The 253,037-nt window shown below is 42.1% G+C and overlaps 15 protein-coding genes across 42 annotated transcripts; 8 read left to right on the top strand and 7 right to left on the bottom strand.

Annotated features, from left to right (window-relative positions):
• The first annotated feature begins 13,374 nt into the window (after window positions 1-13,374).
• gphnb (gephyrin b) lies at window positions 13,375-96,701 on the top strand. Of its 8 annotated transcripts, none has more exons than XM_046373703.1 (25): window positions 13,375-13,689; window positions 38,657-38,735; window positions 47,181-47,238; window positions 47,350-47,442; window positions 52,003-52,097; window positions 52,501-52,567; window positions 56,894-57,166; window positions 58,944-59,078; window positions 72,215-72,256; window positions 74,180-74,254; window positions 78,441-78,497; window positions 81,438-81,480; window positions 82,981-83,118; window positions 86,874-86,966; window positions 88,926-88,981; window positions 89,548-89,667; window positions 89,973-90,031; window positions 90,312-90,465; window positions 91,825-91,946; window positions 92,108-92,195; window positions 92,431-92,504; window positions 92,672-92,739; window positions 92,860-92,963; window positions 94,799-94,895; window positions 95,398-96,701. In XM_046373703.1, exons 1-25 carry the CDS (start codon window positions 13,626-13,628, stop codon window positions 95,529-95,531), a joined length of 2,388 nt encoding a protein of 795 aa, XP_046229659.1. In that variant the 5' UTR covers window positions 13,375-13,625; the 3' UTR covers window positions 95,532-96,701. The 8 variants fall into 8 exon arrangements, with proteins under 8 accessions (XP_046229659.1, XP_046229660.1, XP_046229662.1 ...); XM_046373704.1 differs by having other exon boundaries at window positions 92,672-92,736; XM_046373706.1 differs by lacking the exon at window positions 78,441-78,497.
• Window positions 96,702-99,118: 2,417 nt separating this feature from the next.
• Window positions 99,119-117,029, top strand: pals1b (protein associated with LIN7 1, MAGUK p55 family member b). 3 transcript variants are annotated; one of them, XM_046373122.1, is made up of 14 exons: window positions 99,119-99,367; window positions 102,228-102,709; window positions 103,927-104,135; window positions 107,606-107,683; window positions 110,250-110,369; window positions 110,859-111,020; window positions 111,547-111,624; window positions 111,722-111,905; window positions 113,040-113,111; window positions 113,288-113,359; window positions 114,012-114,173; window positions 114,372-114,574; window positions 114,867-114,977; window positions 115,151-117,029. In XM_046373122.1, exons 2-14 carry the CDS (start codon window positions 102,382-102,384, stop codon window positions 115,325-115,327), a joined length of 1,956 nt encoding a protein of 651 aa, XP_046229078.1. In that variant the 5' UTR covers window positions 99,119-99,367; window positions 102,228-102,381; the 3' UTR covers window positions 115,328-117,029. The 3 variants fall into 3 exon arrangements, with proteins under 3 accessions (XP_046229078.1, XP_046229081.1, XP_046229080.1); XM_046373125.1 differs by having other exon boundaries at window positions 110,262-110,369; XM_046373124.1 differs by lacking the exon at window positions 99,119-99,367 and adding an exon at window positions 101,757-101,891.
• atp6v1d (ATPase H+ transporting V1 subunit D) lies at window positions 116,543-119,915 on the bottom strand. Its single transcript, XM_046373127.1, has 9 exons — window positions 119,685-119,915; window positions 118,614-118,731; window positions 118,423-118,502; window positions 118,270-118,337; window positions 118,132-118,176; window positions 117,941-118,044; window positions 117,541-117,607; window positions 117,371-117,449; window positions 116,543-117,278 (listed from the first exon to the last, which is right to left on the bottom strand). Exons 1-9 carry the CDS (start codon window positions 119,723-119,725, stop codon window positions 117,134-117,136), a joined length of 747 nt encoding a protein of 248 aa, XP_046229083.1. The 5' UTR covers window positions 119,726-119,915; the 3' UTR covers window positions 116,543-117,133.
• A 73-nt stretch (window positions 119,916-119,988) lies between these two features.
• eif2s1b (eukaryotic translation initiation factor 2, subunit 1 alpha b) lies at window positions 119,989-124,988 on the top strand. Its single transcript, XM_046373126.1, has 8 exons — window positions 119,989-120,144; window positions 120,966-121,208; window positions 122,538-122,617; window positions 122,722-122,873; window positions 122,992-123,098; window positions 123,180-123,277; window positions 123,493-123,636; window positions 124,304-124,988. The coding sequence occupies exons 2-8, from the start codon at window positions 120,968-120,970 to the stop codon at window positions 124,427-124,429; spliced, it is 948 nt and encodes a 315-aa protein (XP_046229082.1). The 5' UTR covers window positions 119,989-120,144; window positions 120,966-120,967; the 3' UTR covers window positions 124,430-124,988.
• Window positions 124,989-125,452: 464 nt separating this feature from the next.
• Window positions 125,453-136,315, bottom strand: rbm25b (RNA binding motif protein 25b). 2 transcript variants are annotated; one of them, XM_046373120.1, is made up of 17 exons: window positions 136,084-136,315; window positions 135,402-135,502; window positions 134,894-135,105; window positions 134,446-134,503; window positions 134,093-134,253; window positions 133,781-133,966; window positions 133,589-133,672; window positions 130,505-130,770; window positions 129,986-130,103; window positions 129,394-129,483; window positions 129,058-129,131; window positions 128,598-128,748; window positions 127,962-128,373; window positions 127,375-127,670; window positions 127,008-127,106; window positions 126,866-126,913; window positions 125,453-126,375 (listed from the first exon to the last, which is right to left on the bottom strand). In XM_046373120.1, the coding sequence occupies exons 2-17, from the start codon at window positions 135,478-135,480 to the stop codon at window positions 126,283-126,285; spliced, it is 2,427 nt and encodes an 808-aa protein (XP_046229076.1). In that variant the 5' UTR covers window positions 135,481-135,502; window positions 136,084-136,315; the 3' UTR covers window positions 125,453-126,282. The 2 variants fall into 2 exon arrangements, with proteins under 2 accessions (XP_046229076.1, XP_046229075.1); XM_046373119.1 differs by having other exon boundaries at window positions 133,781-133,969.
• A 1,041-nt stretch (window positions 136,316-137,356) lies between these two features.
• Window positions 137,357-144,279, top strand: hsp90ab1 (heat shock protein 90, alpha (cytosolic), class B member 1). Its single transcript, XM_046373121.1, has 12 exons — window positions 137,357-137,819; window positions 138,952-139,095; window positions 139,283-139,489; window positions 140,253-140,412; window positions 140,558-140,691; window positions 140,780-141,094; window positions 141,201-141,366; window positions 141,488-141,678; window positions 142,192-142,339; window positions 142,473-142,741; window positions 143,339-143,672; window positions 143,755-144,279. Exons 2-12 carry the CDS (start codon window positions 138,952-138,954, stop codon window positions 143,871-143,873), a joined length of 2,187 nt encoding a protein of 728 aa, XP_046229077.1. The 5' UTR covers window positions 137,357-137,819; the 3' UTR covers window positions 143,874-144,279.
• Window positions 144,280-149,855: 5,576 nt separating this feature from the next.
• Window positions 149,856-155,563, bottom strand: slc35b2 (solute carrier family 35 member B2). Its single transcript, XM_046372882.1, has 4 exons — window positions 155,294-155,563; window positions 152,932-153,119; window positions 152,633-152,793; window positions 149,856-151,916 (listed from the first exon to the last, which is right to left on the bottom strand). The coding sequence occupies exons 1-4, from the start codon at window positions 155,311-155,313 to the stop codon at window positions 150,984-150,986; spliced, it is 1,302 nt and encodes a 433-aa protein (XP_046228838.1). The 5' UTR covers window positions 155,314-155,563; the 3' UTR covers window positions 149,856-150,983.
• A 1,823-nt stretch (window positions 155,564-157,386) lies between these two features.
• On the bottom strand, window positions 157,387-166,273 carry nfkbie (nuclear factor of kappa light polypeptide gene enhancer in B-cells inhibitor, epsilon). The gene is made up of 6 exons (XM_046372883.1): window positions 165,499-166,273; window positions 161,948-162,050; window positions 160,245-160,455; window positions 159,888-159,976; window positions 158,786-159,034; window positions 157,387-158,232 (listed from the first exon to the last, which is right to left on the bottom strand). The coding sequence occupies exons 1-6, from the start codon at window positions 165,816-165,818 to the stop codon at window positions 158,164-158,166; spliced, it is 1,041 nt and encodes a 346-aa protein (XP_046228839.1). The 5' UTR covers window positions 165,819-166,273; the 3' UTR covers window positions 157,387-158,163.
• A 3,342-nt stretch (window positions 166,274-169,615) lies between these two features.
• On the top strand, window positions 169,616-177,209 carry tmem151ba (transmembrane protein 151Ba). The gene is made up of 2 exons (XM_046373471.1): window positions 169,616-169,723; window positions 172,647-177,209. The coding sequence occupies exons 1-2, from the start codon at window positions 169,640-169,642 to the stop codon at window positions 174,087-174,089; spliced, it is 1,527 nt and encodes a 508-aa protein (XP_046229427.1). The 5' UTR covers window positions 169,616-169,639; the 3' UTR covers window positions 174,090-177,209.
• Window positions 169,631-183,171, bottom strand: tcte1 (t-complex-associated-testis-expressed 1). 6 transcript variants are annotated; one of them, XM_046373475.1, is made up of 6 exons: window positions 183,060-183,171; window positions 182,560-182,691; window positions 181,921-182,471; window positions 180,748-181,197; window positions 179,324-179,431; window positions 169,631-170,085 (listed from the first exon to the last, which is right to left on the bottom strand). In XM_046373475.1, exons 2-6 carry the CDS (start codon window positions 182,657-182,659, stop codon window positions 169,918-169,920), a joined length of 1,377 nt encoding a protein of 458 aa, XP_046229431.1. In that variant the 5' UTR covers window positions 182,660-182,691; window positions 183,060-183,171; the 3' UTR covers window positions 169,631-169,917. The 6 variants fall into 6 exon arrangements, with proteins under 6 accessions (XP_046229431.1, XP_046229429.1, XP_046229430.1 ...); XM_046373473.1 differs by having other exon boundaries at window positions 182,560-182,694; window positions 183,084-183,163; XM_046373474.1 differs by having other exon boundaries at window positions 182,560-182,694; window positions 183,060-183,142.
• Window positions 183,172-185,610: 2,439 nt separating this feature from the next.
• Window positions 185,611-192,153, bottom strand: rnf8 (ring finger protein 8, E3 ubiquitin protein ligase). Of its 4 annotated transcripts, none has more exons than XM_046374110.1 (10): window positions 191,410-192,153; window positions 191,050-191,178; window positions 189,749-190,194; window positions 188,831-189,038; window positions 188,296-188,358; window positions 188,010-188,099; window positions 187,798-187,905; window positions 187,480-187,684; window positions 187,174-187,209; window positions 185,611-185,966 (listed from the first exon to the last, which is right to left on the bottom strand). In XM_046374110.1, the coding sequence occupies exons 1-10, from the start codon at window positions 191,530-191,532 to the stop codon at window positions 185,740-185,742; spliced, it is 1,635 nt and encodes a 544-aa protein (XP_046230066.1). In that variant the 5' UTR covers window positions 191,533-192,153; the 3' UTR covers window positions 185,611-185,739. The 4 variants fall into 4 exon arrangements, with proteins under 4 accessions (XP_046230066.1, XP_046230065.1, XP_046230067.1 ...); XM_046374109.1 differs by having other exon boundaries at window positions 185,611-185,969; XM_046374111.1 differs by having other exon boundaries at window positions 185,832-185,969; window positions 187,473-187,684.
• A 258-nt stretch (window positions 192,154-192,411) lies between these two features.
• On the top strand, window positions 192,412-200,342 carry aida (axin interactor, dorsalization associated). 2 transcript variants are annotated; one of them, XM_046374116.1, is made up of 11 exons: window positions 192,414-192,799; window positions 193,551-193,617; window positions 193,717-193,770; window positions 194,198-194,252; window positions 194,357-194,420; window positions 195,060-195,166; window positions 195,342-195,350; window positions 196,265-196,387; window positions 196,571-196,693; window positions 197,520-197,637; window positions 197,734-200,342. In XM_046374116.1, exons 1-11 carry the CDS (start codon window positions 192,693-192,695, stop codon window positions 197,831-197,833), a joined length of 927 nt encoding a protein of 308 aa, XP_046230072.1. In that variant the 5' UTR covers window positions 192,414-192,692; the 3' UTR covers window positions 197,834-200,342. The 2 variants fall into 2 exon arrangements, with proteins under 2 accessions (XP_046230073.1, XP_046230072.1); XM_046374117.1 differs by lacking the exon at window positions 195,342-195,350 and having other exon boundaries at window positions 192,412-192,799.
• A 527-nt stretch (window positions 200,343-200,869) lies between these two features.
• Window positions 200,870-215,674, bottom strand: mia3 (MIA SH3 domain ER export factor 3). Of its 6 annotated transcripts, none has more exons than XM_046374106.1 (28): window positions 215,433-215,674; window positions 214,064-214,197; window positions 213,705-213,791; window positions 211,428-213,582; window positions 210,118-210,444; window positions 209,759-209,889; window positions 207,667-207,798; window positions 207,549-207,570; window positions 207,360-207,448; window positions 207,178-207,255; window positions 206,890-207,000; window positions 206,736-206,807; window positions 206,538-206,642; window positions 206,270-206,392; window positions 206,102-206,150; window positions 205,874-205,926; window positions 205,479-205,569; window positions 205,209-205,347; window positions 204,841-205,003; window positions 204,710-204,745; window positions 204,499-204,566; window positions 204,187-204,272; window positions 203,803-203,916; window positions 203,155-203,217; window positions 203,024-203,070; window positions 202,834-202,902; window positions 201,990-202,380; window positions 200,870-201,638 (listed from the first exon to the last, which is right to left on the bottom strand). In XM_046374106.1, exons 1-28 carry the CDS (start codon window positions 215,551-215,553, stop codon window positions 201,382-201,384), a joined length of 5,313 nt encoding a protein of 1,770 aa, XP_046230062.1. In that variant the 5' UTR covers window positions 215,554-215,674; the 3' UTR covers window positions 200,870-201,381. The 6 variants fall into 6 exon arrangements, with proteins under 6 accessions (XP_046230062.1, XP_046230061.1, XP_046230059.1 ...); XM_046374105.1 differs by having other exon boundaries at window positions 205,874-205,938; XM_046374103.1 differs by having other exon boundaries at window positions 205,874-205,938; window positions 206,063-206,150.
• A 637-nt stretch (window positions 215,675-216,311) lies between these two features.
• taf1a (TATA box binding protein (TBP)-associated factor, RNA polymerase I, A) lies at window positions 216,312-221,282 on the top strand. 3 transcript variants are annotated; one of them, XM_046374115.1, is made up of 11 exons: window positions 216,312-216,595; window positions 216,945-217,148; window positions 217,638-217,801; window positions 218,119-218,232; window positions 218,315-218,513; window positions 218,726-218,847; window positions 219,084-219,242; window positions 219,335-219,401; window positions 219,684-219,807; window positions 219,916-220,070; window positions 220,396-221,282. In XM_046374115.1, the coding sequence occupies exons 2-11, from the start codon at window positions 217,022-217,024 to the stop codon at window positions 220,446-220,448; spliced, it is 1,284 nt and encodes a 427-aa protein (XP_046230071.1). In that variant the 5' UTR covers window positions 216,312-216,595; window positions 216,945-217,021; the 3' UTR covers window positions 220,449-221,282. The 3 variants fall into 3 exon arrangements, with proteins under 3 accessions (XP_046230071.1, XP_046230069.1, XP_046230070.1); XM_046374113.1 differs by having other exon boundaries at window positions 216,313-216,595; window positions 219,913-220,070; XM_046374114.1 differs by having other exon boundaries at window positions 216,313-216,588; window positions 219,913-220,070.
• A 15,864-nt stretch (window positions 221,283-237,146) lies between these two features.
• Window positions 237,147-248,017, top strand: dusp10 (dual specificity phosphatase 10). 2 transcript variants are annotated; one of them, XM_046373500.1, is made up of 4 exons: window positions 237,147-237,503; window positions 238,572-239,401; window positions 242,930-243,298; window positions 243,975-248,017. In XM_046373500.1, exons 2-4 carry the CDS (start codon window positions 238,618-238,620, stop codon window positions 244,238-244,240), a joined length of 1,419 nt encoding a protein of 472 aa, XP_046229456.1. In that variant the 5' UTR covers window positions 237,147-237,503; window positions 238,572-238,617; the 3' UTR covers window positions 244,241-248,017. The 2 variants fall into 2 exon arrangements, with proteins under 2 accessions (XP_046229456.1, XP_046229455.1); XM_046373499.1 differs by having other exon boundaries at window positions 237,147-237,486.
• Window positions 248,018-253,037: the final 5,020 nt, after the last annotated feature.

Here is a 253,037-nt window from a genome sequence, read left to right on the forward strand (position 1 = left end):
CACCAGTAGGTATATTAAAATTTATAGCTGAGAAGCTATGATAATATAATACATATTTTGTGTGTGTGCGTGTGTGTGTGTGTGATATCTGTTTGATTCCCTAACTTCTAATGTAAGTACCCAGGTAGTTCAGAGCTATTTCCCCCCTGGGGCCTCTTCATCACTAAAATGTCTTTTGCACTCCCCCATCATCTCTCCAAGCTCTCATTTTCTCTCTCTCTCTCTCTTTCTCTCTCCCACACACACACACACATACACACACACACACACACACACACACACTCCCTCCCACCAGGTAAATTAAAGCAATTGGCTCTGAGGCAAAATAGTAATATCAACATGTCATCATGGGTGTTTTTAATAATATCAGCAGGATTATATTGACAGAGAGGATTAAATTGTTTTACACAGAAGATTATAAATCCTCGGAGGGGATGTGGCATTGTGAATTGCTATTAACACTTAATGCAATTCCATCGCCCTCCTAATGCATATCACTTTCTCCTCAGCACACATTCATGCGCAGTAATGGTCAGTGGTTGGAGAAATCCACTCTCAAGACTGTTTGAATGGGATACCACTTAATATATATGCTTTATTGAGTCTTTCATTGGGCCATAGTGAGCCTCACGTGTGGTTTTGTCCATACGAGTGCAGATTCAGATGCATGGATGTGGGCTGCATGCAGTGCGGTTTGATTATTAACAGCACTTCGCTTCACAAATCCTACTGACCACACTGAATAGATTTATTTAGAACTGCAGAACAGTCACATCGTTCCTGGCTTCAGTTACGCTGCAGAATATTAATATTAACTACATTAAAATAGTGTCATTTCTGAAAAAAGTGAAGAGTGAAATCCACTTGTGATTTGGTCCAACACAAAGGCAGATTTAAGCAGATTCATCACTGCAGTCTTTTCAGGAAGTAAACTTTTCCCAGAGAGCTTTGTCACTTTTCCTGCAGATGCAGCTTTTGTGTTTGGGGGGTTTATAGAGCCATTACAAGAAACTGAATTTAATTTACAGTGACAAAGATGTCTCGTCAGCCACCTGGATTGAGTGCACCAGCTATGTGCAATCAGAATGTAAGTCAAGGCTCAGTCCGGTGCCTTTATGAAATATTAACACAAGGTGGTGCTCTTGTCCTCTGGAAGAGCCCTTTGTCAACATGATGCTGGTCCTGTATGAATACCAAAGTATTTTATTATGTTAATTATTGGTCAAACTATTTAACATTTACAAACATAACCAAGGGGATGGGGATGACAGCAGTCAATGACGAGGAAAGGAATCTTTAAATGTCTTTTATGCCCAATAAATAAGAAATGTCTGTATAATCATTCTTATACCTCTGAAAACAAAAGCTTTCATGTGCTTTATCATCATTAAGATGATCAAAATATCAATCAACTGAACATTTAATGACAAATTAAAACAATCACATTTAAGTCTTGTGTAATATGGGGTGTCGAGTGGTGGGTGGCACCACAGAACTGCAATGTCCCTGGTTTGACTGCAACTAGGGTTTGTTTCTCCATGTATTATTTTCTGTTTCTCCACTGTTTTTTGTTTTGTTATTTGCTATCAAAACTAAAGACAAAGAAAAACCCCAAAATACACCTTTAAGACATCTTTGATAGTCCGAGTACAGTGATATTCTAGGTCAAGTGTCTGTGGTGGAAATTTCACAGAATAACCACATGAAATTCTATTTTAGATAACAAACCCCCAGGGATAACCAAGGTGTAATATTCTCCTGAGACACTATTCTTAAAGCCCCTGTAAACTTTATTTCAAATCTTAACCTTTTTTCTAGAACTTGAAATAGCCCCTAGTATGTAAAGCAAAAAAATTAAAATTCTATGTTATTATTTGTGAAAAGTTTAACACCCATGGGATGTGCACAGCAGAGGACAGGAGGGCTCTTCAGGTGCCCATCTACTGAGCATCAGTGAGATTAGTGAGGTGAGGTGCCTGAACAGAGCCTGAAGGATGCTAAAAGACAACACTCCACTGCCGCCTGCCAAGGGTTACAGAAGTATCTGCTGCTGTATCACTACACAGCGGGTTGAAAAAAAAGTCAGTTTTTGGGATTTATTAATTATGCATTCATTTATATGTATTTTCTGCTTTGTAGGTAGCATAAAGGGAATAAAACTAGCGTTTCATTATACAAGCTTATGTTTTAGAATAATAAATAAATTGGTCCTTGTTGCACCTTGAATAAACAAAAAAACAACCAACAGACACCACATTCCAATTTGGATGTTGCTAAATTCTGATTGGGGCAGGGAAGTAGGTGACATCACATTTTTTTCCACATGAGTTCTGCTTGTTGGGTCTCACTGGTGCTCAGCTGGAAACACAAACACAGAAAGATCCAGTGTGTTATAAGTTGGTAAGATGTGTTCACGAAACAATCCATCATTTATACTAAGAAGCTGGTTGATAGAATTGTTTTTAAGGTCTTCAAGTAATAATTATTATGTGATGGCTGATACTGATTATCATGTGGTAACGTATGATGTAATCGCTTTAAGCAAATACATCATGTTTCATCAATCATGGTTTGGTGACTCTGAAAATGCAAACGACAGAACTGTGCTTGATAAAGTCATTCCAATAATGAAATTAGTACAAATTCAATGATTATGGCAGATAAACAACATATTTTCAAAGCCCCAAAGAGCAAATTATTGAATGCTAAGATAATACTAACTAAACAATACAGTGCCAACATTGCATGCGGAGAAATAAAGTGCTTGCTCCCTCTTCCATTAGGCAGGCAGGGCTCAATATTAGGACACAGTGCGCGATCTGTCTCAGCCGGCGCAGCCCTCGTTAAATTGTTTAGAAAATTGTGCAGGGCCATTTTAATGTGATTAAGACACAAATTGAGCACGCTACCCACCTCCCCCTCAAAGCTCCTCCGTCTCTCTCTCTCTCTCTCTGGACAATGCAAATGTCAGGCATGTGTAGTTGGAGAACAGAGGGAGGGGAGAGATGGATGCTGTGCAGAGCTCCCTTGCATCCTTGACCCAGTCAGGTGGGAACTCAGGACTCAGCACAACAGCATCAAATCTGCAGAGCACAGTCACGGTAGGTGGGTATTACTCTTAAGTACCTGTTGGTATGTAGAGAGTATATTGTCAAGTGGGCATAGTCTGCCTGTGTGTGTCTGTGTGTGTTTTGCTGTTGTTTTATGGAGGGCAGTCAGTGCTGGAGCATCCCATAGCTGTGAGTGAAGCAAAGACACACTGATGCACCCCCCACTCCCCCGCCCACCCTTGCCATTTTCTTCCTTTCTGCGGCCCTCTGTGGTCTCCTGGCCGTCCCCAAGTCATTTCAATCTAAATGCAAATTTCATCAACCTCCCACTAAAAAGACTGATATTAGTATCAAAGCCAATGTGTTACGGCTGTGTCGTGTGGACGTGTCACTCTCAATAGCATCTCCAGTGCGGAAACCTGCCAATCTCCCTCCACTACTGAGAATGGATCTTAGCTTTCTTTCTCTCTTTTACTCTTTCTCTCTGTTTGTGCTTCCCCCCCACCCCACCCCACCATCTCTCCCTTGCATTCTCTCCCAACAACACTCTCTCTGGCTAACATTTTCCCTTTCTGGCCACATTGATCCCACTCTGTTTTCCCTCAACTCCGCCCCCTGCATCCCCTCATATTTGGCCTCATCTAACCTTTCTTCAAGAAACCCTCCAAATAGAACCTCATTAGTCCTCCATATGTTGCGTTTCGCCTCCCTGAGCCCTCTTGCCCCTGCTCCGCACTAAGCAGCTCGCTGGGACTCTGCACATGCTTGCAGACCAACAGAGAAACACAGCAGAAATTCACTTGGCTCCTCTCTGCAGTCACACACACACACATCGGTGTCTCTCTCTCACTCTCTCTCTCTCTCACTCCCTCTGTCTCCATTTCTCTTTCCCCTCTCCCATACAGCCCCCATTTTCCTCCCCTTCCCATTTTCTGTGTTTGCAGTCAGGTGAAGTGAGGTGGAGGTGAGGGATGGAGGGATGGATGGAGAAGAGGTCTATGGAGTGAAGGAGAGGATGGGTACACAGAGAGCAGGGAGGTGGGGAGGCTGAGAGAGGAGGCAGAGCACCCCGGGGAGGCTGCGCTCCAGGGGTTGTTAACATGCAGGTTGCATATTTCTGAATTGCAGAGCAGTCTTATCTCGCCGTGCTGGGTCACTGAAGCACTTCCTTTTCTGACTGTGTGTGTGTGCCTGTGTGTGCACTGTTTTTGTATTCACATGCAAGTTTGCTCTTGCATGCACGTCTGCATTATAGAGTGTGTGTGCGTGTGTGTTTGTGCATGTGCCTGCATGTAAATATGTGCATATGTATGCAACTGTGCTGGAAACAGCAGGAAATGTGAGGCTATGATGGGGAGGGATTCTCTCCCTCTCTTTCTGTCTCTCTCTCTCTCTCTCGTTCTCGCACTGCAGCAAGAAACACTCATCAAACTGCAACACGCATCTCGCAGAAGCCCTCAGATACAGCAGCAGCAGAGGCAGCAGTAGAGCCTGGGCCTCCTGTTAACACACAGACATGACACAGCGACAGCCAACAGCTTAACACTCTGCTCCCCAGCTGGCTCTGCTCTCAGGTGGGCCACTAAGGTCTGCCAGATAAAAGCTTGCACTGCAGGATATTCGACGTTCTAGCCAGGGGGTGACTCTATGTGTCACCGCCGGTGCCCGTGAAATATCTGGTGTTGCTGTCTGCCTGCCTGGTGTGAGTTAATTCTGGCCTATATGTGTCCTTGGGAGGTCATGCTCTGCTTAAGGCTGTGATGCATGCTGGGCCCATACATCTTGAACAAGTACCACCTTCTAAATGAGCCTCCCTGCTTAACATCTTTGTCACGATCCCCCTCCATTTGTCACAACTTGGCAGCAACACTATTGTCATACACAGAGGTCAGAGTTTAGACCGTGAGTTGTGTGTGAAAGGATGCTCAAGTAATCGTACAGTGAAGATTGTGTGACTTTGAAAGTGTACAATTAGTTCTGCTTCGCTTTTGACTTCAGTGAGCTGCCATGGTCATCACAGGTTGCGGTCATCTGTGAGCCCCCTCAGATTGTTTCATTTCAAAGATTTTCAGACATCTTCAGAGATAAACCCATTCCTTAAATTTCACGTCACGCATTAAAATGCAAAGATTGGAGAGAAAAATGGAAATGAAACAACCTTGTGGAGTTTTTCTTTCTTAAAAGAGAACTCCACTGTTTTAGCATTGCACTCTGACACTGGACAGTCCACACATTGTTCTTCATTGCCAAAACCTGGCGCCTACATCTCCCAAAATGCACCTCACTTGCAAATAGAGATTCACTTTTTCAGGTAATTTAGCCTTGAGTTGTTAGTCTAAAGCAGAGATGAGGAGCAGGCCATGGAGAAGGCTTGGGAAGCTCACTTCCTTCTAACTCCACTCCTGCATATTTTTTTAGTTCTCAAACTTGTAGTCCTCAGGACCAAAAGACAGACAGACAGACAAACAGATAATAGACCTTTTCCTCAGAACCTGTAAAGAGACTTTGATGCATAACATTGGCTCCCCTTTCAATAGCTAATCATCTTTTGACCCACTCAGATACATCTTGTGAACCCCTTGGAGGGTCCCAACCCCAGCACTGAGAATCAATAATACAGACACATCAGGCAATAATCTGTGGTTTCTACACACACTGAAGATCCCACAACCCTCACACACGGTGTTGCACTCAAGCATGTTTGCGCTCGTGTGTTTGTGTGATTGTGTGCTTTTGTGTTAGCGTGTTAATGTGCGTGTTCGTTGCATTAGCGTGAGAGACCGGATCACGAGGAATACTGTGACCTGTCCCTGGGGTCTGTCTTCATGACTGAGTGGACTTGCACTTTGCAGATTCAGGTTCACAGCCGATGCTTATAATAGACACACTTTTTAGATCTTAGCAACCAACATTGCTCTCGCTTTGATGCAGCTCAAGGTTGAATGGAGCATGTACTTGTTGGGAATATAACATGTCTGCGCTAAACTACAACATGTGCATCCTGGGTCCTTGAGGAGCACTCTACCAGAGGCAAAGCTCTCTGCTTCTGCTCCAGCTGGCTGCATTGTTGATCTCTGGCCCCTGCAAATGCAAACGCATTACAGCAATATATTTGCGATATCCAGGCCAGTGTGTTTTCTCACAGGAGTTCTTTTCAGCTGCTGATATGGCTTAGCTTAAATCCCCCGACCCTGTGACGACACAACAATGCAAAAGGGCCAGACTCAGAGGGGTTCAGGGTTTAGAAAGCAAGGAATGAACGACGCTGCTAATTATTCCAACCTCTTCTGTTGATTTCTGCTTCTCCCAAACATCTGTATCTCTAAATTAGGAGCCTGACATGATTATATTTATATTCGGTATCTGCATTCATGTGTTCATTTATATTCCAGATATATTCATTTATTTATTTATTTTTTCTTGCATGTTGTTGTTTGTGAAAGCTGACCCTTTTAGGATTAAATATTTAAAAAGGTAACGCTTGCCAGCTGTTATGTCAAATCTTTGAATCTCTCACCCAGATTAAAAAATATTTTTTACATCAAAGCACATAATAGATAATTGATTTCAAGATTATGTGTTTTTTGATTTCTTAAATGTCACAGGTAAAGGGGGAGGATAAATGCACAAGCTGTGAACCAAATGTTGACAAAAGCGCTATCCCATTGTTGAAAATCAAAAGACAGCACTATAACCTGCTATTAATCCCAAATTATTGCCAAGCCAAATGACTGTTTTTGGTGCTGTAAAAGGTTTGTTAACACGGTTTGATAAACCTGAACTGTATTTTCAGTGGTGAAAATCTGGGCACACTAGACCTCTAAAATCAAAGTATAAGGTTAGGCAAACATTGAACACATGAAATGCCTTTACTGTCTGGCCGAGCAGACGGTAAATATATTTCTGTCATTCCTCACACCTCTCATATTGCTGCGTGTCTTCTACCTCTTATTTTCCCTCTTTATCGCCTTAGTTTGAATTCCCTTCCCTCACTGCATCTCTTCTGCATGGCTGGCTCATTTTTCTGACTGGCCTGGGTGTGAGTCAGGGCTCCTGCGGTGAAATGGGAGACCATGCAGGGGGGCACCAGGGGTTGACGGCCAAGGGTCTGCATGAGAGCCGGAGAAGGAGGAGAGGCGCTGGCGGAAGAGTGGACCCTGAGGCCTCTCAGGTGATGTAGTTATAGGAGTGGATGGAAGGTGGGAGCATCTGGACCAGAGAGAGAGAGAGAGAAGGCTAACTGCATGGTTGATTCAGTGACTGACATACTGGCTGGCCGGCTGGCTGACTGACAAGCTAACAGGCAGAACAAGGGAAAGTGTGGGTTCACAGCTCCACACTGCTGCCAGCAGGCACTGATGCGGCTCCGAAGTCCACCAACAGCCTGGATGTGTAATAAGTCATGTAGGACTGGCTGCCGTGGACAACCCCATCCCCCCTACGGCACCTCCACGTAGGGAATGGAGAGAAGATGAGGAGGAGTTGGACAAAAGGAGGGAAGGGTGACGAGAAGATAGATTAAGGAGGAAAGTGGGGAACATATCATCTGCAGAAATGGGTTTTGGTACATGCACACATCAGTATCTATATTTGTGTGTGTTGTGTTTATGTCCAACATCCAATCTAGTCAGGCTATGCCACTGATCCCAGACCACTGACTCTGCTCCCAGGCCCTGTCAGGTCCAACTCTCTCTCTCTCTCTTTCTGCCTCCTCTTAGTTTCTTACTCCCCTCCCCCAACCTAATTCTGCCACAGAGCTGACAGCTTGGCCCCAACAGCGTGCTAACCACATTACCTGAACTCACCACAGTCATTATCCTGCACTGGACCCACTGGAGCTTGAAAGTCATTCCAACTTCTCTGCTGGTAAAGGTTAATAGGTGTGTGGACGTGAGATTATATCCCAAAGGCTACGTGGCGTCTGGCAAAATCCAGAAATTCAATTCTGTCCTGGGAACAGCTTGGAAGGACAGGTGCCAGAGGGTGTTTATTTCCCTCTTTTCTTTTTTATTCAGTTCACGCTTTGTGACTTGCATGTCAGATTTGATGACAAGAGACAGCCACAAGTGTCTGGAACATTTCTGTGCATCTGAAGGCATAAATACATCAACAGTGCACCTCCACTCCTTTGTGGACCAAACCTTAAATGGCCTTTACCTCCGATTGAAAACTGCTTATGCGTTCCATATATATCTGATTTCAACAAAACACTGCTGCTTTTCATATCAACAAATCTACACCTGTACTCTCGGATTAAGTCAAGAAAAAAGCTTCAGATAAAGGTTTTTTTTAAGTGTGCTGTTGCTGAATTTCACACAGGTTGGAGATATTCATAAAGTTGCCTGTGGTTGCTTTTTTGTGGCTCTTCATATGGGATCATTTCCAGGGGAAAGAATTTATTTAGTTTTTCTCGTCAGGGTTGACAGGATGACAGATGAACTGAGACACATAGAAGAGACACATGAAACACTAACAAATAACATTTTAGATTAGCAGCTCTTTAACGCAGGGCACAGCACCACGCAATCTTCATCTGTTTATTGGCAGGGAACAACGTAACATATAAAAATTCAGTATGGGTCTGAGAAATTTGCAAAGCAATGTGTTGGTTGAACCCCATTAGCACACTAATTAGTAAAGTTTGTACTCTGGCTGGACTTGCACAGTCTGTACATAATACTAAATCAGGCAGTTTGGTAAATTTATTTCTGTAGAGCTCTAAATAAGGATCCAATGCAATGATTGATTCAAAACATTCAATGAAAGACATAGGAGATCTTTAGTTATAAGCATTGCCCTGTATGGCTCAATAAAGAAACTCTCTAAAAGTATTCCTCTAGCGCTAGAGAAGCTTCTGCTGTTGCACAGACTACGAGCTGTAGAGCTGCCTTTCATATAGTTTCATTCTATATATTGCCAGTTTGCTTGACATTGCACTTGTCTGTCAAGTGATATGCATCCAGGATGCAGTGCAGGCATGATGTGCAAAGCCAGCTGTGTAGCCACAGAGAGTGTGGTCGCTTACACAAACATTACATCAGACATGTCACTACAAATAGGCAGAGTGGCAAAGATGGATGGACGCGTTACCTTCACTCCACTCACGGATCAGACAAAATGAAGACCAGGCTTGCGAGAAACACTGCATAAAATGAGACTCCCCTTCCCCCACTCTTATTTAAAACTATTAAGAGGCCTGAGTTAAATTTGAAGGAAATTTGAGGAATTTAATTGCGGAAATAGATGTTTTCTGATATTTTAATTTGGTGGAGCTCCTTTCCTAAACTTCCAAAAGTCCAAGCTGACTGATAATCACCGGCAGGAATCTGGGAGTGCTGAGCCCATTAACAAGAGGAGATTTTTTTGCTTTAAGGGCAGAAAATCTCTATGTTTAACTCCTCTGCATTAGGAGCCAATTACACGGCTGAAAAAAATGACCCGGGGTAGTTTGGTGTCCAAGGTTGTTTGTGCTGACATTCTGCTTTTCAAATGCCAGTCTGTTAATTATGCAAATGGACTACAAGGCCCCTGTATAAACATATACGTAGGCTCCTTTATGTGTACACGGTCCCATATATCCTGCGAGTTATTAGAGCCAGCCAGCGCTTGTTTCAATATAATAAAAAAATTGAAATATGAAATGACCCCTCTGGCTGCAGCGAGCCTCCCTCTCCTGCTTCCCTCTCAGACTCTCAGGCCCTCACTCTCCTCCTCCCCTGTCCTCTTTTTCCTTGTGGTGCAGCTCTTTGCGCAGCGATGCTATGCGACACTGGCCAGCTTTAGAGAAGGCGAGTCCACATTGCATTACTTCTGAGCAGAGAGAAATCCAGTATCAGATGTAATGGGTTTGATTCCAAAGCCCTGGGGCGATGTTCTGCGCTGCTGTAATGGTGGTGGGAGTCAGCACAGATCCTGCACTCATCAGGATGCTGCCCAACACACACACACTTCATTTTCATGTCTGCTATCTCATTTCCCCCCTTCTTGTCGACTTTCTCTTCCTCTCCATCCCTCCATTTTTCTCTTTCCTTGGATGACCAGAGGTGCACAACGACGACTCTTCCCGACCTCCTCACCATGTTGTTGCCTAATCACTGTCTCTCTAAACAAGGGACGTTGTCCCCAGCAGTCCTGAATTGAGTGTCTGCTGCCCATTTGCAGATGGATAATTGTTTCTCTTTTCTTCTTTGCTGACTTCTACTCTTCAGCTGAGGCCATAGTTAGTCAGGTATTCTTGAGAAGGCATCATGGGATAATGTCGAATAAGCCCCGGGGTAAGTTTCCCTCTCTAGTTTTCCTATTTTTTTCTTTTTTCTTATTTTAATTAAAGAGTAGCCTGCCGTCATGATCAGGGCACCTCTCCAAGACAACATATGATTAGTTAAAGGGGTAACAAATCTAATTGTTTGTTCCAATCACTGCCATTGCAGTGTAGATAAAAGAAGTCCATTCTTCCCTCTAAAAAAGTAATTGACTAATTGAACACACACCCAGTACCCTTTGATACTGAATTAAGTATTTGATATATGTTTGATTCCCATATAAAATGATGAGGTACAAAGCAGGAACCATAAAGAGATGTGTAACTTAGTGGAACTCTGTAAAACATGCAGCTGTCTGCTTTATCAGGCATTTAACAACTTTAACCTGGTGTTTTCTTTTTAGGAATGGGCACAGGCTTAGGCTCATTCAGGTGGAAGTAAAGCTTTACGGCTCTTTGGCAACCATGCCCTGCATGCTTTATGACAATGAATAGACGTACACCCTTTTCCAGCCTCTTCACAGGTCCAGGCACATTAGAGGAATGTCACAAGACAGAAGTAATACAACCACATCCAAAAATATCTGCTGTGATTTCTGGTGTTTATTAAGCTATGCAGTGTGTTTGCATTGGTGTAGAGTACAGCATCTGCTTGGTTTGGTTTCCATATAGTTTTGGGGGTAGATTCCATCCTTTGTCATATGCCCCAGCAACCTGAAGACAGAGCTTAAGTACCTCTAATATGACATAGCACAAACAACCCAGAGCAAGCTGCTGTCCTCTGGCCACCATACCTCTTCTGAATTCTGGAGTCTTGGGGGAAAACAAGGGGCTTTCCTGGGCTCACCACGAAGACGGGGAAACATATGTTTACAGGTCCCTCCGTCTGCTGGGGCTCCCCTTATTACTGTGATTGATGATGAGGGAAAAGGGGAGAGCGATGGCCCTTGCCTCCTCATCACCTATCCATGAACAGAATGCAACTCAACTGACGATGAGGCAATTACACCGTCATTATAATGCACACTCGTCCACAAGCATACACACTCTGGCACGACATAAACACAGCACCTTAGATGCCAGATGGGGTCCCCAATGTCTTCAGCCCTCCCACCTCCATACATCTTTGCTCTGCTATCTTCTCTCCTCAGCTCTATTGCTGCACCAATGAGGGAATTCCAGCCTTCCAGGAAAGCTTTCCAACTCTGGACCGTGGAGTGTGTTTGTGTATTTGAGCTCCTGTTTGCACTGTATGAACAAGTGTGTGTATCTGTGCATACATATACACATGCTCATATGCATATACAGCATCTCTGCGCATGCTCAGCATTAACAAGGCCTGTTTAGCATTGGGTCCTCTCCATCATTGACAGGCTGACAGATGCAGATGCTGTTGTGATGCCATGCAACAGTAAGCAAGATTTCCTTGCATGTTTTAGTCCAGGAATTTCATTGCTTTCCGCAGACATGGCAAGTCTGCTTCAACCATACTAGTTTATCTCCTGAGAGTTAAAAAAGATTAAAGAGCAACCAAACAGAAGCTGAAAGTTTCTTCTCCAGTGATTTAATGTCTCACCTTGCTGCAGTGATGTAGAAATGTACTGCAGGGTGTGTTAGTACAGAGTGACATCACCAATGGGTGTGGCTACAGCGATAAATGTGCAACAGACCTGAAACTTGCAACCTGTTTATTGAAACAGTTTAGAGTTAAAAGGACTGTGCACATTAATAAATATTTCTATAAATATGCCAGTTTAGCCATCCTGGCCAATTTTCAGCTGCAGTTCTCGGCTAAGCTAAGCTAAGCTAACTGTTTCCTGACTGTTGCTTCAAGTGCACATGAGGGTGAAATAGATTTTCTCATCTAATTGTCATCAAAAAGGGAAAATGTGTGAATTTCATAAAATGAAACAGCGTTTCCTTCAGGCTGCTTTTTAATTCAGTCAGTTTCTGTGACACCAGATTCACAATGCAAGACTCCAGTGTCAATTATGTGTAATCTGTTGTGTCTCTCTGCCAAGTCATGGCAAGGACAGAAGACCCATGGGTGTCCATGCAAGTGATGGCGAGCGTGTATGTATTTGTGTCAATGCAATTCGTTAATGCTAATGTCCAACAGAAGTTGTTTTTATGATGTGCATTAGAACAGTAGGACAGTGATAAGATACACTGCAACGCACAGGAGGAAAAGCCACTGAAATTCAGGTTAAGACACGAGATCAGCTTTGAAGGTCTCTTTCATGTCCTTGCCCGACACACACTTCCTGTTGCTAATTGTGACACAATGGAAGAGGGGGAGTTGGTTACTATATAAAGTGTGAAAATTGTGTCATTTCTTTTGCTTAGGTCATTGGACACAGACATGGCAACATTACTGCAGCGAGCCAGTCAAGCTGGAAGAGTTGCCCCATTTCTTGCTACGGTTACCATGCTCATGTAAGTGTGTTAATGAATTATGTATATTGATAGATTCCCAACAGGAGTTGGAGGATGGGCATTTGTTTTTTCCACGAGAATAAACAAGAGAAATTACACACCATGGAAGTGTGCAGCCAGTCTATGTATAGAAGCAGTGCTTTTTTGCCTGGGGATGTAGTTGCATTTTTACAGGTCAGACTGTGATCTCCTCTTAAGCCTCTGCATTGAGATGTAGCCGACACATCTCTGGGGTGCTGTCGCTGGCTCTTAGAGGGGGCCCTTTAATCTCTGAAAGCAGGGGTGCGTCTCATGGAGGGCAAAATTGGTGGGTTGGGGAGGGGACTTTTATGAGGACCCGATATGAGACCCTTTCAGGCTGTAGAACTGATACGGTTATTCAGCAGGTGAGGGAGGTTTGGGTCAAGTTTGAGGCTTCTGAGAGCAGCAGGGATCTAAAGATTCAGCTTCAAAAAATTACATCAAAATGCATAGCATGAGGAAAGTGAGCGGCGTCTGCAGACTAGTCACACCCCCATCCCCCTACCCCCAACCCCTCTGTACAGGAAATCAATAGTGGTCTCCATAAGACTTAATCTGGGATCCACACTACTACCGTGGCAGGCGGCCAGCTGAGTGATGTGTGCGGTTTAAACGGCCCCCGCATCCTGCCCGCTTATCTGTAGGTGTCCCGATGATCGCTCGGCTTTCTACTCATCTAGTCTGGATTTTTTTTTTTTTTTTTTTTTTAGCTTGTGTCCCAGCCCTCCTCCTCCATCTCTTCCACCTCTTCCCCCTCCCCTCCACCCCTGCTCTACCTCCTCCTCCCCACTAAGTTCGATGCGATCGGCTCTGGGCCCTGCCGTGAGTTCTCGGTGCGGGCGACAGCGCTGCTGAACATGGCGTCAGACGGGATGATTTTAACGAACCACGACCACCAAATCCGGGTCGGAGTCTTGACAGGTAAACGAAGAAATGTCCGTCGCCTCTTTCGCAAATTGCTCATATTTTCATGAATTCATTTCCGCCGGCTGTCCGCCCGGATCTTCATACATGTCTTCTGTGTATTTTTTTTTCGTGTGGCGGCGGCATCTCGTCTCTTCGCTTGGCTTTTGCAGCCTCTTGAAGGCGACGCTGATTTGAAAGCCGTTTTTTTTGTTTCCTCCTCTTTTTATTTCACCGGTATGCATCCGTGTACTTGCTACACGGCATCTAGTGCTTATGCAGTGGAAGCGGTAAATGTGGCTTCTGCATTGGTTTGTGTCCGCTCATGTAGATTTCTTGTCGAGCCGTTTTCCCTGCTGAAGAAGAAGGAGAAGAAGAAGCAGGAGAAGAAGAGCTCAGTTTATGTGTGCTGAATAATTCATGTCCCTATCTGCTTGTCAGAGCTGAAAATTACAGCTGACCGTGTGTTGTGTCGCTGCTAAAGATGCCCAGGCTATAGATTGCATTATTGACACCCAGCTGACCACAGCGATTTTTAAAGTGTTGCTCACGACAGTTGCAGAAGGTGGATGTGGTGTCGGTGGTGTCGGTGGTGATGATGAGCGCATCCTCTACAGCTTATTAAGAGCAGTGGATGATCTGAGAAAATATGTGGGAAAATGCGCGTAGACGTCGGATGTTGCTTATTTTGTGAATGACAGCGCCGGCCGACGAGTTTACATGACACATGATGACGGCTCCGGTTCGCTTCGGTGTGGCTCGACACTCGGGTAAATCCTCCTGACATTCCTCTGAACGCAACGCGATGACGGCGCGTCTCTCACTTTTCCATGTTGGAAGCGTTCTGCGCTTAGATGCGATGTGCGGCTATTAGACGGTGTTAGATCTGGTCGTCGCCGGCCTTCATTTTTTTTTCCACCCCGTGTGTGTGTGTGTGTGTGTGTGTGTGTGTGGAGCCTCTTGCTTTGTCATGTTTCTGATCGCCAAACATCACGCGAGGCGAATCCAGCGGTTGTTGTTGTCATGATCGGAAAGTAAATTAATTTTTATTTAGGGGGGATAAGGAGGGAAGGGGAGGGTGGTGGGGTGGATGCATGATAAAGACTGTCCAGAGGAATACCCCCCCTCCCCCATCTCCTCCCCTCTCTCACACTCACTCTTTCCCTCTCTGTCCATCCTGCGTGAGGCTCGCTCGATCAATATTTCATGAAAGCCGTGATCTCACACATACGGTATTCCTCCGTATGGAAATCCAGCACGGAGGAAGGTGGTAGGCGATGTGTAGCGATGGAGGAATGACTGTGTAGACCCTCTCCTGAAATCTGCCAGGGAAACCCCCAGCACCAACAACACCAACACCACAACCAGCCGCCGTCTCCCTCTCTGTCCCTCCTCCTCCTCCTCCTCCTCCTCTCCTCCTCCTCCTCTCCTCGCTCTGTCCGTGGTGCTGAAATCCAGCGTCACTCACAAATCAGTGCGGTACTGACCCCACCACAGTAAATACTGCATCAGATAGAAACTCCCAGGGATGTAGGGGAGGATAAACCCATCTCTCCCACACGCCACTTTTTCCCCATCTCCATCACCGTTTTTTGGGTGGTGGTGACATTACTGTGTGTGTGATTTGTGTAAGAAAATAGTCCCGAGCTGATTAAGTGTTTAGAGACTTTCATTATGGTTTTCATTTATCTAGGTGGGTGTTTGCCTTGTGTGTGGATAACCAGCTGGAGGTCAGAGTATACCCATCCTTTTTTCTTTTTAACATGATGACACTACATCAATGCCCACGCCACATCAGAGGGGGTTAATTTCTCTACGTGTCATCACTCACTTGAATCCCCAACTATATCCCCAGCATAGTGACAGATTGCCAGTTTGATCTCGCTGTGCAGTGTTGACAATTCCCGCGTACGTATGCCGATGTTGAGACGCGCAGAGACACAACCGACAACCTTATTTGTCTTTTTGATGTATTTGTGTGTGTATATGGGAGTAGGAGGGCTTGCACTGTCAGTGAAACAAAGCATCAAAGGTGTGAGGAAAAAGGCAGGGGGGGGGGGGGTTGGACGGGGCACGGTGGCATTAAGTCGCCATGTTTTACCTGACCCTCGGACTTTTAAGAATTTAATCGTGGCAGGATTACTCATGGCTACAAAGACCATTGTGTAATTTTTTTTTTCCTTTTTTTTTTTGTGAGATGATGCATTTTGACAGCAAGAACTCCCCTGCTGTGTTGCCATGAGGAAGCAAAGCCCCGAATATTCAGGTTGACTGGATCTTTCTTATAACCTAAGAATCTTTGTCGACACGCCTCAGTCTTATACATCGGCGGCGCTCATGCCGTTAGTTTGCTGCGTTATGGGGCCTGTGTGAGCAGAATGCTAATGGCGTCTGGGGCAGTGCTCAATCTCTGTTCCTGCAAGGGTCAAAGGTCAACACTCCACTCCTGCATTCTGTCACCAGGGAAGCGATGAGACCTTGGCTCAACCTCCTCCATCACTTAGCCCCACATCCCTCTAGACAGGTGACAGAGCCCAGGGGACATCTTTGTTTAGACCCTGGACACAGTGCAGGGGAGCTGAGATTGACGTGTCCAAGTCTGTGTGAGTGTGAAGTAATGTATGTATTTGGTGGACTGTTTGAATAAGAGGTGAGGTTTATTTGTCAGGGGAGGGAGGGAGGAGACTTGAAACAGGATAATTGGGGTGAACATGCTGTCACTTGTCAGAGATGTCACACTGAAAGTTTGACCTTTGTTCGGAGTGGATGAAAGCTTGTCACGCTGTGCTCAGCTTATTGTGATGCATGTGTTTACTTTTTATTTTTCTTCTGTCCACCTGTTTGTACATGCCTGTGTGTACGTGTGTGTGTTTGTGTGTTTTTGATGCACGAGTGCTCGGTGCCCACTTTCTAGCTGTCAGTGTTTCTTCCTGTTGAGTTTTAATTGTCCTGGGTTTCTCGCTGGGCACTTGGCTACACGCTCACTCGCTTCAGCTGATTGTGCACGCCTCCGTCGCTTGACGCCTGTGTGTCTGCGCATGCAGGGATGCAGTTGTAAATGAAGAGGCGTTGAATTAAGTTTGTAAAAGGACCTTCCAAACACTCCAAAAAAGAAATTATGGTTTTGGGCATCTTCGTTTCCTCTCTTGTGAAGATGCTAGTTTGCTGGTCTGACTTAGTATGATGGAGTGAAGAGGACCATTTCAGACCTTTCAAAATTCCTCTAGGAAACCACACTGAACACACACCAGCTGACGTTTAATGTATTTGTAAGCACAAGTGTGCACATGCATGTTCTGTGTTTGTGTGTGTTGTGCATTATGTGCATATGCATGTGACTCTGCTCTGCTTTTTGTCTTTGTGCACTAATACTGAGCTCTGGTTGGAAAAGACAGCAAATCCCCCCAACCCCCCAAATATAGCTACTGTATGTATGCCTCCTATGATCACACACTGTGTGAGAGAGAGAGGGACACCTGCAAAAATCATTCAGTCGCTTTTAATCTGCATAAAGCCTGTGTGCACATGTGCGACCATACTGTATTATTATAAAGTAGCTCTCCATGCATGGGCCACTGATGCTCTTGGATGTGTGGCTTGATTCACAGCCCATACAAAACCCCATTGATGCTGACTATTGAGAGTGTGTGGGTTAACTCCAGCCCTTCCTCAAAGAGACATGGACACACACTCTGCACCAAGCTTCCAATGAGGAGCCAGGGCAGGAAAGCTCTGCGACAGACAGTACACATTTCTACCCTCTCCCCTCTCTGTCTTCTTCTTCTTCTTTTTTTTTTCTGTCTCCCTTGGTTGTAACAACTGAGAGAGGCTCAGGGATGTGTGGGTGGCTCTCTAAACTTACATGTCTATCAGAAAGACATGAATCGACGGCAGGCAGGCTTCCCAAAACAGCCACATTTAGATCGCTCTCTCAATCCCTCCGTTAAATAGAACTAATTCTGTGACTCCCTGCAGAATGGGCGGAAGCTTTTATTTTGGCAGAGTGTCGGTCTGCTTATTAATCACAGGTGGATTGCATTTTGTCGGTCTGTTAAAGATTTGAATGATCGTCCTAGAAAGCGGGCAGAGAAAAGGTGCTGGGGCGAGAACAGCATCACTTTTAGGACATCATTATGTTTAGTCTGAGACGTCACATGCGCGCATCAACAAAACGCGTGTTCGTAACGGCCCATATCGAAAGATTAGACGCAGAATGGCCGCACAAAATTGAGCAGCCCCGAACTAAATCTGAGAATTTGTTGAAAATGATTTATCCTTTGGTGAAGATCACGTCCGTGTTTTGCGAACATGTATGCGTGCCCGCCTGTCTGTGCACTTGTCTGGGTGCAGATGGGATGATAACTATTTAATCTGATTTCCACATAAATTAATCTCTGGAGTTTGTCCCAAGTTCACCTTAACAGCTCAGGCGCTAAAGAGGCTCACCGGAGAGACAGGAGTCAAATCAGCAAGAGGTGGCCTAGTGTGCCAGAGCACCTTGACCAACACGAGGAATTACTGTCATCTGTCACCAAATGGTGTGGGTGGCTGCCAGGTTATCTCCTCTCGCTGTCTCTCTCTGAATGACTCAATCTACAATGCAAGTCAATGGTTTTCAACATCATCAGACTGTGACATTCAGTATTTCTGAAGATATTTCGCAATTATGTATTGTAATGTACTGTTTTCCTATCCCCATTTTCTCCCAACCTGCCAAGTCTACTTAGGAAATTATTACAGCTACCAGAATGCTTTTCACCTCAGCGGTATTTTCAGTATGTGTGAGCGTTTAAGTTTTAGGTTTTACGTGTTGTGTTGATGGCAGAGCTATTCAGCTTGATAACAAGTGCATGTGACGCTGCACACGCAAAATTCAATAGATCCTATAGTGAGCAGAGACAGAGAGTTTTAATCAATTTTTAAAAGGTGTCATTTCTCAACATTGATACCTCTAATTCAGGTTGTGAACGCAATTGTTCATTCTTGCTGGTGGGAAGATGTTGAGGGATCAGGGTCCCAGGCTACTGACTCCGACTGGTTGGCTTTGTGTGCTTGCATAGGGGTTTAACATGAGCACAGGCTAGGCAGTAATTATTTAGTTTTAAGTGACCCTACATGAAATCGTGTGTTGTAATTAAATAGAAACAAAATATTGTTTGAAATCTTTCAGTTTCCTACATGTCCCAGAATGCCTTTCTCTGTTTGTTGTAAGAGTCTTGTCTGTTGTGATGCGCAACAGCAGATTCAGTTAATTGTGTTAAACATGAATTTTTAAAGACGTAATTTCACACGTTGACTATGTTATGATATATCTATTTGTATAGAAAAGACAGGGAGAGATCTGAAAAATCTTTTCTTTAAATAATATTGTGATGTTAGCGTGAAACACTCGTCCACCGAGGCCCTCGCTCATGTGAATAGAAGAGCTGACGACAACATGTATCGCATTAGGCACTTAGCTGTCCACAGACATCTCAAGCCAAGTGCAGCTTCGACCACAGTACAAGGGACACTGATATTCTAAATTGGGAGAAAAAAACAGAGATATCTGAAAAACCTTCCACTCTCAAACTCAGCTGTGGAATTGGTTATATCATGTTGTCTGCATTTGGCCAGTTATCCACGGGGAATGACAAAAATACACCATCAGACTTTAAAGCAAACAATGAAGCAGACATCAAATGGATGCTATTTTTTGTTTAGAAAATATGTAGAAAGAAAGATCAAATAGGAGTTTCTTGTTACTTAAAGCAGTATCTAAGTGAGGTGTGTTAAAGGGACAGTTCACCCCAACATCTCAAGAAATGTATTTTCCCCCTTACCTCTAGTGCCATTCAGCCATCCAGATTATTTTGGTGTGCGTTGCCAAGTTTTGGGGATATGATATGTGGAGATGTCTGCTTTTTATCAAATACAGTGTAACTAGATGATACTTTGCCTGCTGTGCACAAAGCACCAAAAAAATAAATTTGAAAAACTCAGCAATGTCTCTTTCCAGAAATCATGACCCACTTTCTCAAAATAATCCACAGACCACATAATTTCATGGAGGAACTGTTTTATTTTTTACCTAAGTGCGCTGTATCACCGCGCAGAAGGAAATGTACATTTACTCATGGACGAAAGGCTTGTGCTTGTGACAGTGTGGGATGTAAACATGTGGCTTCCCCCTGAGCTCAGCTGGAGTGTTAGTTAGCTTAGTTAGCTTAGTTAGCCAACCTTTCACCCCCGAGTGGATGCATGAGTCCTTCAGTGTGGTGAAAGTCCTGTGGATTATCTCGAGTAACCGGATCATGATTTCTGCCAAAATTTTCAAATACTGTCACTTTAAGACCACTCAGCCCGCCTGCATATTTGTGAAGTCTTTGGTATCCCCTTTATGGCCTAGACCAGTGGCCATAAAGGAGGTACTCTGTTCCCCCATTAGCAACCCCATCGAAATATCACTCTTCCCTCCCCATTCTTTACTCTGCTGATGCTCAGACTGACAAATGTAATATCCTGACATGGCTGACATCACGACTGGATAACACAAACACAAAATAGATGTTAACATTCGGTTCACTGGTGATACAAAGATACGTGTTTTGGATGGGAATCAGAGAGCCCCAGGCTCGTGTCTGCCCACTAGCATGGTTTCTTTCCTCCTTTTTCCTGCTTTGACCCGACTCTCTGTGACTGTCTCTGCAGTTGAATCATCTCTTAGCTACTACCGCGGTGTTCCCTTGCAACAATATGCGGGCATCTGTTAACAGTATGCTAGTTTGAGAGGGATACTCACGGAATAGAGCTAAGCAGGGGGAAAAAAGCCTCACAAGTTTGGCATAAACTTGTTTGAGCTTCGTATTTATCATCCAGATCACATGTTTCTAGACCACCTTTAAGCCAAATTTGAGGGAGTACTTAATTGATACTGTCCGTATTAAACCATATCAACTGCAAAATCTGAAATACTGATAACATTGTAAGCCCAAGGGCCTGCAAGACAAGATGGCAGCATTTTGAGAGAAGAACCTGGATGGTCTGTGTGCTGTTATTTAGATGAGAAGTATATTTGAGCTCTTTGTTTGCGTGTGATCAGATTAGTCTTTTGTTTGGAGTTGTAGGAGCAGGAGTTCAAATACAGAACTACCCTTCTCTCGCTTGTTCTTTCTGTCTCTGCATCACGCACACACACACACACACACACACACATGCACAGCTGTGACAGTGGACAGCAGTAAGGCAGACGGACCACATGACCAGAATAGACAATACAGGATCAGGGACACGAACACAGAATGAGAATTAAGTCCTCCCTGCAAAGGAATTATTTTCAGTGTCGAGTATTGGGGAGTGGAGTGTGTGTTGGGGCAGGAGGGGGTGACTGTCCTCCCCTTTTGCACACACCCCCCCCCCACTCCCTCCCATTCTCTGTCTCTGCTGTCATAGCCCGTGGAAATAATCCTCCCTTACTGTAAATAGTCTTTAATTGGGATGCGAGTTAGAACAAGAGGCAGACGGTATTTGGCGGACAAGGATCAGAGTCTCCTCCGCTCTCGTAGGCTCTTGTCATCTCTCCAGAGAAGAGCTCCATCGGGGCTGCCTGGAAAGCTATTCCCAGACTGGATGCGTAGGTGTAGGAGAGTTGGTTCCCACTCCCTCCTGGCCTAAAGCAGTGTTACAGTCTGCCATTCATTTGAGGTGATAATCACAGGAGGCTACCATAGCCAAAAACAAAGAGCAAGATCGAGCTTGATATTATTGGGAGTAAGCAAAAGAGCAAAAGAGATGCTGGTGCTTTTTAGTGTCAGCACTTTTGACAGAAAAACAGGCGTCGGACATACAGAGCTGGAAGCTATTGTTGTCTATTTTTGTATTGGTGATAAACAGGAAAGACTGTTCTGAAATGAGTGGGCCTAGTAACACCTTCCGGCAAGTGCTTGCTGTGGTGAGGCTGCTACTGTATGTCCAAACGCCTAGATTCATGTGATGTGCAACTTACCCAGGTCACGAGAGGTGAGGTTGTCACATCCCAAAAGCTTTTGTGGAGCCACTCGCAAACTGCAGGTGTTTAAACTTTCATCTATTCGCTACATTGAGGACGAGGGCCGTGCTTATACATGTGGAATTTTCAGTTTCATTGTGTTATTTCGTGTAGTATAAAATAAGAAAAGGAAGGAGTGTGATGTCATTGTGTTGCGTGGATTTGGTCTGTAGCATCTTATCATTTGCTGTCAGACACTTAACCTTTTTTGATTCTACTAACAGGAGCTGCCACTGCCGAATATTTTCAGATTCTACACCTGGTGGTTTCAAATTCAGCTCCTCAAAAATGAAGCTTTGTGGTCGGAGCTCGGTGGCTACATGGGCACTGCTAGAACTGTGATTGGTCTGCTTTGGCCGCCATGTGATTTCATGATCTGTTTCCTTGCAGATTCTATCACAAAATGAGTTTTGATGAACAATGCAGCTGCTGCAACTGAGATGTTTCAAAGAACTGTTTGCTTTTTAAGACAAAAGACACTTCCTGTTTCCTTTCCTTTTTTTTTTTTTTGTTTTTTTTACACTGATCTGGAGAGACAGCGATGGGGTACCTCCTCCTTTGCTGGGTCGGTCCCTGGCGATAACCTGTGTGAGGAGAGAAGCCGCTGACTGATGGCGATAGAGATCGAGATAAAAGATAGAGCGGTGGGTTTTAACTGATGAGTCACTTTTGTGGTCTGCTGCTGCTGGATCTCGTGTCCTGGCTTGAGGTGTTAATTAGCGCTGCAGGGACGGATGGAGCAAAGGATGCAGGAGGGACACGGGAGAAAAAAGAGCGAAAAGGGAAAAAAAGTCATTGATTCATCAATGGCCCTCGTGTGCCGCCGTCCCGCCTTACGTCTTTATCAGTCCTCATCTAATAGGTGTCTGAAACGCATACTTCTCTCATGTTTCACTCAGAGGGGCAGGTCAGCTCGCCTGTATTCAGCATCTATCGCAGGCTGACAAGGAGCTGACGTCACGGGGGGCTCCTCAATGAGAGCTGGGGCCGTGCTAACAATGCTAACAGTCTCAGCTGTACAACGTTACCCTTTGTAACGTGTTTGAAACCATTTGAAAGTCAACACACGATGAAATTACACACAGTCAAAAATAGGCACATCAGAACTGGTTGTAATCTGGTTGTTGGGTTATGTAATAATCTTAAGGTTTTCTTGACATCCAGTTCTTTGATTTACATGCCTCCTGGTTAAATCAACACACAAATCATTATATTAAAACACTTATTTTACTAAAGATCCAGTTGGATTTGCTCCTTTGTTAAAGTACTTTGTTAAGTAAGGTTATTAATTAATTTTCAGTGGCCCCTCTGATCTGGTCTTCTTCGTCAAGTCTGAAACAGTCGACAAATGACGTTGTTGGAGTAATCTTGGTTTAGATATGAGAATGACAAATTTTTAACAGAAAGTTTTATTACAAATTGGGGGTTAGCACTTGAAGTTAGAAGGACATGGACTTTCCAAGCAGGAAGGGCGCAATGAAAGATGCTGCATTATGGAAAGCCGTTTTCTTTTCTTTTTTTCTTTTTTTTTTGGAGCTTGATCCATACGAAAGTTAGGATATCTTGACCTCTTGCTGCTTTTACACTCTATTGCCTGTTTCTTGCAAATGACAGCTAAAATCCTGGACTACCCTTCTAATGTATGTCATTTTTTTTCTTAATGAGGACTTTTTTCTCTTCATCCTGCAGCAGATTGTAAGTAGAAGCAGTTTAATGATAGTTTAGGTACATACAGCAATGCTTTGAAATCTTTTAAACATGCTAATCAAGTGAAGCAACAATTTCGCCCCCCCTCCTGGACCATAAATGGTAACAGGATTCAGGGCCCGGGAGGAACCTGCTTCTCAGTTCGTCCATGTAGCGCAGCAGCTATTAAATCTGGCTCACTGCGAGGAGAGACGGGGAACTTCGTTTATGTCAACATCACTCAGCTTTTCAGTATTTCGACATTTTGTCGTTGTTTGCCAAACAGAGAAAGAGAGTCGAGTGTAGTTTGAAGAGGGTCGAGGTGGAGCACAAGAGGCAGAAGAAACAGAGCAAGTCAAAGTCAAGCTATGACAATAAATAAATTGCACAGTAAGTGAAGGTTTTTTTTGCCACACCAGAAAATACTTGAAGTTGGGCAGCATTAATATGCTCAGGCTTTCATATAAACAAAAACGAGCGTTTGCCCCAAGAAGGTGGAAATGCGCTGCTGGGAAGACGTGTAGCGCTGTGTGACTTCTGGCCGCTCCCTCTTGACTCGCTGCCAGGGTGTCCATTGGCTTGTCACTTGTTCAGCCTCCCCCCTCCCCCCCTTTCTTCCCTCCATCCCTTCCTCCTGAGGCCACAAGACCGGCCGTGTCGAGGTGCGACGTGTTGATTGATGCGTGTGACACACGCTTCCGGGAACCACCGCTGTCTGAATCGGGAAGAAACGTTTCTATTTTTGTTGCAACGAATGCAAAGGTGACACACTGAGGAGACAGGATGTTTGGGGGAAAAAAATGTCCAAAATCGACGTTACGTTTGATGGTTCTTAATTAAAAAGGCTTTTCCCTGCAGTGTTTACAGTTGCTATGGAGCGAGCTCTGCAATTGCAGTCATAATTGACAGTAATTATATCAGTCATTGGCTTGCTCACACATTTATATTTACATCAGTTTCACTAATCAATTCCATATCAATGATAATTGAAATCGAGTTTGACGAGTGTTACAAGACCTGGGACTTTAGGGATAAATATAGCTCGTTCGCTCTCGCTTTGCCACTTATATATCACATCTTATTTCAAACCATCTTCCGTTTTCTCGCTTGCTATTTTCGTCCCCGTCTCTTCACCTCTTCTTCTCCCTTCCTCTGTCCACCTTTCTCACTTTTTTACCTTTGCTGTCTGTCTGTGCTAAACTCAATCCATCTCCCCTGCAAAGCGAGGGAGCGAGCAGTGCGAGGGGAGCATGTACATGTGAATAATGGAGGACGCCAGCTTCTCCCTAACGAGGTGTGTTTGATGGCTGACCTCAGCCCGGTGTGTGTGTGTGTGTGTGTGTGTGTGTGTGTGTGTGGTCAAGGTGTTCTCCCATTCTCCTCCTCCATTATTCAGCGTCATGCCTTTTCCGCTTCTACCACAAAACCCTTTCAGATTATGGCACCTGGGAATCAAATGTTAATAGACACCTGCCCACACACACACACACACACACACATACACATTACAGCCACAAATGCTCAACACATACACTCAAAGAACCAGTTTGATTGATGTGACGTGACATAGCAACAGCTTTGTTGCCTCTTTGCATCATTTATGATCTTACAACAGTCATGACTGGTGTTTTTTCAGTCTCAGCACATGACTGTGTACATTTGAAAGAGAGAGTCGGGGAGTTTCTCACTCGGTGTCCTCTGTTCTGCTTCATTGCCCCACCTGTTCTTTTGTATTTTGACTTCTCCTATTGTGGCAGCAGATTTATGGAGAGAAATAAGTCTCAGCACTAGTGGCCCACTTGGGGAATTTCCATGAATGTGCTGAAAAAACAGACGTCTGAGTTTACCTTCAGTACTTAAATGCAGCATACGTGTGAGAAAATTAGTCAGCAAATATTAATAAAAATAATGAATAGTTTTCAGTCCAAAAGCCATCTTTGGATTTCAGTGACCAAAGCATGTAATTTGGAGATGCTGCCTTGGGATCCAAGTCACTAGGGAAATAATCTGCAGATGATTGAAAACAGTTGTTAGCTGCCGCCATCGTTAAAACACATCCAAATGTCACTAAGTTCATACCTCAGCAGATTCACGTTTGCTAAATTGAGAAACTGTAAATAAATGCAAAGACAAATGTTCTTCAGCACATCGAACGAAAATGTGGATTTCACAGAATTTATTCAAGTTAAGTCGTTTTGATTTTTCCGTTGACAGTAAATTAATCTACAGATATTCTGGTAATCAATTAATTGTCTCAGTATGAAAAGGCCAAACACTCACTGATTCCCGCTGCAGAAATGTGAGGATCGTCTCCTGTTCTTCGTCTTATATGAAAGTTTACTGAGTATTTTTAGGTTTGTCAGACAACAGAAACACTCTGAGGATAAAGTCACCAGGATCTGGGAAATTCATTTGATTTTTATGCCTTTATTACATAGTTGACAGGAGAGAGATGACATGGAAATGAGAAGAGACAGCAATGGGAAATGACGTGAAACAACACTGTGGACGCTGTGTTTCATGGTACAACCCGGGTGTCCCAGAAAGATGAATAATAATAACAATAACCAAAAAATAATCAGCAGACTGGGCAATAAGGAGATGCTGTTTAAATACATTTATATATCAGTACATATCAGTAGTAGTTAAAAGTTAAACTTCTTTCCCTCCAACCAAAATTGCCTGATGATGATGATTGCTCTGACTCCTTCAGGGGCTTCCCTCTCGGTTTCCCCTCCACACTGACATGCACATGTATGTGTGTCTCAGTGGGATAAGTGATGAGATGTGTGAAGTATGACAAGTGGACCCCCCGTCGCACACACACACACACACACACCTCCAGGCTGCAGGCTTCCTTCTGCTCCAACATACAGAGCCTGGGCTCACGTGGTGGTGTCGGACTGACGTAGATGTATTTTAAACAGCCGAATCGGAGCCAAACACCCACCACCAAAGAAGAAAAGGGAGAGGAGCAGGAACTCCTCCCTTCGCCAAACTCAGAACCTCAGCTGCCATTAGCTTTGAGAAGACGGAGAAGCTTCCAACTGATTGTGTGTGTGTGCGTGTGTGTGAGCTCTGACAGTGGGAAGCTGCAATGTAATTGCTGACACTGTCCAGAGGATTGAATGTAATGAAGGTAGCTGCTTACAGGCTGCTTCATTAGTACAGCCAGGCCCAGGGCACTCCCTGTGTGTGTGTGTGTGTGTGTGTGTGTGTGTGGGCATGGAGAAGTCTGTGTCCTGGGAAATAAGGGGAGTCGAATGTTTCACGCGTACACACGCACACTCATACACACGTGCTTTACTGCCCACCCACTCACACATTAACAAACACATCAACAAGCAGGGGATGCGTGTGTAACATGTTGATTGTAACTTTTATCCATAGGAGTTCATATCTTTGTGTTTGCGACCTCAAGTGTGTCTTTCCCAACAAAGGCTGCACTTCATAAAACATTACAGACATAACAAAGAAATACTTCCCCTAAAAGGCCCTTTTCTCATTTCTCATCTGAATGTACTGGGTAGAATAGACAAAGGGATGTTGATGTGCAACTTATTTTCATCATTCAGATGATTATTTGTAAAGATAATTTATTCATTTGTTGGTGTTTGGGTGTTGTCTTCAGTTTGCTTTTGTTCAGTCAGCAGTTCACAGCACAAAGGCACAGCATTGAAGTCACAGTTATATTAGTTGTTTGGCCTCTGCTTCATTTATGCTTCACAGTCACTTTCATTCAACTGCTGTTTGGCTGTCGTCTCACTGGTAACCTCATATTTATGTGGCTATTAACTTGACAGTCTGCAAAGTTTTGGTGACAAAGATTTCATTTTCAGGTTATGTTTGTGGGGCGACACGGTGGTGCAGTGGTTAGCGCTGTTGCCTAAGATGGTTCCAGGTTCGAATCCTGGTCTGGGCTCTTCTATGTGGAGTTTGCATGTTCTCCCTGTGCCTGCGTGGGTATTTTCCACAATACCAAAAACATGCACATTAGGTTAATTGGCTACTCTACATTGCCCCTAGGTGTGAGCGTGTGGTTGTTTGTTTTTGTGTGTTGGCCCTGCGATTGACTGGCGACCAGTCCAGGGTGAACCCCGCCTCTCGTCCGTAGTCAGCTGGGATAGGCTCCAACCCCCCCACGACCCTGATGGATAAGCGGTATAGAAAATGGATGAATGGGTTATGTTTGTTAAGAAGGATTATTTATCTCAGCGGAATCCTTGTTGCTACTTGAGCGTTGCTAGAAAGAGGGTTGACTTTTGAGAGTTCATTTTGAACCTGATAAATATGTTCATTTCCGACACGAAACAGATGAAGGAGTTGTTGGAGTTGTCACTCTTAACATTCAGCAAGCAGTTGCAGGAAGTTCCTTCTCTTAACATTGTTTGAGTGCTGCAGAGCTCCACTTTGCTTTGTTCTACTGATTTCACGATGATTGTCGGCACAATATGCTAAAGCCACAGCTGTGCTGATCAGGCTTTTGTCTTGCATTTTGAGAAGCATGGCTGGCATGAAATGGGATTTGTGGACATGGAATTGGGGCTGGTCATGAGGAGGGCAGCCGGTGGACCAGACGATGATGAAGCTGCCATCATGGCCACGAGGGAACTCTGTGGAGATGCAGTTTAGATTAACTTTCCACTTAGTGAGGAATGTGTCACTTACAATATTGTAGCATCTCCTGTCTTAGAAATCAGCTTGACAGCTGCACATCTTGAGAAGTGTTGTCCCAGTCAGGGTTGGGATTGAGGATGTGCATTTCATCAAGTGGTTCTTCTGGTCAGCTTCAATGTTACCCTTATCTTTGATCAGAAATCTGCCTTTGTCTGTCCCTCCCTCTGCCTCTTTTCATCCCTCTTTTCCTTCCCTTGACTCAGAGATCACAGAAAAGCAGGGAGAACATTAGGCGTCCTCTATGTAGACCAATCAATACCTGATCTCATTAGGCCTCAGCACATACGTTTCACTACAGCCCCTAAAAGCCAACAGATAAAGAGCCCCATTGCTAATGTTAGCCAATAGTTATCCATTTCAGAGACCATCCACTTTCCAGCCCTTCTGTCTTAAGTCATATTGAGCACAGTGGAATGAATGAGCTTTCCATGCAGATTCAACCAGCTTGTCCAAAGATGCAAACCGGAATGAGCAGCTAAGCCGTGGTGGTGCTGTTGCAGCCATGGGTTTCCCTGCATCAGCAGCTTGCAACGATGAAGGAGTAGGAGGAGGTGGAAGAAAGAAGAGGAGGAGAAGAAGAGATGAAGGGATGTAGAGACAGAAGGGGAGGAGGGAAAGCTTCTAACGGGAGGTATCAGAAATGTGGAGCTATATTGATGCCAATGTAAGCACATTTCTATTGAAATCAATAGAGCTACTCTGAGCTCATTTTGGCTTCTAACGAGAACGGTACCTGGCTCCCTAATATAGCAGCCACAGATAACACACACAGAGGGAGCTGAGTTGGGAACAAAAAAGATTATAATGCCCCAGTTAGGTGTGAATTCATTGATTTATTTGTATTTCTGTCAATCTGTAATGATATTACCTTTGTTGTTTTTACATCTGTCGTTTATATTCTATGCTAATTTAAGAGTCAGTTCACACAACTGAAACAAAATCTGGCCACACAGGCAGTTTGGGGGGGTTTTTTTGGCTCAAATTTTGAGATATATTTCTTTAAAATTTCTGCTTCTAATCAGAGACACTTTTTCTTTGCAGTGGGCTCCAATAGCTGGTTTCATTTTGGATATATTTCCCAGTTACCAAAAGCAGATTCAATGAGCTCTGACACAAACAAGTGCCTCCTCGAACCTCTTATCTCTTTTCTTAAAACATGTAGGGACATTGCATCTGCTCTAACTCATTGATGTTATTTTAAAATGGGGCTTTAGCTTATTTTATGGTTAATGTGCTCTCTGCAAGCTGGCATAAGTACTCACCCAAAGATTGTTTGTGAGTGTGAAGACATGTCACTCTGTATCTCCATTCCACGACCATGAGTGGAATGTGTGTTTTGTAGTTCGTCAACTACACCGAACGAGTAGTGAATCTTCTGTCAAGAACTGATCACGTCACATCAAATACAGGAGAGTATTTGTGTTAAACTTTTGTGCACGTGGTATTAGTATTTTAAGCTTCTCAACTTAATAGTTGCGCGTTGTCATAGCCGTTACTTGGAGCAGGTAGCTCCAAAGGTCTAGTGTGGTGTAGAAGTGTCACACGCATTTAATCGAGATGCAGCTCCTCTCAGTTCTGCTGAAAGCTACATTTCATTGAGAGAATTCAGGTTTTGGAGATCAGGTTTGGGAACTAGTTTGTATTTGAGAAATGCCATCAAACCACAGCCCTAATAGTTGTGGAGATTTTAAGTGCATTTTTTTTTACAAACTTGAGAATCCCAAGCAAAATTAAATTGATCCTTATTGTATTAGGGAGGTTGTAGAAATTTCACATACATGTTTCAGACAAATATAACCAGAAGCATTTGTGTGACTTAGTACTGTTGACCATTAGAAAAAAAATCATTTTTTGTAATTTGCGTAAACGGATTCTTTTATGTTTTTGTACATGCCAGCAAGTTACTGCATATCCTGTGTCTATTCTCTATGTAGCCAGGTGGCTTACATGCATCCATAATGGATTTGTAGCATCATCCTATGTGTCACCTTTTATAAAAAGGCAATCAAATAGTCAAATGCTACTTTTGTTTTGTCTCTCTTACACTGACACATATTTCAGTTTACATCTGTAGCTTTTATAGTAAACTACACTGGTTGAATGACTGCTCTCTCTCTCATTGCATATACAATACACACACGCTCATGTGCTCAAAAACCACACATTTAGTTTGTGTATATGTGTGTGTAAACAGCTGTTGGAAATGCCGCAGAGAGATGGCTCGCCGTGAGCCCTCTGCCATCAAAATGTCACGCTACCTGGGGGAAAAAGGCTGTGATACCTCATCCACCCACAGCCACGCACCTGCCTACCCTTCACGTACGCACACATGCACACTCCTGCCTGGCTATATGGTAATGCCACACCGCGCCGCAGACACATTCATCACGCCTGTTGTCATTAGAAACAAGCCTCATTATACTCACGGCCTGTGATTTATGATTAATATTTGCAAGGGGTGTGGCAGATCATCAAGCCCCTCCAATCCATTGATTTCGCTGAAGAAGAAAAATAGAGGAGGGCAAGAAGATGGTTGCTTTTGAGCGGAAAATGTGTGTGTTTCGGTGGGGGGGATGATGTTGAAGCTGCAGGGGCATTCCGGCCACGGCTTGGGAAATGAGATGAAGGCGAAGGGAAGAAGAAAGAGGAGTGTAGGGTGCTGTATTCAAGGTCCCTGTATTCCCTGGTGCTGTAAATTGTCTCTGGAACTTTTCTCTGTGGCTTCATTAGTAAGTGTCTTTTCAATATTTATGGCTGTGTTAATAAAACATCAATACGAGAGGCCTTTGTGTGGAGAGCTGCAGGCAGTTGGGTGCTGCAGTCTCGGGCTTTTCACTGATATTTGGATGATACAGAGAGGTTCAGGTGAGTGCTATGCAGAGTGTGAGAAGCGACCGAGAGTGGGCTGACTGGGGTAGATCACAAAAAAGCAGACGGTGGGTCGTTTTCGGACTTGCATCGCATCACAAGAGAAATTTAATTCATATCTGGCGAAAACAAAACACTCTGTTTTGATTTTCGGTGTTTGTTTTTGTGATGGTGGTGGTTTGCTGACTAAGTGTTCTGGTTGGCCTCTTATGTTTTGTTTTTTTATTATTCTAGTGGAAAATGACAAAAGGGGCTGGGGTGAATACTCAGGGTCAGTAAAGTCTTTCTTCCTCTTTCAATGACTTTGGGCCTCAGTTCTTCGAGTAACTAGTTGGGGTTTTTTTGATTGAGTATAAAATGTCAAAACTAGATGCTAGTACCCAAGGTGGCAGCTTAAATTGCTTGTCTTGTCTGACCAACAGGCCAAATCCAAAGATACTCCATTAGTAATAATATAAAGCCAAGAAAACCAGTAAATCTGTGTGTCTCATTACCACTGCTGAGGCGTCCTTGAGTTGACCCCAAACCGCTTCATAAAGCTTCTCACTAGTCAACAGACCAGAATTGTTGAACTGGCCAGTAGGCGTGAAAGTGTCCTGAAAAAAACAATTTTTCCCTCAGGACCAGTCAATGTCTCTTGTTAATTGACTTTAATGATTAATCAATTATTTTACATAGTTGTCAATTACTTTTCCGTCACTTCAGCTAGTGATTCGAGTAATCATTCACACACTGTGATGTACATACATTTTCCCAATATGGATCGAAAGGCCCATTAAAGCCTGAGCTGTTATAGCTCGTACTACTGCTTGTTTTCTGTGTCTGCAGTCAATAAGTTGTAAAGGCAGTATGTACAGTTTTGACTACCATTTTTATTGACGTGACCACCAACTCCACCTACCTGATTAACTGCAACATTGAGATAACAGCTATCTCAATTCTGCGCTCACTGCAATATTAATACATGATACACAAGATGTGAGCAAAGGCCCATGATCAGATACTGTTATCCTGATGACATATTAAGATACAGGTTGCATGTTTTTATCAGGTTTAAATGGGGTTTTAATGTTTCTGTCTTACATTTTTCACATCAGTATGTCCATCTGTCTGTACATTCAAATTATGAGTCCCCTTCCCACTTTTGCCCAAGTTGATATCTGCCCTGTGAACAGCAAAGTGCCTGGATGGTGAAAATAAATCTGTATCACAATGAACAGGGAGGGACTCAGCGCTCGGGTGAAGTCTCTGTGTCCCTGCTTGATTGGTCTCCTGTCTTTCCTCCCCTTTTTCTCAGATTCCTCTTCTTTTGTTCACTTGCTTTCCCGCCTGTGTGTGTCTTATTCATTTCTCTGCAAACCTCTTCTCACAGCCTCCATCCACTCTCTTTCCTCTCCTGCTCTTTTGCTTGAGCCCTCCCTCTTTGCTTTCGGAGTATTCCCACCGCTGCTTCCCTCTCTCTTCTATGTTCCTCCGCCTCTCGTCCGGTGTGAATTGCTCTCTTAATCCTGTCAGGGTTAGGCTCCAGCTCACCCTCCTTCATCTCCACATGTCCATGCTACCACCTCTCCTCCTCCTGCTTTACTCGGCCTGGGATGGAGCTGCCTCTCTCTCCTCTCCAGGGAGGCAGGGATGGAGGGAGGGAGAGTTGGTGGAGCCGGGGCCAGGGATGGGTCCGGCCTGCCAGCCTGGGACACAGCTGTGAGGAACAGAGCTGTCTCTACCTCTCTGTCTTTCTGTCTCTGCACATCTGGTGCGTGGGGGGGACTGGGCCATGTTGTGCCGTGTTGTTTTGTCCTTGGCTCAGCATGGTTACCGGATTTTGGCCTGGCTACGCTGGAGTAGGTTTGGATTTGAGATGCGGATCGGCCCACTGCTGTACCCACACAGATGAGCCAGGCTCCTTTGGTGTAGTAAGCGATGGTTATTAAGCCGATAGAGTAATTATTAGCTGCGGTATTAGCGTGGGCCCAGTGTATTTTTTGGGCAGTTTCCTTCGGTGGTGTTCTTCAATGGCTGGCTCGGCAGTAGCAGGTGGAGTGTCGCACTCCTTCCATTATGTAACTCTACCCCAATTTAGATCTGACTTCAAATAAATGAAAATCAAGCCGCTGGTTGGCTCCTTTCCCCGCGGATATAAATAGCATTTTCAAATCTTATCTAGAAACACTGTTGTAGAGGGGAGAGGCTTTGAAATGCAGCCCGACGATTAGGATCCCATTGTTCCGCTCCACACCCCCTCCATTCTCCCGGCTGCTTACAGTAAGCCTGAGGATCTGTGTGTATGTGCCTGAGTGTGTAGCCCTGCACATGTGTACGCATTCATCTGCATCACACTGTGATAGAGATAGTGGCTAATGGTAAGATAGCATGTGCATGTGCGTGGTGTCGTAGGTTTGAGAGTTTGTGAGTAATTGCTGTATGTGTGTGTGTGTGTTGCTGCTGGGTGTGTCTTTGATGATGGATGCTGTGCTTCTGCTGCTTACCCCACTGCTCCTCTCAGAATTAACAAGGTTGCTAAGATACAGTGGGCTTATATTAGATTAGGTTATCTGCTGTTATTGCTGTTACTATATTTTACCCAGCACCGTGAAGCCTTTATTAATTTGGAAATTTACCCTGCCATGGAATGAAGATGCTGGTATTTGTGCGCCACTGCTCCTCTCCTGTCCTCTCCTCTCCTCTTCTGGCTAGGCGAGGGTTGTAGTGCTGAAAGCCCCCAAGTCAGATGTCTACCCCACCCAATTACAATCTGGAGGCGGGTCCATACCTCTATTCATCATTAAGCCCATTTAATCCAGGGCCTGGGGCCCTGTGTTTCCATTTGACACAGAACAAGCCAGTAAAATAGGAGACAGGAGGCATGATATCACTTTGGTCGAGGCTTATTGGTGTGCAGAGGTGTTGTCCCTCCCACCAGCAGATGTCAGCCCAATCCAGTGTTTGACCTCCATAGTAGCTTCTCCAGGGCTGGAGGGCCATTGGCACTGCTGTTAGCGGATAAAGAACAGAAAACAATAGAGATGCCAAGTGAGCTGCTCATACATAGACGGTGATGCTCTGCTACCCCTCCACTGGATTTGCACATTTTCCTGCATATATATAGATCATAACTTTTTTTTTGGACAAAATTAATTGCTGGTAAAGAACGTTGAAATGTGTTAATGCATAGTTGACAGCACATTCATTTCTTATGTAGAACTTAATAGATGTCTGTCTTTTCCTTTCAAAGCAGGAAAACACAGTGCCCTAATGATAGATAAGCACTGTCATAATCGAAGTGGACGCAGACTTTGGCACGAGCGCACCTCTCGTCATTCCATCTTGCACTGTGACTTGTAGCACACGTGTAAAACTCCTGATCCGTGGCAAGGTGTCCAAGGTTTTGTATGTGCATAGGTGTGTTTATGTGCCTGGAAAAAGAACTGCCCGTGTCTGTTGTGTGACATTTGTCCGTGTGTGTGTACACACACACACATGCACACTCGCTGTGGGTGAGCTGTGTCTTTGACGTGTGCGTGTGAGAGTGTGAGGACCTGCTATAAGGGAAAACCCCATTAGTGTGGGTTCCCAGGGAGATAATGAGTGCTGACTGCTTTATGTCCTGGAAATGATTGAGTGGAACATAGTAGCAGTTTATGAATCCACTTCATTTGTGGCTAACAGACTGACAGCACATAGCCTGCTAGCTTGCAAAGCTACTGTATCACAGACGGACAGCACCTCTCCTGCATGCTGGCTTTACCTGTAGTCCAAACTTAGTCTACTTGCTGACCTTGACAACATCTGTCCTACACATTCCTCATGTTTAGGCTGATTGACTGACAAAATTAAGAATGTTTGAAAACTGAAGTGCCTAAACAATTTTGCTTAATCTTTATAATTTGATTGACAGTCACATGTGGTTTGGAAGAGAAAGTAACCCAGTTTACCAGAGCATTTGTGAGGTCAGACCCTGATGTTGGACCAAAAGGCCTGACTCACAGTCTCAGTTCATCCCAAAGGTGTTGGATGGGGTTGAGGTCAGGACTCTGTGTGGGCCAGTCAAGTTCTTCCACACCAAACTCATCCAAACATGTCTTTAGTCATGTAGTCAAACAGATGTAGTAGACTGGATGAGTTAGCCTTCCCATACCACAGAAAGGCCTAGCCTGCTAGCTAATCGAGCTACCTGTAGTTCGATTAATTATAACATCTGGCCTATTCACAACAGTATCATTTGTGCTTGATATTAGATGTGTGTTACAAAACAGGACTTCTCTATTTGGTTGTGCAGTGCAGACCACTTGTTTTACATTTTATTACCACCAGAAGAGCCAGAGCAGGAATACCTTTACAAAATAACTTTTCTGTATCTACCTCCTGTTTTTTCCCTATTAAGTGATTATTCCGTCTCTGTTTTTCCCCTCATTTTTACTCGATATTGGCAATTTGTTCCTCCCTGATCAGTTCTCTTCTCTTTGGCCTCTTGATGTCGTCCCCTGTGTCCTGATCTCTCCCGCTCTTCTTTGGTTATTGATTCATCCTTTAAGAGTGTGTCTGAGTGTATGTATTTATGCGTACACGTCAAAGTCCCATGTGTGAATGGTGACGCCCTGCGTAATGTTTCTAAAGCTCAGGCCTCCTGCTCTCCTGCCACTGCTGCAGCCCGGGGACATCCAGCGTACAGCACACACACACACACACACACACACACACACACACACACACACACAGGTGGAGGCAAATATGAGATGATAGGAGTCAACATAGGCATAGGCAACACAAAATATTGACAGATTATTAAGATTACGCAGATGCCCATATTGATAATATAAAATATAACATAAAATAACTGTTTCTACCCTGCTTTTGCAATGATTATTTTAATGCTTATCAATAATTAAGCAATAGAAATTGTTAATATTCTGAGAGTGTTTATTCTTGACCTTGGAAACACTAGTTTGACCAAGAACACTTAACTCCAGATCCACTCACTAGCTTCTTCTGGAGCTTTCAACCACATCTCATTAATATCCAACACATACAAAATAAGGCATACTGAAACAAGAGAGTGCTATCAATGTCAGGAATGTCAGAAAATTAAACACACTGGATTGAATTAAAATTACACTGAGGAGATGTGAGCTTTTACGTGTCTTTAAATGTTTGACCGCAGACACATGCGCGTATGAAGCAGTCTCGGCTCAGACAGCTGTCTGTCCGGCCTTATCCGTCTCTCTTCGAGTGGTTGTCCAGCCGTGTAGAAGCACTGACCTTTAGCTCGCTGTGTGATGTATGTGCCATGGGGAGCAGCGCCCTTGTGGGTGGGACTGGGTCACTGCATCACCACTCGCTATGACCCATTACTGCAGCGGCTGCTCAAGGATTAGGACGGATGGAAGCAAAGCTAAGTGGAGACATCTCTTGCAGTGATTAAATCCCTGGTTTGTTCTGCACGACGGGGTTCAGAACGGACACCAGAAACAAAGCTTTACCTGGTGAAAGGTCTGTGGGCGGAGCTCAGAGGTGGGCGGGAGCAGTTTCATGAAATCTTACGCACCTTTTCCCCGTTCCTCTCACTCATCTTTCTCCATCCTCCTTCCTTCTTCCCCCTTCCCTTCCCCTGTCTTCAGCTCTTGCACAGGATCACATTAATATTCCTTTGACGCCCGTTTCAACTGCAGCCAGATCTCCCTCTCCTCCCTCTCTTTCACCCACCCTCCTTCGCTCCATCTTTGCCCCCCCACCCACTCCATTTCTCCCTCTTGTTTTCCGATTCTTTTGCACTCCTTTGTTTTGTCGAAGGGATCGCATTCCCACCATTGCTACAAACTGATGCTGCAGGGAAGGGCAGTTTTATTACCTTCAGTTAGGAGTTCCCCTTGTTGCACACATGCACACTAACACGGATGCGCGTACACACACGCACACACACACACAGGGGTGGTGGGTACAGATGCCTTTGACAGAGCATGTTGATTGGTTCAGAATGGTTGCTGCCTCTTGTAGGAGAGTGGAACGGCTATTTTTAGATCAAGGGGTAGCTGGGAGAGAAAGACTGAGGAGGGGTGTGTGTGTGTGTGTGTGTGTGCGTGTGTGTGTGTGTTTTCATGTAAGGAATACTGCAGTCTTGAAGGAAGTTCCCTCTTCACACACATATACACGCAAACACACATGCACTTATGCAGCAGTGCCCCTCCAAAGCCAGAGTGGTGTGTATTCCATGTGCTCGCTCGGCTTTTCTCTCCCCCGTCAACCTTTTTCTCTCTCGCTAACCCCCCCCCCCCCACACACACACACACACACCACACACACACACACACACAGTCTTTCTGTCTCTCTTGTTTGTCCCTCTCTTTCTCTCTTTCTGAGCTGGCTCAGTGTGCAAATGTCAGCAGTCTCCCATTTATTTGTCAGAGCCCAGAGCTACGTCCTGCACCCTCTGTTTACCTCTGTCTCCACAGCACTGCCCCATCCGCACTGCCTCTCTCGCCATCACCCACCTCCCCCTTTTCTTTACAACCCCCCCATCCTACATCCTTTTCATCCCCTCTTCTCCACCTCAATTCCCCGTTTTCCCCACCAACATCCTGCCAGCTCTGTTGCAATCGTTTCCTTCACACCCCCACCCCTGCCTTGCCATCCCACTTCCATATTTTACACCATTCTTGCTTCACCCATCCGCTCAGCCTACCCTTCCTCCGCCCCTCCTCTCGTTCATGGATCATGGCACTTCTTTGGAGTAACATCATGACATTTCCAGTCTTGTCTACCACTAGCGCATTGAGTTTATTTGGATTAAATTCACTACACCACCGCTGTCACCCAAACCCTCGTGTGGGGATTCGGTTTGTGTCTATTTTAAGACACAAGCGTGTCCATTCACGTTTGGCCCCCATCAGATCACAAAACACCTTGTCCTTCTCCTCATCCTCCTCGTCTCTCTCTCTCTTTATCCTCGCTTTGTTTAGTTGTTTTTTCATTTTCCTGTTCGCCTTTCTCCTTGTCTCACTCTATCCGTCACTCTATTCGTCTGTGATCGCCGTGATGACTCATTTGGCTCGCACCTGCTCTGCGGTCGTGGGGCCGCCGTGCTCTCGTAAGGAGAAGGTGTGGCTTCACATGAGCTCAGTGTCGTCCAAAAGCATGCAGGGTGGAAGCGGCGGGCGGGACGTCAGCGTTTGCTTTACACACATTTACACACACCTTATTTAATTTGCAACATTATTCGGAAGAAATTGATGCAGAAGACAATGTAACGCTTACACCAGACATAATAATTTATATACAGACACACCTGTCAAGTAGGACTGCAACAAGTGGGACCTTTGATTGGAGTGTCTTGGATGTTGTTCATCCAATTTTCTTCATCTGTTCAAAGAAAGACAGTATTGATGTATTTTCTCATTTTCTTCATCTGAAGATCACTTCAAGCTCCCACTTTTAATAACATGTTGCTATCAATGACACAGTTCAGACAATTAGAACAATAGTAATGACTGTTAGTGAGTGAGGTAGAATAAAGGAATTTTAGAGAGATAAAATGTTACTTTCTCTCTCTCTTTTTGCATATACTAATACCTTTTCTTTGGATTGACTCACATTTATAGGAAAGAATCATTTACTGATTGGATAGTGCCACTGGTGTAACTCGTGCAATTTGTGCTGAAGGCCCTCATGCATTTAATTTGAGATTGCTTATCATTTTGTGGCTAATTTAATTTTCTCCTGTCTCTTCCCGTCCAGTGAGTGACAGCTGTTTTCGAAACCTTGCAGAGGACCGCAGTGGCCTCAACCTCAAAGATCTCGTCCATGATCCCTCGCTGTGAGTATTTGCCTTTTTATGACGAATTCAAGTACAGAAAAAACGGACTAAAACGTCAAGCAACGCCTTCCTTTATTCATATATACACAAGTCCTCTAACTAACCTTAAATCCACCACATTATGAACGATGCACAGGCTCTCTGCATGAGTGTGTGTGTGCGTGTGGAAGCCATCCTCTTTTTGTGCGAGTGTAACTAAGAAACTAAAAATATCTCTTCAACACAACATGTCGGGGCTCTGTGTCGCCCTATGGAGAGAAATTCCCAGCATGCATGGCAACAACAAAAGAGCCGCAGCACTCTTCTGTTTAAGGATGACGTGTGGTAGCTGCAAGAAGTCATTATTTGCTCAAAGAAGTAAAAGGAGGCGAAATCAACAATTGTTCCCATAAACAGGGATGTGATCAGTAACAGAAGGGCATTAAACGCACATGGGAAAACAATCATGACTGAACTTGTGTGCCTTGGGTGTGCTTTGAACTAAGTGTATATCCAAACAAACCAAAATCTTTGGTTTGTAAAAGCAAGCATCCACTATTACATCAGAACTTCATGGGATTGCTAAACGTCTCATTGCAAAAACACAGGCGCTAACTGGCTGTTGTGACCACCTGCACTCAAATATTTTGGCTGCGGGGATTTGCGCCCGTTCAGCCACGAGAGCGTTAGTTAAGTTTGTTACTGATGTAAGGCCTGGTTCACTATTCTATGTTGTCCCAAAAGTAGGATTCAGTGCTGTGTAGGTCAGAGCTCTGAGCAAGTCGACCAGCCAGCCAGCCAGTCAGTCAGCCAGGTTTTTCCTCACCCAATTGGGAGAGTCTCTGCTTTACAGAACTCACTTTGCACATTGGAGCGTTGTCATCTTAAGACAGGAAAGAAAAAATATCTCCAAACTGTTGCCACAAAGTTGGAACTACGCTGTTTTTGTAAAATTTTACATCAAGTGTCCCAGTGAAAACAGCTCCACCAGTGTCCACGTATTTTTGGCCCTCTAATGTATACTGAATATCCATCCATCCATTTTCTATACCGCTTATCCGTCAGGGTCGTGGGGGGGCTGGAGCCTATCCCAGCTGACTACGGGCGAGAGGCGGGGTTCACCCTGGACTGGTCGCCAGTCAATCGCAGGGCCGACACACAAAGACAGACAACCACACACTCACACACTCACACCTAGGGTCAATGTAGAGTAGCCAGTTAACCTAATGTGCGTGTTTTTGGGACTGTGGGAGGAAGCCGGAGAACCCGGAGAAAACCCACGCAGGCACAGGGAGAACATGCTGTATCCTGAATATTTCAAATAAACAAACAAGGCTATGTTTATCTCAGATTTGACGTCACTGATCAATAGCAGTCTTTTTCTGTCATTGCACATATTCCACACATCTTTGTCTTTTCAAATGCTGCCTCAGCCTGTGACTCAAACCGCTACGAACTGCCACCCCAACATGCAGCCTCAGACATGCTTCTCCAGACATCCCAGTCATTCTCCACACAGCCATTGATTTGCTGGAGCCACCCTGCCCCTTTGTCACAGTATTACACCAGTCAATATCACTGGAGTGTCTGTCACCCCCCCCCCCCCCCCCCCCCCCCCCCAGCTGTGGGACCCTGGACTGATCCATGCTTGTCATATCCTTTACGGTATGTTTACTTAGAGGCTGATGTGTAATGTACGTGTCGAGTCTGTGTGACACAGAGAGGATGAGGCTTGTGCCATGTCATGTGCGTCATGCTAGACGGAGCACCAGCGTGTGATTAGATGCATGCTTATTTGTACAGTATGCACATTAAGGGGAAAAATCATTAGTTGTGTATGGGTTGGTGCACACATGCCATTTATGCGTGTGTGTTAAATATTAAATAATTTTTTAAAAGAATCTGTTTAGATTACTGTGTCTGGCTGGCAGGGCTGTGGCTCTCATTCAGTTTCTTTCTCGAGCTAACGTTGCTTAAACTGTGTTTGTTTAAACTTGTGTGCAGCACTGATGAACTGAGTTGATATTACGATGTTGTTTGACTGCCTGTGGATGGTGCACAACCACCCTGTTACTATTATGTGTTCTTAAAGTGCTCTTAAAATCCAAGTAATTACTATTACTACTAATTATTATTGTCTATATAAGTGAACTTAGAGTTATTACGACACCAATTCCAGGAAACATTGGGAAGCTGCTAACACAACAAGTTCAAATGTTGACCCCAAAAAGAAAATTCTCATTTCTCCACAAAATATCGTGTTTGAAAAGTCTGAAAAGTCTCCTTCTGAGGGTGTCCAGCAAAATCTGGCCAGCACTGACATCAAGTAAGTTTTTTAAGCTTGTGAATAACACTGTAACACTGAATAACACTAACACTTTTTTTTTTTACACATATAGTATAGTTTTGCTGGTGTCTACATTTCTCCACTCTGTATTTGTACTGCATACTACGGTGCAATGTCAAATACTATTTTTAATGCAGGTACTTGCAAATAATTCCGGTTAAACACTTCAGAAGAAAATAATTGACAATGTATTTCATTTTTTTCCTTACAGTATTGGTTCATGGCAATTAAAGCACCATTAACAGGTTTAATGTTCATGTTTCAGCATTTCAGACATATTTGGTCTTGTTCCAGTACTGACAGAGACAAGAACGTTGCGTCTCAGTAGTATTTAAATGTCATTTTTAGGAGGGCTGTGCTCTGTAAAGAAAACTGTGCTTTTGTTTGTAAGAGTGCAACAAAAAAACTTAGTGAGGTATTTTATTTGGGGTGTTTTTAGTATAAAACAGTCTTAGTTTTATCACTCTGACATTGTGATGACAAATCCTAATCTCTACCCTTGTTTGGGTTTAGGAGTAATAAACTGAAATAAAAAGAGGTGGAGTTATATAATTAAATATCTGGATAAAAGTCAGGGAAAAGTTCTACATGAACGGCCTCCTAAAGGGCTTTGGATTCCACTTTAATGTCACCATTATAAAAGTTAGGAACTGCCGATGTTTCCGGTGGCTTCAATCAACTTATTTTAAATTGTGCACTTTCCCGATGCAGAAAATGTTCATGGAATAAAATGCAATCAGCTGCTTCATGAAGAAATGTGATTAGCTGTTGACAGCTCATAAAAGGTTCAGCTGTGGCCAGTTTTGGTGGGCAAGCTTGCTGATGCAAGACTTACTAGCTCCTTTCTGGGAAATAAATGGATTTGTGGATAGTGGATGTTGTTGCTCAGCGTGAATACAGAGTCAGGAGCCCTGTGGTCCACTCAGTCCTCCAGAAAGGCACTTTGCATGAAGGCGTTGTGTACCACTTAGCTGGGAGGGTTGATCTCACATTGAACAGGTTGTATTTAAACATGTAGAATGAACAGTCACACAGTCAGTGTTAGCATCCCTGTCCGCTCTGCTGTGTCGCGGTGACGGTAGCCGACAGTAGCTCTGGCTGACTTCTCCAGGCCCTGAGATCCTCCGTGCCATGTTAATCCACGCCACACCACGAGTCAGCGGCTCCATCAGGTTGACCAGCCGGAACGCCGCGCCCTCAATGTGCCACTGCTGCTGTGACAGAGATGCATAGACAGAAACGGGGCGGCAGGACACATAATATAAACTGTAATCGCAGGCACACACACAGACGTTGGCACATACAATCAATCAGTCTGCACAGTTTGGCATTCAGGAGCATCCAGAGGTGTGTCAGGTGGAGAGAAAAACGATATGTGGCCAAAAAAGAGAAACAGAGGGAGGTTAAACAAATGATACCCAGACTCAAGGACACACAGATGAGACAGGGACAGGATGTGTGTGTGTGTGTGTGTGTGGATGTGGGTATCCTATGTGTGTGAATTAGGTTTTTGCATGCATCTTTACCTTTCCAGTGTGAGCAAGTGCCCTTCTTTAGATTCGTATTCTTTTACTTGTCACAGGTGTGTGTGTGTGTGTGTGTGTGTGTTTGTGTCTGACGGTGTTTATGTTTATGTGTTGAGCCGACTCTGCTTTTGTGCCCTCCGGCGACTTGTGTTGCAACAACCTTTGTCAATTTTACAAATTGTCACGGCTAAGAATAGCCAGAAGTCAATCAGATGTGTGACAGTAGGCCCAATTTCACATTCAGGAGACAGTCAGAGGACAAGGACACACACACACACACATACACAAGCCTGCTGGAGAAGCATCATAATAACTATTATGTTATTATGATAATACTCATACAGTGATTAATGCAAAGCAATAGCGTCACCATCCAAATGCAGTTCAGTACGTGATTACAATCACGTTGATAAAGCTGCTGTAATCAATATTTTAATATTAACGATGGATCAAATCAAAAGCTGTCACTCACGTAGTGACGAACACACGAAAAGAGAATCGTCACCAAACTCTGCAGTCCTTCTGCTCTGCGGAGCGTTTTGGCTTCATTCAGGTCATACCTGCGTCAAACAAAACTACAAGATCAATCAAGGATGGCATCTTTTTGTGTTAAACTCCACCTTTTTCGTACTTCCTGCAGGTCAAAACAAGCATATTTGTGATATGTGACTGAGTTATATGACTGTGAAAATTGACAAAACAATGCATACACAAACAAAGCATGTGAGCGGTGCTCATTTGGCCATAGATCACCGCGTTGTTTAAACACATGAAGTCTGTTTGATATGTGGTGAGGCCGGGATGGTTTAGTCACAGAAAATGAAACGGGAGACGGAACTGTCAGGAATGGCAGATCTTAACCAGCGTGACATTTATTCTGTAAATAGATAGAACGCTTGTGGTGTGGAGTGGTCTGCAGAATATTTTAGTGTGTGTGTGTGTGTGCTTCTTAGGCGTTGTGCATGTTGTTTAGTGGCTGTGAGTGGAATCATGAGAGTGGAACCCCTTGCTGAGCACTCAGAGCTCTCATCACGGTAGGGGTTTGAAGAGGTGGGCTAGTCCACTCCTCCTCCTCCTCCTCCTCCTCTTCTTCCTCCTCCTCCTCCTTCTCCTCCATCCTTCCCTCTATCAGCTAACATGTTGAGAGGTGACCCCTTGAGAGCTTTCCTGCATATGGACGAACCAACAACTCGGCTGTAATGGGCTCAGCTCCACGCTACCACTGGGGGTGTGGAGATGGCCGAGGCTCTGCTCTCCTCTCCTCTCCTCCCTGGACAGAGTGAGAGCAGGAAAGCAACAGAAAGAAAGAGGGAGTGAGATTGAGTGCCTTGTACAAAGAGCTTGTATTATTAATGAAATCACCCTGGCAGATGGGTCTTATCTTGGAAGTGTCCCACAACCACCGAGATTTGCAGCTGGTTCACATGCATACACACACGTGCTTTTCCCTCTCTCGAGTTAAGTGTGCCCCCGACAGTCTAACACTCCCTTTTCTTGCTCTTTTCACTCTCTCTGTCTCTCTCTCCCTTCCTCTTTCTCTCTCATCCGGTCTCTTTCTCTCTCTTTATCGTCCTCTCTGTGCTCGTCTTTTATTCATAGAAAGATTTGGCCGAGGCATCCAGGCTTTCAGGCCAAAAAAAACTACTGCCCCACGCACACACACACACACACACACACACACACACATACACAGCCCTCTCACATCTCAATGCCTGCCTGCCCCACTCTTCTCCCTTCCACTGTTTCCTCTGCCCACATCAGGATTTGTCCACACCTCAAGCAAAAAGCCTTTATTCCAGGCTGAATACCTCCGGCCTGCAGTTTGAAGAAGAGCTTTATATGTCATAACCCCCTGCAGTAGAAAGTGACGGAGATGGGTGTTGGTGTTGGAGATTAAAACATTGCAGGTGTCTTTTCCTTCCGATGGGCTTCCCTCAGTTCACAGCAAAGAAGCACATTTAGGCACAGACTCATACGGATACTCATATGCATCCATATCTGTACACGCATGCATACCCAATCTATATATACATACATCTACACAAACACGTGCACGTACACATGCATTTTACAGTACATGCACATATACAGATACTGCACATGTGCTTCTATGTATTTGTGTGTGTGTGTGTATGAGCACATATATGTGTGTGTGTATACGTTTGTGTTTGAGTGGCAGGTTCACTTTCTTTATTTAAGTAGATCCACATACACTATATAGACAAATGTATTGGGACACCTGACCATTAAATCTACAATGACATGGCATTCTAAACACATAGTCAGCTTTTCAGCTATAACAGTTTCCACTCTTCTAAAGGCTTTACAGAATATTGTTTCTGTGGGAACTTTTGCCCATTCATGCAGTAGAGCATTTGTGAGGTCAGACACTGATGTTGGACCAAAAGGTCTGGCTCACAGTCTCTGCTCCAGTTCATCCCAAAGGTGTTGGATGGGGTTGAGGTCAGGACTCTGTGTGGGCCAGTCAAGTTCTTCCACACCAAACTCATCCAACCATGTCTTTATGGAGCTTTGCTTGGTGCACTGGGGCAGAGTCATGCTGGAATAGAAAAGGGCCTTCAACAAACTGTTGCCACAAAGCTGGAAGCATAGCATTGTCCAAAATGTCTTGGTATGCTGAAGCATTAAGATTTCCCTTCACTGGAAGCTGAGCCCAACCCCTGAAAAACAGCTCCATCCCAATACTTTTGTCTATATAGTGTGCATCTACAAGCTTGCTGTGCACCTCCATATACAAGTACACCTTTATATATATATAAATACTGCAGGTGTTGTTTACTGCATAAGAGTGCTCACATTTTTTGACATGGGCATACATGTACACATGAATACACACATCACATCATACCTATTTTGTGCAACATGCAGCTACGTGCATGTACTCCACTCAAAAATGTCCAGTCAACAACATACTGTTGGCTTCCCACAGAAATGGCATCCCCGATAGTTACAAAAAACACACACAGAAACGCAAACATTCACTGGCATGCGCAAACTCTCACACACTCTCTCACAATGAACAACACGGCAACTAGAGGCTTCAGGCAGGAGGGGTTGCCTAGGAAACGGTGGGAAGGAACCCTAGTTATTTGTGTTGAGCATATTTTCATTTTGGCTGAAACAGAGAGGCATAAAAACCCCAGGAGAGGGAGAGAGGTGATTTGTCCTGACAGCTCCTTTACTCTCCTGAGGTGTAACACTGACACACACACACACACACACAAACACACAAACGGGAGGATGCACATGCATGAACACAGTCATACACACACAGACATATACAGAGATGCCCCCTCCACCCCCCACCCCCACCGTCCCCAAACACATCAAGAGAAGCAAATCACTTGTCAGCAGTGTGTGTGTGTGTGTGTGTGTGCGTGTAGATATAGTGTGTGGGTGCACAAGTTTGTGGATGTTGCGAGTGCAGTGTTTCATGAAAAAGTACTTCTTAAATGATTCTTTCTGACTTCCTGACAGCTTCCCTCCGAGTTTCATGCTTCATCTCCATGCATGCTTGCTGCAGTATTTTGGTGTCGTCTTGCTTGGCGTGTCTCTCTGCCGCCGCGTTGCACAGTTTGAAAAACTGAACAAAGCCCAAGGTTTTGGTGGATGGTGCTTCCAGGGTGCGAAATTTATTCTTTGTAGCTCGGTGAATGTGAAGAGTGAGAGTTTCCCTGTGGATTAAAACCATCTGAAAAGACAGGGGGGAAAAAAAAACCCACAGTGGATGTTTTAATGTTCACAGAGTTCATGGGTATTTGTCTGAGGGAGAGTATCATGGCGTTTAAGTGGCTGACGCGGAGGGGAAACATGATGCAGTAGTCTCCCAAAAATAGCGCTTCTTAAAAAAAAGGAAAGGGTTACATAAGGGGTGTCTGTGCAGAGCCTTCACCTTGAGCCTGGGGTTGTTCTTTTTTGGGGTGTCGTACCCCGTCTGGCCACACGAGGTCACTATGGATCGCTGTTGAGCAGCCGCAGGAGCAGCGGCTGCTCTGTCCTTGTCAGAGCTCCCTCTTCAGTGGGCCATCCTGTGGAAAATCCTTCCAGGAGGCAACGTTCAAGGGCGTTTTCTCTCTCTCTCCTCCTGACTCGCTCTTAAATTTCAATGCCTCTCTTCATCTTCGAAGTCTTCTTGTCATCTGATCTCTTTTCCCTCCGTCAGTTCTTCTTTTCAGGCCTGCATTTTCTTAAATGACAGAAATAGAATTACTTTTAAGTTCTTGTTTGCTGTGAGACCAGAAGCTGACAATACACACACATATATATATATATATATATATGAGCTTTGTGGCGCTCGTCTGGAATTTGGGTCTTTTTCAGTGGTTTATTTTCTGGTTTGTTGCTCTGAGAAAGGTTGCGGTGAGATCACAGTATCCCCAGATGTGCTACTTAACTTGCTGATCCGGTTGATACTGACACCTTCCACGGCTCCCTAGCTGACCTTTTTGACCTCTCTGTAAAAGGATGGCAAAACAAACAATTTTATGTTATCAGTGAAGTATCTTACCTTGTATAGGTATTGAACATATTACTGACGGTACCTGTAATCTAATGACTTTCTTCCTCTATCAGGTTGGGGGGTATGATCTCGGCCTACAAGATAGTGCCAGATGAGATAGATGAAATCAAGGTATGTAATCTTTAAATCTGTTCGTTTGTCTGCAGCTTTTGTCTGCATATGTACAGTGTTTGTGCTGAAGTTTCTAAATGATCATGTGTTTGTGTGTATGTGAACCAACAGGAGACTCTTGTGGACTGGTGCGATGAAAAGGAACTTAACCTTATCCTAACCACCGGAGGCACCGGCTTCGCCCCGAGAGACGTCACACCCGAGGTGCGTTTACAGCCGCTCTCTCCATGAGCGTTATGTTTCGTTTATTTGAAATTTTAAAAACTCTGACTGAAATTTGAGACCTACAGAACAGCAATGTGTGTCGCGTTTCAGTATCTGGCTCGACAGAGTGATAGTGAACAACGTCCAAAGTCACGTTTCATCGTCTGTGTTTTGCGAGTGTGCAGAACGGAAGGCTGCTGAAAGGTAGATTTCTCCCATCTCTGCTCTATTCAGCGAACTTCAGCTTGTTTTTGCTGATTGCACACGTGTGTGTTGCAGCACTGATTAACACACAGTGTAATTAGCTCCACGGTCACATGGGAAATAAAGAGGCAGAAGTTAGATCCTTATTGACTCACTTTTTTTTTTTTTTGAAAAAAGAAATATGGGATTGCAAAGCAAGCAATTCAGTGCTAATGGGTGGCAGGTGTCGGCATAGCAGTGCTGAGTGTTTCTACCACTAATAATAGATAAACTACAGCAGAGGCAGCCATAGTTCCACGCGGTGTCAGTTTTACTTTCATTTACTATCTCTGCAAGATTCAAAATTTGCGCAGCTTAACTGCTTGATTGGAATCAGATTAATTAAATGTTTCAGATTACAGTCACAGAGCGTTAAGTATGTACAGGCTGCTCTATTTTAACCAAGATGGATTATTTGTACCCCATGTTGTGTGCTATATTCTCATCATTATCTTTAGTTTGACACCTCACATGCCATCCTGATGTCATATTCAGTGATGGGGGAATAAGGTAGGATACAACTTTGTCTTCCAGTTACGTGAAACAAGCTCTTTTTGCAACCTTCACAAAGTGATTTAATGCTGCTGTGGTCACACACGCTTGTTTTTCTTGATATTGTTGGTCACCGTCTTGGCTATCGCTGGTTTCATTTAAGAAAACTTGGAGACAGACATAGAGAGTAAATGAGAGTTTTAAAGTGCGTGAAGACTTTCTGGAGCCAGTGTGTTTGCATACACATACTTGCATGTGTATAGTCAGGCTACTTTACTTCAAAGGCAGGACACCACCATTCATACATGCAAAATTCAGCCTTCTGTTTTTATCTTTACCCATCTCATCACTGTTAAAGTGCACAGTGGTGTGTGAACCGTTCAGATGAGAACCGTTCTTGTTTACACTGCTGTACTTCTTTTACATGCTCTCAGTCAACCTCTGTCTCTTTCACACACACACACACACACACACATGCACACACACACACACACGTTGGCAGGGGATGAGCAGTGGTTCTCAGCAGTCTCATTGGCTCTCACCAATCATGGTGGACAGCAACCTTCCTGGAAGAGGGAAGACATGCAGACACTGTAGTGGCTGATAAAACCTGCTATCTGATTCGACCCTGTATGCAGGAGACAGTGATATGTCTCCGCCTGTCTCTGTGTGTTTGACGGTTGTACAAGGCACGTTTGACCGTCTTCTGTTTCGGCTGAGAGCAGGACATCAGTAACAGATTACATTTAGTAGCTTTCAAGCTCTTCGTATAGGGAATATAAATGTTGCTCTAACATGAACTTCCTTATTTTTCTATTACAGTAAGTACTACGTGTTGCTGTATTTTACATGGCGTCCATTAACATATTCGACAAACCATATCTCAGCTGTCTGGAGACTAAATAATCCTTATCTGACCCGTGTCCTCTGCATCTATATTAGCAATCAATATTGATTTAGCCTTACAAATCAATATGGAGGTGTGTCTTTTCTTGATCAGCATTCGTAAGTTTAGCTCTGAATGATTCTGTCCGGTTGTCTTCATCATCTGGGATATCCTTACACACAAACCAGCAGGGATACGTTTTGCTTTTCAGCGGCGATGGTTTTGCCAGTTTCACTCTTTTTGGACGGATGTAACCAGCTCAAAAATAATCCAGTTACCTTTTATTAACATCTTAAGCTTTTGCAGAAGCCTGTTTGTTGTCCTGTTTTATTGCTGCAAAAACGAAGGCGTAAAAATACTGTGTTGCATGTAAAAGAACAAGACAGAATGATGCCAGATTGTCAAAAGTAAAAGTACTCATTGTGTGTACTCAAATGATATCACTTTAACATTGCAGCTGTAAAATTTGAGGAATTTGTTTTACTTTAGTCACTGCTGGGGATCTTGTGAATTCATTAAAGCTTGTTAATTTAATTATATAATTTATTTGCTGGTTGTATTTTGTGTCATTAATCAGGAATGTCATTAGGAACATAGTATATGAAGTATATAAATAGTGCAATAGCTGTCTCTGAGCTGTCATGGAGTAGAAGTATGAAGAAAGTGGGAATACTGAAGTACAGGTGCCTCATAACTGTACTTCAGTGCAGTACACATGTACCGTTTTGTGTGCATGACTGCAGCCGATGTTTTGTTGTTAAGTAGATGTTACAGTGGACTGCATCACACGTGGGAGCTGAATCGGCGTCGTCCATAACTGCTGTCTGCATTGCTGTGTAAAATCTTCTTCATGTCAGGTCAGATTGATTTTCAGACAGGTTTTTACTCTGCCAATATTTGCTTTGGTTAGACATTAAAGCTGGTGAAAGCTAGGCTTTCTCTTCCTGCTAGTCGCCGTCTAAAGGTTGTGTTCGTAATTGATTACTTTCCTCATGCAAGTACGTTCATTTGTGGTGATTAGCCAATGGCACAAGACGCATGGAGGTCGGATAGGAAATATCTGCTCCAGTATTAAACCAGAGAAATGAGAAAATAAATTTCCTTGCATGCGATGGATCAGAACCCTGCCGGCGGTACCTGAATATCTGTGTAAACAACCCTTCAGTTAGCCTCCACACAATGACGGCAAAAGCTCGTTCAGTGTTTTTTCCTGCATGAGGTTGCATGCAGTATTTCCCTCCCTTTGAATGCCTGTTGAATCAAACAAACAAATCCTTCTCTTCTTACAATCAGTTACTATGTATGATGTATGATGAGGCAGAAATCCAGCCTCCCCCCTCCCTCATGGGCCCCTCACTTCCTCCCTTTTCCTCCTCGGTCCCTCCCACACGCACCCCCCCGCCTCCTTTCCTCCCCTCCCTCTGTCTCTCCTCCTCTCCTGGGTCCAAGCCCACGATGCTCATCAGTGGCTCCTCTCTCTTTGAAGTCTTTTCTCCCCCCTCTCCCTCGCTAATGGTGCGTTTGAAGTGTCACTCAACTCAAGGGCACCCAACACACACGGCTGGTGGAGAAGACACTATCTCCTCTGCTATCTTATCTGTCAAGAGCGAGACGCATCTACCGCAGCCCCGTCGAATATGTGCATGGATGGCCAAATTTCTAAAACCACCACCTCTGGAAAACACATGTATCCCTACTGGTTTTAATGAAATAAAATCCCATCTGACTGACTGAAAATACCCATGAAAACTCATAGTCAACATAACCACACAAACACAAACTGTTTAATTGCAGACTGACACAGGAAAAAAAAAGACACGTTTCTGCATTGAATCAATCCTGATTGCTTCATGTGGGACGTACTGTAGATGGGCAGGAGGAGGCAGGAGGAGGCAGGAGGAGGCAGGAGGAGGCAGGAGGAGGCAGGTCGGATAAGGATTTTTCAGCCTTCAGACAGTTGAGATGTGGATCGTGCGAGAGAGATTGTAAATCAATACTGGAAGGGCAGACCAGATGTTTTGAGTGAAGACATGCAGTGAGGAGGTTGTTGTAAAAGTGTGGAATGATTATCAGCATTTCCTGACTGTTAAAGCTTCACTTCTTTATCTAGCGCTTCAACAAGGTTTTTTTTTTTTTTAATGAGGCAGTATCCTTTAGTGTTACATGTTCCTGTAATGTTGCTGCTGTTGGTGGTTCTTAAAGGTCCTTTCTGTACAAAAGAAAGAAACAAAATTTAAGAATGTTACTCTTATAACCCTGTTTTCTTTATTATATGCTGCTGGACTAAATTGAATGTCCTGCTTTTCTTTTTATTATGTTGATATTTTAGTGTCACAACTTTAGTCAACTTTGTGATAGTTTAGAAAAAGTTAAGCTTCAACGCCTTTATTTCGTCTTAATCTCCAAATTGCTCTCGTTTAATTCTAGCGGCGTAATGGAGAGACCTCAAAAGAAAGTTTAAATGCAGCTCTCTGAAATCACAGACAGCCTGTTTAACGGTGTCATCTGCTCCCATCTGCTCTGTGTTTTTGTAGTAAAAATCCTCTGAGTGACTGCGTCAGAGGTAGCGTGGGAATAACCTGCCCTGCAGTTCCCTTCATCCAAAACGTAGGATAACTTTTATTTCATTGCAATTTCGCAAGTAAAACCAGGGTCTGTCAACAAACGTAAGACTAAATGGCACCACAGGTTGGCAGATTTAAGGCCCTGTTACTTTGGGAAGGATGGATTTTTCTGTGTTCATGTCATTACAGTAGCTTTTCTAAGCATTATATAAACCCCTTCCTCAGAGTATTTTTAGATCAAATGGCTGCCCGAAACTAATCTGCGGCAGTAAACTCTGCAGCACTTGTGTAAATCGTTTCATAAATACTTAAGATGGACACATGCTTCGTTAGACTGTGATCGCACTAATGACCCTGTTCTTAATGTCTCTCCAGGCCACTAAGGAGGTGATAGAGCGTGAGGCTCCGGGGATGTCGCTCGCGATGCTGATGGGATCCCTCAATGTCACACCGCTAGGCATGCTCTCCAGGTTAGTCACACACTCTCACATGAGACACAGCCAAAACCGTGCCTGCTTTATTTAATCATTACCTTGCTTAATCTTCCGTTTTAGCTCTTTCAGATGAAGATTTTTGCCACTTGCTAAACTTAAAATGACCCGACGTCATAATTAGTGTATTTAGACGTAACAAGAGGCAGTTAGGCGGCTGTTCCAGTGGATCAATAACATAGAGGGCGGCTTTCTTCTGTTAAAGACGGACATCCCACCTTTTCAGCGAAGAACAAAATGTTGAGTGAGTTCAATTAATCTCCGGTGATGAAGTGCAGCGCGTTGTGAAACAATGAATGGATGCTTTAAGGTGGAAGGAGAGTCGTACATCACTTATGTGATATGTTATGTGATTCTTTGGCCTGTTGTTTGTGTGTTACAGACCCGTATGTGGTATCCGAGGGAAGACGCTCATCATCAACTTACCAGGAAGCAAGAAAGGCTCCCAGGTAGGAAACACTGCGGGCAGCAGCTAACAGCATCACTTTTTTCCACCTGCAAACAGTTTCATCTGACCAGAGAGGGAAAACAGGAAGCTCAGAGTGGATGTTGGTGTATCAGCTGCTGCGCTTGTTGAAAAAAAAAATCTTCAGATAGCTCATGTTACGCACTTATACTCAGATTTTTGTGGGGGTTCACGGGGAAATTCCCAACTCCAGTCTCAATGTCAAAGTGTCCTTGAGTGAGACAGTAAACACATAATTGCTCCTGATGGTTTGTCCGGGGACTTGGATGGCTGCTTGCTGCCATCAAGGAGTGAATGGGTGAACGAGAAGCAAACGATAATGTGGTCTGAGGACAGGACACCCTGTGGACACTGAACAAAAACCTAAGGGACGCTCAGAAACCAGTGGCTCTTTTCTCAGTGCTGTGAGCTGTTTGTATGGACAGCTTAGCATTGTGCTAATAGCTTGGCTCCTCATGTGAAGGTCAGCTTGGCTTTAGGCTCTTACCTGCACGTTGTTACATCGATATGTAAATGTATCTACACTCAGTCAATATCTGTGTGTGCGTCAGTGTGTGTGTGTGTGTGTGTGGATTTGAATGTGTGTATGACCGAGCGTGTGCCTCTGTGTGCATTCATTTGAATGATTGTTTTATAACGTCTGTACGTACAGCATGGATCTGCGTGTGTTTCATGTGTTTTGATGTATTTCTATCTGTGCATGTGTGGGTTTGTGTTTACAGTGTGTGTGTGTGTGTGTGTGTGTGTCCACCCGCTGCCGTCTCCCTCTCCCCCTCCATCTGTCTCCCTCTCTGCTGTGCTGACCTGCACATCTGTCTCTGTCTCGTTACGCGCTCGCTTCTCCTGATCGATTTTAGTACTTCTTTTAATCAATTACGCCCCCCCCCCCCATCTGCTGCCATATTAGTGTCTCCCTCATCATCCCCCAGTTAAACTTAACGGCACAAGCCGCCCATTGCAGGCTTTTTTTTTGTTGTTACGATGATGTCCTGTCATAAAGAAAACGGGGAAGTCCAAATGAGCCAGCCAGAGGAAGCCCCTCATGTCAGAGTGTCGGCTGTGCATCTTTGGCCTCATTTACACTGCGGATGAAATACAGTGTACAGCATACCTGCATATGCTGAAAGAATCTTGAAGATGCAGAAACATTTGAGTCACAGCTCTGTGGATGTTTAGTACTGGATATATGTCCTAGTGTTTTGCATTTTGTCCATATTGTGATGCGATTTCAGTTTTGAGTCACATGTTTTGGAATGAAAAGTCTCTGTCTTCCTCGACCGCCTAAACATTTTTTAGGAATACATTTCAGGAGAGAGCATTGAATCCTTGCAGATTTAGAGATTGCTTTCACATGAAAGCGTGCCAAGAGAAAAATAAAAAAGTGGACTGAAAATGAATTGTCTAATGGAAGCAGCAGCAGGAGAGGAACTTGAACTTTTCATTGTGGGCTGAGCTCTGACGGCACTGGATCCTACACTCCCCATAATGTAACTCAGCAGTGTTTTCCGTTAGACCTTCCCTGCTCGTTAAATGCCTGCGTCTTTCAGTCTCCGTGAGCCACCTTCACAACAGTCAGAGACGGACCTGATGACGACAGGGACGTGACTGAGACCTCACCTGTTCTGACTGCATCTTGACCCATTAAACACATTTAATCTGGAGTTGTTTCTAAATGCAGCACTTGCTGTACTGTCATGGCTTTTGCAGTTTTTGGGTTGCCGCCACTTGGTTTGACTTCTCTCTTTGTAAGTGGCTTTGGATAAAAGCATCGACTAAATATAATGTAACGTAAAACACCTTTAACCTGTTTTCAATTTTGGCTTCATTGCCAAAAATTTTTTCTACAGCAAATGTTTAGAACCCCATACTGTATTGATCAAACTGTAATTTACTGTTGCATATTAACTTACAGTGTAGGCTAAATAAAACACAGTATCAGCACTGCAGTCTATAAAACTTGCTCACTTTCACTTCAGCCAGAGAGGGCAAATACTGCAGCCGCTCTACACGGCTGTTTCGATGATGTTTGTGCCCATCACAGTCACGTTCCTGTTTTCTTTTTTTGTTTCAGTTACATTTGCATATTGTAATGATGTTTCTGCCCGCAATCTTGCACAGTGATGTTTCTTCCTGTGCTAATGTCGTTTTTCATCGTTGCATCGTTTTCATCTCTGCTTACTCTAAATGCTCTTCTGAAGCGAATGAAAACCTAAAAACAAGTTTATGTTGTTACAGGGATCATTTAAGTCAGTGTTTTCCAGCCACTGGACAGGACACCAACACCAGGAGCGTTTACTTTTGAGGCGCAGGAAAACACCTCCACAGTAGCAAAGCAGAATAATAATTTTAGATCTGTGTAGACAAGTAGTAAACCCTGTCACATCTGCAACAACAGGATTCAGATTTTGAACTGAGGTAGTTCATGTGTCGAGTTTGACTGACTGAAGATGTAAAATTACAACAAAAAAGTAAAGTGTGGAAAAACTGAACTCTTCAACTTGTTATTTCTGGTTTCTTGCATGCCCCCCTGTTGTACTGGAGAAGTGTTTCAGATTCTTACTGTCTAAAATGTAAATGTTGGCCATCTCTTATTCTCCACTGTCCCTGTTTCTGTTTCTCTCCAGCTTCTCTTTCCTTCCTCTTCACTTTTTATGTCTGTCTGTTTGTTGTGGTTTCTTTTTATCTCTCACTGAATCTCTCTCTCTCTCTTTCTCTCTCCAGCTCCGTCTCTCTTAATCTCTCGAGATCTCCTCCTCTCTGTCTGTCTCAGTCCTCCCCCCTCCCCTCCCCCGTGTCTGTCTGTCATCCTCTCTCGTCATCTCCTGCAAACCTCCCGCTCAGAAAAGCAATGCCTTCCCCTCTTCCTCCTTCCCATCTTTCTCTCTCTTGCTTGTATTTCTCATCCACTAGCAGTACATCCAGGGATTCTGCTCTTTAGTGTTTTTGACAGTTGCTCTCCTCCAGGACAAAACAGAGAATAAAACAAAGGAAAAAAAAACACTCCTGATGTACCTAAAATATTTTCATGACACACAGTGAAAACACCAAGCGGGAAATGGGGAAATGTCTCCAAGCTCTTCCCTTCCCACTACGGCCCAACACACCCGACCCTCCTCTCCAAATGCTCATATGTGGGCTTCAAGCATTCCAGCAAGAGGCATAAACAGTCTGCTGTGTACTGAAGAGTTTGGGATGTGTGTGAGTGAAGGCTGTGGTGTGGGGTGGAAAGGTTAGCTTGCAACTACACAGCAGGGCTGACAGGCTGGTGGTCAGCTACTGAGATTAACGCCTTCAATCTCTTTCATCTCCCCGTCTGAGGCCTCCATCTGCTCCACGCACAATGGTGGAGGATGCTATTCTCGTCATGCGTGCGCCCCAGCGTGTGGATCCACGGGATTTAAATTCAGTCAGATCAAGAGTAATATCGTCATATTTAATCCAGCCTGTGATATGCACACATAAAACCGAATGTTAGAAAGGTTGCTCCGGGAGCCCGTTCGCAGGCAGCGTCGCTACTGTAAAGTGTGGGGGCGATTAATAATGTATCCTCTCAATGCTTAAAATACACAGGAAGATAAATAATTTCACAGATTAGCTCTTGTCTTGGGAGTGAGGAGAATGGAGCGTTTAGCATAGCCGAGGAGCCCACAGGCACACTGACACACAGAGACGCCAGAGAGGGAAAGCAGAGATGGAGGGAGGAGGGAAAGAGCACAAACTAGTCTAAATGTGGCCAGAGGGAGGCGCTGTGACCTGCTCAGGTCCAGGAGTGAATATGTTTTTAATTCTACAGCTGCAAACAGACTCACACACTCTGTGTGTCACATAGAAATTGGTACATAGTCGGTATTTTTGTATCTTTTCCTGTTTTAAAGTATAGTAATATTTTTGTAAGATCTTAACCATTTTATTTCAATTCTTCCATTTTAACTTGTTGCCTCCATAAATTCAGGATTATCTGCTTATCCACAACACTAATTCCACAGTCAACAATCTGCTGCTCTTTTTTTTTTGTTTGAACCGAAATACATTTGTTTATATTTCCAGTTCTACTTTTCCATTTTCTTTTTTGCATGGATGTTTCACATGAAAAGCCCTCCAGCGCCTCAAAGGGCATGATCTATTAATGTGACACTCAGTTTACAGTGTGCTGAATTTAACATATGCGAGTAACAGCACACCTCACTGTTTATTTACTCCTTTTATCTTGTTCACGCTGGTCGCTATTCAAAAGCATCAAGCAAACAACTGACAGCCAAATCCCTGTCACTCTCCCTCCTTGCGCTCTTCTCCTCTTGTACCCTTCCAGGAATGCTTCCAGTTCATCCTGCCGGCGCTGCCGCATGCCATCGACCTTCTGCGGGACGCAGTGGTGAAGGTAAAGGAGGCAGCGGACGAGCTGGAGGATCTGCCATCACCACCGCCTCCTCTCTCGCCGCCGCCCAACAGTTCGCCCCGCCGGCAGACAGAGGACAAGGGCGTGCAGTGCGAGGAGGAGGATGAGGAGAAGAAGGACAGTGGTGTGGCGTCCACTGAGGACAGCTCCTCCTCCCACATCACCGCCGCATCCATTGCCGCCAAGGTACAAGGACAGAGGAGGGGAGAGTGGAAGATTTGTTGTGGCACAAAGTTGCAGCTTTCAGAGATCTGGCTTCATCCATTCAGCCCATCATCTGTACATGTTCACTCATGTCATTCATACGAGTGTGTGTTAAAGGTGCTGCAAGTAGCTTTTTACGACCACCGGGTCAAAATGACATAAAGGTAATCACGAATCCACAATGTCTTTGGCACTGGAAGGTGATGGAGGATTTCCATAGCAGTAAAATTCTTCAGTAAAAACAAAGGAAACAAAGCGATGACAGAGAGCAGATGAGCACCAAGCAGGCAGCAGTCGTGCTGATGGGAAATACAATTCAGTTCAATTCGATTTCTTCAGATCTTCAATCTGAAGAACGCGTGTGCAGTTTAAAAGTGTGCTGATCGGTGACATTATTTCACCATAGTTTGTATATCCGCAGAATCTTCTCAAAGGGAAAGAGACCATCTCCAACAACAAAGTTTTCATATTAAAGGAAACCTGGTGCTTTGACCCATGGCAGGTACTGCTGTGGCTGTGGGACGTCTGATAGCACTGAAATTCACACATTTATAAGTATAAATGTCTGAATGTGTACTTGATTTGGTCTTATATAATTGATCAGTCTTTGAAGTTGTATTTTCCAGTATTTGAGCATAGCTGATGTTGATCCAAACTGTCATGATCTTATTATCCCAAAGATCAGCAGAACTCTGAACATGAGACATTTAAAATACTGCAGGCAGCACTCTGGAATAGGAGATTTACTATTTTTCAACCCATACCTCAGTAAAATGTCTCTGCTGCTGCTTCCTGCTGTTTTTAAACATGGTCCAACTGGGCAGTGATTTACACCTTTAAAATCTATGATTAATTTCTTCATCAAAAACAGGAAGCGTACAGTCTGGCGTCACAGAAATCAAAGCTAATGGCTCATTTAGGTGATTCGCATCCATTTCCTAAGGCAGATATTTTCAAATCTACCATCTTTGTTCTTAAATAGCCATAAAAAAGTTAAAATAGAAATCTGGGTGTAGACTCAGTAACATTCAAGTCTAGTGTGACCTGTGATGTTTTAATTTAGCAGTGAACCACGTGAAGAGTACAATAAAAGTCTCAGTATAACTTCTATTTATCTATAAAACCCTGTCGTTAACAGCCTGTCCTTATGAGTAACAAGAACAAGTTGACCAGGAGCACTCAAACGCTTCATTAAATATTCAACTCATGCACATTGTGCGATTACTGAGGGCTGCTTGGGAAACACCTGTTGTATCCTGAATATGAAATGGTGCAAAAAGCTGAACTCAATCCGGATTGCAAACCATAAACGATCGCACATAACATCAGGTCTTGGGTTGAAAAGATAAAGTTCGTTTGTCATGTGTTTCTGTGCATCATATATCCTGACTCTGTGTCTCTGTACGCATCTGTGTGTGCATCTGCTCTGCACAGTCACATGTGACATCAAGTATCACCCCATACCCATCGTCCCGTCCTGTCCTGCCTGCAGCCGGGACCCCGGTTTACGGCTCTGTTGTCAGGTAACATCCCGCATCTCATTGTCCAGTCACAGATGGATGTCGATAAGACTCCTCCGTCTCATCATCATCGCGTCACACTTTAGCTGGTTTTTAATGCTTGAACAGTGCAAATACATGTGGGGGTCTTCCAGGATCTTAAATATCAGTATGTGAAAGCGTGAGGTCGACAGATTTATGTTGTGTGGTGTTTACATGCATGTGTGTCTGCACACGTGTGTGTGTGTGTGTGATCTCAGATCCCAGACTCCATAATTTCGCGAGGTGTGCAGGTGTTACCCAGGGATACAGCCTCTCTCAGCACCACGCCCTCGGAGTCGCCCCGCGCCCAGGCCACCTCCCGCCTCTCTACCGCTTCCTGTCCCACACCCAAAGTGAGTATGCATGTGTACACACACTCATACAAACTTAAGACAAATACAGATTTATTGTGGTTTTACGTATATATTTTTGAGGTCTTCGGGTTTACAATCTTTATTTCCTGGACTCCAGCTTAGTTATTATCCTGAATCAGTTCAAACAGATCCAGAGAAAACTGAACTTAATCATATTCTGCTGTTTGCTCCTCTTAACGTAATGTATTGGAGATTAGCAAACCCTGTAAACTTGACAACACTTTGAACAGTTTTGCTTAAGCTGAAAGTCAGCCGTTCCCGCTCGATGTTCCCTCAGCTTCTTATGGGTGGTTTAACATGTCACACAGCCTTCTTCAGCAGGTGCGGTCGTCATGTCCGGTTGTCGTGTAGAAGCCATATTTACAGCCGAACACAGTGGCCGATAGGATCTCATCTACTTGGGTTTATAGTTCAGCATATGACATTTATTCTTGACCTTGACAGCACAATCATGTACTCTGACATGATTTTTTTTTGGATTTTATCCTGAAACAAACCCTAAACTTTATCCTGATTTTAAATGTAACCTTAAACCCAAGTGTTAAATCACAACTTGCCCTTTGAAAAGTGCCAAAAAGTGCTCACCTAAAGCCCTCACCTGCAGGATAGGCGAGCACACAGGATAGGAACACACACCTCCAACAGCACACTTGTTGTGTATGTTAACACACACACACACACAAAGCTATTTGTCTCTCACAGACCAGCGTGTGGATATTGTTTTGTAATGAAATCGCTCACGATCAAAAGACAGACAAAGTTTTACTGTCTTTTCTTTCAGCTTCTTTATCTTTTCTTGCATTTTGCGTAGTTGAAATTTGTTTTCAGTTAAGGTAATCTGAAATGAAGCAGAGAGTACATTCCCACAGCACACACGCTCACACTCTTGATGGGTGTTTGTTTTGCGTTCGTCTCAATGTGTTTTGCTTGTAAAACCCCTGTTGATTGTGGGTGAGTGTGTGTTTTTCCGTGTTTAGGGAGACAGCAGGTTGTGGGTCTTATGCTTGGATGCGAGTGCCTACTGAATTATTCCCCATGCGGGTTCAGTTCAGCACATTGCAATTTTTTAAACTGCACAGACTCCTGTGTCTGTCCCAGCTTTAATGGGATGCTTTAACATTTTGGTTCTTAACCTTTATATAATGAGGAGCAAACTTGTTTTCAGTTTATGTGCATTACCAGTGTGAACGGTATACACAATTCTTGATGCAGAAAGCAGCACAGTGTAATGTCCAGGTGTCCTTTCACGATTTCACGGTCTCTCCTGCAGGTTTTTAAAATGCCGATTGTCGTCAACTCTCTCTGTGTCTCCTGTTTCTCTCTCTTGCTTTCACCTTATCTGTCAGTGTCACATCTCCATGTGTCTCCCGGACAGCAGGCAGGTGCTGTGGGAATAGATGAGGGGGTTGCCATGGGAACAGAGGGATGGGATGTTAGTGAAGGAGAGGGGGCGGGTGCACAGGCGGGTCACGAGACGGCTCCAGAGGAGGAGACGGATGAGGAGATCTTTCCTCATCCGTAGAGCATTAAGAGGTCAGCGTTAAGAGAGTCGCTTAAATCCCAGCAGCATATTTTTAAAAGTCTGGTGAAAAATTGTGCTGTAAATATTTGAATATGCGTTCCAGCCATATGTGAAGATCATCAGTCAAGATGCAGAGAACTAATTATCTTACTGACTGTCTTGCCTTCCAGTTTGGTGCTAAGTCTCCTGATAGTGGACTCGTCACTCTACAGGTTGTTGTGATCTTTATCTCTTGCACAAAACTAACATATTAGTGGTACTTTGGAGTAACAACAGCTTAGAAATGTTGTTTTCCCTCCAGCTTTTGTGGACCCCTTCCGGCTCTTAACTCGAATGAGATCAGGATTTTATCTGCCCCCAAAAAGGATCCTGACGTGAAATTAAATATCAAATATATAAAAAAAGATTTCTGAATGTGGCTCTGACTTACGCTATCTGCACATGATCAGTGGCGGAATTGTTTCGCAAACACTACAGCAGAGATGCTGGTTGGATTATATAATTTAACTGCAAGTTCATTAATTTACATATTTGACATGTTTCTTAATGAGCAGCCATTGAGATGACAGCTGTCATTAGCTTAAACCGAAAGTGACCTGTGACAAAAATGGTCTCCGACACCTAAACCCTAACTGACCTCCTTTGCAGCTATTGACCTTCTGTTGGCTCCTTTGCAGTCTTTTTCTCCGCACTGCATACTTTTGTGCAAAGCAGAAATAGATGCAACCCTTCTTGTTTTATTTCCCAGCACTTTCTTACCATCTGACACACATTGCTGAAACATATGGCACTTCTTTCCACTGTGCTCTGTGCCCCACCTTGTGGTGATCAGAGCCGGTGCGACTGCCTCAGCCTCACCCGAGGTGTTGACCTTAGCTCAGCCACAGAGAGTGGAGCTGTAAATAATTGGACAGCGGGGAACCTTCATGCTGCTGCTGCTGTCCCAGTGCTCCTATTGGCTCTACTGATGCAGTGAGGTTGTCCTCTCCCATCAGCCTCCCCCCCAAAACACACACACACACACACACACACACAAATACACGCTCACACCTGCCTCTCTGCTGAAGCCTTTCTTTCTCAATGACCCAGTTTCAGTATCGCTAGCCTGTCATGATCACATGCCAACCACATTAGTCAGTTGGTTGTGTGTGTGTGTGTGTGTGCGTCTTTGTGCGTGGCACATAGCAGACAGTTAATGGCTTCTCTAGGTATAGCTCTTAGCTTGTTTAGATTCTGACACAGGCTGTTTCCCAGCGACAAGTTGCCATATGTTCTTTGAAATTCCCACGTTGCAAGCGGCTGCCGACAGTATGTACACAATGTCCCTGGAGCCAGAGCCAAAATGGCTCTGTTCACTGATGCATTTCATGTGCCACTGTGGGCTGTTTTAGTTTGTTAGCCGGGTCTTGTTGGCAGCGCTGCGTGGTGGCTTTGAGAGGAGAAGGTGTGGAGTAGGTCTTAATCTTGTCACCGCCAGAGCTGCTGCTGCAGTTTCCATACAAGCGGTGCCGACACCACGGCTCACAGAGCAAAGGCAGCACTCTGCCAAACAGAAACATGCTTAAACACACTCAGATGTCATGTACCAGCACTTCCACCTCAGGTAGCATTTATCAAGTTACAGGACCGTGTGTGTTTTCAGGTGGAGCTTGTGTGAAGATGCAGTTAAATGTGCACCGAGTGTGTGTCGATGTGAGTCTTGATTTTGAACATACATGAACAATGATGTGTTTGTGAACATGTATGTGTCAGAAGGACACGCATGTGTGCCTCCAAACCAAGAGAAGAGCACAGACTCACGACTAATGATGTCCAGGCCTGACTGTGTGCAGAGCAACAACTGAGTGCACACACACACACACACACACACACACATGCACACACACTTACACACAGTAGTTTCGGATACATGAAAGCATCCTTAAGGGAGAACTCGACTGTCTGACTCTCAGAAGCACCACACATGCAATCCACAGCCCGCAAATGTGAGCAGATACAAAAGGATTACAAAATGAGCAGCTCTACAGTCATTCATGTAACCAGATTTTCTTTCTCTGTCACACTGTGTCTCACTGGTGCGTGCACACACACACGCACACACAAACACGGACAAACACATACACAAGACACAGGAAGGGTAGTTGCACTCTTCCACTCTTGTGAGCATTTAGTACAGTTATGTAATGGTGAGTTTGAATTAATGAAGCATATGGAAGATGGGGCTTTGACTCTGAGGATTGTTGACAGTGTGTGTGTCTGTTGTGTGTGTGTGTGTGTGTTTTTTGGGGGTAGTGTCTCCTGTTCTTATTTTCCCTGGAGAAGATTTTAAGAACCTGATCACTATTTTGGAAGAATCTTTATGTCATGTGTTTTATGTGTATGTATAATAAGATGTAGGATTATTTTACAAGCTCAAAACCTCATTTCCACTTGCACTTGAATAGTGGAGAAAAGTGAACCATCCACTGGAAATGTGGCCCGACCTGTGTGTAGTTCACTGACTCCTGAGTTAAGCAGACCATTGGAAACTTCTGGGGCGGTTGGCAGTGAACTGCATAGCACATCCACAACAGCAGGTCGTTAGTTCAGCTGACAGTTTAACCCAGAATTGGATCTACAAGTCATAAGACAGTTAATAAAAAGAAAACATTTAAATTTTGTTTATTTTTTTACCTGGCTTTTCTGTAATATCTTCATCTTTTCAAGCCTGTAGAAATCATCCTCTTTGGTTCACTCTTTGGTTGAGCCGTGGAAAACCTGTGTACACAATAAACGCGTGCTGAAGGATTCGTTTTTTGGGGCCACGGGCCAAAAAAGGGTGAGAAGTGACGACTTCTTTTTGCTGTGCTGTTTGCTCCAGCAGCCACAGGGATTTCCAGGATCTACTTTCTGTGTTTTCATTTGGTTGCTGTTTGTTCTGATTGATGTTCCTGTTAGAGAAGTCAGAATATCCAGTTCCAAACTCCGGGACAATGAAGCAGTGTTTTAGATGAACTGAGCGTACAAGCAGATTTTGAATCACAGCATTTTTTTTGTTGGTTTGTATGTTTGTCTCTTAACCGACATTGTGAGATTATTCTGCTGTTGTGAAACGACTCCCACAAGCCCTGCTGTCTATGAAGAAGACAAAATAAGAACAACAAGCTATGGGGAGGTGAGAAAGGAAGAATAAAAAAACAAAAATGCAAACAGATTTTTGAACATGGTTGTACTTACTGAACTTCTTTTTGTTGGTCGATATTAAGTCAATATAAAACCAAGCAAATGAATTTTTAGTGTGAATTTAGTGCCTAAAATATGAGCCTGTGTGCTGCTGTTTCCATCTGCTCTCTCCTCTCCATCAGAGCTTTCAGCGTCAACATTATTTATGCTCTGTGTGTATTGTTTACTGTTCCAAACGTCCCATCAACTTAACTGATATTTAAGTATTCAGTGTTTGCACAGACTTTTTGGTGCTGGCTGTGCACGTAGAGGACACTGCCTCACTTTGCAGCAGCCCCATAGCTTTTTCTTTTTTTTTTTGATTAATGGCTTGATGTATGGCTTTGGAGCCAAGGCCAAGGCTTATGGAAATCAACTCCTCTTTCTCGACTGGAATGTGGGAAATGAGTCTCCGTGCAGTGCTGCAATTCAGCCCACGCCACTTCCTGATGACCTTCACTGTGGACACATTGCCATTCTGCTCACTGCCCCAAGCCAACACCAGAGCATGTTAACATGCTCGTGTGTGTACAGAACTTTTATATTCAGACTATACTGGAACATTTTAAATCTGTTCTGAAGAGGCAGTGGAGCAGATGATGTTGTGTATTAGTAATTAATTAATTAATAATCAAGGTATTTTTTTCAGCTGTTGCTCAAACTATAACACATCAGCAAATATTTTTTAAAAAATCATCACAGATTTACTGTGATATCAAACAGAAAGCAAATCCACACTTTTGAGACCCTGAAACTAACACGTATTTGACATTTAATTTAACAATCAATAGATAATTTAAATAGTTTCTGAATATTTTCTGACTTAATTATCAAATAATTGATTATTCGACGTTATTTGCACTAATCTCAGTGTTTCCTTTGTGTTATAAACCCTACCCACCAGGTACGTAAAGTAGTTTTGTGAGTTGTTTGTTTACTGTGATTCTTTTCTGCAGTCGCTGTGTATGCTCAAAGTCACAAGTACAAGCTTGGCTATTGAACGGCAGTCTGTCCCTTGATGGATGTTCACAGCACTCATGGCAAATGTGATGGTCATGGTGTGTGAAACGAGCTAAAAAAAGAAGAAGAAGAAGTTTGGCTTTGGACTGATCTGAGCGCAGATCACAGAATCATCACTTGCAAATGAGTGGTGACAGAGGATCATTGGCAGAGTGAAGTGATCAGACAGAGGGAGATGAATGATTCATGCCTCGGCTGTATGTGTGAGCAACGTTCCAATGTCAAATCATCCGGCTGCACTGAGACGGATCAATGATCCACAGCCTGTACTGCAGCTTCTCCTTCTGCAACCCACATCAGTACAGGAGTCATGACTGTGTTACTGTCCGTAACTGTCGATATACAGTAGAAAGAGTGTGTTTGCATGTGTCTATGTGTGTGTGCGTGTCCCCTTGGCTCTGTTTTGAGTGGCAGTGCTGATGTCCCCTGGGTGCCTGGCTCTGTTAGCTTGCACTATCAAGGACCTCTGCTGGGGGTGTTGGTGTGCGTGTTTCTGTTTATGTGTGTGTGTGTTTATTTTTGTTAGAGAAAACATACGGGAGCTCTGGTCACATTGCTCACCAGTCTGTCATGTGACGATACTTCAGTTTTTATGGACGCGATGCTAACAATAGTCATCGTTCTTCTTCTATAGCAACATGCAGATGCTTCCTGACAGGACAGGAGGACTTCACTGAAGTATTGTTTGTATTTGCATTGACAACATTCTCACAGATTCACTCGTCACATATACAGACGTGAACACATGCCTCCGACTGGTCCCGGGAGTAAATGATGATATAATACCAGGGGGGAATAATTACAGGATAGCTGTTACACACACGCGTTAATGGATATTTGTCTATAGTTTTGAAGCTAGGATAAAAGGTGGCCAGATTATTGTTATTATTTTGGATTATAAAATTTAGTTTCAGCCTTGAGTGCTGTGCTTGTACTGTTTTATTCTGAAGTGCGCAATTACTTCCTCCATCCAGCTCTATGAGATATAGCTATAGTGTTTGTCCATCTGGGAAGCTTCAGTTTGATTTATTCATTAAAATCTCAGTGAACAGTCTTCCTTCTGTTCAGTTCAGCGGATAAAACTGGTGATATGTTCATTTATGTTGCCTTTGGTTATTCCTGCGCTCACTGCAATTAAGCGAGTACTTTGCAGACTTTCTTTGACCCCTTGTTTCGCCTCTCACACTACAGTGAGGCTGCTGACCTAACTTCTGATTGGTTCTGATTGGTGAACGTTCGTACTTGCAGCCTGAGATGAAGACTGCATAATAAAAGATTGTGTATAAATAAAAGGCCACCAAGATAATAGATAATTTGCTTTACATATTAGACTACCGTTACTGTAGGAAGACAGATAACAGAACTGTACAGGACTTGTACAATTTATACCAAGGGGCACTGAAGCACATTTTCTGGTGTGGCTGTTTTTAAAAGCAGTCTGGATGCTGCAAGAAATTCACCGAAAGATCATCACTGAATTTATGTCCTCTGCCCTCTTTTCTTTGCTATTCCCGTGACTTAAGACTGTGTTTGTGTGTGTAAAGCAACTGCTTTGAGTGAATGTGTGACCGGATGGTGTAGTTGGTCTGGTGAGATGAGGACATTGAGACCTGGCGCAGTGTGACGCTCCGCCACTGTTTTACAGCCTGTGTCGTCATTCCTTACAGCTTTATACCCCTGTGGAAGCGATAGATAGGGATGTTATATGCCTTTGTGCTCTACTGAAATTATTCATGTTTGGTTTTACCTGACAGTATTGACCGCTTGTGTGTCTGTTGCCGTGTGTGCGTGTGTGTGTGACTACCAGATATGTGTTATTGTCCTCCCCTAGTGCAGTAAGGCTCATAAAAGTGACTCCTCATCTCCTGGCCTGCTGGAGGTGTGGAGGATTTATTATGGAGTGAGTGTGAAAGAATGGCGAGAGAAAGAGAGAGAAAGAGAGAAGGAAAAGGGAGTGGGAGGGAGAGCTAACAAGTTAGAGAGGACAAGGAACTGAAAGGGAGTGGGAGGTGGGGAAGGGGAGATGGATATAAATGAAAATAAAGGAGACGAACACACAGGAAATGGAGGACAGTTTGGTTAACCGGGCCTGTGCTGCACAGTCCGTCTCTCCGTCCATTTGTCGCTCTATCTGAGTCCAGTAGCCCACCTCTTATCGGCTCCATCATCTCAAAGCGGTGAGGAGAAGGGGTGAGAGAGAGAGAGAGTGTGAGGCTGGGGAGCGAGAAAGAGTCACATCTGTCATTTTCCCTCAACAGAAACGGGAAGCTCACGGGAAAATCACATATTCACACAGACACGCGCGCACAGACCTCAGCCATGCGTGTATAATTTAGCACAGCACCGTATGTGCAGTTATATACCCTCCTCCTCCTCCTCGTCCTCCTCCTCCTCCTCCTCTTTCTCCTCCTCCTTGTCTCTTTGGCTGTTGCATCTCCTTGCTGCTCTTTCGCTCTCTTGTGTGCTCTTCTCACTCCAGCCTTTCTTTCTTATCTCTCTCTCTGGCTTTCTTTCCCTCTTACTCTCTCGCTCACCCTCCCTCGCTCGCTCACACTCTTCCAGTTAGTGAGTGTGTAAGAGTGTGTGTGTGTGTGTGTGTGTGTGATAGAGAGAGAGAGAGAGAGAGAGAGTGTGAGTTTTTGTGTGCATGTGCCGGGGAGCTCATTCTGTTCCGACTCCAGGCAGAAGATGGTAAGTAATGTCTTTCCTCCTGCATATCTGAGAGAGTGTTTACAGGTTTGGGGTGGTGTGTATGTGTGTGTGTGTGTGTGTGTGTGTGTGTGTGTGTGTTTGCAGAAGTAATTTGTATGCCTCTTTAATAAGGTTTTGTATTGTTAGCCGAGTGGAAATGGGGGTGGATGCATTTCCTGTACAGTGTGTGTTTTAAACATGATTTGTATTCTTGCATTCATATTTATGCATGTGTGTGCTGCTGAGGATGAGGATGCTGATGCCTGAAGGAGGTACCCTGTCAGGCCATGGATGAGTTTAGGGGTTAGAAGGGTGAGTAATGTAGCGATGGGATTGTTGGCTAGCTTAAACTAGCAGAGGGGACTGGAGGACAAGAAGGGGAGGAAGGATGAAGTGTGCCTGATATTGTGGCCATGATGTTTCTGCAGTGTTAGATGGTGGAGGACATTACACACACACACACACACAGACACACAGAAAGACAAAGAGAAAGGAGGGTGAGCACGAGCAAGCAAGATCTCCCAGGACTTTACACTCCATCAGTGTTTCCGTCAAGCAATCAGGCACCTTCTCAGTAACAGAAGCAGTCCACATTTCCCTCATTCATTTCGTGGCTGCTTTTATCCTTAGCAGCTCACAGTAAAAAACAAACAAACAAACAACAAAAAAACAAAAACAAGTGCAGAAACCCCTTGATCCCAACTCCTACTTTGTTATTCCTTGTCCCTGGAGTTATCATGTGCTTCCCTCTAGTCACCAACACGGCAGATTCGCAGGAGGGCTACTGTAAATGGTAATGAGGGCAGTACGGATGGAGAACTGTGCAAGCAGCACCTTCAGAGTCCACGACGGCTTTAAACAGCTGACAAGCAGAAGCAGCAGGATATTGATGTAGCCGGAGACTACGAATGTGTCAGGTGCAGCGATAAATTTGCAGCTTTGTCAATGCCACATTACACAAAGGTCCCCACAGCGTGGGAAGAATAGATCCGTGCCATTGATGCCTTGTATTCTTGTGTGCACCACTATGTTATTAATTGATGCTGTTTTATACAGACACCAAAACTGATTTGATTTCTTCAGGGAATAATTTGTTGTTAAACAGTGAGCCTGGCTCTGTCAAAGGTAACAAAATACACCAACCAGCTCCTATAAAGCTCATTTAGTTATTCCATTCTGTGAATTTCCCCAGTGTGGGACTAATAAAGGCCTATCTTATCTTATTATGAAATTCTTTGTTGAGCAAAGGGACTTCCTGGAGACAAGTGAGATATGATAATAATAATAATAATAATAATGATGATAATTAGTGAGCTTTAGAGGTGCTTTTAGCCAGATTTTGTTCTTACTTTTTTCAGTCTTTGTGCTCAACTAAACCAACTGGCTTCTAGCGGTTGCCTCGCATTTATCAAAAGGCAGGTTTCATCCACCACTTTGCAAGGAAGAGGACAAACAGATTTCCAAAATGTCTAACTATTCCTTCAAAAAAAGGAAAAATCAATTAATTAATTGATAAATAACAAATATGATGATATTTTTTTTCAGTCCAGTTGAAATCTTCTACAAGTACGCAGAACAAAACATGCTGCAAAGCCAGTGTTAAAGAAAAATTTTAAAGTGATTTTGACGCATCTGAACACAGATATTTTTAGGAAATGAAGACTTTGCCCTGTGTCTTTTTTTTAAAATCTGCTTAGTCCAACTTTTATGTGGCCTCAGGGGAAACCAAAATATGCATGTCAGTTTATCCTCCTCTCTCCTAACAGGAGAGGCAACAGATTTTTCAATAACTAGATGGAAAAGGCAGTTTGATATTAATATGAAAGTGAAAAATGACCCTGCCTTGCTAAATGTCAGGTGCAGAGGGATGGCTGGGAAAGCTGGGTCGTATAGGACACAGGAAACATTACAATACGTGTGATATATTGTTGCAGAGACCAGATGAAAGTAGCCACTGCCAGAAGGAAAGTGCTCTTTTGTCTCTGATTAATGTACAAGCATTCAGCCCCCTCTCTTGCTTTATTTGGCTCGTGGCACCCATCGACCATTTGGGTCAGATTGCTTAAGGCTTTAAGTCAAAATCACTTCAGCTGAGGCCGCTGTGCTTGTTCATGTGTGTCCAGATTCAGATTCCAGTGCCCTAGTTCAGAATTTTATATGTTTCTTGTTAGGATAAATACAATAACAATTTTAAAACGCCTGTTTCCGTCAAAACACACGCATTACGAACACCGTGTGTGTGAAGTTTGCATGCACTGTATGCGTTATTATATTTTGTCTCAAGTTACTCACGCCCACTGACTCCAAGAGTTTGCCTTGAGGGCGACGGAGAGAGAATGGAAAGAGTACAAGAGGGGCTTTAAATAGCGAAACAGACAGAGAGAGAGACGAGAGAGGGAGACGAACAGTCGGACAGACAGAGCAGAGGGGGAGAAGACAGACAGGAAGTGAAAGGCAGTAAGGAGGAATGGATGAGACTCTCTGACCAGCTGTACTGAGCGTGTTTCTTCACCATGCAGGCTGCTGATGAGAAGAAGCAGGGTGGTGGTGGTGGAGGGAGGGAGGCAGCATGAAACATGGGCCAGTCAAATCAGCTGTGTTAGCTTTCACTCTCCGCCACTCTGGCAGTAGCTCATTAATTTCTAATACATGTAGACACATAGAAGGTCATAGGAGGGCAGTGATGAATGAGTGACAGTTGCTGTGACTTCTCGTCCACGGTGGTTACTGGTCGTCCGGCTTTTTCCACCGTGGATTCTTTCACGTCCTATCCAGAGAGGAGCCATTGCAGAACAGGCTTTTTGTTTTTCAATGACTCGCTGTTTTGAAAATGCAAGCACAAAACTTCAAATCAGTTTAAAGCACTGACAGCACACAAGTTTAATTTGACAAGTAAAGACAGCAACTCATCAGAGTCCTGCGCAGTCAGAGTGTGTGCTGATCAAACTGAATCTGTAATTCTGTTTGGATATGAGGAATGTGTAATCTAATAACAGATATCCACGACTATGAGTGTGGTATGTAGTTGTGAAAACACATTTAAGATCACTGGAATAAGACAGAATGCAATGTTGTTCCTTTTGGTCTAATGCTTTGAACAGTGTGGGCCTTCTGGCTGCGGGCCACGTTAACTTTGCAGAAATTAGAAGTCGCTAACTGCAGAGGGATGTACTTCCCTGCAGCTTGCCTTGACCAAAAGGTTCCTTCAGTGTTGGTGATTTGAGCTTCCTCTTAACCGAGCGCTACCTTGCTGCCATAATATTTAGGAGTTCCTTGTGTAGTTCACTCCAGAGTTTCAGTGTGTAACCTCCTGCAGTTTCCTGCCAGTGTCCATTATCTGAGCATTGAGTTTGATGAGGGCAACTACTGTGAATCTACAGCATTTCAATTAGACGGGATGAGATGCTCATTTCGCTGACAGCCCCACTTTAAAAAGGCAATTTATTATATAATCGAAAACTGTTTCACGAGGAAAGGTCGGGAATAATCTAATGACTTTAGTAATAATTCATAGTGAGCCTGACTTTCATTTCAGCCGTTATTTTGGAATAGATGTGGCCAGGAATAGATGTGATATTTTTAAATGGGTTTCCCAGTGATGTCATTTTTGAGCTGGAACGGGACTGCAAAAACCTCTGCCAACGCAGATGGCCATGTTTGTGTTGTGTTTTGTGAATGAAATGCAGTACAGCCGTTGTCTTGGACATAGTGAACGGCTCTCCCACCAGTAAATGGAGGGAATGTTATCTGTTCATCAGAATTTAGGAAAATGTGTTCTGAAATATCTTGTTAAATTGGCAGAAACGTAACCTCTTACCAATCTCATTAGTGTAGGTAATAAAATTTTTCATGTGCCTTTTGGTGCAGGCTTTTATTAAAACTGTCTTACCAGCAGCCCCAACCAGTAGACCCTGGCAGAGCAGCAACAGGTGATACTAGAAATAAATTACATTGCAGTTTCCTGGCTCATTTTATTTCTCGCAAGGTTTCTGGTTTACATGTTGTGTAATATGTCTGCTGTGTGCAAAATGATGGGAAGAAGGAATGTTGGAGACTTTTTGCATCACTGATTGATCGACGTTGCAGTCAGGTTTACATTCCTTTTCAGTCAAGATTGATTGATTGATTTGGACTTGTGTGACCTTCAAAACCATTGGAAATCTTTTATTTTCTGGTCAGTGTATGACCAAATGTAGGGGTGTTATTTGAAGGCATCTCATGTCAGAAGAAAACCATTTCATATACTTGTTATGTATACACAAGTATATTAACGTTAATGTACACACTTGGCCAACAAGTTGACTGATGGAAATTTCTAAGCTGCATTTCAAAATGTGTGATGTTTAATGTGAAACCTGTTCTCCTAATGTTCTGATGGGGAGTGAATCCTACCAGCTCCTACCTGCTGTCCTGACCTGTCCAGACCTGTCCTGACCTGTCCTGTCCTGTCCTGTCCTATAATGTCCGTCATGCCCTTGGCTGCCTTGGCCCACCCGAGACAGTCACACAGAGACCTGTCATGTAGATGTCCTCCTGAAAGACAGAGGGCGCTGTCTGCTTCAGCCACCAGGCTCTGTGTGCCTCTGTCCCCCGCTCAACCCGGCTTTGGCGCTGTTAACCCTCTTCTCTTCTCCCCTCCCCTCTCTCTCTCTCCCTCTCTCTCTCTCTCTCGCGGCACCAGGCGCGGCTCCCCTCCTGTTCATCCACCCTAAGCATTGCTGAGGTACTCCTGCATGGGTTCTAATGCATCGTTACTGCCGTCATCACGGCATCGGTTTCTGTTCCCTCCCTCTCCAACCGCACTTCTTACTTCCTGCCTGGCATGATTGCTTCCCCTCTTCTAAACTTCCTGTCCTTTCCCCTGTGTTGAGTGCTGTCCTGCCTGCTGAACTCCTGCTGTCTCTCTGTAGTTTTCTACACACTACCCACAATCCTTTCTGTTCCGCCTGTCTGTTTATGTGTGGATGTGGTCTTGTTATGTTTTATCTCAGAGTTTTGTCTTGTAGTAAAACTGTCCTTTCGCCCTCATTCTGGTGCCTGTACTGTATCTAACACTCACCTTGTTTCCACACTCACACACACCCTCCAAAATAAACAAACCTCCATCACTTGGCTTATTCCTCAACTGCGTTTCAACCTCAGAACTGAAGTTGAAATATGCTTGAATTATGTATTTGAATGAAAGTGGTGTTGCTTGCACAAACAAAGTGTGTTTCCTTCCTCCTGTGTACACACCTCAGTTCCTTTCACACTCACTCACACACACACAGCAGCAGCTTGTAAAAGACCCGGTAAATGTGCCCTCTCCTGTGCTTGTGACTCTGGTCAGGGCCCAATGTCTCTGATCTGTAAGTGACAAAGACACGGCCTCGGTGCGAAGGCGCGGAAGAGTGCCGACACGAGTCCAGTGTGATGCCGGAATCCATTGATTATCTGTAATTGCACAGTAATGATATCTGGTTGGAGTTTGGAAGCAGATTTAAAGACAATAATCTGAAAGGTGGTGGGAGGTAGTGTTCAATTTAATCTTATTTCTGTCACATATACTTTGAGATAATTTATCTGCCATTTACCAAAAGCAACTGTGATGCAATTACTGTCCTGTTTCGATAAACAGATGACACGACTGTAATTGTTTACTTTGGCCACTTTACTTGTAATATGTTTTAGAACCTGACCAATACTTCAATAGTATTGCAGTACAGAAAGGCCAAATACACAGTAAAATGTGTTTAAGGACATTTAGAAGTTAATGTTTGTGATGCTGCTCTTCCCAGCACATTCTAACTTAAGTTTAAGTTTGTTATAGTTTGGATTTGTTCAGTGTTCGTAGGTTTCATTTATGCTTTATTTTTGTAGACTTTGTGTTGTTGTTTTAGTTTTTTTATTGATATTTGATTAATTTCCTGTGGAGTTTAAAATTTACCAAGTAGGTTTTGACATGACAGGTACAGATTTTGTACCTGGGCCATTATCATTTGATAAGACAATTCAAGAAATCCATATACATCTGATTTGTTCTCTCTCATATTGATATTAATATGCACCTAAAAAAAATCCAGTATCGTCAGTATAAGTCCAAGCATCGTTTTGACTCTTGAAAGTAACTGTAATCCAATTACTCTGCCCACTGCTACATCAGGGTCACCTCTTTAGTCTGTATCTCCCCCTCCCAGCTGATCACATGTTGTCAGCCAGAGACTTTGGGCTCGGCCGGGGGTCAAGCACTCACTTGGGTTCACTTCTTAACTTTGACTCACTGAAACAGGGATGTGTCCACAGTAACAGCACTCCACTGGAACTGCTGTCAGACCCACTGAACTGGTTCTGTTCTTCATCCATCCTTGGTTTTGTCGTGTTGTTGGTGGTTAGTGTTTTCTAGTGAGTCGTTTGTCATATCTTTTGATTTTTAAATTTACTTTGATCCGATTGCAGAATGTGTTTCAGGTTAGTACTGGCTCAGTTCTGGCATGTGTGTGTCTGCTTTTTGGTGCGTTTGTGTGCAAAATGAGGAGACCGTGTGAGCAACTGTACCGCTAACTGATGTGTTGTGTTGACCAGAGTGGGTGTGCATGCCTGTTTCCCTGCACCTGTGTAAGAGTGAGTGTGGCATGAAGGTGAGTGACTATCCTGTGGCTTCCCCCAGGCCTCACGGAGAGAATTCAGGGCTCACCTGGATGAGGTCATCACGCTCAAGTCAAGGTACTCTACCTTGGACCAGGTAAACCCGCTAACCTTCTACCAACCTCTTATCTACCGGCATGCAGGCCACTGGCATCTCACATAGCACCTCAGCACACTAGTGACACACACCAGCACACATGTTCACAAGCATGCAGCTGAGGAAGAGACACACTTAACATTAGACACAATTGCACTGGGCAACCTTTATTTTATAGCATGTGGCACTCTCACAAGTTAGCAAACATGTTCTTGCTTTAGTTTATTGTCTTTTGCTTATGCTCCAAGAACAACAAATACTAGAAACACAGTATATGGCACCTAAGCTGTAGTGGGAGGTACAGAGTAAACAAAAGTCCAGAAAAATTAAGATGATATAGAGAGAAAGATCACGCAAGATGACAGTGATAATGTAGATCCCTGATGCTTGATTTTGTATTAACATGTGATCTGTGTCTGGAGGTCTTAGGCGTTACTGATGGAGTTCAGACCACTTATGAGCACACATTTGCTGGGTCACGCATGTGTACACACAATTTTTCTTCAGCAAATGTGAGATCAGTTTTAATTATTTCACATTAGCGATTTCTGTCTGTGCCGTGTCTTCGGTGCTCTTCTCGGCTGAGCTGAAAAAAGATGGCGTGTACTTTCATACAGTCGTAAGGATTAAGCAATAGCTGAATCAAAATGTGATGTCAGGTGCGGGGTTGTTCTGCCTCAGTCCTGAAGAAGAAGATTATCACAATGTTTTTATGCCAAGTGAAGTCACATTTCGCCATTTGAAACCATGTTTTTGAGATTTTAGAGAGAAATACGCCCAACATGGTTTATTCCTGCTGTATTAAACTATATTAAACGATAACAAAAACGCTTCTGAAGCCATGTCTGTATGCGGAGGCCAGTGAGCTGATGTTACTATCCAGACAGCATATCCAGATACAGATCGCATGTTAATACCCGGTCTGAATGGGGGCAGAGGCAAACACACATTTTTACACTTCCCCATATCACAGATTTCTACAAGGGGAGCTGTGTAGTGCATAGATCATTCAGATGTAGGTTTTTGAGTTGGTATGGTGATACACATGGCAATACAGTGGGTGAAAAACCAAAGTTAAACACAATTAAATGTTAAAAGGAATGAAGCAGCCATTGAGCACCCCTCAGAGTTGCTGTAGAAGTTGCCCTGTGTATCTCCACCTTTAGTTGTCAGCAACATCCCTCTCCATTGCCACTCTCTCTCTCTCTCTCTCTCTCTGTCTTTCTCTCTCTCTCTCTGTCTCTCGCTCTCCACCAGCACTCATTCTCTCTCATTGGTCACCCATCTGGTCTGTTGATGTGATTTGTGTATCAGTAGCTGATGACATTGTAGTTTTTTGCTTTTTCAGAGTTTGTGTGTGTGTGTGTGTGTGTGTGTGTGTGTGAGTGTGTGTGTGTGTGTGTGTGTGTGTGGGTTAGCAGATGAACCATGGGGTAGCTGTTGGGAAGCCCAAGAAAAGCCATGAGTGCTCGGCAGTTTGCTGAAACACACTCCCTTGCAGCCATGTAGCTCCTTTTCTTCCTCCCCTCAGGCTCTTGCCTGCCCTCCCCGGGGAGGAGGACTAGACTCTGGATTGCCACAGAAGCATTTTGTCCTGCCCTCTACCACTCTGTCGCTATCACTCCAGCGTTTTGTCCCCTGCTCCGTCCCTCTCCCTCCCCTGTACCGTCCCGTGGGGCGAAGCAGTTGAAGCCGGTTGAAGCGAGCCTCTGTGCCCTGTCACAGTCCTCCTCACTCCGGACAGATAAATCTTCCCCCGTTTTGCATAATTTGTCAGACAGCTCCTTCGTTTTGCGCTGAGCTCAGCACCATGGCGGTTACATCCCATCATTTCCTGGTGCTTTTTTGTCAGCCGACTGGTTATTGACCCCCCCGAGCCACGTGTCTCATTGGCCCGGCCACCCTCACTATTCTGTGCCCGTAGACAGCACCGTCATCCGCTCGCCAGCCCGTTGATCTACCTGATTAGTGTTTCTGGCAGGGAGGGCACTGATTTTGTTGTTTTATTTTGTGTGTGTGTGTGTGTGTGTGTGTGCATTCCCAGCATACTGCATCATGATGAGTAAAGGTGTCAGGAGCAAGACCTCAGGCACTCAAACACAGATGTAAACAAGTGCTTTCAGTGACTTTATTTCTATTTTATTTCATCTGTGTTTGCTTACTAAGAGAGTTTCTGAGCTGCTTGTGTGTGTGTGTGTGTGTGAGTGTGTATGTGTGTGTGTGTGTGTGTGTGTGTGTGTGTGTGTGTGAGTCTGTATGAGGTATGCGTGCTGACATTTACATCCCTCATATAAGCTGCTTCTCTTCTCTCACATGGTGGCATAATGAGGGGACGGTAGATTAGAAATGATTGTGTGTGTTTAAAAGTCAGCTTTTCTTTTTTCTTTTTTAATTTTTTATTTCTTTTTTCTTTTTTTTTTTTTCTTTTTTTTTTGCCCTTTCCCACCGCCAAATTGTTCCACGCCCCATTCTGCTTCCGCACTCATGGTCCATAGATCCTCCACACCTCCTAACCCCCCCTGAGGCTTTTACACTGTGTTCATGTCCATATCCAAAGTGCCCCCACCCGCCCCTCCTCCCATGGCTTCCTGATGGTGTGACCTTTCTTACTTAGCCATTTTTTTGCCATATGAGGTCTTGTTTTCCACCCGTGTCAGTCTTAGTGTCATCACTCCACACCGCATTAAGGTTTCTTAGCTAACTGTGCCTGTATATCTACTGCATTAACCCCAGCTACAGGACAGATTAGAGATACATTTCTATAAAGGCGTATGTGAAACTGGATTAGGAAGCTACAAGAAAACTTGTGATCCTTGTGGTTTGTCTGTGTGTTTTAAAGAGACTAGCTAAGTGGTGAGATTCTGATGTAACTGTTGTGCGTTAATCGTGTCTTATTTTTTTATTTTAGATGTCTTTTGCGGGTGTTTTTTTTTTTTTTTTTGAGCAAGGCACACCTTTTATGAACGTTTGTCCAGCTGTCGAACGCCAGTTTTCATATGTGCTTTTCAATGTCTGCAAGTATGATCTGTGTCTTGTTGTAGCTGTATTTAGCTCCTTTAATCCCCACCTTTTTTTCTGTCTATTTTTTTTTCCCATCACATCTCTCGCTCTCTCTCTGTATGAGGGCTGTGCAGTTGTGGCACAGATCTCCTAGCAACCACGGCTTGTGCCATCACGCAGGTCCGCTGGAAAATGGACTCTATACAAAAATATGTCAGAAGTAATAAGTAAGCTAAAAGAACAGGAGCTGCTGTTTCACAACATTGCCTCTACTGCTCAAATCAAAAAGTTCAAGATTTAGCAACTTGGTCAGTCATCTGTTTCACAGCCACCTGCACCCTTTAATACTAATACAACTGCAACGTTGTAGTACTAAGGAGGAAATCACTGGTGTTTTATCAAGGCATCATAATGGCTCAGTTCCATCAACGTAATTGTATTTAGAGTGAAATTATATGACAGTCATTATTCCTTTTTTTTTTAAATTCATATTTTATTGTATTTCATTAAACAGCAACACTATACTATATGTTGTTGTATATATAGTATAGTAGTGTATATGTATATATATTTATAACATGATAGCCTCTCCTTAAACAAGGGCATTCAGAGCAGAGAGATAACATCAACAAAACTAAGGGCTTGAACAAACCTTTCTTATTGTCAACAAATCTTTAAAAAAGGTACAAGCCAGTGGTTTGTTTGCCTCCTAATACTTTATTAAGTCTGTGGTGTTCAGCCCAAACTCTCTTAATTCCCACTGACTCCAAATATCTTTAATACAGAGTCACAAGTATGAAAGGTAATTTTTAAAAAAAAAAAACAACAACAAAGATGACCAAATTTACTAAAACATGGACGTTGTGTAACTGAAGATTTTGTCGGCTGTTGCTCAGGAGTTTATAGAGCCTCCAGTATGGCTTCCACAAAGTGCAGGTGCCCTGAAAGCCCACTACACTTATCCTTCTATCTTTTTCTCTTTCTTTCTGCCGTTCTCAGTTCTCTCCTTGCTGCTCCTGTCCCTCCTCCTGCTAGGGTTGCTCGTTGTAGTGGATGCCTGTCTGTCTGTCTGTCTGTCTGTCCTTTTGTCCGTCTGTCTTGTCGTGTCTTGTCTGTCTGTCTGTAGTGTTGTGGTTGCCTGGACAGATGCACTGATGCCTGTGATTCGATGCTTTATCTCCACTAGCTCCAGTGTAGGTTGGAGGGGCTTAAAGATGATCGCAGGAGGACCTTCAGCTCTCGAGTAACTATCCCGCCCCCCCCTCCCCCCTTCCCCTCCCTTTACCTTTCCCTCACCCTCCTCCGAGGAGCGCGCAAAACAAACGCCCCGCTCTGTGTCCCTCCCTCCTCCTCCTCCCCCCCCACCCCTCTTCGCTTGCCTAGCTATCTCCCCAGCTCTCGCTCACTCTCTGTCTCTCTACCTGTCTGTTGCCACTGGTCCTTTTTCTCGCTCTCGCTGTGTGTGTCGTTCACTCTCGTCACTCTGTCTCACTATTTCTCTGTTTCTGTCTGTTAGGACGCCCCCTCTCCCCCCGTCACCCATGCACACTTTTCTTGTCTCTTGTCGTTCAACTTTCTCCGTCTGTCTCTCTTTCTCTTTCCTCCATCTGTCTGTCTATCTCTGTTTCTGTCTTTTATGGTTAACATGCTCTGCTTTCCGTGGCTCTGTCTGGTGTGCTGGATGTCTGTTAAGTAGATGCCATCAGGCCGCTCTAGTGGTCTTTATTGTTTTTGTTCTTTTCTCACCTCCTTTCTCGGCTCTGTAGTTTAGTGTAGTCTGTCCAGTCCGTGCTTCCTGTTTTTTGTTTGTTTCTTTTCTCTCCGGGCTGTGGGACCACGTCATGCTGATCCACCATTCCTCCACTCTCTGGCTCTCTCTGTCTGCCTACCTGTCTTTTTCTATCTATCTGTCACTCCATCCCTGCTCCTCCACCATCCCACCCACTTTGCCCCACCTTCCATCTCCCACCCTTTCACCTTGGCTGTTTGGTGCCCAGTGGTGTCACAGTATTAGCCCAGTTATGATGGCGGTGAGGGAGGGAAGGAGGGAGAAAGGGGTGGGTGGGTAGAGAGACCTTCACCTTCACCATGGGTGTTTTGGTTCTCCGTACACCACACACTGCCTACACCCAACTTATGTGATAATGTCGGGTCACAGAAGTTATTGAGAAGCAACAAAGAGAAGCGGCTAAGGACAGACAGAACATGACTGACAGACAAGCAGTCTGTTAGCTATGTCAGTCAACACATGCGCATGAAGGTAGATAGACAGTCAGGCCAGCATGCGGACAGCAGGACAAACAGAGAGCTAAAATGTCCCAGAATCCAATTCATACCCAACTTACCATTGGCCAAAAGATCAGTTTGAAAGCAAACAGACGTAGACAGGATTTATATGCTTACGCTGCACCCAGAGCTATACTGGTGTAGCAGTATAAAGGAATACTTCTCCCATTCTGTGCCAATCTCGATAAATTTCTACTTATCTAATCATTCCCCAAGGCTGAGCTTCCCAAAAGCATGCTCGTACTGTAACACAGTGGCTTCTTAATGAGGAGTTTTAAAAATGTGCCTACAGTGTTGCATCTGTAACATCAGCGCATCAGTGTTCGTTTTCTATAAATACCATGAACAAACAGCACGATCACCAGGAGGATGGCGGCTCCTCATAGCAGTGGTGAGATGAAAGAGGGAACTCCGGTACGTCCATGTACCACTTCTACCACCTTCTGCACTGCAATTTAAATTATGTGCAAATGGATTTGATCGCATCGGGAACTTGATGTTGCTGGGAAAGCTGATCTGATCCGATCCGATCTGCTTTACAATATTGAACAGAGTGAGGGTGCTGTTCTCCCGTCTTAGCTGTGTCCCAGTTCCATTCTTACATGCTACATTTAAGCAGGTTTGCAGCCTTGAGTATGTTTGCCTAAATTTGTTTGAGTGTCATCGCTAGCTTCTTCCTGAGCTTTCTGGAAGAAAGCTGCTGAGCTTGCACGTCAACAGATCCTTCTGCTTGACAACTGAGCAAGCTGCAAGCCCTGATGAAGAATGATGAAGGTTGAAAGCTGTGGAAAAAGCTAGTAGGTGGGCCTTGAGGTGAGACAGATTTGCAAAGCAATTTTTAAAACAATTTGCTTTGTTTTATGATTTAATTAGAGGTGGCGTTCCAAAGTACCAACTTGACTGATGTCAGTCGGTGCACTTACTGCACCGCTTTCTGTTTGTACAAAGCAATAAGCTACATTGATTTCTTTAAATTACAAAAATCATTGCTGTATGACAGATAATATATAGCCCACACTGCACACACACACCAGTATATGTGGTTAACTACCTCTAACTACCTCCAAGATATTTAACCACTGCATTGATGGCAAGCCTCAATGTCCTCTATTTGACAGGTTTATGGGAAATGTGGTCTTCATTTCGAGAAGTGCTAATGTGAGATCGAAACTGCTGTCTCCGCCGCGGTTTCCTTTTTGTTGTACTGTTTCAATTAATTTGGCAAAAACAATCAATTTGGCACCAGTTTTATTTTGTTTGTTCTGCATTCGCTCGCAGTTAGCAACAGTTAGCTGTGGTCTCCAAACGGTTTTGGGAAGCTCAGCCCAGTTTTAACCCACTCTGCTCTCCTCCCCGCCTTCCATAGATTACAAACAGTTAAGCCTTCAGCAGTTTCCTAAGAAATCTTACCGTCCTGCACCACATCTGAACAGCCACTCTATATCTATACTTGACACTACATTTCCACTACATTTGATGTCACACCGTAGCAAAGTAAATACATCTTGTTATGACCTTGTGATACAATATTGTCACTCTGTATGTTGTTGCCTTTGTCCATATATTCCTTTTAGTGCTCTAATCTAACAGTGATGTGACATGTCAGTGTATTTATCAGTGTCAATATCACCTGTGGTCTGATGTAGTGTACAGTAAGTGATGATAATGGCAATGCAGGAGATGCAGCCATCTCCCAACAGCAGGACAAAGTGCACAGTGTAGTGTGACACAGCTCTTGCCAATGCTTCTGACTGTTCTGTATAAACAGCTTCTCATCTCAAGCATGTCAAAAGAGCAACATGGTTTATCTCAAATTACCACTACCTCTGCTCTCTCTCTCTCTCCCTCCTCTTGCCCTTCGTCTTTCTCTCCGCAATCACTCTCGCTCCGTCCTTAGGTGCAGTCACGATGCAGCAGCAAAGAAAATATCCTAAGATCAAGTGAGTACCAAGTTTCCAATTTCAAGAGCACCCTCGCTTTCCTGTATGTCACCAAGTGTGCTCTCAAACATGCGTAAAGAGATTTTAAATGCGATGTGACAACACAAGCGTGGTCTGTGTGTTTTCGATGTGTGTGGCTTCTGTGTTGCGTTTGCGTGTGTGTGTGTGATGTTTTGCCAGAGGTTGTTAAGCCTCATGTTAAGCATCAGAATATGCAGTGGAAGCGTAAGTGTATGTTTAAAGGAGAGAAATTGGGTCAAGGGAAATCAAAGCACAGCACCTATTCTTCGCTGTGAGGCAGAGAGGCAGAGGGAGAGCAAGGCAGAGAGAGATAAAGAGGGAAGGAGAGAGGGAGCAGATTACATATTAGTTACACCTTGCTTTGTTCCCTTTACCTTTGGAATTATTAGAGAGGTATTATTAGACCAACATGGCTGCTATCGAGCACCTCTATCATGCAGCTGGTTTCCACAGCTTCTACAAACAAACAGGACTATTTCCTGCCAATCCCTCCTCATGGCGTCTAAATTCTGTTATTGCTCATATATATGTACATGCACTGAAAAAATAAATCGTGTTAATCCAGTTATGTTAGTGACAGTGATGTGGAAGCACATTAGAACACACATTGTGTTTATTTATATAGCCTAATTGTAGCCCATGTTGTGCACGCGAGTTGTGGAATTTGACCTGTACTGCATATACAGCCGAAAACAAGTGCGCTCAGATCAGTTTTAATTTTTTTTTTTTTTTTCTGTGGCTTCTTGGGCCAAAATAAAATTCTTAAAATAGTGGGTTTTTTTTCTCCAAAGAGAGTTGAATGGTTTGGTTTTCTGCCTTCAGAGCAACATAGATCCTCCACTGTCTCGGGATTGAGTCCCAGCAGAGTTCTGTCTTCTCTCCCTCCGCCTCTATCTTCCTCTCATCTGTCAAACTGTCTAAATTAAGAAGTGAAATGCTTAAAAGGGTGAGGGAACTTAAGTTTTTCCCACTTAGGCAGGGTTTAGATTTCAAAGGTTGTATCTGGAGCTGTGTCTAAATTCCCTCTCATGCACTACTTTTAGTTTACACTATTTTATGCGAGTGTCAGAATTTTATATGTGTAATTGAATGTACTCTTTACAATTACAATGGATCAGAATCTGAGTTTTTACTTAAAATCTCACACTTCAGTTTGACACTACATGTGCCAGTGTTACCAAAATAGAATGACTCAGTGTCCAACTCCTCAATTTAGTCATCACTATAAAATAAATTGGTGAATTTACTGGCTCATGTGAACTTCCAGATATGTTTTAATGTGGCTGTGTGTAACTCAGCTAGTAAATAGCAACATATTGCAGTGCAATAAAGGCAAAGCGGTCATTTGTTAACAAAATTATATCTTAAATTTTTAAAAATAGAAAAACATCCCATTTGTTATGAAATATCAAATATTGGACCTAAGAATTGTGACAGCCATTTTGTGTACTGTGTATTTGACGTCACATGTCTTTCCAGGTCACAGTGCAGTGGACATCACCAAGGTGGCCCGAAGGCACCGCATGTCCCCCTTTCCACTCACCTCCATGGACAAGGCCTTCATCACTGTGCTGGAGATGACCGCTGTCCTGGGCACTGAGATCATCAACTACAGAGGTGAGGAGGACAGCCTCTTTCCACCCAGAACAGTGACATCTACAACAGATCTTCAAACCCACTTTAATGTCCTGAATTTGTTTATCCCTTGGCATCTCCACACACATGGAAGTCTGCCAGTCTGAGGGCACATATATATCAAACAAACCTTAACTAATGACCCACATGTGTCATTTACATTTGCTGTTGGGCCACACTCTGCCATTATTACAGGCTTTATTTTTCTATTAGGTTTTTTTGGGGATCTTGCTTGTACAGTTACGCAGTTTCTTCAGAAAGTGTTTTACACAGAGATATCATGCATTATTTCATGCATTTTCCAAATTCAGAACTAAAAGTAGAGTGAATGTTAGACTAACATTTTCCAGGTGGTCAGAAACATCAAATGAGTCCTACGTAAAAGGCTCCTCCTTTAAGGACTAATTACTGCACAAAGTAGTTTAATTAAACCTTTAAATCTGTTCTGAGCAGATTTTTCCTGTCAAATATGAGCGTGTGACCGAAAAATAAGGAACTACATTCCGTGTCAAATTTCACTTAAAGAAATTTGGTCATGTCCTGTTTTAAAAATGTGATGCTGAGTTTAAAAGAACTGGAACATAGAGGGCAACGGTAGCTTTCATGTCACCAGAGTGTCTTTGGCATTTGTAGTGTAGTTTGCGGAGGCTGTGTTATGGACTTCCAGTATAATCAGGTATTCATATGGAAAACTTTCGCGCCTAATAATTCACCTTGATATGAACGCTTGCAATTTAATTATGTGTTTGCATGTCTAAAAAGACAGACATAAGCATAGACAGGCATAAACATATACAGAGAAGAGTTTAGCACCTGTAGGTCTAGTCAGCCTTCTGGCAGAAAGTGGAGGATGACACAGAGCCAGGATGAGGGCCAGAGGGTAAAACACACACTCTCTTTAATTCATCTCGAAAGAGTGAGTAGCAAGGACTGGGGGAAAGCCTGCGGCGCACATGACTTGTAGATCAATGATAGAAGGTAGCAGGAACACTCTTTCTTTTCCCAGATGTAAGTGATATTTCATGTTCTTGGAGAGGAGAGTGAATTGCAGAGTTTGCAGGACGACAGTGGGAGAAGGAGCAGAGGAAGAAGAGATATGAGAGATGAAATATTTAGAGAGACAACAGCTGGAGCAGCTCCCCTGCTGGATTTAGAGGGTTCTGCATGTGTGTTTGTGTGTGTGTGAGTGAGTGAGTGCATGCAATGTGTACAGTGTCACAGTGTGTATGGTTGTATATACTGAATTGAATTTTAACTAAAATATTTAAAGAATAGTAAGCTCTTGACAGCGTAATGCTAAATATTTCAAATCGTTAGTCCATTTATATAACCCATACAAAGCAATGGTCTGATATTTTTATATTTTATATTTGTTCAGAGTTGAGAAGGTTAATATTAGTCTCATATCTGCATGTCAAATATAAAGCTACTGCCACCAGCAGCTTAGCTTATCTTAGTGCAAAGGCTAGAAACTGCTAGCTTGGCTCTATAAATACACAATTTTACAGTTGTTGTACAGACTAAATAACAATATGACATGTTAGTTAGTGAGCTTTAGTACAAATAGGCAGATTGTTCTACCCTTGGACAAAGCCAGGCTAGCTGTTTCCCCTGTTTCCGATCTTTGTGCTAAGTTAAGCTAACCAGCTACGGGCTGTAGCTTCATGTTTTACTCTACGGACATGAGAGGGGTATCCTCTCATCAATAAGAAAGCAAATGTTCTCCAAAAGTCACAATATACCTTAAAGTTCTACTCACTTATGTGCAATACCTTGTACACAAGAAGGCCTTGTGTATGGTTGTGTATGGTGTGCAGGGGTGTGCAGCTTCTAAAAATTTGTTAATTTGTTTATAGTAGTAGATTATTTTGCCGAGTGATGACAGACTGATGTCCCTTTGATTTAATGATCATTATGTACCCCTTTTAAAAACCTGGACCTAAACTGAGTGATGTTTTTCCAAAGCATCTGATCAAACGCATATTTTGCTTCGTCAACAAGACATCACGTCTGTTCTATTTTTATTCATAACACGGTATCAATGCTCAGTTTTAACAAGCTGTTTAAATAATGGCTTGGAAGGAGTAGCAGTTGTGAAAATACACCACAATGTATCAAACTTAAAAAAATAAAAAGAAGAAAAAGATGTAAGGATTGGACAACATGCACGAGTGTCTTCTTTTGCCACTGAGATGCATTACTTACAGCATGACTGTCATCTAGTAAGCTGATGTGTTGTGTGCATGTGTGTGGGTGTCCGTATGTGTTCATGCATATTCTCTTTCCCTTCAACTCATTGATATCAAAGCTTAGATCTTCATATTAACACCCACATAATCATAGCATAAAGGCTCTGAGAAATGCTATATATAGCCACACAGCAGCTTAAGGTATTTTAGCGCCAGGATTTTTCTCCTCCACCCACTCTCCCCCTGTCTTTCTCTGTATTTCTTTTCTTCCCTCACTTTCTCTGAGCTATTGTCTCTGTTCTTCCTACACAAATGTTTCCTGAGTGTTTTAAGTTGTCTGGCTGGTAGAAGTGGTTAAGAAATCTGGATGGGGACACTTGCAAGCCTCCAATTGTTGTGTGTGAATCAGTCAGGCCGAAATAGAAGAAGAGTGAGCGTGTTTCTGTGTTCTGGTCAGGTGGTGAGTCATGCAAAGAGATCCTGATGTATGGTGTCACACTATGTCTCTCATAGACAAAGGCATACACCTCCAGCATATGCGCTCCTCTATATCTTCATGTGGGGCCTCATTGCAGAAACTTAATAAGTCAAAACGTAACTTAATAAGTCTGAACGTCTATAAAATCCTATCTCAACTCAGTTTGATGACATTTAGGTTTTTTTGGAGTCACAGAAACTTGTTTGCACCATGAATATTATATATTTTACACTTTTTAGACAAAAGTATTGGGACACCTGACCATGACATTAACAGGGACTTTAATGACATTGCATTCTAAATACACAGACAGCTTTGCAACTATAACAGCTTCCACTCTTCTGGGAAGGCTTTCCGCAACATGTTGGAGGGTTTCTGTGGGAATTCATGCAGTAGAGCATTTGTGAGGTCAGACATTCATGTTGGACCAAAAGGCCTGGCTCACAGTCTCTGCTCCAGTTCATCCCAAAGGTGTTGGATGGGGTTGAGGTCAGGACTCTGTGTGGGCCAGTCAAGTTCTTCCACACCAAATGCATCCAACCATGTCTTTATGGAGCTTTGCTTTGTGCACTGGGGCACAGTCATGCTGGAATAGAAAAGGGCCTTCAACAAACTGTTGCCACAAAGTTGGAAGCATAGCATTGTCCAAAATGTCTTGTTATGTTGAAGCAGTGAGATTTCTCTTCACTGGAAGTAAGGGTGCAAGCCCAACCCCTGAAAAACATCCCCATGCCAATACTTGTGTATGTATAGTCTATTTTAGGATAGTAATTGGATAGACCCTTTCCTAAATTCAAAGTGAAATGTATAGTAATGACAGAGAAGACAAAAAAGAATGAAATATTTTGACTGACAGACTACAGATTACTAAAGAAGTTAACACTGATGAGAGCTGTTTAGACAACATCAGGTTCCCTGACTGTGTAGATACGTTGTATGGCAGAATGCTGCTACGCTGAGGCCCAGATCAGGTGGACTGTCTCCCTCATCCTCTCTCCATCTGTCTCTCTCACCCTCCGTCATCCTTTGCGCCTCTTCTTCATGCCCATGTTCTTGCTCTTCTCCCACAGATGGAATGGGTCGAGTCCTGGCTCAGGACGTTTATGCCAAAGACAACCTGCCACCCTTCCCTGCTTCTGTCAAGGATGGTTATGCTGTGAGAGGTAAGTGCCATACATGATGCACATCATGTATATCTTAGTTTAATTGTTTTAGAGCCAGTGTCACTGACACATTATCGATAAGATGCAAAGTGTACATGTTAAAACAAACAATAGTTTAAATATTCAGATCTCAAAATGTAGACACGTGATTGTACAGAGAATATAAAGGATAATAACGCTCTTTTACCACTGACACCGCACTGACACTGAATTAATCCTTTTTCACTGAGTTTTGCAAAGTCTTAATTAGTTAAGAACAAGATGCAACCCAATTTAGTGATTTACATGTTTTAAACTAGCAAGCAGGAAGAACTAAGGAAGGACATCATACAAACTTAGTGCAGGATTTCTAAATTGCTGGTGGAATCCAGTCCAGTCTACCTTCTCTTCATGACTTTGGGACGGATTTCGGTATGGCAGCTACAGTGTCCATGAGTGTCCATGAGAGACTGTTGTGTTCTCTTAAGAGGGACTTGCAGAACTAACCAGGCCAGTATGTCTTTCCTCCTGTTAAAGTGACCTGACTGTCCTAGTTAGGGATGGACAGGACACCGGGTCAGAAGAGAACTGCCTCAGGAGCTATGTAAGGGCTTCTTCTGCCTGGGTGAGCCAAAGAGAGTCTGAGGCTCTGGATTGTAGGACAGTTAGGGGGCTGTCTTCCATAGGTGGAGACAAGTGGCAAGACATGTAAGGTTTTGTTCAGAGAGATGGGTTTCAAAGAGTTTCATTCCTATGGCTGCACTTACTCCTCAGAGTGATTTTGTCGGTGTTTTGGTCAAGAAACAAGAGTGCGGGAAAGCGCTGAGGGCCCTGTTAACCTGAAGAGCTGTGTGGCAGCTTGTTGACTCCAGGCAGCTCAGAAACTCTCGCATGTAACATCTGCTGTTGGCTCTTGTTGATGGAGTAGGAGGAGCAGAACACCACTGGTCTCCCTGGGTTTTATGCACCTGTCCTGAGGGCCTGGCGCCTGCCTGGGCATACATGTGCAGATCTGAGAGATTTCAGTGCCTAGACTGTGGAGTGTGTGGAATGAGAAAATAACCTATTGCTTTCTTCAGAGCCAGAGTGTATTTCTGGTTTTCATCTAAACTGTAGAACACACCTTTTTGATGAAGGTTAGAAAAGTATTGGGAGAGAAGACTGATGTGTTTTGCTGCAGTCTGGACAGGTAGGAGTTAAAAACCATGTTGGTGTTTATGGTAAGCACAGCAAAGCTACGAAGCAAACTCTTCTTAAGAGGTCAGGGAACATGCAGGGAATGTCAAACCATAGAGTCTTAGTGACAAACTGCTTCAGTGCTGGCTTACGTCCCATTTACGTCGTGTCGGTTTTTCAAAAACTAGAAAGAAACTCAACAGCAGATGTGTGTTGTCATCCAGTGGGGGCAGAAAAGTAGGGAAGTGTTCAAGCTTTTAGTTAAGATGACACGTTAAACCGTGAAATTAAGGTTTTTCACTCACCAAGGACATTTTGCAATGTCAAAGGCTACTTTAAAGTTTGAACTGTGTTTTAAGTCCCTTATGGTGAGCTTCTGTCTTGGTTCTGTGTGTCTGATCTGTAAAAAAGCAGAACAACAAGGGTGTTTACGGGTTCCCCATTTCCCCATTGGCTCAAGTCAGCTATTTGACTGTAGCCACACTGAAAGCTTTGGCCTCTGTGCACCTCAGGGTGGAGGTCATGGTTTTAAAAAAGTGCTTGTGGCCTCCATGGTTCAGCAATACAGTGGGAGAGCGCTCGACTGAATGACTCAGACGTGTTGGCATTGGAAATACTGCGTTTGTCTACTCTGAGATGTTTAAAAAATGTCAGTGTCTCTCTCTCCCTCTCTTCCTGTTTGCTCATTCTGTAGCCCACTGAAATAAAATGACTCAGCTAAATGACACACTCCTACACACACACAAGCACACGTTTTCAACTGTATGCATGTGTAATGCTATTAAATCTTTCTTTTTATTTTAGCGGCTGACGGCCCAGGCGACCGCTTCATCATTGGAGAGTCCCAAGCTGGAGAGCAGGTTTGCGCCCACGGTGACACTTACTCGGTCGTGCTTTCTCCAGCTCACACACAGACACACACACACACACAAAAGCACCCGCACAACCTGTATATGAAAATAAAATACTTTGCTTTCGTCCTTCACCTCATGCCTTGACCAGCTGTAATTGCACACCAGTGTGTTCCCTTAGCAGGTGATGAAAAGCCCTTCGCCCCCAAAGCAGAACTTCAAAGTCAAAGTGCTGCCAAACCATAAAACAGATTAGACCTCTGAGACAAGAGAAGGCTGCACAGATTGATTAACCACGCTGACCTCTCATCTTGAACAACATCAGCACACATGCAAACATGTTCACCATGTGTGCCTTCGTATCCATTTCACGAAGATTTCTTTACATGCAGTTTTGTTGTGTTTTTACTTGAATTTGATCACTGTTTTGTCTCAAAGCTGGCTTCAGTTTGTGAGACACTTTTTGGAAAACTTTGGGAAAGTGTCTGTAAGTTACTTCAGTAGTGGGTCATCCTTTTTTGTAACGTAGTTTGTGTCTTAGTCATATGTTTTGTCGTGTCTGTGTCTCTGTGCAGCCCACCCACACGGTCATGCCAGGCCAGGTGATGAGGGTGACGACGGGCGCCCCCATCCCGTGTGGGGCCGACGCTGTAGTCCAGGTGGAAGACACCGAGCTGCTCCGCGAGTCTGAAGACGTAAGCCCTGTTTTTACCCAATGAACAGGCAGGAAGATGTCAGAATCAGAGCTGTGGCCAACTCAACCCAACGTGAATTTATTCTGAATAGGGCAGCAGTAACTTTATACAAGTACTACTGTGCATAGATTCTTAACCAACACCTCTGCAAATAAGAATGGATTCTGGCTATTTTAAATGTCACTGGAGATGAATTTTAGCCCAAAGACGAACGGAATAAGCCGTACATTTTAGCCTAGTTAAAGAGTTAACATAAAGGTGCATCTGTTCTTTTCAGTGTATCTGACAGGTGGTTTTTATTTCAGGGCACAGAGGAGCTGGAGGTACGAATCCTAGTACAGGCTCGTCCAGGGCAGGACATCAGGTTAGTATGTTATCGTGTTAAGCCAACATTTCATAGTGAGCAGTATTTAAATGATGCTTTTAAATTATTTTAATGATTTTAAATAACCACACTCTGCGTTTTATTTACCTCTAAATTAGAGGTTATGGTAGGAGGGCAAACAAATACTAAATATTTCACCAGAGCGTTAATTTGTGCCACATTAGGGGACTTTGTGTCATTGTTGTAACCTTTCACCTTAGATTACACAGTATCTCTCCTTCTTGTCCTCTGAACTGTTCTTTCTGCTGTCCCACCACAGGCCCATCGGTCACGATATTAAGCGCGGCGAGTGTGTGCTTGCAAAGGGCACCCACATGGGCCCGTCTGAGATTGGTCTCTTGGCCACTGTGGGAGTCACAGAGGTGGAGGTCCAGAAATTTCCTGTGGTGGCCGTCATGTCCACAGGAAATGAGGTAAAAAAGTTCATGCCTTTATGCAATCCACACTTTTCTGGCCTTTATTCAACCAACCATAAATCAGGAACTGAGGGGGAGATTGTAAGCATATTTCACATTTGGTCAGATACCGATCTTGAAACTCTGCTGATTGTATAGAGCTTCTGTACAGTTGAATGTGTGTGTGAAGCATCCATGTTTTAGAATTTGTATTATTTTTATTTGAGAAATTATATGTTACACTGTCACATAAAGGCACAATATTTCTGTATCTTTTTTTAAAAAAAGTTTGGTAACACCAGACATAAGACCAGATGTGCCATCTTTTCCTGACAGCGCACCTCGTTCATATTTACGCACAATCGGCATTGTTTGCTTTGACTGCACACACCAGAGCAACATTCAGAGCTGAATGTGCACTCAGCCGTTTCATATGTGCGTTCAGTTGTGAGGAATGTGTTTATCTGTGACCAGGTGGTTTGTTTTTTTTTTTTTAAACACAGCGATCATATTCTACATGACTGAAACGGGGCAGGTAACCTTCATGGGGATCCTCAGCACATAACACTACGTTCTCTGTGCTAAGCATATGCGTGTAAATTGTATAAATCCGCTGTGAGTCACCTACTTCATGGCCACGTTCCAAACTCATGAGATGGTTTACTGTCCTCATCTCCCCTCATTTGGTCAAACCTAACGAAACAGAGGATTAGACATGTTCATTGGCTTCTTTTTTCTTCTTTGACGCACAGTTTCTGTACTAATGTTGAGACCCAGATGAAGAAAAACCTTAGTTTTGTCTGAAAGTAGGTTTTACCAGCACATCAGAATCCAAAAAATAGAATAAATTAGCAAAATCCTCACATTCGAAAAGGTAGAACCAGAGAACGGGTGGCATTTTTTGTTTGATAAAAATTAATCAACTGTCAAAATTTAAGGCGAGTGAAGTGTGTGTGTTAATCAACTAATCATTTAGGCATTGCAGCGGTATCTAAACGCACGAGCAGCACAGAATGGGTGACATTAACTAATTAAAATTCAGACACTTCTTTACTTTGCTCAGCCACCATAAAATAGGTAATAATATTTTTAAAGTGAGTTAAATGCCTGGAATTACTGTATCAGTCTATTGTTCAGAACAAAGAGCAGGCTAAATGTAGTAATAATATAACAGCAAACAAGGAACGTAACCCCTTCTCTTCTAGCTGAAGGATTATTCCCCACCTGACTTCCTGCCACCCAGCAAAATGTTAAGAATATTTTATGAATAATGTTTAAGTCACGTCTGGGTTTAACTGACACTGACTTAAGCTGGGGTGGCTATTGAATACATACATTTTTTTCTAATATTTAATTTTTCCGCTTCTGTCATGTTAGCTGCTGAACCCAGAGGACGACCTCCATCCTGGGAAGATCAGGGACAGCAATCGTTCCACCCTGCTGGCCACTATCCAGGAGCACGGCTACCCCACCATCAATCTGGGCATCGTGGGTGACAAGTACGCATTCCCGTTAAATTTCGCAATGTTTCCATACTTGCTGCACCTCCAGTATAATATAGTATCTTATTGCACAGCTCTGTATTTCCCTTTTCCCTCCTTTATGTCCTTCCCTGTGAGTTGGTAGTTAACACGTGTGTGTGTCTCTTCATACCCCACAGCCCCGATGACCTTCTCAACGCCCTGAATGAAGGCATCAGCCGTGCTGATGTCATCATCACCTCAGGAGGAGTGTCCATGGGAGAGAAGGTATGATGGCAGAACAAGGAGAGCAGAGTTTCACTGACATCTTGTGGTAGACGGAGGAACGGCAACCTTTATTTTTATGGGAAAAAAAACACCATAAGTCATACTTTTTATTATAAAAATGAATGATTTTAAACATTCTTATTTGGTGAAGGTCTGATTCTCCATGGCAGTTTTGAGTGTTTTTAAATGTATTGCTCTTTTGTGTTTGCTAAATGTTTGTAACTGTCTCCTTTAGGACTACCTTAAGCAGGTGCTGGATATTGATCTTCATGCTCAGATCCATTTTGGTCGTGTTTTCATGAAACCAGGGTAAGCGGATTTAATTCTCACGCAGCTTTTCACAGCACAGATGTCAACTGTTTAACAGAATATTGAAATGGATTAAAGTCAACAGGACAGTCAGTTCAAAAATGTTACAGTATTTCTTGACTGTTGCAATCAAAATCAGCAAGTTTTGTTCTTTCTTTTTTTTTCAGTCTCCCAACAACATTTGCCACCTTGGACATGGACGGTGCTCGCAAACTAATCTTTGCCCTCCCAGGTAGTGTGTGAAGTTGAGAGAAAGAGTGATTCACTCCGCTGTTTCTGAAGAGATGTTACTCATGTGTTTTTCTCTCTCTTTTCTCTTGTCGCTGTCCTCTCTCTGTCCGTCCGTCTGCCCTAGGAAACCCCGTGTCCGCTGTTGTCACCTGTAATCTTTTTGTCATCCCTGCCTTGAGGAAGATGCAGGGCATTTTGGACCCTAGACCCACCATCATTAAAGCGAGGGTAGGATACACAGGGCAGCAAGGGAGGCCTGACTCTCTGGCTAAGGCGTCCAAAGTTCGTCGTCTCATGAGGCACCGGTGGTCACGAAAAGTGGTTTTTTATAGGCTTAGCGTTTCACGTCTTGCATCATTTAGCGAAGGGTGTGATGTTGATGTCACTCTTGTCAAAGTTTTTGTTTTGTCTCTATCTCACACAAGTCAAAAGACAGAAAGTCCCTGTTTGCGAATACAATATTTAGACAAAAGTATTGGGACTCCTGACCATTACACCAATAGGGACTTTAATGACGTTGCATAATATACAGACAGCTTTGCAGCTATGACAGCTTTCACTCTTCTGTGAAGGCTTTCCACGAGATTTTGGAGAGTTGTCGTGGAAATTTTGCCCATTCATGCAGTAGAGCATTTGTGAGGTCAGACACTGATGTTGGACCAAAAGGAGCTTTGCTTTGTGCACTGGGGCACAGTCATGCTGGAATAGAAAAGGTCCTTCAACAAACTGTTGCCACAAAGTTGGAAGCATAGCATTGTCCAAAATGTCTTGGTATGCTGAAGCATTAAGATTTCCCTTCTTCATACTATGTCTGGATACTTTTGTCTATATAGTGTAGGTTCTCTGTTCATATACATGAACATTTGAGATGCAGATGCGACAAACTGCAGCAGCGAGGAAATAAAAAAAGGGAATATTTACAATTATGTCTAAGTTCCAGGGAGTGTCATTGCAGTCTGTTGCATCTTAACTCATAACTTAATACAAAATTTTCATCATCCACTTGATACATATTTATGACGACCATGTTTTCCTTTGACCTGACAGAGGAACCAATCACGGCCCACACTGACCTAAAGGCCTGCTCTGGACATGAATATTCATAAATGCAGAAGAAGAAAAATGAAAAATATTTCATAGGAATATCGTAAACACTGAACAGCCGCAGATTGTGTCCCCAACTAGCATTATCGAGTGAGAAGTCTGGTCCCCTGCCATCATGGGTGCTATCCAGGGAGCTTTGCTACATCATTTGCTGTTATAAAGCAGTTAGAAATCAACTTGAATGCATTACTGCCACTTAGTGGTGGGACTAATGGCCTGAAAGCACAGATGTAGCCAGATAATTTCCCTCGGCAGATGGCATCAGACCCAGGTCAAATAGTATTCTGGAAAACCTTTTCCTTTGCCAATAAAGTTGGAAGACTTTCCACTGCTTTCCCTTTGCCCCATTGCCTACGAGAAACATTTAGACATGCAGCATTTGGGTGGGCATGTAGCCTTTTACTTACTTATATTTTGATGATGGTCCAGATCTGGAGTTTTTGCCAGTAAAATTTTTTTTTTTTTTTTAGCCATAAGCTGCATTCTTGTGCTGGAAGGAAACTTTGATATGTAAGACCTTCTGATTCTGGCAGAAAATCAGTACTTGAGGACACACACTAAACAAACATGAAATGTTACTCAGTCTAAAACTATGTAGGAATATCTGACGCAACTTTGCCTACTTCCAGAGTGCGACAAAAGTCTGAAGGGGCCAAAACTCCAACAAGAACAGCTTCAATGTGAACCGAAAACATTTGTGGCCTTCATCAAGGTCATAAGTTCAAAGCTTTACCAGTCTGCTGTCAAAGTTTGGTACACTTGACTAAGAAACCTATAATTACATAAGCGCTTGTAGGTGCCGGAATAGAGGGGATGGCAACATCAGACAATAAAATGAGATCACCTTGGTATTGCAAGAGTGAAACCATCTAAGAATCACTGACAAATGTCCTTGGTGATGAAGATAACTGTATCTTATTATAATTTTACAGTGTTTCTTTTCTTTTTTTCCCCTGTAGTTGTCTTGTGATGTGAAGCTGGACCCTCGTCCTGAATACCACCGCTGCATTCTGACATGGCATCACCAGGAGCCTCTGCCGTGGGCACAGAGCACAGGTACCAAAACCAAAGACAGGACCACAAAATATTCTTAAGGATTCTGTACGACAGCCGTGTATTCGAATTAGGCTGTCTAACCATTGATGGGTGGTTCACTCCCTGTCAGGCAAAAAATCCAAGGTAAAAAAAGAAAAGGTTAATTTAGCCAGATAGGATGATTTTAAAAGATGCCGTTTTTCACATCTGTGAGTTCATTTTCAAAATAAACACATTCACTGAACTACAGTTACTACTTCAACATTTACCTTTCCATTCAAAATATATGGGGCATTTTGGGGACATTTAAAGATGCTGTTAGACAGAAAAGACAACATTATTCAGGCACACAAGAAAGTTATGTTAAAAGCCTTTAGTCGGGGCATAATGGCAGTTGTAAACCTACTGTGAATAGGATAATACCTAAGAGAAAAAAATTCTTCCATGTGTTAGATTCTCACTTTTTTTAAAAAAAAAAAAAGTATTTTGTCCCTTCTGTCTCCCTCTCCTGTCCGCCCCACAGGGAACCAGGTGAGCAGCAGGCTGATGAGCATGCGCAGTGCTAACGGGCTCCTGATGCTACCTCCGAAAACAGAGCAATACGTGGAGCTGCACAAGGGCGAGGTGGTCGACGTCATGGTCATCGGCCGGCTATGATGTCATCACAGAGGGACGGAGCGTCGGCGTCATATAGCGAGGGTTGGAATGGGTGGTTCACGGTGCATGTCCACATATCATTGACTATTCTGTAATATGCAACGGCACAGCTAGTTTTTATTGATTTGGATAACGTTGAGGTATAGTCAACATCTTGATCACAACCTAGATACATATGAAAAAATTAATTTAAAAGATTATAGTATTTCAAACAAAGAAAATATAACTTTTAATGAAAAAATCTAATTATAAAAAGAGATTTATTCTGTAATATATTATTATGATTATTCTTATTATTATTATCATTATTCTTCTTATTATCATTATTATATTAAGGCAACTTTGTTCCTTTCATTGCAATTGCTTTGTGTGTTCAATGCTAGACCTTATCTATAGCAGTAGCATTTTAATAGACAGCTGTAGGTGCCTGCCAGGACAAAAAAAGAAAATTATTATTTTCTCATCTTTAGTGGAAAAAAAAAATCTGTTTTTTGAAAATGAAGAAAACGTTGAGGAAGACTCCAGATTTCCCATGGTGCTCAGCTAAGAGGAAGAGGGGGCACATCGAGACCACTTCCTCTTTTGAGCACCCGTCAAGGTGACACTTCTGTTTTTCTCTCATTAGTATGCATCATAATGGCTTCACAAAGAGCTTTGCTTGTTGTTTATCTTGTGAGTCTCGTTTATGTGCGCAGTGCCAAATGCCTGGGCAGGGAAGAGGTGATGTTGGGATGGGGAGGTGGGGGGGCACACCCCAGTCTGCCCAGACCCTGAAGCTTCCTTATATTCACACTGACTGGGTGTAAACTCTGCCCCAAACCTCCCCCCAGGGGTAAGCTGAACCTGGGAAAAATAATCTTTTATTTGACCAACTATTTAAGAAAAAAAAAAGAAAGAAAAGAAACAGCTTCTTTAAGTGCTGACAGCCTTTTTAACCAACTTCACAAAAAATGTACAGAAAAAAATAAGAACCATATTGTACAGATATATGTGACCAGCACTCCTAAGGAAATTATTAAGCAATGAGGAGACATTGAACAACGCTGTACTATAACATTTTCTGTAATGATATGAAACTGATGAAAGAGACTAAGATAATAAAAATCCTTGATCATTATGTAAAAAAAAAAGTTCTTGTTGGGTTTCCTTTTTTAATAAAATATATCTAAAGAAAATAATAGTGATTTTCTTTTTTACTAAAAGTTTGTAGTGTGCAGTGTACTACGCAGTGTACTAAAAGTTCGGCAGGTGGTAACCTGAAATGTTAGAGGTGTGGATGAGTTTTGAATGAGTGGTCCTACCTTCTTTACCTCAGTACATACAGTTCTGACATGTGAATGTGTTAACTGAATAAATATAAGTGTTTTCAGAAAAAAAAAGCTCAGCAAAAATCTCAGCAGTGGTGGAAAGTTACTCAAGTACAGTATGAAGTACAGTTTTTAGGTACTTGCACTTAACAGAAATATTTCCATTTCATGCAGCTGTATACTCTTAGTTATCTGCATTGCTTCGGGAAATATTGTATTTTTACTCCACTTAAATATATTTGTCAGCTATATTCATCAGTTACTTCTCAGATTAAGGTTTTATGTTTTTAAAAAAAGCATGTATTTTTAGAGTTTTCAAAGACTATATCTGCGGTCACCAACTTTTTTGTCTACTTTGAGCCCATCGTGTTTCAGATTGTTTTATGAGCAGATCCACCGGAGAGACATGTCCTCTCTAAACTTCTGCACATGGTCTCATTCAAATAACTGTTTGAGGACTGAAGCGCTGAAATCAACCAGCATCAAAAAATAAATAGAAATTTCTGTAGCAAAGCTTCATTTTTTCTCATCTCCTGACCCCTCAGATTTATGTTGGCCTGATTTTGAGGCGACCTGATGCCTAAAGCTACTAGACTAAACTACAACAAAATTACAACAGAAATGTTGCTAACACATTCATGCATCAATAGAAACAATCCAGTTTTGTCACACATAACGATACACCAGTCACACAGTCTTCCATCCACTACTGTCCCTTAGATTAACAAAGACGAAACAGCTGCACTGGAGTGAATTGCTGCAACACAAATTGTGGTTTTAACTGGCTCTCTTTCGAGGAAGGTAAGTTTTTAAGAATCTGGAACTGGCAGGAAAGAACCTAATGAGGAAAAGAGGTTAAGCACAGAGGTGTCAGAAAGGATTAACTTAATAGAAAACAGCAGGAAAAGAGCAGCTTCAGGCTTCGGTGTAGATATTCCTGAGGCTGCATGAGATTAGACAGTTTCTGTTCTGCTCTGCAAGGTGAAATGACAGTAGATCCCATTAGCTGGTGATGATTAATAATGCTGTGACAAGAACTTAGTTAAATTCATCTGTGTGAATGTGTATAAAACGTGGGGATTGCAAGGGGATCAGTTAGAAGATGATTGTAGAAAATTACGGCAATTCTTCACACCCTCAAGTGCAATAAGTGCATGCTCATTTATGCATACGTGAGGAGTCTGGAATGGTCCCACCACACGTTTTATCACCTCTGAGGAAATAATGAAAGAAATATTAAGGGTCAGCTCAGTAGTAGTTGAGATAATGGAGTAATTCTTATTATTTGCAGTGCACCCTCCATACACACAACAGCATACCATAGACTGACACTAAGTGCACTTTATTTACCTCACGTGTATTTTGTACTTTATACATATTTTTTTTTTCCTTAAGTGTGCAATTTTAATTTTCCGCTGCTATTTATAGGTGTGCTTTTAAGCCGACAATCTGCACAAAATTTCGTTATGCTTGCATAATGACAATAAAGACTCTTGAATCTTGAATCTTGGCTGAATCTAACTAAGTACATTTACTGCAGTTCTTATCGACAAAACTGACCACTAACTCACCTAAGCCACGCAAGAGAGAGCGAGACAAGGACAACATACACACTAGGGATTGAGAGGGACAAGAGGAGAGGGCGAATCTAAAATATCTGGAATGAAGCACTGACAGCCCAAAGAGACGGAGAGGTCCCAAGGATGGCTGATGGTCTAGCACAGAGGAGCCTAATCGAGAAGAAAGGACAATGAGGAGAAAATAAGGAGAGAGGCAGGAAAGAGAGACAGGCTTGTGGGACACCAACAGAAGCCTAGGGAGATGCAGAAAGTTTAGAACAGTAGCCAGCCAGACAAACATGGACTACAGTATTAGGCTCAATAGATTCATTTAGACTGGGACTGACTTGCTAGAAGTAAAAGAAGAAGAATCAGCTTTATTGGCAGTATATTTTTATGTACATTGAATTTTTATTCTGGCACACATGCAACACCCAGCAAATTACATGCGATGAACAAACACACAGGAGCAGTTGGTTGCCATGTTAGGCGCCTTGGGAGCAGTTACGGGGATAGGTGCCTTACTCAAGAGCATGTCAGCCGTCAGTAATGGTATAATGGTATAAACCTACAAGGTAATCTAGAATATCTATGTTAAATTTGAATTTTAAAGCCTCAACAGAGGAAGGGGGCACCAGAGATTATTTTTTTTTATCATACGCTTGTGTTATAGGAGATGTGGTCACTACGTGCCTGACAGAGAGGGGGCGCTGTAGAGCCACAGTGTTGCCAGGGAGACGACTCAAAACACCAGGCGCAGTTTCACAGCAATGGCCACAAGTGTCCCGACTGTGCCTGGACAAAACTCACTCCAGCGGCTGAACGCGGTCCTGTGAAGACCGTGAGAGGCGTTGTACTCTTTCAGACCGCCCGTGTGAGAATTAAACGCACATTTTCAGACAGCTGGATTACAATAAACTGGAATAACGGCTTCTTACCCAAACCCGTTCTGCTTGCTATCATTGAAGTGGTGAGTTCACGCAATCTATTACGGGACAGCTACCGTTTAAGCTACGCAGTTAGCGGTTTCAGGCTACAAAGCTAAGTTATTTGCTGTTGTTAACGTTACGTCAATACAGTTCGATTTTACACAGTAAGGTTAAACAAAACACCGCGTTTCTAAATACCGCTGTGCACTACATTGCTCTTTCGTAAAGTTGCTCAAAATTGGTGTTTGTTTCTACACAGTAGGAGAGAGAGCAATTCCTCCGGCGAGTCATTGATATAAGCTACGTCTGCCTTACTCTAAGGTTACCTTAAACCCAGTTAGCAGATGCTAGTTTTTAAACCACAGAAATACGACTGATGTATGAGAATATACGTCAAACTTATTCATCTAGCTAATTTTAGTCAGAGATCTGGTGGTGGAGGGTAAACCCACCGAAACTCGGTTTAAATTAGCCATCATTTAGGTGACGTTCAGTGACTAACGTTCATTTTATAATAACGGCTTCAAAATGGAGAGTAGTTGTCTGTTGTCTGAGCACAGTCTAAAAACAGTAACTCATTTTTGATGTATTCACTAGATGGATGACCCTACAGTTAAGATGTTATGAAACAAGATGGATGTGCGATGTTCAGTTGGTTCAGTTAGTGTTGGGAAGAAATCACTTCTAACGACGTGTAAGAGACTATGAAAATTTATGTCACCACATCGCAAAATTATAGTGGGATTATTTTGTTAAAAGTTTTAATTTGTGATGAAATTACAGGCAGGCCCCTTCCATTTTAACTATAGTAGGTGTTGGAGTTGAATTTAAAAAGTATGAGGAAATCTACCTCACGTGTATCTGTGAGGAAGCATATCTTATGGCCTGTGTCTGCAAATGAATATTGCTGGAGTTGTGTTCAAGGCACAAGGCATAAACATTACTTTCTCTGAAACGTCCTTTGCTGCCAAAGGAACATATTGCACCCCCTTTTTGTCAGAGTGAGCAGCATGAAATGTGATGTAGGTTAAGTTGAAGGAGGCCAGTGTATGTTAGGATAAAGTCGTACTATGTTGGTTTAAATTTGAATTTGAACTTGACTGAGATTCTTTTTATTTGTCTTAGTTTGTAGCTGCAGTCCTGTGGTATCTCATGCCAAATCCTCTTCACTCATTTTGTAAATATTTTGTATTTTTGGCACTCCAGAGTCACTTTGCCTTGTTTGGTTTGTGGGCTTGCTGATACTAGCTTGATTGTCTAATTTGACATCTCATGGCGTGTTGAGCTCCTATTTAATTTTGCAGAAATACTTAATCTTCTCTGTAATCTTGCAGTGGCCCTAAACTTGTTCCACATATCCTGTCCATGTGTATAGGTGTGTGTAGGTCCCTCTGTCCCTTCCCCGCATCCCTCCCAGTGCTCTTGTGGCCACTGAGCTCGAGTCGGACATGAGATCCCAGGCTTAATTAAGCCCACAGGAACAGATGGCCCGCTGGCAAGTCTCTGGTGTTTTTCAGCCGCACACTGCCACTCTAAACGTAGCTAAATGCTTCAGCAGGGGAGGGGTTTGGTGTCTTGGATAGACCTGCCAGACGTAATTAGCTGTGGGAAATAGGTGGAAGAGGGGGAGGGCTGCCATGAGGTAGCGAGGTGACAAGTGTATATGACTGACTATATGCCATGAGCCTTGTAGGTGGCTATCGGTGACAAGGCCATGTTTATCCTTTTGGTACTTGAGGGTTTTCCTCTGTGCCCTCAGAAGGGTGTCTAATCACTAAGAAGTAACGAAGTTGATTTAACATGGAAATCAGTACCAGTTCCAGGAAATATGCATTCAGGTATGTGTAAGGCCAACATTGTATTTAAGCCATAACATGCTGTGAGAGAGAGACCCTATTTAACCAGAAGCTAATGTCATTTTGTGAAAGAACAAGACATGCTTGTGGTTTTAAATACCGAATGAACATCTCCCAGTCATACTACCAAATGTGCTAATCCAGATTAATGCATGTAGCATCCTTAAAATAGATCATAATCCGCAGCAGTGACAACAGTGGCAGTTCAGGTAGTAGTTGTGTATCGAGCATCACACTTAAGTGCAGAGTCTTTATCAAGGCATCCATACATAGACTTCAGATGGATATTCTGATTAAGCTGTTCAGGAGGAAGAGACAGTTGGGGACAAGTGTACCCAGGTGTACCCAGGCAAATGGTTTGATGAGGCTGAACTGAAGGGATTTCGGATGACTGAGGCCAGAGAGCTTTCCACGTAAAGAGTTAGATTAGTGGTGTGATAGATGAAAGGAGATGAGAGCAAATGTTGGCCCTGATTAGCCAAGTGGAAGGAAAGCATTTATTAATTTATTTGTAGAATACATAAAAAATATGTAATATGAGGTTGGAACACGTTACTTGAAATACAGTGTAAGTGTGTGAAACTACTCATTTAAACTGACCTTGACGGAGTTAGTGAGGGACAGAATGCAAACAAGCTACTTCTGATGAGATTAAGAGAAGGTTTTATTGATCCACTGGATGGAAATTCACATTACAGAAATACACCAGGTATGAGCTTTAAAAAACTATACTATAAATAAATTAATACAAACAAAGAAAAGCTATTATATACATTATTATTTCTTAGACTTTGTAAATCATTTGTGCAGTTACATACAGTATGTGCATAAGTTGTGTCTGGACTTTGTATTGTGATAACATCTTGCTAACATTTAAAGTGGTTTATAGTTTCACAAGACACATAACAAGGGAAATCCTTTTAACCTTTTCTTAACCGTGTTTAACCTTTTTTTCTGTCTATTCTTACTTCTTACTTCTATACTTGACTTTTAGTAAAGACTAAAAACAATAACGAGGGAAATTCATTTCATCTCTGCATTTCAGGATGACAGATCACAGAAGGAACATAAAGAACTCCATCCTCCACTGGCGTGCTATGGCCTCTGATTTGGACAGTGTCAACATCAGTGCCTCGTAACACTCGAGCAGGTTTCAGAAAACACTGAGGTGGTTTGAGCTGTACTCTGCTGCAGCAGGCATGATCACGTCCCACATGAACGGTTATGTGCAAGAGGCCTGTGGTCAGGCCAAGGGCCACAGGGAGAGGGCAGTGGACTGTCCAGGGGAGGAAAGTAGCCTTGTCAAATCCCCAAAGTGCAGTGCTCATATGGAGAGGATCCAGCACTACCAAGAAGAGCTGAGGAAGAGAAGAGAGGAGGACAGCAGGGGGAAGCTCGACATCGACCCCAATGCTTCACTGAGACTCAAGAAGCTGTCACAGAACCCCAAGGTGGGCATTGACAATCCCACCTTCGAGGAGAAGGAAAAGGCCACCAAAGACACATGCCCCCAGGATCCTGTAGCTGGTGAGTGGACAGGAGAAAGGCAGTAAGCTTTAGAAGGTCTTTATGGGGGTCAGAGAGAGGGTCAAAGGAGAAGGGAATTTCAGACCACAAAGAAGAATAGAATAATAGAGACCTGTGAGGTTTTACAAAGAAATCAGTTGAAACAAAAGCAGTCAAAACAATGACTATTGAGGATGCAGAGCAAAGGGCAGTTGTCCTGGAGGAGGGTGATGTGTTTCAGGGGCCGTTTACCAATTCCACTGGTTAGTGTCTTGGTCCTAACTCTGGACTGAAGAGAATAGACCTCATCAGTTGCCACAGGAAAATAAAATAATTTGTTATTAATTATATTAATAAACCAAAAGGGCATCACATGTAAAGCACATAAAGTTTAATATAATTTGAAATGACTGGTTCATTATGAAATTTCTTTCATTCCAAATGACTTTAATCCTTTATCACAATTAGTTCAGCTGGCTTTTTGCAAAGAGTGTCAATAAACTGTACAGTAGACTCAGACACCTTTGTTACAAAGACAGTGATGTGTGATAAATACATTTTTACAGACACACCAAATGTGTCTGGACACCTCGTCTGCCATCAAATACACCACGCTCGACTTCACCGCACCACAGATTGTGTGGACACTGTGGTAGTGGGCCAGTCGCAAGTCACATTAAACTGAAGAATTCTTGCGATGATTGGCTGTGAACAAAATCATGCAAATAGGCTTTTTTACAGATCTGGGTGCAAAAAGGATTGGATGCTGGCGTTGTTTGATTGGAGAAGTTTCAGCAGTACTTGATATGGGATTATTAGTAATACCCAACCCTACCCTGAACTGAAGTCGGAGTCTGATTTGAATAGAAATGAAGACTCACAGGTGCACAGGTAGCTCAGAGCAAAATTCTCAACTTCAGCTGCAGAGAGCCACAGTTTGATTTATTCGTATCACTGGAGGAGGAAATTCTCCCAAAAAAGGCAACTCCGACACACAGGAAATGTCAGACATACAGGCATGCATAGATATTTTTATCTGAAGATTAACAACACTGTTTAGCAAATATATACATTATTGCCTTAGTTGCAGGGGGGACACCACAACTCTGAAAGCAGCGAGGTATAATCTGGGTGCCAGGTCTAGTCTACCCAGGCTTCCTGACTTCGATCAATTTGCTCCTAGGTTTCTCTTTATTGCACCTGTCCTGTTGGCCTTACTGTCTCTGCCTCTTTCTCAGAACTGGAGGAGTTGCGGCAGGCTCTGAAGTGGGCACAGCATTGCCTGACTGATGCGCAGAGCCAGCAGGATGTGGAGCTGATAATGCAACTCCTTGCCAAGCAGGACTTCAGGAATGCCTACAGCGTGTACGGTGCTGTATCCCAGCAGAGGAACAGAGTCAGTCCCAACTCACCCATCACAGTCCAGGCAGAGGATCTCTGCCAGGAGGTAAATTTACAGTGCAGCCTCACTATTACGCTGTAATCGGTACTTGTTGATGTAGTGTATAAGGCTGTATGTTATAGCTTTGTAAATACGGGTGGTTTTAGTGTCCACAGCTCCAGGAGTAACTTAGTCAGGGAAGATAGACTTACTTCTACCCAGAATAGTGACTAACTGTAATTTTTAGACATTTGTATCAATGCCACAAACCAATTGCGTACCACACAAGACAAGCTTCTCCGGAGAGGAGGCAGTTTGTGCACACAGGCATGAAGGCAATTAGACTGTATCAGCCAATTTGTGGTTTGGATCCAGTTAATACTTTTATTTAGAGTCAAGTACCTCTGTGAGTAAAGCATCTGAACTAGCTCAATGACGCGTGAAAAATCTCTGCTTGAGGTGATGATTAATTCAACAAAGCTGCCCAAAAGACAGCCATGCCAGTCTGAATAATTATGAAATGTAAATTGTCCTGTGGTTAACAAGGTGAATGAAAACAAAAATGAGAGATTTGTTGGATTCTGGCCATGCATGAAAATTGACTGAGCAGGAAAGAATGTTAAAAGAGACAGAAGGTATGAAATTTTAAATGAGAGAATTAGGGCGAATGGAAGATGAGTTGACAAGGAGGAATGAATGAACCACATATAAATATGTGTTAATATGGTTTGCAAATATAGTCTTTAAAATATCACAGGATTTGCTGACCTACCTAAACAAATATTCTACATGTGCTGAAGAAAAGTGACGGTACTACATAAAACTACATAAAAATTGTGATATGGTTATGGTTTACTAAGAATTTGGGAAACGCTCTGTTCAACAATGATAGGCTACACCCACAATAGGCACTTCATTAGGATTAGTGTCAACTTTTGACAGGTGAGACATGAATGAATGTAATACTGGCTTTTCAGCGCAGTCAGACTGGTGCAGTGTGATTTTTATGTGGCTAAGACGTGTAAGAGTCAAACTTGTTTTGACTTAACAGGCTGCTATGAGCTGTGTAGAGTTCATTGAAAGGACACCAAGCAGCACTGCTACAGAATTGGTATTCCAGTCTTGTTGGTTTTTGGATTTCAGATTTCTCCCGATACTCTGAATTTTTGTAATAATATCATGGATATGGTAGATGGTGAAATCCCGAAATTTCCTCGTAAGTGTGCTTTGGGAAACGTTGCTCTTAAACTGTTAGACTGTTTGCCCACATAGTTTTTTTTTTCCACAGTGGTGAACCTCATCCCATCCATGCTTGTAAACAACTCAGCGTTTTGAGGACGTCTCTTTCACACCCAATTATGATGCTTTGGCCTGTTATGACTTAACTGAAAAGGGACCAGCAGATGTGAAGGAGTGACGATTAGCTGTGATCGTTTTTAATAAGAAACTACTTTTTTTCCTTTTAATTTGTTCAGGTTTTATTGCCAGTTTTTCCATTTTCTGTTTATGCTCCTTGGCTAGTGTCTTACATGTTATATTTTTTTTTTGATCTGCTGTGTTTATTATTATGCATCACAACACTGAGACAAATTCCTCATTTGTGAAAACCTACTCTGCTGCAAATCTTGATAAATGGTATTCTGATTTGGGTCCATACAGGAGAGTGTTCTCTGTTCAACCGTTAACAGAGGAGCTTGAGAGAACAGGTAGCAGTACTGATACGGCGAGGCAGTGGCATTGAAAGGCTGAGGCCGAGGTGGGGTGTTTAAATAGAACAGCAAATTGGGAGGGTGTGTTTGGTGACCACTGGGAAGAGTGAGGCAGGTCACATGTGTGTATAGCAGTGGATGCATCTCGAGTTCACTGCCTGAACTAGCTCACAGGCTTTGCTGCGTTTCTGCGTGTGGTAGATCTCATTCACCTTTTTCAAAAGACAATGCCTGTGTGTGTGTTTTTTATTCTCTTACCGTTCCATAAGGATATACTAATGAATGAATGAATTTTCTAAAAAAAAAAAGTGGATGTTCCAGTTTTGACAGGAGTGGTTTGAGAGATTCACGGGCAGGGTGAGGTGATCTGTTTTTCTTCACACACATGCAACACGTTGTCTTCCTGTATACAGTAAATCAGTGTGTGCCCTCCCACTGGACACAGCTTCCGAAGCGCTTAATAATGCGTAATAGTTTGAGCTGCAATGTGCCTAAACTAAGTGGCTGTGCTTTGTGACACTCAGATTGGCTGTTGGGCAAACTAATCTCCCAGCAGCCCTTGGTGCAGCACACTGAAGGAAGGAGGCCAGGATCTGGGCAGCCAGAAAAAGAAACTCCAGCAGCTTACAGCAGTGTGGGTCGAGGTGGAGCGCTGCTGAAGTGGGGGGAGGGAAAGTGCGTCACCTTGTTAGTGAGAGCTTTGATTAGTGAAATGGATGAACTAATCTCTAAACAGGAGATGAGGGGGCAGAAAGAAGGGGTAACAGACCACCATAATGCCTGTTGTCATGATTCAATACACAGTCGAAGCCACAAACAACAGAATCTTTGCACCTAATGACAACATAAGAACCTCATTGCTGAAATAAAATCGTGTAAGAGAGAGGAGAAAGAAAAGGAGGCATAAAGAGAGAACCGTTCTGTGCTGTGGTTTAGATGGGTGTATCAAAGTTTATGCTCGTTAAAGTTGGTTAAATACAACATTGTAAACTCACATGATGAAAATTAATCCTGTTGTGGCTTTGTATTTTATTTTCTCTTGTGTAACAACTAGCACTTAACAAGCTGCTTTACAGCAGATTGAGTGTCTGGAATGTGAAACCCTACTTGCAGTAACTTGCTGGTAGCCAAGAACTACAGTGTATATGGACATAGACTTATTTTGTGGTTTTATTTTTATTATTTCTTGCAGCTCTGTGAGAATCCAAACTCTTTTCATCACACAGTTGGCTCATTACTGAAGTAAAGTTTTTTTTAAAGCGTGTAATTTTAGGATACAGTTGGGCTTCTTGTAGATTTTTGTGCAGCCCTTTTCACTTTGGTGGAAAGTGATAATGTGCCCTAACCAAGCAAAGGAAACAAGCAAGATTAAAGGATGGTTGGCACCAATTGTAGAACATGTTATACAATTAGAATTGCTCATAATCATCACATCAGGGTGAGAGTTTCAAAGGAAAGGTCATTATCATAAGCCATTCGTGAGATGCGTAGACATCTTGTGTTTGGGATGTGTCTCCACAAATGAAACTGAGATGTGAATGTGTAAAAAGCTAACGGTCTGCCCAGAGGTTCTTGTGCAAGTAAATGGGTCACTGAGTCAACAAACTCTCTTTTCTTTTTTCTATAATCAAGCTATAATCAGCTATTTGACCATCTGACAAGCAGTTCTGACAGAGCATTGTGGCAGTTTTATACTACGCCGTTTTACTTAGGTGTCTTAGTGTCAGAAAAATTACTTTATTTTTGATGCTACTTTGCATTGAGACATTAGATATTTTGTCCGCAGTTTTGGCCGTTTACTCACCATAGTTCTGTGTGTTTGTTCAGGTGCAGAAGATTCTCCAGTCCAGCCAACAGAAGGAGGGCTTGGAGCTCAGGGCTCTGCTCACCAATCCTCATCTCAAGGTCAGATGTCAGCTTGCCAGCTCTGACTTATTATATATCCCCTTAACCTACAATATTATCTTAACACAACACCAGAGAGCCAGCTGAGCCCTTAAGACCTACACATTTATGTGGTTAATATACAGATAATTGGAATACTGGAAATGTAATTGGTATTATATTGTCCTTATGCCAGCGGGGTAATGATTTTTCTAGCACCTTCCACTGGGATGTCAGAGTTCAGGGTTAAGTATATAATAGTCCATAGATTATGAAAGGAAAAAACGTTCTTACCAGCTCAAAGGCACCTGAAGGACAGCTTAATTTTTCCACCCTGAAGCAGACGGAACGACAGATTGCTCCATCATGATATAGCACAGTGTACATCAGAAAAGAATGAAAGATATAAAAAGCGGGAAATTTATGAAGGAAGTCAGGAGGTCATGTCATGTTGTCTTTTTTTGGCCAGGCAGATGCTTGCTTTGTAGATGAAATCTTTTATAACATATTAATTTTTTTCTGCTATTGTTAGTTGTTAATTTAGAGTGTGCAAAAAAAAATAAAAAATTAAGATTCCTTCAATGATTAATCTGGTGGGTGTCTAGAAAGGCCATTATGTAAATTAGACTGCAATGTGGGTCAGCTCTCTTGGTAATGGAAACGCATAATTAGTGCATTCTTTGCAGCAGAGTGCTGGACAGTTTCTTTGAAAGTAATCAATGGAAACACACAGTGAGAATTTTAAAAGTTCTTACTGGTTAATGTCATGCGCGTTTGTGTTCAAGTCAGTATGCAGCTTGGGTGTGTTATACAAATGTGCAGTAGTTTAGTTCTGATAATAAAAGCAACGTTTAATCTTTATTTAGGCTTACTCTCGTGGGTGCTGCTTACAAGGTGCACGCTTCTCTTAAATACAATAATGTTTCCAAGATGTAATTGGTTAATCTGTGTTACACAGAGTATCAGAGATGTGAAACTAAACTAAATGTTATTACATGATGATATTATTCAGTCAGTCATAGCAATTAAGAAAGCACAACCTTTATTATAAAGTTGACTATTCACTGTTCGATATAAAGAAGGATTTTAGAATATTGTGTAAGTCAAAGAATCTAAATTGATGCAGTTAATGTTGTCCTCTAACTTCTTAAGTCATAAGCCTCAGTCCAATTTGGCTGTAACCTGTTTATTAACCATTTTAGCACCATAATAATAGATATATTTATTAAAACGCCTGGTCTTTTTTGTCTATTTTTGTCAGTAATTGTGTCATATAATTTGAAATACACATGTGCCGCGGTGTCAATGGTGATCCCTGTGGTTTTAAAAGGGTTAAGGATCACACAGTGCAGTTTAAAGGCTGCTGTTGACACAGCTGACTAACTGAGCAATGAAGATGTCTCTCTGAAGTCTTCAGTCTATGAGGAAACCTTTAGACATTGCAGGTAGAGCCACTTCCACTACTGTGTAAGGTGTCGTGTTTTTACCTGGGCATCTGTTCAGCGGGCCATCTGTTTCTCATTTGGTATGTCAACATGAAAAGGATCAAACAGATTCAGATTGCTTTGGTCTGACGTGCCTGGGACTGATGATGCTCCACATTTGTCACGTTAAGCTTCAGTGGTTCCTCTGTAGAAAATAAATGTAGCCACATTATCAAACTGTCATCGTCCATTAGAGAGTCAGTAAGGTGTGAAAAGACCTCAGGTGGAAGCTGTGATTTTATGGTTGAGGGTCCTGACAGGGGAGCGCCATGGGGTCTGATGTTTGACCCATGTGACCGTGTGAACTACCAATTCTGCCATTGCGCTGTTAACCTCTCCACTGAGCTGGATCCATGTAGCCAGCAGGAGCAGTATGATGTGATGTGAGCCTGCCTCGCGGCACAGAAAGTGGAACAGATTATGTTGGTTTCTCTGCGTGGAGCAGGGATCACATGAATCACCGTTTAGTCAGTAGTACAGGTAAACAACCTCATACCCCATAGTAATGAAGACAGGTACTTGTATGAGAGGAATAGGGTCCCCTCAAGCCCACCTGTCTGCCTTTCACCATTTTCTAGGACAGTTTCCTCATGAGCAGAGAAGCCAAAGGTGTCTGATGATTGATGGCGGTGGATCCTGACTCCTAAATGCTGGGGGAGATTAAGATGGATTGTGAGTACGCCAAAGCTTAGCCTGGCCTCTGCTCTCTCAGGTCCCCTCTGCTGTAGGATAGAGAAACTAATTTGGACCGACGCTTGTTAATTGTGGGGTATGGAGCGCATGTCACATTAAATGAAATGAAGGAGCAGTGGGATTTCTGTCTGGTCTTGTTAAAAGAGATGGGGGTGTAGGGAGGCTTCTTGTGTTTGAAAACGTGTTTGGTATATTTCTGATCATTTTGCTTCAATCCCAGCTGTAGTCATGATGTTAGTTATGAGGGACAGTGTCTCTACTGACACAGGTAGAAGCTATTCATGTACCTGACACTGCCTCTTCCTTTATCTCTCTGTCTGCTTGTGTCTATTGTGTGTTTGTAAAATTTCTGCATGTGCATGCTGTTTGTCTCTGTGTGTGTGTGTCTCTGTGGTTGTTTAATGTGGCAGGCACTGATGCAGGCCCATGACAGTGTGGCAGTGCAGGAAATGGCAGAGGAAAATGTGACCCAGCACCTTGGAGAGACAGTTAAACTGGTGCGGTTGGAAAAGACCCTCGACACTCCACTGGTGAGGCACCATTTATTAGTCTTTCTGACTGACTGTTGGTACCATTGCTGTGTGTGTGTGTGTGTGTGTGTGTGTCAACGTTTTGTCACAGCCATTTTAATTGCTTTCTTCTTTTTAATTAACCTGTGAATGTTGTGAAGAACCATTTAGAGAGCCAAGGCAATGACAAGCATGAAAACAAGGATGATTTAGTACGCATCCAAAAATTTAAGTCTGTACTGTCTATAATCGCAGTACAATGAAAATTCAAATGTGGACAAAAGTACCATTAAGATATACATGGATTGTAGGGATTTATGTTACGTATTGTCATGTTTGCGTGTCACGTGTAAGTCTCTAAAAGGCTCTACTCTCAGCCTTCACCAGGCTCCACCAATCGCATTTGTCAGTGATATTCACTGTGTGTGACTTATTGTACTGTATTCAAACTGTTTGCTTTTAGACTTGCAGTATATGAACTCTGTTTGTGTGTGCGTATGTGGCCTTCAGGGCGCGACAGTGCGTAACGACGTGGACAGCGTGGTTGTGAGTCGCGTGGTAAAAGGCGGAGCAGCGGAGAGTAGCGGCCTGCTGAGTGAGGGAGACGAGATCCTGGAGATCAACGGGATTCCTATTCGTGGGAAACACATCAATGAAGTCCACGACTTGCTGGTGAGGACCAGCAGTTATCCAGCAGTCTTTTGGTTTTTAACTAACTCATGCACATACAGGAGGTTAAATTCTGTACATTAATGCAATAAAAAAGCATTCAAATTTATTTCTAAATACTTAGAGCATCTGTTCCTACATGGTTGTGGTTGGTTGTGTTTGAGGTTTCACTGCTTTTATTCTGTTACACACCATAGACACATCCACTCAACCACAAAATTCTATCAAATTAAGATCTGGAGTTGTGGACACATAACTATATCACATCATTGTTGTCTTAACAGAATAACTAACATTAGTACTGATTGCATTGTGTCTTTGTTTTGTCCTAATTTAATATTTAAATGTGATTTAACCTGTATTCTCAAAACGTAATAATCACAAAATTGAAAAAAAAATGAAACACTGCTAAACATCTGATCTGTTAAATCACATTTTAAATGCAGTCAGTAAAAGATAAAAGATGTTGTTTTTATGGAAATGTGATCCGTGTCATGTTTAATGCATTGCACTTTGTCTTTTCCATCAGCAACAAATGCATGGCACGCTGACCTTCCTCCTCATCCCGAGCTCTCAGATTAAACCTGCCCCACACAGACAGACTGTGGTAAGTCTCTAATGATGTGGTCGCGTGTGTGCGTGCATGAGAAAGTCTGTCTGCATGCATGCAACGCCGACCCTGATGCTGTAAACCCTGTCCTCAGATGCATGTACGAGCTTACTTTGACTACGACCCCTCTGATGACCCCTTCCTGCCGTGTCGGGAGCTCGGCCTGTCCTTCCAGAAGGGAGACATCCTCCACATCATCAGCCAGGATGACCCCAACTGGTGGCAGGCCTACAGGGACGGAGATGAGGACAACCAGCCCCTGGCTGGACTCGTTCCAGGTAGGGAGCGGACCAGGACTGTGTATCAAAATGTAGTATATATACTGACCAGATAACTGCAATGAAAATCAAGAAATCTGGAACAGTCACATGCAGGTGATTTGTATGTTTTGTAGTATTACAGCGTTTATTTTGCATACAGATTACATTTGGTATAACTTATGGAGAATGAAACTACAACACACAGTATAAACAGTATTAAATTAAAGTGTATAGTCTGTTCACATACAAACAATACATACAGTTGATTCAACATTATCTTTATACATGTTTTAACAGCCTGTGCGGTGCACATGGCTCGAAAACGTGCGAACTGGAGAAATAACACTGAAGTTGCATGCAAATGAGGATCTTGATGTTGCACTGAAACCAAACATTGCAGGACCAGTTCTGCTTTGAGTTCAAGGTGACCTGGTTGATAAAGCAGTTTTTCCATCAGCAGCTACAAATGAAATGTCAGATGGAAAAGTGATAATGAGATGGAATAAATGATTATGCTGACTAATTTGAATAAATTTGTTGATCATGAAATTGTGCAACACATTTAAATCAACATAAACAATCTAAAAAATATATATCAAATCTTACCCTATATATAAGAAAAAACATTTGCAGAGCTAACAATGTCTAGAAAATGAACGATCCAGATCTGCATGGTGGTAATATAGATCTATAATGAACACACTGCTCACAACTCGCCGAGTTGATTATTTGTTCTATACCTTGGAGGACATAGGAATGCAGACACAGTTAACTACTCAAAGGTTTTCTGTGACTAATAACTTACCTGGCACTGCTACCCTGGCAGGAAACACCACCCATCTGGCACATCAAGCAGATTAAAACAAACACCTTGGAATTATTTGCGATTACTCTCTGAACCCGGCCTGTTTTGTCTGTAAGAAAGTGGGACTGAGCAGTAGAAATGGAAAGCGGGCCCTCAATTTGCCTGGCCCTCAGCATGTCTGAAAAGTCTAGGGTCTATTGACAGATCTTATTAAACACCAACCAAAGTGTTCAAATCCATTAAAGTTTGCATTTTTAAGTAAACAAGTAAAATACAATGGATTTTGTCTATCTGTATTTAAAGTGTTGGAGAACTGATCTGATTCTCTTTGCTTTCCTCATTTTCAGGCAAAAGCTTCCAGCAACAGAGAGAGACCTTGAAGAAAACAATAACAGACAGGAGTCGAGAGCAGCACCAAGGTAAGCGTAATATGTTGAAACACACACTACATGGTGAGAAAATACAAGACATAATTTGCAAACTCAAACATTTTGCATCCACCCTGACAAACATAAAAATAGAATTCGTGGTGTCTAGGTGGTTGCAACAACGTGAAACGATAAGGCAAACATTTTTTGACTTGTCATTTCTCCAGGGAAGCTTTGGTATGCAAAGAAGGGCAAGAAACAAAGAAAGAAGAGCATGTCTAACTTGAGCAAGAATACTGGTAAGACTCTACTTTCTCCTTTTTTTTCCTCCCCTCGCTGTGTCTCTTCAGAAGCTTAACGGTTTGAGAAGTGAGTTGCATGTTTGAGAATGTGCTCCCTCCTCCTCAGCAGCCACTGTTAAGAAGCTACATCCTAAACCCACAGAGCTCCAATTGTCACTTGTCATTTACCACCAGTGAAACACTGCTTGGACGTCTTCCAAGTGCCCATACATTGTCAGTATTAACTCCACGCGTTAGCCGGAGTTGACATGTCCTGTCGCTCTCACAGCAGCTTGTCCAGACTCGGAGTGTCACAAGTCAGATTAATCCTGTCTTCACAGACAGGATCAGGAGGCACCAACAGGTGCACAGCAGGTGCCTAAATGGCTTGAAGGGACCCTGTGTTACTGGTTGACACACAGAAACACCTTTATACACGCTGCTGTGAGGGCAGAGTATGAAGCTGGACATTGTTAAAAAAAATACTGTGTGTACTCAAAGTAATAATTCTGAGTTATTTTGGTGATCTCCAAATCCTCTCACCTCCTTCCTGCCTCCAAAGAAAGGTCCAAGATCAGAGTTAGTGACAGAACAGCAGCTCAGAAGCAACAGAGGACGTTTGTTTGTTGGTCAGGGATGTTTCATTAACCCCTCTCAACTGTCTCTTCAGACTACGATGACATCCTGACCTATGAGGAGATGTCGCTGTATCACCAGCCTGCCAGTCGGAAACGCCCCATCGCTCTGATTGGTCCTACAAACAGTGGACACGATGAGCTGCGCCGCAGGCTTCTGTCCATCGAACCTGAAAAGTTTGCCGTTGCTGTTCCGCGTAAGTCCACACTTTGTCAAAGTATGAGGGACCCTGCAGCGCCAAGCATTCATCAACAATTCAATTCAATTCAATTTCGGATGAGAAACACGACATATATATGGGGTTCAGTTCACATCATTTTAAGTCGTTTGACGCATAACATCCCCGTGCAGCGAAATCGACTGAATGTGCATTTGATTCTTTTTCATGGCTCAGACACAACCAGAAACGCAAGGATACATGAGCGGAACGGGCGCGAGTACCACTTTGTGACTCGGCAAGCCTTTGAAACCGACTTGGCCAGCGGGAAGTTCATCGAGTTTGGGGAATATGAGAAGAACTTGTACGGCACCAGCACAGACTCGGTTCGACACGTCATCAACTCTGGACGCATCTGTTTGCTTTGTCTCCACACCAGAGTAAGAGCACTTGTGGCTATCTGGACAATTCTGAACCATGTGTCTGTCGGAGGTGTAAATTATAAAGTCCATTTCATCGCTCTGTCTTGATCTTGACCTTTGTGGCTTGGCCAGAATGTAATTACAACTGTTCACATCCTGAACATAAGATTGTTTTTAGGTTGATAAACTATAATCAGTAGAGAAGATGTCATAGCCAGTGCTTGGCTTGGCGTGTCTTTAGTGCTGTTTCTTCTTTGTTTGGTCTTTCCTTCTGTGTCATGTATTCATTTCTATTCTGTATATCCCTCAGTCACTGCAGGTCTTGAGGTCCTCCAACCTCAAGCCTTATGTCATCTTCATCGCACCTCCTTCTCAGGAACGACTGCGCACCCTGCTGGCTGCAGAGGGGAAAACACCAAAGGTACCAGCTGCCACTGTGCAGTGTTGCAAAACCAACAGATACAGAGACTGCCACAATATCAAAATATCTTCTTGATTGAAATAAAAAAGATTTAAGATTTATGTCCAATAGTAATTTTAAGAGTCATCGCCCTGTCACTGTCTAAAGCGCCATGTCTCATTTTCTGTGCACAGCCTGAAGAGCTTAAGAAGGTTATTGAAAAGGCTCGCGAGATGGAGCACAACCACGGCCACTTCTTTGACGCCACCATTGTGAACATGGATCCAGAACAGGCTTTCCACGAGCTGCGCAGGCTGATAGACAAGCTGGACACTGAGCCACAGTGGGTCCCCACCTCTTGGTTGTGTTAGAGGTCACAGGGGCCCACGGCAGGGAGCCTCAGGGTAGAAGGAGGTAAACAGAAGAACAAATGAATGAGACTGAAGATTGAAAAAAAAAAAGATAAAATGAAGGATGGACAGTGCTGATTGACACTGGATTTTCACTTGCACATTCCCCTCGTTTACAGAGGTGATCTTTAGCACATGTTGCAGGGATGAACTCAAGTTTCTTATATTTCTTTTTGTTGGAGTGTGAGTATGTGTGTGTGTGTGTGTGTGTGTGTGTTTGTGGCTGATTTTTTTCTGTTTGTTTCAAGAAGGTTCAGCTTTATGCAGAGTCATTTATCAGATAGAAATATTTCTATCCTATTCTTCATAGTTATTTATAATTGTAAATTTGTATTTTCTAGACCAAAGGTTTACTTTATTCTTACATTTGTGTGTGTTTGTGTATGATATACAAACAGTACATTCAACTATGAGTGTTGAAAAAAACAAAATGGCCTCCTGATAAAGGAAGCACCAAACAGAAGAGAAGCACTTGTGCTTAAAGTGGCTGCAGTGTTAACGTCTTCCAATGAGAAATGCCGAGGAACCATCTGCTGTAACCTCCGGTTTTTGAGTACTTCCTCTACACCAGTGTCAGTATTATTTTATGTAGTCTCACATCTCATTTACACTGTGATAACAGACCTCAGAACACAGGTATTTTCTCTAGCCAGTGATCATTACTGTGATGAAAAGTACTGCTGAGATTGTTTATTTTTACCAGTATTCTAAGAACAAAACATCTTACGACTTAGAGTAACTCCAACAGTCTTGCTGCTTTGCAGGGTACTTAAGTCAGCACACTTTTCTGCTAAAGTATTAATAAAATCAGATACATATGTGAACAAGTGATGTACTTCCTGAATGCAGCGATTTCACCTTGTAATCTCTTGTTACAGAATTGGTGTTACAACAAAAGTGGAGTAAATCAACTTTTGCAAAGTCCTGCACTGACTAAAAATACTGTGTTAAATGTAGCATTCGGGTGCAAGATGGCTGCCATTCCTCACCTACCTGGGTTACTGACGCACTTGAGGAAAATGTTTCTCATTCTGTGTTGACAGAAATGTTATTATTCCAGTCCTTTTTCCCTTTACTATTGGAAGCTTCTGCATTACAGCAAAAGTCTATGTGACTGATTTTGTATCTGTTGTAATATGTAAACCTTTTAATCTCAGTAAGAAATCCAGGCAGTGGTTGGATATTGATAACATCTTTATTTGGGTGAAGTGTAGGCTTATGTTGAGTTTCACACTAGGTTTTACAGCAGGATTTATTTAGGAGTTTCTTGTACAGTGGTAAAGCTCCTCACATGAGGAAACAACAAACCCAGAGATATGAGGTCAGCAGCGAGATGGGCCTCCACAACACAAACTCACACACTCTGACATCTACAACCACCTTAAGCTTGACATCATGCAATGCCTCTAAATGTTGTGAGGAAACTGAAATGTCTACAAGTTAATCTGTCCCATGGAATGCTTATTCTTTTCACCTGCAAACCATGAGTAAACATATTTATATTCTTATTATTTAGATTATTTTATCATAGTGAACTGACTCCCTTGGGGATAACAGCCATGTGTGACGTCACTTTGGCTCTGTACAGTGACAGATCTCTAAACACGCAGTACCTTTCGGCACTGAAAAAACAGAACAAATCATCACAAACAAGTACACACAACAAAAAAACTTTCATCACTTGTATGAGAAGACATAGACATGGCCTGAGAGGCACAGAATAAATAGGACGATGGGTGAAGTCGGCGATTCGGCCTTCAGAGCACTTCACTCGAACAGCAGGTCTTCGTCCGTCTCCTCCGTCAACATGTTAGCGGGCTCTGCAATGGGACCCAGCTTGGCCAAGCGGGCCGCAATCTCCAGTTCCGTCCTTTCCCTGAGCTGCTTCTTCTTCTCTTGGATCTTTTTCAGCCTGGAAGAGGAGAACATTTGCATTGCAAAAACAAACAGCTGTGGTCATGACAGTGCAAATTTAAAAAAGCGGGACTGGGAAAATGTTTCCACCTGTAAAACTCCTCTCGTTCCCTCTCATCCAGTTCTGTGATGATGTAGGTGAGGGTGCGATCGATCCGGGGGATAATCACTGCAAAGTAGGATAAAGGTGAGCTACAATAACAGGCTTTGTCTTTAATTCCATGGGAAAAAAGGCAGAAATTGTGCAGGTGTGAATATACCATGCTCAATAGCGTTCACACGGCGGTTGGTAATCTTTATGGCTTCATCCAGTGTGACAAACGATGTCTATAGACAGAATGTGGGCAAATTACACACATAAATTTGACTAGTATTTCCTTGGAAAGCACATCGTCAATCACAAGTTCCGGTAGTAAAACAAATATTCAAAAATACAAAATAAAGACAATAAAAAAGGAGTCATAATGAAGAATGGCCCCTTTCAGAGTCTGTAATCAATCACTTTAACTGTCAGATAAAAGTAGTAAAGTAAAAGTGCAATATTTCCCTCCAAATTGCAGTGGAGTAGAAGTATAAAGTAGTATAAAATGGAAACATTGCTTGGTAAATGATAAAACTACTGTGAATAAACCTGAATAGAATTGTAACAGTGCCCCCTACCTGTAGGGAGGCCAACTCCACCAGCAGCTCAACAGCTCTGGCGTAATTCCTCTTCAACCTAGAGAGCTGCTCTCCTCCTCTGGCCAGACCAGTCAGCTCATAACCTGAAAGACACAGCGAGGGTGAGAAGTCAGTGCTGTCCTTCAGCAGTGTACAAAAAAAAAAATTAACTTCATCAAAACTTGACTTACTGTCCCCGCCTTCTTGGTAGTGCTCAAAAACTGGGAGGGTGACACCTTAAAGAAATAAAAATACACATCTAAGAGTCTGACTTATCAGCAGTGATTGTAAATGTAAATAGGTTGTTTTATTTTAGTTTTTAGGCTAACCTGCCACATTGTCTTTCTTGGCTCGGACCTTCACTTGGGCTTTGTTGACATTCTGGATTACAGTTGTGCTGTGGACAGAAATACAGATGGGAGTTACGGATGCATCTGTAGCAAACACAACACCACATTACGTGATCTTTCTCTGATCCTGACCTGAAGTCTCCAGCTGCAAATTTTGCTTCAGCAAGAGAGAAAGCTGCCTCTCTCATCACCTCTCCCATCTTAGTCTTAGTCTGAGGAAAAGAGATAAGAGGACAAAGTCCACCTTTTAGTAAACCAGTCAGAGTTATTAAAGAAAACAAAGCATGGAGAACAAAGCCGATTATCAGTCCTTTTTAAGTTACCTCAATAATTTTGCGGAGGATCTGGCGGAAGCGCATGGAGAGAGCATCGGATTTCTTCTTGAGCAGGTTGCGGCCGGTCTGAGCGCCTTTCAGCCGAGCCTTCATGATGGTCTGAGCCCTGCGAGCCCAAACAAATCAAACACATTTTGAATGCTTTGCTTTAAGAATATGCTTTTCAAATATTTTCAGAGGTGATCCACAGAAGTCACTTTTTCAAAATTATAATTACAGATGAAATAATAATTTCCTAGCTGCCTGCCTCTTCATCTTCTTCTTCTTTTTTTTAAATGTAGCTATCATAACCCCCTAGCAGGCAGTCATTGTTTGTCTAACATGCCCCCTCTGCCTCCTCTTTGTTCTCCTTTTTTTTCTTTTGGTCACATTTGTGGCAGAAACAGGACATTAAGACTGGTTATCTTATCTGTGTGTTTTCTTGCTAGCTTTCAAGCAGCCATAATTTCTTCACTTGCAAGACTGACTAACAACTGAGATGTGTTCTGTGCTGTCATATCACGGTTGGTAAGTCACACATTACATTCATCTGGCAGACGATTTTTGTGACAATAAATATACTTAAGGCCAGTATCACAGCTTGGTAACAATTTAGTGTCGGTGCCCTTGAACATTACACACAATGGTTTGCATGACTGAATAAAAACTGTAAAATGATTAGATCTTACAGACAACAGATGAAACTCTACTGCTCAGTGGATAATCAAATTAAATAAGGTTAAAGCCAAAACTTTTGCTGTCTGGAGGCCAGTAAGCTTCAGACACAATCAGACTTACAGCTCATTCTGCGATCAAATTTGAAACATCACATGACAAATGAAGGACTCTTCCTCTTTTACACAGTAACCTGGCACTGATATAAACTATATTTAGAGTTGAATCATACTGCAGAACAAGAATGCGCTCGTTTGGTGTGACATTAAACGAACTTTCCATCAGATACATGCAGGACATTATCAATCAGAGAGATCTGAGAGCAATACGTCAAGAAACGGCTTTATAATAGCTTACTAAGAAGCTACAATGGGTTAGCAACTAGCTAGCAAACAAGCTGCTTACATTCGAGAGGGGAATATGTCGATCCTGTCTTTTCCAGACATCTTCTCGTCCTTTGGTCGATTATTGCGGTCTTCTGTTTACTTCCGTTTATTAAAATTGACACTGTAGCGTTAACTTTTATTCTACTCTATTTACCTATGTGTGTAATACAAAAAAAACGACGTTTTACGCGCAGGATTAGAAGCACAGACCGAGCTGATGTTCGTGATCTTGTACGACTCTCCGTCCGTGATGATCAGCTGGCCTCTGGTCATGTGACTGGATGGAAAGCGCTGTGCACATGCGCGTGGCGAAAAGCCCTGACGATCTTTTCCGGGTCGAGAAATTAGCACATCCATGAATGTGAGCTAGCGGGCCCGAATTGTTCACTTAAAAAGTCTCCGAAGACGATATAATCGGACATTTAAACACTTCCAGCACAGAACTTCCCCGTGTATCGTTCTGTAACCATATGACACAGGTGAGTTTTTATTAGTAAAGCAGAAGTTTACCGGGGTAGTGGTTAACACACGGGGCTGCTAGCTGCTTAGCTAACCGCTATCTTCCACTCCTGTGCATGTGCCGCATGTGAGTTGGAAACCGGGTTATTAGCTTGGAAGCTAACGGATATTTAAGTGACTTTATCTCCTAAGATAAATTCTCGTCGTGTGGTATTTAGATTTTGTTGCTGGCTAATGTCGCTGTTAGTGCGCTGCATACATTGAAAGGGAGGTATGTGTTGTTTCTGTTTATGTCAGTTTTCCTTCTTAAATGAAACAGTGACGGGGTTCTTATTTGTCTGCATTGCATCATCCCACAAACAGTCAAAAATGTGAAATAAAACCAGCAGGGTCCACGCTCCCACTTCACTTAACGCCGCTTCGTCTCCCTGCTGTCGTTTTGGGAATGTTTGACCTGCGGATGTGGGGAAACAGAATTAACAATGTGTCATTCAAATGGATTTGGACTGTAGGCTGAATATTTGCTGGGTGTTTGTAATATTTTACCCAACCCATTCATAAGGATTGACTAAATATCAGAAACATCTGTCAGTATAGCACAATGCAATTTAACAGCACCGCAAAGCCCCAGAGATGTCTGTAAATGAATTACTACCTTTCTAAAACAGCTGTGAAATGTGCTAATTTTTTTAAACTGTAGAAAGCTTCCTTCAAAAACACAGAAGCCATTGTTATGACATTAAACTTTTCAAGATGTGCAAAATGATCAGGAGGTCTAAAACTGTCATTTCAGGAGGGTTTTATGACAACTCGTCATGTCTCTTTGTCTCTGTTCTCTCAGCAATGCCGGGGCTCAGCTGTCGATTTTACCAGCACCGGTTCCCAGAGGTGGAGGATGTTGTGATGGTGAACGTGAGGTCCATCGCCGAGATGGGCGCCTACGTCAGCCTTTTGGAGTACAACAACATCGAGGGCATGATCCTCCTGAGCGAACTGTCACGTCGACGTATCCGCTCCATCAACAAGCTCATCCGCATAGGCCGCAACGAGTGCGTGGTCGTCATCCGTGTAGACAAAGAGAAGGGTGAGTGCAGGCAGGAGGGTAGTAACCTCTGCTGCTGAGGGTCACTGGGTCTCAAAGGTGCACAAAGGACAGGAAACGTAGTGGCTGCTGGTGCCAACGTGGCAGGCGGAATACAAATAATGTACCAATCGTAGCAAAAAATATGTGACTAAACCTTAATCGCTGCAATGGCAAGATAAACTTGAAAAATAGATGCAGTTGATTCTTCCACCGTTGCTTATGATATACACAAAGCCTGAACCTTTAACATCCACTGAAGCTTCTGCTGGAGAGACGAATTTAGCTGCAGGTGAAAACCTCATGTCTGCGTGAAGCGACGAGTAGACTGACGTTCCTCATTTTAACACATGGAGCAACCAACTTTCACATTGCAAACATTGCACATTCATTCACATTTTTTAATTGTCAGACTGCTTGAAAATTAATCTAAAATTCATGTTACATTGAACAGAAACCCGGCTGTAGTAACGTCATCTTGGGCTAATGACCTTATCAGTCATTATCAATCCATTATTGATAATCTATCCATTTTTATAACTGAACCGAACAATATTTCATTTTATCAGTAACAAGTGCACGTGACAAAGTTCCTCCTCGCTGACATTTGGCCTGTGTGTGTGAGTGTGTGCACATGGATGGGATACACGCATTTGCATGAGTGTAAACGTAACCAAATATATATTTCATGTGTTGTGCGTATTTGTGAAATATGTACAGGCTGTGAAGTGAAACCTGTCTGTCTAGTTCCAGAGCCCAAAATGTGAGTATTTGATTAGTCTTTATGGAGTGATTAAACACAGCAGGCAGTTTGTGAAGCCTAAACCAGAAGGTGACTAAGTCGATTGACCATCAAATGTGGAGTCTTTTTCTCTTTTAAAACGTTTTTTAACTGATTTTTCCACTACAAAGAATTCGCAGAGAAAAAATGTTAGGTGTATCGTAACAACATTACCCTGTCACTGCAAAACATATCTGTTCCTGTAACGTATTCGCTGCGTCGTTCTCTTATCATTGACATGTAAACACTGTCCATTTGTCTCAACAGGTCTCTTATCCTATGAGTTAACTGTTCCATATCTCATGTTTCATTCCTCGCTCTTTACCATCCGTCTCGTATTGGTGCTTCTGCCTTGCGCCATCTATTTGTAATGGCCTTTTTCCTTTCTCCTGTGATTATCATAAACCAGAATTTTGATCATAGCTGTATGAACATCCCACCTCCCCTAAACTAAACAATTTCACAGATATGGATCGCAGCCATCTCCCTCTGGACTAGCTTCTGTCCTCTGAAAATCTTGTCACACAGTCTCTTCTCTGCTTTGTTTTTAGGATACATTGATTTATCAAAAAGAAGAGTTTCTCCAGAGGAGGCCATCAAGTGTGAAGATAAATTCACCAAATCTAAAACTGTAAGAAAACTGCGACCGCATGCTTGTTCTGTCATTGATTTGTATGTCCCCCATGAAAATAACTTTTTCAGCGGTGTTAAAAAAGCGGTTGTTGCGTTTTGCAGGTGTACAGCATCCTGCGACACGTGGCAGAGGTGCTGGAGTACAGTAAGGACGAGCAGCTAGAGAGTTTGTACCAGCGCACCGCCTGGGTCTTCGATGAGAAATACAAGCGGCCGGGATACGGAGCGTACGACGTCTTCAAGCAGGCTGTATCGTAAGTGGATTTTCTCGACCATTTGGCGTGAGGCCAATCACACGTAACGTCTTTACAAACAAAGAATGTGCACGTGAAAATTAGGTTTGTAATTGGTCAAATCAAATCCCTCCCACAGAGATCCTGCCATTCTGGATGGCCTGGACTTAACCGAGGAAGAGAGGAGCGTGCTCATCGATAACATCAACAGGCGACTCACTCCGCAGGCTGTCAAAATCAGAGCAGGTAACAATATACTCCAAAGAGATTCAGTCATTCAAACGTTTTTGTTTTTTTTGTTTATCTTTTTTCCTGTCCCACTTGCAGACATCGAAGTGGCGTGCTACGGGTACGAGGGCATCGATGCAGTGAAGGACGCTCTGAGGGCGGGGCTTAACTGCTCCACAGAGGCCATGCCCATTAAGGTAATTTAATTCTGCTGCTTCAGCCTCTCCCAACCGCATGTTTGTGCACTGATGCTGAATGATGAAACGTCGCCCCTGTCTTTAGTCACGACCTGAAGAAAGTCTCCTTCTCTTATGCTATTTAGACTAAAAGACGTTACCAGTTGTAAGCAGATGTTAGTGTAAATCCCTGTGATGTAGTGTTAATAAGACGGACGTGGTCTTATTCTTGGCAGATCAACCTAATCGCTCCCCCTCGCTACGTGATGACAACGACCACTCTGGAGCGTACAGAGGGCCTGTCTGTCCTCAACCAGGCCATGGCTGCTATCAAGGAGAAGATAGAGGAGAAGAGGGGTGTCTTTAACATCCAGATGGAGGTGAGCGGCTTCGGTTTCTTTGTGTAAACATGCTAATGCGTGATAGCCACTCCCTGTCCTCTGTGTGCGTTAAGATGTCGTTAGAGCAGGGAGTACAGTGAGTAGTTACTCATTTACCATACTAAAATTAAGACCCAAGGTGTTTGTACTTTACTTGAGTATTTTCATTTTATGCATTTTTGTACTTAAACTCTAATACATCTCAGGGGCAATTTTTTCTATATATATGTTTTTTTCCAATGAAATGAAGGAATAAGTGTCCCTTTACAGTTTGAGAAAGTTCTGCTACTCCTAAAGTTAAACAAACTATTTAAAAACCCTTTTGGATGAACTGGAAAATTGATTGTCTCATAGCTGAAGACGGCCGGTTTCCTGAGCTCACGGGACAGCAAGCCTACAGACATATCTTGTCTACGTTGTGGTAGATTCAACTACCCAGCACTGTTAAAATATCGATCAAACTCAAACATCTACAGCAGTAAGAGGCAACATTCACATTAATTTGGCAGTAACATGAATCCAAAACCATCATATATAACATTAAAACAGTGAGAGGCAACATGAGAAGCTTCTCAATCTGAAAATGCTCTGTACAGAATTTCTACCGTTTTCATTATTTACTCTTTGCACTGGTACAAATGACTAAACACTGAACTGTCCTCTTCAGCCAAAGGTGGTTACGGACACAGATGAGACGGAGCTCGCCCGGCAGCTCGAGAGGCTAGAGCGAGAGAACGCTGAGGTGGACGGAGACGACGACGCCGAGGAGATGGAGGCCAAAACGGAGGACTAGAGTCTGTCCAGGGGTGGCGGTGGAAGGGGGAGGGGCATCCAAGGAGATATGTGGACTGACCTGGCCTCAGTCAGTCAGTCAGTCCAACAGATGTTAACTTTCACATTGCAAACATTAACTGGTGTTAATAGTTCATTGGCAAACATCCCAGAGTGTTGATTGAGGGTCTGTTTCAGGAGATGGCATCACAAAAAAAAGCTGTCTTCTTATCCAGACATGGACACAAGAAAAGTTAAAATACAAATTAAACATCAGTATAGTTTCTATTTTCAAGTACACCAATTTGAATAAACAATAACTCCAAAACAGCTGTTTACAAGCAGTGGCCTTCACTTACCTCTTGCTTTAAGAGCCCAGTGTGTTCAGTATCCATGGCGCTTCATCTCTGGCTGGTCACTGGATGCGATTGGTTAAAGAGGAAAACGCGTAAGCTCGTCCGTCTCAACACCAGTCACCTGTGAGTTTGTGTGCTGTTTTCTCTTCTAATTAAAGGGTTTTTACTGGCAAGACCTTTTCTTGCTTAGCTCACATGGCATCAATAAAGTTCTGGAAGGTTTGATCTCATTGCGTCTTTGTCGGCTGCTGTGGGGAACCTTCAAGGATTCCTTTGTCACTTGTTTTAAGCACCAAACAAGGCAAATATGAAGGATTTAGTTACACTTAAGTCTGTTTTGTTACTCTATAAAGCTTTGTTTACAGCTCAGGTGCATATTAATAGCTAGTATGAAGAAAGCTGAAATTTATAATTGTAAAAACCTCAACCGGTGGTAATCCATTTCTAAAGCCATTTACGTGAATAAATTTATCATACTAAAAATAATTACGCTTTTCTACTGTGTACTAAGTGAGGTTACATTTTGTTTGCAATTTAAAAGTGTAGTCTTGTTACAGTTCAGTAAAGAACCTGCAGTTAGCTGCTAGCAGGTTGCAAATGATCACTACAAAGGAACAAAGGAGTTCAAAAATGTCTTCTTACAGAAAACCACTCGTGTGGTGAGAAAATTACCGGTTCACAAACCTATATTAAAAAAAAAATCAACTTTATTCAAATGTTCACCAATACAAAAACAAATGGAGAGTATCCTCACGACTTCATTAATTTTTTTCCCGTTCTCAGCTCATTTTCCTATAGTGGTTATGACGTATGTGCTTTTACCACCCAGGATGTCCTGTGACAGACATTTCAAACGACATCTAGGTGCTTTCTGAGATGGTCTGAGGACAAGAGCATGCCAACACGTTTATCAGGAATGTGATAAGGAAAAACTGTAACTTGACAGAAATAAACTGCAGTTGTGTCCAAAATCCCCAATAAATAACCCTGTAAATAATATTGCATCCTTGTTGTCGTTACCAGTTTGCGTACTCAAAAGTTTTTTGTCCACTTAAGCCACATTCAACTGCAAGCCAGATTTCACACCTTTAGAGACTTAAAAGTTCATGAAGCCAGTAAAATCTCACAGACAAGGTAAGTGTGTGTCTGTGGGGCCTGAAAACAAAGGTATGGGACCAACTGACCTGGCAACACAACAATGGTCCTGGGTGTCTGTCAGCAGTTTCCTCTGAGAATGATTTCACCAGTAATAATGACATACGATATATACACAAAAGCACACCGATACAGTCAGCACCTGCAAACAGAGAAGGGAGGCGAGTTTTGCCTGAGTCTGATTGGGGGGGGCACATGACCAGAAGATCAGGTGCAAATGTGAGAATGACAAGAGTCTGCAGTTACAGACTGTACTGGTGTGTAGAAGTCGCTTTGTTAGGGGTGAAACGTTTGCGCTACGCTATTACAGGATGTATGGAAGGGGAAAAAAAACCCATTTATCTTCATTCAGTGGTTGTTTCTCTTATTTGACCAGTCCGATCTTCTTAGCTTCAGTTTCATAGATGAGTAACCTCCACATCTTCACTATGAAGACCTCAGCTTCTTCGTCGAGCACCTGAAGCAAGAGCAAAAGGAAAGTTTACAGCGTTAGAAGTTCAGATGAAAGCGACACTGCACCGTGTCACCATGACGCCACCCATGAACTGCAGCGTCCCTCACATCCTGTCATCTCTTCATTATCGCTGTCTAATCGTGGCAAAAACGCCCACAAAAGAGAGACAATGGCAAATCTGGGGGTTACGACTTATTTTTGAAGGCTGGGCTAACCAACTACCTAACACTACCCAGCATAGTTCTATTCATCTGAATTTGTAATCTGAGGCCAAGGAGGTTTCTATGCAGCTTGATGTGATGATGGCCATCAAGTACATCATCGTGTGTGTGACTGTTGGATCAATCATTTGACTGACAGAATTTAAATAGAGAGAATGTTATATGACCTGACTGCAGTAAAAAATGGATCATCACCAGAGCAGCAGTCAATATGAACATAACATGAAGGCAGCAAACAGCATGGGGGCTTATTTATTCTTTACGTTACTCACCATGGCAACATCATCCAAGATACTCTGTGGCATACTGTGAGCCATGACCTGGAAAAGACAAAAACATCGCAATCATTTCACATTTCACTTCACCTCCAAGTCTGAAGGAAGTCAAACATACAGATTATCACATGATCGATACCTTGGAGCAGACAAAGTCCACTAAGGTCGGCTCTTCCTCTCCGATATACTCAATAATCTTTTTATTGATCCAGGGCCGAACACGTCGCTCCATTAACGTCTAAAAATGATAAGAGATGAAAGCAAGGGTTTTTTTAACCAGCACGTACATGAGAAAAATCAAGATGTAGAGGTGAAGAGATCACTCCACATGATTCTGCAAGAAATGCGACTGCTCAGAGGTCAGCAAGTTTGTGAATACACTCATTGTGATCTTTTGATAAATCCTGAAGTCCAACTTTGTAAAACACAATGTCCCTGGTTAGCCCTCTGCTTAAAACAAGCTGAAATGACAATGAAACGTTAGACATTTTCCCCTCCCTCCTCACCGTGTCAACCATAGACCAGTCCAGTGGGTATGAGAACAGCTCGGGCTTCGCTGTGGGAATCTTTTCTATCAGACTCTTGATGTGTTTACGTTTCTCCTCGGTGTTGGCTCCCTTGATGCTGGACAGCCCGGCGCCGTCCACCCCGAGACTTTTGTCATCATCGTAATCCAAGGGCACCAGCTTCCTCTTGCGAGGCTGTTCGTCAGCCTCTTCGTCATCAAACTTGTCGAAGACGCTGTCCACGGGCAGCTTCTTCCTCTTACCTGCGTTGGGTTGACTGGGACTTCCTGTGGCACCTGCAGGGAAGACAAGGAACTTTATGAATACGCTTTTAAAGTTTAGTCCTGCAGCCGGAATTACTCGTCTACTTGTTACGGAGTGTACGAATCCTAAGAAAGCCATTCAAAATCGTTTAATATTTGACAGTATGTTTCAATAAAGAAAAACATATTAATGGAAGCAGAATGCTTGAATTAGTAATTCACCCTCAGATATGTTAGTTATATCTCATGAAACATTCGTCACGATCCAGGGATCTTTTTTGTGTGCTCCACGTTAGAGTGAGGACACACTTCGTCCAGACTCACCCAGTTTGAGACTGAGGCCGATCTTGGGCCGGTGTTCCTCCTGCGGCAGGGCGTCAGGGGGTGAGTTTTCGTGGGGAATGATGATGCCGCAAGGTGACTCGTCCCCGGGGGTGTTGGGGGACGCATTGCCACTGGCCGATGACACTGAGGGTGCTGCTGTGATGGGACGCATCGTGGGCTTCAAGCACGGCTTCACATCGGGGTTATCTTCATCGTTGTCATAGTCCTCTTCCTCACCCTCCTCCACCTCATCGTCTGAGTGGGCGGGCCGCGAGCGGGCCTCTGGTCTGTCCTGGTCCTGTCGGCGGTCCCGGTGGTCTCGTGAGCCCCTGTGGCGTTCCCGCTCATCCTCGGGCTCCGGCTCCTGGATGATTGGAGGTTGTCTCAGACGCTCCTCCTCTTCCTCCTCCATCTGGACCAATAAGAGGCAGATAAGCAGAAGATTTGCAACCAATCACAGTGTTTTACAGAGAAGAAGGTCAACAGACAATGAAAGCCGGACACCACAGATGTGCAGAGATTCAGAGAGAGGGACTCGAATGATAAAGTGACCTTCACAAAGACAACAGACAGAACGCCCACACACTACAAATATACAGGCAAACACGCACACATCATCATTACAGACAAGCATACCCTGCGTAGCTCTGCGTCTGGGTTTGGATGTCCCTCGTCTAACAGCCTCTGTCTGATCTCCTCCAGCTCCTCCTTCTCTCTCTTCCTGTCACGCTCGTCTGCCTCCATCTCCTTCTCTCGGTCTCTGAGTCGCTTCTGCAGCGCACTGCCCCTAGGGGTCACACCAAAAATAACAGCCTTCAGAACAATAGCCAGAGCAGCAGAATTGCATCTGCTACAAGTCAGATGTGGGTCACGCAGCATAAATCTACATTTTTGCATGTTTAGGTGTGACATACCTCCAGCGTCTCACATGTTTGTTTAAAATACACACATTTGCAAATTAAAGCTACTGAAAGGCTGTACATCAGATGCAAATTCTATTTACTCATGTGTGCATTTATTTTATTTAATCTTATTTTTATTTTATTTACTTGGTCCAAGTAAAGGACATTGTAGCATATTTTCTTATGTTGCTCACCTGTAGAATTTGGGGTCATCTCTGTCATCATCATAATCTTCAAGAAACTCTTTCAGCCGTTTGCCCTCTTTCACCTGAAGACACATAAATCAATGCTGAAACATCAGGATAACAAATCTACTTTCAAACTTAAATAATAAAAAAAACAATTAAAAACACAGGAACACATAAAAGGCACCATCTTGGCAACACAATAACATCTGATGATGTTTTTGCAGGTTTAAGATAAAAACCAGGTAATATTCTGGCTTGTTAAATTAAGACAACGTGTACTGCAAGCATTCAGAGTAAAGCAGAACACCTCAGACATCATCAGCACTCATTCACTGCTCTCACCATTTCTCGTCGACGCTCATCTTCCCTCTCGGACTCCTTGGCGTAGTCCCGTCCCTTCTTCCTCTCCCTGAGCTCCCAGTTTTTCAGACGCTGTAGTCACAACAGTATCAGGTAAGTCAGAATCAAATATGATCACTTTCCATTACAGCAAGCTGAATAAATACTGTTATTTTAATACAAGTGCTCCTGTGATAACAAAACACAGAAATGTGATGTTTTATGATTTTCAAGATAACATATGGACATAGTCTACAATTAATTGTTCATTTTAATTTTATCTCGGGTATGTACATTTAAACTTCTAGGAGCACTGACTCTCTATATAATTAGACACTCAGTAGCTTGCTCTATAGTAAGCACACTTAAGAATTATCATTTTGCACCATTACCGAGAGCTGTCAAACTGTCCAACAGCAATTTTTGGATCTATAAAACTGGGGAATTGTTAACAAAAAAGTAGTGTGCACGCTGTACTTTTTATAAAATTCCATTCTGTCAATGTTTGAGTGCTGTACATATCAGAGAGTAAATATAGCACACTGACAAGGAGTGATTTCAGACACAGCTCAGATATCCTCCACGCATTCCCCACCTCCTGATAGGCTGCTTCCTTGTCTCTGAGTTTCCTCTCCAGTTTCCGGCGTTCATATGCCTCCTCTTCATCCTCTTGGTCTCGTTTCTTTTCTCTGTCTCGGTCTCGACTCACCTCCCTACAAAAACAAATGGTAACATTATCCTTAAATCTAAAATGTAATCAGTAAACATAAGTGTAAAGTTTAAGTAGTACATTAAACAATGGGGGAAGACATCAACAATGCAGGGTGTGCATATACCAACAAGGTCCAGAGAAGAGCGTCAATCAGCCTAGCCATAATAAAGTGAAAACACCTGTGTGTTTGTGTAAGGGCTTTCAGCAGCTGCAGAAAGCTTTTACTCGACATACATTTGCAATTGTGGGTTCATTCTGTTGTTAATTCAAACAGTGGTCCTACAACGCTTGCATCAAATTATAACATTTATGGCACTGTGACATTTTCCAGCAATCAGTTTGTCTCCCAGCTTTGACGTGACCGAGTTAAATCTGTGCCATGAGGTTTGCTTTCCCCTTCACCTGGATCGGCTGCGGTCTGCGCTCTTGTCGCGGCTTCTGTCTCTGTCCCAGTCTCGGTCTCGATCCTTCTCTCTGGTCCTGCGGTCGCGGTCTTTGTCTCTCTCCCGTTCTCGCTCTCTTTCCCTCTCCCGTTCCCTCTCTCGTTCCTTCTCCCTCTCGCGGTCCCGCCGCTCTCTTTCCCGTTCCCGCTCTTTTTCGCGCTCCCTCCGCTCCCGTTCAAACTCCAGCCGCTCCTTCTCCCTCTTGTCCTTCTCCTCCTCTAGTTTCTGCAGAGCAAAACACAGAGAGGTTCAGCCGATGCCACACACCATCCGGCGAGTCTTTGCAGGCAATTTGCTACTGAGCACAGACAAGTGGTTTCCAGATCTTAAAAGGGGTTTTGTACAGGAACATGCCCTACACTAATCAGTGCACAGCTTTTAAGACAAGCTGGAATCCTAACTGTGAAACCTGGAAAGATCAAAAGGTTCTCTCTCACAGAGAGACATCCTCATCATTCATCAAAAGCAAGATGATGTACTTTGCTGTTTCAAACTTGCAGTATAACCTACAGTTTAGCGTGAATATAGCTGGAAACCACTTCAATGGTCAAAAAGATCTGTGAAACATATCCAACTTGAGGCATTCATAATGAGAAAAAGGCGCTGCAAAAGACAATGCTTTTTCTCTCCTTAAGAGTCCTCCTCTCAGAACAAGGAAAACAAGAACAGAAAACAGGCGTCAGTCTTTTGGTGAACTAGTTGTTGTGACTTACAGGTGTTGAACTACGGACTCAGCCCTTCGCTGCCCCTACAAGCCTTTTAAGTTAGGCCTGGGAGGAAAGCAGGTCACACGGTATACAAGGGAAAAACGTTATGGGATTCTGTCTTTCTTATTCATCATAATCATCATCATTATCAACAACAACCTTTAATGCAATGGGTAACATGGCATTCGGTAAAGTGCTAAATCAAAAAATGAACATCAGTAACATTTCTGCACAGATAAATGAAATTGTAGAAACAGTCTTACCCCTGCAGTAGTCTTCAGCAGCTCTTCATGACTCAGTACTCACACACACACATACACACAGGCACCTGAAATTTGCCTTTATGGGTATTACACACAAGGCTTTAAGTGTAATGTGGCAACATTCATCGTTAAAGCAGACACAGAATTAGAGTACTAAACACAAAATTATTGAGTAATGTGCACTGAGTGCAACAGTAGCATTAAACCTATTTCATGTAAATTGCTGAATTACAAGCCGCACCCGCAGCTGCATATGACTTGTGGGTTCATATGCACACACAGGCAGTCAGCTGGTTTTCAGCCAGAAATACAGAAAAGCCTTTGGTGTAATGCAAGTCAAGAGAAGAAAACACATGACATGTGAAAGAGGATGGCAAGTGTTAACAATACCGTAATTTCCAAACGTATTTGACTGATCATTACTAAAACTGTGATTCCAATAAAAGTTAGACCATTGTGTAAAGTAAAACAGAATGTAATCAAAGCTCCATGAAGTTGAGGTATATTATCTTAGTGCCGCTTTCAATGGAGTATATGTAAAAGGACTAAATTATCACATTCTGTTTCATATTCCACACAGTCTGAATCTTTTAGGAATCAGGGCTGTATTGTTTATGTGCCTTTAGTCGAAGACAAGTCATGTCAGGTGTTCAGTTTTGACCTTGTTTTGCTTTCATGTACTTTCACTTACCTGTGTAGAGTGTCTATCAGGGCTAGTTAAATAAATACCTGACCAACAGCACATATCTGAGCAGAAAATCATCTCAACATTATTATGCTATTAGAATAATCAGACAATGTGGATTTCTTTAATTGTTGTCTGGTTTTTGCTGTTTTAGAAGAAGTATTTTTATAATTGTTATTCTTAAAAGCAAAAACAATAAATTGGGATGAAAAAGAAACAGCATTGGTGTTTCACTTGTAAATATGCTTTGTTTCAATCCCTCATTGTGCAGTTCTGCTCTTTCCTGTTTGTGGTTTATCTTTTGACCTGGTCCCAGGGTTTAGTTTAGGCATAATTAGGTTTGGCAGCCCTTTTCTAGATAAAGCAGAAAGCGCAGACTTGAATTTCATCCTGTGCAATTTTTATTAGACACGTGAACTCACTGAACTATCGCGAAGAAAAATTAAGGAGAGACAGTGAAGACACTGACTGAGAGCAAGAGATGGAAGAGAGAAGTCACACAGCAACACATACAGAGAGCACGTACCTTGTCAGTCTTCAGATCAGCATGCTGCTGTGGAGAGGGCGCCCCCCCCTCACTAGCATAATAAAAAGCTACAGCCAAAGTCACTGCAGTGGTTATTGACAAGAGTCCTTGTGCTTCAACATGAACACCATTAAGACAGACCATAATTTACAGAGGACCAGCACAGGTTCACTGACTTTCAGGTCACCGATAATGTCACAAAATGAAGATCAAAAGGCTGAGAGGTACACATGTATTGTCAAATGGTTGGCTGAACAAAGAGCATCAAAAGTCCTGACCAACACAAACAAAAGAGCAGTACAGTTGCCCCAATGCAAGTCCTCAAGAGGGGGACGCCCAGTATATGTATATAGTAAATGAAGGCTGATACTTACATCCTATCCTCGTAACTTTTTCCAAAGCTCTGAGATTCATCTTGCTTTAGTCACCATATGATCACTATCATAATGGTGGGGTTTAATGAATAGATTAGCTTTTTAGGTAACTTTACATCGTCTCCATGCATTTGTGTGTGATGAATGAAGAATGGATCTATAATGGTCACACCTAGATAGTTTTACTATGGTGGTCACAGGTGTCAAGTCAGGCCTGAGAAAAGGTGACAAAAATACTAGCTGTCTGCCGACTTGTGGTGTTTGAACATTGAATATCAAGCATTTCATTTAATATGGGACGAGTTAAGATGTTTGGTTGCGGTAAATTTAAAGGACTGCCAAATTGTGGCCCAGTGTGCATGTTGCTGAGGCCAAGAGAAGTTTTGTAAATGTGTCAACTAAATGTGCAAGCTCTACAAGTGAACTATGTGAGCTGCTGCTGTCCAAAACCTGCAATAACAACTACAAGATCAAAGGAGCCACTTTACCTTGTGAGTGTCACGAAATTTACTAATCTCTCTGGAAATCAGGTCTCTCTTGTCCTCCTCCATGTCAATAGTGTTGATGTCGTCCTAAAGTAAAGAGAGATAACAATGAATAAGTCAAATAAAACTTAAAAATGTTAAGGTCCAAGAGAACAAGAGTCCAAATCAGAGATGAATGAACGAAAGTTGATATACCTCTTCCTTTTTCTCCTTTTTTCTCTTTCGTCGCTGAGAGTCCTCATCCTGTGAAGGCGCGTTGAGTTCGGCAGCATATTCCCGTATCAGTCCATCAATAGCACCTTTGATTATCTGATCCTTCTTCTTTGTCTCCTCATCTAAAACCTCTTCCTCATCTTCTCCCCCATCTTCAGCCTTCTTATTCTGCTGGTAACAGAGTTTAACAACAAGTTGTCTAATTAAGCCACTGAAGTGAGTAACCATTTATTTCAATCCCTTAATGCAGGATGCATGATAAGACACACTGATCGAACTGGACCAGAATTATACCCCATTTGCAGTCTTCTTCTTGGCCTTCCACTCGTCCAGCTGAGCTTTAGTCTTTGCATCAACCTTCACCAACAGATTTTTGTCTCCAATCTGCAGGTCATGAAGCAGGCGCAATGATCGCAACGTAGACTCTGGCTCCTTGTACTCACAAAACCCAAAGGCTGCAACAGATATTGCACAAGGAAATAGTCATGATTACAGGTTCACACATGATAGGATAGCTAATATAAAAAACTGAGTCATGTCTGATTAGCTGAAGTGAAATCATCTTTTGAATTCGAGCTGATAAACCAAATTAGCCCTAGATGAAAGTATTTCCTGACCTCATTTCAGATGTGCGTATACTGAATTACCTTGAAGCTTGCCAGAGGCTCCTTGGACTCTCTTCCAACTCAGAACAATCCCACATTTCTATAACATTAGCACAAGAGAAGAAGCATTAAAAACTCAAGTAAACTATTTTTTATGCTGCAGCACAGGATTCAGTTTCAAAGAACTGCCAAAATAATATGGTAACAAAATTCATTACTTTAATAAATGCTGCATCAGTGTATGCAAAAAGGATGCCTGTTATTTGATTAGTGTTGCCAATAAGATCTGTAAGATAATTGTATCTATGCATGGAAGTGGTAAATTTTACTGCTTGAAAAAAGTTTAGTAGAAACAAATCAGTTATTTCAAAGAACTGTTGGATTCAATCTCCATAGACAGAAGAGAGTTTTCTTTGATTACACAAATATTACATAACTGAGTGACCTAATGAGTGCTTGCCATATTTGAAAAACCTCCTCTGTCCCTTACCGCCAGTAGCTGCCTAATCAGCATGTCTGAGGCTTTTTCTGATATGTTGCCCACAAACACTGTGGTGGTTGGGCCGCTCTCATCGTCTTTCATTCGCACAGCAGCAAGATCCTTCTTATGAACTGCAGGCTTACTGACCACTGACACAGAAGGCACCATTACTGTAGGGGTGGAGGTCATGATGCCCACGTGAACTGGAATCATCGGAGCTCCTGCAAAACCCGAAGAAAGTACATCAACTTGACATAAAGCAGTCTGAAATTAGACACTTTGCTTAAAAGTAGCTGGTTAGGACCTGCAGACTACTGTAACTTCCAACACTGTATGTTTCTCTATAACCTGAGAGTGTACGAAACATAAAACCCTCCAGTAACCTTATACTACAATGAAAGGTGCAAATGTGTTCTCTAAAAATAGTATGTTTACCACTGTGTTCAGATAAACCCTCCAGTAAATAAAGTGAAAGAGTCCGCTCTGAACATTTATTTAGGAATAGGTGCTTTCTTACCTGAGGGGAAGCCAGCAAACTGAGGAGGCATCCCGGGAGGGGGCAACAGCGGTCGGTTTAGATGAGGGGGGAACGACATTCTGGCTCTGATTCGGACCGACCTGATACAAGAACAGTGACACGCATTAGCAGTCCATATATGCATGAAGGATAACTCCACACTTGGAAGAAGTCCTTCAAACAATGTGAATTCAAAATCCGAAATACTGTTCAAACATGTGTGACCACTGACACCTTTTCGTTAAAAGTGCCCCGGAGAACACGCTGCCATTTTGTATCGATAGTTTGGCAAACAAGTGTGATATCGATTTGTGACTTTTGCTATTCAGTAGCAATGCTAACGTTACTTGGAGTTAGCTTATCTTAGCTTAGTTTAGTGGGACAACGTTCGCTAACTTAAGGTCAGTAAGCCCGACGTAAGCCTGGAGTAAATACTATTAGTTGTTTTTTATCGCGGTATATTATTATATATCTAAATGACTAATTCCCCATCAAGGAACAATAAACTAGCCGCTTAACCAGCTAAAGCTAACACAGAGCACGTTACCGTACCCGGCATAAGTAATTAAGGCTAAGCTAACATTAGCTACAGTTCGTGCTAACGTTACCTAACAAGCTAAATTCACTTTAGCAAGCTAGGTATGAATTCGGAACAAACGTTGAGAAGTCTATATATACTTACCCCGAGTTAGGCTGCGCCCAAAGGGATAAAAACTGCTATTAGGAGATTCTAAATAATGAAAATCTTTGTAACGTTCTGAATGTTGGATTAGCACGTTGGCTAGCCACGGGCCTTCAAAAACATTGACGCAAGCGCTTTGGGTACCACACTACAAGAGCGCTTGTTTTGTATGTCAAGACGTGGCCATAGGACGGAGCAGGAGGGCAGGGTGGTGGTAGAGAAGCCACCGCTGCCGGTACAAGTTATCTTTACTTCACAAGGATTATTAGTAGTGTTTGTAGTGGAACGTTATTACTTCCCATAATAACGCTAATACTAAGACAGCTAATAATAATCATTCCGTGTTGTAGTATGTTCTTGATGTGTTACTTGAAAACTGTAACGTTATAAGCGCTCCTCCATGGGGTTAAAATTTCAAGCTTTCGATTTTACTTTAAAACGTCATAAAACCGTCATTAGAGGCATGAAGAATCAGGGTGCCGAACTCATAAATACCAAGTGTGCCAGTTAGAGTATGGTCTAGATCTGGAAGGTGTGCTGAGATAACGTTTGTTTTGATTTGGCGCGGTATAAATACAATTAATTGAATTGATTGCTCAGTTGCAACAATTCCCCACTGTTTCATTCATCTACTAATTGATTGATCTAACAGTTAATTGAGCAATCGGCTCGGTGCCTTTGTCTTTTCTGGAATAACTCTAGTCTTTTTCTCTTTTACGCTTTAAGATCAATTCAACTGGGTTAATAACTATATCTCCATGCAGAGTGTTATACAATAACCATAGTTCATCTGTAAAACAATGCATTTATTTTATGTACATTAGTATGCTACAGAATGTTGAAGTGGTCGGTTACCATGGTGTTTTTGTTGTAGGTACTTGTTCCCCGTGTGACAGCTGTGCCGCGAGGGCTGCATCTGACACGCCGTGACGTCACTTTAGGCGGGTTTTTCATGGAAAGGTCTAGAAGAATCGAAGCACACCGCCCTGGTTTTAAATATTCCTCCATTAGATTAAAAAGTTCCTCACTCTTCGCTATAATATAAGCTGCGTAGTCGAGGTTTTGATCAAATAGATTGCTAAGGTTGATGCATATAATTTTATTTATATGGCGGCAGCTGAGGAGTCTTCTCCGTCACCAAGAATTTGGCCTGAATGTTTGTCTCTCCATCTAATACTATCCATTTGCCACAAAGTACCACAAGGTGGCATTAATGATGCGTTAGGTTGGGTGCAGGGATTGACTTTAGTTAGTATCCACTTGTAATTTTTCCCAAGGTTACCTTTAACAACCAGAACCTTTGTGTTCACTGTTCTTTGTATTATAAAGGATGCATCGTTGTTCAGCATATTTAAGCTTGATTTCTTAGTCTCATCTCCAACCGCTATATGTCACCTTGAGTTAAGATGTTTAGTATTTTAAGTTTGTTGTTTATTAAAGTCTTTCAAGCTTTTATAATTACCTATTTATATCAATAATCATGTTTATTCACTCCCTTTTTATATTTACAAGTCAAAATCTGACCTGTTCAACCCAGTTTAATATAATGGTAATTTGCTTAAATAAAATTGTATTGATGGTGCGCCGCGGAGGGATACGGTCGTACACTGAAACAACTGTGTATAAAGATTCCGGTCCATGAAAAGGAAGTCCCTTTCTATTTCCCTGCGTCAGAGAGCTGAAGGGACGATATATTGGTTGCATTTTATTCAAGATAAACCAACGAAATAAACAAGGTATGTGTACGAGTATTTTGCTATCACATTGAACACATTATCCTCTTTTAATATTCGAGTTTTGCTACCTCATCACCATGACTGGATGTATCAACGATGAGAGCTCGTGAGTCACGACGATAAGCTTAGCAGCGTTACTGTCTCGTGGTCTGAGGTTGCTCACATTAATGTTGTAGCTTGAATGTTCGCACGACTGTTACAATGTTTAATCATTGTAGTGAGGTTTTCGTGGGTTGTCCGATCATTTGTGATGGTGACTGGCGTGAATGCGGCACTGTGCCGCACTGTTAGGCCGGGCTTGGGTTGCACCAAGGCAGGTGTGGTGAAGATGACAACGCTGACGGGGATTATATAATAGAGTTGTCCATACGGAGAAAACCCACTCGATCCATCGGGATCATAAATCACATAAGATTCTCCTCTCAACATCAAATCCTTCACCTCAAAACACTTAGCATCGAGTTTAAGGTTATTAAAGTAACGGCTGATTTGAGTCGAATTTGATTTCAATTGTTGACAAGGTTAGCTATAGCCATCCATTTATATGAACCAGATAGGGGTTTTATAAAGTTACGGACTACATTAATATGAAACTGACGTGTTTAAATACGGAGATACGTGTGGGTTCTCATTCAATGCTGCAGTGTACGCTATCGTGAATAGCAAGTCGTCATTTCAGCTTTTCCTTCGGTCGCTGTTGTCGCCGAGTGGCCTTTAACGTTGCACATATTAACGTTTTAAACACAAGTGAACGTATAATATGGTGCCGCACTTATAAAACCGTCTCCCGTCTGTTGCTGTTCCTTAGCACGTGTTTGCGGAGTCCATTGTCTATCAGCAGACGCCATGTTGGTTAACGTCCACTTCCGCTGAAATGTGGTAACACGATGGAAGCTGTCCAATTTGGTGAAACTGCTTGAGGACACGATGGCGTTCAAGATTAACGAAACCGAAAGAATTAAAGCCTTAGAGTGCAATGACTATCATTAACAAGTTGATATTTTAAGCTGCAAAAGTTTTCTGTTGAGACATTGTTTTGCCATACTTAAAAATAAGATCCAAATTGTTTGCCATTTGAAGCATTTAAACTCAGTTTGCTATAATATGTCTCTTTTTTTTCCTTTTGGTGCAGATGCCTGAAGAAATGCACCCAGAGGAGGAGGCTGAGACCTTTGCCTTCCAGGCAGAGATCGCCCAGCTGATGTCCCTGATTATCAACACCTTCTATTCCAACAAAGAGATCTTCCTCAGAGAGTTGATCTCCAATGCCTCTGATGTAAGCCTGATGGAGCTTGCGACTCTTGTTCATGCAGCACAATAATTTTGCTGTTTTAATTTCAAGTCTTTATGTTTACAACAGGGAATTTAAATATAATTAGTATTGTTGCTTGAATAATGTATTAAGACCTCCCATACTTCCATAAGAGTACCTGTAGTGATGATGTATTGTCACCGTTTTAAAGGCTTTGGACAAAATTCGCTATGAAAGCCTGACTGACCCCTCCAAACTGGACAGTGGCAAGGATCTGAAAATTGACATCATCCCCAACAAAGCTGACCGCACCCTGACCCTCATTGACACCGGAATCGGCATGACCAAAGCTGACCTAATCAACAACCTGGGTACCATCGCCAAGTCTGGCACCAAGGCCTTCATGGAGGCCCTGCAGGTACTATGGCAGAACATGATCTTGATGTATATGTAGAATATAAATTGAACATTTTAAGTATTTCTTTGTAACGTGTACTATCATGGGCTTTGACAGCATCACAAAGAGCTGACATTGATAATAGGATGTCTTGTTGAACTTCTTGGTCTCAAATCTAGTTCTTCAATATGTACAGATGCTACTCAAATCTAAATGTTGATTCATTGTGTATATTACACACTTGAATAACGACTGTGGCCTTCTAAATGTGGCACACTTCATATTCCACGAATTGATCTTTGGTGATGGAGTACTGAAGCTTGCAGAACTCTAATTTTCGCTCACTGTCAATCTTAACTCGCAGATCAAATGTTAACGCATCAGCCCACAACAACAGCCACTTCAACTGGAGTAAGCAGTGGTCAGGCAGCTGCCTTCTGACTGTTTTGCTCACAGCAGTTTGAGAGAGAACAAATAATACATCTGTTGTCACAGCTTGTTTTTGTCTTTCATTGCAAGGCCACTTTGCACTCAAACATCTGTTCACATTTATTGACCAATTTGCACATTTGTTTACACTACAGAGCTTGTCAAGCACAGTGGAGTTCAGTAACGAGTCTGACTTTGATAAACTATATTGATGTATACTGATTCATAAGAATTTCTTGGATTGGCTTCAAAATGGTTACTTAGGGTCCGCTTGGGACATCTCTAGATAGACTCAAAGCAAGTGTGGTCACTGACTGCTGTACCCTAAAATTATACATGCTTGTGTTCCCTTTAGGCTGGAGCTGACATTTCCATGATTGGTCAGTTTGGTGTGGGTTTCTACTCTGCTTACCTTGTTGCCGAGAGGGTGGTTGTCATCACTAAACACAACGATGATGAGCAGTATGCCTGGGAGTCCTCTGCCGGCGGTTCCTTCACAGTCAGGGTTGACAATGGTACGAGTTATGTAGTTTTAGTACATTCCACATGATTTATTAAGATGTTTAGTATTGTGGGAGGGTGCAACTTAACTGAAAGTCACCTAACATCTAATAACTTTTTAGATGAAGTGTGCTCATGCCTGTACGATTCTGTGTACAGGTGAGCCCATTGGCCGTGGAACAAAGATCATCCTGCACCTGAAGGAGGACCAGACAGAGTACGTTGAGGAGAAGAGGATCAAGGAAATTGTTAAGAAGCACTCTCAGTTCATTGGCTACCCCATCACCCTGTTTGTAAGTGCAGAGTTTGAGCTTTTTAGTTTTGGATAGTTAAAACAGTTTTTATGTCTGAAGTTAAACTATAATCATTTCTGACTTACAGGTGGAGAAGGAGCGCGACAAGGAGATCAGTGACGACGAGGCAGAGGAGGAGAAGGCAGAGAAGGAGGAGAAAGAGGAGAAGGAGGAGGGTGAGGACAAGCCAAAGATCGAGGATGTGGGTTCGGACGATGAGGAGGACTCCAAAGACAAGGACAAGAAGAAGAAAAAGAAGATCAAGGAGAAGTACATCGACCAGGAGGAGCTGAACAAGACCAAGCCCATCTGGACCAGGAACCCTGATGACATCACAAATGAGGAATATGGCGAGTTCTACAAGAGTCTGACCAATGACTGGGAGGATCACCTGGCTGTCAAGGTAAATGGTGCAATGCTAAAGCAGCTGTCTCATTTTCATGTCTTAGCCAGCACCATGGTATTAAAATTGAGTCAAACCTAAACAAATGCTTTCCCCCTTTTTATAGCACTTCTCAGTGGAGGGCCAGCTTGAGTTCAGAGCACTGCTCTTTATTCCCCGCCGTGCACCTTTTGACCTCTTTGAGAACAAGAAAAAGAAGAACAACATCAAGCTGTATGTCAGGAGAGTCTTTATCATGGACAACTGCGAAGAGCTCATCCCAGAGTACCTGAGTAAGTTAACTTGGGGCCCCTCAGTCTTCTGTTCTGCACTTTTGCTTCACTTTACCGCTTTGAAAGAAGGATACAAAGGCTCAGATGGGTTCTGCTAAGCCATAGTTTTGTTTGTCTCCAGACTTTGTTCGTGGTGTGGTGGACTCTGAGGACCTGCCCCTCAACATCTCCAGAGAGATGCTGCAGCAGAGCAAGATCCTCAAGGTTATTCGTAAGAACATCGTCAAGAAGTGTCTGGAGCTCTTTGCAGAACTGGCTGAGGACAAGGAGAACTACAAAAAGTTCTATGAAGGGTTCTCCAAGAACATCAAGGTATCTAGATTGAGTGCATTGTGGGTTTTTTTTTTTGTTGTTGTTGTTGTTTTTTGTTTTTTTTTTACTTTTTGAAGTTTTTAATGAAAGTTCCTCCTTCACAATGCACCCCTCATGTCATCAGTTCCCCTTCATGGATTCATAAGGTTTACCTTTATTCTTTAATCTAGTGGTTGCTTCTAGCTTTCTAAGGCATTGTAGTCATAGCATTTGTTATTGTATATACCAGACCAAAGCCACTACACAGCTGATGACTAGTATGTTCTCAACCACTTATACAATCCCATGCAGTTGTGCATCACTTAGTTAAGTGTGCTACCCTTGCTAAAGTTTTTATTTGTTGTAGACCAGTCACATAGTGCTGTAGGTCAGTCATTTTTGTGTTGCTTCATAATTATTTTTATGTGGTGTGCCTCTTATGACTTAAGTCAAATGTGTACCTGGGTGATCTAATGTTGTGATCCAAGCTGCTGGTTTAGATGAATATCTAGTGACAATTCATTATGCTTGTAGCTGGGTATCCATGAGGACTCTCAAAACCGCAAGAAACTGTCTGAGCTGCTGCGCTACCACAGCTCCCAATCTGGAGATGAGATGACCTCCCTCAATGAGTACCTGACTCGCATGAAGGAAAACCAGAAGTCCATCTACTACATCACTGGTGAGTTTGCCTCCTAGAAAATATTTTTTTCTGCTTTATTGTCCTCAAAGTATTGATCTTTACATAGTGGTTTGCCTGTAAGTAAACTGTATTAAATTGCTAACGCTGATCATGAATTGCTTGATTCCTTCAGGTGAGAGCAAGGATCAGGTGGCCAACTCCGCCTTCGTCGAGCGCGTCCGCAAGCGTGGCTTTGAGGTCCTGTACATGACAGAGCCCATTGACGAGTACTGTGTCCAGCAGTTGAAGGAGTTTGATGGCAAGAGCCTGGTCTCTGTCACCAAAGAGGGCCTGGAGCTGCCAGAGGATGAGGAGGAGAAGAAAAAGATGGAAGAGGATAAGGCCAAGTTTGAGAACCTCTGCAAGCTCATGAAGGAGATCCTTGACAAGAAAGTGGAGAAGGTCAGTGATCCTAATTAGCAGAGTCATGAAGACTTCAGTCTCCCTTTGTGCTGTCAGATTTTAGGTTCTTAAGAATTCACAACAACATTTGACAGTGTTTTGTTTGGTAACAGGTGTCCTAACTGGTTCTATGTTATATTCTGGTGAGTTTTGCGCAGCTGTAAGGAGGCCCTTAAGTCTTTTGTGTGCCTTGAATGACCAGTGTGTATTGACTAGTGATGGATTGTAGATGATTGTGGAGATGCAAAGTGAAGAACTCTTTGAAAATTTGAGTGTGATCTAACAGATGCCTGTCTCCCCCCTCTCCCCAAATGGTTTAACAGAATGTGAAACAAAATATTGAACAGTTTAACCAATCAGTTCACACATTAGCCAGTGTATTTATAGAAAACTGGTCTACATAGATTGGACTTTTAAGGTGTGGAATTGACAACCCTGTAGTTGCTTTGGACATGCTGGCGTGTTGAACATTTATTTCTAACATGATGTGTTCTGCATGCCTTTATTAACTTGCATTTTAAAGATGAATCAGCCTGCTGATCAGACACTAGGCATGTATTTAAGTCTTAATGTCCTGCGTTTGATGGTCTCTACCAGGTAACCGTGTCCAACAGACTGGTGTCTTCACCCTGCTGCATCGTGACAAGCACTTACGGCTGGACTGCCAATATGGAGAGGATCATGAAGGCCCAGGCACTCAGGGACAACTCCACCATGGGCTACATGATGGCTAAGAAGCACCTGGAGATCAACCCTGACCATCCCATCGTCGAGACTCTCAGGCAGAAGGCAGAGGCCGACAAGAACGACAAGGCTGTGAAAGACCTCGTCATCCTGCTGTTCGAAACCGCCCTGCTGTCCTCTGGCTTCTCTCTGGATGACCCACAGACCCACTCCAACCGCATCTACAGAATGATCAAACTCGGACTGGGTAAGGACACGGTGCAGATGTTTCCTTAACATCACTGTAATTTGTACGCATCTAACAAATAACGTCCTCCTTGTATCTCCAGGCATCGACGATGACGACGTTCCCACAGAGGAGGCCACCTCTGCGTCTGTCCCAGATGAGATTCCACCCCTAGAAGGCGATGCTGACGATGATGCTTCACGCATGGAAGAAGTTGATTAAACGAACCCTCAGATTTCAAACACCTTTAGCCTCACTTTTCAATTGTTCATCCTTAAAGCTGCAGTAACTGCAAAACAAATAGTCATTCATGTTGTGTGGTGAACCAGTGTTGCTCTTGTGTCTAGAGCATTACTCTGCAAGACCCTTTTAAGAAAAGCAGTTTTGGTTTTTTTTGCGTTCATGGTGACAGCACATACGTTTTAACAAGTACCCTGTTGCACTGAGTTTTAAATGTTGGAGTGGTACATTCCATTGTCAGATCGGTTCTGGAGGGTTTGGGGACATTCTGTTCATGTGCAACACTGCACGCTGCATGGAGAGAGGACTGTATGGTTCCTTTGCCTGAGTCCAGGCTTGTCTGTATTCCAAGTCTTGTTTTGCAGAAAATTAAAGATGTAATACATTATGTTTAGTGTCTTTGTTCCGTTTGTGCTTTATGTCACTTTGTGTTCTGATATTTGGATTCCAAACCATTTGGTATGCTATTTGTTTCAACTTGAAATGTGCATGTGTGGAACTGTTCTGAGTGACCACTAGGTGGGGACATGCTCCATAAGTGTTGAGTTATGCTTGTAGGGACGATGTTCACAGAAACGTCTCGGGTTTACGTTTATTTAAGCAACTCAGACTTAAAACTTTTTTTTTTTTTTTTTTTTTTTTTTTTTTTTCTTAAAACCCTTTTAGAGACATTTTTCTCTGGCCTGTATGTACAGTATTGTTTTGCAGGGTGAAGAAGGGTTGTTTTTTCCCTCACATTTGGACCACTGTGGAGGGCATTTTTTTTTATCATATTTCGGGTCACCTCTTAGTGTTTTCTTGGTTTGTGTAAAGGAATTGTATGGGAGAAGGGGTGACTCTTAATGGATCATAAGGAGCCTTGGGATTATACCGTTTATCCCATGGTGAGGTGTGCCAGAGGTTTGGCAAGCATCAAGTATCAGTGTTTGAAATGACGTCTTTCTTTGAATCCTGCTCCTGCCCAAACAAAGCAGATGCTCCGCATAGTTTCTGATCAGGTTAAACCCCATTAGCTGACTGCACTGGCTTGAATAGGCAGTTTAACCTGAATTATGTTTGACATGAGAAATCTGTTGTACAAATGTCACATCTCAGAAAATGCTGAAGCGCTTGCTCAGACAGAGATATATCTGTGATTTTTAACATAAACAGCTGTGACGGAAGCTACATGTCGTACAGTAGAGCAGATTGTAAGCAGCATTAAGGAAGTGGAACAAAGACCCTGTGTGCTATGACAAAAACATGTGGATGGAATGACTTGGTAAAATACAGCCCTGAACTGGATTCGCAAGTTTCTTGAAAGTGTGAGGCGTCATGAGTTGTACTGACTGGGGGAAATGCAAATGCAGTTTTCCTGGAAGTCATGCGTCTTGTGCAGGTTTGAGGGGGCGGCAGCAGCTTTTCTGCTCTCATCAGTATAAACAGTGGGTGTCTGTCCCTCCTTTAATACACACTAAAACTCACACACTCACTCCAGTCAGAATGATAGTAGGAAACTTCATCGGTGTCATTCAGAAACACACTGAAGACCGATGTTTTCGTGGCACCTAAAACGCCTCGACTCGACCACCTTCTTAGTTTGCTGCGTCTACAAATTCTTTGTATTATGAAGAGATAATTGAACAAAGCAGCTACTTATCAGCATTCAGTCCTTTATGGAAATTAATGTAAACAAATCATGCAGCGTCATAAAATATGTTAATTTCTGTAATAGAAACTAAATAGAAATAGAATAGAAAAAGTTGGAAGTACTCTGAAACTCAACAACAATGTACTTTGAGACAAAATATTTTGTCCAGTATGTACAATCAGTCTCTATATTATTATGATATTTGACAGACTCCAGCTGCTGATAAAAATCAGGATATGATCCAAATCTAAATGGAGACTGTGTATCAACCATTGCCTTTATAGTGGACAGAGCATGCTCACATACTTCTGGCGATATAGTAAAGCTTAACTGGTTAGTTTTAGTTTAGATTTTAGAAATTGGAAAAAAAAAAAAAACGACATTGACATTAAACACTTTGTGCCCTTTACAAATGATACAAGTAATTTTAGTAGTTACATATGAATGTTGGTGTGACACAGGATATTGATGTCTCAAACCAAAAGGTTACCCAGTATGGTGTCTAAATATTGATGGTCTAACTCCATTTAAAACCAAATTTATTGAAGTGTAAAGTCATCCTTTAGTTATGTAACCGATTGTTGTGCGGTTGAGTTTGGTCAAAAGTTGTAAGCAAGAAGTTTTTATTTTTTATTTTATTTTATTTTTTATACAAGCTCAGATACAATCATGCTAAGTACAACATAGTGATGCAGCACCTGGCGAACATGCAAACTTCACACAGAATCAAACTGTTGCTCTGAGGCAACAGTGACAGCGACTATGCTGAGTCTAGAGTGGAAAAAAATATGTCAACTGCAAAAATTACACGTACAGGAAAAACAGGAAATTTCCTGATGTGTTTCATCAAGAGTCAGTTCACATTTTCCTCATTTTGAAAGGTGCTTCTGGTTTGACCTGCGTTTAAAAAAACAAAAAAGACTTCCTGTAGAAACATTTGAGTCCCTTGTGTAAATCAGCCCACGAGGGCTGAGTGCATTAACCTGGGAGGGGGGGGGGTTCCTGGTGTTTCTGTGTGCTGGGGTGTTGACATTTGCTTGCAGTGTCACAGTTCTAGTGATCTTTGTAACTTGTCATCTCTTTTCTCTGTATTGCGCGTGTCGTTCCATTGCAAGCTGGCAATGGAAAAATGCCAAGAAATAGACTTGGTGTTGACAGGAAGAACGCATGTAAAAAAAAAAAAAGGGCTGCTCTTTGCTCTTTCTGACTGAGCAAAAGAGCAAGATGATTCTGGACCACCTTCACAAAATTTGTGTATATGTTGATGTCTTTGTGTATCTTCATATTTCATGGTGACTCCAATGAATCCAATGAATAGATAACTTAATGTCTTGGTGATAACAGACCAACACTGGGAAGTGTGGCATTTGTATCACTGCAGAATCTGCAGATAACATGACGTACAAAGGTGTAGCTTGGTTTGACAGTTTATTCTGCAACCACACAATTCTGCAGCGCTGTGTGGCACAAAGTAAGTTTCCATGACATTTACAATGCAAGTTGCCAGAAAAAAATTTAACTACTACTCATGATCTGAAACAGTTTTGTTACACACATCAAGCATAGTGCTACTTCTCATATCTGACAGCACTTGGTAAGTACTAGAGACAGGAACTGGATTAACACCCACACTGAGTAGGAAGGAAGAAAATGTGCAGATTAAAGAAGATTTGCGCAAGAGATAACGATAACCTTTATGAGGAGGTGTAAGAGGATCACACATGGTCTCTCATGCTGTGTTCCACATATACAGTAAGGCAGTGCGTGGTGTTTACCTAAAGGTTAGAAACACCGCTTTGATGTCCCAACGCCCAAAGCTGCAAAAAACAATTAAAGGAAACATGCTTAATCGGTTTCTTTTCAATAATTACAGAAGAAGACTGACACCACTCTCATTTTTTAAAGTGCTAAACAAAAAAAAAAGAAAAAAAAAAGACTTGCACGAGGTTCTTGAAAATGTTTTCCCTTCTCATTCGAAAGGCTTCTTCAGTTTAGAGTCCCTAGCTATTTCACCTCTTCTGTGTCATGTTTGTGAAACAGTAAGCTGCCACCAGCAGCTGGTTAGCTTAGCTTAGCACGAAGACTGGAAAGTAGGAGCCGACAACAGTGGATGTTACTGAGGTTGGCTGCGCAAAAACCCAAAGATTTTCCTCAAAGTCTTAGTTATGGTTTACTTGAAATAAAATTGTTTGTACAAAACACTCTTATAATTTTTTTCTTAAGGTTCCCTTAAAATGTTCACAAAATTTGGCCTTATACTGGATTTACACTCTTAAAGTTAGCTAGGTAAACCTGACCAAGGAGTAGGCTGGGACATAACACCTGTGAAAAGCAATTTGTAATCTTGTAAACTTTTCTTGTTCACAGACTGGAAAAACAAGAGTCTGGTAAGCAGTTAATTAACCTGAACCTGACTTGTTCCTGTTTCTGCTGTTGTCCAACCTTTGTGGTAAGATAAGTGAGCTATCAGCAGGAAGTCTGTAAGCTAAATGTAAGTTGTTCTGGAAGGAAGATGAGAAGAGGCAGCAATCTTTTCATGCAGCTCTCAGCAAGAAAGCAAATAATATTAACTAAAAATTTCCTTTCAAAGGAAAATTGATTCTTTTCACCCTCTCAGGTTTCTGAGTAAGCCATGCATGAACCCCCTTCCAGTTCAGCTGCCCCTTGAGGTGTGAATGACATTTTCGGTAAGCTCCCAAGTAATTCCGGGCATTGCCATAAACAGTCAGATATTCACGTTGGCTAATAAAAGTTAGAATAAAAACACTAAGACTGTCTCATTTCTGCAGTCAGACCAAGAGCCCAGACTGACTGGTTGGAAGCCGAAACCAGAGGTCCCCCCCCCCGCCCCACACACCCCCCCAAAAAATACACACACCTCTTTTGTCATTTGCATTATTGAAGAGAGGACTGGAGATGCTCACATTGTGACGCACTATTTAAAACTAGGTTGTAGGACGTTGTGAAATGAGAGGTGCGGGGAAATTCCCCCGTCAAGCAGCTGTGAGATTGATAAACCTGGGGGAAATGTTTTCTCGCTCTTCACAGTCAAACACAGTCTTCAGTTTGATGTTCAGTGAATCATAATAGTGGTCTGGTTTATGAATTAGTGTAGAAGACAAAGAGCAGCTCAAACATGTTTGTTTCGAAATTAACGTATGCTGTCCTTTCTTGGTCAGACTGGCAAGAGTGGAGGGATTACGGTGGAATGACAGGGAGGAAAGACAATTTCATGAATGATTTTATCCGAATTGAACCAAAAATCTGCAGCAGTTGCGCAGACAGGACAACTTCTGACAACCTTATAGCACAGTGACCGTTGAAATGTGTATGATCTATCATTGTAGAAATCCTTAGGCCAAAACCATGTTCACTTTTCTTCTAAGAGCACACACACCAATCGGCTGCAACATTAAAACCGCCAGTTTAATATTTTGCAGGTCCCCCTTGTGCATGTGGGACCTCTGGAGAGTATTTTGTGGCCACCATGAGAATGTTGGGTCCCTTGGATCCTGTGCATTGAGGGTGGATTCTTCTTATTCCTGTGCATCCTGCAGATTCGCAGTCAGGTTAATCTGGGGAGTCTGGAGGCTGCTGTTGTGGTTCTTGAGATGTTCCTGAGCTGTTTCTGAAATGTAACGGGGTACATCATCCAGCTGGGGGCTGCAGTGTCGGTGGTTGGTGTGTTGAAGTGTCATAACAGCAGTCTCACAAGTGTATTACTGGTCCTGTTAGGTTCAAAGTCACTGTTACGAGAACACTTGATGGAACCGAGCCCTCATCACTGTTGGTTTGTCCTGCTCCGACAAGTCAAAATGTCTGCTGTGCAACCTGTTCATTTTTGGATTTCTGGATTTCTTAACATCTCAGCACACTGCGGGTGTTACGATGGACTGATTTAACTTTGCAGATGCTTGTAAGGAAGATAACCAGACCAAAAGCTTGTTATTGAAGCAATATACAATATTGCCAAGTTCAGACCTGCAGAGGACCAGATGAACACACACACACACACTAATGCACTTTACTATTGGTGGTCTGTTAGTCCATCCCACTTTAATCCAGACCATTGACATATATATGGAGATATATACAGACAAACATTTTGACACTACTTTCATTTTATAATTTATTGCTGTCTAACTAGCTTCTTTTTGGCTGTATTTTTTAAATTCTTGATAAAATGATCTGTACTTTCTTTTCTTCACAGTCATTATTCCTAATTTGAAAGTTTTATAATCATTATTATTACATTACTCGTACAGTAAACAGCACTGAACACAACACAAATCTTTTAGCTCAATGTTAAACAGTAAACTCAAGCCACTTCAGTGTTAAGTTAATTTAATGTTTTATTATTAATCCAATAACCAGAGGAAATAGTAGAATGATAAAAACAAGGTACCAATAACATTGCTTTTCCCTTGTACGCATTCTGTCCTCCAAACTCCATCCCTTAGCCAACAGTATTTTCACATCCTTATGAAGGCAATGAGCATCATCATCCATTCAGTATTCATCCAAACATTCACATATAACAGTGAAACACATGAAGCAGTCCTTTTACAAAAGTACACAACAGACAAGTTGGTTGGAAATAAACAACGACTGAGAGATCTATTTACAAGGTTTTTAGCCCAAATTTAAAACATTAAGTAAAGTCTGTGTTGAGGCAACAAGAAAAAAAAAAGTCATCTTAAAATAACAGGTTGCAAAAAGTACCAACATCGGCATCTGCTTCAGTGATTGTAAATTATACAATTTGTAAGTAGTGCGTGCCCTGAATTACACAAACCCTGTACCACTCTCTATTACAGATGGTATCCTCTTGTAATATGTTAATATACCTTAAATTAAATAGCAATATACGCACCATGTTTTCAGGCTATGTTTACAGCGTTAAAAAGATAAAATCCCACATGAATACACATAAAAGGGCCCTGCTTTTCAACAGAGAGGACTTTGAGATAAGCATCTGGCTTTTGTGACTGAAAGCTCAACAGAGACAAGGTGTTGTCTTTGCAGAAGGTAGAGCTAAGTAAGGGAAATTGTCATTCATGAAAATTAATGCTAAGTCATACAGCTCACATACATTTTTCGGGGTCACAGTAACCTTTGGCATGGCTGCACGAGCCATGTACAGTGATTTAGAAAAACAATACTGTTAAACTGTGAAAGAGCTGAGGAGGCAGTTTGGACAGTTTATGGTTTGGAACTTGTGTATTAGACAATCTTTTAGGCACTCAAAACTTCAATAACTGCTGTCCTGACAAATCACCTGGATCCCTTAGGGGCATCTTGGTGGAAGAGTCAGAGCTACAGAATCCCTTTTCTGTACCACTGCTAACAAAAATAAAAACAAATGGAAAAGAACAGTAAAAACCCAACAGATACACACAAATAGACAAAAACCACCACTGAAAATGTGGTCTCAGTTCCCAGATTGGTGCGACCTTGGAGCTCTACACCTTCTGTACGTGCGGCTGTGCTGGTCGTCGGCCCGACTTCATGCGGCTACGTGCATATACCCGTAGGAAAAGTGCCAAGAAAACTACAGCAACACCAAAGCCACCTACAATGGTGACAGCGTGACCGTAGAGGAAACAAGAGAGGAGAATGGCGATGGCTTGCCGCAGGGTCATAATGATGGTGAAGACTGCGGCACCGAACTGGCTGATGGTGTAGAAGATGAAGAGCTGGCCGCACGCCGAGCAAACGGACAGCAACACAGCATGAAAGGCAAACTCGGAATGGCGGGTCATGAAGGCCAGCGAGTCGAAGAAAGCACCCTGCTCCAGCAGCGAGCCGACGGTGAAGAGGCATGAGAACAGGTTTACCCCGAACATCATCTGCACTGATGACATCTTGTACTTGAACAGGTTGTCCTGCCAGTTGGAGGTGAAGCTGTCGAAGACGATGTAGCCAATGAGGATGATGATCCCGCTGAAGGTGGTGACGGTTGACGGGTGCTTGCTGGTGGTGCTGGACAGCAGGAACATGCTGACGCCCACCGAGATCAGCACGGCCGTTAAGTACTCCCAGTATTCGTAGCTCTTGTGGGAGATGATCTTACCCATGAGCATGACAGGAATGACTTTGGAGGCCTTGGCCAGGACTTGAGTGGGGAAGCTGATGTACTTGAGTGCCTCGTACTGACACCAGCTGCTTAGGATGTTGGAGAGCGAGGCGAAGGAGTACTTGTACATGGGTGCTCCGTGGCGAGGTTGCTTGAACAAGATGCACCACAGGCCTGACACAGTGAGAGCCAGGATACGGTTCATGAAGACCAAGAACTGAGAGTCTGTGAATTTCTCACCCTGCTCTTCTGGTGCTGCGGCTCCGTAGGAACGAGTCATCACCCTCTCCTGCAGGACTCCCCATGTCAGGTATGATGCCTAAGAATATAAATACTGACTTAACCTTTCCAGTGTTACATTTTTAGCCCTAGAAATGTAGTTAAAAACCTTTTTAGTTGCACAACAGTGTTTCCATTGGGGGAACTGGTTAGTGGGTTAGTGTTTAAACTAAAACAGCACAAGTGCTAATAGTGTTGAAAATTGCTGCACTGTCATCATGTTCTTAAAGCATATTGTAGGTTTTCATTTAAGTCTACCTTAATACAATACTCAAATGTCATTTGTACTTTGAGACATTGGTCTATATAACTATTCCTCTGCTCCATACAGAGAGTGAAGCAAGCCCTTTCTAATGCAGTTACACTGTAATCTGGTGCTGAGCAGGCGGTGTACACTGGCTTAGGTAGCATATGCCCAAATGCTCTGTGGAGCTGAGGGTATCCGCAGAGTTGGGCAATAGTCTTTAAGGCAGGCCCACCCTATAATGATTTCATGGATGGTGAAGTTACTGGGCTGCACCAGCGTCTCTTACCAACACCTCCCTTTACACAAACATCATGGAAACATCTTTCAAAATCCCAAGTGGACTGAGAACAGACCAAAGTGTGAGCGTAAGTACACTCACATCACGCAAACACAAGACAACCCTCTCTACAGCTGCACAAACAGAAAATTCATTACACAGGGGTATTACAGGGATTAAAGCTCATTAGTTTTATGTATTTTATGACTGTATTTTCTGGGAGGATCCCCACCTGAAGTCCGGCAGCACAAAAGATCAATTTGATGACCTGTCTGACTGACGAGCCGGATTCACCCTCGTTCCTGGGTGCAACTGGCACGTCATCCAACAAACCTGTTTTGGCCTCGCTGCCAAACACACATGTCTTTATGATAGGGTAGCAAGGCCCACTACCTGCAAGAAAGGCAAACATACATACAAATTAATAATGAACTTAATATCAAGGTGGTAAGAAAGGGGACTGTGACAAGTTTCTGGTCTTAAACTGGCATACATTTCCAAATTAGATGTCGGTATTTCATAAACCCAAACCTGTTTCTAAATAGTTGATGCGTTTCAAGTATCTAATGAGGAGGTAGCCCGGGATGATGATGGTGGAATATCCCAGCAAGTTGACGAGGAAGCGGAAGAGCCAGACATCTTGCCAGCCTTCCAGTAGCGACGACTCTTCAGCAGCCACAGTGGAAGGGAGGAGAAGCAACACAAGTGCAGACCAAACTCTACAAGGTCATACAAAATGGCATATCAGTCCACACTGTGAAGTACATAACAGAAAAAATATCACTCTAAATCCTACAGTAATATACAGTGTATCTGTGTGTCTGCTTAAGAGAGGGGATGGAGCAACACAAGTGCAAACATTTTGAATTGTAGTCAGGCAACTACTCAATGGTTGGCATCAACCATGTTTGATCTCTGTAATGACGTATATGATTAATATGACAATAACAAAACTGATGACAAATATCAACGGGGTGGCAATATGAAAACATCAGTGCTACTTTTTACTGTTTTGTACTTAGATAAGCACAAACTAGGCGGCTAATACAAATATAAAATAATTTGTCAGCATTTCATAATTTCTTCCTCATCACACTGCAGCCTCTGGAATCGATTTATTGTGCAGAATCTGTGTATTCCTCTGTTCAGGCACCTTGACAGGATACCTAAAGACAGTGTTTCTTTCCAAACGGGACTGGGACCTGTCACTTGAAAAGAGGAATGCCATGTCATCTTGCATCGAAACGGAAGTCTTGAAGCAGAAACAACTGAAAGGTGCTGCTCTGGGCAGACATTTTGCAATGAGATGAACAATGATGGCAAAAGTGGAAGGTCTAGTACAGCAATTTAGCATAACTTTTATAAAGTTTGGGGGGGGGGGCTCGCAAGAGATAAATCGAATCAATACATTTGTCATATCATATACTGTACAAGTGTTTTCACCATGGATGTATTGAGGAGAACTGAAAAAACCTCCGCCACCTCCCCCCACTTCCATATTTTTGGACAGTGTTCCCCATTCAAGCCAGTCGAACACATGCTTGTGTCGGCTGGCTCCCGGTACACATGAACCGGGTAAAATAATTTTGACATTCGGAAAAATATATTAATTGTTTCACAGCTTCTCCTTTTCTAATGACCATATAAGGATTTGGTACTCACAAGCTGAGTAACCATGACAAGCAAACCCAACTTCATGCATATCATAGCTTAGTCTAGTACAGACAGCTCAATAAGAAATCAATTAAAACAACTACAGCCTGTTAAACAAGTTGGAAAGTGAGAGGAGCTACATCACCCACAACCACAAACAGCCTTAAGAAGACAGATGACTGAAGGACACCTGTGGTGTAACCTTAGCTTCCTATGAAAAAGGTGTGTGCCTTGCTGTCGTGGCACAGAGTACGTATCCAATTCAAAGTGAGGGCTGTGCCTCCTCCCAGGGGGGCTTGTGAACCCGACTCATACAGACCCTCTTTGTGCGGGACTCTGCTGTGGCCTGGTCAGCCAGTCGCCCACAGCAGAAAGAGAGAGAGAGAGAACTGGGCTCTGAACAAGCAGTTTATTACATGGAGGAATGCACTGCACTGGCCGGTCGACTGACTCACAGGCTGCTAAACCACAGGCACACAGAACACTGCCAAAGCATACCTGAATGAGTGCTTGTGTCTTCTGTGAGTGTAAGGAAGCAGATAATATGGACTCAAACTGATGCAAGACAGCGCCATCATCCTTCCTAACAATTGGACAGAGTGGTCTGGACACATTATTATGTTCACAATCAACACATCGGTGCAGAAGGGAAAAACCCAGACAGGCGTTGGACTAAATTATATGAGCAGATCAGATGCCCCAAAATTTCAGCCATACTGCCGCTGCAAATGTTTCCAACATCCGTTATTACACGTAATGTTTTCTTACCAGACATGGTGCAACCACAGTATTTAGAGGTGTTAGACGCTGGCTGCCTTGCACACATAAGTTTCAACATTATTAAATGACTTGTCTCTCCGTATGTAACTTTGATATCTGAATATGATATGGTCACAGCTATAAGCATTTTTGACCCTACGTGGATACCATTCCACCATTTCAAAATGCACCGAATGTTTTTAAAAAGTAAGTATTAAGTAAGTATGATGGGGAAAAAAACACTTGCGGTGGAAATATAAATCCAACCTGTGCTTACCGAAACTGTACAAACTGTACAGTTTTACTTTAACCAGCTGATTGTTTGCAGACTGCAAAAAAACCACACTGACAGTCACTGTAACTATGAGTAATGAAAATTACCGGTTAGCTGACAAGTAAATGAGTGAACTGACTCATCCAAAACTCATCTCTAGCGTGACATATTTTTTTTCAGCTAGCTTTTCTAGGTCTCTAACGTTACCTCCATAAAAAAGATGGCATTTTCCCACGCACTGTGGCCCGACACCTGGCGCAGCACGCACGCCGACAGACTCAGACGTCTCCGCTGTAACAGAGCATGAAGCCGCACGGATCCGGCAGGTGACGATGTTTTAATAACTAGGAATTGGCCTCTTTCGGGATAGCCGCCTTTAGGCTTAACGTCTTCAACTTATCCTCAATGGCCGATGTGTTCACTTGAGCAGGAAAGCACCCTCCTCTTTACTCAACACTAAAGGATGCCGGAGACAGGAAACAGCGCTAATCCGGCGACACTGCCCCTATCGGCGTGGAGGAGTAGCTGCAAGCTCATTTGTGGAGCGCATTTGAAAGTACATAGGGCTCATAAATTGCAGCATAAAAACATGTTTATATGAAAATATATTTCTATGATTTTTAAAAATATATAAGAGAAAAAAATATTGTATAGGTAAAGATGTCAATGCCTGGTAGATAATGAATGATGTGTGTTTTAGGTCAAGTCAAAAGGAAAGTTTTTAGTCCGACTCTGCTGTCTGCCCTAAACTTCTGAGCAGTGATAGAAATGTGGAAACTTAGTTGTACAACAGAGCAAAGCAGTGAAGCACAGTAGAATAAAGAGCAGCTGCTAAAGTTGTGGCTCAAATCCCTACTCTACCTAAAAGTCAAACCACCCAAGAAGTGCATAAAGTACTTAAAATAAGTTCCACTTTGACCAGCTGCAACACCACAAAGCACATATTAAGGCATGAGAAATTTACACACTTCTTCAGAAATAAGAAAGGGGCCATTACTACTTTTGATACTCAGCAGACCGTAATATTACGTACACTCAAAATTTTGTGACTTTTCGTAGCAGGAATATCACAGGTGGAACTGATACCCTTGATAATGACTCTGTTCCATCTGTGTGTCCCAGTAAGCGGAGCCTGTGAGAGGACATGAACAAAACATCCAAAAGGAACGCAGCCATCTTAATGCTGAGCAACACAACATCACAGGACGCCATAGAATAACACAGCACTTCTTACAGCAGAAATACAGCTGTATTTGTCTCCATCCCCATCTGTTCATTTCCACCTAAAAGCAGCATTTGCACGCAAACGTCTGCATGTTAGCCTTGTGCAATGAGTGTTATGTTATTAAAACAACACCTGGCTCATTTAGTGAAAGAAGACATGTGGCAGAGTATTTTATGAAAAGTGTAAGTGGCTTATCTGATTTTTTCACAACACTTTTCTGCTTTTAACACAATCTGTGGCAACACCAGCATGACCTGCACTGTATATAACATAAATAGCTTCACGCCATGGTCTCAGTGGGGAAGTAGATATAGTTTCATAACTGTCTGTTTTGGCTGTCACCATAGTAAGTTCTGTTTGTGAACACGAAATCCGCCACTCACAACATCAAGTATTTCCTTATATTAAATGTCGAGAGTTATTCTGGCTGATATCCCAAGCGAACATGAAGTGCGGACTTTCTGTCATCTTATTATTCAACCAGTTTTGAGAAACATCTGAGTGGAATTTCCAGCCGCTCCACAGTCATTGTACTTGAGGAGGCATCAGGAAGAAGCCGCTTACAGGAAAACAAAAGATACACCTTACAAAAGCAGCTGACAGGAAACAAAGAAAAGAACTGGGGATGTTTTCACAAAACAGGTTGTCATAAAGTTTGCATTACAGTTTAATTTAGAAACTTATGATAGGGTGACTTAGCTGTAAGACTGAGCCAGTCATACAATTCAAAGTAGTGATTTAACTGTATCCAAGCAGTTAGACAAAAACAAAACAATAGACAGAAAAAACAATAAAGATTCTTACAGGACAGAAAAGGCTCATCGGATTACCTAAAATCTTTTCTCACGCAAATGGCATATAAAATTCTTGCTACTTCGTCTCTCCCTGTTTCCACAGGTGAAATATCTTTAGTGAAGCTCTTTCACAAACTTGGAACTGCTGGAACACAACAGATGTTATTTATGATGTTGAGTTTGGGTGTGTACTGATGCCACACATATCGCTGAAAGGCACAAACGCAATGTGAAGTTTCCCCAAAATTCCCTTTACCCAGAGAAGAGCACAACATGCAACATGAGTTTTATTTCTTTTAATTTTATTACAAAATAAATGAACCGCTTTTATTAACTAGACAGAGCAGTGCAATTACACACCAAAGTACAATAACTGTATACTGCAGATTAGAGATAAATAAAGAAAACTGTTTCAACAACTTGAAGTAGCAAACCTAGAAAAAAAAAAAAATCAAATAAGAGGAAGCTGCGTTTTGTGTTATATATTACTTTCTATGTGGGCTCCAGTTTTTGAACAAATAGAATGGGTGTGATTAGTTTGTCTTCATAGGACCGCAGGTCTCTCTGGGATGACACAGCAAGTTTTACATTTAGTAAATGGAGCACTAATTTTACCTCTGACTGCGTTCTTCAAAAAGTCTCTCTGTGGATACAGCGAAAGGCCGCATTTTCAGATAAACAGAGACACAATACGAATGCAATCACAGCACTGATGAAGGTTGAGAAATTATGACAAAGTTTTTACGTTAATGTGATAAAGAGGTAGAACTTATGGACGCTGGACGTGCCGATAAAAAGTCTGGCACTCACACTGTGGTGACTTTTGCTGCAACCCCCTCCAGAAGCATGCGGAAAAAAAGCGAAGTAATAGAGCCACACAGATTTTTGTTTTCCTTTAAATCAGTGTTCAATCAAAGCAGAATCACCCTCTTTGTCAGAGCAAAGTAAAATTTATACAGTGCGCATATTTGTCTAGATGATGGATAAATACAGATCAAATCAGAATGTACTACAGAACTTCAGCTCAGACAATTTCAAGATTGTTGTTCTGATTCGCCTCAGAAATTCATGCCCACCACCGACCTTCCAGAGATTTGGATGTCATCGAAAGGAAAGAGCGCCAGAATCTGAAAGACAAGAGCACAAAAGGTCCAGTTTTACTCATGCTGTCTCTAATTGTCCATTTGCCGTCCTTGCCAGATGACAGGAAACAGACGCAAAATCACCTGACAGCCAGCTGAAGTAAACGAAGGTTACTGGACAATAAATGCTGTTCAACTCAAAAAATTCCATTAAAAAAAAAACCAAAACCAACAAGTGTTTGGTCATTTTTTTCACACTTCCAGCTGCCTGTGGCACTCCAAACCATTTCTTTTAAAAACAAGAGACAAACATATAGTTTCTAAAAAGGCTCAGTTATTTCCAGAAACAGCTGCACACTGCAGTTTTTAGCAAATGCCACCCAAACAGGAGTAAACAGTGCATTTACACTGCAGCTGAACACACATTTGATGCAACTATCTACAGAAGCAGAATGGTGTATGTAGGACCGACTCAGAATAAACCACTGTGCCCAGTATGTCACACAATGCAGCTCTGTGGCAGATAGGAATAAGCTTTAAATTATGTATGATGGTCCATCCCAGCCGCTCTCTCTAACTGTCAATCACAGTAACTTACATCGTCGTTGCCGTCAGCCAGATCCAGCGCCGTTTCATCCTCCATGTTTCGCAGCATTGTGTCAGCACCCGACTGGCAGAGCAGGTTGGCGATGGCGGCGTCCTGCCTCCCGACCGCGAGATGCAGTGGCGTGCAGCCGTTAAACATGGCAGCGTCCATATTAGCTCCTCTGCTGAGCAGCAGCTTCACCGATGCCGTGTCGCGCAGCTCAACGGCGAGATGAAGTGCTGTTTTGCCACTGGTTCCTTCCTGTGAGGAGTGCAGATGAGGAGAAAATAGTAACGAGAAATTCCAGAACCAAACAAACAGGAAAATATCAGTAAGTATAGACGTTTCATTTGAATCACTTTGTTAGTTTGATTTAATTTTTTTTTTTCTTAACTTAATTTTGCATTCTGCAAACTTGGAAGAAAAAGAAGCGGTAAGTCACATGATAATAATAATAATAATGATAATCATAAGAGGAAGAAGAAGAAGAAAAAACATCGGTATTTGAGGCGGAGTGATATGTTTGGCCGGTGATTTAAACTGAGAGGAATGTCTGGGGTGGTTTCTGGACTCACTGCCATGTTCCCTTCCATCAATAGAAAGTTAAGAGTGGCCGGGCAGTCCAGCCTAATCATATCTCAAATCTAATTATGTCTCCTGTGGGAAGCCCTGAGCTCAGCTCATATCACTATCAGCATTGCACAGGTGCAGCAGATTTATAGACAGGAACACAACATAAGTCTAGTAAACACTGTTTGAAAGGGAAAAGTGTGATTATAAATACCAGAACATCACCAGCTCTGGGACTAATTAAACTTTTATTATTAAGATTATACACTAATAAACTGTAATGTTTTCTCATGTTCCCCTTAACTGTTCTCTTTCTCAATGTGACGTGTAATCTTAAATCTCATGAGTGGCAGGTCAGAGTCAGGAACAGCTGCTCAAAATCAGGGAGAATTTGAAGCTTATTTAAAGTGTAATTCAACGCAGAATCACATACGGACAACAAGCTTCTACTTGATTTTCACTGAGGTGAATGATTCTGCGTGGATTCATCCTTCATGGGAATCCATATGAGTCACTAAAGTAAGGAGTCATTTCCCGGACCAACCTGGATATTCAGGTCTGCTCCCTTTTTCGTCAGGAGCTTCATAATCTGAAGTTGCCTGTTCAGTGCAGCCAAGTGAAGACAGGTGAGACCTGCAAGTAAACATCTTGTTTGAAATGTGGCACGTGGGGTTCATGCTGAAGTCAAGAGTGGCAGAAAAAGAAGCATTTACAAATTCTGTGTTTTTCCAAATGACAAAATCAAACTGAGACCATGAGGGCAAAGACCAAACCCGCCACATCTGCGCTACCTTTGACACTGTTGCCGTCGCTTTAGAAGCTGACAAATAATCACACAAACAATGCAGAAGTACACAAATTCCGCAAAATAACTACAGTAAATTGACGTGTTTCTCATCACCTCTCCAGTTCTGGGTCTCCAGGACTGGCGCCAGCTTGCTCAGGGAAACGTCTCTGGTCATCTCGGTGGCGCACTCTGTCTGCCCTCGCTGGCAGGCCACATGGAGCGCTGTGTTCCCATCCTGGTCCTGCAGCTCCAGGCTGGCCCCTTTCTCCACCAGACACTTCACCACACCTGCCAGGTTCAGGTAGGTGGCCAGGTGCAAAGGGCTCTGAGGATCAAGACAGAAAAAAGGATGTGTGATGCATTCAAAACTGCATGTCTAATTTTGATAACTGAATTAGTCATTGATCAAGGAAAAATCAACATTTACAAGGTCAGGCTTTAAAATTTGAGGATGTGCTGCTGCTTTCTCTGGATTTAAAACATGGTGAGATGATTTTGGATTTGAAGACATTTGTTTTACTGTTTTTTTTTATTGTCTGTGTCCTTCAACCCAGCAGCTTCTACTCTAGTCACTGTTTTCATGTATTTCCCAGAATGCCTTTGAACGACAACCCTTAGAAAACAGCCATTTGCCTGTTGCATTCAGCCGCTGAATGACACAATAGAGAATTATTCCAGCTGAGCGAGCGAGATGCAACTTCCATCCAAAACAAACAACTGTTGCTGCTGCATTGCACCTCACACTGTATGTGTGTGTGTAATGTATGTGTCAAGTTTGACACCTCAGCCTCTTATCTGTGATGTCATCCTTTTTATTTTTGAACTTGCCATCACAGTCTGTAGTAAGACTGAATTGCATCAGTGCACCACACAGTAAAACTGTGAAAAAGGCGCAAAATCCATCATCAGCGGCTGTTTTGTTTTTAATCAGTTTGCAAAGGTCTGAGGGCGGACCTTCTTTTAAAAACCCTGAATGGTAATGGTGGCCTAGAGGTTGGAGAAGCGGCTTGTGATCGGAGGGTCACTGGTTCGATTCCCCCACCGGAAGGGGAGGAAAAATTTGGGTGTGGTGGAGTGATTAATGCGAAAAAACGCCCCCCCCCCCTTCATTAGCCGGCTGATGTGCCCTTGAGCAAGGCACTTAACCCCCCAATATGCTTCCCGGGTGCTTGATGCTGCCCACTGCTCCTGTGTGTGTTTCACTGCATGTAATTTGCCAGGTGTTGCATGTGTGTGTTCAGCTAAGGATGGGATAAATGCAGTAGTCAAATTCAGTATGTGTGTATGTAAAACTACATATACTGTCAATAAAAGTTGATTCTATTCTCTTAAATGTGAGGTCTTAGAGGGACTGTGCAAAATAAACTGAGGCAATCCAAAACGGTCTCAGGTCTGAGTCACTGGGTGAAGTGCTGAGTCTTAAATTCTGTCACTCTGCTCTGTCTTCACTTTGGCTTCTGCACTAGCGAGACTCAGGTCTGACATCTTGAAGGACTGGAACAATTCCTCCACCCACATCCATACAAGGATGCACTCCACAGCTCCCTGCGGTTCTATTTCTACAGGAGGTAGAGGAGGGGAGTTTCCATTCAAAGTCCCTTATGAGCTAACGCTGGAACCACCCACAGTGACGTCCCTGAGGGAGGACGGACTGCAAATAAAGAGGAACAACAGTTCTCTGGAAGTACAAAGACATAAATAATGTCACTGTTTCCACAATCAAGATACTGAGTAAGAGGAAGTCGCTCTGGATTGAAAAATTCCAGGAGAAGCTGCAGAATGCTTATGTAGTGGCAAACGAGTCACGTTGCACTCACCTGGTATAAATTGTTTTGGATGTCCAGGACTTCTTTTGGGAATAGCTGTATCAACTGTTGAGCAATGTATTCTTCTTCATGGATGATTGCTAAGTGGAGGATTCTACAGGAGCAGCAAAGGGAAATAAACATCTTTATTCACTGTGCCTGCAAAAACTTGCACGCTTGCTTTCTTTCACATTGAGCAATCGACCCCCAAAAAAGCAGTAGAGTTGAGTAATAAAGAGAGAGAGGAAAAAAAGACTGCATTTCAACAAGTCAATCTGTTGCCTCACAATTTTCCTCAGTATTCATCTCAAGAGACTGCCTCGAAACTTCACATTTAGTGGGCTGAATGACAAGATTTACTGGCTGCACAATCCAAACTTTGTTTAGAGAAGACAGTATAGCCAGCCGTCCGAGCCAAAGGGCACGTTAAAATGGCCTATAAGTCAGTGCATCATTGTAGGTTTTGGTTTAAAAGACTCAGAGCAAATGATAAAACAAAAACCAAAACACACTAACCTCAAAACCTGAGTGGGAAGTTGTAGCAAACAAATGTGTGCAAAGAGCAGGAAATGGAACAGAGCATTAGAGCTTAATTTAGACTAACCCAGAACAACACAGAAAGCCTCTCATCTGTAAAAGGATTCGAAAAGATTCTTATCAAAGTTTAGCTTCAAGCTGCTTCACATTTCTGTAGCATCAGCCTGCATATCCAGAGGTGAAACTGTCACAAAACTGCACGAGGATGTCACTTTGTTGAAGCATTCGGTGTCGGGCCGCTAATAACAATTAAACTGCAAATTATTTTCACTTTTGCACTGTCAAAACATTGCAAAAAAAATGTGATGTCATCAAATTGCTTCTTTTTTCCCCCCGAAACCAAAGACTCTTCATTTTCTATCACTTCTATCTAACTGAAATCATTTACAAAAATGAACTGACAACAAATTAATTCCCCTTACTCGACTGTTCGATTAACAGACTTTCCTGTGCAGCTCCGGCGTGGTGTACTGTAAGTACTGTAAAGTGTAAGCCCCTGCAGCTACATCAATGAGTTTTTCCTTCCTGCAGAGCGAATGTCTTTTAATTATGCAGAGACAGACAGACAGTGTGGGATCAAACGTTCCTGCAAAATGTCACAGTGCAGACTTCTCACTCAGCTGTCTGCTGCGAAAACTTCAATAACTTCAGTGGTGCAACAACGTAATTCACTTAATGTCCCAAAAGTATAACAGTGAGCTGCCTGCTCTGACACATACAATGCAATGGATGATATATTACTTGTGCTTTTTAACTGGTGGATCAATGTAATCCATTTACATTATGCGGCATCATATTTGCTTTGCATTTGCTTTGTTTTCACAGCCCGGAACAAAAGAACTCGATGGTAATCTTTAACGAATTGGAAATCTTCACAAAAAGTTCCCATCCTACAAAAAAAAGTACTGTTTGAAAAGTCTGTACCGCAGGTGCATAAATTGCAGCATCACTCTCGTGACAAAATAAATAAAAATCATCATATCCGGTCCCTGTGCGCGGTATAATCATTTATTAGTAGAATAACAAAAACAATCAGCAGCATTTAAGTCGATTTTCATGCTAAAAAAATAAAAAATAAAAATAGACTTCTCATATGTGAAGATTTGCTGCTTTTCTTTGTCTTAAACAGGACATATTTGGGCTTTGGGACAGTTTTTGAACAAAACCGGCAATGTGAATGCTACACTGGGCTCCAAGAAAATGTGCCGAGCCTTGTTTTCAGCATTTTCTGTTTTATAGATCAAACAGAAAATGAATAATCCTGAGTTGCAGCACTAATTATAACTGAAACAGAGTGCAACCAAGTACACGTCTTTCCATAAAAACCAGACGGTTTTCATCCATCAATCACCCCTCCATTGGTCTAAGTGAAGTGATGATGTGTCTCAGGGGGAAAGTATCCCGATACGTAGGTGAGTCAGGCGACTAAAAAATGTCATCAGTGACTGAATTAAACGTCTGCAGATTAATTACAAACCAGTCAGCCCTGTGAGAAAACATCATATTGTGAAAGGGACTTCCTGGTTTCCTGGATTTGAATGAATAAGAAGTTGAAGAAAAAAAAAATCCCACAGGGGAAAAAAATAATGTCTGCATGATTCTCTCTCGGTCGAAGTAGCGCAGTGTGTGGCGTGTTTCAGTTTTTCTTTTTTTTCCCCTCCATGACAGGTACATCTATAGTTGGGTCGTGATAATGAAACCATGTGGTCCCAACAATCAGTAGCGGAAATAAAAAGAGGTCAGAGACGCAAAAACACGTCTACAATGCTGTGAATACATCAATAGCCGGATTACACCAGTGTCTGCAGCTGTCAGACGGATGACAGAGCGAACACATGATGAGTGGGTCACACTAGAAGGTCTACACGGGTTCACGAGGCTGAGCGTGGAGGCCGAGGTGTTTGGACTGCATGCAAAAAGCTGCAGTTTCATTCAGCCAAACAGAGAAGTGAACACTGTGACAGGTAACTGACTTTTCTGAGCGCCTGGTCTGATAAGGAGGGGGGGAGGGGGGAATAAAGAAAGAAAAAGAAAGAGACAGAAGCTAGTGAACCGTGGGATCCACCAATAAAAACACACACACACACACACACCCCGTCCCATCCTGATCGACAAGTTTCTTGGATCAAAAGCCATCCACACTGCCGCCTCACAGCATGTGCTTTGTCTGTGCAGCACGGGGAAGTCCAGGCCAATCTGTTTCACTTCTGTTTTCTGACAGAGAGAGACGCCGTCCACATTCATGACAAGGACAAAGTTCATTTAAAAAAGCCTGCAGTATCGCACCGCAATGAAATCCCCTTCAAAACCAGCAGCACAGGAAGAACTCTGCCTCAAATTCTTAATAAACTGCACTTTGTGGACGTTTTAGCAACTCCAGTGGAATAGTAAAAAAATAAGAATTCATTAGCTGCTTGCACCATTAATAAAACTGAATCAGTCTAATTACTGATTAGTCTCTCAAAACCTGAACCAGCAACTAGTCTGACAACTGAGGGCCCTTGTTATAAAACAAGAAATGCTGAATATTTTCTGGATCCAGCTTTTCAAATGTGAGCATTTGCTGCTTTTCTCTGTTTCTTTTCCATTGTGTATCAAATATCTTTGGGTTTTGGACTGTTTAGTTGGACAAAACAAGACTATTGGACTTTGAGATCGTATGATGGGCATTTATCACCATTTTCTGACAGCAAGCAAAATAATTAATGACTGAGATGATAATTATTATTTGCAGCACCGACCACCAAAGCTGCTGATGTTAAAATCACCTGTGCGCGCTGACAGGGCTGATTAACCTAACCACGCGCAAAGTGACAGGGGTTGGAGTTTAAAAAATAAACTTATGAGCTAATAAAAAAGAAAATTGTCTCTTTTTCCAGCTTTGCGCAATCCTGCAAACTACTTCGTGACAGACGGACAGAAAAAAAAAAAACTACGGAGGAAAAAAAGCTGCTGAGAACTCAAAGAGAGAAAGAAAAGGATTTTGCTTTTACATAAGAAAGTGAGAAAAATAAACACAAACATACGTGTCTCCATCTTCAGTAATAGTTGTGAGCAAATTCTCCTCCTGTTCAGAGAGTTCAGAGATCTGCGCTTGCTCCTCTTTGGCGCTGGAAAGCGAGCAATCCCCCACGATTTCTGAGAGACTATCCACCGTGATGGACGAGGAGCCGTACGCTGAGTCCAGGCGCTCATCCCCGGTGGAAAACTTGTCCCTCGGCCCGCTGAAGTCGGCGCTCGGCTCCCGGGGCTCTTCTGACTTCAGTATGGAGCGATACGAGTCAATGCCCGAGTCTGTGCGGCTATCCTCCAGCAAGTCATCTTTCCTACAGTCGTCGCTCGCCATGGTGGCGGAGGCTCGGCTGGGTTTCCCCCTCCCGCCGATCCCTGCGGATTTAGAGGCTACAAACGCGAGCTGTCGCCGCTCGGTGCTCGGTGATGTGACCGGACTCCGAGGAGAGGCTGCTGACACCTGAGGAAACCACCGCTCCTTTGTGAAACCAGAGGAATGAGCCGCTACGTTTCATGCCACTAACCAACACACACAACCTCACAGCAGCAGGCCTTCATGGTTTTGGTTTTTTTTTTGTTTAAAAAAAAAACTCGATTACTGACTTTTTAGAAAGTTTTAAAATAAGCTACGATCATTCCAGACCTCCTGAAATCGGTTAAAACACGCGAAATGAGTCGAAAACGGCTGCTAGTCGTCTACATATCCGGTTAGAGCATGAGCTCCAGGCGGAGGGCATATGAGCAATGAAATGCGATAAGGGGAAGCGCTGACATGTGAAAGGCGAAGCTGTTTTGGTCACGCGGGGGAATCCCCAGTGCGCGTGAACGATCACAAACTTCTGCTGTTACAGCGTCAAGGTCTGCTGGGCTGGTAGTTACAGCGGAAGTGACTATTTCAAAATAAAACTCCAGACCCTAAAGAGGCTTGCTTTCATACTGCGTTCAAAACAACACAAAACACAGGATTGTTTTCGACTGTTTTAGGAAAATTTACTAAAAATCTGGCTCTAATTAAATTATTTTCCGAGGACGAGGGCTTCAGCCCTGAAAGTGTGAGAAAACCTTTTGAAAAAGTGTATATGTATGACACTCATCTCCAGGAATGGATTCTTTACCTTACTGATCAAATTAAATATAAAAAAAAGTTTTAAAAAAAGTTACAGTACTAGAAGTTAAGATCACTCAGTCTGAGTCTTCTCAGTTGACTCTTGATCTCAATAAGACACGTTCAACACACGAGTTTTATTTTCTCAAGTCGAAACCGGAAGCCCCAAACCTATGCAGTAGTTGGCTTGTCAGTGGTTTCACCATTAAACTACAAACACTTTATATTCAAGGGGGCTTCAGCCCTTATCTGAGAAGCCGCAAAACCCGAGTTTAATTTACATAAATCTTGCAGAATTTAATTTGACAGGCGCACTGCAGAGTCATTATGAAGCAATGTGAGCTATGTGCTCGTGGCTTAGAGCAAACTGCACTTTGACAAATAGTCTTATGTAACTCTGCAGTAGTTGTTTGGGACACCTGTGAGGGAGCTCCTGTATCTGTCCATTGATAGATTCAAATAATCGTTTAAATCGTCTGAGAAAGTATGGAACAAAATACCTTTGTTTGGCCAGTATTTTCTGTCATGGGCCGACGCCTGTGTAGCGGAAAAATAAATATGTGTCAGCAGACTTTAAAGTTTCATTTTTTTGACCTCCCAAAAGTTCAGGAATAACCCAGCCATCATTTCTTGTTTCCTTTACCATCATGAAAATGCTTGTTGCGGTTTGGCCGTGAGAGGGCTCACTCACACACCCCCTGCTCTCTGCTCTGAAAGGGCCAGATTCACCATAAACACAGTCTATAAAACAATAGCGACTGTGAAACAGAAACCTTTACTGCTGCCAAGAGCCGCCATCTTTTTATGTAATCAACTGTTATGTTTAGTTATTTCATTGTAATGCAAGCAGCAGTCCAGTCCAATGTCCATACTGTGGGCTATGATAAACAAGGACTTGTGTGCCAGGGTTGTAAGGTTCCTGTGTAAATACTGCTGTTTCCAAAGGAGAAACAGAAATGATAGGAATGTGGGCTATTCTTCAACAAATCATTCATCTTCTTATTATGCACTCCTGTAGTTCACTTTTTTTTTTAAAGTGCGTTGATTGTATAAAAAAAAATTCTCCTGATTCTCATGACTGATTCTCATAATTGTAAAAATGTTAAATATTTGATCTGATAATCGGTTGACCCCTTGTGTACAGTGAAAATATATGTTTAACTGACTTTTACTTGTGCATTTAATATTAAGACTTTTACTCAATGGCTAGTCATATGGAAGACTTCCGCTTTTACCAGAGTGAATACACTATATAGACAAAAGTTTCCAGACACCCATCTTTATGGGGCTGTTTTTCAGGGGTTGGGCTCAGCCCCTGACTTCCAGTGAAGGGAAATCTTAGTGCTTCAGCATACCAAGACATTTTGGACAATGCTATGCTTCCAACTTTGTGGTAACAGTTTGTTGAAGGCCCTTTTCTATTCCAGCATGACTGTGCCCCAGTGCACAAAGCAAAGCTCCATAAAGACATGGTTGGATGAGTTTGGTGAGGGGGAACTTGACTGGCCCACACAGAGTCCTGACCTCAACCCCATCCAACACCTTTGGGATGAACTGGAATGGAGATTGTGAGCCAGGCCTTTTGGTCCAACATCAGTGTCTGACCTCACAAATGCTCTGCTGCATGAATGAGCAAATATTCCCACAGAAAAACTTGCGGAAAGCCTTCCCAGAGGAGTGGAATCTGTTATAACTGCAAAGCTGTCTGTGTGTTCAGAATGCAATGTCATTAAAGTCCCTGTTCATGTAATGGTCAGGTGTACCAATACTTTTGTCCTTATAGTGTATTTTAGCACAGTGTCTTTACATTTACTCAATATTACAGTCTTCAAGAGGATAAAAGCATAAAAAATCTCTGTCACTACCGAACGAAACAGGATAAATCAGGGTTTACGCGAATAAAGAGTGGAAAACATACAGTCCATGAATGGGACAAAATGCATGAAATCCACTGTAAGTGTGATTTTTATTTATTATTGATTGTTTTGTTGACAGAATCATAACTATAGGGTCATGCAGCAGACCTACAGAATAAAACATGTCACTAAAACAAAACAAAACAAAACATAAACCACTTCATGAGCCACCTATATGCTCGACCACAGTTGTGTTCTGACGATGTCCAGTTTGCATTCGTGTCAACCAGAAAGTAGCTTGAAAGTGACATCAGGCTCCAACACTTTCTGTGCATTTCAATGTCTGCATGTAAATGGGAGCATTTACCAACATCTCTGACAGTCCCAACCAAACCGCACATCACACTGCACTGTTACGGGCCTGTCGTACTACATGCGTGTTCATCGTTTATTCCCTGTATAGCGCTCAATAATGAGCTTAACGTGTGAGATGAACATTATCTTTACATATATAATGATACAAAATGTCAAATATGAGTTGTATACTTCTACAGCAATCGACCCTTTTAATTATTTGCCACAGTATTATGGCCTAGTATTTGTAAAGGGGATCATTATCATAATTGGTCCATACACACATAATCATGAACGTAAGAAGATGCAGGAGAAGGTTTCCTCTCTGCTGCACCGCCTCTGCGTGCTGTTGGGATCCACTTGAGCAGGAATGTGTGTGTGTGTGTGTGTGTGTGTGTGTGCGTGTGTGTGTTATTTACATCGTGGTGTCGGGGTGGCTGCTCACACGTGCCGCTGCCTGCCGTCTTTGTCCTGCTTCACAGCTTCACTGGCTGCCATGGGCACTGCCTACAGGGAGAGGAGCTCGCTGCCGCCTTTGCCATTTCCTAACACTGCATCCTTTGCAGCAGTCTTAACCAGCATCTAGTGGTTGCATCGCGGAAGGAAGGAGTCTCAGCCTGTTTTTTGCACGTCTTTCGAGGCACAATGACCGGATTCCCGTAGGCGATACCCAGCGACGTCTGCCCACCTGGAAGATGCTGGGATGATGGTGGCTCCGTTCGGGCTCCGGCCGGGCTGTGTTTTTCTGGATGATTCGCAGAGGGGTTCTCGCTGGCTTTATGCTTCACCCTGATTTGGAAAACCCCCATCCCATGCCCCGGTTTTTGCACCGTTGTCATCATGTCCCCAGCATCGGCTGCAACGGCCAGTGAAAGCAGCACCACCACCGTCCCCGAAGAGGAGTCGGACAACCCCCGAGAGGAAGTAAGATCACACAATTTCCAGCTTGCAGGCCAATTTTCTTATCCATAAGCACGGGGGGCACATCAAGCCCTTAATTAGTATGACATGTTTCATTGATATCGCAGTAATGTCACTATAATAATCTGATTTAGGAGATTAGGGACTGATGGGGGCTAAGATTGGGAACTAAACTGGATTTCTCGTGTGATTACAAATTAACAACCTGATATACAAAAAAAAAAATATGAACCTGTGCGTCCAAGCGCGCACACGAGAGTGTGAACGTGCGTGGATGTACTCGTGTTTGTCTCCCCTCCAGACAAGTGGTTTCCAAAATATGGGTTGGGGACCTCTTGCGGGTCGTGGAAAGAGTCTAAAGCGTCCTTGGGGGTAGAAAATTCACTGTTACTGTTACAGTGAGAGATGATAAGAATTTCATCATTTATTTTCATACAAGAAAACAGCAACCAAATCGATGTGTGTTTGTTACTTTACAGCACATCTTGCCTGCACACAGTGAGTTAAACTCTGTGAGGACAGACAGACATGAGGTGTTATAATATCATCCCTGGATTTGACACCACCAACACAGACAGACACACCGAAAAAAGCAGGCCTTAAATTCAAATGTGATACTTTTTCAAAGGATTTTCTCCCTCTTCTCTGGCTGTGTGGACGTCCCCCCTACAAACGCACATTTTGGACAAGTTACATATCCATTACACAAGAGGGTTTTTATATAACCTAGCTCTTCTTATTATGTCAAGAGCAAGTGTCCATGAGCGCAAGAGGCTAGTTAGTTAAAGGCACCTCAGTGTGCCTTCAACTAACTAGCGTTCTCCAGTCTTGGAGGTTTTGACTGAAACAATTGCTCTCTGAAATATTGATTACATTTCATATCAGAGTGTTTTATGGATTTTATCCTGCCTGTAGAAGCATCTTCCATCCAGTTCAAAGGCTCTTTGTACTTTAGAAATGTAGTGTTAAAGCAGCCATATAATGTTAAGAGTTTTAATTAAAGCCACAGTTGTGTCAGCCTATGAAAGTTTGGCATCACTGTAGGCCAAATAAAGGGAAAATTTAGATACACACAGACTGCTATGCTGAATATCCTGAAAATAACAGAGCTGCTTCTCATGTATGCTTAAGAACAGGTCATTCTTGCTATTCAGCCAGGCCAGGGGAATTTCTTTCCCTAAAATATATATATATAAAAAAGAAGAAAAAACACTACAACACTATGATGTTCATGTGTGCGGTGAGTCACTTCCCTCCCTTTTTTGCTATCTACAGGGATAATGAACAGTTATGATTTCAAGCAGGGACTTTTTAATTGAAATGTCACCTTTTTGCAATAAAATAACTTTAAAAAACCTTGGTGCTATTTTAAAATCTCCATGAATCCAATGCGCTCTTCCTGGTATAATTGTTTTAGTCAAGGGTGAAACTGCCTGAAATTGAAATTTGTGAGCTACTCCTTAATTTTACACAAATTTAATATGCATGGCTGCTGTTTCAAGATTATATTTGCTTGCACATTTTTAACAGATACTGCCAAAGACAGGTTAATTTTCTTTCAATTGAAATGTGTCCACGAGCAGATTACAGACTATTTCGGGTGCAGAGTGATGTTTCGTTCTGCACAACTGTATGTCATTATTCCTACTGCTTAAATAGGATCTGTAAAGTGCAACATGAACCACAAAGTATGTCATGCTGCATTGATTATGGCTGTCGAGCGAGTGCAGGATGCTACTGAGTTAATACTCCTTCCGCAGTAGGTTTATCTCAGTGGGGAATTTCAATGTGAATCTCTTTTCACCCTGCAGGGTGTAGCCTTGGTTTGGTAAGGGACCTGGGGACCATGTGAGCAAGGTGGTGAAGATAATTATGGGGAAAGAACATCTATTATTTATGGCTGTCTGTCACCCAAAGAGCACAGGGCTGACATATTGAATTCAATACATCGATGCAGTGATGCTGGTTGTTTGACTGTTGTGGTCACTCGTATGCAGGGACTGACCTATGTAATAGGTGGAGAGGATAATCTCCATTTTCCAGCTGAATCAGTGCTGCTACGGTGTAATTCTAAATGTTTTACGTCTATACGTGGTAAGCTCTGCTTTGGTGCAATGTGTCTGTTATGCAGATTTTTTGAATGCATTTTGTTATAACTCTTCCTTCCTGGGGCTTTTGAATCTCTGCCAGGTTTGCGTGGCAGCGCTCCCAAAAGGCGTTACTAGCTCTTGATGCAGGCACTGGGGGTTGCGGTGCCCCGTGGTGATAAAGGATGGCACCAGCTTTATGCTGCCAGAGTCAAACAACTGTTTTTTCCTCCTGACTGGCTTGATATTAAATGTGGAGTCTCTACCCCTCAGAATATTTCCGTTCTTTTAACGCTTTTTACTCTCAGATATCATACTGATATGAACACATGCGCCGTGTCTGCGTGCACACCCACACACCAGTCAAACAGAAGGTGCAGACTTTACGTTGTACTCGTGCATTAATGGGACTTCTTTCCTTTTTTTTTTATTGAATTTGATTAGAAGAGTGGGTGAGTCTTTTGATTACAACAAGCACAGACCAAGACACGAGACGTTGGCTCGCAGCTCATGCATAAACTATGCAAAAGCACTTAGAACGCAGAATATTTCTGTAAATATTTTATAGGCGTGAACCTGTACTTTTGAACTGTTTCTAACTTTATACCTAACACATATTTAGGTCATACTTATGCTCATCAGTTAAATTACATTATATTACAGTGTGTAATTATAGGTAATATAACCCTTTATGTTCCTGACAGTTATATTCAGAGAGTCATCTTCTTCTAGGAAGGAATACATACAATATTTGATCACGTTCAACTACCACGTTGAATAAGAGTGCATTAACAGTATTATTCTATTAACTGATTGCCATTTTCTCATCTTTGTTGTAGCAGCGGCCACAGAGACAGTCCTTGACTAAATCCTTGTGTCAGGAAACTCACTGGAAATGCCTGCTGCTGTCCCTGCTGATGTACAGCTGCGTTGGGGTGATGGCCTGGTGCCAGGTGACCAAGGTCACTCGCCTCTCCTTCGACAGCGCTTACAAGGGCAAATCTATGATGTACCACGACAGTCCCTGCTCCAACGGCTACATTTACATCCCTTTGGCCTTCCTGGTCATGCTCTACGTGGTCTACCTTGTGGAGTGTTGGCATTGCTACACCAGGAACGAGCTGCAGTACAAGGTGGACGTGGACAGTGTGGCGGAACGCATCCAGCGAATGCAGCAGGCCACGCCCTGCATCTGGTGGAAGGCCATCAGCTACCATTATGTCAGGAGGACGCGGCAGGTGACGCGCTACCGTAACGGAGACGCCTACACCACCACACAGGTCTACCACGAACGAGTCAACACCCATGTGGCTGAGGCAGAGTTTGATTACGGGAACTGTGGGGTTAAAGACATCTCAAAGCTCCTGCTGGGCCTAGAGGACTTCCCCATCACCCGCCTGAGGTTCACTAAGTGCTTTAGCTTTGCCAATGTGGAGTCAGAGAACTCCTACCTGACCCAGCGGGCCAGGTTCTTCACAGAGAATGAGGGCCTGGATGACTACATGGAGGCCCGTGAGGGGATGCACCTGAAGAATGTAGACTTTAAGGAGTACATGATTGCCTTTTCTGACCCTAATCACCTTCCCTGGTATGCATCCAACTCCACTTTCTGGGCGGCAGCTGCTTTCACCCTCTCCTGGCCTCTGCGGGTACTGATGGAGTACCGCACCGCCTGTGTACACTATCATGTAGAGAAGCTGTTTGGCTTTGACTATGTGCCAGTAACGCCATCTGAGGAGCGGCCGTATTGCCGGCACATCCCACGAGTCAACACAATTGACAGCACGGAGCTGGAGTGGCACATCCGCTCCAACCAGCAGCTGGTACCCAGCTACTCAGAGGCGGTTCTCATGGACCTGGCCCAGCTCTCAGGGAGCTGTAACAGTTACTCCATATGCGGAGGCTACGGTAGCTACAGGCAGAACTGTGAGCGCTGCCACCGCACTATCAGCAGCTCCTCCATCTTCTCTCGCAGCGCCCTGAGCATCTGCAACACGGGGAGCCCCCGTATCCCCTTCAGTGCCAGCCGCTTTTCGCTGGGTCGGCTGTACGGCTCCAGGCGGAGCTGCCTGTGGAGGAGCAGCGGGAGCCTGAATGAGCAGTCCTGTCCCACTGAGAGCACGCACTGTCTGTCAGGCCAGCAGACCAGTGAGGAAAACCCTCCAGACTATCAGGACGCTCTGTACTTTCCAGTGCTCATTGTACATCGCAATGAAGGCTGCCTCAACCACGACCACCGTTCGCTGCACAGAAATGGCTCCTGCGTGGAGACTTCTCTATGACCCACAGTGGCCGGACTTGTCTGAGGAATATAAGAACATGGGAACAGAGCGAGAAACCTATTCACACCAGGACTGGTCTAACACTAACTTCTGCTTCTCTATTTTACAGCAGAGGTAATTCAGTCACCTACAAGTTACCACAAACTACTACTCAAGTTCCCTAAAGATAGTGCAGCCTCAAATAATACAGGAAATAAAGTACATATGGGAAAGTCCTGACAGTACAGTCAGTAAGTCAGGGAAAAAACAGACTTGATTCCGCTGATCAGACTGTTGTTAAAAATATATTACGGCTTTAAAGGATCAAACTGCCAAAGTGTCATGCACTGTCCTGCAGCACAAGGACAAGAGTGAAATAACCAAGGAGGACCAGGAGGAGTCACATCCTAGTGTAAATGTAATTTTTGTAGATCTTAGTCACAGACAATTAAGGTCATGGGTAACACTTCCTAGTATTTGAAGCCTAATATAGGGTTTGACTCAGTGGTAGTCTCAGAAATTGCCAAGAAATGAAAGGAATATGACATTTAACGGAGGTCAAATGAGAAATGAAGAAATATTGGGAAAATATCACACATCAAAATATAAGCCTCCACATCAAAGCATAATTATCAGGGCTATGTAGTTTTGCTGAAATAAAATCCACATCTTCCGAGTCTCATTAAGTGAAGTTAAACTGTGCTTAACTCTAAAATCTAGACATTTTGACAGCGGGCGATTTAAATCTGTTCAATCCCATGGAAATCAATGAAAAAAAGAGAAAGGAATACACTTCTAAAGGATAAAAATAAATGTCTCATACAGATGCTGAAATACCAAGTCACTGCAATGTCACTATACTTCCCGACATGCTAAATATAGTGACACATTCGATGAATAATTTAGCACAGGTGGGCTAAAGGACACAAGAACGTCAAACTCAAATGACAACACTGTACATTCTGTATAATGCTTAACTGCATACAAATAAATATCACCAATATTAATAGATCAGTGTCAATTCAGCTGGTTAAAAAATTCAAAGATCCATTTAATTTCCTATTTGGCAATATTTGTATTCAGCCTACCTCTTTATTTAAGTGCCTAGCAATCAATTGTTACTGACAAGCATAAGCTATTATAACTAAAGTCATCTCATGTCAACATCCTCTCACTGAATTTACACTCGTAATAGCATGTGGTATACAATGTAGAAACAGGCTGTATTATGAGATCTCATTATTGTTTAGGATACACAAGGTTTTAAGAATCAGGCGCTGAACGGTTTTCAGACGATTTTCCTCATAATATAACATAACTCTTGTATAGTCGACTGCTGCTGCTCTCTCTGATACTGATATCAAAGAGACGTTCAGAGAACTGGCCATGAAAGACGCTGGAAATAGGCAGAGGCCTGGATTCACTACTGATAGTGTCAGATTTAATAATATGACAGGATTACTTTAAAGAACTGGGGGGAAAAAACTTCCTCTCAAATGAGCGCATGCAGTTTCTTAGTCATGGTGAATTTTATTTTACAGCCCAGCCATGCACAAAAATAAAGGTTTAACAGAAACGGTGACGAAAATCCAGCATGCCAGAATGTTTGGAGGGAAAAAAAAATAAATGAAATATAGGTATTAGCTTCCAAAATTTAACAGTTTAAGATCCCATGGCACAAGTCATCACTGAAAGTGTGCTTTATGTTTTCCTCCTGGTGAACTCTCACTCACTCTTAAGGGAGGAAATTAAGCACAGATCTGATTCCGACTGGGTTACTTATGTAATGATCCAATCTTCATCTCATGAGACCAGCAGTGAAAGATAAACCGGCATGGATCATTTTCTGCCATTAAAACGTCCAAGAATAGTACACATCTGAATCTTGCCCGTGGTCAAATATTTTGTGTCAGTTCCGGTTACAGTTCAGTAAGTCGTAAACAATTAGCCATATTCATTACATTCCATGTGTGGTGTTAAGTTTGGAATTGCGTACTATCTTTACAGCAATACTAGAGAAAACACTGGAAATTGTCAAAAGAGGGTGAGGCGTGACAAAAACAGATTAGATGAAACCTCACATTTCAGATCACAACTCACAGGTCATCTATGCAAGCCCCCAGAACTCAGGATAGCATTCAGGGCAAAGACTCTTCTTTGCAACAACATACAAACCCGGTTTATCCCTCCTTCCTCAAAGCTTTAGGTTCAGGAGGCAGTTTATGCATATGACATTTAACTTTGCTTTTCTTAGCAAAGATCAGCCACATAAACACCCAGTCGTTTCTAAATGAGGGGTTTGCAAACACAGGATGTTGAGCTTAACTGACGTCACATTACTAAGGTTCCACTTCCAGATAACAAAGGGAAAGGTTCAGATCTGCTGCTCTCCAGAATTTCGGTTGCACCAGCTATTCATAAATCCTTCCTAAGTTCTGGGTAACCACTAGCTAGTTTCAAACTACGTTGCACCATCAGAACTTAAGCAAAGTCTTTGCAATGTGCAACTTGTTTTACACTGGAAACATCACTTTTACGTGTTACAGTTTTAGGAAGCCAATTAGTGCTTTTTACCCGATGCTTGTTTCGGAGTTAGCAGTATCAGTGCAAGTTTGAGCGAAATATGGGATTACACAAACTGAACATTATTGACGTAATGTTTTGTAAATTCAGGCCTAAATACATATTATTATACATCATTATTAGTCAGCAGTCAAATCAAGTGTCAGGTGTAAATATCAATATAACTGGATGTGTTAACCAGTTAGTGTGGTCAGATCTTTGTTAATTGTGGTTAACAACTAATTTCTACTTATGAGTTACTTTGTGTGGTGCAACCCAGTGTAATTTAGTGATGTGTAAATACTTGCATTGTAACACGGCCAAGCTTGAACTTATGAACAGCTGGGGCAACCGACTTCAGGTCCTGGTGTTCTTTACATTTTACCTTAACAAGATCTCTTTATGTAGACATTTTGGAAATACTCTTATTTGCCATCTTTGCGAGAGTTAGACGAGGAGATGAATACCGCTCTCATGTCTGTAAGATAAATATGAAGCTACCACTAAACAAAGCTAGTGGCCTGCTGGCTGTGCCTTATATTTGCCGAACACACATGAGCGTGATATTGACCTTCTCATATGTCTATGTCAAAAAAACAAATATTTCCTAAAGTGTCATGTCCCTTTAATAGTTCATGGGTGGTGTACGACGCAAACTTTTTGAACAGCATGTGCTAACTCATCTGGATTTGAGTCACTATTTAATACTGAGGTCATCGCATTCTTTCATTCATTATTAGCCTACAAGCCTCTCAGATGGCTTCACTGTGATATCCATACATAGTCATGTCTAAGAAAAGAAATCATGTTTACCAGTGCAATGTTTACGTAACAGCAGTGACAAAAACAAAAAAAAAATATTTGGGGTATTCAAAAGGGTTAGAAATCTGACTGGAAGGTTCATAACTAGACGTTTTTCTTCCATAGATGACTGTTAGCATAAAGGTTTTTGCCACACAAAGCACTGAACCCTTTTATCATATGTGTTAAGTAGATTAGGTTGTTATGATATGTACTCTTTCACTCAAGAATGCTGGGGTTCGTCTTTTTATATTCCAATGATTTAGTGGATTTCCAAGAATGCGGGGCAGACGGGATTTGTACTGTAAATAAAGTAGTGATGAGAGGTTAGAATGACTGTCGATGTGGATCTTGTGCTTAGCTGAAGGTGTCGCCCATGCGTAGAGGTACATGAAGCGTGGACATTTTTGATGTGCAGATGTTAGACGGTCAGTTTGTTAAGTCACACACGGCAATACAACCCGTTGTAAAAAATGTTTCAGGCAATGCAGCCAACAGCATCTTTTTATTTAGTGTGCTGAATGATTTCTGTTTCCCTTTAAACCAATTTTTAAATTTTGTTTTTAAATGGTATTTGATACACATTGATACACACTGATACACAACACTGATACACAACAGAAAATTTCAGAATGATTTGACTGATTTAGGATCAGGTGCACACAAACACATCTCTTAAAGGACCGTGGCTGTTTGATTTGATTACTGATCTAGAGAATATCAGTATTCCATCATATGTAAAAACTGTGCTACTCCACAGCCCACACACAGAAAAGCTTTGCCTCTTTTTATAAGATTCTAGAAAACAACTAGTGATAAAGCAAGATAAACAACTGGGAAAATGTGACATTAATTACACTGAAGATGTTTTGTTGCTGCCCTGCAAAGGTGTTACGACTCTACTATTAGCCAATAGACATAGGTTAAAAAACACAACAGTATGTATTCCAACACCACCACAACGTTGCCTTGATGTTGCATAAGGACTGAATACCAAATCTGTGTATCAAAATGAAATAAAGGCTCCTCAATAAAATGAAGTGATCACTAAAATATGTGTCAAACTTTTATGACAACATGCGATTCTTTGCGTATTTGTGGAAAGCACATATACAGTGCATCCGGAAATTATTCACACTGCTTCGCTTTTAGCACATGCCCAATCAGCTGAATTTACCAAAGGTGGACTCAACTCTAGTTGTAGAAACCTCTGAAGGATGATCAGAGGAAACAGGAAGCACCTGAGCTCAGTTCTGAGTGTCATAGCAAAGGGTGTGAATACTTACATACATATTACATTTTTTGTTTTTCGTTTTTAATAAATTTGCAAAAAACTCAAGCAAACTTCACTTTGTCATTATGAGGTATTTTCTGTAGAAGTTTGAGGGAGACATTTAATCCATCTTGGAATGAGACTGTAACATAACAAAATGTGGATAAAGCGAAGCGGTGTGAATACTTTCCAGATGCGCTGTAGGGTCTGTCTTAAGATGTGGCGGATGATGAGACGTGTAATACTGCTGTTTTTTTTTGCTTCTAGTTTCTACACGTTGTTTAAGGTTCTGTTTGTAGTAAGAGCTGGCAAAACTCAAAGTCTTTGAAGTGGAAATAAGAGAAATTTTCACACTGATCATCTGTGGACATCAGAAATATACACCATCAAATTTCAAAATGGGTATATGGAAAACGGACAAATGATTAGTATCCCTCTCATACTACGATCAAAAGGATTCTTGCTAAAAGAGTCCTTTTAACATTTTGTCAAATGAAGCTACTTTAATGTATGACTGATAAAGATGGGCTTGTATTAAAACAAGAGCTGCTGAGGTCTAGTTGGTTTGACTCTCTTGAACGTGTCTCTTTTGCGCCAAACTCTGGTTGGTCTGAACCACCTGGTCAATGAAGGCAGCGCTCTGTTCATCAACGTCCGTCAGACGAATATCAAATTCTGTTAGGCTGGTGTTGAGAGCCATGGCCTCCACCAGGGCTTCACCTCCATCCTGCCCACACAAACAGAGCAGAGAGAACAAACAAACACATTTGGCACTGAAGCATGTGCATGTTGAACACATCACAGGATGCGGTTCTTAAACGGTCTGAGTCTTGACAACCTTGAAAAATCACCCTTCGGCATATCTTGCCCTCACTTTCTAAACTGCTTATTCTGAGCGTCATCAGTGTTTTATTGTTTTGTCTGAAACAGGCATTTCTATTTTTGTGAAGAGTAGACCAAGGTCACAGATACTGATGGAACTGCATGTTGCATTTCTGCAGCGTGGGTGATTTTTGATCCTCCGCAGTGTATTCCAGTCAGAGATATGCTGTGGAGTGAAATCCTGAAGAGGAGAGAAAGCATGAGAACTGGAACAATCTGATCTTTCTCCTACAGGGAAACAAGTCTTACTTAGCTTTCCATTATTGCATATTTTCCACACATCTCTATGAATAATTGAAAGTCCTTGTACTTTAAAGCCATTCTCTCTGTTAGTTTCATTTGTACTTTGGGTATTCAAGCATACGTTTTGGTGGTGCAGAAAATCCAGTGTCTCAAAGTGCTTCCCCTGTTAAAATTTTACACAAAGAACTAATTGTTTTTTAGGTAAAAACTAAAAAAGGATATTTAAAGGATGCTTTCTTTGTTGAAAAACAAATTTCTTTTATTGGATGTATTTTTCCTGTCTGGTAGTCAGCTGAATATTTTAGTCATTTAGTCTATAAAGCATCAGCATCTAAAAGCATTTTTGTCCGATCAGCAATCCAAAATAATAAAGATGGAAAAACCAGGAAATTCTTTTAACAATGGAATCTCTGAATTTTAGTGGGTTTTTCTGTCTTTTAATTTTTTGATTGGTTAATTGAATTAATTTTCTTTTGAAACACTCATACAGTCATATTTGTGCATTGCCATGAAATCTGGCACACAAGTACACATTACACGTCTACAGAGAGTAAAGTCCAATGACTCAGGTTACCACTGACTTTTCCAGAATTTCTTGTCCAACTTGTCAAGCCCTTCAGATCATGACAGAAAGTTTTGACCACATTTCTATCACCTGCAGCTATACTGTAAGATTTAACCTTATTACTCAGCTGAAATTGCTTCTAAGGACAGTTGAGGTTAAATGTTTGACAAATAAAATTTCTACCAACTTGAGCTGACGTGCTGAATCTGCAGCATCCTAAAACTGCTTGTGCAGACCTGGAACCCTTTTAATAGAAGCAACAACATGGCTTTTTCTCCGGCAACAGCCTCAGGTAAAACTTGCTATTTGTTGCCTCCCTGGTAGTTTGGATCTAAAAATAGTAATTTACTTACCACACCTATCTTGTTGCAGGAGAGATTGATGCACTTCAGGGTGTTGTTCTGAAGTAGCACTTCAGCCAGCGCAACAGCAGTGGGCCTCGTCACGTCGTTGCCTCCCAGGTGCAGGTGACATAGGACGTTGTTGTTCAGCAAGGCCTTGACAATAGCCTCACCACCCTCATCTTGCAAGCGGTTGAGACGCAAGTTGAGTGTCAGAAGGGTGGAGTTCTTGGACAAGGCATGAGCAATAGCTTTAGCTCCTGGGCCTCTAATATTGTTGTCACACATGTTTAGTGTCTCCAGTTTACTACTGGTGAGCAGTTTGCCGATGGCTCTGGCTCCTTTGTCTCCGATCAGGTTGTGAGAAAAGTCAAGTTCCCTCAGGGACGGGTGGTCCAAAAGGTATTTCACCAGCATGCGGCACTTTTTGTCCTCAATGTTGCTTTGATGGAGCCTGAGAAGCTTGAGAAACAGTACATCATGAGGATGAGGAAGATTATGTGTTGGGTAGCACAAAAAACTAAATCATTAGGACTAAAGATAAGATGTCATGGGACACAGGACATGAAAATAACCTCTTTTCTGTAATTTTGGACAACATGAACTAATACAAATGACATGTACATGCCAGCAACACAGAACAGTGGTGGACTATACTTTTCAGAAAATAATCTTGTCTCTGTTCATTTCATTGTAACTCAATGGTCTTTGGGTTTTTGAATTGTAACCTGAGAGATTATGGTGGGCATTTTCCATAATATTCAGATATATTATAGACAATTAATTCATCAATAATCAACAGATAAATAAATTCATAAACTGCAACCCTAATATCATCTCCAGTAGTTCCATGCACAGAAACGTGTAGCAGATACATGCCATGTTCTCATGCAGTAAGAAATTAAAGTGACAAAAATGTTGTCTCAAATAGTGACTTATTTAGGTTGCAGCCAGAGGCTCTGCTGTCTTTTCTTTGATGTAAACAGAGCATGAATTTATGCCTGAGTAGTGCCAACAACAATTTTCACGTTTTATGACATCAGGGACTGTAAAATATGATGCTTTGTAACTGCCAAGAAAGTCAGAAGTTTTGAATTACAACAAACAAGCACGCTCCAGAAAAATCTGAGCTAACAAAAAAAAAAGTAGTATATTATAAACCACGGAGGAGGAATCAGTATTCACCTTCAAAGTCTTACAGGACTTGAGGGCCTTGGCGAGGGACTCACAATCTCTGTCTGTCATCTCAAACATTTCCCATTCAAAGTTCATACCACACTGTTTGACCCTGTACACCAAATGGAGCTCTTCCAGGTTTGTCAGTTTGGGGAGCAGGATGTTAAAGTTGAAGTGGTCCATAGACGGCCCGTCATACTCAGAGTCATATTCCTCTCCCTCCCTCTGGGGCTCCTTGATAGGCGGGAGGACTTGGGAGATGTCCAGTCTCTTAACATAGTTATTACAAAGAGGTACCATGTCCAGAACTGTCTCCAACTGTGTTACATCGGGAATAAAAAGCTCAATAATGCTCTCCATGTGCCTCTCAAAAAACATTCGTTTCCAGCTGTGGCCATAATGAGAGACATCACAATGGCCCCACCGTTGCTCACAGCACCTCTTCCAGTAGACACCATCGCTGATCAAGTTGGCTGTCACACCCAGTTGCAGGGAAGTGGACAGTCTCTCCTGCACAAAGTCTCTCTGGATGGGTGTCAGGTCTTCAAATATGGGCCTTTCTGTAATGAGTGGGTGCAGTTCTATTTATATCATGAGATAGTGTCTAAAAGTGTGTGTGTGATAATGGTACTAGAAACAAGAACATACCCTCAAAGTTTCTCACGATGCTTTGCAGGCAGAGGTTTGCTAAACAAGGCACTGTAGCCAGGGACCAGTCTGGATCTTCAGCAATGATCCTCCTCATCATCTTTCTGTAGCCTTCGGTTGGTTTGATGTTGGCTGCTGAGGGAAAAAGTGACACGGACATCGTTGCAGACTCATTGTACCTGACTATCCTCTGCTAGGAAACATTAAAATACACATTAAAGTTTTACATCACACCACTTTCGCTCAATAAATTGGAACTAGAAAAGTTACTAGAAGCTATCTCTGAGCGCTAGCAAAAGTCAACATGTGTAAGCTAAAGGATAAGCAAAGCACCCAACACCCCCTGCGCATATGTTAGCTTAACTGCGACTAGCTTGCTGTAAATGAATCACTGAAACACATCTTCAAAGTGGCAAATCAACCTTAAGTTATTATTTAACAGTACTTTAATAATTATTTTATATACTTTTCACAGCATACGCACACACACACACACACACCTCAATGTTCAAATATTAACGTACGCCTGCAGTGCGCTGGTCTGGTCTTTTTCCGTGTCCATGGTAACAGGACGCTTTTAGTTTACCTTTTAACCCAGGAAATGTGAGCACTCGGCCCTGAGCGTTACCTAACGGTAAGAGCGGTGAACTTCGAGGATAAACATGTGACTAACTAATGCTATTAGGGTTTTTCGTGATGTTCAGCGTACATCAAATAACGGAAGATTTGAAAACTAAAGGTTGAGAAATCTTGAGTTTTCTTGTTAGAAATTTGATTCAAACGAATCTTTGTTTATTTTACTGTCACAACCGCGGAATTTCCCATCTCCATGCAAAGCATCATAAGTCCAAAAAACAAGATAGTGAGACAGGGATAGATAAAGAGATTGATAGGATTTGACTGATATATACTATAAACACAAGAACAGTATTTTGCAAACACCAGTTCATGACATTCACTACTGATTACAAAGACTGTAAAAGCGATGCTATCTATTAATCACATAATGCCTCCATATGAGACTGCACAGTGCTAATAATTATAGAATTACAGTAATAGATTAACAGTTCAGCATAAAAGGAGAATGTTGATATGAACTGAACGAGTGTGTTTATGGTTCTGTGTGACATCAGGGTACAGGAGGCTGAGTGCTGGAGCTGCTGCAGTGTTCAGCCTGATCATGCTGTGAAGAACATTTGGATTGTGGAAAACTGGCAGATGGACCACAGAGACGGACCATGGGCCTTTTGGATAAGAGCATACTGGAGTGAATCCATCCCTTCTTACAAACAACAACACAAAGCAGGTACACTACTACCATATAGGTTAGGAATCAGTAAATACCAGTTTAAGAGAAACCTGCTTTTTGTGAATAACATGGGCAGAAGCAAATATGTAGTAAATATGGTTTTCCTCATGTTCCAACCAAATCTGAAAAGCCTCACTGACAAATAAAATTTTTAAATTTCTCCCTGTGTTTGTTTATAAAATATCAGACTTCAGAAAACCTAAAGTGATGTATTTAAATCGCCCGTTTTGCCCAACCAGCAGTCCAAAACCCAAAGATATTTGGTTTAGTTTAATATAAAAATAGAAAAGTATGAAGTCTGCACATTTGAGAAGCTAGAACTGGCGAATTTTTGTCATTTTAGCACGAAAACATGACTGATATGATTGATAGCTGCAGAGTTACATAATTGGGCAACATGTTCACATGACCACACGTGGATGGAGGAAGAGAGAGAGAGGGAGGGAGGGAGGGAGAGAGAGAAAGACAAAGAAAGACAGAGAGAGAGAGGTGGCAGTTAGTGGCCTCATAAGGTTGCTCCAAGAGTGAGAGGGAGGGTTGGACGGAGGAATGAGAGGCTCCAACTGTAGCCCCGAGGCAGTCCATCACTGTCGTCCTTGTGTAATACGTCCTGACAGACACACGCTTCCTTCGTACTCTGGCTTTAATGGACTGGCGTGACATCAGTCATCCACAGAACAGGAGGCAACCTCCCTCTGTGTGCTGCTGTGTGTACTCTGGGTAGAGTCATTGTGGGATGAATCATGGCTTTGGGTATCCCTGAATCTGCAATAAACTTGAACTACCCAGGTTCAGTTGTTATCAGACTGGCAATTCATTGCACTGGCATAATGCATCTGTCAAAAATTATTTGGATTCATACCTGTGAGTAATATGTATATATATGCAGTATATATATAATGAGTCCAACAAACATTTCCAACATCATCTCATGAGGTGAAAGCATTCAGTTACTTGTTTATGTAAGTCAGGACCAGCAAGATGTGATGTAAACTCTGGAGTGTTGCCCATGGGAGTGATTAATGCTCTTCCCTTTTTTCACAAAGCACTACACAGCTTGTGTGCCAAGCGAGGCAACACCCATCTGGGCATGTGGATGAATAGGAAGTAGGGCCTTGCTGAATGAACATAAAACAACAATGAAAGAAAAAATAACAGCTCTACAATGGGCTACTTTTTCCTGAGCAAAAACACAGAATATGGCTATTCTCGTTGACAGCAGATTGCCACAGCGTATCCAGTCGGCGTGAACAATCATTCAACAATATGTATCTGTTTCCTCTGAGTCTCACCAGTGCAGTCATGTTTGGTGTTTTGCACTACGATCACCATCATCATCATCAACTTTGACTCACTATCACCAGAGTGATTTGGCTTCATCCTCTGAGTGCCATGAGTGTTCGTGCAAAATTTCATCTTCATTCACCTGATGCTTCCTGTGATATTTCAGTCTGGAGCAAAGTGGTGGACCATTTCTAACACCACCACATGGCTGGAAACTAAAACGCCAGTCAGTCCCTGTCTGCCATTTGTTTTTTGTCTGTTATTCTTTGTCTCTTTGATAAAAGGCTTTCAACCAAGTGTCACAACTTAGGAAGTCTGGCATCAACAAAGAACACCTTTACTATTTGTAGTTGATGAGGCTGGTGATTTCATAAGATTTACCAGTTTCTTAGAACTGTAATGAACCAATGCTTGGACACAGTGTGCATCGCAACACAAAGGCAAGGATGATGCAAGTATAATGCATAGGAAGACACTTTATTCCTCTTATTGAAAATAAACACAAACAATCATTTTAGAAAAAAAGAAAAACCCTTGTGCGCCATCTTGAACAACACTGAAAAGTCCACTTTGTGACGCAGCCCGTGCTAATCCTCAAACTCATCAACACTTTCATCAGAGTAACCACTGTAGGGCGGGCTGGAGTTCAACTGGATGCTACTGTCTGTGTCCACGGAGACCACAGAGCTGAGACTACTGTCTATGGACACCATGCTGCCGTCACTGTCACTGTCACTGTCACTGCCGCTGCTGCTGCTGCTGCTGCTCCTGCTGCTGTCGTCATCATCGATCACCATCACCTGAGCGGAGGCAGCTGCTGGAAAACAGATTTGAAAGAGCAGCAGCGTCACATGACAAGAAAAAAGGCTGAGGCAATTCCAGACATGAGGAGATTAAAACCAACAATGAGTTATTTGGTCTCTCAAAAGTTTTTGACTTCCATAATCCGTCTGTGGCTAACACAGAAAAAGGCTTAGAGATTTCCTGAGCATATATCACAGACAAGTAGCAAGTGTATTTACTGGGGACTCTTTTCTGCTGATAAGCTTAAATATATTTGCTAACTGCAGCACATATGTTTATTCTCGCATATGTGTTTATCTGGAGAAATTAGGCTGAGTTTAAGCTGTCTTTCAATGCTACACGGCCATGTCAGACTACACGTACAGGTTAGACTACTGCAACTCTCTTCTGTCGAGCTTCTCCCTCAAGTCCCTCTCACGCCTCCAGCTACTTCAGAACGCAGCCGGATGACATCACATCACTCCCGTCCTAGCCTCCCTCCACTGGCTGCCAGTTTTAGAATTGATTTTAAGCTTTTACTGATCACTTTTCAAGCACATTTGGGTCTGGCTCCAAGTTATATAACAGAGTTTCTGACCCCCTATGAGCCAGCCACTTGTCAAAACACACTTTTACAGACTTGCTTTTATGTGATATTGTTGTTAAGTACTTTGGAAACTTGGTTTTTGAAAAGTGCTATATAAATAAAGTTATTATTATTTTTATTTTGCCATTTCTAAAACATCATCATCATACAAAAGACATGAGTTAGTCTCATTATTCTGCCACCTTGTGTTTGAAATTTTCACTGCACTACCACACTCTGCTACATCCACCCCTTCTTCCCTCACTCCAGCAACAAGCACATCCGTCCATTAAGCTGAGAAAGGCTAAACCACCTTTATTTTACTGCTTCAGAACCTCTGAGCAGCTTCACCACATCAGTCACTGATCTCACCCAGACATGTCAGGGTCTCCAGTCAATTGATCTGATAAATGCGGACCTGCATGCTAGTGTATGGGCCATCAATGTGACAAAAAAACAAACCCAAGAGGCAACAACAGAGCAATTTCACGCAGTCTTCACTGTACGTTCCATGTTTGAAAATAAAGCATTCACCACCCCAAAAGCATGATGTATCACTGAACCTCCCCCTGCTGAACGATCAAACAGACTCTTATCTGTTGCCACACTAAGTGTACGACATCCCCGAGACATTTCAAGGTTGTCCACTGACCTGAGCAGATGACATCTTGGTCACAAGCTTGCTTCTCTGAAACAAGGAAAACTTACTATGAGCAGTTTGCATGATGCATATTTTTCTTTGCTGTAAAAATTGTGATGGTAAATAAACATATTCTTTTAATGTATGACACAATACCTCGCCTCCATTAACTCTGTCTGTTTGTTTTCTGTCTTTCAGTTATACATCCTGTTCACGATTCTCTTTAACAATGACGTAAAAAACTTGCTTCTCTGCTTCTCTGACATCTTGTTATTAACTGTAGGATACAAGTGAGATTAATGGTGACGCACCTCTCACCTTTCCTCTCAGAGATGAGCGTCTGCCGCCTCGCCTTCATGTCCAGGCTCAGATTTTCCACCATGCTGTTGATGCAGTTGTCCAGGGCCAGGCAGCGGGTCTGGGACTGAATGGCCTGTCTGCAGATGGGACACTCGTCTTTCTTTTTGCGCCACTGCTTAATGCAGTGACAGCAGAAGCTGTGAGCGCAGTTCAGAATGACTGCCTGGAGATGATATCAATGCAGAATAAAAACTTACTTTCACTGTACACTGTTCATGCTCACAGAAAAATACAGCAGATGAGAACAGAAAAGGTTAAACTGATTCTTAATCCTACCTCAATGAAGAGCTCGGAGCAGATGATGCACTGAAGCTCGTTTTCCAGAACTTCAGTCACTTGTGTGACTACTTCCTCTTTTTGGGCTCTTGCCTTTTCTTTCTCCTCCTGCATAAATAAATAAATGAGGCATTGCTGACGCCATGCCAGACTACACAGAAACAAACAAACAAACAAACAAAAAAAACACACAAAACGTGTAATAGTCATACCTTTGTCACTTCCAGTTCTTTGTTTTTGGCCAAGAGAATCTCTTCAAAGGCTTGCCGGGAAAGGGCCAGCTCATCTATTACTTTCTTTTGCTAAGGACATTGAAAACAAGTTAAAATTAACTGACAAACTGAAGACTGATTTCAAAAATATAGTATACTAAAATAGTATAATGCATGTAAGAGCACAAAGTTTTAATGTGTTTATACATCACATATTGGCACTTAATTCTGTGTCTGCTAGCTTGTATTTGCGGTGTAACAAAAGTTGCCATTTTATGATACATACCTCTTGTAAGGCTTCTTCCAACTGTTTTTTCATAAGATCCTCTTGTTGCTTTGTTTTCTGTGCCTAAGCACACAAAAATATTCACTTTCATTAAAGGGAGTATTTTGTTTCTGTAAGATCTAAAATAGTTAGCTTTAATCATCAGTAAGTGGAGGCAGACAATCATCCCCACAGCGTTTCCAAGTGGGATTAGAGTTGGTGCTTTCTGTTTTCTTTTGAGTAGCAACTACTAACAACATCAGCCAAAAGCATGAGCTTAATCATCCATTTAGTCTATAATGGAGACATGGAGATAGAAATGATGCCAGTCAGCCTTCATTTTCCCAGTGGATTTAGTGCCCGGTGGCTGCAGAACTGCACAGCAAAAGCAATCAACAGCTACTTCATGATCACACATTAAAGGGAAAAGGAAACCGACTATTGCCAGTTCAGGGGTAAATATGATGCACAGAAAGGCTCTATTTTCAGTTCTGCACACTGCAATTGCAGGTGATGCGTAGTCCAGAATGACAGGAGCTACTAAAATATCTCTCACCTCCAGCTGTCTTTTAGTTTCACTGAAGGACTTTTTTAACGTCTCCATGCGGTGCATCTTGGCTCTGAGCGCCTCCAGCTGACCCTGCAGCTCCCTGACCTGCTCCTCTCTGAGTGGATCAGCCCTCTGAGGCTCTCCACCCAGCGAGGCCACCTGTCTCTGGGTGTCGTCCACCTGCTCCTTCAGCATCAGGATGTTCTGGCTGTACCTGCAAACATAAATAAAAGGAAAAAAAAATAAAAATATTTATGACAAAAGAGAGTACATTTAACTCTCTGGATGTAACTCAGGACATGTTTGTAGCTCTAACTTAACAACACTACTTTTCAGACAAAAAAAATGTTTGTACAACATGAAAGGCTTTCTCAGGTGTATGGACTTACATAGTATATCAATATCATTTTTCATTATTATTTAATTTTCTAAATGCTAATATGTTATATGTGTAGTGTACAACGCAAGCAAAGAGATGCGTTTTGTGCTCTTATCTTGGACTGGATTATGAAATGAGTCACAAAATCAATTAGCGACTATTTAGTTCAAAATCCAACTGCTCAAGTCATTCATCAAAAAAGTCAAACATTCATTGGTTACAGCTTCAAAACTGTTTGGATGTTTTATATTACAATAATTTTAGGCCTTTTTAAAAATATTTTATAGACTAAACAATTCCTAAAAAAAAACAAAAAACCTACAGATTACTTAAAATTGAAAATAACTGTTGGTTGTTGTTCTAGGATACTTTGTGATTCAGATATACAGAAAAGTCTTTAAGGAATCTGAACATACCTTTGGGATGTCAAATGACCTGATGGGGTTTTATAAGATTGTGATGGATGTATCTTTCACAAAAACTGATATTTGGCTCTTTGACTCAAATATAATGTTAATATATGAGAGGTACAAACTGAGGCTCACATCTGCAGGTTGTCCATGTCACACAGAGTGCTGGAGCCATCTGACGGCTGGTCCACCTCCTGGACACTGCTGGTTCCAGTTTCCGCTGGCTGGCTGTGACTGAGCCTCTGCTGGCGTTTCACTGGCGACAGAGGGCAGGGCTTTGCAAACGACTTGTCTGCCGAAGAGCAGCGATAAAGCTTGGGCTTTGAGGTAGACGGCTCGACTTCTTCCACGGTCAACTTTCGCTTGGGCTTCTTGAAAACATGGGCTGCTTTAGCAACGTCTCTATGTCCCTTTGCCAGAAACGGTTTAATGTCTTTGAGGGTCCGCTGAACGAGGATATAGTCAAATTCCACTTTGGTTCCAATTACAGGAACCCCAAGCTGTATGGAATCTCCAAGCCTCAGCTGATGGGCTTCTTCAGCAGGTATGCGATTTCCATTTACCCACACACCATTGAGACTCTGAGGGGATAAAAAAAAAAGCAACAATGTCGTTTTCAGAGGCAGTTGGATATAACATTCATATACAAAGAGTACGAGAAATGCACACTTTATCAGGCACAACTGTATATCATATGAGGGAACATTTATGCTTTGAGAAAGCCCTTTAGTTCAGTTCAGACTAACTGGTGGAATGTCCATCAATGTATTATGATTGCTCAAGTTACACTTAATTATGATTCTTTTAAGTTTATAAACTGCAGTTGCATGAGCACTGAGTGAGAGATGTTCACTTTCAACAGAAAGAAGCCCTCCTTTAAACTCACTGCACATAACAGCCAATGACCCAGACAAAACTGACTTAGCACAAAATCCTGGTTTAAAGGACAAAAGATTGTTATTGTTACCATGTGTTTATTGCTGTTTACTGAATATTACAAACATGAAACAAGCTGATCTCTGCTTAGGTTATATGTCTTCAGAGGTCGCGGTGACAGGTGGCAAAGATTCAATACTGATGGTTTCATGTGGAAAAAAAGCATCATGTTGTTGTCTTTTTAACGTTTCATATAAAATTTTCTTTTAATGAGCCTATGAGGCTGATGAATTATACCTTATGTATTGACAACGTTTCTCATGAGGGAAACTTACGGTGTAAACACTCTATCATCAAATATGGAGATAATATAGCAAACCTGCAAATAAACATCCAGGGTCTCATATATTTTGAGGGAAGAGCAAGATTTTCTAACATGCTGAATTACAGAGTTTCTGTCTACAATATCACACAGAAACACACAACATAAATATTCAAGGTCTTTCTTTTTTTATTTTTTAAAGTCTAGTCTAGCAGTCAGAATTGGGTAAATCAGAAACCTTCTTGTCTGTCACAGTCCACTGGCCATCTTCTCTTTGTTTGAAAGTACAGTGCAGCCTGGAGATCATCAGGGGACAAGTTGGAGACAACAGCTGGTAGGTTACATCCACACCACGTCCAATGGTGACCTGGACAGTCAAAATAATAATAATAATAATAATAAAAAACCCAAACATGTCAACTCTTAGCCAGCTACTGTGCAGCTCTGTTAGTTCATGAAAACATAAGGACAAGTTAAAGAAAACTAAACAAAACAAAACAAAACATGAATTTAAAATATATTTTGTGAACTTGAGCAGCACGTTTTAGGAATAGTTTAAGGTAAATGTAGCTGGTTAGCTAGCATTAGCAAACTGCACCTCGGTGCTTCCGAACAGACGGAGCCAGTCTGAATTTCTGCCGACTCTCATCAAACATAAAACCTCTGAGTCTGAACATTCGTCCTCCTCAGCCGCAGACGCATCCGTCGTTACAGTTTCCATCTTATCTCATTGTGTCGGCGGCTAACTAGAGCTGAAACACATCACTTGCTGTGTTGTTCCTCCGTCCATAGCTAACGTACTAGCGCGGTGTCAAGATGGAGATTGACAGGGTAAAACCGGAAAACGATCGGTTTGTTTTCAAAATAAAGGCGTGTGAGTTGGTGTGGTCGTTGCCATTGAAACCAACACTTCTGGATAGTTTTCTTTTTAGGTTAATTTTAATGTCATAAAATCACCTTTACATATTTGTCTTGTTAAAGTGAAAACACAAACCCATGACAAATATTTAGATCGCAGCAGTGGAACCTGCTATTGACCTCAATTTGAGTGACAGTTCGTTTAACACTTCTGTTTACACTAGAGAAAAACTACATTAGGCTATTAATGATATATTTATAATGTGATATATAATAATGAAAAGACACGTTGTTATTCTGTAATTTAATTACATTTAGCAATAAACGTAAAAGTAAAAAATAACACTTGTCGTTAAACGTTATGAAACGAGTAATAATAAATTAGTGATGAAGGGAGTATTCAGATAATATGTCACCTGAATACTCTCATAATTTATTAGTAATATTATGCAGGACAATAAATGTAGTGGTGCAGAGGCAGTGAAAAATAAAAATACTCATGGAAAGTACTGTACCTCATAACTGTACTTAAATAGGCGCCTTGAGTAAATGCAGTCACTTTTACTGATATTAAATTAGTCTACATTTTAGTCTACATTTTACTGAGAATATACAGCATATAAACTGTTGCTGATTTATACAGTCTTTAAAAAAACAGACTGCCCCTTTAATTTAAATACCACTTGACCCTTTATTTCCGCCGCGGCGTGTTACTGCCCTCAACACGTTTACACTACAGGCATCCTGTTGCCGTTCACTCGTGCGACCCGGTGTACCAAAACGCGCGCACCCCGAGACCCGGGCGGGACTTCCTTTCTGTTGCGGATGCGATATTAGGGTGAGCAGACAGAAAGGGCTTGGTCGGGTTGTCACTGGTCTGTCTGTGTGCGTCTGGGTAGCAGATAACCGGGCTGACGACGTCGCCGCCACCGCCGCCGCCGCTGCTGCCGCTGAAGCCTCGTAGATGAATCTCCTCCTCGGCTATGCTGCCCTGAGAGCGCCGCGAGTATCCGCCCTGCCAACATGTCTGATGTCAACAAGACTATACAGAAATGGCACGCCAGTTTTAAGAAAGGCACAGACTTTGACTCGTGGGGACAATTAGTGGAGGCTATAGACGAGTACCAAATGTAAGTTGCATTCAACATGTGTGGTGTGTCCTCTCCACCCAGCTGGTTTATCCCGAGCTCAGCGCAGCGCGGAGCGACATGCTTCTTTTCATCTCCTTTTTTGAATCCATCTGTCCTGGTAGCTGTGGAGGGTCGGGGGTCGGGGAGGGGGGGGACAGCATGTTGGAGACGGCGGGTGCACGTTGCTTCACAAGAAGTTAGAGCCTCGGAGCTGTCAGTCGGCTCTCAGCAGCAGTAAACAAACCCTACCCATCCATGACGTGATGTGGCAGTTGCTGCGGAGAGAGCAGAGTCGCTGTGTGCATGTTGCATCCCAGACTCAGCCACCAGCCACCAGTTTGAGTTGAGGGAGAGTCCTTTCATAAGCCTCATCGGGGTGGGAAAAAAAATCATCCCGAGTTGTGTGGAGTGTGTTTCATTATGTGTCATGGAGTGCAGAAATGGGCCAGTATTCCTCAAGAGTATTGAGAAATAGTCAGCCACACCCTCTCATTGTTAAGGGTGGGTTTTCATCTGTCCAGTGAGGAATGTGTCCTGTTTTCAGACAATAACAGTGTCTTCACACACTGGTAAGGATGTGATCTGCGTTGTCAGCTAATTAATGTTTTATCTGAAACTGCACTAATAATTCAGATTCTCGATCCTCTGATGTCTCATTTCTTTACCACAAGGGGGCGCAGACCTGCATAATTTAGCCACCGCACGTTACGAGTTTTACTGCAGAGCATTAACGCACTTCTGTGTGTTTTAGTCTGGCGAGACAGCTGCAGAAAGAGGTCCAGTCAACAAATTCGTCAGACTTCACAGAGGAGCAGAAGGTAATCATTACATCCCCGTTTAACCTCTGCACAGAAAAAGTTAGGCATTTTGCATAAATTAACGTGATTTTATTCTTCCTTGCTTTGTTTTCTTTTTAGAAAACTTTAGGAAAGATTGCAACATGCCTGGAGATGAGAAGTGCCAGTTTGCAGGTATGTTGGCTGAGTCGGTACAGTTAAAGGGATGACAATTACAGTCAACTAAAAACATTTGTGAAGATCAATAAGTAAAATATTGAAGTCATAAGTGCAAACAGTAATTTTTATAACATGCCACACACACTTTTTTCCAGTATGCCATACTTTGTTGAAATTTGTAGCCTTTGTCAGCCTCCCTGTTAAAGATGAGATGGAAGGAAATCTTATGTGAACTTTAAATGTTTTTCTTAGATCTTGATGGCTTTGCATTGAAGCTGACACTGATTCATTCACAGCAAACATGTTATTCTTTTTCGAACAAACAAAACAGTTTATTTTATTGAAGTTGTATTTGATGTTATTATTTGGCAAAAAAAAAAAACGGACACATTTTCCCATATGTAAAGTCCAAAAAAATATCAGTTTTTCTGCTCTTCTGGAGTGCACACAGTCAAAGGAGGAGTTCAAGTTGGAAGAGCTGAAGAAACTGGAAACCAGTGAGTGTCCAGACTGGGAATTCATTTCATTAACCTGTCAATACTCCTGTTACGGTTGGGTCTTCTGATCTATTCACAGCTCAACTTTATCCTTTTGTCAACAGTAATTCAAAATATACTGACCTACAACAAAGAGTTTCCCTTTGATGTCCAGCCAGTGCCCTTAAGGTAAGTATACATCATTAAATATCTCACATTACTGCTGTTTTGAGGATTATATTTCACGGTATAACCTGCAGGAGCATTAAAGTTTATGCGCTAACTTGGGATCAGCATGTGTGTCAAAATCGTCTCCAGCTCTCAAAAATCATAATTAAATAATGAATCGATGCAGCATCTTGTATGTGAGCTTGTTTACAGTACACTTTCAGGCATCTGGACAGATTTCTGATCATGTGTACGGCCCGTGTTGCATATTTTACATGCTTGCATGATAGAGTGTCTTGTCTTACTCTCTGATATATTGTGAAGATTTTGACGTGAGTTACTTACTGTGACTTACTTGCTCTGTTTCCATCTTCTCACATCATAAATCAGTCACGGTCATAGATAACCACCTGAGGGAGTTCTTGTGATTTACTGCATTATTTCACGCCGCCTTCTTTCTAATAAAACATGAATAAAAGACAGTTGAGTTGAACTTAGGTCTCAGCCTGTGACAGTGTGTACATTTTAGGTGATCACGAGCTGAAAAGAATAGTAAGTGCTGCTCTCACTCTCTCTGCTGCCGTGGCTTGACTTCCTCACCGGAATACTTTTATCTGACCTGTAGATAAAGTGATCAAACATGCCACTTCTCTCTGTCAGGAAAATCCTCGCTCCCGGTGAAGAGGAGAACCTGGAACTGGAGGAGGAGGAGGAGGATGCTGCAGCCGGAGCAGGTTCTACAGAGACTTTCCCCCCTCGAGCCCCTGGTACTGTGCACCCGTCGATAACAATTCATCAAACGCACCCGCTGTTTGGGATCTCTGATTTGTCATGTTGTCACGTTGTTCCTGTCTTCGGAGGGCCGTTTGACCGTGTCTTTTTGTTCTCTCTGTCGGTGCTGTGCATGGCTTCATCGCTCATTCCCGCCTGCTTCATTTGCAGCTTCGCAAGGTACGGCTGCCTCAACGAATTTGTCGTCACAGCATGACAGACACAACTTGTGGCTGGACTGTCGAAAATGTGAATTAAATCGTGTCATTTATGGTTAACTTTAAACTTGGATTCTTCTTCTTTTTTGACTGAAGAGTAAAAGTATTTAGATTTAGATACCTTTTAATATTTTGATTTTCCATTTTTTTTTCAGCAGATTTCCTTACGCTCCACCTCTGTTTCACAAACAACACAGTTTTTCCATGGAGAATTTCTTGTATTGGTCTTTCAGAAACATTGTATGAATTGCATATATACTATTCAACTATCAACCATTCTTGCTAAGAGCTATTATTTTATAATAATAGTTATTTTCAAACTGCTACATCTGCACTTATACCTTCATTCAAACTGCTGTTTCCAAGGTCAATAATGAACCTTCAAACTCACCATTACTCTGTTAGCTTTCAGCAGTTCCAATGAGGTTTGGATGCTGCACCAGTGCTGCACATTAACCAGCAAGGTTAATGTGCCATATGTTTCCGTCAGGAGATGGTGGAGACCAAAAACAGAGCCAAAAGGAGAGTAACTATTGGCTATAGGTATAGGCTGACAAATTTGACATAACTTCATGAGGTAATAGTATGTCAGTGTTGAGTTTTAAATGTCCCAAAAACAAATTAATGCAGCTTTAATATATGGTGAGAAATTATCATAGTTTAAATTGTCGTGGAGACGAATAAAAGAAACTCTCTATTGGAAAATACATTGAGAACTGAAAGCCAGCAGAACAGAAACTAACTTTTTAATTTTCAATCTTCAATCTTTCAATCTGGTTTTAAAAAAACATCTTGTGGCTGTTTGCTAATGTTAAGTCCCAGGCGCCACCTGTTGTTATGGTACCTGCTAATGTGTGTAACCTTTGTCCTCCACAGGTACATTGTTGCCACGGTTACCCTCAGAGCCTGGGATGTCCCTTCTTACTATAAAGATTGAAAAAATTGGGCTGAAGGATGCCGGGCAGTGTATTGATCCTTACATGACCATTAGTGTCAAAGGTAAAGATCGCTTTCCATTTCACAGATTTAAAATGTGTGACATGAACAGTTTGGTGAAGACCTCCACTGACCTCCACTCAACTGACAGCCACACCCCTTTTATCTGCTGCACTTATACCTCTGCTCTCCCATTATATAAAATGCCCATTGTGCCAAATCAAGAGAGTGTTTCTCTGCCTATAGATTTGAATGGTGTTGACTTGAACCCAGTGCAGGACACACCTGTGGCAACCAGGAAGGAAGACACCTACATCCACTTCAGTGTGGATGTGGAAATCCAGAGACATGTGGAGAAATTACCTAAAGGTAATACCTGGCAATTTATCCCAAGTGACCTGCTATAAATATAACAGCATTACCAATATTACTTTATAACTCTTAACCCACTGGAGTTGAGGGACGTGCCGGCGTGTCTTTATCACTTGACCCATTTAAGATGACGTAGCTGCAAGACGCAGCCTTGCTGAGTCTCTGTTTTAATTTGCGTCAAAAGTGGGGGCTTCAAGCTATATACAAGTTTTTCAATTTTGTAATATGTCAAGTAAAACCCGAGTTATGATAAACAATATACACAATGCTTTTTCCTGAACATTGTCATTTGCTGCGTGTTTGGTGCGAGTTTTAGAAATAATATAAATAAATAATCTAAATAAGTTTTAAGTTTTATAAATAATTTGTGGTGCATTTTATTGTGACAACTGATTGTGTTGTAAATAATTGTAAATAGCTGTATAAAAAACGCCTGAGGCATTAACTGCGTTTTAAGGTAAATAGTTGTAAATAACTTGTTGTTTGCTAAATTTGTAAATAATTTTTTGAAATTTACAATTTGTATTTGCATTCTAAGGTATAAAATGGTTTGTTAAGTTGGTTGTGCGATAAAGAAGCGCCGGCGCGTCCCGTGACTCCAGTGGGTTAATAACAGTTTTCTTATTGTAAACAGAGCCAATGAAAAACCTTTCAGTGTACCTTTTCATAGCAGTCTTTAACACTTTTTTTGCCTTCTGACATGGTTGGACAACATGTTGTACAAACCAGTTGTTTTGGGGCTGAGTGCTACGGATAAGAAATCGAAAAGCATTTAGAGACAAATTTTTGGTTTTATTGTTAAACCTGTTGTACGTTCTTCCAGGAGCAGCTATCTTCTTTGAATTCAAGCACTACAAACCTAAAAAAAGGTTCACCAGCACAAAATGTTTTGCCTTCATGGAAATGGACGAGATCAAACCCGGCCCCATCGTAATCGAACTGTGAGTCTACTGACAACGTATCTTAGTGTAAATGATATGAGGGATTTGTTGTCTTTTGAAACATGAAGTATGTACATTTATCTTTTTGAAATCCAGGTACAAGAAGCCCACGGACTTCAAGAGGAAGAAATTGCAGCTTCTAACAAAGAAACAACTCTATCTCCATCTTCATCAGACCTTACATAAGGACAGCTAAGTCTGAGCACAACTCGAACTTTGAACCACCTCGTTTTATCTCTTACATCTGCATCGAGCAACATGTGGTGTTCCACCTCATCACATCCAGCAATACCAAATCAAGGTTGTAGTCTTCTTTTTTTCCATAGGTATATAAAGAAATAAAGGGAACTGAGCCAAACAGTCACATCAGCTCAGGCTGCCACATTAGTTTTACATTTTTGTAGTCTTTGATTTTAACTTCTGTTTAAGGAAACCCTCCTCGCCCTTAAAATAAGTTTGATTTGCCTAGAGACACAGGGATTTCATTTTTCAGTACAGTTATGTTAAAACAGGTAAACCCTCTCATCTCATCAGTCTTCCTTAGCTCACTGATTTTTGGCAAACAAACACGATGTGAGTTATTGCAGGTGCTTAATGGAGTTTGACGTGCTAGGATATGTTTCTGCTGTTGGACTTCGGACTCTCAAGTTGAATTTAGCAAAACATTAAAAGCAGCCTCAGTGGGCTTGTTGGTGAAGTCACAGTAGTGTTTGCAGTCATTCTCTGAATAAATAACATGCAAAGAGCAACGCTGTTTGCTCTATCAAGCCACCAAAAGTCCCTCAACTCCACTCTCATGGTGCAGAATGGTTTAAGGAGTTTGGAGAGTGCCATAATTAGACTTTTATAGTGTTTAATTATTATCATTGAAATCAGTATATTTAAAAAGAGCCGTTACAAAACTGGTTAATAACATTAAAATAACAATAAATGAGATTGGATTAGATTCATTAATTAAAAATTCAATCTGCTTAAATTATTAACTGAGTTAAAAACTGATTTAGTTTTCAAAAGGCTATTAAATGAAACTTTTACTAAAAACATTTTCACTTTTGTGTCTGCCTATCATAAACAGTACTATGCCACAGTTTGTTTTCTGCTTTAACGTTCAGTTTCCATTTTGTGTTTTCTTTAATGTTAACCTGCATGAACTGTTTTTTCCCACCACTTGGGGGCAGCAGATACAACTTGTAAGCACATCACTGACATACACAACCTTTCATTTGATAAGGTGAATTTTCTGCTTATTCAACCAGAAGATGCAAAGCAACATTTGCAGATATTTTGAGTTGTGTTTGTGTCCACCTGATGAATGTAAGCCAAACATTTTTAATTGTGTTTTAGCTCTGTTTTGGTCTCCACCAACATCTGATGGAAGCATCTGACTCTTGAGCTGCTGAATTCTCCATCATGCTCAGTAGCTAGCTATCAGCTAGCTGTAGGGTTGGGTTTGTCATTGCATTTTGTCATTTGACTTTAATAATTAATATAAAAACATTGACTATTGCATCGGATTTAAAGCAGCAGACTCTCTGATTTACCAGGTTTTATGTGATGGCAGGAGTCCAGCCAATCAGAGGCCTCTCTGCTGTTATGTTGGACATCTTCTAACTTTTAGTAGGGTTAGTGCTTACAAAACCTTAAATTCAAGAGCTGTTTTTTATATTACAGATCTCATGAAATGGAAACTGTTAAATGTTTATAATCACATATAATTACAACTATATTAAACACGAAAAAGTCCAGTTGTCCTGGTGGCGCACTCAGACTCTGTAATGGTTTGGTGTTTCATCAAAGACAGTATTCAGTTCATTAGTGGCATTCATAATTTTAAGTGGTGCAGTTATGTTTTATTTTATATATTTTTGTTTATTGGCAGAATTATCAGAATATTTCACAGGTTTGATTTAACAGCCAGATTATTTTAAATGTCCTCATAATTCTGACAGTCCTCATGTCAGTGTTTATGCTTCAGTATGTATTGGTTTTGGTTTGTTTAAATATGGTTTCATAGGGTTTTATCAATGCACAAACAGTAAGCTGGATGCAGCATTCTGTGGATGTGTATCCTGTATTCAATGTGAGCATTTGGTCACAGCCCAGATGTTAAATACTGTTTTGTTTTTTTGTTTGTTTTTTTTTTAAAGCAAGCAGAAATGCAGAAGTATGGAAGTATGTCACCTACCAGGAAGTGTTTTTAATCTAGTGTTACTTTGCAGGTCAGATGTTTCATGTATACGGTTCTATTTGTCCAGTGCTTACATGTTGAGAGGATGCATCTTTAGTGGGAGTATAAGGACAGGAACTGCGCTCCTGGACTGACTTTTTAAGAATCGCCTTTCTCTGAAAACCAATTTGCTTTCATTTTTGAAATTTCACGTCACCCTGTTATAAAGGGCTTTTTTAAAACTGAAGTTGCATGTAACTTTATGTTTCCATCCTGATTTCGCAGGTATTCCTCTTCACTAAAACATCTGCATTGTAATGTTTGATTTTAGATTTTATTTTTGTAATGTCACAATATCCAGGACTGTAAATTAACTGTAAGATACACTAACTGATGAATATACAGTTGCTGTGTGTATGTATGAAGCACTATGATGTGGTAGGACTGTGGAGTGTTTTAGTTTTTGAAGACAGACTGAGGGAAACTGTATCAAACATTTACAATGCTTTTAATTTCTAATAAACTACAAATTAAGCAGTTTGGTGGGTAATTTCATCCAGCGCCTCATATAGTAAACAGACTTGTGTTATTTGCATAAATAGCATGTGATATATGCAAATAGTAAGCCCTTGAACTAATTTGTTACTAAACTGGTATATTGGTCTACTGAAGACTAGAGTATCACTCCTATAGTACATTAACTTGTAAATATGCATTCAAGGATTTAAACAAGCCTCTTCAAAAGGAGCTACGACTTGTGTTTTCCATGTGCGCACAAAGTTACCTTATTTCTCAATCTGATGTATGCCATACCATCTAAATAAAAACATGATTCATTAGCAGGCCAAGCAATTTCTGGCCTGCTATTAAACTGACTTTTAGGGATCATGAAGAGAACTTAATGTTTCTGTCTCAGCAGCAGCACAGATGTATGCCTTATTTTATTTCAATTAATTTGTTTTTTTTTAACAAATAAAACAAAGGTTTTAAGACATAAAAAAAATTTGACTATAAAATACATCCACGGGAAGAGAACGGTACCCAGTTCATAACATAACACCAACAGCTTTTACATTCTTTATTATTAAAAGTCCTACCAACATAGTAAAATAAGTTATACATCTGGCCATCAAATTACATTTGCTTTACAGTTCACTCTGAAGCAACAACTTTGGGAAAATTATGGTATTCCTGAAATGCTAGACACTGAACCTCCCTCCTTTTTAAAAAATAATTTCCACAGGAAATGACAATAAAAATTTGCCCCTTAAAAATCATTGTCTTATGTGTATTTTTTAAAAGATCAACAAAAATGAAAATCCTCTGGCTTATAATGAAATATTATTGCACAATAAGCTGTTTAGAAAAGTGGTAACTCTCTTAACTCATTTATTCAGACACATGATTATTGATGATGCTTTAATTTAAGGACCATGTTTTTTTTAATAAACATCCTTTGTAGTTTTGAATTTATAACTGCAATATGAAAATAATCATGACCTATGGTTGGACTGGGTCTGGGTTGTTAACGTGATAGTTTGGAGTAAGTTCAAGTCCTTTGCTGGTGGCATGTTTTTTTAAGGCTTGACCATCGCTGGCCTCACTGAGTCCTGAGGGGCATCCTGCTTCACATGCAGGTCCTGTCCGGCGCCAGTGTGATCTCCTGCTGAGTTCTGAAGGGCATCGGGTGGAGCCTGACTGTATGCATCACCTGGCGTGGGATGGGGAGGGACACCTGGAGGCAGGTTCATTGGTGGGCTGGTGTGGTCACGCGTTACTGGGAAGCGCATATCATGAGGGATGGGTGGACGTGGTCCCATAGGTCCACGGACACCTGAACAGAACAGTCGACAAGGGGAATATTAATGATGGCATACAGCGAAACAGGCTGTAAAACATCCAGAGTGCTCAGTGATAAAATTTACCACTAAAGACTGTAAAAAGACAAATTGGCCAACTTGTTTATCTCTGCTGTCAATTTCAGCTGTACCTGTTATGCTTAGCAAAATGCTACTGCTAGGCTAGATTTTTGGTTTTGGATAATGAAGTCTTAATTACTTCCACTCAAGACCATCCTCAGTCTGCCTTGCACCCTTGTGGCCTAAACATGCACAACATATTACAATCATGAACTTGCAGCATAAACTTATGATGTGTTGAAAACAAAACTAAGGGCAGAACGCACCAGGTGGCAGGGGCATCGGTCCAAAGTGATGAGGTGGAGGGGGACGGATGTGTGGCGGTAGTGGACCCCCAGGGCCTAGCCTGGGGTGGAACGCATGTCCATTAGTGGGTCGAGGTCCAAATTCTCCTCCCATCGGTCCAGGCAGAGGCATACCTGGGTGTCCATTGGCTGGAAGTGATGGCCCACGTGGAGGAGGAGGACCATGAGGACCTGGTGGGAGGTGATAGACACCGGGTGGTGGAGGTCTGTAAGGTCCAGGAGGTGGCAGACGGCCAGGAGGTGGGGGTCCAGGAGGGAGGAGCTGGTCATGGGGTCCCAGGCCAGGTGGAGGTCCTTGGACCATGGGGCCTGGTGAATCCCTGATTGGAGATGCTAGGAAGGATCCAGGGCCCTGAAACAGACAGGAAACAGTAGATGATGAGGAGTAGTCATGGGTCACCAGAACTTTAGTTGGGCCTGTAAGTGAGCATAGATGGATTAAGATTTTAGTCATGCAGTGAAGACATCCACAAACCTTAAAATTTAGTCCCAACAAAAAGTGCTTCTTGACAGGGCACAATCACATGACCAGTAACCACACACCACGATTATTTGGTTGAAAAATGAGAACATTTCCACAAACATGAACTCTGACACACATTTATTTACGCTGTTATGGACATTTTAGCTGAAGTTTAGACAAACTCTGCTTCATCCAACGCTGTGAAACCACACACTCAGCCCAAAAAGTGTCGTCAGCCCCAGTGAAGCAAAATGCCTTGAATCCCTTCCCAAATCCAAATCCAGCTTACAAATCCAGCTTGCATACACCTTCACACCTGGACTAGACAGCCTTTATACTCACTGGCTCTGGACTGTCTGTGGAGACCTCAGCATGTGTCTCTGCTTTTATCTGTGGATCTACTGCTTGTGTCTGTTTTAGAGCAAGGACATACACAACAGATATGTAGGTAGGAGCTCTAGGTCTTCAGATGGAAAGGGAGAGAGGGTATTGTTTAAAAAAAGACAAGTTATCTGAATAGAAAAAGACTTACAGTTCCATCCATGTTGGCAGGTGAAGAGCTACGGGGGCCCATCATGTCTGAAAGAGGAGGAACGGCACAGTGTTGGAAGAAGGTTAAAAGCAAAGGTGAACTCTGAAGAACAAAGACTGCTGAAGACATACCCATCCCAGAGATGTGTTTGTTTTCAGGGTACCGACCATGTGGGTCTGATGGAGGCCGTGGACCTGAGGGGAGATGGAAACAAAACCAGTGAAGAGCATGAAGAGTGAAATCCTTCAAGACTACAGCACTTCTCCAGGGAAGACACAATTGAAACGACGGGGAAACTATTTTGTGGGAAAATGTTGTACATCTGTACTCCACGAGGACAATCTGAGAGGAGCAAAGCATTCTGCATGACTTTAAAGCCCCAGAAAACTCTGTTTCAAATCGAACTGTCTTTAATTCATGACAACAGACGCAAAGATGAGCGATACAAACGTCCAAACATTTTTTATTAAGAGTTAAAACACTTAAAAGTTCTGCTAATCAGCTTCATCAGGACCCTGTTTTTTAAAGTGAGAAGTTGACTGAGGAGATGTTTTTAGGGGCTTAAAAGAACAAAAGCAAGAAGCAAAAAACGCACAAAAAAAGAAGAGATGCAGGATGTAAGACATACTAGAAGAAAGAAATTAAAGGAAGAACTCAAGAAGGTGTAAGATCTGAAAGGAACAAGGAGTCAGGTGAACAAGAAGAGAAAAACTGAGGGACACAAGGTTGAAGAAGAGGGATGTTGTCCAACTCAGGTGAAGGAATCCACTGGGACTCACCATACGGATCAATTCTTCGCCCCACTGGGGCAGAGGGAGGGCGCCTGGGACCCTCGATCATTAGCGGAGGGGATGGTGCACCCCCACTCACAGGAGAGGGCCCGTATGAATCACCTGTTATAATCAAACCATCCATTTACTAAAGAAAAACAAATGGCTGACGAGACACTACAATCTGTCAAAGAAGACGTCCTCATGCCAGGATCTCTAATAAAGTCAAGCACTTTGGGACAACAAATGTACCAAAACAACCTCTTTATTATTTAGATGAAACAAAATTTTGCAGAGTTGCAGGATTTTGATACGATACAGCATCTTCTTCTTCAGCTCTGTAGGAAGAGAGCTGTCTCAATGGAAAGACAACAACAGGCGACGTATGCTTACCTTGGCGAGGGCCTGCAGGTTGTCCCGAGTTTGGTCTGAAGAGGGGAGCACGGCGCTCGTTAAGCTGGGAAGTCAGTACAGCCAATCTGTTGACAAGTGAAAGAAAACAAGTTGGATATAAAAAAGTGTTAGGTGTTAGTGTAAGTGTTATTTTCTTTACTTATAAATCTGCTGAAAGCCTGAAGAAACACCATCAAGTTACACAATTTAAAGTTACAATCCAAACGATTTACAATTGTAGTTATTTTTGCTCAAATTTCTGCTCCAGCGACAGGAAACACTAACATTTTTACTAGTTCTGTCAACTCTTACTTTTCACGGAGCTTTGAACATTCGAGCTTCTCTTGATTCAGAGCTCGCTCAGCGTTGCGAGCATTTACCTGGAGACACGAGGGAGAATCAGTGTGCATGTAGAATCTTAACACCTCGTCTTACTATTCATCTTCATACAGGCTGAAATATTCATTCACGGCATAGCAACAAATGAACACATTAATAAATGATGGCAATCTGTGCAACATACCCAGTTTGAGTGAGTTTTGTTTTCCTGTTCTTTTATCTAAAAAAAAAAAAGGAAAAAAAGAAATTTATGCTAATTTTAAAAAGATTTTTTTGCTAATCATTAAAAACAAATAAAGCTCAACAAGAGTCTACCTGCTCTTTATAGACTTCTTCAGTCTTCTTCATCTGCTCCTCCATTTCATTAATGCGTTGCCTTAAGACTTTAACCTGCTCCTCTGCCTCCAGAGCTTTTCCTCCCACCTCAGACAGCATATTCTCTTTGCTGCGTCGCTCCAACTCTTCCTTCGTTAATCTCCTGTGAAGCCACAGAAGCACCTTTCTTCAAAGTACAGTAAGGACACATCTTTTCCATTTCAAAGGCATGACGTTATTCCTGAGATGTTTGACTGGATTATGCTAAAAACAGCATAACTTATTAACATTCATGGACAGTGAAATGATTTTCTTCAGTGTCTTGAAAAAAGAAGAACGCCAAGTAATAATGTTCGGGCTTCACTTACTGCTGCAAGGCGTTTTCCTTCTGCTGATACATTTCAACCATGATTTCATTTTTCTGCTGGAGGATCTTGAACTGGTTTTCAACATGGCCCTTCTCGCCTTTAAGGGTTGCAATTGCATGCTCCAGCTCCTGATGTTGTTCTGTTGAAAAACACAGGGGTGTGTTTTGGAGCGAGGCAGGAACAAACTCAAGTTCACAGGCTCCACGTTTATGCAGATTTGTCAAAAGACCTTTAATTTTTCATCAAAACTAACATTACCAACCAACATACCTTCTAGTGACTTTCTGGTCTTCTCTTCATTCAGCAGTTTGGTCATGAAGCGATCACGCTCTTCTTCGACAACAGCGAGAGTCGTTTGTATCTGGTTTGCAACATTTTGAACAAAAGAAACAAATTACTGTGGAAGCAGGTTAACACTGAAGCATTACTTTTCACATTTGTCTTCAAGTACACTGAGATTTCTAAGATAATTTTGGGCATTTTGCCTTTTACTTAAGGACAAGACAGCTGAAGAGAGACAAAGAGACAATGGTGCAAAGACAAATGGCCAGAAGGTTAAGAATCAAATCCAGGCTGCTGCCTCAGTACAGGTGGTGCACAATATCAGGTGAGCTACCAAGACACAACCACTGCAGTGACCTTTAACTGCTATCTTGACATCTTACCCGAGAGACATCCATCATCTGTTTGATCCTGTTCTTTATGGTCGTCTTCTTGTCTGAAAAAGACACTGAAAGTCCGTTAATGACTTGGTATGAGGCTGAACGCTCTATGTGGTGGTGTTTTAAGAACTACTGAATCAATGTGCTTGTGTAGTATTGATTTTACTAAGTTACTAACAGAGTTGAACTAACCAGGTGTGACTTCACCATTGACTAAAACTTTCGTGTCACCTTTTTGTGAATCACAAGCGTCTAGGTCTGCCAGAAGTTCAGACAGCACCTGCCAGGAGACATTTTCGTGTGGGGTAAGTTAATGGTTTGACATAGGTTGAGGACTAATATGTACAACTGAATCAATAGAACACATAGACAGCAGTTAAACAAAAACACAATCCTGACCTCCACATTGTGATCTTTGAGCACAACTGAGTCCTCCAGCTCTTTCTGGGACTTCTGATAGACTTTGATCTGGTCATTCAGCTCCTTGTGTTTGTCCTCCCAGCCCTTAATAGTAGCCTTAAGCTGTAAGAATAGACTAAAGTCAGGAGAGGGCCTCAGGAGTACATATCAAAAATGATTACCTGATGAAATACTGGATAATTTACAAAGTCAGATTAAAATAACCATCAATTTAGACCTCTGTTAGTAAGTCCACATATTATCTTACAGCTTTATTTTCTTCTTTTAGCGTTGCGTAATCTTTCTCAAGACATTTGTGCTGAACGTTTCGGGCGTCTTCCCGAATCTTGGCCTCGTCCAGGAGGACAGTAGTCTGTGGCAAACACATACAGTTGATCAGAAGAGTTGAAACCACAAGCTTCTAAAGAATCTTGCAGTATGCCGGAGATTGTGCAAGGACTTTTACCTTTGCGAAAGCTTCCTGAATCTTTTTTCTACTGAGCTGGAGCTTCTCGTTTGACTTCTCCAATTTCTCAATCTGTCAGAGAGACGGTTAAGAGTCATGAATCCAAGACAAGTGTTAAAGCTATAACAGGACAGAAAAAGCAGTGAAGAGTTACCCTGGTTTCATTTTGTAGAGAGACTGCCCTCTCTTCTTCGAGTAGTTTTGCATATTTGTTCTTTTCGTCTGCTATGTTATCATTCAGTGTTTGTGCCTCTAGAACCTTACTCTGCAAAAAGGTAATGAGAGAAACGTCACTGACAGTTCATTTAAAAAAAAAAAAAGAAAAAAAAGAAAGTCCTTTTGCCCAGTTGACACACAAAATGGGTACACTTTCACATTCTTTATCTTTTGATTATATGCATAACATGACAGTGCAATCAAATATAGAATTACAAGTATTTACCTCTAGGTCTTGTATCCGCTTCATAGTGCAACTAACTTTTTCCTTTGACTGTTTTTGATGTTCTTTCAGTTGCTCAGTCTTAAGGGAGGAGAAAAAGAGGAAAGCTCCATAAATAAAAAAAATCTATACTTCTTTAAAAGTAACTTGCATGTATTTTTTTTCACATTTTATTTGTAGCTCACCCGTTTCTGGAGTTCAGACACTTTTGTGAGAGCATCATTCTTCTCTTTTTTCAGTGCCTGAATTTGCTCTTTCATCCTTTTGTCATCCACTGTGTCCAAAAAAGCGCAGCATAAAGTACACAATCAGTTATATGTTACACTTATTACTGCATTTTGTAATGTAACATGAAAACTTAAGTAAAAACTTACCAAGGTATTCTCTCTTCTTCACCTAAAAAGTTTTAGAAAAAGCCGTAAGTCTGATGTCTGATTAACACAGTTTGAATGCACGCACACAATTTGAGAAGAGATGAGTAGTGACACTTACTGCCAACACGGTCCTCCAGAAGAAAAGGGTGAAGGTCATCACTCCAACCAAAGCGGTGATGACAACAGCCTGCCAAGGATAGCCATACAAGGTTTCACCTGGCTGCCACTCTTCTGGGAGTAATGAAATAATCTGATGATAAAAACACAACCGCAATATTTAGAACAGGATCAGCTCTAATGAGACAATGCTGAAAAAAAAGCTAGTTTAATGAAGACAGAAGTTCTATGTCTCAAGATGTAGAACAAACAGGGGGAAATACTCTAATTGACCTTCTCACTGTGATTAAATGTGATAAATATTTAAGAATAAAACGGAGAAAGAAGGCAAAGCATTATTTGTCAAAGCACAGCAAAACGTTCCTCCAGCAACTACCGCTCCTGACACATACCCCTAGACAGACAATCTGATGAACATAAAAAGAAACGAGTGATCAGTGAACAGTTGCTTTCTTCACACCACTGAGAAGAAAGCTCATCAAGATATCAGAGCATTACCATACAATAACAAGCACGCCAGGTGCTATGAATTTGACTGATACTCTTTTTTCCACTTCCAAATTTTCTACAGATGTTGTGATGATACTGTTAAGGAGAATTTGTGTAGTGAAAACTCAAAGTGACAGCTCTATGCACTATTTAAGGTATTACTGACATTGTTATAAATGGTTATTCAAACCATTTACACATTCCTGGTGAAGTTAATTTTACAGCTAAATCAATAATCATAAAATGGTTGTTTCCAAACAGATGAAGCGCTTAAGTAACAGCCAAAATTTACTACTCCATTAATGTCCAGTCATACCAACCACAAAGTAACCTTTGAACTGAACATGAGGCAATTCAGAGGGGAACACGCACCTTATGACTCTAATAACAAGCAGGGATTAGAAATAAATTAACATACCACAGTGCATGGAGGGTTTAACATGCTCTTTTCAGCCTTTTCAGACAGTTGCATTTCAAAAGTCTACATTTTTCAAAACAGAAATACCCAAAGGCAAAACTGAAACCATGATACGTTTATGGACACTCAAACTCTAATCTACACAGAAAACAATATATATACCATGTCGAAGTTAAAGATATGGATCGACTAAGAGACATCGACAGCATCAGTTCATTTAATGAGTAAATTCGGGAATAACAGTCAGTCTTGTTAACGTGAATGCCTATTAGCCATATGCTCATTAACACGTCAGCAGGCCATGACAGAATCATAAACACTTGACACAGGAGTCTGACGGACTAAAGTTTGTTCACTTACATGTTGCACCTGCTTTAGAAACAACACGTAAACATGATCCGGTTCCATTACGGGTGGGGGTATTGTATCACTCTCCATGCCAGTCTTTGAAACAAGCGCGGAACTAGCCCAAGTATGCTAGTTTGACAGATATTAGCTTTGCTAGTACGTCAGCAGTCGCTACCATGGAAGATAAACAGTTCAGCTAAGCTAGCGTTAGCTGTTAGCGTCGAAGCATACGGCGTCAGAGAAATAGTACAATGTCTAAAAACACCGACAACATTAGATCGAGAGGGTCGAGGGGGCTCGGTACGACTTGGTAACGACGGTCGGCTAACGGAAATTAGAGATGACTAGTAATATCCCATTCACTGTCAAAAAAAAAATCAACCGATAAACTAGAGACGTGAGGTGAGCTGGAGCTTCGAATACGAAGAACAATTCCAGTAGAAAAAGCGATCAAGAACCTAAATTAGTTTCAGAGCCCAGCCTCCGTCTTACAACTGTGTCTTTTGACAAATATCTGCCTTTCTATGCCAAAACAAGGCCTGCCGGCTGTGCTAAGTAGCCAGCTCAACGCCGGCTGTGTTGAACTTCAGCCTACACCGCGACAGTCAACAAGACAGATGGAGGGCTGTGCGACGTTCAGGAAACATCGGACATTCGACGTTTCCCTGATACAGAGGTCCCATTATCAACTGTCTCGAACGGATCGCCACATCATACTTGAATTGATCTGCGCAGTGTCTAAAAGCAGGAGCATGCAAGCCATCAAAGTCGTTCAAAAACAAATTAAAATCAAAAATCAAATCTAGTGTACACAGGAGAGTACAAATCTTTGACTTACCACCGTGATCCACTCTGCAACTTTATTCCTGATCATTGAAAGGACGCAGCCCACGTAAACAATTCCAGTTGAGAGTAATCCCACTTCTTCTTCATTAATTTCTGACACAGGTTCCATGACATCTACAGGGCCTGAAAGAAATTTACCTGTCAGCTTATGTGTGCTATGGACAAAGTGAAAAATCTGCCAAAACTGTTTGTCATTTCATGCATTAGAAATAGTTAAAGTATCTCTCAAAACTATGTAAAGCAAAAATGGAACAAAACAAGACTCATCTGTGAGTTTGACCTAATAAATTAGCAGCTAGTTCAAAATGCAAGCGATTCATTAACTTCGATTATGTCACTTAGATTAACAACCTGCGGGCGAGTGCTCAGCCTCAACACCAAGCCCCATGTCTAAGGGATTTTCCAGGGTGGCTTGTGGGACCTTTGGCATCTCTTCTGATGCACTGAAGCTCGGCTGATTGTCTTTGTTTTTATTAAAGTGTCCGCCATCTTCCTCCACGTTGATGTCCGGTTGACCGTTCACGTCATCCAAAACTATCTGCTCTTCTTTCATCTCTGCTGGTCTTTCCTCGTGATCCATTAGTGTGAGGTTGTCACTCTCAGCCTCAGGGATGCTGTCAAGCTTGTCTTCTTCAACAATGTGGAGTGTGTCATCTTTTTCATTTAATTTCTGCTCATCTGCAATGAAAACATTAAAATATTAGGGATTAATCAAGGAGGTGAATTTCCAGGTGTGTTTGAAAACTTTTCAATTAGTAATAACTGAATTTATTATGTGGCAGATTATTTTTAATCTCTTTTTGGTGCTCAGGTTTCAATCAAACATATCTTATCTATATTGATCATACTTGCTGACACAAGGTGTGGTTTATGGCTTTGTCAAGAGCATTGTATTTGCTTCGTAGGAGGTCAGTTTGACTCTAAAGTTAAACAAACCATAGAAATGTAAGGCTAGCAGAGGTGGGCTGGTAAAATCATCAAGTGGGACGAAACTATTTCAAATCTGTATTTTGGTTGTTCACTACATGGAATAAAATTGAACATGAAGGACAAAAGTACTTGTGGAAAGTTGAAATTAGGCCGCGTTCACGCTTTGTACTAAAATGCATCTTGGGTGATGCAGGTGAGGGGTCAGCCAAAGGACAAAAAGGATACTGCCAGATCAAATAGCTTGAGCTACATACCAGCTACCAAAATGACTCACATGAATTTACCTCTGGATGAATAAAGTATCTATCTAACCATCTATTTATCTATCTAAACAACTAAAAAGGGATTAAAAGGGATGAGACATCTAATGGTTGGTACAATTATCTTTTCAAGCTGAAAGGCCAAACACAAATATGCTTTTCCCTTTTAGCAGTCCTTTTGGCAATCCCTATTAGCAACAATCTGGGTATGATCTGGGAACAAGAGACTCGTCATAATAGTGCCTCAAAGGACAATTCAGGCCTTCATATCTGTTGTGCCATAGTATCAAATTCTGCATTCACTTTATCTGCAGATGATAAGCTGAGGCAAAATACAGTTTCTGTGAAAGGCCCGTGTCAGTGGTTAAACAGTATATGTACGGTAATGGTAAACCCTGACTGTACCAATCAAAGACCAGTCAATCCTACAACCCTTATCTATACCAGATACTCAAATTCAAACAAACCTACCTTGGTCAACATCTGACTCTTTTTCTGTTGCCAAAGGTGTGCTGTCACTGGCTGCTGAATACTTCTGTCGCAGGCTGAATGCAAGCTCCTGGAAGTCATCCAGTATTTCAGTCTCCTCATCCAAAGCACTTGTGTCCATGTGTGGGTCATACTTGCGTTCTGTACTCTGGCTGTCCAGCATCTTCTCAATCTCGTCCAGGATCGTGTTTTCAGAGGCTTCCAGGATGCCCTCAAGTGCATTTTCAATGTCTTGTGTGGTACCCGTGTGTGAGCGACGTGTAGCCTGCAATTCTGTGTCCAAGTCAGAGAACATGGCCTCCACTTTAAAGAGATTCTTGAGACCCAGAAGCTTTTGGACCTGCTCCATTTTCTCCTCTGTAAAGTGGTCTCGGAGCAGAGTCAGTCTCATCACACTATCGCTGTACTCTGGCTCGGGAGTTGACACAGAGGGCAGTGTTGTTATGGGTAATGGTTCATTAGAGTATGTGTCATTTGATTGTGAGAAAGAAAGTGCGTTTTCATCTTCAAGTAATTCCTCGTTCTCCTCGGCTTTCTCTTGATCTATCTCTGCATCTTTTTCGTCTTCCTCTGTAAGAAGTTCCTCATGAATGTCTGGTTCCTCCACAGATAATTCTGATTGACTGTTGTTACTCTCTAAATCTGTCATTAATTGGCCATGGACCTGATTATGTGGGCTTCCATCTACGATCTTCTCATCATCTTTGACATTTGAATTGTCCAACTGCGTCTCTTCAGTGGAGAGGTCCTTCTCTGTTTCAGTTTCAATACCAGCTAATTCTTGATGAGTCACTGTTTTGTTTTCTGTCAGCTCGTTGTCTAAATCTTTATTATGCTCCATCACAATGTCACTGTCCTGTATACCTACATTATCATTATTGATCTCTGAATCTTCGGAAACTCCCTCCTCTTCCTCTTCGTATTCGTTAGGTTCATCTGCTGTTTCATGTTTTGATTTTTTAGTGTCGGGAATGGCAGAGGTATCATCTTGTGATGCTGGATCAACAGATACTGTACGTGCTTCTGTTGGTTTTAATACTTCCTCAGGTCCAATCACTTCTCCATCACTCTCATCATAACGATCAAAGAAGAGTTTTTCAGAGTCATCATTTGTTTCTTTATTATCTGTATGTACAGAACTGGAAAAAGAATCTTGAAGAACTGGTTCTATGTTCTCTGGCTCTTTTGGTAGTTCCATTTCTTCTACATATTTCTTTTCTTCCTCAAGACTCTGAGGGGTTTTTGGAGCGGCTTCTTCTTCCTCAATGTCTTCATCTTCGTCTTCCTCCGAACTCAGATCGTGCACTCCAGGCTCTCCACCAGTGACAACCGAAAAAACTGCATCTCCAATTGATGTCCACATGTTCTTCTCCTCTGCAGTCTCTGGTTTATCATCATGTGCTGTTTGAGGACTTTCGAGCTTTTTGAGGTCATCAGATGCTGGAGTGTTCACGGTTTCTTCAGAGTAAGAAAGCAAAGGAGTTTCTACTGTAACATCAATGTCATCTTCAGGAGGATTCTCCACATGTTCACTTTCCTCCTCTTCATATGGAGTCACATTCTTGGTGGTTTCATCATCGGTGGCAACAGCATCAAAAGTTGTTCCAAGAGTGGTTTTTAACTCCGGGATTTGCACTCCTTCAGAAACTGAGACCGGTTCATTGTCCGAAACCACATCAACTCTGGCCGCAGATTCCAATTCAGATTTTTCGCTTTCACTCCTTTCTGACACAATATTTTCAAGAACAGACTCTCCTGTGTTTTCTTGCACAACTTCTGTATGTCCTGCAGATCTTTCAGTGACGTCAGGTGTAGCTACTGTTTCAGATTCTGCTTCTTTCATAGAAGATGATTCAGTTGCCACATCGGGTTCGGGTTCAGGTAAAGAGGCACTTTGATCATCTGGGACTGTGCTGACATCCTCATAGTCATCATGATGCTCAGTTTGTTCTTCACTCTCAGTTACCTCATCTGCTGTTGGCTGTGTTTCTTTCTTTTCACCCTCTGCCACTTGGCTTTGGTCAGATGTTTCCTTATTTTCACTGTTACTCTCTGCCAGTGAAGAGCCCAGTAGCAAATCTATGTTGTAGTTGTCAAACTTATCAAATCCAGTGTCAAAACAGACAAAATCTGTTTCCTGGAAAACAAAAAGAGAAAAGCTTAAATTGCAAAGAATGTGCGTGGTAACTGCAGGGGGTGTGCTATTATGTTGATATTAAAAACTTTTGAATTAATAATGAAACCAAGATATTTTCATACCTCAGCTGGAAGTTCAAATTCTTTCTCAGTATAAATGTGGTTAATTGCAAGAAAGTCCTTTGGGAAATAGCCAAAGCTACTTCCAACCTATTGAGAAATACAAGAAGAGAACATGTTGAGGATTATATCTGCACAGCCAAACCTAGATGATTCCGATTCCAATTTTAATACTTGTTAATTTTCCTGTATTGCTTTACTTTGGTTTTCTTATTGTAAATATTATACTTTTTATTTCTAATTCTATATTTCACGCATGAGCGTCATGTTGTGTATTTGCACCTTATGCCAAGATAAATTCCCTGTATGTGTGAACCTATGTGGCAATAAAACTGATTAAACATTAACCACAGTACACTTACACTTCCGGCCCATAAGTCTGCCCTTCTACCAGACAATTTGTAATATACATAGACAGTTTCTGATTTCTTGAAAGACAGGAACCGGCAGTCTGGTCCTGAGAAATCTTGCATTGCTTTTCCCCGACACAGGAGCACTGTGAAAGCAAAGCATGAGACATTGGAATTCTTTCAAAAAGGTTTATCAGTGTTATTTATCAGTTAGAGCTTTTAAGAATATCAAATAGCAAACCAATGGCAACCAATTTTCCAAAATGCATTCGAACAGAAAATAAATATTATTATTAAATACTCTTATTGCATTCATTATTTTCATTCTGTAATTTACGCAAGCTCAATCAGACATATTCAAATGTCTCGTTTCTTTCCAACCAACTATCCAGATTAATGTAATCGAACATTAAGAAATCATTTTTTGATTGATCGAAAAAGATCAACTGAACATTAAGATAATTTTCTGTCCATCAAGTAATTGTGTCAGCTCTACAGTACACAAATTGAGACCAAAACTGATACAACAAAGGGAGTCAGCGGTCTCTGAATAAAATGAGGAGCACTGTGCCTTTGTTCTATGTGTTACTCTAATCTTTACTGTTTTATGACTCAAAACTACCTTTCCTTGACGATATGTCGCCAATATAACAATTTCATATCACTTACAGCAGCCTTTTGCTCTGCGGTTAACACTTTGATGTGTTCAGGTAAACACTGTACCAGCTGTAACAGTCTCCTGAGGCTTGTTCTGCTGTGGGCTTAAATCTAGCAGTGCAAACTAAAAATGCAAACTTGGATTAACGGCACGTTACTAATTTGAATCCTCCTTCAGGTCATCACCTGAAGCAAACGTTAAGTTTGTTGGTTAAGCTACAAAATCAAGGAAACTGTTAACGTAAATCGGTATTAAGTAGCATTAGCTACGGGGTGAAAGGTAACAACCAAAGCTAAATTTTGCTTAACAATGGAGCTAGCAGCTGATGTTAACTATTGTTTACTCGGACGACGTTACCAGCACAGCTTTCACCCAAACCTGGCCGGAGGCTAATTAGCTGCTAACATTAGCTCCTTCCCACCAACAAGGCAGGCCGGAGCTGCGAGGCAACCGGCCAACACAGGATGCTCCTGAGCGAATAACCTTCCCAGGCTAATGACTAACTGTTAATATTAGCATCCCTTGTTCTGAATGAGCAGTAACGTTACACAGCTAAAACAGCATTATGGAGCAACTGCAGGAGGCAACCCAGGTCGCAGATATCGATTGGCAACAGGTCTAGAGATAAGGCGCAGTTTATGGCTAGCTGTAGTATCGGGATGTGGGAAGATGCATCCCTGAGGTCCTGACGAGCTAGTAGTTGCAACAAGCCAGCAAACTTACTGCTGCACTCCTCGTCGGCGCATCTTTTAAAGTCGGAGAACCGCTTTTCTAGGGCTGCAGTTGAAATAAAATTAAATAAAAGTAATAAAAAGCCTTGTCGGTAAAAGTATTTTGCTGCCATGCTGGCAGTTCTGTTGACTGGCTCGATTCAGCTGCTAGAGCATGAGCAGTGTGAGAAGGAGCCGACACGTCAGCACATCAGATCCGGCTGGGTGTAGGCGCGGATCGGCTTTCACAGGATGTAAGTTGGATTTGGTTGCGTCGTGACTGTGGGAAACGATGCCGATTAGAGGCAGGGGGCACTGCACAAGTAGTCAACCTCACATTTTTATGTTTTCTTCTGGAATATTCCATACATCCAAGGGCAACTACACTATGTTAAAAAAACATGAGAGCCTGAAAAGCAGGTATTTCTTCTTCTTTGTCTTCTTCTTTTGAATAAAAGATTTGGACTGATGCCATGTCACTAAATCCTAATAATCAGAAAAACAGAATAAAAGGGAAAAAGACCACAAATCAAACAGAATATAGACGTGTATACACAAGTGCAAGCAACTCTTTATACATTGTTTTATTTTATCTTACACTATTCTAATTGAAATTTTGTATGCGTGTAGCATTAAGGGGCTTCGAATTGTATTTCAAACACAGAGAATAATATACTACGATATCCTAACTATCTTTGGTTTCTCACAGTCAGTGAGGAGGTTATAAGAGCCTTTAGAACCAAAATGTAAAGAACAACACATGACTGTAAACAAAATCCAGTTTCTGTAGCTTCTGAAAGATCACACACGGCGCTCGTTTCATCGCAGGTCAGGTTGGCAGAAAAGGAAGTAGAAACAAGCGAAGAAGAAACTCTTTGCTCCGCCTTTTCCGACCACAGCAACCAATAGCCATACAGCTTTTCTCTCTATTTCCTTAGCTGCTGTAGCCTATTGAAAGCGTTTTGAGAGATCTTAACATGTGGAAGTAACATTAATAAAACAATACTCAAGGCACGACACGGCCCTTGATCTCTTTGTTTTAAAAAACAGATTCGTTTCACTTGAACGTTAGCTCCCCGATGCATGTTAGCTTAGAGGCAAATTTAGCATCGGCACGTTGTTTACCTCCAGAAGCATGTGAGTGGCGTTAGTGCTCAGCAAATCACCAGGTAGGAGGTGAGCTAACTTTGTTTTAAAGAGAATATATTTAAGTTGGCCTCACTAAAGACCTCTCACCTCGATATAATTAAAATGATAAGGGTTGTTTGTCGGTGGTGATGGTTTATTCAAAACTATGCTAAGAAAGCTAATTAGCAAACGTTAGTGAAATAGCCTCAAGTAAAACAGCACCCACTTAAAACTTACTTACAAGTAACTTAATTCTAAGTTACTGTTAATTAAAGTCTAAAAACAACATATAACAACACTATCTCCGGTCACTGGTGAATTAGTCAGCTTGGACTTTTTTTGCATTTGTATCTATGCTCTGCTATTTGGTGATACAGATTTGTTTTTCTCCCTGCAGGTGGAAGTCATACATCGAGCATCAGAAGAAGTGGTAAAAGTCAGTTGTATTAGCTGTGTCTAACTGTTGTGTCGATTATGGATGATTTGGAAAGAGAGCTAGGGCTTCCTCAAGACTTAGAGCATGACGATGATTCCTCAGATGACAATTCCACAGTGGAAAAGAAAAAGTCAAAGCTCCCTCTGAGTAATCGCATGACTGAAGGTGAGTTGTGCAGTACCTCCATACGTTATTCTGTTTACAATGTGGAACCCATAAGAGTGATACTGATAAATTGGGCAAATATATCGACTAATATTAACTTCTTGCAGAACTATTGATATCACTGTACATGTTGGCTGATCAAAGCTTCCATTTCAGAAATGGCATAAGAGAAAATTCAGGAACATTGTCTCCATAGAGAGAAACCAATGCGAAGTTTACTTTTCATCTGAACTTGATGCACCTTAGTCACACTTATTTAATAAGATAAATGTATAGATCCTTTTACAAAATGTTTGATTGTGTTATATGTATCGATGAAAAGGGATGACTGGTTGGCAAATCATTCTCACATTTTTTTACACCCTCAAATATTAATATTGACATCAGCTGTAAAAATCCAGTATCACTCAAACTGTAGAACCTATAATAGTTATTATTTATGACAAGAGCATTCATGTGATCCAATAATACATTTGTTTTTATGTTAAGAGACACCTAGGGAGACTGGATTTCACCAGACTACAAGAATCTGTTTGGAGCACATCAGAGAAGCCCTGCTGCATCACAAATGGCAAGAAGCAGCAGAATATATGGCATGTTACCCACAAATGTTAGAAGACTCGACCAATGGCACTGCTCAACAATATAAAGAGGTAGTTTTGGTTTTGTGTACCTTTGTATGTTTGTGTGACATGCAGTGACAAGCATTGCGCAACTTTAATTCTGAGACAAAATTTCTCCTGTTAAAACACAAATCCCCATGCTCAACTCTGCAGAACAGCATTAATAGACTGTTTGCAACAAAAACTCTGACTAAAAACAACATTTTATTATTTTACCACCCAACCACAGTAACTTTGCATATCGCAAACATTTCAATTGACTTGTTTTGTAAAGTATTAGTTATGCAAACGGTTTTGAAAAATCCACATCCTTGATATTAACACTCTCAATGCAATTTCCACCTCAGCTTATTTGGAGGATCAGTACTGAGATTCTTCACCATCACCCTAACTCAAAGATCGACGACTACAACAACGTCTATGAACGAATGAAGCACACAGGAGTTAGACATTACCTGATGGTATGTTAGTAGTTCGTGTTTCCTTACTTTTTTTTTTTTACTTTGCTGAAAGACGTTTGAGATACTTTCATTGCATTTCTAGATCTGTCTGGAGCATTCATTTCACCTGCTGCTTAATGGGCACATGGAGGATGCAAAGCGTCAACTGTCTGTTGCTGAAAGTTGGAGGCATGGGAAGGAGTCAGCAGCTCAGCATCAGTGGACTAAACTGATTCAGGCCTATCGGAGTTTGCTGGATTATATCATCTGGTGTGACAAAAAGTTCACACACTGCAACAGTGGTGAGGTGATTCACACCTTAACAGCCAAAGCATCTATTATTTACTTGTATCCATTACACACTCATATGTTATATCACACTGCCACCTGCAGGTCAGACCCACTAACTACTCAGATTAGAAAGGAGCTGAAGTCCTGGATAGCTTGCAGGAAACCTAAAAAGCTCTTAATTGTTTGCCTCAGATGAGATGTAAACTCATCCTTCTCTTTCCAGATGATCCGGACTCTGGCGACAGCAAAGACATGCACAACTACTTCAGACAGGCTTCTGTGAATCTAAAGGAGATTTTGAAAAACCCTGGTGTCTGGGATCCCTTCATACTGAGTTACGTTGAGGTGAGCACTTTTTATATTACTGATATCACAATGTGAAGCAGATTAAATTAGAGCTAATCAAAAAGAGTGTTGATAATGAGTTAATTGTTTCATTAATTCATCAGTCTGTTTCATGCTCTTGATTTAAGAAATAGCCTTTTTGTCTTTAATGTTTCAAATGTTCTTGTTAGGCTTTTTTAAATTCAGTTTGAGGCCCAAATTGGACTTATGACATGACTGTTGTTTTATTGTAACAGATGCTAGAATTCTATGAAGGTCACGAGGAGGCTTTAAAAGTCCTGAATGACTACGCATATGACAACACTTTTCCACCCAATCCCAACGCACATGTTTATCTGTACCAGTACTTAAAGCGGCACGACCCTTCAGAGAGGAAGCTGATGAAAGTATTGAAGGTATAGCTGTATATTAAAAAGTTCTGCAGTTGTGATAAACCCCAACAAATTCTCAAATGCATTCTTAAAACTTTTTTTTCCGTATGTGGCAGAGTCTCCATGCATTAGTCCCAAGCCATGAGCTGATGCTGGAGTACAGTTCTCTCCTGCTTCACTCAGGTAAAAGCAGGTTTTTATGAATTAATATCTACAATTTGGCAAAAAAGTTCAGTTTCACCAGATAATTAATAACATTAATTACAGTGAAAAATAAAAAACTTTTTTTAAGCTGTGTTCATTATAACTAACTTACTGTTTTGATTGAAAAATATTTTTAGATGTTTTTGGAAAAGCTTCAAATGTTTAATTCAAATGTATTCTCTTTCATTATAGTCATATCATCTGATAACATTTTTTTCTGTTGAACAATAGGCATTATTCGTGTGTTTTGTTTTCCTTCAGTAAAAAACACTGACATCCAGAAAGCTTTAGGAGTTGTTCTGGAAATGCTGGACTTTGCCTGCTGGAGGAGCAACCTCGACGTGTGGAAGCGTCTTAAAGCCATTATTCAAAAATTACAGTTACAGTACGTGTAAAATTTTTGATTGAACTTTAAAGGGACTTCAGCTTTGTTTTCGTATATCACTTACTGTCTCTGACCCCTTGTGCTTTGTATAATTGTGCATTAAAGCAGAGAAGACTGGAAGGACATTGTCTCCAGAAAAATGGCTGAAAGAAAAGTCTGGTGGCCTGCGCTGCACTTCACGAGCTTCCATGCCAGTAAAGACTCTGAGTCAAACCCAGAGCTTATGGAAGTGAAGGCATCACTGACAGAAATCCTTTGTCCGGGTGAGTAGGTGTGCATGAGCGTGATATCATGTCCGGAGGGGTCATTTACTGTAACCGTTCAATCCTGAATGTCACACATTATCATAGTTATTAGAATAGGCAAAGATTGTCAGGCAGGCAACAATTGTCAATGACAGCATTGACCAGGAAATACTACGACAATCTGTTGTTTTATTCTGTTTTATTATTCTATTGTCTTAAGAAATATTTCACTGATGCCAGAACTAGGTGTATAAATTTGTTTTTCCTTAAGAGACAGTTACAGCTACTGTAGACCTTATTGTAATGTTGCTTAACCAGCTCATCTGTGTCTTTGTTCTTATAGACCTGATGCTTAACTACGCAGCCGAACAGGTAACCAGTGCAGCGCGGACTTGAGAGAGAACATCACGGTGTGTCTTCAAAATTTGCAATGAAGAACAGGGATGAAATGCTGCTGGGTAGCAGCTGAAAACTTCCCAACAGAGGAGTCTTGATGAAGACCAAAACTCATAAATGCACTTTATATATTATATTACATATTTTTCTGTTCTTTATAGCATTGTTTGTTTTTGCTTGGTAAACTGCACCTTGAGCTTTATTAATAAGGTACAGGCTGGATTGTCCACCATGTGGAGCTGTTGTTCTGCAGTTTGTCCAGTGAGTGTTTGAAGGGTATGGATTTGTTTCTAATTTTTGACAGGAACTGATTGTTGATATTGGCTTCATGGTTTCTGTAAACATTTTAATGGAAACGGAGTCTCCTGCTGTCCTCAGCTAATCTTTGACCGCCATATGGTCACAAGTGAGCGTATACAGCACACAGCCCGAGGGATTTCTCTCGGTTTCATGTCAGAATAATCGACGTGGACCTTTCAGCAACATGACGTGCAGAAGTCTGAAAATTTGAAACACTGAAATGTGTTTCTTTGTGTTGGTGCTTTTCTTAAATGTGAGAGCTGTCTTCAGTGAGACGTCAAAATTGATTTGTGGTCACTTTTTATATGTGCTCATATTTTGCACATGTTCTATATCCATCAATGTCAAGCTTGATTTTCTCAAAGTTTTCAAATTGCACCCACCTTGTAGCTTTTGTATTTTGATGTCATGTATTAATGTTCAGTAAAAAATAGACCTAATTGTCATAACAATGTTTCAGAATCCTGACCTTTTAACAATGTGCTTATTCTCCCTTAGACTGAACCATGAAATTAAATCTTGCATCTTGCCGCATGCCAGTTGAATATGTGAGAAAGTGTTTGCGATGACTATGGTTCGGTTTGCCACAATGTTGGCCATGCAGCTACTCAGTCAGCCGTTGTGTGTGTGCGTGTGCGTGTGTGTGTGTGTGTGTGTGTTGCTTTGCAGTCATTACATAAACCAAAGCCCAAAGCACTTGCCCGACCACAGAGCAGCTGCAGAAGGGATCTGGGAATACACAACACATGTCATTTGAAAGTTCAAAACTCGGGGAGCAGTAAAGAGGATCGAGTTAGGAGCAGGTCTCTGCTTTGGATTGTGTCCTGATTGTGACCTTTTCAAGGATTTTTGTTTTTTGCATTTTTTTTAATCACCTGCACAGATGCTCACAGTTGAGGCAGTCATTGCACTCGGTCATAGAGTGGCTCAGTCAGGGGTTTATTTTGTTCCTCAGGGACACCTTGTGATGGTTCAGAGCAATTTTTTTTTTTTTGGTCCTTGGATTCAGAGTGGAGACTCACCTATCTCAGAGCGTCTGTGTACTCTAACCCACTCAAAGGTCACTCCACAAAGGAACTTCTTGTGCAAATGTAGTTTGCTGTTCCTCAGCAGATCTCCAGAGATTTTACATTTTCCAGTTTGTCTGATTTTCAGCAGTCAGACGAGCTGGAGAACAGCCTGACCTCAGAGGTAGATGTAATCACCTATAAGAGGTCGTTGAGACACACAAACAACCAAAATTGTCTCTAATGCATCAATCAGATTATTGTTGCCTCCCGGAGCAGCAGCACGACTCTGGGGCAGGATGTTCTCGCTGTCAACAACACTCTAACCTGTATTTTTGTAGCTTTCCAGTTATAACAGATTCCCCTCTTCTTCTGGGAAGGCTTTCAACAAGATTTGGAAGTGTTTTTGTCAATTCATGTAGAGGTGTGTCCATATAGGTTACCTATACAAATCAAGATACAGAACATTTTATGAAGAATACTTAGTGCTTAAAGGGGCAAAATCAAAAAGTACACATTTTTCCTGCCGTACTGTTTATCCATCTAGATTCTGTTTTGTTGTGAGTTGCCAAGCTTTGGAGACATCAGCTGTCTGCCTTTCATTCACTAAAACTATAAAACACTGAACGACAGTGTCTCTTTCCAGAAATCAAATCCCGCTTACTCAACATAATCCACAGTCCTTTTGGTGAGCAGTTTCACGCAGGAATCCAGTCCCGATTCCATACTCAACACCAGTTTGACGTTTTTGGAAATATGCATCTTTGCTTTACTGCTGACAGATTGAGATGATACCACTCTCATATCTGTTCAATGAACATGAAGCCACAGCATAAAGGCTGGAAAACTGCACTCCTGGCTCTGTCAGTAGATACCAAAATCCACCAACAGTCACCTCTAAAGCTTGTTAATTAACAACATTTAATTGTTTAATCTGTAGAAAAACTGGACTTTAAAAGCATGACAACTTGTGGTTCTACTTAGGGCTCATACTAATCAGCTGCTGGACGTAGCTCATGTTTAGTGTACAGACATAAGAGGAGTAGCCTATTGATCTTCTCATATAAGTCTTGGCAAGAAACCAATTACGCCTATTTGTCAGACTACTGAACTACAGTATTTTTTGAACTGTTAAATATTGTAATTGGTATAGGCCTGAAAAGTCCAGTTTTGTTGTACCACTAATTCTAACCTTGCATCATAAAGTATATTGCTGTACATAGTTGATATAACCTTTATTTATCCTGTTCACTGGCTGCAGGAGCCACTTGTTTTCACTCTAACAGTCTGGGAGAATAATGGCAGGTGGAGGGAACATTAGACATTTACAACCTGCTGAGTACATCCACTGGTGCTGCTGGCCCCTGAGTGGCCCCTCTGACTCCCTCAGTTTGGTCAGACTGTGTTCAGACTAAGAAAAGCAATGATGTATGTTCATCTGGGAATCCACCCCAAGGTTGTTTGGACATACTACTGTAAAATCTATCATCTTTAAAAAAAAAATTGTTTCTCTGTGGGCTCTTGTGATGACTCTAACAGGCCTTTTATGCCTCCTCTGGCTTAGGGAGAAATTTACCAACATTTTCAGTCTAACCCTACAGTGAATGGACGGGCATAATAATTGTTTGTGTAATTAATCATCAGCGCAGGTTGTGGACTAAATCTATTTGCTGCCAAGGGGGGTAAAAAAACCAAACAAATCGTGTAGCGAGAGCTCTTTAATTTTATGCCCGACGTAGAAAGGAGCTGGATGTTTCTTTATTGTGTGAGGTTGACATTAATTGAGTTTTCCTTTCTCTTATAGTCTCACTCCCTCTTCTCCTAGGACACAGAAACACACACACACACACACACACACACACACACTGCAGCTGGTGACTCAGGGTCTCGCTTGGTTGGTCTGCAGGGCTCTGGGGATTTGTAACCGAAAATCCAGACTCGCACAGTGACAGTGTAACATCTCAGTAACTCTGCAAGACATTTGAAGTCTGCTGGTTTGAGAGTAGGGGTGAAAAGAGGGAGATGGAGGGAGAAAGCATGATAATTCAGCCATGCAATTTGGACTTAACATACTGATGTGTTTGCAAGTGCTGAATGCTACGAGCAAAGGGGGGGCTAAAACAGGAAAACATGATGCTGAAGTCAGAATCATCTTCAAGGTGAAACTGAAGATCGAACTGAAAAAATAAAACCTTGTTGATGAAAACGAAAAAAGTCAGCTCATAACTACATCTGTTTTGATGCAAAATGACCACTGCATTACACAGTAGGTGTATTCCAAACCGATGATGGCCCTTTTGAACATCATGATGACAAAATGGCTTTCGACACATTCATGATACTGACAGTTGCTAACACAAAAAATTGCTTGAGGGGTAGTCAAGTCTTAGGGAACTTCAGGGAGAGGAATAAAGGCAACAAAAAAGATTCCAAAAATATCCTCCCAGTTTCTGCCTGTGAAGTTGAAAGTGACAACTGCAATACCTTTGTTCTTGGAGTGCAGCTGCAAAAATAGCTTTCAATAATGCATTAGGAGAATAAAGACTGTGAGCTGATTTCTGGGGAGACGGCGCTCAGCTCTGTGTGGGCCAAAACCAGGAGCTTTCTCTGCTGCGCACCGACTGTGAGAAAAGGAAAAGATCAGGCTGGTGAACACAGACTGATCCTCTTGACTTCTAAGATTGCTCTACTTATTCAGCGTGGAATAAAAATCCTGGCCTTGGAATAAACAGCTCCTCCCTCTGCATACATTTACATGCGAGCTCATATCTTCACTGGGGACTGGGCAATCACTGAAACAGGATAATTACTCAAGACCCATTCCTGAAATTGTTGCTCATGCACGCAGTTGCATGGACAACCAGCGTGGAAGACAAGCAGAGCAGAACTGCAATGTAACGACTCTGAAATGCAAAGTGCCCTGACCAAGAGAGCATTCACTCGAGGCTGTGGAGGTTTAATTTCTTGCGTGCCTGAGTGTGATAAGTGGCAATCCAAATGTTGTGACTTTCCTTCAAGCTCTGTGAAGGCCAGCCAACTGGAGCACAAGTGGGCAAAAAGAAAACCCCTGAATGAGCTAAAATTTGAAGAAAGAAACACAACACAATTCCAGGCAGGCATCAATTATTAAGGCGAGAAAGACAGCAGTGAAAGAAGCTACAGATGATGCATTTGGAGGGTGTTTTTGTTGGTTTGCATGACTTTATTTTGGGTAGTTTGTCTCAGGATTAAACATCACATTAGAAGTGAATATCTTAACAAAAGGCCAGTTGCACTCCTGCTTGAGTTTGAGATTTAATAAATGTAAATGACTATGTAGAAAGTGAAAAGGCCAGCTCACTGTGATGAACCCACAGAGAATTATCACTTGTTGATGCTATGTTCAGCTCATTGTATTGGTTTTAAAGCCCACAACTTGACTGTTTTGATTCACTCTCACTGCTCTCCTCAACTCATTTCTGGCAGCTGTTTTTAGCAGCTAAAGATTCAGATTTTTTTTAAAAAAACAACAACAAACAAAGACAAAAGCATATACACCTAAAACAGAGCTACAAGGAGAGTAAATATTGGACTTTCCGTGCTCTGAATCCAAGGACCACGCTGCTTTATCAGTTCTTTTATGTTCTTGATTTATATAATTTCTAAGACTGAACCAAATAAAGTGCCACATCAATTAAGTGTATCTTATGTTACTATAGCCGTGTCCTGCAGGGGGCGCTCCGGTCACCTGCAACGCACAGCATGCATTTGACGCCGTGTCCTCAGCTTTGACGTAGCCTGAATGTGTGAATAGAGCCTCTGAAAGATCTAATTTGCTTTTATTCAACATGTGGGCCTCTTTTTGTGTGGACTCACATGATGTAATCTCCTAATTTATGCCCTCTTCTCGTCCCACTGGTGAATGTCATGACTGTACAGAGGGGATAATGGCACTTTTCAGTAAACATGTAATCTTAGATTTTTAACTAAAAAGAAAACATAATGAATATTTATACCATTTGGGAGGTGATATCATCGCAGTGATATCATCCACGTGCTCACTTATCACACTGCTGTCTGCAAAATGAAACGTGTTTCACACTTGGTGCAATACTCTGAAACTCCACAGGTATGCTACAATACCTGGTAGGTCAGATGATTCTTTGAAAGGATGTTCTTGAAACCAACTTGTTACCTACCACATTGACTCATGTAATCATATATAAGTGCCTGGTGACTCATGTTGTCCCTGCTTCTCTGTACTTCTGTGTAAGCACAGATACAAACAAGCAAAGTCGGCCTGACACCAAAGAAGCCTTTTTTTTTTGTCTACATAGTGGGGGGTTGTGTGGCTGGAAAATACAGCAAAGACTGGTACATTTTGAATGAATGTGGGAGCTTGAGAGCTTGGCCTGTCTGTCTGTCTGTCTGTCTGTGTCTGCATTTTCGCCTTTACTCATCCTCTTCTCTCAACCAGCCCTTCCTCGCACGCCCTGTGTGTCTGTAAGGCTGTTAGTGGAGCTAATGTGGTTGAACTTTTCAGCATGATGTAACACTGACATCAGTTCAAATTTGTCATTTGGATATGTAATGCCTAAAGTGTGTCAGGTTATTAAATGCATTAGTGAAAAAGCTTTTAACCCCTTAAAAGCAAAGTGTGGAAATAATGGATTAAAGTTGATCAGGTCTTTGTCATACAGATCCACAGGTATTTAGCCCCATTATTTTTAGGTATGCTAGCAGTCCAATGCTGGTCCGTCAGTCCACCAGTTTGGTCCAGATTGAAATATTTCTAGATGGACATGGCATGCACTTTTGTAGGCTTCAGATATGTATGGACCCCCAGAGACAAATCCTGATTACATTTGGTGATCCCCTTACTTTTATTTCAGTGTACTTTTGATAAATGTTAGCACGCTAACACGCTAAATCAAGATGGTGAACATTTATAGGTTACCTGCTGAACTGATAATATCCATGCACTTTTCTTCAAGAGTGTTTTAACCTGTTTGTCACTATTCTCTGACTTCCTTAGCCTGTATGTGCCACTAAGCCCAAAGCCTACTGATTCATATTAAAAACTTAAAGGCTCAGCAATGTTCTAAAAGGGCTGGACAGTAGTAAGTAGTGACTTTGTTATTTAATATAAATTTTGCTTTCACTTTTTTTTACAGCAGCGCTGTGCATGTAGGATGTACTCAACAACAACAAAAAAAGCACATCAACTATTTAAATTTGTAAATGAGGAACATGCCACCCAGTGCAACAGTGTGGCTCACTGATGTGTGAGTTTAATGTTTTTTGGACAGCAATGGAGCCTCTGTGACACAGAGAAATAATCTACAGGCTTTGGTTTTGGGACTTTGTCGATGGCGAGATAAATAAAGAATATCATCAGACTCATCCTCTTAATGAATCTATTTGTTTTCAAATTCAACATCAGCCAAACACTGAGCTAATCAATTCAAGCCCTGTAACCTCTGCTGAATCTGTCTGCCAGTAAATCTTCATTGCCTGACCTCACTCAAAACTGTGTGCTTCTGCTTTTGTATTCAAAAAGCTGTAATGGTGTATTACAGGCTGACATTTCGCCGCTGGCCTTTTTTTTTTTCTATGGTGGCCTTTAAATTTGCTGTTTGTGTGTCTTTGTGCTGTGTTTAACTGCGTGTTAGGTCAGATTAACAAATGGTAAAGCCGGTGGCAGGCTGAATAACAGAATTAACCGGAGAACAATGGGAGCGTGGGACTAAGCCCTTTCACAACCTGTCTGACAGCTTGTAGCGTTGATGTCATCCTCTGACTCAGGCCGTTACCACCGCCGCTGTCACCCTGGACGCTTGGATGCATGACATCACCAAATGACATATATCACTCTTCACTACTGCCTCTCTACTTCCATTTGTCTCCTTTTGTCTCTCGCTCTGTCTCCGATCATTTGCATACTCATCAGCTTTCCTGCATTGCGGGCTTCCACTTTGTCAGTCTGTGAACAAGGAGGAGAAGAGCATGAATGGACATCATTAGTTTTCCAAAGAGACTCAGATGAAAGAAGAGAAAATCTGAAGACAAAGATTGTTGGGTCATGTGATGTGTCCACAAGAGGGTTATTTTTTTAAAATATTTTTTTCAAGTAGCTCTTGAGACCGACTGCAGAATAACCGAAATTTGGTGAAATGCTTCTTTAAGAAGAGCAGAAAAAGATGTACAGCATGTTTAAATCAGAAGAGTCCAGAAAGAATGATCAAGACATCATTACTGTTCAATGAAAAGTGTGTTTAATCAGTGTCTGTCTCATTGTTCTAATTCACACACCATGAAAATGAGATACAAACAATAACAATAACTGATTGTTCAGGGTTCATTATTAACCTTGGGAAAACCCAGTTTCATGAGGGAAATGAAATGCAGCGGGTTAACTCTGGAAATAAGCTTGTGAGTGGACCTTGACTTGAGATTGTTTTTTCCCATCAAAACAATGTTCGTAGATGTGCCACTTTTAGAACAAAGATACATTGAGATGGAAACACCCCAAAACACACACACACACACACACACACACACAATGTAATTAAAGCTTTATTGTAGGCACAATCAAATTTACACTTTCTTGTCTGAGCAATCAATAATTCTTAATACAAGCAGACTGATGGGATGCAGACAACATGTTGGTGAACTGAGTGCTTGCTAACTGCTGCATACTGCTTACTTTGTATTTTGCTCCTTGTCTTTGTTTCATATGTCATCCTGTTCATCACTTCCTGTTAGCATAATATTGCACACAACTGCCACCTGAATATAATTTAAGCAAATGAAGTGAACCTATGATATAGTGTAATTGTCCTCTCAGCCGTTTCAGCTGATTGGGCAGGTTTGTTTTCACAAAAACTTTATTACTTGTCATACTGGTCCAGCGTATGTAAAGCATTTGCTTCCTTGCAATGACAGCAGCTTGATGCTATCATGATGAGCTTTTTTGCATGGTGTTGACTAAAGGAGGAAATTCAACTGTATGTGAATGATTTTTTTTTTAACCAGGAGAATAGTGTCAAAAAATATGACTTTTACTATGTCTCCATTGGGTTACAATACAGAATTTGTTATATGTTTGACATGATGCACCTTCATATTTTGATTGATGTCTAAAATGGAATAAGGTTTTGGGAACTTTCATAAATATAACTGAAAATGCAGGAAGATTTTAAAATTGTATAAATATAATAAATATAAATATCAGTTTTGAGTCCAGTACAGACAAAAACAAAGTCACATATTTGTTTGCAATTCACCGAATAACTGAACACATATGTTATTCAGTTCATAACGGTTTTACATTTGCTATTCTATCCACCTGGTGTCTGGAAAGTTTTTCCTTGCACAGTCGTCCCCTGTCATTCAGGAAGTGAAGCGTTTTACATTTCTGACAGCCCCTACTGCTTGTATAGAATAATGTAGGAGTACTGAGGAGTTAGCATGCACAGTATTAGCAACTGTGGCTGAGGAGATAAAGAAAAGAACTAAAGAAACTCACCCTTCATTTAAAAATCTGCTTCAGTAAAGACGTGAAAGTTTCACATTTAGACAAAGCCAGCTAACTGTGAACGAGTGTTTCAGCATGGGGTCCTGCTGTACATTCACTCGCATTCATTTGTAGTATTATTATTATTGCAGTCAAAGTCCAGAACAGCTGCCAACAGAGGTTAAACCTCAGCCTCCCTCTGGGACCGCCATGCAGAGCTAAAAGGCCCTGGCTCCCACACAGACATGCAGCAGGTGACCCCCCCGTCCTAGAAACAGTTGCTATTTAGACATGATTAGCAGTGGGTGCAGAGAGAGTCATTGTTATTTATATTGTGTTATCCCTGCGTTTGCTTCAGCGGCTGGGGGCAGCGAGCGAGTATTTCTGATAAGTCGCTCAACTCGAGGGGTCATGGCTGAGAAGTTTGGTTTATAACCTCTAAGAAGACGCAACCATTTAATAAACAGACGCTTACTGTGGGCGATGGGTATAAATATCTGGGGATATCATCTAATACCCTCAGTCATCTAAATCCATCCATGTGTATGATATGCTTCCATTCTCGGATAAGGTCAGAATTAAATTGGGCTCCCACTGCAGGGAGAATGACAGTATTTGCTATTCTTGAGATCATTATCTCAGATTTCATCAAAGCATGAGGTAAACCAAAATTGCCAGTGCACACAAGTGCCGTACATACGTACCGAGCACTACAGTTTTTCAAAATAAGCTTCGTCACTGACTTTATTCAGTATAAGCACAAGTGTATGTGTGAGGAAGTAAGAGTGAATGTTTAAATTTTCTGATGGCTAACTAGACAATATTTGGTTGTTGCTAAGTGACCATGAGGATGATTCACCCCCTCCTCAGGCGAAGGGACATGCCAACTTGAATGAATAATACTGAGCAGACTAGCCCAACTCAGAGAAAATAGGGTTGTTATGAGTTCAGTGATGTAGCTGTTATTGTTAGGTGTAAACTCTACTTCTGCCGGTAATCCGTCACAGCCGACTGGCCTCCTCGCACAGGCAACACTTTAAGGAGACATTTGTCCTTTTAGTAGATGCTTTTTCTTTTGTTTTCAGAGCCTGCAACCGTCCGCTAATTTCAGTCACTTTCAGTGGAAACTCCCCTCAGGGTTGTGAGACGGTTTTTAGAGGAGGTGGGTATCACAAGATGACTGTGTTAGAAATGTATTATTAGTAAAAATGTATCCTTCTTAACACACTGACACAACACTGCATTGATTTACTCCTTGCAATTTACCATTTTGTTTGTGTACAGGATGCAGTTCTTAACACGATTTTATAAATTGTAATCGAAATGCTCATTTTGATTTTATCATCCTTGTGGTAATCTAAAGAGGTAAAACTTGCTGTCGTTGTTGTTCAGATGTGAAAACCTGAGACCTGAAATGATTTGAAGTGCCAGTTGAAGATTATCCTTTGGGTGGTTGCACTCTCTTTTTAAGCAATTAAAATGCCTTCACTCGTCATGGCATGGTCATGTCAGCTCTCATAACAAGCTTGGCTGTGGTTTGGCATCAAGACTCAAACAGATCTCATGGAACAAATAGTTTTTTTGTACAGTATTTAGTGTAATAGGAAAATAACGAGATGAATATATTTGCAGTGGAAACATTTGAAAAAAATGAAGTAGTAGTTGAAAGTCAAAGAACAAACACAGAAAGAAGTTGCAGCGCTGAGAGGAGTTTCAAAGATGCAATTCCGGTTCACTGCAGTGACATGTCAGTCAAGATGGAGGAAAACCAGAGCACGAACTTGTAGTTAAAGAAGCCCTGACAGGATTTATGAACTAAAAATTGACAGCTGAAGTGTAAACATTGAAAGCAGCTGCGTTAGCTGTGTGCAAACGACGAAAGCTGTGAAAATTAGAAGAGGCAAACGCGTTTCGCTGTTGTTCAGAGCTGAAGACGTGAGACCTGAAAGCGTCTGACATGCCAGTCAAAGTGTAAGCATTGAAAGGAACTGAAACCGTCAGCCATCAATTAGGCTTCCTATGCTGTTTAATAATGAGTTTATAATTTGAAACGAACCACAAGAAAGGACACATTTTACAAAGAAATCCATGTGTGTTGGCCGCTGAAAATTCACAGTTGAAGCATCTGAAATTACTGAAGCTGCGGCTGAAGTGGCGACAGTTACTGAAAGAAGTTGGCACTGAATGAAACCGAAGCGTCAACTCAAATACGAAGACTAAATGAAGCTAAAACGTCAGTCAAAGCCCGAGTGAGAAACTGTGTCAGTTGAAGGTATGCTGTACAAACTGAAAGAAAAAGTCATTTCAGGTGCAGAGTGAAGTGTAAACACTGTAAGCAGTTTGTGTAAATAGCAAACGGACGGTGGAATTTGTGAAAGTCACGAGTGGTGAAGAAGACTTTGTAGTGTTGCTTAAAGGTGAACGCTTGAGAGCTGCGGGTCTGAAGTGTCAGTCAAAGTGAAAACGTTGAAAAGAGTTGGAACGTCAGTTGAAGACAGAGCGATGAAAGCAGCTGAAATGTAACTTGACGTGTAACCACTGAGAGCAGTTATCCGTTGAATGTTGTTGTTGTTTTTCAGTTTGATCACGATTTTGTGCATATTTTATATTATCTGCTTTGTATTTGACTTTGACTTATTTATTTTATTACTATCTTGAGCCAGAACACCGAAAAATGATTTTTAGTATCAGTGAAGTTTTCCAAGTTAAATAGAGGTTAAAAATGTTCTGGTAGATTTATCTCTGTTGTATAATGCCTTATAAATGTCAACTGTTACGTAATAGATTTTCCTTCAAGTTAGGGTTGGTAAGCTGGTAAGACATGTCAACAGCATAAAAAGTTTGCATGTAATTACACACACATACACATGGACAAAAATACTGGGACACCTTACCATGACATTAACGGGGACTTTAATGACGCCTCATTCTAAACACACAGACAGCTTTGCAGCTATAACAGCTTCCGCTCCTCTGGGAAGGCTTTCTGCAACATGTAGGAGTTGTTGCCCATTCATGCAGCAGAGCATTGGGAAGTCAGACACTGATGTTGGACCAAAAGGTCTGGCTCACAGTCTCTGCTCCAGTTCATCCCAAAGGTGTTGGATGGGGTTGAGGTCAGGGCTCTGTGTGGGCCAGTCAAGTTCTTCCACACCAAACTCATCCAACCATGTCTTTATGGAGCTTTGCTTTGTGCACTGGGGCACAGTCATGCTGGAATAGAAAAGGGCCTTCAACAAACTGTTGCCACAAAGTTGGAAGCATAGCATTGTCCAAAATGTCTTGGTATGCTGAAGCATTAAGATTTACCTTCACTGGAAGCTGAGCCCAACCCCTGAAAAAGAGACCCATAAAGATGGGTGTCCAGATACTTTTGTCTATATAGTGTTATCAGTGTATTGCTGACTAATAGTGACTCTTCTTTGCTGAGATGGAATCTAAGTTGGGTTTTCCAAATTACATGTTGGGTATCCTATTAGATTATTTATTTTATTTATTTAGTGTTAGTTCTAGCATTTTAGCATGTATTTTCATGCAATGTTTCAAGTCAAACTCTGAAACTGTGAAATTTGTCACATGCTGTCAGTACTCAGAAAAGTTTAGACAGGAAATCGACTTTCCATCAAATAAATCAAAAAATAAACAAAGACATGCAGTGATGGTGTGACAGTATTTCAGAGGGAGGCACCATAATGTGTCGACAGACTGGGCTGACAGTTTGTTTTTTTTTTCTTTTTGGACTCTCATAGCTCAGACAGTACAATGATAGTCACACAGCCCGAGCATTAATGACAAACAGAATGTTATTTTGGAAAGCTGTGTCAGTCCTCGGTTAAACTCTTGCTCATATAATTAAATTTCCTAATGAAGCTAATGAAACTGATTTAAAATGACAGTCAGAGAGATAATCAACCCATCAAGTTTCAGGAGGTCGCGCACATTTGAAGCTGTGTGTTGTGTTACAGCCTTACAGACTGGAAGCTGATAAATGCAAAAAGTAAATGGGCATAGGTCGACAGGCTGTTGAATCTTTGGCAGTGTCCCTTCTCGCCATTGCTGGACATGTTGCTTTTCAAGCTGTTGAGACTGCAGTAGGCCCATCTGTGCTATTCCTTCCTAGAAACCATCAGTAGCAACATTTCCCCATTTCTTAAATCCTCAGCAATGAAAGAGAAAAGAAGTTAATGGCCAGATGGGATGAAATACTGGGAGCGGGGGAGGGGGGCAGGCTTTTACATATTAAAGACTTAAAACAGCAATTAGTAAATAGGCTAATTTGTGATTCAAACACCATCTCTTGGGTCTTTGCTAAATGAATTTATGTACGACTACGGGTGTCCAAGGTTATATGAGGTTGAGATCTTCCTGTGCTGCTCTAAAGGCAACACTGAGTCTGTACCTTGCTGAAGACAGGAAGTGGTTTGTGTCTTTCATCTGGGTCAGCGAATACCGCACCAAGATATAGTCATGTTTTCCATGCCGAGCAGCTAAAAAAGGCTAACCACTTGACTATGTTTTACATCACAGTTTGACATTATTTCGTATCGTGTGATCTCTAAACAGATACACAAAGCCACAGTCTGTCATGTTTTCCATGGGCTGACATTTAAAAAGGAAGCTAGTCGGCTCAATCCAGTTCGAGATCTCACAGAAGGGAGAAATTTGTTGTAAAACGAGGTTTCTCATCCTGTTGAGCGTTGAAAATGAAATAATAAAAGGCTCGTAACATCGGTAAACTATTCAACTATTCAAACTATTTAACCTCCACCTGCTCACAGCTCACAATTGAGAGATTACTGGTGTAATTTTGGCATCCTTCAATTTTCCTGTAAATATGAAATGGGGAAATAAGCATAAAATAATCAAACATTTCCCTGAAGCTAATTGATAATATAGAAATGTAATTTCTAGGAGAAAAGGCTGAAATAAGACTGTTTTGAGTCTCAAACCTTTCATTCATAGTTGAATTAGAACTGAGTGCTTTTAGGAACCAGCATCACTTCCAGGTAACCTGTCAGCATCTGCTTCATTGTTCCTGATAAACATCACTCACATGTCATCATAATAACCACAAACTCATCTGATCAAAACGCCATTCCCTTATCAGATCGCTTTCAGAGGTTTTGATGGTGCAGACTTGGTAATCCCTCTTATCTTATCAAAAAACAGCCTTTCATTTATGTTGCACTGAAAACAAGAGTCCCGTGTTACCGTAGATGCTACAGAATACACTGGTGTCAGCTTGACTAACCCGTGGCCTAATGAAACCAGCCATACAGGCCGAACTGGTTGAATTTACATAACCGATCAGGTCACAGTGTTTGAATTCTCAATAAGTCTTTTAGAAGACACTCCCCTTTGAAAGACTCTTAACTGCTTCACATTTCTACCATTATAATACACTTTCTACAAAAGGGGGGAAAACACAGCAGATGAGGAAAAGATACTCAAGTGTAACTATGCCTACGCATTTCCTGAACTTACTATTGTGCTTTTCTCACAAGTATACAATTCGAATACAACAGTCTAAAAGTACTCCATTAAAACCTTTTTTAGGCTGCAGTTAATGTTCAGAAGTATTTTCATCATTAAGTACTTGAAGTATGACAAATAAAACACTTGTTCCTTAGAAAATGGTGCCTGTTGCTGATGCATTATTGCGTATTACATTATTAGAGTGTTAATACCGATGCTTCAGTGTGTAAGCAGGATTTTACTTATTGTAGCTGCAGCTAATTGAACTGTACCAAGAAGCACAGACATCTCAGATGGTCTGTTTGTACGATCAGCCGCACAGCGAGCCGTGTTACTTGCTCGATATTTGCATGAAGCTAGCTGTCACTCCTTTAAATGATCTAAAAAGATCTAAAATTTGGAGATAAATCTTTCACTGGACAGTAACGATGTCCTGTGTGTCAGGTCAAGTAAATTCTATGTTATGGAGGTAAAAAAAAACAACAGCAAAGTTGCATCTTAGGGTTTGAATGAATTTTACATGACTAAACGTTGACATTTTAAATCATTTGGCCACTGCCTTAAATGTCACAAGAAAAACATGACCACCAATTTGACACCTGCTTGCTCACTCACCCTTCATCACAGGCGAAACAGAAGTCCCTGGAAATCCAATCTGAAAGGACTTTGATCAGCTCTGTCCATTTATAAATAACTGTACAGGGGGCTAATAATAGAAGCAATAATACATGTCCTGCATTGTTTCTGGTTGCCAACGAAGATAAATAGAGAGCAGAGATTATACTTGGGGTTTGAAGCCAGCGAGACCCTCTCACCTCAACATGGGTCCTGTCATATGGGACTGTGGAGTCCGCCAACTTGGCACTGGGTTAAAAGCACTCCTGCCAAAGACACCTACTTATTAACACGAATGATGTTACCTCTCTATCTCACACACAGGTCGCTTGTCACTGTTTGTCTTACACAAGCAAGACACCATCTTCATTGTTACGTTTTTATTCTTTCATTATGTTATATTACAATTAAAAATGTGGTCAATTGTGTAGGTTTTTAAAAGGAAATGTGCTTAATGTCCTTTAACAGACGAATGTGTTTAATGTACCGGTGAGTGAATTTGAAGGGGAACTGGTATTGCCAGCTGTGTTTCATGGTTTTGTCACACAGGTTTGGGTAATACTGCCTTCAGGGGCTGTGGGAAATATCAAAGTGTTTCTGGAAAATTGTCAGAGTGAAATAAAGCAAAACTTTCCCAAAATAGATGCATAAAATGAAGCAAATGATTAAAGTTGTAACTGTAACCCGAAAACTAGAAAGATACAAACCCATAACAGTAGAAAAGTAGCAGAAGGAACATGAAAATGTAGAAAATGTGGTGGTTTGTTCTTAAAGGTTCAGATATTATCTCTCCAGCTCAGCAGGCCTTCGAATGATTCATTTGGAAAAAGCTTATCAGAGAGATGGGTGAGGAAATATAATCACAAGAAATGAAAAGATAAAGGACATGGAGATATCTCAATATAAAAACACACTTCTTTGTAGACCGGACCTCTTCTGTAGACCTCTTCCTAGGAGGTCACAGTTTCGGTTCCAATTGTTTTCCTGTTTCTTTAACTATCAGTTGACGGGATATTCAAAAACAGACAGATTTAAATGAAATTTGGTGGAAGGCTAGATGATTAACCAAGCAACAAGATTTTCTCTCCATTAAAGCAATGGTGTTAATAATACACTGACAATGGCTCTGTCGTGTTCAAGTGTCCCAGTAAGCCATGACAGTGTGACAGTGAGACAGCATGGACAAGACCAGCACCCTAAAACTGTGCTGCCTAATGGAACTGATCCACATTTACACATGAACTTTGCTTACATCTTCAACAAGTCTTAAATGAAAAAGGGCCCCTTAAGTTGTGATTCAATTGTTGCCTGTTACAGCTGACAATATTGGGAACTAGTGTTAACTCTCCATCTCACTCTCAACTTGAGTTATGACCACCTTATAAACCTTATGGTTACAGCTGTTAATATCTGTGGCATTGTGTATATTTTGGATTTTGAGCTTTTTATTTATATTTTTATTCCAGCTCCTTCCTTTTGATCTTATCTTATCTTATCTTTATAGCATATATACTGATTTTCTACCAATGTGTTGTGATTCTGATAATTAATTTTAACACTGGTCTTTTCCAGTATCTAGTCATTGTCAAAATTATGTATAAATTGGCTGCCACATCACTGACCACCTTATTTAAACGTCTAATTTGCCCTTCTTGTGCCACTGCAGCACATTTCACTACAGGCTCCCATTTATCTTCTCTTTGGCAGCTTCGCTGTACGTTAAAGACTTTACGAGCAGCCGTGAAGGCAACCGCGTCTTCTTCCTCGAGGCTCCTGGAGAGACTTTTGATTGGCTGCCAGTGACATCATCCCAGCACGTAAGTGTTACTGAAGGCAGTTCAAGCTAGAGGCAGCCACAGAAGCACGCAGCTCGGGCCAAATCCCTCCCACCACCGGGCCGGACCTCACTGTACAAAAGGATCAAATTTAATATTAATGAAGTCGCGTATTGGCTCACACTCGCGTCAGTCCCGCTGCGCAACTTCTGTAGGCTGGCAGACTTCCTTCAATATTATTTCTGGGGAGAGCGAGGTAAAAGTACTAAAAAATGTTGCCGCTCCACAACACTGGGACGGACTGAATGGAGGCAACGTTGTCAGCGAGCGGAGATCATAAATCCGTCTACGGCGTACCGCGACACTCACCGGTAAGGAGAAATACGAGGCAAGTTTGGAAATTAGTGTGCAAGGCTCAAGTTGTATTTGAAATGCACAGTCATAGAGATTTCACCCGTTTTGGGCTGATTAGTGATTTACTATCGTTATATAATTCTATTAATGACATATTAAAGCTTTTGTGTTTATTGTTTGGCACCGTTGCGACAAAGTTACAGTCCCCACCTCCCTGTCTTTTATAATGCAACCATCGCATTTTGTTCTTTATGATGTTTTGTTTTATTTCACAAGGCGGTGCGGAACTGAATTTCCTTCAGCGTTGAGCTCATCTGATCAGTTCGTCTCGTCCTCAGGGCCATATCACATTCTCGGCACGTTCTCATGCCGGTTTCTTCAATGAATTTAGCCATGAATGATTTCTGCTTTTTTTTTTTGCTGAAGCTGCACCGAGCTTAAAGACACGGCAATGGCCGGGACAGGCGGTGCTCGGCTGGCGTCTTTACATAATGTGCCAGGATGACATGCTTTTAAAAAGCTGGTGATCAAAAGGAATTGCCATCCTTTTTTTTTTTTCTTTTGTACCCCGACTTTCCGTTTGGGGGAGAGACCAAACTGCGGCGTAGGGTTGATGCAGTATTTTATCTTTTTTCTCTTTTTTCCCCCCCTCTTGTTATAAAAGCTTTGGATCAGACAGAGTAGAGTTGGGATAAAAAATTCAACCCCTCTCTCTCTCTCTCTCTCTCTCTCTCTCTCACACACACACACACACACACGTACAGTATATGGAGGATGATTCATATTAATTACAAAGTGATTCAGTTACACCAGACTCTGTGATGATTTCAGTGTTTATTATTAGTGGCCACTCTGTCACGCCTAAATTTTTCCCACCAAGTTGGGTGTAACCCTGCAGGTGTTGACACTACTAATATTTGGCTCCAGCGGCCGTTTTCTAGTTTACGTGTTGATCAAACAGACCGGAGGTCGGCTTTTGTGCTCTCTGCTGGTTCATTCGCAGCCTTGATCAGAATCAGTGGATGCAGAATTCGTTGAACCGAACAGTTTTACAAAGATTCTCCTCCTTGCCTCACGTTTTTGCCTGTTTCTGTCCCCACAGAGCGGCTTGTTGACTTCTCCATAAACGTCCAGCCCTCGGCCTCCCCATGCCTCCATCTCCCCTTGACGAAAGAATTGTGGTGGCGCTGCCAAGGCCGATCCGACCTCAGGAACTCCAACTGCGCCTGGACACCAGCTACCTGGACTCCATTGCCACCAGCACCGGCAGCAAGACAGTCATCAGCACCACCGTGGTGAAGATCCGGGCGACGGCCAATCTTGTAACGTATATGCCCTCATCCAAGGGCTCCACGCGCTCATTGTCGTGTGGATGCAGCAGTGCCAGCTGCTGCTCTGTGACTACCTATGAGAAGGACAGCCAGAGCCTCAGTCACAGCCAGGTGAGCGCCAGCAGCCCCAACCTCAGCTATGCCGGGCCCCCGACCCCTATGGTTAGCAACCATGAAGCATTAAGCGCCCCAAGTCTCGCCCCAGGCACACCAAAAGCCCTGTCAGCAGTGAGGGTCATCCACCCCAATGAGCTGGCCAAACGGATGACCTGCTGCCCCATGGGACACCCTGTGGGGCCCGTGCCGGTCATCATCGACTGCCGGCCCTTCATGGAGTACAACAAGAGCCACATCCGGGGGGCCGTGCACATCAACTGTTCCGACAAGATCAGCCGACGGCGGCTGCAGCAGGGCAAGATCACCGTGCTGGACCTCATCTCCTGCCGCGAGGGCAAGGACTCTTATAAGGGCATCTTCTCCAAAGAGATTGTGGTTTACGATGAGAGCACCACAGACCCCAGCAGGCTGACATTCTCCCAGCCACTGCATGTGGTCCTGGAGTCACTTAGGAGGGAGGGCAAGGACCCCATCATCCTCAAAGGTAACACCTTAGTGGGCTTAACAACACTTGGGAAAGACGGCTTTTCTGTATACAAAAGGGACGTAAACTACAATTTCATGGGCTTTGGTTTGACTCTAGTGGGAGTAAACCAATTCAGACATCTGAAAACAATGTTTGATTCAGCAGCCATAGACGATTAGTGGCAATATGAACTGGCATGAAACTAGTGTGCTTTTTTGTGTGTGTGCAGAGCCTGTTAAACTTTGCCCTTTCTTGTTTTGGTCAGCTGATGTTGCCTGTAAACACACTGGCTGTAGTTTTATCATCCTGTCACCACTCACAACAGCATACACAACAGCTTTTGCATGTATAATCAGGCCCGTCAAACATATGCACACACTCTTCAACTCCAGCTTTGCACATGACACATATTAAGCATTTTGCAGGGAGTGAGAGGTAGCTGTTAGTAAATAAGGCGGCCTACTGAGATAGCAGTCCCTGGTTCGCTGCCATGTTTTCTATCTTTGGTGTGTGTGTTTGAAGCTGGAGCAGCATGTCGCGTTGGGGGCTGGGCTGTGAGTGTTTCCTGAATGCCTCCGAGTCACCGTCTAGCCGCAAGATCACAGCACCTTGATCTCTTCTCTTCTCGTCTCTTAGTCCTCTTGTGTGTACTTTGATGGACGAGGCTCCTCTCCAGCCTCTCATCCTGCATTGGTGCCTGTCTGAAGCTCGCCTCAGTGGGAGGAACAGGCAGACTGTCTTGTTCTTGTTTCTTTTTTTTTCCACGGGTTTAATTCTTGCAAAATGCAAGACATCCACTTTGGTTAGGGAATCAAATGGCTCAGCCTGAGTTTTCTCTTTTTATATCTACAAGTCCTTTTTTCCTATCAGAAATGGCCAGTTATGTCCTGTGTGTCCTCATTTACACATTGGATTGTAGCCTGCATAATCAAAATACTCATGTATGTATGATTTAATGGTCGCTATTTTATCAAACTGTCAAATCAAACCCTGAGCACAAAATTTGTAATGCTAATGAGCCTTGGTTCCATTATAATTAATACTTCTGCCTTTCTTCTTTCAGTTTCTTTCTTAATGTAGTGGTGATTAGTTATTCGTTTTCGGAAAACACAGAGATGAAGACTTTTTTAATTAGAGGGCGTAAGCACAGGGTTGTGATTACCACAAACCGTAGTACTAGCAGTGACATATTTGGAAGATGCTTGTATGAATGCTGCTGAATAATTAACTCATATTTGCCCAGCTACCAGCATATCTTAGTCATGATTTATTGTAATACGGTTGTTGTGTGATTCTCTGCTCCACTGGAACCACAAAGTCTTCCGTCCCTGCCCTGCTGCTACAGCTCAGAGCGGTAATAGGTTACATTTAATCCGTCAGAACTGCCATAAACAACATGTCAGTGGTGTCGGAAAGGTTTAGGGTAAGCGCTGGAAACAGCAGGTCTGTGGTGTGAGAGGCCTTGCGAGGCAGAAGCGGCCGTTTCTTAGCAGGAACTGAGTCCCTGGCTTATGAAAGCGATAGACACAGTTTTCATGTTTTCCTCCGCGAGTTTGGTTCAGAGATAATGACAGACGGTCACACTCGACAGATTTCATCTCACAGCACTGTGCTGCTTCTGGAAGTTCACTTATTCTCCTGTTTATTAAGAGAAGTGTTCTTTATCAGTTGGCTTTGACCTGAAAATAAAGACTTTGGTTCAGATTGAGCTAATTTTCACAGTTCAGCGTGTACCTATCAGATATTAAGCATTTTACCATCGTGGGAGGGTTGGTTTAGCTGGTTGTTTTGGTTTTACAACCCACAAAGTCTGTCTCATGAGCTTCATTTTCCTTCAGAAAACCCTCATAAATGAGCATTGTACACTTGAGGTCGACTGATTAATCTGTTTGGCCGATTAATCATCGTCGATGGGATGTATTACAAATTGTTGGTATCAGCTGAACTTGGCTCTGATAGCAAGCTCCTGTTTCTAATGAAGTTAAAGGTTACTTGTCGTTCGTTCGGCTGACTAATTGATGATCTGCTTGTTCGCACTCCAAGCTATAGTTATAATATCAACCTTTAAAAATCAACCCCTCCTGTACCCTCCCTGCTCAGCATCAAATGAAGGAGAGTTAGCGACTTGAGGGTGAATGCAGATATTTACCACAGGAGTTGGTGGAGCCCAAAACGGAGCTCATAAAAGAGTGAATACTGGAGTTAAGTTCTTCACATGACCACAAATACAACTACGAATAAATTAAATGTTACTCTGTGTCCACTGCAAATGTTGCTGCTATAAAGCGATGTCTGTAAACGGCAAAAATAAATAAATAAATGTTGTACATTTAGGAATTACATTAGCCAGAAAGATGAAGAACACATGGTCACAATGGTTATTTGAAATTCTGATTTTGGCATTCTTAAGAAAAGTACACATGTGAAAAAATATTGAATAAAGTTTTTAAATTAATGTGAAATTACCTTCATTAATACAGCTCTGTCTCATGAGCTCAGAATATTTGGAAGTGTAAGAAAATATCAATGTCTTTGGAAATTCCCCTTAATGTCCAGTTGACATTTGTGTCAGGCACCGTGTTAAGACTTCCCTTTCTTTTAGTTACTACAGTCTGATTATTACTCTGATGTAGTGGGAGCTGTGGCACAACATTACGTTAATGTCTTTGTTCACGGTTAACAATCGGACTGCTTTATGGTGAACACTGAGCCGACAGTTGACAGGAGATACCCACCTGCCCGGTCACACAGGGGAGGTTGTGCGATGACCTCACATGGCATGATGTCAACTCCTGTAATGTGAACAATACATCAACTGATACTGTGTGTGTGTGTGTGTGTGTGTGTGTGTGTGTGTGTGTGTGTGTGTGTGTGTGTGAGAGACTTTCCATCCCCCTCCCCCACACAACTCTTGTGCTGAAGGGAAACTTTGGCCGATGCCATCACCGACAACAGGTGCAAACCAGTTATTTGGGGAAGTGCAGATGTCTAGTGAGAAGCATATTAAACATTCAGTACATCTATTTACCTTCAGATGAATGAGGGGGATTTCTCATGCTGTTTAGCAAATGGATGCTGTCTTTAGTAATAACTAAAGACTAGGCAACTAACTATTTTGGCAGTTTCTGTCTTTCTTAAAGACGGACTTGTTCACTTGTTTCATATGGAATCAACCCTTCATATTCATTTAAACTGGACGTTCGAAATTACAACCAAGTGTGACAGCGTAGTCTAAGGATCGAGAGAACTGATTTCAGTAGTGTTCTAGTGCCTTTATGTAAAGCGACTTGTCGTTGCTTTTATCAGATGTGTATGTAAAGCTTGTCCTGCTCAGTCCTAATGTGTGCCACGTGCTGGACAGAAGTATTTTTAACCTGAAGGGCTCATAGTAGGAATTGAACCCATAACCCCTGACAGTGTTAGGTTCATGCTCTATCTAAGGAAACTATAACGAAAAGGTTGTTGGATGATTTTATTCATTTATTTAGCAAAAATAATTTGACACAAAGTGTACTAGTACTTACTTTGAGCTGTTTGTGTTCACAGGAGGCCTTAGCAGCTTCAGACAGAGCCACGAGAACCTGTGCGAGCACTCGCTGCACCTTCACGAGGGCTTGGACACCGGTGCGGCTGCCGGCCTGACGGGGGCGCTACCTCATTCCCTGCCCTCCACCCCGGACATAGAGAACGCAGAGCTCACACCAATCCTGCCCTTCCTCTATCTGGGGAACGAGCACGACGCTCAGGACATCAGCCTGCTGCAGCGCTTCAACATCGGCTACATCCTAAACGTGACCACCCACCTGCCGCTCTACCACTATGACACGGGCCTCTTCGTCTACAAGCGCCTCCCCGCCACAGACAGCAACAAACAGAACCTGCGGCAGTACTTTGAGGAGGCGTTTGAATTCATTGGTACAAAAACTTATAGAAGCAATAAAAGTTTCATTGTGGGCCTAGCTTACGCAGTGGCTCCCAAATCTTTGGTCTTGTGACCCTCTAAGACAAAGTAAAGTTTTCTTTATAGTCTTAAGCAATCAAGCATAAGAGCCATTCGTAAAATCTCAGATTGTTTGAAGTCCTGAAGCAGTTTATTTCACAAGAAAAGAAGCAAACAAACATATGTGTGAAAATTATCATCCTGTGATCCCTCAGATTTACTTTTTGGACCTATAGTTTTGGGAACTGGGAAACTATTGTAGACATTTTTGACTTGAAATCATATAAAGAGTGCTTTGAGGTTGTATTTGGCTAATATGTGATGGCAGTTGTGTGACTGCATTAGATATTTTTACAGCAAGCAAACTACCATGCACAGCTTTTTTCTGAAATACAAAATGGTTATTTTAATGAAGAGATATCACAGAAAATACCGTGAATCTGATCAAACATTCAGTGCCATCGTTCAGCACTTTCACAGTTTCTAATCCTCTACCAATACACTTCAGTTGGTAACAAAAATACTGAGCTACCCAGTTCTAAATTCCTGACCACAAAGGAAGCTTTAATATCTTATCAGATGCGATGACTGAACTTCCCCCAAAGTGTTTACTGTATTGTGTTCTGATTGTTTCCATGTTCCTCTCTGCAGAGGAAGCACATCAAGCGGGTATGGGCCTTCTGATTCACTGCCAGGCAGGCGTTTCTCGTTCAGCCACCATTGTGATTGCCTACCTGATGAAGCACACCTGGATGACCATGACGGACGCCTATAAGTTTGTCAAAGCCAGGAGGCCCATCATCTCCCCGAACCTCAACTTCATGGGTCAGCTGTTGGAGTTTGAGGAGGACCTCAACAATGGAATAACGCCACGAATCCTCACACCAAAGCTGATTGGTGTGGAGACCGTCGTCTAAGCGGACCCTTCGACTTCGACGCTCACACTTGTGCTCACTCTCGCTGTTTTTCGAGAGAGATCGGCTGCTCTGTGAGCTGGTTTGGAGCGTGAGAGCGGCTGTATTCTTCTTGAACCTCCACGTGCTCATGTTGGACTCTCTGGAGTGCCAAAGCTCTGGGTCAGCGGTGATGAGAAATGCCAAAAATCCCTACTGTTTGGACCTGGCCAAAGTCCCAGAGGAGAGGACGAGTTAGCGTGGTATAGAGGGAAGGCGATCAGTGGGAAGCTTTCCATTTGTGACCGCAGAGGAGCAAACATGAGAGAAAATAAAATTTGGTATTTGGTAAAGATACTCAGCGTGCTTAGGAGCAGTTACTGAAAAGAGGGACACTTAAAGCTCACACTGTGGTACACAGTTTATGTCTGCAGACTCAGGCGGGGTTGGCCACGGCAGTGCCTGTCAAAAAAAAAAAAAAAACAACAAAAAAAAAACCATGAAGACTTGTTTGGTGTGTTAATGTTGTTGTTCTATTTTTATACAGGGGTTTATGGGGGTGACCATGACAAGCCCACAGCGGCTTACTGTGCAATAATTTCAGAGTGGAATGCAACTGAGACCTTGATCTTATGTGTATATATTGGTTATGATTACAAAACATTTCCAGCTCTTTGCTGAGATGCCATTTTGATGTTAATGTATCTACTGTCGTTCAGTTCTATATGTTTATGGTGCGTACAGTTATGCTGTAATATTTGGCGCGAACGTGTACAAGAGGTAGAAAAAAATGGGGTTTTATTTTTTTGAGTGCAGCTTGTGGGTTTATGTCGGTCATCTGTGCATTTCCCAAATATGCAGAAACACGAATTCACATTTTGTGTGTTTGCTTCTTCATTTTGCCATTCCTGCATCCACATATGCATATATTTTAGCAATATATATATATATATATATATACAGTATATATATATATATATATATATATATATTACCAGACAGCCATAAGAGCTTTTTTCAATGCATGGCTGCTGGCAGAGGAAAGAACATTTTGAAACAGTGAGTGAATGCTGTAAAACAGGGCTACTCGTGATGATTAATGTAACCGAACTGAGGATTTTCACCACTTGCTTCTTTTACGTCCTCTGTTCATTTTTACTCCCAGCTCTGTTGTAATGCTCTCTACTGTGTACACACATAGCTACATATGTCTGTTTGTCAATGCCCTAAATTCAGAGTTCCTTTATTGCAAGGTAGCAGAGTTAAAGTACAGACTTGAAACAAACATTCACTTCCTCTCCATGATCGCGGTGTAGTGAGACGGCGGTGGTGCAGTAGAACAGTGTGACCCTTCGTCCAGCCTTTTCCAACCTGCATGTCGCTGACACTAAGCTACAGTTAAGTGAGCTCCTCTGCCTTGCATAGGCAAGCGCTGCTGTCACGTGCTGTTCGAGTGCCTCTATCGATGCCTTAATTCATGTGTCAGCGCTGGGCCTGCGCATGGTTCACCATCACGTGCAGACGAATGCAGAACGAGGTCGAATTGGATCTCCCGGACAAAAGCTCCACCTTTGTCTCTGTGTAACACGTGGATTTCCGCCCCTCCTGATTCATATGCAGAATTTCATAAGATGTTAGAAAAGCCTCGAGGTAAATAAAACACTCCTTACATAATTCTGATCTCATGGTGACATTTGAAGGAGACTCTGAACACCACAGTGAATTGTAAATCAACTCCTCACTAAATAGTGGTGTAAAGTATATGCACAAAGTTTAGCCTCATCCTGTTGCATTCGAATATACTCACAACAGTTTCATGTGGGTAGAGAAAGGCTAAATAAAAATTTATTCAAGTTGCTACTGTTACTTCTTCATGCCTTCATTCTGATCAAACTGAATCCAAATTTTCCTTTTCAGCCGCATTGGTTTTTCCACATTTGACTCTCTCAGTTGTTTACAGTTTTAGTGGAAGTGATAAAAACAGACACCTCTTAGTACGCAGGTGGGATGAATGTGTTTTAAGGTGCAGTTCACCACCTGCACACAGTACAAAGACCTTGTCTTGTTGAGATGATTTTGTGCATGATTATATGAAAAGTCAGCATTAAGACTAAATTTCAGATGTCAGTGTTGTTGTCTGAGAGCTAAAATGTGAATAAGCCTTTTTTTTAGCCTGAATCACATCACAAATCAGATCACTTTGCCATCTTTCATCTAACTGGCGTTGATTTGATGAACTCACAGGCTTTCAAAGTTTCTAACACATGAAGGAGCGTCTTTTAACTGAAGTTTAAATGTGAAATTCAGAGCAAAAAATCCAGTATTTTGTAGGCCTTGCCAGGCTGAATGGAAGCAGCTTGCTCACAAATGATAGTTTCTGTTCTGTTTCTCTTCGCACGTTCTTCTGTTTTGTGTTCGGCTCTCCATTGTTTGCATGAAAATAAAGGCGTAAAATGAAGCACAGGGCTAACAATATCATTGTCAAAGCAACCGGTGTTTATTTTGCAATACGACCTCTGTGAACCATTTTATCTTCAAAGTACATCTGAAGCCAGAAGTCTGGAGAATGATCACGTGTGTCTCAGTCAGCAGGATGAAGGAGTATGTGAGTTTTCATAGCATGGTGAACACAAACACACAGTGCACTCTTTAAGGCTTTACAACACCAACTTTCACAAGAATAAGCTTCGGAAAAAAAAAGTCCCTCATGTGAAAATTCATGCTATGCAAATGAAATTGTAACAGGTTGCGTCTTTACCCGACTGTCAAGACAAATGTTTTGTGAGGTGGTTTTTTTTTTTTTTTAGGTGAAGCATTTTGAGCGTGATTAACAGTTTGCAGCCTCAGATCGAAGTTTGAGATGACGTTTGTGTGGCGACGTGTCTTCACTTGTATTTTTGTTGTCATTGGTGTCTACTGGTGCTCCACAATATATTTGAATATGACATAAAAAAAAAGGTATATAATAACAATTTATCACACGTTTGTAGCTTGTGCATTTATATTCAGTAATTTACAAAAGAAAAAAAAAGATCGGAGCGAGTGCTTACCATCTGAGCCAGTCTTATATAAGAATAATGTACCTTTTCGTCCCATCTGCTGGTTCCTACAACTGCAGCGGCACATGGCTTTTTGTATGTAATGATCTATTTGACTGAACAATGTAACCGTCATACTGTACATTACTCTCCGGTTGGAAAACGAAGCATGCTGTGTGCTCCTGGTCTGCGAGGGGACGCTGTCCACTCATTATGGTGCTGTCTGTCTTTCCCACACTGGTCTTTCTGTAGAGGTCACAGCCTGATTGACAGCTCCAAGAGGCATCTGGGTATCGGCTCCCTTTTATTTGGAAACACGGTTCTGTATTAGAACCATATCAAGCTGTCACGTTTGATGTGCACTCTTTACGACTAGACTTTTTTAAGAGTCTCGGACTCAGAGGCTCTGGTGAAAATGGGCTTCGCTTTACAAGTCTCTGTATCTCTCTTTGTGTCTGTAGTCAACAGTCGAGTATATACAGTATATAAATATATATCTATTTTCTTTGTATGCATATAATCATTACTATTTTTGCACTGACCTACGGACAGATGGATTTATTTTTTTTTTCCACAAAGGGTGCTATTATAAACGGAGGCCTTCTCCCACACCTTTTTTGCATGACTTGCTCAAAATTCCTCAACTCGTCTGTCATCTCTCCTACTCTTCTCTTACTACTCCTTGAACTGTTGCAATTGAAGCACTGTAATTTTGTAATCCCTACTTGTGAGCTTTGAAATAAACTGGGAGGCTTCAAGTTTGGTTTGGCGTCCTGGAGGTTTGTTTTCTCCCATTTTTTTCCCCTGTGTGGAAGAATTCATTTCTTTGGCCACTGAAAGAATAAAGTAGAAAAATGTGTTTCTAGTTTGTGTCTCTGTTTCTGACCCACAGTGAACACTAACTTGTGAACACAGTGAAACATTTATTTTCTAGATATTTACATGGAGAGCTGGTGGAGACCAAAATAGGAGAGTGAATAATGGACTTAAACTCACCATGTGGCCACAAACACAGCTCTTAATGACTGATAATGTTGTTCCACAACTGTTGGATTTGCAAATAAACAGCAAAGACAAACACCCATCTGTTAAAATTCAGAAAACATAAAATAGTTGTCATGACGATATGCCAGAGCCAGAAGTGACTCTGACAAACAGTTTAAACCCCAAAGATATTCAATTTACGATGACATAAAACAGCATCATTTAGGCTAGAACAAGCAAATGTTTGTCACATTTGCCTGAAAATGATTTAAATAATTAATCAAGTCTGACAGTCCACTAACCAATTAATTAACTGCTTCATCTATACACAAGGCAGTAACACATTCTGATTGTTTGTGCGAAGCCATCCTAATCATAAAAGAGAAACAACAGACTGAGGGATAAAAAGGAGAAAAGAGAGATTTCACGTGACCTCATAATACAAGCAAAGCCATGAAAACAACAGAAGCTCATGGACTCCCTAATTATTGGGATCAGTGACAACAAAACAAGCCTTACAGCATGCAATTTAAGAGACAACCTCTTTCAGCCTCTTGACATTTGAGCATCCAGTGGAGAACACAGCCAGAGTTGTGAATTCTCTGCACTCCCCTCCATTGAACCATGTGTCACATAGCTGCAGGAGTTATGAGCCTATATTTACTCCAACCTCACAGCCGTCTACTGCCTCATGGCTAGCAGCAAAAAGCTGTGTGTGTGTGCGTGTGTGTGTGTGGTGGGGGAAGGTGGCCGGGGGGGGCGGGTCAAGATCTCTCCATAGGAACATGCACAAAAATAGTTTTTAGCGTTGTTTCTAATTACAAGTGATGAGTGCCCCACCTCATTAATCCTTTCCTATCAGCACTGGGCAGGCTGGCAGCACCAGAATAGCCCTGATCTTTGCGCCGCTGCACGCCGCTCTCCAGCGAGCCCTGCATGGACGTATTAGGCAAAGCAGGAGACGAGAGGAGGAGAGCGACCTACCTTTTACACATACGCACACACACACACACACACACACACACACAGGAGATGGTGAAATAAAGCAGAGAGGATCTCTGAGCCTGAGGACTGCTGCACTGGTTACCATCAAAGCTGTTCCCTTTGTCACAGGAAGATGCACAAGCACGTCATTCCACCAAAGATTCACCAAAAGCCACCACAGCAGCGCTTTGTTACTCATGCGTACATTAATGCCTTATCTTATTAAACAAACTCTTTAAAAAAATATGCCAAACGACGCTTCAGATTTAGGTTAATGAGAGGAAAATTGGAGCACAGATAAGCGTATGAAGGAATGCTGAGTGAGTAATACTGTGTTTGTAGGGCTAGAGTTTCCATATATTTATGTTTTGATATGTTTTGTTTGTATCTGTCATTTTAATTATGTGATAGAATAATGTTTTCTTCCAGTGTATTGTTTAGGGCAGTGGTTCCCAACCCTTGGTGGGGACCACCAAAAGGGACTCCAAGAAAAATAATTAAAGGGAAAAAGATATTTCTTTTCCACAAGATTACACACACACACACACACACACACACACGTATTATGTCCCACACTTAAGTGGCCTTATGGGGCTGACAACACTTCAACAGTGATCCAGAGCAACCACAGAAAGGACACCTTTAAAATGGTAAGATCCATGGGATTTATTAACATTAAGACAAAACCACAAAGACAAACAAACAAGATACAAAGACAAAGACACAACAACAAATCCCAGGCATCAACACCTGCAGGCCCATCTCCAAAAAGCTTCTACTCTGGGTGCTGTCAAAAGTGCTTTTATAAAAAACTTCCCTTCTCTCACTGAGCAATTAGGATGAAGAACCCCTGGTCAGAGGAAGACAAGACAGGAGGGGAGAAGGGACAAACAGTACAAAGGAGCACAATTTTTTTCTTCTTCCTGCTCTTTCTTTAATGAAATGTGTGTCAGCAGTTTGGGTTGAAATGTACTATTTGCTTTGTAAAATTGTTGCTGAACTAAGTGAAATCAACTAAATATGAAATGAGATGAGGGTCTACAAGACATCATTTTAACAAGCTGAACAGTCTAGAGATGGCTGGACGAGGCTCCTCCCTTCAATGCCACATAAAGGAAATCTCGCCTTCAGTCTTGAGGTGTCAGTTTGGGGAGGTCTCTCCCCTTCTTCCACATGAGAGTGTCCCTGTGCACAAAGCCAGCAACAAACACATCATTTGGACTGTGAGGAAGAACTTTGACTGGCCTACACAGTGATCTGATCTCAACTCCAAGTGGAACGTCAGCTGAGAGGCAGCTCTTCATCACTCAGCCTTCAGAGAAGAGTGGAAGCTGCTTGTGATTAACAGTCACATGCAGGTGTTGTGTTTCTGTGTCTGCATACATTTGGCCACACATCACATACCCTGTGATGTAGACCAGTCAGGATGCGCTGTGTCCTCTGTCCCACTCACTGTAGTGTATTTGTGTTGTAAATGAGCTCTGGCCTGTGATTCTCTGCAGTCAGCTCTTTGGTGGTGAGTATGAATTGTCCTCCTGCATCCCGGACAGACAGGAAGAGAGACACTGGAGTGCAGGACAGAGAAACAAGCAGATCAGTGAGGGACCAACAGCCAGATAGACTGAAAGAGTGACCAGAAGAGGGTCATGACCCTTTTCACAAAGTGCACCAAGGAGATTACAGGAGGTCGCCAGGCACGAACCGGGCGTCATGGTGATGTCTGTCTGATGCTAATGTGCCACCTGCGGAGGAGCTGAGGGCAGGGAAGGACAAGGAGCTTGGAGAGGGGACGCAAACGGAGAAACATTTCGTTCTGCGAGATGCCAGATCAAAATGATATCAAATGATGATGCCGGCTCTGCATGGAGGCAAGATTAAAAAAAAAAAAAAAATGCTGTCATCCAGAGCTGCTGAGTCCACAAGCTCAGCGGTGAGCTTCTCACTGTAGTGGCAGTTTGTTATCGCTTGTGGCACATGGTGGACTTTTGAAGTGTCACGTCTTATTACATATTAGCCGCACACTGCCCACTGCACAAGAGTCAGACCGGGGCTCAGCGCTGTGATGCAAGGCCGTGTGCATTACAGTGGCTGCGTGGAGCGGCAACGGCAACGTTTGGGATTTGATAGCTTGAGACGAAGCTTCTCCTCCACCTGAGAGTCACTTTATCAGAACGTAACACGTGTCTCCTCACAGTACTGTAGTTTGACTCACGATTCATATGTCGCAGATCCTAGCTGGGAAAATTACAGTAAGCTTTAATTTAAATAACAACTCACCCGTGGGAGTAGCTGTACCATTAAGTCAGCTGCACTGAAATCCAATTACGACACCAAATACATTCAGATATGACTAATGTAAGCATCAGGTGAGTGTGAGTTCACGATGAGGGATATTTATGTCAGCCTACTGACCTAATGGGCTTCTGTCACGCCTTTCTTTTTCTGTCACAAGTTTCATGTATAGGCCCTTTTCACAGGAGACATTTTGACTTGTCACAGGTGGAATTAATAACATTAAGGATGGCTCAGTTCTATTAGCTGTCAGTGAGCCAGCATGCAATGGCTGTTACTTTATAAAGTACTGACTTCATAAACATTTGATGCTTTTCTTGGCTGTATTCTTTCATGATCACTACATCCTAGTTCTGCATCATAATGTTGCTGTATTGTAAGTCAGCCACCAGAGTTCGCATGCAAATACAACATTTTCAACTATCAAATTAAATAATAAGGATTTCTAATCTTTTTTTCTTTGATATTAAGATAGAACTGCAACAGAAGGTTGTACACTTTTAATAACTAAACAAAAGTGAGACACATCTCAGGTTAAGTAGGGTTAAAAAAAAATAAAGAATAAGATCCTTTGAATTGGATTTTTTCTTTTAGGAAAACAAAAAATCCCTTCTGTTTTATTTATATATTATTTAACAGGAGTGAAGATTTAAAAAAAATCCTGTAGTCAACCTATGACATATTAACAGTGTGTTTTAAAGAACATGGCCTCAATGTGCTAAATGGTAGCTGTGGTCCTATTCAGTTTTTTTCCATTAAAACCTCAAAGACTGAAAGTTAACACTGAATCAACTTCATCGATTACAATTATAGATAGACAGGATATAGATATGACAGGAAGTTCAGTTTTAAAACATTAGAAAAAAAAAGAAATTTATCAGCAGATCGTGAAGATGCAACAGGTTGGCGTGCAAGATGTCTGTGCACTTCGTTATGAAGTGTTATGCTAACGAGTCATCCCGCAACCCGTCAGGCGTCTCATAACATCACTTTGTACCTCGAGTGGTGATAGACTGGCAGCATTTTTCAGACATTCAGGTAACAACCTAAAACCAAAGAGGCAGGTTGTTGTATCCTTTCCATTTACAGCAAATTCACACTTTTAATTTCACTTGAGGTTTTTGCCCTCTTTTTGGTTCCCACTGGCAGTTTGAACCTTCACCGTCTGCAGGTGTCATGAAAGCCTTCTGTTGCTGCTTGGCCACCCTGCTCTCTCGTTACCACCAGAGAAAGAAAGCAGCCCCCCTCCCCGCCTCCTTCCTCCTCGTTTTTCCATCTACTTTTTTTACCCTGGGAAACCCCCCACTGCAGTCTTCATGACACATTCAACCCACCTATTATATTGCACTGTGGGGGGCCTGGCAAACCCAAACAATAATTTAGACCCCATTTTACAGGAGCACTTATCTGCTAAGTGCTCACACAAGTAGTCAAAGCCACACACTGCTATAATGTTGAATTTTGACGGATGATCGAGAATTGCATTCAGTTTGCAAATGAAAGAATTTTTACACAAAAAAGCT

Source organism: Scatophagus argus, chromosome 19, assembly GCF_020382885.2.
Source record: "Scatophagus argus isolate fScaArg1 chromosome 19, fScaArg1.pri, whole genome shotgun sequence".
In the NCBI taxonomy this organism is placed as follows: Eukaryota; Metazoa; Chordata; class Actinopteri; family Scatophagidae; genus Scatophagus; species Scatophagus argus.

Coding starts and splice junctions, on each gene's coding strand:
- gphnb (XM_046373703.1), top strand. CDS start 13,626: ATGGCGTCAGACGGGATGATTTTAACGAACCACGACCACCAAATCCGG. Junction 47,443..52,002: donor CGAGAGACGTCACACCCGAG/GTGCGTTTACAG, acceptor ATGTCTCTCCAG/GCCACTAAGGAGGTGATAGA. Junction 81,481..82,980: donor AGAAAATATCCTAAGATCAA/GTGAGTACCAAG, acceptor ATGTCTTTCCAG/GTCACAGTGCAGTGGACATC.
- tmem151ba (XM_046373471.1), top strand. CDS start 169,640: ATGTCCCCAGCATCGGCTGCAACGGCCAGTGAAAGCAGCACCACCACC. Junction 169,724..172,646: donor CGGACAACCCCCGAGAGGAA/GTAAGATCACAC, acceptor TCTTTGTTGTAG/CAGCGGCCACAGAGACAGTC.
- rnf8 (XM_046374109.1), bottom strand. CDS start 191,532: ATGGAAACTGTAACGACGGATGCGTCTGCGGCTGAGGAGGACGAATGT. Junction 188,100..188,295: donor TGGAAGAAGCCTTACAAGAG/GTATGTATCATA, acceptor CAATGTCCTTAG/CAAAAGAAAGTAATAGATGA. Junction 187,906..188,009: donor AAGAACTGGAAGTGACAAAG/GTATGACTATTA, acceptor TTATTTATGCAG/GAGGAGAAAGAAAAGGCAAG.
- taf1a (XM_046374113.1), top strand. CDS start 217,022: ATGGATGATTTGGAAAGAGAGCTAGGGCTTCCTCAAGACTTAGAGCAT. Junction 218,233..218,314: donor GAGTTAGACATTACCTGATG/GTATGTTAGTAG, acceptor TTGCATTTCTAG/ATCTGTCTGGAGCATTCATT. Junction 219,243..219,334: donor AGCTGATGAAAGTATTGAAG/GTATAGCTGTAT, acceptor CGTATGTGGCAG/AGTCTCCATGCATTAGTCCC.
- rbm25b (XM_046373119.1), bottom strand. CDS start 135,480: ATGTCGTTCCCCCCTCATCTAAACCGACCGCTGTTGCCCCCTCCCGGG. Junction 128,374..128,597: donor CAGACGCAGAGCTACGCAGG/GTATGCTTGTCT, acceptor TTATTGGTCCAG/ATGGAGGAGGAAGAGGAGGA. Junction 126,376..126,865: donor TCTTGGATGATGTTGCCATG/GTGAGTAACGTA, acceptor CTCTTGCTTCAG/GTGCTCGACGAAGAAGCTGA.
- pals1b (XM_046373122.1), top strand. CDS start 102,382: ATGATCACGTCCCACATGAACGGTTATGTGCAAGAGGCCTGTGGTCAG. Junction 102,710..103,926: donor CCCCCAGGATCCTGTAGCTG/GTGAGTGGACAG, acceptor CCTCTTTCTCAG/AACTGGAGGAGTTGCGGCAG. Junction 111,021..111,546: donor ATGAAGTCCACGACTTGCTG/GTGAGGACCAGC, acceptor CTTTTCCATCAG/CAACAAATGCATGGCACGCT.
- dusp10 (XM_046373500.1), top strand. CDS start 238,618: ATGCCTCCATCTCCCCTTGACGAAAGAATTGTGGTGGCGCTGCCAAGG. Junction 239,402..242,929: donor GGACCCCATCATCCTCAAAG/GTAACACCTTAG, acceptor TTGTGTTCACAG/GAGGCCTTAGCAGCTTCAGA. Junction 243,299..243,974: donor GGAGGCGTTTGAATTCATTG/GTACAAAAACTT, acceptor TCCTCTCTGCAG/AGGAAGCACATCAAGCGGGT.
- aida (XM_046374116.1), top strand. CDS start 192,693: ATGTCTGATGTCAACAAGACTATACAGAAATGGCACGCCAGTTTTAAG. Junction 193,618..193,716: donor ACTTCACAGAGGAGCAGAAG/GTAATCATTACA, acceptor TTTTCTTTTTAG/AAAACTTTAGGAAAGATTGC. Junction 197,638..197,733: donor GGCCCCATCGTAATCGAACT/GTGAGTCTACTG, acceptor TTTGAAATCCAG/GTACAAGAAGCCCACGGACT.
- eif2s1b (XM_046373126.1), top strand. CDS start 120,968: ATGCCGGGGCTCAGCTGTCGATTTTACCAGCACCGGTTCCCAGAGGTG. Junction 121,209..122,537: donor CCGTGTAGACAAAGAGAAGG/GTGAGTGCAGGC, acceptor CTTTGTTTTTAG/GATACATTGATTTATCAAAA. Junction 122,874..122,991: donor GTCTTCAAGCAGGCTGTATC/GTAAGTGGATTT, acceptor TCCCTCCCACAG/AGATCCTGCCATTCTGGATG.
- hsp90ab1 (XM_046373121.1), top strand. CDS start 138,952: ATGCCTGAAGAAATGCACCCAGAGGAGGAGGCTGAGACCTTTGCCTTC. Junction 141,095..141,200: donor AGGATCACCTGGCTGTCAAG/GTAAATGGTGCA, acceptor CCCTTTTTATAG/CACTTCTCAGTGGAGGGCCA. Junction 142,340..142,472: donor GTCCATCTACTACATCACTG/GTGAGTTTGCCT, acceptor TGATTCCTTCAG/GTGAGAGCAAGGATCAGGTG.
- mia3 (XM_046374103.1), bottom strand. CDS start 215,553: ATGGCAGCAAAATACTTTTACCGACAAGGCTTTTTATTACTTTTATTT. Junction 206,393..206,537: donor TAAAAGAAGAAAATAAAGCT/GTAAGATAATAT, acceptor CTATTCTTACAG/CTTAAGGCTACTATTAAGGG. Junction 204,746..204,840: donor AAGAAGTCTATAAAGAGCAG/GTAGACTCTTGT, acceptor TTTTTTTTTTAG/ATAAAAGAACAGGAAAACAA.
- tcte1 (XM_046373472.1), bottom strand. CDS start 182,719: ATGTCCGTGTCACTTTTTCCCTCAGCAGCCAACATCAAACCAACCGAA. Junction 179,432..180,747: donor CCTGCAACAAGATAGGTGTG/GTAAGTAAATTA, acceptor TTGTGTGGGCAG/GATGGAGGTGAAGCCCTGGT. Junction 170,086..179,323: donor GCGCTGCCTTCATTGACCAG/GTGGTTCAGACC, acceptor TCTACCCCCAAG/GACGCTTTAGACTCTTTCCA.
- atp6v1d (XM_046373127.1), bottom strand. CDS start 119,725: ATGTCTGGAAAAGACAGGATCGACATATTCCCCTCTCGAAT. Junction 118,177..118,269: donor CAAGAAAGACAATGTGGCAG/GTTAGCCTAAAA, acceptor TATTTCTTTAAG/GTGTCACCCTCCCAGTTTTT. Junction 117,279..117,370: donor GAACGAGAGGAGTTTTACAG/GTGGAAACATTT, acceptor CTCCTCTTCCAG/GCTGAAAAAGATCCAAGAGA.
- slc35b2 (XM_046372882.1), bottom strand. CDS start 155,313: ATGCCATCTTTTTTATGGAG. Junction 153,120..155,293: donor ATGCCATCTTTTTTATGGAG/GTAACGTTAGAG, acceptor ATGACCTTGTAG/AGTTTGGTCTGCACTTGTGT. Junction 152,794..152,931: donor CATCAACTATTTAGAAACAG/GTTTGGGTTTAT, acceptor CCTTTCTTGCAG/GTAGTGGGCCTTGCTACCCT.
- nfkbie (XM_046372883.1), bottom strand. CDS start 165,818: ATGGCGAGCGACGACTGTAGGAAAGATGACTTGCTGGAGGATAGCCGC. Junction 162,051..165,498: donor ATTACTGAAGATGGAGACAC/GTATGTTTGTGT, acceptor CTGCTCCTGTAG/AATCCTCCACTTAGCAATCA. Junction 159,977..160,244: donor GGAGACCCAGAACTGGAGAG/GTGATGAGAAAC, acceptor GTTTACTTGCAG/GTCTCACCTGTCTTCACTTG.